Here is a 288358-nt window from a genome sequence, read left to right as displayed (position 1 = left end):
TAAAAACAACCAGGGTTTACCAAAGTGCCGTACAATAAAATAACTTAACCTAAAGAGAAATGAGCCAGAGTAACATGTTAAGAGCCAACAATAAATAATAACAAAAGAGATTATGAGTAAAGAGTATGGATGAATTTAAAAATTATAAAATACTGTAGGCTTAAAGACGACTGTGCGATTTTAGAAATGTTTCCAACTATGAATAAATGGAAATGGATTTATGTGCTCACTCTACAGACAGATCCTCAAACCACAACTACACTGTTGGTACCAGTCAATGTTCACCCATTGTTCATCTTTCCTACTTTCAACGTGCCTCCTTACAAGAGATGAGTCAACCAATCAGCTTGTTGAAAGGTCTGCACGATGCCTCGTTGAGATTTAGGATGTGTGCACGTTCTCTGCAAGCCTTTTTCCCACCTGAAATTACCCATAACACACTTCTGCATGGAGTTTCACACTTTTATGTGTAGTGTTTTTGTCAGCGCAGACAAAGTTCCCGGTGTGTATCTTGGCTTTATAACATTTCAAGCCAGGCTCAATATATTCTTTTGCTCCATTCTCATGTTTTCTTACTGCACTTAATTCAATAAGAACATTCTGGCAGTATGTACTCTACTGTATGTCCCAGGGTTATTATTTTGTATTTTGATGTGGAAAATAACATGAAGTAACCTTTTTAGAACCGTGTAACCTTGACAAAGACACGCTTCACCTGAGAGCTTTGTAGTAGTTCACTGCACTTGAGCTCAGAGGTTTTATCAGCTGCCTTTGGTAATGAAAGCTCTTGGCTTTCTGTCTCGCTATATAGACTAAATATTGCTGTGCAAAGAAAATGCACTTTGTTGTCACAATAGATTTGTCTTCCCTTATCTTAACCAAGCATTGGTGCCTTTATCAGTCAACATAACAAAACCCAAATCAATCAGCGTTTGACATACCACTGCTTTCTTGGGTCTCACGTTTACTATACAACTGGCATGCTTTCTGCATTAATCATGAATATTTTATGCAGTCGTTATTTCATGTAATCTAATTAGGATTCAAGCCCCGAAGTGGCAGAACCATGTTGCTTTTCTATTATTATTAATACCCTTTTTATAAAAATATTTCTGCCAAACTGTCTGAAATGAGCTACAAACATGAAAGTTGGCCCGATGACTCTTGGCCCATGTGATTGTGGGGCTGGTATCATGGGCCAACATTTTTACTGTAAGTTGCATTGACTTGAAAACTGACACCACCTTCTTTCCTCTCTTTAATTTTTAAAGAAAAACATTTTTGACATCTCCTAAACCACAGGTTTGATTTCTCCCCAATTGTGTGAAGATAATCACTGGACCGATCTTATCAAAATTCACTTGAAGCTTATTGACTGAGTTTTTTGATGAATGGACTTCACAATGGGTGAGGCTTAGCGGGGAATTGGCCATAATTCATTAACAAATTGCTAAAGTTTTGTTGGATATCTTCACGTCATGTTTGGGTCTAAGAATTCAGATTAAACTAAAATCTGAATTGTCAGATTAATTGTTAACTCCTAGGTGCTAGGTGAGCAATCCTCGATAAACTCATTGTAGAAATGCAAAACTATCTTCTGAACATACACACAGTTTTGTTCAAATCCAACGAAAAGGGGACAAATGACACAATTATTGAAATGCTGCAGGCTCCGTAATGATGAAACAAAGTGTGTGATCGCTCTCACTCCTTTAAACAGAATGAAACTAACTGAAGTGACTGTGCTGGGTTTGGTGAATCCTGCCACCTGCTCATAGCTTTAATGTTGGCCAGTTGAGCTGCTTCCTTCTGTCGAGCGAAAAAGGGCTTGAACCCACGCTTGCTGCTCGCGGCTATAATTACTATTTAAATAAGTGAAGAATTAATTAGGAACATTTACATGTGGAATGTATATTTTACATCCGTACACTCCATGTGGCCCTGGTTTAAATAGCTTGTATCTGTCTGTGTGGTGAAGGCATTAAATATAGCCGTGTAGGAAGCTTACTGTGTCCTGTAATGTATTGTTGCACAACCTAGTTTTTCTGATGAGGCCTGAGGGGCTTACACTCCTGAGACTAAAATTGATTTCATCTTGGGGAATGTACCATGGATGAAAGTTGTATCAAGCCGAGGGATTCCTGTTCCAGGCGCTCAGATCAGTGGATTTCACAACATAGGTTTTGTAACACAATCATTTCCACTTTAAAAGTGATCTTTAAAAGCAGCTGCTAATAGCTCATCAGTGTTCAACCGCTCTTCTCCCTAAAGCAGCCAACACATCACAGCTTCTGCTATAATCTTACATTCTTCATTTATACTGGTGAGGGTCTGTGTATGTTAATGGAGACCGTCAGTTTTCTTTCCCTCTGTCTTTGTCTCTAAACGAAGCCTGTCACAGTCATCAATCTGGGTCAGCACTGAGCGGGGGGGTGCAGACAGGTTAAACTGCACAACGCGGTCAATGAGTCATTTAAAGGGGTTAAAAAGTCTGAAAGAAATTGACTGATATTCACAACCATGTTTGATAGTGGATCCTTTTGCACAATATGAATAATAAAATACCAGAGGTGACGAGACTTAACTTATATTTTATTTATTTATGTACTTTAAAAAACAATTGTATATACAGATAGTTATTTATTGGCTGACAAACTCACTCAGTTTACACAGATTCCTGTTTCAGCTGAACCAGTGTCGATTAATTAATTAATCAATCTAAAGTATATTAATTGAAATATTTGCTGCTTTTCTTTTGCTAATGTGATCAATTTTAATATCTTTGGGTTGGACAGTCAAAACAGGTCATTTATATCACCCTGACAGTATTTTCCACTGTTTTATAACATTGTACAAAATATACAATTTAAAAGTCAATTGCAAATATTATATTATATTATATCAGTTGCAGCTGTAATACAAAATACCCTAAGAGTAAGGCAGCCTAAAACAACAGTCCTGCAATAAATCCTAACTTGAACGTTATAATGTTGTGTTTGAGGTGTTTCTGTTATTTGGACTCATTTATATAAATTGAATCTAATACCACAGCACCATGAACTACATTCTGTACAGTTGAGTCAGCCGCTCTGACCTGTGAACACTGTTATATTAGTGTAAACATTGACACACTGCCACTCATATGGCCATTAACATTTATTTCAAAACACATCTACACCAATGTAATCACCTTGCTGCACTTGTGAGAAAGATCAACAGTAGTTATTCCCCTCAGAGGAGGCTGTCAGCTCTCCGTCAGCTGTCAGCGTTTTCACTCTGTCTGTTTTTCAAAGGAGCATTTGATTCTGGTAGTTTTCCTCTTCCTCTGAAAAGCAGCAGACAGATGTAATAGCCATTAGCCTCGGGGAGAGACAGCGCAGATGTGTCAACAAGGCTTGACTTTTACAGTCCAAGTGAAGTCAGAGCAAACAGTGGCTCTGTAGAGGCCTGTGTGCTTGAGCAGTGATCCAGGGGCACGGCTGCGCGGCGTTGCCCCGGGACTCCAAACAGACCGTGACTCTAGTTCTCATTACAAGAGTGGGTCAGACCACCCCAATACGGAAAATAAAAAATGCAGGGGACAACCTGAGTGCTGTCACCTCTCTGACAACAGCCCTGCAACCTTGTCCTTCATAAATATGTAATGCAACCTTAAATACACTCTTACTGTACTGTTTTTACAAATGCTCTTACTATTTTTGTGGTTTTGCTAAGGCTGCAACTTATTGACTAATCATTGACAAATCTTCCAGCTATTTTCCTAATTAACAGATTAATCCTTTTGTACATATAGTTCCACAAAAGAAATAACATTACTCCTAATTTCCTAAAGCTCAGTATAAGATCTCAGAGAGCTTGTTTTTTCTGTCCAAGCATATAGATGCAGAATTTACATTTTCTGCTTTGGTGCTAGAAAAGTTTTAATCGATGATCACAATAGTTAGATTTTCTTTGTCAATTACTTGTTTAAGCTCTGTGTTGGTCTATAGCTGATATTTGACCAGCCTCAGCAACTGTCTCATTATCTACACCCACTTATTTCTGCCTTCCTTACTTTCTCATGACCTCCAAAAAAAACCCTCAAAAATTTCAATTCTTAATCTTAATTTGATCTCAATTTGCTGTAGCATTTGCCAGATGAAAGAGTAGAAATTCTAATTAAGCTGTAATGGCAGCAGCAAGCTGATATTTCTTCCTCCCTGCACATTTCTACCTCGTCAGCCCTCTCGCTCCCCGTATGTTTAGCTTGATCTCTTCAAATTTATTTCCTACTTTGTAACCAGAGGCAAGAGCCCTTGACTTGCTGCCCCCACAGCCGCAGCCAAGGCAGCCATTTAAGTTGTGATTAAAAATTAATGGTTGAGTGAGAGGCAGCAGAGAGGGACCAGGGGAGGGCAGAGAGAGACGGAGACAATGCCCGAGCAAGAGGATGGGCTTTGGAGAGAGGAGCGAGCCCAGGCAGCAGCTGCTCCCCGATAGAGGGTTGGAAGGTCTTCTCACAACTCTGCTGTGTTTAACTGCTCTGCTCACACCCCACCATGAATATTGTATTACCGCACTATAGGGCTCCTTGTGTTTCCCCCCACTGTGTGTCGAGCAGAGCTGCAGCCACACTGCCAAAGCATGCAAGTTAAGGCTGCCCCCACTGGGGAGAGGGGCGTCCACATCGAGGCAGACCTCATGATCGCCAGACTCATTCAGAGAGGACGCTCAGAGGAAACTCTTTACATTCATTGAGCAAAAAGGGATATGGATAGTGATGAGTAATACATAGTGTATTATAATACACTTTAACTTTCTGTTAACTAAAGTGCTTGCCAAACCAACTCAGTGCATCGTGCTGGCTCTCTGGCCATTTCTTTTAAAAGCTAAACAGAAATACCATGGAAACACACAGGGTCTTGACCTTGACTCTACCAGATGATGAGTAGTGGCACTTAGAACACGGTCTGCCCTTTTCTTCCTCCTGGCCTCATTCTCTATAGCGTTTCATTTCTAAACGCAGAGACCATTAACCACTGATTTGTGCACATATTTCCGTTCCACATTATTACCCTATAGTACAGCTCATTCAGGAGTGAAGGTAAAAGTGTATTGTTTGGAATGGCTGCCTATTCTGAAATGAAATAACATAGGAAATATGTTTCTTGTCTTTTTCTCTCTCAGGATGTGAATTAGCAGTTTTCAACATTAGCTTTGTTACAAAGAAATGAATGTCTTTAAATTAAGTCAAGTTTATTTTAATTGCACATTTTGCACACAAAGAATTTCAAAGTGCTTTACCTAATTCAAAAGATTACTAAAATACATAAAATTATGGCAAATAGAAAAGGCAAAATCATTTAAAAATTAATAACATTAAAAGGAAGCATTACAAATAGGAGTTAAATTTGACTTTAACGCTAAATAATGAAGATATTGTCTCATTTATTGAGTCTGGAATTGTAAGCTAGGCTAGCTCCATCCAGTCGTCATGCTAAGCTAAGATAATTAACTGAAGCGCTATAGTTGATATAGTACAAACATGAGGTCCCCCTCCTCCCCCCCCCCTCAAAAAAGATGAAGCCTATTCACCAAAATACGGAACTACTCTTTTAACAACGTCTCAGAAGTAAGCCTGAAAGTGAACACAGTCTGGATTTCCTTTAGTGTTTGTTTGTGTCACCGTAACACTGTGTGCACACAGCTGCTGCAGTGTCACAGGGTTGGTTTATTTTCACTTTGAAATAAAGGTCGTCTTACGGCTCATCTGTGCCCGACTCACCGCATACAGTCGTCTGTGTAACCAGGTTTACAGAGATTGACCCTGGTGGAGATTTTATTGCAGACTGCCGTGTCTTTGACATAAACCCATTCCTGCCGCCTCTCCGAAGACGTTTTAAAGTTGATAATGCCACGGTGTTTAAATACAGAAGTCTTAAAAGAAGCTGGAGGCGAGTCTGTGGAGAGCAGTATTCAGGAGTTAAATGTCCTTAGCTGTTAAACAAAGTTCTGCTTTAAGCAATGAAGCTGAACAAGTCTGTGTACAGCATTAAGATTGACTGAAGCAAAGGAATAACATGACTGCACCGGCGAAATTAGATGAGGACCATTAAATGAGGCAGCATTGCTACAACTTAAAACACCGTATTATTGGTTTAAAAGGTTGATAAGGTTGGTATGAGTACTGGTTATGATACTAAATCTAATGGTTTTTACTTCCTGAATGATGCATCACATACTGCAGGAAAGTTTCTGGAAAATATACATGTTTTATTAAACTAGATCCACAATAACGATTTAACCCAAATGATTAATTATGACATTATTGCATGTAGGTGGTTAAAACTAACAACAATCCTTTTACATATGATGTGGAGACCAAAATTAAATGTGATTTAATTTAAGTCTTCTGTCACAAGAAAGCTGAGATGTAAACTTTGATGAAATGTAGCAGTCGTTACTGTAGCAGTGACGAAACAAGGACAATGGTTTGACAAGAAAATGTGTTTTACCTCAAACATGTTTTTAAAACATTAATGTGAAACTGTGTCTCAGTCGGGGGCTTCTGCACTCTAACTAAACACTAGAGCTTTCCCTGTCAGACGGAGGGAACTGTGCACAAATTAGGATTAATACGAGGAGTGGGGTAGAAATAGGTGTCATCTAAGAATGTGGAGTTTAAGGTATAATCAGATTTGTAATATTGCTGTTGCCACCTCCTCCTCGTCACCCACCTACTTACTGCTACACTCTGTTCTTTCCGTTCGTTCCACGCTTCTTACATTATTTGTTAATTCTGTCCTATTTCCTCTGCCGCTGCTGCCATCGCTGCTCTTGCTCTAGGTGTTATTTGCAATGCTAATGAGGCGAGGCAGCAAGTAATGGTTTGTAGGGAAAAGAGGCTGCCTGCAAAGATGGTGATATGGTAATATAGCTCACTGTGGCACATAGACAATTCTCATGCAGAGTGACTGCACACATGGTGTCTTGTGTAGAATCTCACGAGCGCCGTCAAATAAGCAAAACAGATCATCAGAGCCTCGTGGAATGTGTTTAAAGTTGTGGCAATTTTAAAATGAAGTGTGAAATCACTGTTTCTGGCAATATGTCTTTTTCTGCTTGAAATGCAACAGAACATTTACAAAGTGAATTAACAAAGAATGCACATTTTACTTAAAAATGCACCTTTCATCGTTAATTTGAAATCATAAATATTGGTGATGACTTGTTAATTCAAATCAGAATTGGATGACAATTTACTCAAGAAAACAGAATCCTGTTAATTTCAAATATGAAAAAACCTAAACCGTCTTCTGTTGTCAAAATCTGTTTGGTAGAAAGGTGCCAGTGATGTAGTGTGAGGTTTGATTCAGTATTTCAGGAGTATTGCAGGAGCTTTGTATTTCAATCCGTTACCTGGCCATCACCTATTCTTTCCCTATCGCTGAAGTGGACCAGATGTTTCTTAGACAACGACCAAAGAGCCATTCCTCAATTTCAACTGGTGTAATCATCGGGCAGCTTTCAGCAGGCAGATTCCCACTTATCTCCCTACTGCCCATGTGATTGAAATTACAGTCAAGGCAAGTAAATGGATTATTGAGCGATTGTGAGTGGCTCACTCTGCAGTGCTGGCTGTGTGTGCTCTCTGGCTCGGCAGAAAATCTAACAATAGCAATATACTGAATGTTTCAGCTCTCAGATGTGTACAAGGGGTATTTATGTTATTGATTTTTTTTCAGTGGGCAGCACATCAAACCACTCTGTTTACAGTAGGTTTTTATGCCAGCCTTGCATTCATGTGGGCTTAACTATACAGTGAGAATCATTGCTTTTACCTTGAATCGTGATTTTCCAATAACATGTTGCAGAATAAGTAGACGTTTTCAATCCCTCTTGTATTGTCGCCTCTATCGTGTCACAAATGGCTGTTACAGTTAAACCACTGTGGGCGAACCCTCTTGTGGTGTTTATATAATTAATGTATATTATCATCATTTGAATATTTAGTGAAATGTCTAATTTGATGAGTTAGTTGAGAAACATTCCTTCCCTCTGTTGTGGCTCCCTTTTGTCAGGCAGCAAAGTCTCCAATAGTCTCCAAGCTGACCTGACCAGCTCGTCTCACATTTCCTTTATTGTCTCCTAGTTTATTTTTTCTTTGTTTGTATAATCCACATCCAATACGTTGTTTGAGTTGGGAGAACTAGAAGATGTGGAGTAGTAAGGGGAAGACGGGGGGAGAGGATACAAGTCTATGTTTATTTTAGCAGCAGTCGTTGTGTTGTGTGAGGACTGTGTGTGTTTAACTGGCATGTGATTACACTACTCTCCTTTAAGCCTTTTTTGGGCTTGCTCAGCTTGATCTCCATCACTTTTCCTCCATTGTGCTCTGTGGAAACTCCAGGATGTTTTCATCTCCTGTGGTTTATAGAGAAACCTTAATTTCTTTTCCATGAAGTGATACAGGGTCCTTATCAACTGTAAAGGCTGACGATATTTTCACCTTTTCAGCTGATAAGCGGAACCTGTTTGCTCGACAAGTCAAACTTGTCGAGCAAACAGTTGCTTATTTACACATCCAGCTGTTGTACAGCTGTTTCTACAGACCATGGTCCCATGTGCAAGCTCTTTTAGATCTGTCTCTTCCAACTCCTTAAACACATCTGGAAAGTTTAATAATGGAAAAAAGTAAAATCTTCATATTTATTATATTTTATTGTGGTTGTCAGATATAATTCTATACTTTTCAAGGCTGGTTCAAAATGTGTAGTTGTCTAAATTATTTTGCATTCAACATTTTATTTAGAGCCGGTTTGTTGTTGTTGTTGTTGTTGTTGTGTGTTGGCTCAGCCTGTTGTGTTCTCCAGTAGACTGACAACTCAGTTATTTCCAAAACGCTGCCAAAAACACATTAGACAGTTGGTGTAAAGGTCAAAAGCATTTTGGCTCAGCATGATTCGAACCATAACCAGTCTGAAACAGCTGATCAGACTCCGAGAATCTGTCCGACCCTCTGGTCAGGTTCATTGAGCAGGCTTACTGAGTTAACCAGCTGTCAAACACATTCTCTCCTTTTCATTATTACAAAACACAGAGCAACTACAGAGAAAAACACAAGCCCAGAAGTGATAAGGGTAATAAGGTCCGTCATTTTTACTGCATTCATCGAGCTCTTAGTCACTGGCAGCTTAATATTAGCCTTCGTTTTCCAGCACAGATTTCATTGTGAAATTGGTGTGTTTGGGTAGTGCGCCACTTGAAAAGGCTTTTCACATGAGATTGCTTGCTCCCCATGGGGTTGGTACTGGAGCCTCCGCAGGCTGAGAGTGAAATGAGAAAATGAACAGATAGTCTTTTCCAGGCTTTAGAACGACTTGTGCGAAAAAAGATGAAAGACTTTGCACGTGCACTGGTTTAATCAAAAGTAGAGATACAACTAATGCAGTTTTACTACACAGTATGTACTTGACATTGTATTAACGTTTATTCACTGAATAATCTTTACCAGAGTAGCAACTAAGTATTTTTCTTTATTAATAAATCTGCCAGTTATCGAAACGACCATGTCTCTTCGAAATTATGTTTATATACAAATAATTAGCACTAATACGTCCACAGACAACATGTTTACTTTCTGCAGTGTAACAGCCACTCAAAGGTTTATAGACACTCAGCACATGATTATTGGTTTGGTGTAAAACGGTAACAGTTCACATTGACTTCAGACACCATGTGTTTGATTACATTTAACAAAAACCACAATCTTCCACAACAGTACAGTCCTGTACAGCTGCCATAATAAACAATGTAATCCAACAAGAGATTATGATTATAATAACAATAAACTATTTGTATAGCACCTTTCATACAAGAAATGCAGCTCAAAGTGCTTTACATACAATATAGTTACAAATTCAAACAAATCAACGTTGCTCCCACAATTTAATTGGGAAACAATTAATGTTGATTAAAAACATTAGAAAACAGTGGAAATGCCCATTCACTATATCTAAGAGCCAAATATGTAATAGTCAAATGTCTTGTTTTTTTCCAACAGCCTAAAATCAACCCACAAAAATAACTGCTGATTAATTTTCTTTTGGTTAACTAATCAATGAATCAGTCGTTTGCTGCAGCTCTTTTGTGACACACTTACAATCTAAAATGGGTGGATGGTGGCTTGGAATCTGTGATGCAGTAAAAGTAGCAAACCAATAAACTCTGTATGGCCTTAGTGGAGGAAAATAAGCCTGTCAGGACGGAGAAGATGAAGTAGGTGACATTTGAATTGACTCTCCGAAGGAGCCGAGGCAGTGTGGTCTCTTATAAGCTCATGTATATTGTCTGGATTGAAGCATCAGTGACTTCTTCCTTGTGCCTCAGCTCGCTCTGCAGCTACAGTTTTCACCGGGTGAGCTCTTAAGTCTTTATCTCACTCTTTCTCTCTCTCTGCCTCACATAACCCTCTTCACACTTCGCATGAGAGCACCTGAGCTTTCAGGAAAGGACACACACACACACACACAAACACACGCACACACCCACACACCCACACAAAAGGCACACACATCAACTCCAGCTGAGCCCCCTGCTTACAGCGGTATTAGGACTGCATCTTTCTCCCTCTGCTGTGGAAATAGCCTGATTACTGATGGCTGGGAACGGATATTGCCCCACACTATGAGTTCTCCAACAGAAAAAAAACATCAGCTCACGTAAATGTGTAAACTAGACCTTTGTGTTCCATCTTTACTTTCTGCCACTGACTACAAATAATTAACAGAACAGATTGTATTTGTGGCCAACATCCATACTACTAGACTTTCTAAAATGATCTCTGTCCACACACACATTTTACATGACAATTCATGCACACTGGTCATGCGTGTGCTGGTGTTAACAGGAAGCAAATGATCTGCTCTGTATTTGTGGCTTGTAGTTACAGAAAATAGTACGAACAAGACATGACAATGGTGATAAGTAACAGGGGATTTCTTTTTTTAGACTGACAACAAAGTAAAAGACAATGTGAGTGTTAACCGCATTTGGCTTCACCACATGTCAAGTCGTTACTGATAAGAACCAGTCAGGAAGTGAATACAGGCGACTTTGTCATGGGTTCTAAACATCATGGGTTTTCATGAGTTTCACAAGTAAAACAGGACCGGCAGTATTTTTAGGCGCTCGAAAAGTGAACAGCAGGTGTAAAGGTAGCAACAGTGATGCGTTTGAAAACTGTGGATGGAGCCTAAAACCTGTTTAAAAACTCCAATTATAATCATTCATCTTAATTTAAGTCTTGGATTTATGTTTTTAAACCAAAAGTAAGTCATCTGCCATCAGTATTTCTTTTGACTTGCAGCCAAAACTGAGTTTTGAAAGCCAGCCAATCGAGATGAAGGCGCAGACCTCGGTTTAGAGAATAAAAGAATTGCCTCAGCAAACATGAAAAAGATTGCCTCTCGAGCCATTTCCCTCTCTTGTACCCTGACTGCACTCACATCAAACAGCCCTGCTGCTGCTCAAAAGGTCAAAATCAGCGAGAAACACTTTGCTTTTGTGAAATGTTGCACCCTCATTTGATAGACTATTTCAAAACGTAAGAACAAAATGTAGAACAACACCATGCACAACAAATTTTGAAAATGTTAGTTTTAAAGTACTGAGCTACAGTGTAGTACATCTGTAAAATAAAATACTAACACACAAGTACAAACATAGAAGTAAAACAGTACAGGGGAATGCATAATGCATGTTAGCATAGAGGGAAACACAAGAACCAAACTGGAAACTGCCTCATTTAAAATACCTCCGGTTGAAACCTGCTGGTCCTGCTAAACTCTCACACATTCTCTCATCTGTACTCCACCTCTTCCTGCACCCCCGCTCCCTCAAACAGGCCTTCCTCTTCTTGCTAATTATCGAGTGCTCTGCCTTATTCCTCTCACAGCTAGTCAGGCTCAGCAGGAGCACAGTTGACCCACTTTACATGCAGACCTGTAGGCTAAAACCCCACTTATGGCCCCTTTGTCTCTTTTCAGTAAGCCCCACCTATGTATGTATAAATAAACATACAGTACATATCTATATACATCTGTCTAAAGAAAATATGCCCAATGCGTCAGTTTCCTGTCATTCCACGTGTCTTAAATGTATTATTCACCTGAATGGAAAATTGCTGTTGGATTTAAAAATGTAGAAAAAACAAAAGCGCTTTTTGTAAATACCACACAGCCCTTTCTGAATTTGGCCTTGTATTCCCTCCTCTTTTCACAAACTACATCAATATTTACACATTAAAGCAAACAGAGGCAACAGTGCATCTTATTAGTGCTGCGAAGTAAATATCAGTGCCCGTGTCACGCTCGGCTTAGACACAGACAAGATGGGAATATCCGGTACCAATTATAAAACCAGCTTGTGTATCCGACTCGTCGCCGCTGACGCTGCCTGAAGCCCCCGGTGTCTGGGCCTCCTCCGTTCTGAAGGTTACACCATGTCCAGCATAACTACATACTGTAACTCATCAGACTGAAGTCATCATTAACACGGCTCCCTTTTAAAAGCATGGAGCCATTCTGAAAATTTCCATCATTAGCCGACGTGCCTTCTCGGTGCCTCCCTACCCCCTCTCTTTAAAAAAAAAAAAAAAAAAATCAATAGCATCTGCTGCCTTTCAGCTCAGCCTGCTTCAGTGCTGAAGGAGACAAACAGTGGGTGAGCTAAATTGATTAAGTATCAAGCTATTTTTAGAGATGATGATTTCCAACTTTGTCCACATTGATGAAGCAGTAAAAACAAAAGCAAAGCTCTAAATGCACAAACTAAGTTGTGATGATTCCTACAAAGAAACTCATCGTGTGCAATAACTCTCCGATTAAATAAACATGAATGTGTAACCCATGCCTCCCACAGCTTTTAAAATAATGATGAATGGACTCCAGCGCACTCGGTGTCTGTGCGGCGTGAGCGCTCGTCACATGACCACAGTGGTTGTGGGTAATTAGCCTTGTGACACAGAACGTTGCTAAGCTAACAAAGGATGCGTATAGGAGAACTAATTACATTTTGTGGCATATTTGCCATAATTATCAACCCCACCCACCTTCACAGCCACGCTCTGTTGAAATGTTCCCCTCTTCAAGTATTATCACAACGCACGTGACGGCAAACTGTTAATCAGGAAAGGGCTTTACTTCCTTCACCCTGCGTCCCCTTCCCCCAGCTGCCTCTGTTTATTTGCTCTGCGTCTGTTTGATGTGTTCCTTCGCCGGGATAACAGAGGAACCCACTGGTGGAGGAAATGTTTGTATGTGTACATCTATGTTCCTATAACACTATAGATTTCCCTGCATTGTTGGGAGATATTGCGGGCTTAATATTAATGGATTGTATATATGCATGTGCTCCTTTTGTCAAGCTGCACATAGTATTTGTGAACACCCATGTGCAGGTCCATTTATTTTTGGATGAATTCATCTGTGTGCCGAGTGTCTGCCTGTGTGCATGAGAATAACATGGCTCAATTTCCATTTTTATGAACAATCCAGTTACCTGTGTCAGGGAGACTGATGGAGAGAGGTCTGCTGGATCAATGTCACCGTGCCTCTGGCGTGCCAAGGAGCTTGTGCACCGTGTTACTGCTTCCTTTGCTGCAGCTCAGCCCCTCGCCGACATACTCACACACATGCATGCACAGGAACGAACTACATACACTTACACTTTGTCAAACGTACACTATTTCCCACCAATTCACATTCATCCCTCACGTCTCTCACCCGTCAGTAGACAGCATACGTTCTGACATTTGACAGGCCCATCAGCAGTTTTCCTCCTCGCACTCTGCAGACAGCCAGCCTGTGGAGACCCAAACATAACCTTGAGCTAACTTAACCTTGAGCTAAATGAGCTACTTAACCAGACCCACGGGACTCCTCTGATATTTGCTGGTCATAATGTTAACCATGGGTGCTCAAGCCTCTTAGCAATAACCTGAGAATAAGAAAAAGGAGACATGACAGAAAAAGGTTTCTTTTAAAAACCCCAGCTGTTATTATTTTTTGTCAGAACTGCTACTCATCCACACAAAAACACACACACACCATTTGACGTCGGCATTTATCCAAAGTAGTAAGAATTATATGCAGTGGGAGTGAAAGCAGAAGCCCTGGCAGTGCTCTTCTCTCCCTATTGAGCTGCACCACACGGAGCACACAGATAGATAAATCCTCGAGCAGCGTCAGATTAATCAGGAATGATGGTGGCTGTTAGACAATGTCAGGCAAATAAAATGTGTTCCCCCGATTCTTGTTGATGGCAGCACATGAACACATCTTGCCAAATTAAATCCCCCTATGGGCTTTTATGATAAAGAGCATGAACATAGGCTGGCAAAGTATAACAGTCTGGGATTTGACTATCAAAACTGAGAATTCATCCCATCGTGTCTCATCTCAGACTTGCAAGGGAGAGGTTTTGATCTGCTCACCCACCGAGTATCTTAAATATTTGAACGATGGGAAGCAAAGAACCTCATGGTAGCTCAGTGAAGATGAAATATAATAAAGCAGCCTGCAGAAAGAAACTCTTATTACTGTATAACAGTTTGCTAAGGGCATTAACATATCTGTATTTCGCATATGTGCTGTTTCTCTCTCAGTGCTGCACAATCGATAATGAGAATCTTATTAACGCCGATATATCAATTGAGCCAACTCGGCTTATGTGGCCTATCACAGCTATAACATTAGACGAACATGATGTCTGATATTTGCAGATATAAAAACTTTTTTGCAGAAACACAATGCCGAAAAAGATACTGGGCTGATTTAAAAATGCTGAATATACATAATTTTGTAAAAATACATATTTTATAGATGGTGAAAATACATGAATTAGTTAATAAGCTACTAGCTAATTGTCATTTTCAGAAGAGAAGCCATAAACACATGAGTATAGTAAAAATGCTCATAGTAACGTGTTTGAACTGTAGGTAGAGGTTCAACTAATACACCTTCATCATTAGTTACTAGTCTACTGGTTGTTTTGGCAATATTTTGGTTCATAAAATTAAAACTGTTTAAATATATGTATCACAGTCTCAATTTTTTTTAGATCCCAAGTTGTTAATGTTCAGATTTCTTAGTTTCCATTTTTATCCCTAAAAAACATAGTAATAATGGTGAGAATACATAAATGAGTTAATCAGCCTACCTATCTAAAAATATATCAGCATATATTTCAATATCTTATTTTTGTAATCCCTAAAATTGCCCAAATAATCCAGTGTCAGTCAGACTCTGCTCCTTTGTTTTGTTCTTTATGGTTTGTTGCCTTTTGGCTTTTTCGGCAGTCGGTCAGATAAATCATAATCAGTCATAGAGGAAATCATATAGCTCCATAAATGAAGCCATACTTTGATGGATTCACAGAGCTCCACTGTTATTGTACTCTCGCTGCCAGGTTTCCACTGATGACTTGATTATAAAATATTGTTTCCACAGAGTGCAGAGCCCAAATTCCGGCTGTTTTAAGGGAATATTTTGACATTTTTGGAAATGCACTCGAGAGATCAGTACCTCTCTCATGTCAAGAAATGGCCAGAAAATCACAAAATACCAAGTAACTGCCCGTATAAACTTTTCTATGTCTATTTCATTTTATGTTCAGAATAAAATAATAGGAACTTGTTAATAGGTGAGCTTTAGAAATGGAAAGAGCCAGGATAGCGCTTTCCCTCCAGTTCCAGCGTTTAATAAACTAAGCTAACCTGGCTTTAACAATATATTTATACGGCGTGGACATGAGAGTGAATCATTGTTCTAGTTTTGCTCTCAACGAGCCAATAAATCTGCATTGTTTTTATTTTGAACAGTCATTTAGCAGAAAATGTCTTTGCTGAGCCCAGAAAGTGGAGCTTGATTTAACATTTGCATTACATCATGTTTTTGGTTTATTTGTTTTCTCAGATTTTCAGATTAGATTTCAGGTCCAACGTTGAAGTTACAATAGATTATTGGTTCTATTCTATTTTATTTGTGGTCCAAATGTGCATGTGGCTGTTGTGTTATACAGTATTTATGAATCAAGCTGCTTCATGCAGATACAAATGTGGTCAAAGTGTGCAAATTTGTATATATATCTAGTCCATCCATATAATCCATATATATATATAATATGAATAGTTATGACTGGCAGCAGAGAACGGACTGCCTCACTGGTTCCTTCCCCCAGAGATGAGCCGTGCACTTGAGCTGACTGTTAAACAAGCACTACTGTACATCACTGTGCACGAACAAAGCAATACACAAAGCTTCCCATCTCCTGACCTTAAGTTTAGTGTGTGTGCATGTGTGTGTGTGTGTGTGTGACCCGTGTGTGACTTTGCGAGTGTGTTCCCTCCACCTTGTATCAGTGTGTGTGTGTGTGAGGAGAGAGTGCCTGCAGGGGTGTCAGCGGAGGTTTAAGATATTCAGCTTGCTGTCAGCACCAACACATTTCTCCCTCTGCACCGCTGCACAGATATGGAAATCCAGCCTCCTCAGAATGCAGAGCACCAGATCAGCTTCAATTTATTCCATTCTGCTCTCTCTCTCTCTGCTACCTCCCTCCCTCCATCCCCCTCTCTCTGTTCTCCCCCACCTCTCCTGCTCTCTCCACTGTCTCCATTCTGTCTTTGGTTTTGTGTTTGGTCTGAGCTGCTCTGTTCATGGCATATGCCCCCAATGAGGAATTGCAGGGAGGTGAGAGGATTTTTACCGAGCGGCTTCAAGTCTTAGTGGAGAGAAGACGCTTCATTCTTTGAATCTGGTGCAAGGTAGAGGAGGTGAAGGATTGCCTGAGTGAGAACATTTGAGCACATATAGTCCTGTGTGTGTGTGTGTGTGTGTGGGGGGAGGACTTGTTTGTATTGTGCACATGCAACAATGTACCTGTCCCCTCACTCTTGTTAATTACCAGCAATAGAACCGCAGCGGCCCACATTGCTATTGGTGAAACACAATTAGTCAGTTGCCAAGCCGCTCTCAAAAAGGCTATCTCGCCAACACACAGTGTCATCAGTAATCTAGTCTCAGCATAATCTAAATGCCAATGTCTATCCTCTGTGATCCATCCCCAGCCCACACTACATTTACATTCTAATTAGATGTGGCCAAGGCCGCTTTATAAGGACCCTTTTTAATAACATGGCTGCATTCACCTTCTCACAGTCCCATCGCGGCTGTTAAAAAAAAAAATAAAAAGAAAGGAAGAAGTAGGCTACACTTTATATTTTGTCCCTTTGACATTGTGGCTACTGAGGATTTAAGTAGCTTTTAAAGCCCTCAGCACCCGAGTGTGTGTAGCCTGACAAGAGGTTTTCTTGTCTCTAGAGGATGAATTATAAATGGAATTGCAAGAAATGAGATGTGGCGTCAAAGCAGGAATGAAACGCTAACTCTATACACATCACACCCAATTCATCCACAGTCAGGCATCAAGGACGTTTAATTGTCGTCTCTGTAGGATTATGTTTAACATCTTTTTGAATGAAGACTTAATTTATGATATTTGTACTAATATTTGTAGTATTTAGTATGTTATTTGTTAGAACTCTGGTTTTAGGAGTAATAATATAAAAAATAACATGTTTTAACTCTAAGTAGAGCTTCATCTCATACATATTTAAGATTATTTAACAATCTGCTGGTTGTTTTCTAACTTCAATAATTAATCTTTTGGTCCATACAATTAAAAAAGAATAAATACATTTATATCACAATATTCTAGAGCCCAAGTTTTCTATGTTATTAAACAAACATTGTTATCTATATTCTTTTTATGAATCTAAAATATGAAAACTCATTTTCTGATCTGCTGAGATTCGACAGCTGTTTAAACAACATTCACTTCCAGTTCTTTTAGCTTTAACAGTAGCAACTGCACCTGTTTGAGGGTTTTGGTGATATCACGTTGTTTAAAAAAAAAAAGAAAATGTGACAGAAGCTAATGTGAAGAGAATAAAACATCTTCTGGATCACTGCCCTCATTTTCACTCTTGTGACTGATCCCTCGAGGCTGGTGAGGAGTCTGGTTTCATTTGAAACTGTCAATTGGTTGATTTCAGGAGCTGAAAGACGAAGATTGGCAGCTTTTTTCACAAAGTATGTAGCTACAAACTAATTTTCCCGGAGCGGCTGTATGTTACAATTCAAAGGTCCGAGTCGTTTGCCGTTGACATTTTCCGGAACTTTTCCTGCCGCCTGTTGAGGAATTTTTGACCATCCTCACCCATCACATCTGCACAATACTATTATGAGAATAGAGCCAGTCTCATTCCACACATACTCCCTTCTCTCTCCAAGCAGTACCCAAGGCCAGGTTATAGATAAAGAGCCAACTAGCAGTGCATTGTAGTGTCTACGCTCATGGACTTTCATATCTAACTCAGATGCCCCAGACAGAGAGGCGCCAGCTCCAACTCTTTTGCATATTTCACAAGTGGCAAGACGTAAGTTCACAATGTGATTTAGGAATGCAAACTTTAGGCTTAACTATGCAATAGGGTGCGAACAGCTACATGTAACATAGAGAGTGACAGCAATTATAGCCATTCATGGATGATGTGCTGTTGGAATGGGTGACGCAAGTAGAGGGAGATATACTGGGATGCTGTGGGAGACATCTTTAGACTTGGGGGTGACAATTGCTCATGTTACTCTTAGCGTTTGTATGTTGTTCCAGCTTCTGGTCTCCTTGATGCATCAAGTCTACATTAAACTCAGCTGTATATGACATCAGCTGCTGCCTCAGTTCTCCTTTCAGCAGCTTTCATCACACCGCCCACCAGTAAAATGTCTGAAACATGTCAGAGTGAGCTCATGTGAACAGGAAAATGTCCGGAAAATTCACTGCGAGCCAGTTGGCGTGTTGATGACATTTCTAACACCTGACAGATGCAAAACTGAAAAGAATTATACAAATATCTCAGGAGGAGAAAGAGGAGCCAAACATGTAGAAGATACAAAGATGTCAACTTGGACAGACGATGAGATTCAAAGTGTTTTGGCAACAAGAAGTGACGCCAGTGTCGATGTGCTGGAAACAACAACATGTACATTTCAGCAGCAGATACTCCTAGATACTCTACTCGGGCTTCAGCTCTCGCCTCAATGTTCCAGACATTTTCCTGAATCTGTCTGACCCGGACAATCTTCTGCTACGTTCTTCATATTCTTCATATTTTTCCAGAGTTCATGTCTGAAAACGTCTAAAGACACTCAAATCAAAAATATAAACACAAACACAAACACTTGACCCTGTACCTTTACCTGAACTCAACTGAAAAAGGAAAATCACCTTTATAAACATAAATCCTCACATTTCCTATTATGTTCAAGTAAATAAAATCTGTCCCTTTATGACTTCTGAATCATTCTGTGTCCGCTAATGAACTCTGACGCTTAGTGGCGAAAGCATGATGGAGTTTAACAGCATCGTTATCTTCATTGACTCGATTATTTATTTTTTTAGACCTAAGTTAATTATTACACATGATCTTGTACAAAGATAACCTCTCATAACCAATGCTGTATTATTATAAACTCTACTCTTTCAGTTTAACCATTCAAACTGTAACTATACTTACAGTCTAGTATTTGCAACAACAGACTTCTGAAGAAATGCACTTTTCCACACAGAATATACTGTAACTATTATAATGTTTAATGTGTTTCAGAAGGCTTTCAAATCTGAAAAGCTGTTTGCTGTTTTTATTCACACTGATTGACAAGGAGGAGTTTAGATAACATCTGGGCTGGTTTAGATAAAATCTTAAGTGTGTCTTTGTCTATTAAAACATAAAACCACAACAGTGGATTGTGAAAATAGTCAGATCTGGAAAGTGAATTAGAAATTACATTTGTCTAAGCAACATCACAGTGTCTTTCTGTTCTCAATGATCTTAGTCAGGACAAAGGAAAACATTAATGCTTAGACACAGATCTGCGGGGGAATGCTAAGTACATCCATAATACACATATGCCTATGATCTCATAATATATTTATACTTTAAACAAGAGTTGACAGAGTGCACGGAATTCATTTTATTTTCATCTGTCGTGCTCATGTTCATCTGTCTCCAGATGACTTCTCTGTTTCCCATCGGCTTGAGAATGAAAATTAGAGCCTGGCCTCGACAACGCATCCACTTAAAAGGAACAAATAGTAAAAACACGTGTTTTATTTCACACCACATGCAGCTTCAATAACATTTACACCGAAAAAGAAACATGAAGCGATGACACATTTTAACCATATTGTTTTGAAAATGATCAAAACAATTCTAATTCAATTCTAGGCCGTGTTTGCGTAATATCTATTGACGAAAATGAAGGTGTAACTGAAGAAACGTATCTAAAGGTGTGGGTTTAGCAGTTGTTATGTCCTCACTGTAAGGCAGCGTTCAACAGCAGCACAAGAGAAGTGACTGATAAGCTGTGCTGCTGTGACCCTGTTCTCAAGAATCACTTTGTGGCCTCAGGGAAAACCTGCTCCGTCTGTTACGGCACATTCATGCAGGCAACTCCCAGTACCTGATAAACTCTCTGGCTCAGTCATAACAGGTTTCCAAGTTACTGTGGGAAGAAAAGCCAGCCCCAGTGTTTTCTTTTCAACTAGTGAGGTTTGACTAACAGCACTGTTCAAAAAGGAAAAGACAGACATCAGTGGATCAACAGCAGAGACGCTCGTTCCACTCAACGCTCATATGTGGGACAATTTCAAGACAAAATTGACAAATCTTAAAAAGTCTATCTGTGACTTATTGCCCAAAAGTAGCTTGAAATTGAAATGAATAAAACAAATAATAATAAGATGTGTTAAGTGTTAAAATTTGGTTCCCCAACACACCCTTGTAATCACCATCAAACAGAGTTATTCTGAAATGCTCAACAGAACGTGAAGCCAGACTGAACTTCAACTTATAGTTTCTGTTTCGCCAAAGGAATCTCTGTATTAGTTAAGATATAAAGTCCTGAGTCTGAAGCTTTTCAAGAACAGCACTGTGTCCACAAGTAAATCCTTAAATGAAGAAGAGCACATTGAAAGCAAGTCGAAAGGAACTGATTAAGTGTGCTAACTGGTAGACATTAACATTTTAGTGACACATTAACGTGTATTTTATTGTTACTTTACTAACATTTGTTGCCCAAAGCTACTGGTCCTGCCAAACAAAGTAAAGTTATTGCAACATGCATACACACGGTGTCTTAAAACTAAAACGATTTCCATCCAGACGAGCATTTTAGCTTTGTATCAGAAGTAATGTACGTCCATACTGACACACCTGAATATGCAAATCACGTGACCATTGACCTACACTGGGCATGTACATACAAGTCTTAACAGGAAGTAGATTGTCTACTTGGCCTTTGGTTGCTTAGTTGCAGAAAATACTACAAACAAGAGACTGTGCCTGATGAGAACCAATCAGGAAGCAGTTGTGGTTTGCTGCATCATCGTTTCAAGCGTCTCTATCTTTTTCTGTTCTGACTGAAATGCACTAAAACGGGCCCAGCGACATTTACAACCTTCTCCATTTATCGGCAACAGTGATGTGTTATACACCGTAGTAGAGAGGATGCAGTGAACTGAATTGAACCAGGTTGCATTTTATTGCTTGTGAGTTCCGCTCCTCGTTTCCAAGAGTGTGAATGCACCATTTCATTTTTCAGAAGTACGCGAGTCTTGCCAACAGCCCACATTCAGCCTGTGAGCGACTTTATTATTACTAAAGCAAGAAGCTTCCTTTTGTCTATCTGCAGCGTTAAACATTTGGAGAATGTATTTTCACTGCTTTGGTTTAGTCTCTCAGGAGACGCTTAAGGCAGCGATGCCAGTGAAATATTATTAAGAGACCATGAATTTATAACAAAAATTAATATTAATTTCTCAAACTCAAACTGGGCTCCAAGCGGTTTTTGAAACATTTATTATGTGTTTCCATTGAACCGAAGAGATTTCACTAGACTGCGATTTCACTTTCTGCCAGGACATCTGATTGGCTGTTGACATCCAGTGACTCCAAAAGGTTCTGCCACGTCCAACATTCTTTGGCTGACGGACTTTAAACTGTTCGCACGTCATCTAAGCCTTCACGGTTGTTCGGCTCTGCAGTAAAGCGATTTTGGGGAAGTTGTTTATCATGTGTACTCGCAATGTGAATGTGGAGTTGGGTTTGGAAAGACATCTGCTGGAGCCAAGTAGCCACAGATGGGAGCCTTGACATCAGGTCTGAGGGGAGAGTATTTTAGAGTCCATTACACTCAGTATTGAATTTGTGTTAAAGTAACAGTTTACAATGTTTAAGTCAGGAAGTTTTAGCTGTGATTGCAATGTCAACAGTGTAGTCTAAGAAAATATATTGGTCCTCAAAAGTTTTTAACACTGATCCACTGAACTGAAACTGAACCACAATTTGATGTAGGCTGATGCCTTTTCACACGGCATTGCCTCCAGCATGAAATCAATATGTATACTGTGTAACACCGTCGACTAACTCTCAGCTGAAGCTCACACACATTGCCGGCAGTACTTCTCCTGGAAATGATCACAATCTGTGTATTGTTTATCTCTGCGCCGTAGAAACTAAACCTGTGGGTGTCGAGACATTCTTAACAATCTGTCCAGGTTCTACTTCTCTCTGTTTCAATTAGCATTTAACTTTGGCTGTAATTTGCTGAGCATAGAACTGTAGTGTATTTAGAGATAATCCCTGTTTGTGAATCAAGCAGGGATTATGAGTCAGCGTCGGTACAGTGTTGTCTGATCTGACGCTCCGGGACATCAGCAGGTGAACATCATCCTGGCCCGAACCACCTCCCGTCACATTCATCATGTGTGAAAGGCAAACTGCGGAAAATGCCAGAACCCAATTTTCCAGAGCTCATGTCTGAAAACGTCTCCTGCACCTGTGAGGGGACCAATACAATTCTTCTTATGAAAAGTACCAATGAGCAGCTGCAGTTTGTACCTGGAAGCCCCTCGAACCCTGAAGCTGTTAAGGATCAACCTACTCAGATTTCGTGTCTTTGCCTGAGTGTTGGAATTGCTAACCCCTTCAAATGTAAGCTGTCGATCACAAAGCGCCGTTCGGACAGTCTGAAAGTGGTGGAAAAAGTACTTTTCAGTTTGTCAGCTGGAGGTGGTCTTCATCGCTCAGGTCTGTAACTTTGGGAGACTGACAGTTTGAATTTCTACAGCGGTGAGCCGGCTGTGTGTTGGAGTGAAAATGGGCAAAGAACCAAATGCTGCTCTGTTTCTATTTTTCGTCCAAATTCCTCACATTGCTTTTTTGGGTTACTGTTGATTGGTGGAGTGCAGCAGTGGCCTCTGTGCAGTTGGCTTATAACGAGAAATAAGACTTAATAATGGCGACAAATGTATTTTTCATAATAGAAAACTTAGATGGAGTCCAGAGGCTCCTGAAATGGGGTTAGGGTTAGGGCTAACCCTCGTCAGAAGTCTGGCCGAAACTTTCACGATCACAATGCCTCACATTTGAAAAATACACACCTATAGGCTGGCTAGTCTGACACTCCCCCTGACAAAGCTGGGTAAAGCAAGAGCGGAGGCTAAAACTGGAAACTGTTTACCAATCAAAAATCTGTGTGGGTCAACTGGCCATTTGGAGCAGACTGGGCTTTATAAGGAAAGGGGCCTTAAAGAGACAGGCCAAAAAGGGTTAGGTTTAGGGGTTAGTGTTTTAGTCAGAGGCTGAAAAGAGGAGCTGCAGCAATGGACAGTCTGAGGAAAGTCATGCGTTTTAAACATGTAAACATTGTTAAGTAATAACCCAAATACAAAATGATGAACCTGAATATGAATCATAATCTGTCTCCATTAAATATATTAGCAAATGTTTGACAATATTTGGGTAAATTACAGTGTTTGCTAATGTTACCACCACGTTTTTACTGCTATACGTCTGTTTGTCTACCAACCAGCACCTTCGCTGTGTCAGACACTGGTTCTCCAGCAAGTTGTGACTAACTGTCATGTGTGTGACTAAACAGGCTGAGCAGCATGCTGTTGGTTGGAGAAATCATTTAGCCATTACAGCCCCTCAGTGTCTGTGAATACAGCTTCAGGCATGAAGGTTTGGACAGACCGAGAGATGGAGAGAGACTGCTTTCTCTGCAGTGGGGAGCAGGGATGATGCTTCCTTCTAACCCCTTGCAAACAGCATGCCAACACAAGTCTCCAACAGCACCCTCTCTATCCACTTGTAAATTCACCAGCTCGGCAGCACAGGAAGGGAATGTAAATTAGGTGTGACTAACGGCAACATGGGAATCCAGGCAGTATTTCCCCTCCTCTCTTGCTGTTCTCCCTGGCTACCAAGGAATTACACCCCCTCCCCCTTCCCAACCCCTGTATGCATAGAGAGAGAGAGAGCTCTTAAATGTACCATATATAGACTGATGACACACAAGCTTTACCTTTCAGAGTTTGCACTGCATCTCTTTTTATTTTCAGTCTTTTTTATGACTGTAGTCATCTTTGGCTGCATCCACACTACGAACCTTTATTTATATAACATATCACTGTTTTTTCCTGCCGTCCACATTTCTCCTACATTTTCAAATGCCCAAAATTTAGATGTTTACGAAAAGCTGCTGCTTCTGTTTTATGGCAGAATGGCACAAACGGAGACATTTTGGAAACGATGTTGCAGTCACTCGTATTCACGCCCCAATTGGTTCAGTCACAACTCGACTACCAGCGTCGAAGGCAAAACCTGACAAACACTTTCTTTCATCAACGATTCCATTTCCTCATTGTTCCAAGAAAAAGAAATCCCCTGTTTCCCGTTCAATGAATTTTCTGTAACTAACCAACCAACTGCAGAGTCAACAATCGGCACCGGCACGCACATGACCATTGTGTGAACTGTCACGTGATATTCATTTAATCCGAGTTGAAATGCTCATCTGAACGAGGATTGTTTAAGTTTAATAACGAAATGCTTAACACGCTCTATTTCTTCTTTTCCTCTTTTAGAGCTTTTAGGTGCATTACGGCCAACCGATCCTAGGTCCTGAAAAAACATGGAAATAGGTTTTTCAAGACAAAATGAGTCACATAAACCAAATAAACTAGTGGTGTGACTCAATGAATGGGAATGTTGTTAGGTTGTTCAGTGATCCTGTTGTCTCCACAACTATTTCATTGATTATTCATGACCGTGTCTGTCCTAGCCGTGTTAAAATGTAACCTATAAAGATGGATGGATAGATGGATAGATGGATAGATGGATATGGACATTATTGGGACGTCAGAGCATATTTCTTGTCACCACCATTAAATCTTACCGTTGAGTTTAATATTGTTAAAGCTTTTCCACTCCGGGCGCTATATTGTGATAGACTCTGAATTGGTTATTGTGGGAGCCCAATGGGGATGAATGTCACACATACTGTTACATTCAGTCAGAGCTGGTGATGCTCCACTTTTACCTTCACTTTTCTGTGTCATCACGGCTGGAAGTAATTTCCTCATGTCAAGGCGCGCTATCAGAAGGTGCATCAACATGTGGTCAGAGTGTACATACGTAGCGGTTCTAGGTTTATTATCCAGGTGCACTGGGACTGGTGTGTAATGAAAAGATGGCATACAAAATTCTGCCTTTTTTTTTTTTATTCTTCGGTGCGTAGGCAGTTACTCTCACAGCAAGAGGAGCGGCGACCAGCTTATTATTCTTGTGATTATTATTGCAAGGAAGCTGATGGACCAGCATGTTATTGATGTCAGCAGACCTCTATTTCAGTCTAATAAATACTCTTTGCACTACTGCCCCTGGATTTCCAAGGGATTATGCGAGTTCTCTCTCCATCATCGATGAGCTGTATTCTCCGCTCGAGTGTAATGGGAATAGTATGCATGCAGTCATATTTGTGATTATGTAAAGAGAGTATGTGTGTGTGTGTGTGTGTGTGTGTGTGTGTGTGTGTGTGTGTGTGTGTGTGTGTGTGTGTGTGTGTGTGTGTGTGTGTGTGTGTGTGTGTGTGTGTGTGTGTGTGTGTGTGTGTGTGTTACGGTCCTGGTGATGGAGAGCTAGCCCTCTGCAGACAGCCTGTGCTTATTTTATGGCCTCCTCCCCAGCTGCAACGTGTGGGCAATAAACCTTTCTCCAGCAATCTCCAAACAGTCCAGCAATCAATGGGAAATTATCTCAGCCAATCGATGGGCCAGCCTTTCTATTTCTCCCTCTCTCTACCTCTCCCGCTGTCCTCCTATCTGTATCCCTTTCTCCCTCCCCCTCCCCCTCCTCATCCCTTGTCTCGTTTTTGCTGTCTCTCTGTTTTTTCCACCCACTCCTTCACTCGCCCTCCCTCTCTCCGGCTTGCATTCCCTCCAGCTCTCTGGGCTCCGCAGCACCTACTCTGAAATGCGACAGCTCAGCAGCTCCAGAGCCATTAACAAAAGTCGCCTTCACACATGGAATATGTAACAGCGTTGGATTGACTTTCCTAGAGAATATAATGAGTCTGACTCGCTCATACAGCCAGAGAATACTCTCCCTCCCCCCTTGACAGTTGTGACAACAAGGGTACTTACTGTACTCTGTGTTTGTTGTTGCTGTTGTCCTTGGTTGTCCGTGGCCAGTTGCACGAAACCTTGTTATTTTTCCATGTTTCACTTAAGGATGTATTTTAATGAGTTCACAGAATTGCCTAAAGTGTTCTTCTCGAACCGTTTCCCTGGAATAGAAATAAAATAAGTGGTTTCCATCATTCGGTCCTTTAAGCAGTATAAATACTCGGAAATCACTATGGTGACAGAGCTGACGTGACAGCTAATTATTCAAGTTAAGTCTTTGTTGCAGTGTGTTCACACATAAGCTTAGATAAATATATAAAGAACAGTTAAATTGAATCAAAGAAATTTGTCTTAATTTTAAAAAGTAAACATGAATATATCTGATCACCAGATGGCTTTAAATATTGTGTTTTGTTAATATGGTTTAGGGAAAAGAAACAAACAGGAAAAACTACTATTAATAAAGCAGGTTTCTCTCAGTAGTTTTAATATTTTCTGCACCTCAAGTTTTATGTGAGGAAATGATCATTTTCAACCACTATGATCAAGATGATTCTATTAAAAGTAGATCATAAAACCACTTGCAGGTGAAAGAGGTGGTTGGTGGTTATGAACCCACAGAGAATCATCACCCAGCTCTGCGGCTCCTCTCGGCTTCACAGGGCTTTCCAACGTTTTTTCATCTTTTTGTTTAGGTTTTCCTGCCCCAGCTGTTTCCATTCACTCTCACCACACTAATGGTGTCATTTCGGTCGCAGCATTGCGGCTGTTTTCAGTAAAAAGGCTCTAAAAACCAACCATAAGCTATACCTGCCCTGCGTTTAATGGCAGACAGGCAGTTAGTGAATAGCTGGTGAAACACATCGGAGCACAGAGCCGCTGAAGAGAGAAGAAACGGAGTGATTATTGAAGTTGCATTTGCCAGGTGGTGATGACTTTAATAAATGCTAATGTTGCTCCATGTCTGTTGGAAGTGCAAATAGACAACTGTTTGCTAACATCTTCAATGTTGAGTTTACATCTGGTCTCGCTGCTCCAGGTGCCCTAATTAATTGATTAACTAATTAATGATTTATTCTTAAGTACAGCACTGAAGGTAATGTATGTGCCTTAAGTGTTATAAAGGGAAATCTGCATTTTCACCAGTAATTGAATATTTTTCTTGACATCATAACAAGTTTATCATCATCTAGATATCTACTGATGACGAGAGCCAGAGTGATGTGGATTTTATTTGGTCCGATACCGATGCTATGGAGTAAAGAATCACCAATACTGATATATCTGTATGTCGTTATCAAATCCCCATGACAAAGAAATGTAATTGAGGCTTGATAGTTTACATTTCAACCATGAAGCTTATTAGAAATAACTATGAATAAAAAGATAAAAAGAAAACACATAGCTAACATCTTTGTAAACATTGTATTGATTCTTGCCTAATCAGGCATTTTCAATTGAAAACAACCATATTTCCCGGAGGGCAATTCTAAATACAATGCATCACAGATGCAACAAATTCAATATTTCAGCCTTTGTCTTGAATAGCTAAATCCTTTTTTAATGTAGTGATGTAGTTTAAAATATATTTCGTTCTATTCTCCACTGTCGGATGAGCTGATGGGAGAAAACAGATCTTTCACTTAAGTTTGCTGCGACGAGTTTGTTCATTGTGTATTATTAAAAAAACAAATGATCCTACTTTGACAACTGCCAAATGCTAAAAGCAGTTATTGGGCTCTTAGCGTCTAATGTTTATTTTCTAATAGAGTACACACTAGAGTGGAACTACTCTTAGACCACTTATGCTGAAAAGCTTTCTTTAAACCATGATGCATTTCTGTTATGGTGGATTTATCGTAAAATCTTGGGTAAACTTTTTGGCAGCAGTCAACCACAAACAATTCCAGAGGTGTTTCCGCACCTAAGCAGCAGCACTTGCTCCTGGCAGAGCAGACAGACACTGACAGCCATTCAGACAGAGCTTGGAAATGGTGAGCAAACAACACTTCTCCTAAACAACTTGTTTATGCTGCTACTACCCACAGAGTTCAGCTATAACGCGACAACATGAAAAGAAAGCAAAAGTGACAACCGCCACCCCTGCCTGTCACACTTGTATCATATTTTCCTCTGCCTCCGCCGCAGGGAAAACATCCAGCTAATGCCACGGATTGACAAGCGGGAGGTGTTGGGCAGAGAGACCGGAGGTTATTTTTTTTACCTTGCAGTGAAGGATGGTGGTCAGCACGGGTTATCAAAACCCAGCAGGTTGTTCTGCACGGAAAAACAAATTGAGATGTGATTGATACAGGGGAAGTTGTATTGTCACAGCTCCGGTAGATTAGGAGGTCGGCCTCAGTTCAGTGGCTGCAGGAGTCTATTTACTCACCATATCTACAAGCATTGATATAAATAGCAACTTGATAAAACCCTCCAGAGAGTCTCTGCTGTTTTCATCTTTGTAAACATCATCTGAGGTTCACATGAAATAGTCAGCAACAAATTCCAACCATGGAATTCCTCACAACAATGGAGGTTACTGTTTTAGGACTTGAAAATGGTGGTTTCCTAATCAACAAGTTTGTGCAGGTGCTGGTTCGCTGGCTCAGCTACAAAATCCAAAAGGATTAATGACAGAGTTGTAGGCTGTTACATTCTTGGCAGAGTAAGAAACGTGCTCCGACTTTAACATTCCTCGGATAAATCCATGGAGAACACTCACAACTGATTGAATAGTGTGATGTTTATTAGTTACCGCCCGGCACTTTCACTTCTCTGTTTCCACCTGGTTCAACTCGTGTCTGTCTGCTGGAGGGAGTTTTTATACCAGTACAAAGGTTTGGGCTCATTTCCAACCATTATACAATCCACTCTAGCATCTCCCACCATTTCATGGCGACATTCCTTACACTGCTGCCACTAGGGGTGCTATTTACGACGATGCCTTTCAATTCAATAATCAACACAGTTGTTGGATAAAGATTGATGATTATTACTAATTTATAAATGTAATTCTCATATCATGATAATAGTAAACATATGACAACATCATGTAAATGATCAAGCGTCTCTAAAGCCCAGTTCAAGCTTCTGCGTGCGTCTCTTACACTGAGCCCTGCTCCGTACCATGAGTGGCACCTCCCCAAAAATGAAACTACGTGTCGAGGCGACACAGAGCTGTGATTGGTCAGCTTGGTAGCATCGCATTTCCGGCAGACTCGCCGCCATTTTTTAATTCAGTTGAAGGAACAACGTTTTTCTCTTCTTAGTTGCAGTACTTTAAGAAAAAGTGAATTGCTCTTCAACATCTATCAGCTCCAACTCCAACACGATCTGCTTAGTAACACCATGTAATTGACTCACACACACACACACACCTACACACAGCTATGATGGCTCGTTCACGTACGTAGGCTACGTGCGCTCCTACTGCGTGACCAGCTTGTGCGAAGCAGCATAGCAACAAAAATAGAAAATCAAATCAGCTAGCGCGAACATTTTCGAACAGTGTTATGTCCCATAAAATCTGATGCTGTCTGTTTGTATTCATCTTGTAACTCACTCGTGGCCTCAGTCGGGTTTTGTCTCCGGAAGCTAGGTCGACAGCTACACGTCACAAGATCTCATTTTCAAGATTTTCTTTGCTGTTTTTATTTTGCTGCCAACAAGTTCAAATTAAACTAAGAAGAAACAGCTGATTTCATACAAATTCAATTTTGTTATGTCAGAACTTATTCAATAAATTTGTTTCCATCTCCCTACAAACAAACCACTTCATACAAGCATAACAACTCCAATGCAATATAGTTGAGTTTGGGGGAATTTAGCTGTTTCCATCAACCTTTTCTACTGAAATATTTCAATAACCACATGAAAATATTGTAACTGAAACTTGGCTCTCAACTCGAGCCTTATCGTCTTTTCAGCCCCTTTCAAACAGCCTGTTCAAGGTGAGAATGTCGTGTCTTTACTGCACCTCACTCACTGTTCTTCATAAAAGAGAGTGCGCTGTTGCCGTGGAGGTTATTCACACATCAATGTCTGTGTAAAAGGGAGAGCCGACACATCGCGCCTCTAATTCCGGAACACCACTACGCCATCTAAAATCACACACTGGCTTTACGCTGGCTTGTTTAGTCCAGTGTAAACAAGCAAACCTGGCATAATGAGGGGTCATTGTAATGGCACTATATCTGGATCTGGTTTAAAGGGGCTTCGCTCGCTCTCTCGCTCTGTGTGTGCCTGTCTCCTTCCATCCCTCCCCAGTCTACCCAAGGCCGCCTCTAATCAGCAGGCCTTGAGCTCTCATAAAGGTCACTCTGTCCCTTTGATGGTGTTTTGATTCATCCCTTCCTCTTCTCTCCCCTCCCACCCTTCCCTTTCACCCCCTTTCTCTCACAGGGAAGCTGGAGAGCCAATACCACCAGGGTGCCAAGAAGGGGCTGGTCCCGTCAGCTGCAGAGTGACGTCAGAGGAGAAGCTGAGGACAAATCGCCTGATCTCACGGGAACGAGGCAAATTATGTTCCCCAAGAATCAGCCAGTTTCCACAGGGGTAGTCACAACATTTTTCAGGAGTTGTCAATGCTGGAATATTACCAGCATGGACTCATTCACTCTGTCATTTATTTACTGACATTTGCATCTCACTAAAGAAATGTTCGCTGCACATAAATATATAATCCTTGTGACAATTTGATGCATTTGTCTCTATTTTGTACACAAATATAAGCTTTATAATTTGCTGTATTCCAATTAAAATTCAATTTGTTGAAGAAAAACCGTAATCTAGTGGTTTCTCAAAGCAAGTTCTGGTTTCTCAAAGACATGAGCTATGAGACAACAGAAAAATATTATAATATCTACTCAACAAGCTAATAACTACAGAGGTGCTTTGTCCTGACATTTTCCTGAAGTTTTCCGGAGGATCTGAATATGAAAACACAAATGTCAGCTGCTCCGGACATTTTCCATAAGTGTTCCCTCCAGTAAGTGGATGTTTTGACGTTTCTAACACTGGAAGAAAATCCTGTCCCTCTCTCCTCTTCAGTGGTCTGTCATTACCCTTCTCACACATGAGGCCACATTTAGATCAACAATAGCACTCAGTTAAACCATCCACCTTCTAATTCATTTCAATGAGACTTTTTGCATTGGCAAAGCAGTGGGGGGGTGAGGAGGAGAGAGATCCAGAGAAGAAAAAAGTTGATCCTGGATCAACAGTGGAATCCAGCATCACCCAGCAACACACTGTTTAGACTAATCAAATACACGCATGTTCATATTCACTAGCTTTTATTGTTTGAATGTGATTCTGTTGTTTACCTCACAGGCGCAGGAGGAGATCATTATTACTTGCCATGATTTTTTTCGAGTTTTATTGATTTCTTGCGTTAGAGGTGTAGAAACGAGCATCGGATAAGTCGACAGGCTCGTGGGCTTCTTGGGTGGCGCTTTGTTCGCTCTCTGCTGTATCTGCAGCGACGTCAAGGAAAACCCCTCGGGTTCTTTGGAGGCAGAGATATTTTCAGTCTAAACAGCACCGGGTTATCCAGCCTGAGTGTGAGCTCCCCACTCAGTACCACAACAGTTTTAAACACATCTGACGCCTCACAACTTTAATATTGAAGGTCCATATTTCAGATTCCATTATTTTCACCCTTGTTTATAAATCTTGGTGTGTAAATGAACGGTACATAGATCCAGTAGATCAGCTCCGCCAGCTGCCAGAGCATTTATTTTATTAACCTTTATTCATACTCACTTAGGGAGGCCCTCATTTACAATGAAGTCGAGTGACTTCTAAAGGCCAATTCATGCTTCGGCAGCAACTATGAATGCTCTGCCCCGTGCGCAGGCTACGTGCGTATCAAGGTCACAGCTTCGACACAGAAGCATGAATCAGCCTTTACCAACATGGCGGCAGTAGCTACAATGTAATCTTATGGGGCAACTGCGACAGTCCACAAAATGTTCTCTCAAAAGTTTTAATCTCCAACAAAAGGCACAATAGCTTCACTTCTGGGGAGCTGTCATGTCGTTTACTTGTGATGTGACCACACTTTTCAGGACAAACAAATAAGACGTGGAGATGTTTTCTAGCCCAAGGTGTGAACTGGTGCACTGATGTTAACAGCAAGTGTGAACAGGAACTAGAGACTCCACCTCTGATGATAGAAGCTGCTTTAGTGAGTAATGAGTGCAAATGCATTTCATTTTCGCAAATTAATCCATTACATGTTGTGTATTCCATGTCCTAGCTCTCTATAATGTGTAATACAAAGACCTTGTTTCTCTGTGGATCTTATCTGGGGCAACTTGCGCCCTCTGAGTTGTTAATCCCACTCCTGTTAATCACACAAATGCATCAGCGTGATTGTACGTCCTAAGTGTTGCAATAACTTAAGTCACAGCATTAAGATAAGAGATCCTGCAGGATTACAGCAGATTTCTTTTTTTTTTTTTGCTCTGCTGACTTTGTCCATCCTCTGGTATTATAGACTCTTTAGAGCTGGAACCGTACAGTCAGATAGTTACTGAGCTACAACCACAAAGCCTGGTGTTTTGGTGTAATTACCGTAGTTAAACTGTGACTCACACGACATGGCTCCAACCCGTGTTATAACAAAGGTCAGATTCATGACGGATTATGTCATCTTAACTTCCTTTAACAGTAAAGATAAGATCCCACTCAACCCAGGAGCCGAACATGCACCGACGACTCCCTCTGAAATCATTTCTCGAGGCTTCTTCAAGGTCCCACTCCAAAGATATTTGACACTTTTATTAATAAGTGCGTCCTCTGGTTCCTGTGCTGTTGTGACAGGCTCTGACTGACATCGCGCCGCGTGTGCTTTCATTTTGTCTTTCAACGTTTTTTTTTTTACCTTTTCTTGCATCGCAGATCGTGTGTTTACTTCCTTCCAAATGTGTTGAGTGGCTCTTTGGCTAAGCTGTTTCTTGCCCCAAGGGCGTATTTCACCAGTTTGAAAAGCAGAGCATGAATCACCAGCGCACACACACACACACCCATCCAGAGTTGTTGTGTTTTTGCCTGTGCCTCGCATTGTAATTCGCCGTTGATTATCTTAGATTTACTCTTGTTTGAGTTGCAGATTAGCTACAACTCTCCTCTCCGCTCCATTCAGTGTGAGAACGCATAATTGCTCCGGCCCTCCCAGTAATCTCCCACCCAGAGAATGTAAGAGGTCTCTTTTGTAAAGTTTCTCCATAGAAGGTGTGTTTTGTTTTTTTTTAGAGCGAGGCTGCTTAAGAATTTACTAAACTCGGCCCCCAGTGAATCAACGATGACAGCTACTTGCCCTGTGGGTGGCCTTTTCTTCTTTCCTACAGATCTGGGCCATTTCTCCAGATGAGAACCGACATCCAAGTTCAAATAAACAAGGGCTCTGTTCTGTTACGCTCAACAATTAAGCACATGCAGTTTTTACAAAGCCTCCGTAGATAAACGCCATGAGATCATGTGCTGTTGGTTTTTCATGCACAAAAGATGATGTGATGCACTTGTGTGGAGATACTGCTCTAGGTGATGCGTTTAAATAATAAAACCGCCATGCTGTCTGAGTTAGAGCGAGCTGCAACAGATTTAAACGCCAGCAGCGAATTGTCCTGTTTTTTAAAGGAGTGGGGGTGGGGGGGTTGAGATATGTAGAAAAAGACTGATACAACTGTTTAATGTGAAGCTACAGCCGGGAGCTAGTTAGCTTAGCTTAGTGATGGAAACATGGCAACCGTGCGAACGGGCCAATTTGGCCGTTGAGTTTTCAGTGAGTTCCTGACGTTGAACGTGACGCACCTCGGCAAAAACAGAAAGGTAAACTCCTCTACTGGCAAAAGTGAAAATGAGTCAATTGCCTTTTTTCAGCACGTTTACCGCTGTTTGAAAAACCCGCGTTAACCTGCTAATTTTGGTCTGTAGAGGTAAAAGTCAACCCACCAGCTCGAGGTCTTCATGAGACCAGTCTGGTTTCCTTTTCGACCAATGGTGAATCTGGTGCTTGTTCTGGTTGGTTCGACTTGTAAAGAACCAGTTTGGTTCATCGTACGTCCCTGATTTCCCAACAACACTTGTGCTTGATCTTCTTTGCAGACGACACAAGCTCTGTTTGTTTCTTTAACAGTGATCACGATGTTTTTGTTAGTCTTGTTGATCATGATAATCCCGCCCTTAGTCCTTGGGCTTTTTCTAGACCAGGGCCAAGTATGGTCTCCTTTTACTTCTGAGTCCAAACTCATTTTCAAATTTACATCTGTTGCTGCAGAATGTTTTTTTTATTGGTGCAGCGGGTGGAAATTATTCATCTAAATTTGTCTTTGAACAAATTATACTGGTTTCCCTTTATTCCTAGGACATTGTAATTATTACATCGCTGCTCTATTCTACTGTGGCTGCTTGTTGATTGATCTAATTAGTAGATAGAGCCTCATGCTGCTGCCGGTGTTTGTGTTCTGTGTCTGTTAAGGTCAACCACAGTTAGCGTCAGAGCTAATTATCCACAGGTCTGGATTTGCTCGGGTCCCCCTCTGATCAGGTTTCTTTAAAAATGAATGAGGGAGGTTGTGTTTTCACTCGTCTGTTTGTTGGTTCGTCAGCAGGATTACACAGAAACTACAGAACAGATCGAGGTCGAAGAAAGAACACATAACATTTAAGTGCAGAGCCGAACAAAGGGGTGAAAAATGTAGTTTTCCCCCCTTTTGTTTTTTGGATGAATCACAAGAAACAATAAATAACATTTTAATTAGTGAGTTTTAAAGACGCTGGTAGTTGTTTTTTGTTAAAATCCGGTTTCCTCGTCTCCAGTTTTTGTGATAAAGTCTTAAAATCCATCTTTTCTTATAACTAAAATAAGTATTTTTTTCCCCAAAATGTCAAACTTCTGCTTTACATCACACCAACCTACAATCAGTGGTGTTTTTTTATGCTCGAGTGCTGAGCCTGCGGCGTCTTCTGCTCCGTCGCGAGCCAAACACCCTGCTGTTAATGATGCTGGTGGATCGGGGAGAGGAACTAATCAGAGTAGATGAAGCAATATAACAAGCCGGGTCGGATCCAATTCTGAGCACCACCTGTTTCAGGAGGGGAAAACTCAAACTGCCGCCACCGTCCAACTTCCATCCAGTCAGCGACGCTTTCAAATGAAACTGGACGTTTGAAAAAAGGTAATGTATTTATCCTTGGTTTGGGCAGAAAGAGACGCCCGGCTGAATTTCCTGATTAAAATGAAATGTAATTGACTCCGGTCCAACAGTATGGCCTCCTCGCCATTAAGCCAAGTTTCCAGTTGTAGAAGCAGCAGGACCTTTGTGTGCTTGCTGAGAGACTGATTGGACTGAGGGCAGAGGGTCCCTCCTCCCCCACCATCCCCCCATCCCCACAGGCCTGGAAGATGAATTAGGCTCTGCAGCACTTTAGAGGGGGTGGTGGCAGGCGGGCGGGGGGGGGGACAATACAACCTGGGAACGGCTTGTGGCTCATCCATCTCATAATCTGTCACAGGGCGCCGCCTGTCAAACCACAGTGGACGTACAAAGGAAATATTTGGACAAGCACATTGGCTCTTTGAGGACAATTTGACGGCAGAATGTGACGACCTGAAATCCCCTTTACCTAATCAACATTTCAGGACTTCACACTTCACACGCCTCATCGCTTCCACCGAGCCGGCGGGAAACTGATCTCTGCACTTTCCTCATCAGGTCAATGAGTAATAGATTACTCTGATGCAGGAACCAGGCTTTCCAGATTCCTCCCCTGCTTTGCCTTTGTACCGTGTGTGTCATTGTTTGTTGGCTGTGGTTGGCTCAGAGGTCCGGGGTGGGCCCCATCCGAGGGGTCCCTCAAGGCAAGTGAGTAAACGAGGGAGATCTGAGGCGCGGATGTGTGCATGTGTTCTCTGTTCACGAGGAGCTACAAGCTGTTTGGCCTCGCGGCGTGGGAAACAGTTAAGGTTCACTTTATGGTACAGCCCACAGTTTACAGTGTAATTTCATTGAATGAATCAGGTACTAATAAAATAATACTTTTTCCAGCTGTAAATGTAGAAGAAAACAAGGGAGTAACTAGTGGGCGTCTAAGTCTTCTTGTAAATGTTGGGCACAAAACAGGATAAAGAACCATGAAACAAAACTTCACTGAGAAAACTGTAGTTTGGTGCACAAGCCCAAAATAATTTACCCAAAGTGAAAAGTTTCTTTAAACCTTTTTGATTGTAGTCATATGAACCTCGTCTCCTTTTTAACGTAACGCTTTGAATTTTACAACCAAAATACACCTAAAGTAAATAACACTATCAAAGTCAAAGAGTCGACGGGGGGGGGGCGGTGTTTTATATATTTAACCTATAGCTGCATAACAACTTATATATAACGACTACACCTCGATTAGCTGTGGACTCAAATCTGACAGTTTAAATTGCCTTTGCACTGAGTCGCCTATAGTTACGATGCAGTTTACAGTTAATTGACGAGTCAATCATTATTATAGAGTTAAGCCCCTTTTCTCTAAGTTTCTTTCCCCACAGTTACTCCGACATTAGTGAGGCCCCCCGCCGTTGTCATTTTGGAAACGTCTAATGTTTTCACTGACTTGAAGAGATTTCACCAAAGCCCCTTTTACTTTTCACTGTAACCCCACGATTAAAGTAGCGGATCGCAACTGTCAGATACGTGAAACCATAATAACTTTGTAGGTTCTCAGGTATCAGTGTTGTAAACACCAATTTTCCCAAACTACACTTTTGTTGCAGAGTAATGTGTCCTGTTGTCATGATATTTCCAGGGACGACTGTGACCAAAGGGTAAATATTCGCAGAATAGAACCAAGCAGACCAGACAAAAGGAGTGTGGCCTGAAAGGGAAACGACTGAGTCCTCCAAAGGAGAGCAGCTGCAATAATTCAATTAAAAATGGATTTCCCATCACAAATGGCCTTCGCTCGCTGCCTCTTCTAAAGATCCACTGATAAGTGATCAATTTAGTCCTTGACCTTCGACCTCTGCTGAATGAGATGGTACCTGCAACAACACAAATGTGGTGGTAGATTTTTAGAATTATGAGCACATTTATTTTCCAAAGAAACACTTCGTGAGATATTCGACAATCAGCTTTAAAGAGACTCCTGAGAGTAGAGAGCGGACGGAAAATATACGTGATCTGATCTTCATCAAGTCATTTCAAACAGTCTGTGCTGAGGCTAACTGCACCAACAATTATAATTCTCCATGTCTTTATTGAACAGACTGATGAAACCTCCTCAGTGCTGCTGGGAAAAGTGAGCGAAGCGTAGGATTTAATAATTGGTCGATCCTCGTTTGGCAGCGGTGACCTGAAAGCAGCTCTGCCAGAATCTGCAGATCAGACCTGCACAGTGTTCAGGAGGAAGATTGGACCATTGTTCCCACAGATCTGCTTCAGCTCAGACAGAATCTGAGGACGTCTGGTGCGATGCTGTTTGGGTTCGCGCTCTGTCTGAGTCGCTCCAACAGGCGATCTGTCCAGACCCAGAGGCAGCAGAGCAGCAGAGCGGCCTCCACTGGGCTCCGCTGATGGGATGATGTTCTAGTGTTGGTATGCAGACCAGTGCACTTTTTACCTCATACATAGTTCTGTGCTCTTCCAAAACCATTCAAAAATATTTTTCCAATAGCATGGTGGGGTGACACGGCAAACTGGACCACACCAGATTCGTCTTAAATCTGCATCTCTACATGTATGACAGCCATTAAAGTCAAGTTGTCAGTATGTATTGGTGAGACCGTGATACTGTAGCAGATTCAGGCTCCAAATGCACAACATGGCAGCGTTAAAGGGATAGTTCACCGAAAAATTTAAATTCACTCACCACTGTGCCGATGGAGGTGGTGGGTGAAGAGTGTGAATCCACAAAACACTTCTGGAGTCTCAGGGGTGAACAGCGTTTCAGCAGGATCCAATATAATTGACGAAATTAGTGAACTCTCTGCAGACGTAATAAAACAGGAGAAAAAACACAACATGCCTCCATACCGCTCGTGTGGTGTCATCCAAGTGTCCACAAGCCCCGACGTTCATATTCGACTTCAAACGACGTCATTTACATCGTGTTTTAAGCCTCATCTCCTCTGTTATCCTCCTCGGAGCCGCGTTCACATACTCACGGGCTCAACAGGAACACACACACACCTCTCACCACTTCCAGTAGACGACATTTAGGCTAAAAACACAGTGTAGAGACCTTGTTTCCAGTCAAATATGAATGTCGGGGCTTGTGGACACTTGGATGACACCACACGAGCAGTATGGAGGCATGTTGTGTTTTCTCTGTTAGAACTGAAGATAGTTCACTAATTTCTTAAATTGTATAATGCTGTTCACCCCTGAGACTCCATAAACTCTATATGGTTTAAATGGTGCCCTCAGTGTGGACAAGTACAACACAACGACTTGTATCAGTTAGACTCCATCAGTTAGACTCCAAATTAAACGTGATTTAAATTCATATCCCACCATCTTTTAAGACAAACTGATGAATAAATGGAGATTCTTCCAAAAGGCTTCACTTCCCTCTTCCTGCCACATTAAGTCTGTGCTCTGGAAGCACCAGCACCAGGACGTCTTCACAGCTCCTCAGAGCTTGTCATCACACATGAAGCCACACTGAGGAGAGTTCAAATGATCGCTGTCTTCAAGGCCCTTTCTGTCAGGAGGGCTAAATCTCTCAACACAGGGATTTTCAGGCTTTACTCTCTTGAATATGTAAAATGGTCCCTTCCAGGCTCCTGTTTGCTCAGGAGCCGGCACTGTGAACTGATACATAACGTGATTACTCTGGATTAACTGTTCGCATACTGCCATATGAGAGACAACAAATGCGACCTTGTTTTCTTGCCCCAGGCTCATAAAATGTGTACCTATTCATGGGATTGTTGGAAATGTAATGATGTGACAAATGCTTGGATATTTGGATTTGAGGAGATGGCAAAAAGAAAAACATTTAGGGAAAAGAAACTCCCAACCACCAGATAATAAATCTTTATTTCTAGATTTGTTCTCGGATGTATTTTGCCAATGTCTCATGACTGTTGCATGATTTCCGTCGGATTAATTGGGTCAAGGACAAATTTTTAGCCAAATAAGATGCTGCATTTGAATTTAGAACATGAAAGATCATTGTTTTCACACTTTTTGCCTGAAGAGGGACATGGAACGAGTTACAGAGAAACATTAATATCTCTTTAACAATCTGTGAATCCCTCGTTTCAGCCTTTTTGTGCAAACTCCAAGTCACACATTTAATCTGTGAGTTTTTCCAGGATCTCTGTCTCTGATATAATCCCCCATATCAAAATGTGTCCAGTATTACTTTATTGATGCCACTGCAGATTAACTCTGGGCTCGTGGCTGATCTCATGCTGAAGAAAACGGATTTCTCCTGAGCTTAATGCATGTTGTTGTCTCGTGACTCCAGTCCATTAAGCACTAATGGTACATGACCTTCGCTGGTGTTTGCTTGGCTATAACGAGACAATCGAAGCACAGAAGACAAACGTGCATCTCTTCCCCCGTTCATCTGCATCTGCTGTAACAACACTTCAGTCATTCACTGCTTCCCCATATAACAGATGCACAGTGGTTTCCTCAGAGTTTATCCATCCTCTGTTCCAGCTGCAAAACAAACGGAGATCTCACCTTTGTTGTTTTAACACCAACCCTCTGGAATTATCTTCCCCAATCTACTAGATGTTCTGAGTTTTGAATGTTTTAAAAATCCATCTTTATGACCAAGTAAATTTCATAGACCTCCATCCCTGTTAACTTCACTTCCCATGAAGTATTTGTGCCCTAACCCCCTAACCCATTTTTGCACTAAACCAGTTTGCAATACATATCCACTGTGTGCCTTATGACTGCATACTATGTCATACTGTGTACTATGTTTTCAGTACTTAATATCTTGTGTACTTATATGTTCTGTTTTTGCATACTTTTATGTTCTGTGTACTTCTATGTTTACACCGTGGATCAGAGAGAAATGGCCGTCCGTGTTCTGTACATATGGCAGAATTGACAATAAAGTTGACTTTGACTGTCTAATGTTTTGGTTCAGTTTTGTTCATAACTGTGTTTAATATAATTTTTTTACTGTATTTGTTTATTCTTTTATATACATTTTTAACATCAGTATCAATAACTGTATAAAACGATTGACGACGTGTAGCCTCCCAAAAGTAAAGCCAAAATATCTTGATCGCCCTCGGTGGCTGGCTGCATAGACCTGACTCCCTCCATGTTGGTGGATGGGACATTTAGGCAGTTCATTTTATTTGTTATTTGATTACATAAAAATGGGGTGAAAGATCATGATTGACAGCTGAGACTGACTTGTGTTGTGATTGGTGGAGTGCAGAGTATTAGCGGGAATCTCAATTCCAAGGCACCACTCCCCCGACCACTGTTTTCCAGACTTTCGCTCCAAATAAGGTCGCCATCGTCCATTTATACAGTTAATGATTCTTATTCTAGCAAAGCCTCATAGAGCTGCTAACGTTTGCCAAAGATCATCTTACACTGACATTTATTAAGCAGATCAGGGGATTTCCAGAAGTCGTTGAGGTTCATCCACTGGGGACCATAAACGTCAGCATTGAATTTAATGTCTATCAACACAATACTTGTTGAGATAATACACTCAAAACCAAAAATGTGGAGCCGTAAGAGGACAAGTCAGTGGATCATTAAACCCTTGGACAGTAGGATGCATCCACTTGGGACCATGATCATCTGTGCAAAATGTCATGGAAACCCATCCAGTAGTGAGACATGTCATCATGGACCAATGTGACAAACCGACACTAAAGACCAGCTGCTAACTTGACTAACATGAAAAATACTTTTTTGTTTGTCCGTCCTTTTGTAATTACTTTATGTAGTATCACCTTACTCTCCTGCCTTTGATGAATGTGCTACGTTGCTGTCAGCCGACAGATCCTTAATCTAAACATGCTGAAGAACAAGCCTCTTTTCGATGGGCTTCAAGGCTTTACAGTTTCTTTTATAGAGTAATGGAAAGACGATCACACGACTCGAGCCAGCCCCTCTGTGATTCCACATGGCTGCCTGATTAGCCCTTTTTTCCCCTGATGGAAAACACATGGCTTCGACGCAGCTTGTTCATTTCAGGTTTTGGTCGGGGTAACGCTCAGCAGCGAGAGTGCTTGGTTTGGAGCCTCGGCCTTGAAGAGCAGTCATCATCAGAGGGCCGTCCCCTCTGGTCCCCACCAGCCACTGACTGTTATTTAGCTTTCCAATGGAAGCTGGCTGTTCCCTTGGGAATGCATGAGTGTGCCTGCCAGCAGGAATGCATCAGAGGCAATAGAGAAAGATGGAGGATGGATGGAGGATGGTGAGTAGCTGCTGCTGCTGCTGCTGCTTTTGCCTCTGTGTGAAAATGAGTCCATTAATTCAGCCCCCCCCTCTCTCCATACCACCCCCCAGCCCTCCCTGTGCCTGTTGTCTCTGTTTGTTAGCGAGATGATTCCTTCTGTCATGTCAAAGGCAACATTATCATATTCCTGTTGCCTGGGAAACCAGCGCTGAGCCAGACAACGACTTAAAGCCTCCGTGGTGTTTGAAGCTGGGAAACATGAAAGGTTATCCACGGTTCTGTGAGAGTCGGTATAGTGACATATCTGAAAAGGTCTTATTGTTGGATGTTTTTGTTCTTTCTTTCCTTGCTTTTACTCGCTCGCTGTTACCTGAGAAATTCCCCCTTGGTTGTTTGTTAATGGATTCAGTTCAGTGAAATAAGAACACGGCTTATAGGCAGACACAACAGTAACATGTTCAATTCACCCTGAAGCGTGAAGATCAAGTTTTGACCGCAGCATTGTTTTCTTCCGTCTAATCAGACTATCTACTGATTTAAAAGTGTTGACATCCAACGAGACGCACATTTGATACGGCTGGAGAAACATGAACCTGCAATTATGAACAGATCATATCGGTAACTACCTTAAAAAGTGTGTTAGCCATTACAGCATGTAACGGATTATCCTGCATGAAGTGTTTATTATTCATCACTTTAATGATACCTCATATGGATTTCTACACCAACAGCAGAGAAACCTACAGCTTTATTAATGTTTAATAAATCATCTGCTGAGGCTTTTTTGATCAGTTAGAAACTATTAGTATGATCAACGTCTGGGTTGCCAGGTTGTGACACATCCCCGTGGCTGCTGTTTATCCTCCTGCAGCATGACGCTTCATCAGTTGATGAGCTCTTTGGTTCATCCTGAAGACCACTCAGCAACTTCCCTCCTGGAGAAGGTCCACGGAAAAATCTACTTATGATAACATGTTACCTGTGAAAACATTTATCAATAACTTATTCATGTTAATATCTGTATTTTGATTAGGCTCATTAGATTTTATTAATTAAAAAATCACCAAATTGTATAAATACATTATTACATTACACGTAAAATGAGAATAGTAATCCTCATGGTCCATAAAACAAGTGTCCCTATTGTGACAGGAAGTCTATATACATGTATGAGTGCATGTATATACAGTATTCTGTGGTTTCATTGTGCTTTATTTCCATTGATTTACCAACTGTTAACTTTAAATCAAGTATTATTTTTTTGACGTGTTAGATTTTAAATGATAGTTGTTTTGCTTGTTGCCTTCGATGTTTGACTTTGTAGAGGCGTTGAAAGGTGCTATATATAATAAAGGCATAATTATAATTATGGCTTGGTGGCTCCAGTCGCCAGTAAACTGAACAAAGTAGGAGAAGAAAGGTAACGTGTGTTATGCATTTAACATTTTTGTGTTAACAATTTACTGTTTACTGTTACAAGTAGCTTGTTTTGTATTGCACTTTGTAAATCAGCCTTTCCCTCTATGTGCTTTTAATAAACCTTAAAATCATTACATTACAAAAGTGAGGAGTGGAAGGTTTGGGGTTGGAGAGGTATTCGACTCATGAGTATTTGTGAAACCCTGGCTCTGACCGCCCCCCCCCTCTTCATCAGTTTGACGAAGGAACTACTCGTCAATGGAACTTCACAAAGCATTGAACCACAGCCGGGTTTATCACTTTTTTGGGTCCCCCTGGTTTCCTTTGTCATTTTCGCAATTGTAGGACTTTTTTCAGAGCATGTGTTGTGAAATGAATGAAGTTGTTTGCCTTTGTTGTGACTTTTTGCACCACGTTTCTGTATTTGCTTGTGTTGTGACTTTTTCAGCGCGTTTCTATATTAGTCTTTGTTGTGACTTTTTGCAGTGCGTTTGTATATTTGCTTGTGTTGTGACTTTTTGCAGCGCGTTTCTATATTAGTCTTTGTTGTGACTTTTTGCAGCGCGTTTCTATATTTGCTTGTGTTGTGACTTTTTGCAGCGCGTTTCTATATTTGCTTGTGTTGTGCTTTTTGCAACGTGTTTTTATATTTGCCTTTGTCGTGACTTTTTGCAACGCGTTTCTATATTTGCTTGTGTTGTGACTTTTTTGCACCGCGTTTCTATATTTGCTTGTGTTGTGACTTTTTGCAGCGAGTTTCTATATTAGTCTTTGTTGTACTTTTTGCAGCGCGTTTCTATATTTGCTTGTGTTGTGACTTTTTGCTGCGTTTCTATATTTGTTGTGTTGTGCTTTTGCAACGTGTTTTTATTTTGCCTTTGTCGTGACTTTTGCAGCGCTTTCTATATTGCTTGTGTTGTGATTTTTCAGATATTTGCTTGTGTTGTGACTTTTTGCAGCGAGTTTCTATATTAGTCTTTGTTGTGACTTTTTGCAGCGCGTTTCTATATTTGCTTGTGTTGTAACTTTTGCAGCGAGTTTCTATATTGCTTGTGTTTTTTGTTTATATTTGCCTTTTGCCCGTTTCTATTTTGCTTGTGTTGTGATTTTTGCGTTTCATATTTGCTTGTGTTGTAACTTTTGCGAGTTTCTATATTAGTCTTTGTTGTGACTTTTGCAGCGTTTCTATTTGCTTGTGTTGTAACTTTTGCAGCGAGTTTCTATATTTGCTTGTGTTGTGACTTTTTGCAGCGCGTTTCTATATTTGCTTGTATTGTGACTTTTTGCAGCGCGTTTCTATATTTGCTTGTGTTGTGACTTTTTTTGCACGTTTCTATATTTGCTTGCTTTGCAGCGCATGTGTCGTCAAATTGATGAAGTTGTCATCTTTTTTGCACGTGTGTCTTTTCCATCTGCAGTGTGCAGTGCATTGAGCTCTCTCGGCCCCCATATAAATCTTGCGGGATTTCCCCCTTCTTGCAGAAGCAAACAAATCCAATCACGATCCAGTGGTGGCTCCAGTTCCACATCTTCTCCTTTTTCCAAACTCTGGCTCTGTGGACGGGGACAGTTCAGTCCGCTCGGATCCGCTGCTCCGGGGCTTCGCTCGCTCTCCCGCTGCTCGGCTACATTGTATCAGTTCCCACACGAAGCAGCAGCAGCATCGCTGGACGCGGAGGAACCGAGGAACTAACCCGGAGGAGACGCTGCTCTCTGCGGGATTTAATCGCCACAGGGTCGCCGCAGGAGGACCGGAGTCAGGTCGGGCGCCGATAACGATGTTCCCCGGACTCGGTCGTCCCCTTCGGAGCGGACGCTGCCTCTTGGTGTGATGGCAGAAGTCCAGTGAGTCGCTGGCCTCTCCTCCTCCTCCTCTCGTGCTGGATGTCTCGGGGAGTGCGCCGCTTTCCGCCGCTCCACATTTCTCCAGAGGGTTTATTGTGAATCCGGGCGCTTGTTTCCACGGAGCCGCTCGCCGCCATGGCCGGAGCGGGGGTTGGGATAGGAGTCGTTAGCTAAGTCGGTAAGTTGCTCCGTTTCCTCCCCCTCTCTCTCTCTCGTTATTGTTGATCATGCAGCGACTCGCCAGCCATTTAACGTCAGCCTTGCGTGCGAGGCAGGCAGGCGGGCTAGCTTCCCCCCGTGTAGCCGCCGCACAGCACGCAGCTAGCCCGAGCCCGGCTGCTGCGCTCCGGGCTCATTGTTTCACTCCGCCTGCTAGCTTACACGTCCGATTAGCCCCGCACACGAAGCTAACTTAGCCTAGCTCCCTGAAGTAAAGTGGTGTGCCTTGTACAGACGCTAAGTTAGCTTACTAGCTCCGAGTAACGGCGTTAGAGCGCGGGTGCTAACGAGCAGCCCCCCCACCCCCCCACACCACACACACAGCCTGTCCCTGCGTTTGTTTCATTTCCCTGTAAAGTTAATTGTTAGAAAGCAGGATTGTCACAGAAAACATTTGTGCAGAGTTAAAAGCAGCAGATTCCTCCAGTGTGGTGGACACAGTGTTTCCCAAGCTGGGGACCAAGGGGACACCACCCCCCCCCCACTGGGTCTGAGGATTTCAAGAAAACCCCCAAAAATGTCATGTTTTTCCACCCAGCAATTGAGGTTTCAACACAATGTGTTTCACTTCCACTACTCTGGTGTGTGTGTGTGTGTCTGTGCACCAGAGTCTGTTGCAACTTCAGGAAACCAGATCCCATGAAATGGTGGATTCTGGTCTAATAAACCTTTTGTAGTTTGGGATTTGTGACATGGGGGGTGAGGAGGGGGTGGGGGGTGGGGATAAATTGGGACCCTTCTGTCCAGATTAGTCATTTTCTTTTCATTGGCTCATGTTGTTGGAGTTGTTCAGTCTTCAGTGAAGTGACTCATTCAATTACAGTTTTCTTTTTTTTTTTTTTACTAGACCACTGTAGGTTAACCCTGGGCTCTGTTCTGTGGCCTGTGCTGCTTCATAAAGTGAGACTGAACCACATTAAACACTGGCCATGTTGTCTGCAGCCCAACATTACACTGTAGGCTAACTTATTATCATGCAAATTATAAAATAGGTCTACTTTGCAGAAATTATCTCTTTTGTTCACCTACGACATTTTAAATTCGTGGGTAAATACCCATCGTCTACAGATAGTTTTTTAAAATGGAGCCGTATTCATCTAAAGTTGATTTTGCCGTATTTGCAAAGCAAATTTTACAGCTTTGTCAGGATAAAGAGAAAGATTTGGTTGCCACTGTAGAATCACGCTTGCAGGGTAAAGTTGCCACTGCCAACAGTTCAGCGAATACGATTGGTTGTTCCCAACAAATTGTGTTGCATATTTCCGTTTTTCCATGTGCGACTTGCTTAGTGCTGACAATGTAACTGCTAAATCCGCCATCTGGTGCGTCCAAATGAATGGGCTGGTTTCAGCGAGTCGTTATCATTATCTCACAGAGAAAAACAGCAGATTCAGTTTTAGGATGAAGTGGAGCCAGACCCAAGGAATAAGCTCGGCCAATGCACTTGTCAATATTAGCTTAATGCAGATATATCTGTTCAGAAGACAGATGGAGATAGTGGGACCGTGTTTGGTCACAATGCTTTGAACAACACAAGTCCAGGAGATCTATATCCATGACCTGTTTTAGTGTTGTAACTAAGAATCTTCCATTAAACCATTCATTCCATTGATTTGTCATTTGGTAAACTATATTTTAGAAAATAGTGACTAAGGCCCATTTCCCAGATCCAAGGGGACATTTTCCGAGGTTGTGTCTAAACAGTTAAAAACATTGATTTATTGATTATAAACGGCTATAGAGCATTACTCACCAAAGATTTGGCTAATTGTGTCCATGAATAGAGATTAGAGTTGCCATAAGACTTGTTTTCATTGTAAGCCATTCAATGGAAATCTTTGGTTTGGTTGTGAGCCACCTATTGTCTGTACTATGTGTGCAGATACACACACACCAGTAACCAAGACAGAGAGGACACTTTGGATATCTGGCAGGGAGACACCTCACTTGTTCCTTAAAGAGCCTGAAGCGTTTCCCGGTTAATGCTGCAGTTAATTTTCAAAACCAGTTTGGTCACTTTGCGTTTTGGCAGCTAGATTTTCTCGACGTGGAAAAAACTCTGAGCTCGTGAAACTGATAAAAAGAAAACCATAAAGATAAATGCAGGCGTGCGTAGCATGACTTGAATTCCCTCCCACACAGAATTGTAGCAACACTTCACTGTTCTGTTAATCCACTTTGCTCCAGTATGCCATGCAGTAAACACGTCTCATCTGTGCTATGTATTTACGTTGTATTTGGTAACATGCAGCATGTTGGAAGTTCTTTCCACCCAGTTAGCAGCAGATGTGTAGTGGTTTTTGTTCTGCAACATCTCAGCAGACACTAGCAGTTGGGTTCTTGGAGGTAAAGGCTTCCTATGCAGCCGCTGTAGCCGGACTGGGTCGAGATTTCCACTGACATACAGCGAGCAATGTAAACTGTAGATAGCAATGGGGCGAAAAACAAACCGGCATAGGGACATAATTAATAGTTGGGATTTTCAGGGTCTCTTACAAATTAAGTGTTGAGCTTAACTATTTCAGTATTTGAACCATTTAACTAAATGAGCCATGTTTGGGTCTGGTGCACAACGAGAGGATCAATGGTACTCGAGCTACTCTAATGTGTAAGCTGTTCCTATAAATGATTCAAGGTTTTCACTCAGACTGTGAGGGTCTTAGTCAGTATTGATTCATTACCGACTGACTTCTGTATTGATTTTATACAATGTGAGAGGGTGTATCTTCAGTCATATTACTTCTTATTCTCTATGCTTTTCCTACTGAGATCAATACCAAACATAATAGTATAGCAGTGTCACGCCCAGACAATTTCGCATAGCCTCCAAAAGTGACTCCATGTATCTGGCAACAAAAATGTTAGACATCTGGGGTTAAGGTTAATTATTGTAATACTCAAACACTTGTTCCTTCTCATCTTTACAAGGAAAATTCATCTTTTTTACAATAAGGTAAGGAGCTGCTTCAAACGCAGTTCTGCTCCATCTGATTACAAGTTTTTACTGGTCATTTCTAATGGTAATTGTTGACCGGAGCTTCGCTGTAGCACGCCAGGCGCATTTTATACAATTTGACAGAGCCATCAATTGCAAAGTGGAAGTGAAATTTAAGACCCTAAGCTCCACACAATAACATGAGATTTTATAGTTTAGTCAGAGTTGTGTAAATTTGGCCAGTGCTTGGATGCGGGCCCAGGCGGAACATGAGCGCAACGCCACTTGAGGAAACCCCTATTTTCGTATTCACCAGATGTGATTTCTGAGATAATGGAGCTGCTTGGAAGTGATGTTTTCAGATGGTAGAGTATAGAAACAACTCATAATAAAATGGACTAATGTATGTGATGTTGCCATAGCTTTTACTCAGTGTTGTTGTAGATACATGACTGGAAGGAAATGTGATTCATGACCCTGCAAAAACCAGTTTTGTATTATGTTTTGGGTTCATTTTGCCCATCCGTTCACCTTTTTAAAACCTGTTCCACACCAGGATGGACATCCAAGAAACAGTGTAAGGGGAGAGTTTAACCTTAAAACAAACCGTGTTTGTTCAGAGGTCCAGGGCAACAGATTAGTCCGGGACAAGGGGATTATTTTGGCTTTGTAGGGCTCCCGTCATCTCATGGCTGCACACCAGCTGATGGCAAACTCAGAAAAGGATTTGGACTATATCCTTTTTAAAGTACCTTTTTTAGCTCACTTGAATTAAGCCATTTATTAATGTCTTTTCACATATGCAATGCATTCTTGGTTTTTCTACTTTGGCAAATATATCTAAAAAAATAAGTAAAACAGACCTGCTAAATGAGAAGCACATGAAATTCTTGATTTCTTTTGTGCAGTGGTGAGTGCACACTGACAGATTTAGATGAGATTGAGGATCTTTGTAGTTGAAGCCATCACACAGGGTTTTCCCAGGCTTGAGATTTATTCCGAGTGGTCCACCTGAATGATGGGGGATGGGCTTGTTAAAGACAGCGCTGGAGGGGGAGGCTCCAGCAAGACACGACAGTCTCCAGGAAAAACAGCATTACATTCATGATCCGATCGGACTTCCAGATAGTGCTCAGTAATTGTCAGTTCAAGCCAATGCAGTTGCACAAAGCAGGCTCTACTAGCTTGTTTTGTATTCAGCTACATTTAACAGGAATATGTTTTTTGAATCTGTGAATAAAAACATCTAGAAAGATATTTTTCTCAGGATTTCATTCATCTTTTGTCCCTTGTTATAATCTTGCTGCTTTAGAAATAGACTAATACTGAGTAGATCTGCAGGGATTAGTCAAACCATCGTCATTAACTATTTATTGTTGAAATAATTATATTTCCAATTTTTTTAATTCTCAAATGTGAAAATAACTTTAGGTTTTATACGGTTGGTTACTCAATGATATCAGCTTGGGATTTTTATTGCTGATGTTGAAGGCCGACCAATTAATTAAGGTAATTATTAATATAGTGACAGGCCTAAGACAGAATGGAGTTCTTTATTTCCCTGTGTCCTACAGCTGCATATTGCAGAAAACAGGCTTACATTGAAATAGGTCTGTTTTAAAACTTTACTGTAATAGGTGTTCTGTACAGTACTTTGTATATTGCTGGTGGAGAGAGAATCATCACATTGAGCAGATGTTGGTAGAACTTTTTCACAGTAAACAAAATGCAGCTGCACTCTTCACTAACATTAGTGTTTCAGAGGCACAGTGAACCTGAGGGAAATATTTAAATGCTGCTTTATAAGCAGCAGTGGGAAAAGTTTCTAATGTTGCAACAAACCTGCCTTTTGACTCCCAGACCTTCACTGTCTGTAAATATCATGAATTAAAACAGCTTGTTGCTGTTTTATTTGCTTGTTCAGCGAGTTGTTGTTCCGACAGCTTGTGGTTTACTTGAAATGCCATCGAGTAAACAAAGGCTTTGAAATGGATTTGCGCTTCTATAGTCAATATTGATCCATCCACCCAATATGTGGACCAGCTTGGGTCATTTCTCGTGGGGGCAAATACATCTGAGTTGTTAGTTGGCCTCCAGAATTATTGTTGTATGTGCAAATTGTAAATATTAGCTCTTTGTTTCCCCTGTGGCTGCTATTTAGTTGGTGGGACATAAATCATTTGAGCTGTAAAGTTGTATCATGGGTCAAAGAATATGCAATTCTGCTTGAGTTTTTATGGCATTGATTGGCAATTCGCTGCAGTGAAATCCAGTTATAGCAGAAAAGAGCACACTTTGAATGCTTGTTGCACAGTTGTTGCTTTGCCAGAGACTGGTGATCCATCTTTTCCTGGGATCCAAGCCCAGGTTACACACATCTCTCCCCCACACAAGCTATAAAGATATTGTCAGCTTTTGTGGTGCGGCGCAGTCTTGAGTGCTGCAGAAATGCTGTCTCATTTGCCTCTGGTTTGAAGTATCGTCTTCTGCGTTGTCGGGGAAGAAAAGCCGCTGAAATTACGAGTCAATTCAGGCTCAAATTGCTGAAATTTTTTTGTTGTTGCAGTAATGAAGCCCTGTCAAACACCATTAGTATGTTTAACACACTATTGCTTTCAGCACTGTCTTTATTCACCCACTCATAAGCAACACGACATTGTTTGTAACTCTCGCTTCACTTGCTCCTGACACTAGTGATCTTTTCACTGCAAAGTACACACAACAATTTCCCGTCGACAAATGCTTGATTAATACGTCAGCGTGAAAATGGTGTTGAATTGCTGCCGCTCTGCTGCAGACACGGCCCATCAATTTGTTGGCAGAAAGCGAGTCTCGTGTCCTCCCCGGCGCTGTAAGCTTGATCTCTATCTGTAGGAATGTCACAGGCTTTCATAAATATACATTCACAGAGTTTGGGTTGAGAAAGGTCTGTGAAGATGCGATGTGTGAGATTTCCTCCGAGCGCATCAATACTGCATCATGGTGGCAGTGAGTGGGTGGTTCTGAGGCGCCGTCCCCGTCGCCCTAATCACACTGCAGAATCCACTGTTGTCGGAAGAATCAAAGAGGAACATTGTCTCCAGCCGATGACACATGCCTCACTTGTGATATCGACGGGCGAAATGAGATTAAATCCACAGACGACCAAATTGAAAGCAGTGCAAAGTGAAAAGAACCCATCATCAAGTGGAACTGCAATTTAAACAAATGCTTTTTTGTGTTTTGAACAAAGTAGTAATTCTTTTTACAGTTCCGCTACTTCTTCTCACTACCGCATTATAAAATCCACAGTATTGTTCCCCTTTATTTAGTAATATATTGACATTAAAGCTGGTTCAGTTTGTAGACAAATTTAAGTTTAGTCATTTCAGGCTCAGAGTGACAATGACCAGTTCTTTTCACTGTGCTGGGTTAAAGAATTAACTGGGATTAACAGCTTTGTTCATTCTTCTGAACAACAGTGCAAATATCACGGGGCTAGTTTAGCAGGCAATACGTGTTTTCAGCTCTTGTATTGTAAAAACATTGCCAAAGAAGCGAGTACTCTCTCACTTTCTCCCCTTTTACTTATTACAAAATGGATTCAACCATTAAATCCGTTAATCTTGAACAAAAGTCAGTTTCAGCAATTAGTTGGTTGCATTAGGGCTCTTTAGGTTTGACAGTACTGGTCGTCCAGTTTCCCTTGGCAACCGCTTTTGGACCACTGTCAACCATTTTGTACAATCTGGTTGCTCGTTTTGGTTCCTAACACACCAACAATTCCACTGTCTGGGGTATAAAGTCTTGAACTAAGGCAAATAAAAGTGTATTTGTTTGTTGGTAATGGCAAAATATGTTTATGTAAAAAGATGAATTGCTACTTATTGTTTCTAGCTTCTCTATGATAGGATTTGCTTAATTTTTTTTATCATAAGACATAGACTTAGTAGTTTTGGGCTCTTTACTGTAGGTTAAACAATTGACAACATGGCGTTCTGACATTGTGCTAATAAATTGATTAATCAAAAAAAGGATAGGTAGCTGTACAGTGAAAACAATTGTTGGTTTCAGCCCAGCACTCTTTAAAATATCTTTCAGTACCTCGTATAAATGAGGTTTGCTTTTCTAGAAAACTAAAAGCATCCAGAAAGCCCTGGAGAATGCACAGAATGGAAGATGCAGTTTGAAATATTAATGCAACACAACAGACCGTCCTGGAAAACGACAAACTAACAAACTCTAAAAATAACAATAAACCTTTTCTGACTTAACTCATTTGTGGTTTTTCCATATCAATATAGACACAAGTGACAAGCTACTGATCTGATCAGGCTGCAGGAAGTCGTTCTCTGTCCCTGTTCATTTTCCCATCAATCGAACAAGACGATGGAACCAGATTCACTTATTCAGACAGAAAATTGACGTCATGCTCTGATGGACATGTGCTACACAATTTTCCACAACGGAACTCCCCGGGGGAAAAACACACAACATCCCAAACCTTGACAATGCAGTTAATCAAAAACGAGCAAATTAAGCAACACTTGCAGTAATCATACACTTTTCACTCACCCATTACAGAGGGGGAAAAACCCAGTGATGACGCTGGACGGATCACACGGTGTAGCTGCAGGCGGTTCATATTGATTTCTTCTTCAGTGCCATGGCTGTGATGTTTACTGCACATTATAAAAACCTCTGCTCTGTGGACATTTGTCTAAACAGTCAGGGAAGCAATCTTGTGGTTTTAACATAAGTGGATTGGACCGTCCTGACTGTTTTGCAAAAAAAAAATGGGTGGGTAACGTTTCACTCAACAGCTTAAGACAGATTTATGCCTTTGTGTTGATGTTGTGGTATCTATCTGCTGGGCAATGGTGGCTGTATCCACAACATGGAGTCTTTCCAGCTTGGTCTGCTTTGCTTTTTCCACTGCTGGTCGAAAAACGCAACACAAAGCACGTTGAAGAAAATGCTTGATAATGCTTCTTTTCAGTAACGTTAGACGAATGTGTACTTTGAGATATTTTTTTCCTCTGGAAGCCCTTCTCTTCCCACAGTCAGCTTTGTTTATAACCGAGAGAGTAAATGGAGGATAACCAATTACTCTGGGTGGATAATAAATGCATGACACATCCTGATAATGTACAACACATCCATCTCGTGAGGGAGCGGTGCCGCAACAATCCACGGGTTAAATGCTCCTCTGAACTATAAATCAGTTCCCACGCAGGACGCACCTACACGAGGAGCAGAGAGACAACTCGGCTTCTGCTTAGTTTATTAGTAGCAAAGTAATATTGAGATCCTGAAAGCTGTGAATATGTTGGCCACGATTTAAATGTATAACAACACTTGAGCCATTGTCTACATGTGGGGTGTCTCCGGTTTTACTTGCACCACACGGAAATGTGGTGGAGAAAAAACACCCAGACACTGAAAGGAGAACAGAACGTCTGACAGTCAAGTCTGTTTGCTTTGCATTTTAATTTGACAGGCGTTATAAAAGAAGATTGGCAGTGTTTGAGAAAGGGAAAGCAGACAAGCATGTAGAATAGAAAGAGGTGGATTGACAACCGAAGATAAAGTGTTATCGGTTTCAGGATGGCCGAGCATTTGATCTCTGACCTGCGGCTGACTTGGAATTTTTGGAGGTGGATGCACTTGTATTTCTGTCTTTTCCTGTAATGGATGACCGAGTGTTTTTATAGTGACAGCACATTTGTAAACAGGGCTGCTACACCTGTGAATTAAGCAAATGTATTTGAGTCAATCGGGGGTTCATGGGTACTTTTGCAAACTGGTGTAACTCCCCCAAGATCCCTGAGGCAACATGGAGACAGCAATGATCGTGGTAGTTCCAGGAGTCTAAGACCATGTGAAATGGACAAGCGCTCAGTTTTTTTTCTGCGTCTCAAAATGATGGACGAGGGTTAATGTGAGTTGAAATGTAGGAGTCAACACCGGTGAAAAGATTAAGCAAACATCCAGCGCCAACCAGTCGTTATTAGGGCTGCCCCCCAAAGTACAAGATCTGAATCATCGGTTGGAGACGTCTCAGTCTGCTGGGATTTTTCAAGTCTAGTGTTTGTTTGTTTGTTTGTTTGTTGTTCTGGGGACATTTCAGTCCCCTGAAGTAGCTGCAGATTGAGCACTTCTGGAAGTCTAGGTCTGAGAGAAGACGATTTTGGGTAATCTCTCTGAAGATATGATAAGATATGTATGCAGATGAAAAAAGCCAATAGCCGATGCATTTCAGGGTCAATCTGTTCTGCCTCTGTTGGTCTCTACAAGGACTGTTCACCAGCGGACAACCAAAGCCTGCTCAAACGTGATTTGGTCAAACACAAAAGGAAATGGGAGGCTTGTCCCTCGCCTACAGATCCTGCATTTTTGCAGAACCAGTTTGTAGAGAATCATTGAATATTGTTATTGAAATCTGGTTTGTCTGACAAGATTCTTAGTTGTGTACAGCCCGAGTAATCAAACTGTACTTGAGTAGGAAAAATGTGAGAGAATGGTAATAAAAGTCCAGTTTTATTGCTCCACTGGATGTGGCTGAAGAGAGATACATTACTGTTGCTGAAATGCAGCACCATGCAGCACCCTGCTCTCCCTCTCCCATGGATGCTTTTTTTAACATTTCAACTTCCAGCCCGGGATTGAGTGCGTACGTAAGTGTCAGCGCTCACTGTCAGATGTATCTGCCAACGTCTGTAGCAAGACTCCATTGCAAGATGGATCCATATCAGGTGGAAGTAAGAAGCTGTGCCTACTATAACGCGATGGGCAGACAAATCTGATACAGGAGAATTAATTGTTCAGTAATTGATACTGTGTCAAAAACTCCCAGTATTAAATCAATCGTGAAATTGCGTCTGAATTGGTGCCTACTCCTGATACTCGTCAATTCTTGAATGTGACACTTGTGCCTCCCAGGAACAGATCACTGCTGCATTGATTCTGGAAAGCCACCATGTGAGAGTGACGCTGGTATTTGAGACTCGCTTTGTTGATTCGGTTTCTCCCGGGCAGCTGCTGGAAAAGAGAAGCTGGCAGTTATTTGAGGTTAATGGTTGTCCATGCCCTCTCTCTAGTTAGACACTTGCATGGCAACACCTCAACTGTCCGTGGTGCAAACAGTAGTGCAGTATATGAATCATTCAGCAGTGGCCTGTTTGTTTCCTCATAGTTTGACGCCTGACTCCACAGGAGCGGCCACACTACTGTTCTGTGCTTCTGTTGCTTTGTTTCTGCAAGTCAGCTGTTCACAATCTTTTAGGTTATTAAAGCTGTTTTCTTATAGATTAAAGTGTCCAGAGAAGATGTATGCAGATACCATTCGCTTGACTGAATTTATTCCGTGCAGGATATTTCAGTTTTCACTGAGACTTTGTTAGAATCCTGTCTGGCAGGCTGCCCGTTAAGGAATGCACCTAATAAAGAAACAGCCACAAAGACAAATACACAAGGACACAGATAGAGACACACACACCCAGCAGTGTTAGACAAGGGACTGTCTGCTCTGTAGCCCCGGGCCTTGTCCTTTCACAACTCTTTCTTCTCCCTCTGCGTTTAAGTCAATAATTTACCAACACATTTATTCAAGTCTTGTTCTGTTTTCACCCTGGATCAAGAAGAAAAAACCTTTTATGTTGCATTGAGTGATGAGGGGGGAAAATTCCATATAGACACTAAAGATTCAACACATTTTTATTGCAGTGTTTGTCACTGCAATGTTCGTTTGCAACCCGAATTTATCTGCTGCTTTTTAAAATGTAGTTACAGCCACAATGAAATAAGGACCAGATTGAGTTAAGTGTTATTTTCTTTGGAGATTTGCATTCTTGCGGCCCACTTTATCTCTTGTGCGCCATCTTTCTCCCCTTTAACCTAATTTCTACCCCTACTTTCAATCAAAGTGGCAAATATCTGATTTATGTGTTAGGCCAGAAGCAGAGAGATGAACGTTTTTTTCTGAAACATATGTGCTCACGTGTACGTACGTACTTCTGGTAGTAAAGTGTATATTATGTATACTCGGCATCCAAGTACTGCACAGGTTAAAGTCCATCTTGAAACTATTAGTACCTTAATAAAACCTTTGCGATGTTAAACTTTAAAGCAAGTGTTACTTTAAGCCGTTTCCATCGAGTAGATAACATTTTAATTTTTCGGTGAACTACCCCTTTTAGTTTGGTGGTATCTTCACATTAGTAATTAGTTATCTTGATTTGGAGCTCGAATGTAAATTCTCTACATGGTCGGCCAACTCAAAGTTCAGGTTGTTTATTCTGAACAGTTTGGAGGAAAAACCTCAGGAAAAGAGAAAATGTCCATTTAACAGAACCCATTTTATCTTATCTTGAAGTGCAGCACTGATACAAGTGAAAATGAGCGCGAGCAAGGACCCAGTGTCTGTGCACATCAGGAAACGCAATTAAGTCACATGGACTCCCTATTGATAAATATACAAGTAGTGCAGTTTGTGATTTTTATCGTTTGGGCGAAACAGCTTTGTTGACACGTCACTGCAATTTTTCTTCCTTTTTGTGTTTTCAACATAAGTGATTCACTCTGAGTTTCTGGAGTGAGCTATTCTCAATCGACAATACAGAATTTTGAAAGCTTTTGGGGATTGTTGAGGCCTAAAACGATTTCCTTGCAGCTTTTCTAAAGAAATTGCGATGCATCTTTAAGTTTTTAGGATTTTTTCTTTCCCCCAATGACATTGCAGGAGCAACACTTTTTTTCTGAACATTCAAACCACAGATATGTTGTGCAAAGAAAATGAACAGGACACAAATATCAATTGAACTGATGAGGTTAAGGGGTATTGACAGACTGAAGCAGAGCATGGAGACTTCTCTAACCACAGTATGTCTTTAATTGATTTGATTATGTTATATCATTGACAATAATCACACATTTTAGTCAGGCATGTAGTCGGTGAGCTTCCAAATTGACCACAAGTACAATCAAGTGTATCACAGTAGATGCTGCTGCCGCTGTTACTATATCGAATCTCAATTACAGAACGACGAGACCAGAGATAATTATAGGTGCTTTTGGAGAATCTAAGTGACTGGCTTTTGTAATTCAGAAATCATGGCAGAGTGAAATGGCCGAGCATGTTAATGGAGCTGCTCCTGTTTCCTTGCTAGTCTCTTTGAGCACAGGAAAAATCAATGTGGCACCTTGTCAGTGTTTTAAGATCCAGGCTTCCTTACACTCGGGCCCATGTGCAAGTGTTCTGTCCGACCTCTGCATCGGCTGCTGCCACAGACAAGCCGCAATGTGATTTATTTATTTGTACTCATGGGTGGCTCGAATTCCCACTTCAGACTGGCCACCACCTTTCAGCTCGACTCAATTATGATGTTCTTGTCGTCGTTTAGCCGCCAGGGAGTGAATGTATCTGTCTTTGTTTTGTTTGTTTCAAATAAAGTCTGGATCTAGTTTAATTTAAATTATTATTACTGACAGAAAGGGCTAGAAACCCATAACCACTGATGTGTAGCTGAGGAATGTAATTGGGACTTAGCTGTAGCTTGTTTTACATTTAGGGAACTGTTGGGCCTTGGCAGAGGTTTAAACTCCACTGAGTGCAATTCTAGTTTATCCATATTTCCTTTTCTCCTAATTTTAAGGATCAGCTGATATTTCTAATCATACTTCCCAGAGAACACGTTGTTTGTGACAGACACATGCTTCTGTGAATTAGTCTGAGATCACTGTGTCACGCATTTCCTCTTTCAAATTACAGTAAATGTCATTGAGGCAGCTTTGATTTGTGCGAGAACAAAAAAACATTTGTTTGCTTCTAATAACTCAAAGTGTGATATTTAGCTCAATTTGATTATAGTTCACACAGACTTGACTTTATCTTGCAGCTGCTTAAAGCTTAAGAGCAAGTCCTTTATTCTTTCATATAATCGTTTGATATCGTTATCAAAGGGAACGCACGCAGTCCTTTTCTGCGTGAGTCCAGATTGTGATTGGTTTTAAAGTTTTCTGCTTATGTTATGTTTAACCGGTGGCTTCTCTGGGTGATCATCTCTAAAAGCTGTTGCAACGTAATTACAGTGCCCTCGACGAGCACTCCATTAAGTAGCTCTTATTCTAAGTGTATACATTCGGTTGTTATCCCCTGTTTACGCACAATTAGATGCTTTTACTCACTCAAAGATCATCGAGCCCCATCTGCTTGATTTAAAAATATATATTTCTCTAATAACATATGTTTAAAATGTGTCTCTTCAAACTCTGCACTTGATTAAATTCTTGCAGGTTTAGTTTTGGTCGTCTTTACGCAAGGTTTTTTTTGGTGTTCACTTTCTCGGGTCGAATCTGTATGAAAGGTTCCATTAGATGTGGATTGAGGAGAGAACTACTAGAATATCAACAGCGAGTGAATGTTTTGGGATCATAACGTGTAACCGATTGATTTACTTGTGTCCTTGCAAACTGCTGTTTTGGCTCCGTTTGGGTCCGGCCCATCTTTGTAGAATGGTTTAATGATGACCAGACAGGGAGTCGTTTAGTTTGTGGTATTACATTAGTAGCGTCAGGTATTGTCAGATTTACTGTTGTTGATTCAACTGCTGATGCCACACATCCAGGGAGAATAAGCAAAGCAAAGCAAGGTACTGACACTAGTGCAGGATTTCTATCACGTACATGTTGTACGTCATTTTACTGAAAGCTGTTATAGAGAATAACACGGTTTGAGGCATTTTTGTGCGCGAGCTTTGTTATTTTTACTGCATCACACCAGACCCTGGACATCGAGGCCTAATCAGCCAGAGATCTCACACTTCTTTGGTTACTGTCAGTTTGAGTCACGTAGCTTCTTGTCCATGAGATGCAGGAAGGTGCTGCAGCCTGTAGGAAACCGAATGTGACCTCTTTTAGTTTCTAAAGTAGGTTAAACGAAATATGTTTTATTGAGCTCTATTCTAGCTCCGATAAGGTCACCCATTGCTGGCGGATGTGAGATCCTGTCGTCGACATATTTACTGATAAACATGCTGACTGGGCCACAGACTCCTCATTCCCATCACCTGTGCTGGCTGGGTACATTTCTATCTGAGTCAAGGAAAGAAAAGAACAAAAAAAATGATCCTGCTTTCACCAGCAGGTCTTTTCTTAATTGGTTAAGAGATGACCTGTTTTTATTGATACTGATGCCATTATCGATTTGCAATTGTTTTGATTCTTAATCAATTCCCTTAACGATTCCCAATCAGTTCTCTGCCTGGGGAAGAGGTAGATCTACACAGATTTTCTGGGCCAATGTCTCGTCTCCGAGTATGAACAGTGTGAAGAAACAGTCCTAGAAAGGCTGTTTAACCAATGTTTTATTTTACATTTTCTTAGTCAAAGAAAAAAAATCTGCTTTCGTGGCAGTAGTGTTATTATAGCATAGGATATTTATCCTTGGTACTGCCCAGTTTGGAAGTAGTGTAGCTTGTGCATACAGTGCTGAATACACAACATTCCTGGAATTTCGGATCACGTTGCTGGTTTTACCACCTTTACTTGAAATAACCATTTACTGACATTAGAACGAGCATCTTCTTCGTGAAATGAAGCCACTGTTTGGTTTGGTTTCTTCCTCTCCAACATAATGATTCCTCATTGCAAGTTTCCTGCAATGTAGCTGTAAATGTTTGATGTCATTGTTGTTGCAATGAGTCAGGAAAACTTGCCCGTATTGAACACTACTCCTGAAATAGTGAACATGGTGTCTTCCACAAAGAGTTTACAAATACCTCTGGGTTGTTTGGATGAGAGTAGGATTGCTAGTCATGACTTCAAAGAATAATCCTCTGTTTTTTGTCATAAATTTTCTATATTGGCAGTAAAAGTAAAGTCTTTAAAGTGCTTCAGACCAAAGTCAACGCACCCAATCACTCTCCATTCAAAAGAATATTAATCAAACCATCTCGGTGCTCTGGCCATTTGTTTTATTGCTGTAGTTCTGTGTTGGGTGTCGGCTCCAAGTGCTCCTGGATATCCCTCACCTTTCAACCAGTCAGTGCTTGTTTGATAGACGCAGCCACAGCTATGCAGGGCATGTAGCTGAAATTTTGCATGCGTTACACTCTCCTCTGTGAGCGATCGTAAACCAGCCTCTTCCCTGCATCTCCGCGAGACGAGTAAAAGTAAGTTTGGTGAAGCATTTTTCAGTCCTTAATGAGATCTGGAGCACTGGGAGCAGAGATGAGGCAATAATCATTATGACTATATATATACCTCAATAAAAAACATCATAGCTTGGTGAAACTTTTTATGATTGTAATTATAGCAGGAACAACTATGAGCAAAGGCCTGGGCTGAGTTCCATGCCAGGAAATATGCATTTATTAAGACTAAAGCAATGCCCCTGATTTTAAAGTAACTACATTTTAATACCGCTTTAAAATTCTCTTTCTCTCAAAATTCAGAGATGGTTCTGACAGAGATAACCATACTGTGAAATTTTCATGTTGACACATGTCTTCTTAGAGAGCGTTTCTCCTTCATGCCTGAGCTGAGGAGCTGATTTTAAACTGTGCAACTCGCAGTGTAATTACCTGTTCTGCAGTCTGACTTCGGATTTCTCCCTGTGTGTGTTGTTGCTGTCTGTCGCACGTAAACAACAAGTCAAAGTGGCTTGATGAGCCCTGCTTGTGGTTTGTGCCTGAATACAGACAGTTTTAGAGTTTCAGAGCCCTTGTTTATAGATGACATAACTTCAGTTTCATGCACAGATGGTGTTCCTATCCGTCACATGCAGAAAACAACATTATGCCAGGTCCAATTTCAGTTGTGTTCCATGGCAAATTGACCAGAAATCACTTTTTCACCCCCCTTGTCTTTTTCCTCTGTACATTCAATGCAGCCTCACCCTTATGTGGCCTCTGTGATAGATAGCTGAATGAAACTGGATCTGTGAAAAAAGGACGAGCACTCTGGGAGATGCACAGCCTGCATGCCTTTCGCTCAACGGGGCACTCATTGGGACATTTCCTCAGTGTGGGCTTTTTCAAAAGGGGCTTGCGCTGCAGTTCCGGCTAAGGGCAGTACAGTAGGTCAACAGCCGATAGAGTTACAACCTCTCCTTTGTGGAGGTGTTGAACAAATTAGACCTCACAACTGTTTACCCAGTCAAACAGGGACAGCTGCATCTCCCCACCCTCCAGAACCTGCCACTGACTGTTGTTCCTTTGGGGAGCCATCTGTGAGGAATAAGTCGGCACGGTGATCAAATGATTGTTCCGCAGTTTTACCTCTGTCACTGCTGTGGGGGGGGGGTGTATGAATGGCCCCTTAACTGAATCAACATGAGCTCTGTGCATTGTGACCCAGCTGCCATGTTGGACTGTTGCTCTAATGAGAGCTGGGTAATGTTAGATGGCACAAAATGACTCATTTTCTGTCAGTCAGTGGGAACAACCAGTTTTAAGACTAGAGCATTAACCTTTTGTTGCATTTGTTGTGTTTTAAATATGTCGATATCCCTGTCATAGTTATTCAAGATGCTAAAGGACTTGAATGGATACGCCCATCTAAATGAGCTGTTTAAACAAAGCTAACAAACCGTCGATATGAAGTGAACTTTGAAATACTTTCATAGTTTGTGTTTTACAGTCTGTTTGTCTGTGTTTTTGTACATTGAACAGATGAAGAAGTTCAACTCCCTTTCGCAAGTGGAGCACAATAGCTCAGCAAAAATGGAAAATTTCTGAAGGTTTTTAAATTTCACTCACTCGTCTTCACTGTAGCAGAAGTAAAACACATTTTTTTAAGTTCAATTTTACAGCAGTTCAGATTATGATTCAGCTGCCACTCCCTATTATTTTCATTATCTATTAACCGGCTGTTTTCAATTCATGGTTCTGTCTGATAAAAAAGCTAAATATGCCTGTTAAAATTCCCCATAATCCAACATGATCTCTCTTTGTGAGCTTGTTTTAATGGACCAACAATCCAAAACCCAAAACATTCATTTCACGATTAAATGTGACATAGAAAAGTGTCCAGACTTAATATTTGAGATGCTAGTACCAGCGGATCTTAGGCATTTTACTCAAATGCTGATGATAATTATTATCAACATAGTTGCAGATTCATTTCTTTAAACATTGCAGCTCTGGATTCTATTAGAGGATCACTGTTGAATTAAACCATTGTTACATGAGGTCTTAGTAAAGCACTGTTTACTTTGACACTATAAGTGAAAATACCATGACCTGAATATGGATAAAACGCAGCCAAAGAAAAGAAAAGAAACTCTAGCAAGAAAATGTTTTACATATCATGTAAAAATGTATGAATCATTATTTAATCTGTAAAAAATAAACACGTCTACTAACCAGAATTAAGAACCCACATTCGCAATTTTACCGAAGCGTCTTTTCAGGGCTGCTCCATGTTTACTGTATTTTGTCAGTCGCGTCTCTGCAGCACAAAGAGAATCCTCTGTGTTTGAGGCAGGATTGATCTCATCAGCCTCACCACCACCCTAGAGTCTTTTGTGCTCAGACGTCCTTATCCTTCATGTGCTTCATAGCAAGGGGAGAGGAGAGCCACGGATGTGCGTTTTAATTATTTACCTACATGCAGTGAGCTCTCACAAGACTGAAAGTGCTACGATTTCCAGAAAATAGTCTTGACTGTTTTTTTGTTTGTTCTGGTACTGGTTCATCCTCACATTCACAAAAAAGCCCTTTCCGGTTTCTAAATGGTCGTTAATCTGAGAAAACGATTGACCTGAATTGTGAAATTCAAGTTAGTAGCTTTAATTTATTGAGGTTCAGATAAGATGTTTTTTATATCCATGTTTATCTGCTGTGTGAAGATATGAAACATGACGACCTTTGGCCTATATTGTGTAAAAGAAATACAACAAAGCTTATCTCCTGGCACATAAACTGGTTCATTCAATGGTTTTAAGATCCTCTGTTAATGCAAGACTGCTGATGTGCTCTTGAGGTGAAAAGGCACGGCTCCATAAACCATGTGGGGGGGTGTAAGACCAGCAACTCCCTTTTTCCTTATTTATCAGCAGTGACACTATCAGTGGTGCCTTGTGAAAAGCCAGCCAGTCATTCAGAGCAGTGGGGCCACCTTGGCTGTCAAAGCAGGATTTAGGCTACATTTCCCATGGTTGCCATGACGACTGTGGGAAGTGATTATGAAGAGAGGGTTTCGGAGCGGGGCTGTCACACCAATGGGTATTACCATAGTGGTTTGCACAGTGATCATCAGAGAGTTACTGGCTCATGATCAAACGATTTTCTTGTCTTCCACCAAATGAAATGCTCAGTTCTGTTGTGGCAAAGCTGTGGGTTTTTATTTCTGTGTCAGAATTATTAGACTTATCTAACAATGTTTCTCTTCTGTCTCTCTAGGGAATATGTGTTTCAATGGGACAGCAACGAGCAGAACGTGAGGATTCTCTAACCCTTGCCCCCGAGTCCCAACCGTCTGAGAGGGTGTCGGACCTCACTGAGGAAATCCTGGGCCGTTGGCACTAAAATGTCCCTAAGTGGTGGCACTGCAGGCGGGAAAGGTGTGGACTCTAATGCGGTGGACACTTACGACAGCGGGGATGAGTGGGATATAGGTGTTGGAAATCTGATTATTGACCTTGACGCTGACTTAGAGAAAGACAAACTTGAGATGTCTGGTACCAAGGACGGAATGACGGCACCGCCCAGTGCCGTGGCAGCGTTGCCTGACAACATCAGGTTTGTTAGCCCAGTGTCTGGCTCTCAAGGCAAGGAAAGCAAATCCAAATATAAGCGCAGTAAGAACTCTAAAGACAATAGTAACAAAGCTTCTGCCGGAGACGGGGGTAAAAAAGAAACTGCAGGACGGACTCAGGGGGAGCCGGCAGGTACAGCAGCGAACGCAGGAGCTGCTGGCGGTAATTCCACCTCTGGGAGGAACATGGAAAAAGGGGGCAAAGCCTCCCGAGGTGTTCTAGGTGGTAAAAAAGAGAAAGAAGGGGCTGGTGGGAAAAGTAAGAAGGACAAAACAGATGGAGCACCAGTCGTAGCAATAGCTGCTGCAGAGAAGGATGTTGTGTCTCAAGCCCAAGTTGCTTTGGGGAATAGTCGTAATACGTCCTTTGAGAACACACAATCAACAGACTTGGCTGAAGCCAATCAAATGGGGAATATTGCACTTGAACAAGTTGGGATAGTACCAGCATTGACCGCGAAAACTGAACCGGAGGAGGTGGAAAATGGTAATGGTGAATGCAAGACGTTAAAGAAGGTGAAAAATGAAAAGGTAAGCTCTATTTTCTTTTTACTCTATTTTTGTGCTGTATGGGATCGTTGAATTTGTCATTTCACAGATTAGTCTTGTATAATTTCTGTCTTTTCTAGTATTATGAGGCTTTATTGTGCCGCTGTGAATTGGGCGACTTATGTTGCAACACGACCTCCATGTTTATTGTCAATGATCTTTTTTTTAAGCTGATAAAAGTAATTTGCAGCGTTAAATACATTGCATCAAAAAGGTAAATTGTTTTGCCAATTGGTCTCTTAGAAATACAGACATTATGGTTCTGCTTGTTAAATTGATCTCTAAATGAAGCTATGCCGCCTGCAGGAGTATTCTGGAGGTTTTTCTCATCATTGCTGTTTAATTTCAGTTGTGCCCTGAGCTCATATGTTCCAGACAGAAAAACTCACCTCAGTTATCAGTCTTCCCAGAGGCCAGCAGCTCTGGATTTGCATTTGTGTGTGACAGGTTTATTTGAAACAATACTGTCATAACATATTGTCGTGTGAATTAACGCAGTGAGACACCACAGAAGTGAACGTCGCAGGGTTCTTGACAGTGCGTTGTGATAGGCTCGCCCAGCAGGCGTAGAGATGTTCTTCTTTCCCCCGAAGCTGCCTGACATGTGATGCATAAAAATATCTACTGTTGTTTTCTCTTTTATTACCACTCAGTGTAAAAGGGCACCCTTGACGAACATGTTGCAGAGTCCGTCTCCAGGAAATAACCCACTCCTACTTATCTCTTTTGTTGTAAAATTGTTCCAGAAGTGCTTTGATATTTATAAAAATCTTAAGCTCATCTATGGTGAAAATTAGTACCAGCCAACATCTGTTGTAATTAGCCATGGGTGTTAACATGCTGTGCATGATCCAGCCAAGCAGAGTCAGACTAGAAGATAATAGATAATGTCAGTCTTATACATCACATTATGCCTGTGAAGTTAAGTAAATGTCACATGGCGTTCCACTTTTCTTTTTTTTTTCTTCTCACAATTTCAACACTGACATTGTTGTACAAGAACAATATAAAGATCCGTGTAGCTGTTCACCCACACTTATCTTGTTCACTCAGAGTTGATCTATCGCTGTGTCTATTGTATGCCTCATAGCAGCCTTTTCATGCTCTCCCAGTATAAAAGACAGCCGAGCAGGGAGGTGCTGAGGACTGTTTTTGTCTGTCATCGTGTTCCATTCTTAATCCCACAAGCCCCAGTAATGCCTGGTGGAGCAGTATGTGGGGGAGGGAGCTGGTGCAAAGCACGCCTTCGTCGGTTTTCCTGCTGCTCTGAAAGTGGCATGGGGGATGGGCTGTGAAGACGCCTGTTCGGCTCCTTAAATCCAGGACACCCAGCAATGAACACTAGCCGTAGAGTCTCCTTGGAGCGACTGCTGTGAAAGGAAATTTCAGGAAAGTCTTTGTAATCGTAATGTATTTAGAATGAAAAGGCTTTTGAGGGGGAAGCCACATGAATTGGTTGACAGCCGTGAATAAAGTGGAGAGAGGTCACAGCTGCTTTCAAGCAACTAACCTGTGAAATTTATCTCTGATGGAGGTAAAAAGGATGTGATTATTTTGTATCACACAACAATCTTGACTGGAAGAGCAGTTTAACGGTTGATGGATCTGTTTAAACTGCATAAAAACGATATATGTATATGTGTGAGTGTGTATATATATTTGCTATTTACAACAGCCTTATTGTATTCTATTAATTGTTCCTTTTCATCCTAAAAGTATTTTGTGGAACAGAACAAGAGATTTGAAGGTGTCAGTTGGAGACGTTCAGCCAAGATTTTTTTTTTATATCACAGATTAAATAATTAATAATCAGCACATTAATTTTCAATGGACACAATAGTTGGTTGTTGTCCTTATTGAGTTAAAAATGTACTATCTGCAGTTCCAACTTTGACCACTATGCTACGATTCGTAACACAATGCTATTGCTAACACTTACAGCTTGCATTATAATGTGTTGCACGCAAAATTGTGTTTCACGTGCTGAAACCGTGTTGCCTCTGTAACAGAAATTCCCACATTACCACCAAACCCCATTGGACATTTTACATGACTGTTTAATCACAGATGTGGCAAACGAATCCCATTTCCTCAATAGTCATTAGCCACAGTAGCTTGGTTTCCGTGTAAGGCTGCAAGTAATGATCATTTTCAATATTGACGAATGAGCTAGTTCTTAAGCCAGTTAATTGTAATATATGACCAGAAAATTTGAATTAGGAAATGTTTGCCATATTTACTGATTAATTTACTGTGGATTGACTATGTCGCAGTTCTACGAGTCATTTACTACATTAAGTTGTAAAAACTTTCAACTGTAAACAGAATCAAATGAAAAATGTAGATTCTGTACATGGCTCTTTAATTTCTCACTGTTTTTCCAGAAAGAGAGAAAATTATGTCGAGTAATATGGAACTTGATTCCAAATATTTTTATAATCAGTATCTTTTAACTTGTCAAATGAAAGAATACAACGAAACAGTGTTATTTTAGAATAACGGCCTCGTTGTAACTTGTCTGTCAATTTAAAAGCACAAGCTGTCCCTTGTCTGAGTGTAATCCAGGCATTAATCAGTATGTGTCTCAGTTGCAATCTTGTTCTCCATGGTGGAGGTGTAATAGCATGGCTACATTGTCGGTGTCCTAAGTTAAAGCTCCCCAAAGCATTGGCTCTCGGATGCTGAATAAATCATCTCTACTTCCTTGGTACAAGTGCTAACCACCTCTGAGTGTGTCTCACTCTCCCACCTCTCATTATACAAATCTAGGGGAGTAAGGCATTCATCAGCTGCCTCAGTGTGCCACTGGCCTTGATAAATGGAGCAGCTCTCATGGAAAATTACATTGGCAATGTTACTTTGAAAAGGGGGGGAGAGAGGGAGAGAAAGAAAAGGCTGCACTTGAATGAAAGAGCCCAGCCACCGCTCTGCATCGCTGCTGATGTCCGGCTCGGGGAGTGCAGGGATCTCATGAGAGCGAGCTTGAGTTCTTTCTCCTCGCCTTTGCCTGTGCCTGACTGACTGTTGCTATTGTGTTACAGCTCATTCCTTTTAAGTAGTGCCAGCTTTTAAAGGCTCTGGGATAGAAGGGAGACTGACTTATTTTAAGAAGAGGAGCAAATTGCATCAAGAAGCTCAGTACAAACGGAGGCTGTTAGCTAACCTGTCCATGCTAATTCTGTAGAGATAAGCCGAGGTGTTGATTTATTAACAGAATGTGCAGCAGAGTAAATTTCTTCTAGTGGATAAAAATGTACTGAGATGCCTTTATGATTGATCAATTATGTTCTTTGCATCTTAAAAACATGCATCTTGAGCATTTAGCTCTCACCTATGTTTATACTGTTTTTACTGAGATTTTATTTTACCAGCCAGTCTTTTTAATAACTGTTCAACGGCTTCAGAAACAGTTTCAGAAAACCGTTAAAAGACTCGTGTGGATGCGATTGCAGTATGTTTTAGTTTGAAAATGAAGGTTTTGACAGGAGACAGGATTTTGCGCTTCTCTCTCTCAAGTTCTGTTTTATTTATTTATTTCAAAATATTCTTAATTCTCATATGTTTAACAGACTATGGCGAGCCATGCTTGCCTTCCAGGAGCTATAAACATGTTTGATTACCGATGTGGTCAAATGATGCAATTTACCGAGTACTTCCTTTTGATCATAATCTGACCCGTATAAACATAAAGGGAGGTATTTTATCTGGGTTTCATTTTCCATCTCACCAACATGGTTGAACTCCACATGAGGACAGAGAATACAAATATTTTTCAACACTGTTAATCATTAAAAAGGCAACTGAATGCAAAGTCTGATCAAATAACCGTATTCACGTTCAATGATCACTGAACTCGCTTTGTTATCCACAATCCCAGATTCATAGCTGTTGTGATCTATGCATTGTTACCTCTGCTCATTTGAAGCTCTCGCCCTCAGGGAGTCCCTCACTACTACGGGAGGAAAACATTTGACACTAATTGTTTTCCATGTCTGCCATCAGCCACTGCCTCCACACTGATGTGAAATGTGTTGAGCTTGTAGGCAAAATAAAGCACGAGAATAGAAGGAGAATATAAAAGTCAAATTAAGGTAGTTGTTAATGGACACACTGGCAATCCAGTCTCTGTTAAAAAGGATATAAAAATGTAGTAATATTAACATTAGATGGATTTTTTAAAATGTCTTCATGAAATGTGAACGTCCCAGGGTTACTGCATTTTTCAGTAGACTGACACGCATGCCGTGCATACCACACATTTTCAAGGTTTACAGTGCCCTATCCCTCACTGACGTGCCAGTGCAAATCAACACAGTAATAAGCACGCAGTAGCTGCTGTGTACGTAGAGCACAGTCCGGTATTTTCTGCATCTGCACTTAAAAAACGATTTTCAGATCAATGTTGGTAGCAATTAACCTTAACCCTTAAGATTCCCGTCAGAATTGTCATAGCAGAAGCCACCATAACACCAGAGTCGTCAGCCAATAGAGCAGACCACAGCTTCAGAAATTGAATTGGAAGAAGAAGAAGGCCTCGGCCCACTAAGTTTATAGTCTTGTTAGAGGAAAATCATTGTCGAGAGGCACCTCAGGTTGTTGTCTTTTGGGGGGGGGGGGGAGTATTTCATGCTCCTCAGTCATAAACTCTGCTTGTAGGCACATCGACCAAAGTGGTTGTTTAGGTTGTTTTATGTCCCATTTCTCTGAATCATGAAGGCCTCACGATACCCAGTATATTTACCAAAAACATCTCCCTAAATAGCAGATCATTGATTTATCATCTACTTAAGGTTCGTTGTATTGACCAGATCAAATAGCAGATCATTCGCTTGTCTGAAGACGGTAATGAAAACCAGAAATGTGTTTTCTGTAATAGTTTGTATCCTCTTCACAGATTAATGGGCATCTAAGTGCAAGAATGTAAAATGGCCATGGTCATGAGAACAAGATGATGTCTTCACAGGTTTTACGTTTCCAACACCCAAAGATTCAATTTACACTGACATTACAAAGGGAATCCTCACATTTGAGAGGCTAAAACAACAGAACATTGGCATTTTCCCTATTATTAATTTCAAAAGATCAGTGAGGTTGATTAACAAATTGTTAAAATTAGTAATACAGACACCAGAACGCCTTTTTGAATCATTCTCATTACAATGAATCCAACAGAAGTGAGTTTCAGGACATAACAGGTCATGTCTTCTGTGTGTAAAACCCACAGCACAATGCAACTTGATTATAGTTTATTTTAATATCAGTATCATTTTATCACTTGATTTCACCTTCTGTTTTAAAACAAAAACATCATAATCAAACAGACAACCTGAAAATAAAATATCTATGTGAAGGTTTTCTACAGGGCCACCATTTTTAAAAAAAAACAAAAAAACAATCACAGATCTGTCAGACAAAGCCTCCGTCATGCTTTGTCTTTTCCTCCCCCGTCTCGCTCCTAAGCTTTCCACAAGGTGTGTTGTGCAGTGTCTGGATCAGCTTACTATGAGGGAGGCATTCGTGGGGGGAAGGGAGCAGAGGCTTGTACAACTAATTCAGCTCATGAAAGACTTATGCAGCGAGAGCAGCTGTCTTCCATTGTCAGCCTGCAAATTTCCAGCGTGCCTCATTTCGCCTCTCAATGCGTGAGTAGCGAGCGAGCGAGGCGAAGGCAGAACGCAGGGGAAACGAACCAAAATTGGAAGGAAAAAGACACGAGCAGGAAAAAGAGAGAAACAAATATCAGGACCTTTTCGTTTCATGAGCTCAATGTGGGCCTCGTTCTGTTTTCTCTGTTTTAAAACTGTGGTGGGTGTGCGGTTGGACCAGGGTCTAATAATAAACCGTGAGCCTATTCAGACCCAGTGCGCAGTATGCAGACAGATAAAAAAAAAAGGGCTCTGCTGTGGTGAGAGGGGAGAACGAGGGCATGTGAGGGGTAAGAGGGTAGAGGGTGGGGGGTGGGCAAAAGAACTGCCTGAGATTGGGCGAGGAGGGAGGCGAGGGTTGAACGGTGTTATGAATGGATAGAGTCTTTAACCCCCAACACACTGAATAGTTTGTCACAGGCTGCTGCGGCTGTATGTGGAATGAGGGGAACTGGCTGAGAGCTCTTGGATTCCTGAATCCTTGAGGCATGTGGTCTGATTAGCAGAACAAAACCCACACAGTGGGGAGGAGCAGACGTGCCCCCCCCCCCCACCCTCCTCAGATGGAATTTTCTACCAGTGAGGGAAAGAGGTGGCTCAAAGTTTGTACTGCCTTGCTATGGTTGTAAAAAGAGTTTGCAAGACTGTGTTTGGGGATTTCTCACTTGTTCCTCAAGGCTTTGTCTCTGCACAGTCTCTATTGTTTTGGCCATGTGAATAGAGTTTCCTCCCCGCAGGTCTTTGCTTGCGGCGGTTCGAACCCTTCATTTTGGACATTCGCCGGTGAACTCATATTGAAACAGGTTTTGACCATGAAACGCTCGAGGAGAGACATTTGAAGTCCAAGAGCTTAGCCGCTTGAGAAATGTTTTTCAGTTTAACAAAGAGGAAGTTAACAGCAAGGCAGTGTTTGAGCAAGTGTGATTATGGAGAGGATTACGTTTCAAGCCCTCCCCCCTAATACTCTTCTAAGGGGATTGTTGCAGCCAGTTTGTTAAATGCAACGAATTCAGGGAATCACTAATGTTTCGGCTGCGAAGTTCTTCACCTCATTGCACCGTTGCCTTTTTTATTCTCTCCTTGGTCGCCCTGCATCAATGAGTTACTGTTTCAAATCTTCAAATGAGGTTCCTCAAAATATACCAGATAATCCATTAGGTTCCATTTATTATTTTACCCGAGAAATTATTTAAAATGTAAAATAAACCACCCAATCTCGCAATGTTAAAGAAACGGATACAAAAATTAATGGATTCTTTCTTGGCCCATGTCCCACACTTCCATGTGACAACATTACTTTTTACTTTTATCACGATGACGTAGAAACAAACGGACAGGGGTGAAAATATAACCTCCTTGGCGTAGATGGCTTTCGCTTCTTTCCTGACGATCTCTCGCGTTATGGTCCCTCTTGTGCTTTATTTCTGAGCTATAGCTTTAAACAAATTGTGGCTGTAACCAACAATAATTTTTTAAATCATTGATTATATGCTAATTATTTAATCACTTTATTGGTTGGCTATTAAAATATCCGTTTACGCCCTTTACATTGTTGTTTTGATTGACCAACAGTCCAAAGTCCAAACCTGCTCAATTTACATTTGAGAACGCACTTCATTTATATGAATGATTACTCAAGTGATTGTTGCTCACCTAAATGAAGATACCAGCCCCGAAGTTGTTAAAGGGAGATCCCAAAAAACGTTCGTCTGAGTTGGAGCAAGATCCAATCTGAACCAAAGAAGTTCATCTTTTCTGCCCCAAACTACATCTTCCATTGAGCTAATATGCATGAAATTAGAGATTGTCTTCAGTTTGAATGCGAAATGTGATGCGTCTCGCAAAACATTGGTTTAAGCTAGCAGCCTGTATATCTTGTCTAGATGGGAGTATACAAACAGAGTGTGCTCAGACTTGCTCTGTAGACTTGTCAGATTCTTATCTCAGCTCAGTGCATCAGCTCCCACTGTTGTTATTATATATAATTGGCCTAAATATTCCTTGGTTGTACAGTATTTGGGGGAAAACGAGTGTATATACACGTTTATGGTGCTTGTTTGACGGTTTCAGATTCTGGAGTATCTTTTTTTTAGATGCTAGATGGGAGTACTTCTAGTTTAGGTGAAGTGTCCTCATTGGAGATGATGATGTTGTTTTTATGTGTTGCATTCATTAGTTCATGATTAAAACAGTAGTCACACAAAGTCTGATCTTCTTATGGATTTGATGAATTGAAACTAAATGCTACAGGAGTGTTTGTCCTCTCGCTATACGAGATATTTATGTTTTTACAATCAGTCTTTTTAGTGTCAGCTGCCGTTACCCACCACTGGGCTTGTCATTTTACACGCAGTTAAACCCTCTCAGAGGTAGACAACTGAGCAAACACACATAATGGCTAATCCATTTTCTTATCTGTCAGATGGTGTTGTTTGGGGGGCTGTTTTTTCTCTTGCTTTCTGGCTGAGGAGGCTCTCTGGGCTTATCCCTCTCATTTCATTTCGCTGGATGTCAAAAAGACTGTCTGCCAAAAATAGAGCAGCAGTCCACATTTCAGCACGAGAAATTGGAGAAGCAAGTTAGATCATGTGTGAGCCTTCCCCTGCACTCTGTCTTGCCTAAGAGCCAAACTGAGAGGTCAGCCTGGAGAGCAAAGCTTTTACACAAGCTCCTCTCTCTAATCCACTGTCTATCGTGCCCATTTGGAGCATAATTGAATATCATCTATTTAAGCATAAATAACTACCTCTTGTATATTAAATAGAATTTAACAACACAAAGGGTCTGCCGCTTTCTTTTATGACAAGTATGCATTTGAGATTTGCTCCGCCGCGCGCCTGCATGCGAGTGTGCATGCATGCTTCCAAGCTTGGAAGTACAGATCTGAGATGAAAGGATTTTCTCTCCTATTCTAATCCACACAGACAGCTAGGCCCTTGTGATTATTCCTGCCCCCTTCTCTCCACTCATCTCTTTGAATGCAGGGCCTTTCTAATTCACCCTAAAAAGGGTTTCAAAAGGGGATTATACCACTGATAGAAATTAAAGGGAGAACACGTCTGTCCTTTGGGACCAATGTCAAACATTCGTGATTCGATGGATGCCTGGGCTGTGCACAATATTCCACTGGATTTTGAACAGTTGGTTTGCAAGTCTCATTTTTTCAGTAGCATAACTACTGATGTTTTATCAAGAATGTTTGCGAGTGGTGCTGGGTAATAAAACAATATGAATGTCCCATAAAATGTTTCATCGAATATATCGAAGGCTCAATATATATGACATTGCTCGTGGATTGTGTAAGCACAGTAAGGAGGTAAAACACCGTACTGATTATTTTACAGATTTGTAAAATGGTTTTCCTGTCAATCAAGTGTTTGTCATTCTCTGCCCACGAAGAAGAGTTGAAAACCACAACCTTCACAGTCTAACCTTAAAAGAAATAACAATGTGACATTTATCTTGATAATTGTCAATATCGACTGATGTGAACATTTTATATCTTGATATAATCTTTGGAGATGTCGTCCGGCCCTATTTGAAAGGTCACAGATGCAAATGCTCCAGTAGTTGTTACTGAATATTTCCCCCAAAGATTGACATGCAGACAGCAGCACCAGACAAACGATTGGTTGCTCAGCAGGCTCCTCTGTACATGGAGGAATGAAAAGTCTCTTCCTATAAAGCAGGTGGTGGCTGTTCTGTTTTTCAAATGATGCAAATGGTAATTTTCTTTTTTAGAACAAAGAACATTCATCATTGTCATAATATTAAAAGTGACTTTTTAATTGATGTCCTCTAAGAATATTATTAAAGTTGACTGTTATGGAGAGACATTATGTTCCAGTCGGTTTTAAAATAATTATAGATTACCATAAATTAAGATGTCGATAGAGTATTAAAAATGAAACATTACCCATAATTCATTATTGTTAGGGGGGAAATATAAGTGGTTCATTGAGGGGCTTATTCTTTTTGTTCGGCAGTATTTCCCTTGGATTTACTAATTCAGCAAAGCATCCGTTGGTTCTCATGAGATAATTACACTGAAGCTCTTCATGTTAAACATGTTGGGGAAAAGAGTGGTAGAGCATCATGTGGCTCACTGACCTGGGCCTCAGTCCAACAACTTAACGCTTCATTACCACTCAATCCCTTAAATCCTCACCCCAATCTACTGCTCCTTCAGAGAAATATATTAATAAATGAACTATGCATTAAGTGTAGAAACAGTGGTGGATGGTACGGTTCCCCGGCTTTTAGCTAAAGTTTCTCTTTGCTCGCTGCCAAATCCTTTCATACTCGATGACATGGAACTATTTGACTTTGGCATCAAGGATGGGTCACTGTTTACACGACATTTTAAATTTATGCAGCTGTCAGTGGCTCTTTGATCAGGGCCTGACTTGGGCCCATGAAGGGCAAGAGTATTAAAATAACAATATATAAAGAGTTATGCCTGCATTATTGTCAGCAGAACGAGCGTATAAACCAGCTATATGCCGCAGATGACTCAGCCGAACGTTGACTTCAAAGTGCATGTTGAGTTTGGGCATTATTGAATAACAAACAAGAGTTATAATAAACGGAGGCGAGCTTGACAGCATTCCCCTTTCCAGTGTAGAGTACATGTGAAAATTTACCATTAATTTATTAATGGTCTAAAATCTAAAGAAATACTGAAGCCGACCACTTGTACCTGTTAGCTTTTATGCAACTACTTTTTTTCACTTCTTTGTCCAGCAAATCAAATTTCCTTAATAGTGCAGAGTTATGATCTGTGTGTCCTATAACTGATTTGAATTTGCATGATTTACTACATTAAAAGCCTTAAATGCCATAGGTTATAAATGTAGGTCGTCCTCTGCTTATACCACTCCTCACAAATTGGTTGTGTGCCAATGACTTTTTAGTCTCCAGTGTATGAAGGTTTGATTTTCTCATGCTGTTTCCGCTCCTTAAACAAGAGTACCACATGCATCAAAGTCACCCCTGCCACAGCAGAGTTCCTTTATGAATGCTGATCTGCTCATGGGAGGCTGCATCAGTGTCCTTGAATACAGAAGCTTTACATTATCTGATTCTACAGCAGAGTAAAGGTCCTCTGTCAAAAATAGTGTGTTTCATCCTATTTCGCTGTTTTGGTCCCCTTTGTGTTCCAGACCCATTCGCTCAGCAGCCTTGTCAGTTGTTTTTTTATTTATTCACTGCACTTACAAGAAAAGGCTGTGATCTAGGTCGTACTGCTGGAAATGATTAAGTAAATATAACTGTGCAAAAAACCATGTTTGAGAATCCAGGTGGATATTTCACTTTATCAGACTCTGTATTGCTCAACACCCCAGAAACGCCTGGGGTCAACGTTCACATTTATAATGAAATGGCATTTTATTTTCCACAATACATGCAAAATTAATGTGTCTGGAGTGGGAAGAAACAGATGTAAACAGAAAACATGCAAACTCCACAAAGTAGGGAAAATATCTTGTGTGCGTTTAACTCTTATTCAGTTTGAGGTTGACATTGGCAAATGAAACAAAAAGAAAAGAGGTTGGGTCGTTTGGTTAATGAAGGTGAATGTGGCTCATCATTCATTTCCCCCAAATATTGTAAAATATCATAAAAAGTGTAGCAATTCTTTATAATGTTGGTAGTTTGCTCTTTGTTTTAATCAAGGTGGCTCAGTTTCCCGATGAGCCACAGGGGGATACTTCTGTTTGTGTCATCTCATGACCTTTAAATTCTTGGATGTGTTCGACTGAATTGTTGTTTGGGTTTCCAGTGATGTGTTTAGAATTACTGTGCGTCATCACCTTTTATAAGTTGACACGGGGAACATATAAGCAAACAGCTGCTTATTTACACATCCAATAAGTAAAGAGCAACGACTTTTAGCTCTGTTTTTGGTCTCCACCCACTCCTAAAGGAAGTATCTGTTTTTATCTGCCAAATCATCCACTATGTCGATGACAGTCTGATGTTTGGTGTTAAATAGGTAGTAAACAGGGGGCTAGTAAATCTTTTTGGATGAAAACAGCCATGACAGCCTGAGAGTGTGAACCAAAACATGAAGATGTGGGACGGACGTTTAAACAACGAGCTGAGCCTCACTGTTAAGCACATGAGGCCGTGTGGAGCTGCAGATTCAGGTGATAATTCTCTGTAGGTTTATCACTTCAACTCAACCCTTTGACATTGTCATGTGATACTCTGGTCTGATTTGAAATATTGATAAAAGCAGCTTTAAGCGTTACCTTCATGTGCAAATCTAGATCCCCTTGTTGTAACTGTGAAATCATTAAGGAATGTAAATAAGAAAAGAGGCTTACATTCAGCTGGGTTTTATCTTAAAGTGCTTCGCTGGTGCACAGATGGGATGAGGCGTTGAATGCTTGGCATGTTAAGAGTGCATATTATTCTTCCTTTGCTTGACATACAGGGAAAACTTCCAAAATTTGTGGTCTGTGCAGTTGCTGTTTTGCCGAGATGACTTTTCAGCCACCAGCCAAAGATTCAACCAAGTTGATGCTGCGATACTTAAATGCCCCTAAGTTAATTTCCTCCCCAACACTAGAATATCCCAGCACCCCTAAAGGCATCCTGGGTGTTAGTGCAGTGGCAAGAAGGGAGGATGTGTCGGTGGATCAATGAAGGTGAAGTTAATATGGAAATGAGCTCCTCTTTGTATTGGAGGCTGGGGAGTTGTTTAGTCCTTGGCAATGAGCTGAGCTCGCACATTCAATTATATTTTGTAAGTGGGGCCCTTGTCCATCTGGAAAACTAAATTATATTTAATCATATCCATTAGGTTTATGTATCCCTTGAAGAGTGAGACATTTTGCTGTTGGATTCATTCACTCAAGTCATATGTCACAATTATTATGGTATTTTTTGCTATAAATAATATACCTCAGGTTATTACTTTAGAGCTCCTGGCAATTTGGTTATTGCTGAATAATGGGACTGACTGATAAAATCTAGTCTTGAATTTTGTGCCGTATGACCTTGAGACTATACTTCTATGATGTGAGCTCATACAGAAGAATGTCAAATCTTTTAAAAGCAGTGTATCCACCTTTTGTTGTGGTTCATACTTGTTTCTTTTTTGTACATTGTATTTGATGTGTAGCTGTTAGTTGTGAGGTTTGATTGCTCTTCACAGAAATCAAAAGTAAGCAAGTAAGAACCCCCAGTGAATTGTAAGAAAGAAGGTTTTGTAGAATTTTTAATATATACTGGGAGGTTAATTATTTATTCCAGTCTCATCTCAAATGTAGTACTTGGTATGAATTATTAAACACCACAGAGGCAAATTGTTAGGAATAAATGCACTTGAAAAACCCTAAAATAAAAGGCAAATATAGCATGAAAAATGTATTCGTGCCTGCTGTTCTGTGGCCAACTAAAATTTAAAAAAGCAAGGCATAGACACAGCTTTCAGATTTTCATAAAATGTTAACTCTTCATTTGAAATACACAAGTCACATGATTTAACTTAAACTAACAATACACAACACTGACCTCGCTGGCTCTTAAGATTGTCAGTTTGAAACGAAGTCCTCAGGATAAATAAAGATGGAGGTATCATCTGTGTTTATGGATAGCAGCTGCAGACAGGGAGGAGGGGGGGGGGACTACAATGACTACAGTGACTGTTTATTTTTATCAGGGCATTAGCAGATTAGGCACTCAAACTAACAAGGTCATCAAACTCTGATGGCGGAGAGCAGCAGACCTCTGCTAAGCAGCTGGCATAGAGCGGTGGAGATTTGGTGCGTTATCGTGGGTTTCACTTTGCTCCTGCTCCTTTGACATCCCCACAGCCCGACCTGTTAGTGATTCGAATTATGTCAATACATAAATATTGGATATAAAATGTGTAGAGAGTCCTTACCAGCAGCTACAGTGTGATGGTAGAACTATACTGTTCTGACTAAATTTTATTAAGAATTTCGTTTCTTGATTCGACCACCATTTTGTTTGGAACTTACCACACAAGGGGCATATGCACATATTTTAAATAATTCATTAGAAATGTAATAACTTATTTCATGATTCAACTGGGAACAAGCTGTAAACACATACACAAAAAAGTCAGGATTTACCCTTCTGCCATGAAGAGGCTGTATTAACTCCAGAGTGCACTCTTCATATCAAACAACAGCAGGTGCCATTCAAATTGTTGTTGTTGACATAACCCGAGGAACACAAGTGACTTCAGGGCAGCAGGAGGACTTTCCTGCTCGGTTGTAGTTTCTTGGTCCTCTCTGCCCCTGGCAGTGACCGAAATGTCTTGAAGTTGCAGTTGGATGAGACCAAGAAGACGGGGGGATAGGGGGAAAAAAAAAAAGCCAAGAGAATGTAATTCCCACTTTTCATTTCAAAGATCGTAATTGATCATTCTGATACATTTTTGTTTAGGATTGAAATCGAATCACCTCCTGTGGTGACTTGTCCTTTGATTGACCAAGTGTCCGAGGAACATTTTGGGGCTCAGCCTACTTCTTTTGTTGTACCAAAGAGAATCCACTGAGTCGTTTTTAAACCTTTTCAAACAGCTCTCAGGTTGATTTGATAGATGCTAAAGTAAATGTATTTTCAGATTAGCTTGTTTTGGCATGTTTTCCACTTCTCACGTAACTCCCTGCATTATACCTAAATCACCTACAGACTATAATTATCAAACAAGTCACAGACATGCTGTGCTGTTCAAAAAAATAAACTCTAGTGAAACTTACCCTGCTATTCTCTTTTAGACACCTGTCTTTTCAACTATTTTTTTCCCTCTCACCAGAAATGGTGTTGAAATGTCATGCGGTGCGAGCCACAGCGATCATTGCCCCAAGGTGTATTAAGGTGTAAAAGTCTATTGGGGGCTTGAGGCAGCCGTGCAGGAACTACGGGCACTCAGTAATAGTGCACATCATCGTCCATTAAGACAGACATGGTTCAATGGGAGCTCTGTGAGACGGCCAACAGTAGAGGTTAATCAGAGTAGCAAGCACGAGTGAAAGTAGCAGCGTGAGGGAGAGTACAGCTCAAGTACCATCTGCAGAACAGAGCACACGCCTTCTCATCTACAGACATATTTCAACAACCACGCACTCACTCACTCACCCGCTGCACCTTAATCATCTGCTGAATTTACTGAATTGACAAGCCTAGAATGGAATTTGGAAACAGGTCATAGGATTACTAAAGCTGCTGACTGTTATGTAGGTATAGTTAACATTTTATTGAGGTTTCATAATTCAGAATGAGCCATATTGTTCAAAGTATATATGTAGCAGATATATTTGCGGTCATTGTTATTCCCACAATCTTACACCCACATGACAAGTCTATATGTGTTGTTATGAAAGGTATAATTATATTCATTGTTTTCTGTTTGTGTCATTCCAAGTAACACAAAACAATAGAAAGTAATTTGGCATCGTTAAGATTTCCCCAAAAAAAAAAAGAAAGTAAAAATGTGTGTGGCTAAGAATTGTCTTTCTAATGTTTGGATAAGGCACCACCCTCAGAAGAGTGTCAACATAACAGCCTAACAGAGAAGATCTAAAAATAGTTTGAGGTTAGGAGCTCTGGGGAAATCTCACAGCCTGAATAACAACTTGTTTTCCTTGTGTAATATGTGGGACTAATAAAATGTTGGTTATTTCACTGATAGGGCTTTCCGGATAGTATGTCTACGAGTGTTTATCTTTGCTGAAGCGCCGTGGACCCAAAGGTAGACACCTGAAACCTGAGTTTTGGTCAAAGCTGTCAACATTATGGTGAATTTAAACATCGATGGACACCAACACGAGGAGCGCGATTTCCTTTCCCACTCTGATCTCAAAGCCTCGGTCAGAAACCTCCGACTTGTAAGAAGTCAAAGAGGGAATCATTGGTATTTGGGTGGGAATCTAGGTGGCTGAGCTGTTGATGACAGCCTCTCTGTGTGTTGTCAGGTTTCCCTTTGCTGTGAGATAAGATTTATGAGTATGGAGAGGGCTGGAAAGAGAGAGATCCTCGTAGGCTCAGCTTAGCTTATCTGGATTTCTGCTCCCAGCACAGCCTCTCTGCCTGTCGGACGCAGAGTGGGTGACCTTGACAAGAATGTGGCTTATTGTTGTAATAGATACTGTTGTTGTCAACTGACCCATGGTCAGAGTGGGAGGATGAGAAATGGGAGACAGGGGAAAAGGGAAGAGAATCACCAATTGAAGCTAGCAGCATCTAGATAGGATTAAGTTCAAATCTGTCCTAGCTAATGAGAAGGTAAGCTTCTGACATATTCACTATCTTACAATAAGTAGTTGCACCAGTATTCAATGTTGAACTGCAGTTAACTTCAATAACGTCTGTTCCTGAGATTCAGTCTCTGAACAAGAAAACATAGTGAATCAGTGCTAAATTTTCGAGCCTCTCAAATGAGAGTATATCCTGGTTTTCTTTCTAGCATCATTGTAAGCCAAATATTTTTGAGAAGTTTGGTCAAAAATGGAAGACCTCACATTGGCCTGTAGGACATCACAACAGTCATATGACATTATTATTTGACATTTTGTCATTCTTGGCATAACAATTTATAAAAAAATAGCCCTATTGTCAGCAACACTTGCCAGAATCCAATGCTGCAGGGCTTAGGGTTAGCATAGGTTTGTTCTTGTTAATAAAGTGCAAATACCGTTTGTGCAGGTAGCTTGACATGTAGGCATTCAGCGTGACTTGTCAGCAGTAAACATGAAGAGTTGTTGTTCCTGCTTCCACATAAAGACCTTTTAGACCTCATGATACCCAACCCCCCCCCACACCCTGTCGTCGGACAAACAATACCAGGCTCAGACTCGAGGCAACCGGCTGGTCCACCGAGAGGAAAGGAAGGAATTAGGTTGACAAGGTCAGGCCTGACCCAAGACAAGAGAAAGTGTTCCAAACCAGCTGCTGTGTTAACCCAGTCTGCCAACCTGGAACCCAGTTTACCTGCCAAAATCCAAACTGAGCTAAGCAGGTACAAGGGAAGATTTCTCGAAATATAGCTTATATTTCCAATCCACATCTGCTCTTTAGCCGAATGACACAAGCTGAGATTGTCTCGAGGAAGTAGTTAAGAGGGGGAAGACCTGGCCAAGATATACTGAGGTGTTTACTTGCTGCCACCTGTTTCATTGGACATGAAAAGGGTTTAGTAAGTTGGATGGTGTTGTTAGCTAATGACCTAGAATAATTAACATTAAAGAGCAACTTGACACTAATTCCATCATTGCTAGAAATGTTTCTACAGATATTTGTGGTACCCAGAGGATGGACCCCAATGTCTTATCAATGGTGATAAGCTCAGCTGCCTTGTCTCTTAACACCATCACGTCATTTTGAATAAAAACACTTAAGATATTGAAAAAAGTATTATATTTATATTTTGAAATGAACAGTATTTAAAATACAAGGTTAGCTCGGTTGTCTTCCTAGAGTTTTGTTTGAATATTTAAAGAGGGGAAGAGAAAGAGAGAATTGTAAAATCATTTTTTGTACTCATATTTTTATAATTCATCCAAAAAGCATTATGACAGATTTAGGATTATTTATTACATAGGTTTTATTTTCATATTTCTTTGTACATTTTCATGCATTTTACTCACCAAGTTAATTCCTAAAATATAGGTGCGCAGCCACATTTCGAGCAGCACAAGACATACATGCATTAAGACCCTCAGAGAATATGTAAACTCCTGGTTTTACATAAATATTGGTCACATTTTACTATTGCAGTTTGATAGTAGTAGTAAAAAGAGAGGCATTTTTCCTCTGCGGGATTTTGCTTCAGTAAGAAAATTAGGCCACTGCTTCATAAGTGAACAAATTGGTAAGCTCCACTTATCTTGGCTCGGTCCTGTAGCCTGCAGTCCCATGTGCCTTCTGTCTTTTTATATCACTTTTACTTCCCATCATGTGGCTGGTAGCTGTAGGAGTCGTCTCTTGACTACTGTTTGTTTTCCTTTCATCAGGGAGTGCAGATGTCTCCACAGGTAAAGCCTCTCGTGCTCTTAGAAGATGTTTCCCTTTTGAAAAAAGCTTTGTGTACCTTTTTTTGTTGCTTCGGTGCAGTCAAGGGCATTTGTAGAGGAGTAGCTCTGATTTGCAGCACACAGCTCTAATGTGTCACACTAAAAAAGATATTACATTTGATTACCACGGAAATTTACAGCAAATGTGAACGCGCCACTTGTCTTTGTAACACTTGGGGCTGTGATTCACAGCTGATGCGATAGGTTGTGAAGTGAAAGTTCGCTCTGCGCTGTGTATGAAGCTCTTACAGAAGGTGTTTATATTTATGTCTCGTCTTGCACTGTTGTATTTCTAAACTTGAAGGTTGTGTTGTATCATAAAAAAATACTCATCAGCATTTCCTGGAGACTGGTTTAGTTTAGTAGGCTTTTAAACAGGGTTTCTGTAGTTTTTTTTTTTGTGGGTCTATAATTCAATCGTCTGAATTTAGGTCTTGAATTTATGCTACTTCCACGATGCCTTTTGTTTGTGGTGAAAAGAGAGTCACGTGATCTCTGCAGCTGAATTGATATGTTCCTTCCTGCCTCTGTCTGCTGCGCCCGGCTGCACCACCCCTCGCCTGAGTAATGCCGAGGACCCAATTCCCTGGACTTAACCCGCAGGTCATGTCTGAAAACAGCTTATGTGTTGTTTTCTTTCTTACCAATGCAGAGATATTAGCACGCTGTAAAAAAAAAAGACGAAACCAACGGCCAAACTGATTACTGAAACACCCTGGTCCAAAATTATCGCAATACACTGGAGGGAAAGATTTTGGATTCCTACTGCCTCTGCCTGTAGTTTGTGAGATAACGTAGTGTATGGATGGTTATTCTCTACTTGGCTATTTCACATTATCATCAATTATGAGAAAGGAAACTCTGGGCCTCTGATATTCCTTTTATATCCGTCTTAAATTTATTTTATTATGGTCTTAAATTTAACTTGCCGAAACCTACAGAAACCCCGTTAAGATAAAATATAAGTGTGCTTTACATTATGACTAACTTGATTTTTATCCCCCACAGTTTGTCATTTATATGCATTGTGTAGACCCGTAATATTAAGGAGTCGTACGGCAAACTACTTCTTTGTCAGACAGTAACTGCTCGGAGTGAGATCCCGGCTTCCTCGCTAACAGATTGTAGGTCATGGGTGAGCGAATTCATCACAGCTTTAGTTTCCTCTCTGTATTATTTATGTGTGGTTATGCTTTTCCTGAAAGCACAATTAGCAGCTCAAACTGAGAAGAGTTGCCTAGAAATGGAGTGCCTCTCCCAGCTGGCGGTCAACAGTAGATGTCAGGTGTTCCTGTTTGCGTTTGCTCTCTCGGTTTCTGCGATTATTCTGGGCTTCATAGAGAATGAAAGTGGTTTCAGTCAAGGAATGAGGCGATTTGTGCAGTGTTTGAAAACAAGCGAGTGGGCTTTCAGGACTTGAAAGGGATTAAAGTCATTTTCTATCCCTTTTTTTTTAATGTCTCTTGGTGGATTTGAATTTTTTTTGGTAATCAAATTAGAATAGACTAGTGCATTTGTTTTCAGTTTTGACATAATGCTAATAACCTTGTTACTTCTATGCCCTCAATAACAGGACTCACTTTAAAAGCCACCCAGTGATGTGATTGTATAATGATTACTAGATTCTCAATTGTCTGGAGTGGTTATAATTTAAATGTTGTGCTTCTTAAATTCATTATGTGGCTTAAACAACATAGCAGAGATTACCAGTCTTTCTTCACTGGTTGTCAGTGGTCCTTGAAAGAAGCACCGACCACAGCCAGCTAGAAGTGTAATCTCCGCTGGCCCCCGACCTCAGTAACTCACCAAAGATATTAACAGGCTTTGCCCCTGGAGTCAAAAAGAATTACATATTGAAGCGGGAACACTGAACTTAGCCAACTAATAGCACTTCTGGAAGGATTCCCTTTTACTTAATAATGGACCTCTGTGTCAGGAAGAATTACATTTTCTCTTTTTTAAGGCCGGTGTTTTCTTTCTTCTGATGTTGAGAATTGGGTTGGGTTTCCCAGGCTTTATCTCTTTCGTCCAATCATTAAATAATCGTCCAGTTCCAGTTTATTCAATCATTTTTCCTTCCAACTCTTCATACATGATTACATTTAGATTCAGGTTGCTATGTTGATTGCCAAACAATTCTCAATGCATCGTTGTGGCTTCAACTTGTGATGACCAGACCTTTTCCCTTTTAAACACATTTACAACAGGGTAACAACTAATCAGTTCATATGTCCGGTTTTAACAATAAATAGATATTTTTACCAGTTTCCTAGACCCCTAGATAAAGTCTTTCAAGGTCCTTTTTTAATTCAATTCATAAATTGATAATGTACAAGTATTTTACCAGGCATGCTTGATTGCCTTCAAAGCAGCTTACGTGCATTAGCTTAACATTACATATGGATGTTGTAGTGTATTATTTAGACTTCATGTTAGAGGTTGAGATGATAGAACCACATCTGGGGGCAGTCCTCAGTATGCGTTTCCTGACCTGATTTCAGGACCCTGCATTACTCCCAGCTAGTGTCAACTGAAGGTCTCAGCTTCGGTATAAAAGTAAATGCTGAATCCTCTCAGGCGTGAATATCTGTTCCGGAACATCACTGTTACAGATTTCAAATCCAGTCTTTTAAGATAGAGCAGGATAAACAAACACGAGCAGAGTGTGTGCACAAAATCAAGGAAGCATGTGGCGAAACTGCTTATGGTGTTTATTTTATTACAGGCACTAATACAGAAAAAGCACCAGAAAGAAAACATGTGATTCCATGGTCTAGCGGTGATGCATATTGAACTGCGGTTGCAGACGACATTCTCCGTGACCTGGAACAGCAGTCTCGTATCAACGGCTAAGCCATGACCGCAACATGCATCCATAATCCTGTGTTGAACATGAGTTTGTGTATGGAAGTGATAGAAGTCTGCAGAAGGTCCATTGTTAGGAATGAGTATTGACTTTCTACCTTTTATACCATTTTGCAGACAGTATTATCCATATTACACATAACAAGGTCACGGGATAATTGTGTTTTTCACCACTCAGTATTCCTACTGCATGACGGTGAACATATTCCACCAGACAAACAATCTGATCAGTTACAATTCATGACACAGTTCGGACAAATTATTTCATGAATTATTCCTCGATACAAAATGATTTAGTTTTGCACTAATTACAAAAAATAGACTTTTCTTATTTTTTTTATTTTGTTTTGTTCAGTTAATAGTGTGGAGTTTATTCATTATTTCCAGATTAATTTCCATTGGAAGAAATTGCTCAATTTAAGCCGCAGTTAATATTCATTACTCATCAATTTATTATCAGAAACTGAATTTCTCATTCATGCTTCAGTGTTTGTAGAAACATGTCACATTTTACATGTTAAGCCCATTTGCTGTCCTCTAAATTAATAACTAATGGATGTGCTTGCTTGGCATTTACAGACAAACTGCACCAATTGTTCGCTCTCTAGTTTATCTTGAATTTGTACCAAATTAAATGGTTATTTCCAGGAAAACTCTGAGGAGGTTATTTGAGAGATTAAGATTAAACGTTACCAACAAATCATCCGGATCATTGATGGTAACTTTGACTGTCATTTCTGCAATTTTAGCAATTTAATATCAAGTACATTTGTAATGGAGAAATAGCTATTTGTACATTTCAGTGGGTGTCAGAGTCAGTCAGTGTCAGGCTCACCGAAAAAATGAAAATTCACTCTTTATCCACGCACCACTATGCTGATGGTGGGTGGGTGAAGTGTTTAAGTCCACAAAACACTTTTGGAGTCTCAGGGGTAAACAGCTTTGCAGCCAAATCCAATAGAATTTAATCAACTGGTGATCAATGTTTCAAACGTAATAAAACAGACAATGAACATAACATGCCTCCATACTGCTCGTGTGGTGTCATCGAGGTTTCCGGAAGCCCCGACCTTTATATTCGACTCGTAACGGCGTCATTTACACAAAGTCTGGGGTAAAATGAAAGACTCAGCTCAATTTGGTTGACTGCATTCAAGTCCAACGTCGCACACATGCTAAACCACCAGGACAGGTGTCTCAGTATGACACTGCCGCGTAATCCTTTCCTAATCCTCGCCCAAGATCAGTGCTCAGTTCCCTAATCCCAACTCTAATAAACAAGTTAAAGCTGAAGTTAATGTGTCCAGTAAAAAGTGCAGCTTGTGTCCGTCTGCCAAGAGGGAGTTATTGTGTGATCGCTGGAAATCCAGACAGAGTTCCTCTTCCGTCAGCTCAGTGAAATAAGCTCAACACCAGTTAAAGATTCATAGGATTTTTTTTGCCAGCCAGTTAAACATTATTCTTGCCAGTGTGGCTTTCTGGAGGAGCTGGCACGGGGTTTGAGTTAAGAAAAGGTTTGCGTGACACTCGAGCATTGTGGTTTTGGAGGAGATTTCAAAATCCGTCTGCAAAGTCTCGCAAGCAGGGAAGAAATCTTGGAATTTGGCATCGACCGAGTGCTGGGTAGAGCCTTGTGTAATCGGACAAGTTGTGTAGCTCACTCACATGTGGTTTTTCCAAAACCCTGGACAAGACATCAGGCATTTCACTATGGAGGTTTGCATTCCGCAGCCCTGGAGTGCAGGCCCTTTTGTTCACTCATCCATTCACAGAACTTGGAAATGGAAATGAGTCGCATTGTTCTTGCACATTGTAAACTCGTCCCATTTCTGTTTTGATTCAAATCTAATTCGTTTATACCAGTACAGAGAAAATGGTTACTTTATTGTGGCTTGTCACTTTTGATTGTGACAGTTGCAACAAACTAATACCCTCGACTTTAAAGCTTCCCTGGTAACAACAAGATTTAAGTGGAAAATTAAAGTTAAAGCTCATCCAGGTACAGGAAACAGTGGAGTGAATTCTTCACTATCACCAGTATTCAGTTGGTGAGTCATGATTAACATAAATTCAGTGTTATTGAAAAGTGTTATTTTTCTCAGGTCATTTTAAATGATAGTTAGCTCATCACTAGGTTATAATAAGGTAGTTTGACTCTCAATTAACTAGCACTTAATCTGCAATAATATGTTGACTGATCTATTAGAATATCTTTGGCTTTTGGGCTGTGGGTTTGACAAAATGAGGCGTCAGGTGAACTTGATATTGGGAAAATACGTTGGACATTTTCAAAAATATAATTGTTGATAAAAATGCTCTAGATTTATCCATTATGAAAATAATCATGAGCTGCAGACCTAGTTTAGGCTCCAGCCAGTTTCTATTGTGAAGGGTTTGATTGTTTGAATGAAAAAAAAAAGAAAAGGGAAAGCTAAAGGAGAGCGTTTTGAGTGGGTGGCGAGAAATGAGTTGTTTTCATGCGAGTTTTGTTGTTTGTGGTTGGTCAATAAAGGAAACTAAGCTGAAGGTCGCTGGATTTACAGTTTTTAGCAGAAGATGTGTGTTGTTAAATGTCCAACAGCAGCTCAAAAAACACAACAACCCTTAATGTTGCTGCCCATGAGCACTTAAAACACCTTGGTCTCTGGGTTTATTGATAAGTGGTATCCAGCCGCAGGCAGCCGAAAGTAGGAATTAAGTGAGTTTAATAATAAAAGCCTCCTAGCTTGTACCTAACAATGTAATAGAATAAATAGGTCATTGCCAGGCCATTACTGTGCCATTTAAGTTTGGTTCAGAAAAATACCCAAAATGTCAGTTTCCAAAATGTCAACACAATGACTCCGAGGAGTTCAGTCAATTTGGAGGAGGCCCTGCATGAACCTGTTTGCACCTTTTCAACGCGCGGCTGTCAGTCTGAGGCCGGGCTGGTTGTGTGGTCTTGTCTGCGACCCTCTGTGTCTCCATAAGGCCCAGGAACAGTGTGTGGTGACAGCTCGGCTGATTACCTGTCCTGTCTCATTCACTCAGCCGGCCTGCAGCTTGGCCGCATCATGCATCAGAAAGTGACAGACAGTGATTATGATGTCGTTAGGCCTGACTCTCCGTTGCTCTCTGCACACATTAATTTGCTCGTCCTCCGAGCACCGGGAGAAATGGGCTCATTTCAGTAAACCGTAAAAAGTCTTGAGCTAATATTGAATTTCATCAGGGACTAATGTTTGGTTTTCTCATGATTTATTTTTTATCAATCCTTATCAGTCAAATCTAATTATGAGGAGGAAACAAAGAATCATAAGTAAAGATTTTTATATTTTGCATGTACTAAGCTTATATGCTAAAAAGTCAGATTTCAAGCATGAAATCTGAAAACAGTGGATGGATTCTTCTCAAAAAAACATAATTTAAATTTAGCCGTAATGGATCATCGTGATTTGTGCATGTCAACACTTGTCAAACCCCCATCCCCCCCTCGATACACATCAACTCTACTGCCTACGATGGCTAAAGGCAAACATACTCAGAAACTAGCATTTATAGTTGTCAGTGGTTTGGCCAAACGCAGCAGGGCTTTGAGCTACATTCTAATGCTGCCATGGCAACAAGTTATTGCTAAGATGTGGATGTTAAGCAGATGTAATGTTCGCCATCTTAGTTTAGTAGGAAAGTATGGAAAATTGGAAAAATATTGCTAGTGGGACTGATTAGTAGTGCATGATTTGAAATATACATTACTGGACAAATTGAAAGTTGGGTTCATCATCTGGGAACCGTGAGTGTAAATTTTGATGTTGATATATTAATATTTTTAAATGTGAACTGCCGTTGATAAGGAGAAAAGTTCAGAGGACCAGTAAATTCCTTAGGATTTATCCCCTGGGGACCATAAACATAAACGGCACCAATAGATTTTAGTCTGAACCCAAGCGATGGACCAACCGACCGAGCAAGAGGCCAACGTATCCGTCCCTATACAAGGATCCAAATGAAGCCGTTACTGTGACATCTGCAGCGTTAAGCTCTTTTAATTCTCCACATCACACTTTGCAGCAGTAAGTAGATTAGAACAATTATTTAAAGGGTGTACACGCTTACAATCCAATGTGTCAATTGTTATTTTGTCTTCTAAGTCTAATTGGATCCAGTATTGGCAGCATATTCTCCAGCACCGAGTGGTTTATGCCCAATTAATAACTGTGTGGTGTTGGCTGCAGCGTGGCATTCCTCCCGCAGTTCAGTGCTAATGACTCGGAGTGCTTTATGTGGAATGCCTTGAATACAGAGCGTCCTGGTGTCACTGTGGCCCTTAAATCCCCATCAGTCTTCCTGCTTCTCTTTCCCACCTACACACTCTTCTACCACCCGTCCTCTCTCGCACTTCTCCTCAGTTGCACTCATCATCCCCCTGCCTTCTTCCTGTCCTTTTCATTTTTCGTTTTCTAACGTAGTCCCGCCGTCTCTTCACTGCTGCCACAGTGTGTCAGAGCAGGTGGAATCAATTACTGACCCTCAGCAGCGCGCTCCCTGCCACAGCTAGCTCTTTAATTGAGGGAATTAATGAGTGATCAGTCTGTGAGATAATTTGGTGTCATGGATCTCGCTCGGCTGTGTGCGAGAGAAGAAGGCTGGGGGAGGGATTGTTTGAGCAACCCTGCATAACTAATTCTGTCCTTCCTCGGAGGTGGTCAAAGCGGTTCACGTGTCCCCAAACTACCTCCTCTGCCTGCTAATCGCCTTTCAGGTTGAGGACAGACAAAGTGGCGTATTACAACACTAACTGCAGCATCACGCTTTTCTGGTGGTTTAAAAACAGCTTCTACAGACCGCAGAAATACCAGAATGTCTTTCATGCGTTCAGCACCATTTTCACTTCCTCTCACTGTGGCATCCGTTGGCTGTATCTCAGCATCTGCTCTGTACATGTTTATACAGTGGTTCTGAAGTGTCTCATGTGTTTCTTCTCTCTCTCTCTCTCTCTCTCTCTCTCTCTCTCTCAACCCCCACTTCTTGCTTCACAGATGGAATCTCCTGTCTCCACGCCAGCCCCTCCCCCCCTCCACCTCCTGGCCGCAGTAGGCAACAGTGAGATTGCCTCGCCGTGTGAGCAGATAATGGTGCGAACACGCTCAGTGGCAGTGAACACATCCGATGTGGCCCTGGCTACCGAACCTGAGTGCCTGGGGCCCTGCGAGCCCGGTACCAGTGTCAATCTTGAAGGCATTGTGTGGCAGGAAACTGAGGACGGTAAGTGAAGTGGTTTTAAAAAGCTTTGCAGTGAAAATCTTCCCTGTGAAACAAGCCAGTTTTGTATTTTGATGGAAAAGAAAATTAGATATTTTGTTTTTTTTGCTGTTACCTACCCAGTGTGGTTGCATTAAGATATCAACGACGTATTGGTTTTTCAAGGCTTTAATGAAGTCTCTGTAATTAAAAAAAAAATCATCTTGCTGTCATTACTATACATATTTAGCCCATTAAAAGTAATTGGATATGCAGTGATTGCCTCAGGAGCTGGTGATGGTCCTAATGTGGGCTTTAACAGCACACATGCTGCATTATATTGCCAACAAGAACAGTTGTTGAAAGGAAAGTCTTAGGTGGCCTTGATTTGCTTTTTTGCCGGGGAGTCTGCAGACGGGAGTTTGTTGCACACAGATATCTGCTCTCAACAACAAGCCTCATAACACAAAGCCTTTTCTTTTTTGTAAGCCTGCCAGTTGGGAAAAGAGTTGGCTCCTCTCCTGCAGTGCAGTCCGAGTGAAATGTTCGGACCCTCTCGGGTTTCTTTTTTTACTCCCTTTGATCGAGAGCGCATTCAGCTTGCTTAATTTTAAGATGTATCACCGGCACCGTCGGGTTCTGCTGGGTCTGGAAAAACTGCCCTCGTTCTCTGTCGTGCATGTGAAATAATGCAAACACCTAATCTTCAAAGCAGCTCACGCTCAGTCGCTCCGCGGGCATGCTGAGTACAAATCGCCCACACATCCACAGTGCTGCTTGTTGGTTCACTTGGAGGAACTAAACAGAAAAGGTCCCTGCCTCATCAACATTCCCAAAGCACAGTCCCTGCCATTGAGTGCGCCCCCCCCGCTCTTTCTCTCTTTTTTTTTTTTTTGATTTTTGCTCAGTCCCGGGCTGTGTCTGATTCACCCCTGTCCTCCTCTCTATTGCGGCTCTTTTCTGTTACCAAGCATCCAGCCAGCCACCCCCTTGACTCTGTTTCCAAGCAAACTGGGAGAGAGTGAGTGCAAGGCAAAGGGTTGGGGCAGGGGGGAGGGGGGGATCGACAGGGCTGCTTCTGTTAGTGACATAAACATGGCTCAGCGCCAGCACCAGTACTGTGTTTGTGCTCCCTCATTCTCTGCCTCCCACAGAGTGATTGACCCTCCCCCTCGCCCTGCCCCCTTCCCTTTCACAGTCCAAGTCTGTCCTTTGCCTGCACTCACTCCCTCAAAGCTGCTATTTTGGCTGAAAGAGGTAGTGGTTTGGCCTGATGGGGCTGTGTTTTCTCCTGATTCTACTCTATCTGGCTCAGTGGGGAGGAGGCTGGTGGGAGCTTTTGAGTGGTTTTAAGAGCGGCGTGGTGGAGAGGGAAGGTAGCAGTGTGTTTTGCGGTTGGGGTGTGGGGGGGGTGCGCTCTCTGCAGGTGTAACTCACAGGTTGTTATGGCCATCAGGGCTGTAAAGACCAGCAGGGTCTCCTGAATCCAACTTCCTTTGCTCTCTTTGAAGCCTGGTTTCCATCCGAGACGAAACATGTATCAGCCACTCACAAAAACAGGCGATAAAAGGTGAAGAGATCTATCTGATAACAGCAGCTATGAAGTGGCCCTCAGGTGACTGTAGTGTTTTTCTGAGAGATGTGGTCTGTAATGAATTTATTATGCTTTTGGAAGAGCTTGTTAATTGTTGACAGAATCAGTTTTGTGTTTAAAGACTGAAGTTACACCCAGAATACTACATTTTAGTTTTAAAACATATCACTGTTAAAAACCTGCCATCCACACTGCTCTGCAGTTTTTGAGCGCCTAGCACAGAATCGTTTTTGAAACACTGCTGGCCCTGTTTTAGTTTGACAGTTCTAGGAAAAACTGAAGACGATGGAAAAACATCGCCAACACTCAGAAATGCCTCTGATACTGGCATCAAATAGTCGTACATAAGTTTCAAACAAAAACTCTTTTCCTTCTTCACCGCTGTAGAACTGCAGTTGCCCTGTACTGCCACTGGCAAGTGCTGTCTTTAGAGCAGCGAAGAAGAAGTGATGTCTGTTAGTGAAGCATTAGTCAGAGTTGTCAGCAATTTGACAATATTTCATGCTGGAAAGTCCCACAACATTGACAAAGACTGTCAAACTAGATTATACATTCTAGTATTTGTTCTTCAAAGGGTTTAGCCTGAGCCAGCTCATACAAAAATTACAGCAATCATCACTTCCATACAAGGTTAATTACATACAGTTGTTAATATATTTTATGATTTGTGATCGGCCGATACACAACCCAGGTGTTGGAATAGGTTTGTTTTAAATCTGAAACGTAGATGCAGCCTGAGACTGCTGTGGCGGAAATGTGTGTTTCTTTGCTTATGCAATTGTCACACATCTGTTTAGCTGGAGATATTTATAAGTAAATCTGGACTGAGAGGTTCTAAAGGGACATTTCTCAATAACCTCTGTTGTATTAGATTTTGCACACAACATTAAACAACACAAAGATGTGCATTCCTTCTACATCATTTTAATGGTACAAGCCCCTAACAACCCACTGGCTGGTGTTCAAAATGAAAGAGACCCAGATGCTGCTCACATCAAACTGCACTGCCATTCTGTTGTTTTTCCCTAAGAGACCTGCGAGAGCAGACTTCTCTCATTGTGGGGCAACGGAACAAATGAGAACCAAATGAGGAAATCAAGCAAACCCAGGCAGAGTACCAGGGAAGAGCAACAAACAGAGGCCCCAAAGTCATAGCAGAGGCATCCTGATTAGCAGTGAAGTAGAGCAGTCCCCCACTTCTCTGCATGACAAGTCTCATATAGAGCTGTTTAGGCATGCACTGCATGTGTGCACGTTTCATTTAGCATGCCAACCAACAGCTGCTTCATCACCTCCGCCTCTCTGGCCTTGTGGGAGTAAATGAACAACAGGCTCCCAGTAATTGTCTGTGCCTCACCCAACTCACCGAGTGCCATGAAAGAAACAGATGAGGAGGAAGCAGGCGACACCTAACAAAACACGATCACAGGAGCTGCACCTTTGTTCCGAGCTGAATCCTGACTGACGGGGCCACATAAATTTTTCACCCTGTGTAATCTGAGCACACACGTAGCAGCCCCTTTACTCCAATCTTCCAAGATTTAATTGGCAGCCTGGATTTACATGTGGATTGTTGAATGAACCAAATAGCCCAGACTGTTTGACATTTGATGCAGAAAAACTGGAAAATAGAAGCTGAGGCAAAGTGAGTCCGTGTCAGTCAGTCAGTCTGGGAGTGAGTAGAGTGTAGACAGAAGCGGGGGGGGCGAAGAGCCATGGTATTTTAAGGCCCGGCACTGACACAAATCCCCTCAGCATAGACACGGCAGTGGCAGCTCCCAGGGTCGTGTTGGCAGAGCGATGGGCCAACCCCTCCCAGGCTTAGCATGCTGATACCTCCAAATGTCATCTCTAAAATGCTGGTGAAGTTTGTTGCTCTTGAAACACAGCCCGGAACGCCTTGGCTCCTGTTCCAGGGTAGAGGGAGCACAGAGGGGGCCCCTTTGGCCAAGCACTACTCCACGCTCCATGCCAGTGCGCTCACCCCCCCAGCCTCTCACACACCGACCCTCCTGCACACAGCAGGCTATTCCCAGAGCGGGTCCCACAGCTTCTTAAGCTCCATAATAGATAAATAATGCAGGCTGTTTGTGATAAATGTTTGTCTCATGGATTATTGATGCAACACATATTACATCATTGTAGCATCGCAAGAGTGGGCTTTAGCACAGGAGTAAAAAGCTGACTAGAACAGAGGTCAGTGTGAAACGGATATTCCTGTATAAACATTTGAGAGATGTTATTTTTTTCTTTATTTCTCCAAGCCTGTCAGGGAATTGAGGAGGGGGGATATTGGATGAAAAGAGCCCTTGGCTCTGTAGCTCACTTGCCAGTCATGCTTGCTTGCTCTTTTGGAGACCACCTGTCAGTGGCCTCATGGAAATGTTTTTACAAAGGCGAGTGGTGGCTGCTCTCTGTGAACTCTCTGTAGAAACTGCCCTTGAAATAAGAGCGAGTATTGTCAGGGGGCCTGTAGTGGGAAAAAAAAGAGAAAGAAGTTGAAGTGAAAAATCAATCACAAAGGACTAACTTCTGTTAACTGTAGAGGACACTAAAAGAAGAACAAAAAGAGACAACCTCCCACTCTGTTGATTTTTCATTTACCAGTTCCTTAGCCATGTTAACTTTCCACTCGACCAAGCTTGTAAGAGTGGAAGTGAAGATGTATTCACAAACGTGCCTAAATATGTGGTGGACATTAAGATAGAGATGACTCACCACCACTTGTGGGAGGAGACTTGTCATGTTACTCACAAATATAGTCCCCGGGTGGCGTTACCAAGATGGCACCTAAGTGAATCAAATCTCTTAACGGACACTTGGTTCCCTTTCTTATTGGCGGAAAACTGCATTTTTCCGTAGCACTTTAATGCTCTTGAAACATAAATCATATGCCTGGAGGACCTGTAAGCTTTGCTAGTGGTTGTCACAAGGTATCATGTTTGCTATATAAACGTCAACAAGCGCTTGAGTAATGCGCCTTTGGCAGACTTGTCTCATAACCATAGCACCATCTCCTTTAAGGGAAAAACACCAGAGGGCCTGTTTTAACAGAGATCGCGGATTTACCTAAGTGACATTTGAGGAAACTGCTCCTTGCCTCACTACACTTTATTTACAACATTAAAGGGATGTAAAGAAGGTAGAGACGTCAAATATTTATTTTTAGGCTGCTGCATGCGTGGCTGCTGCTTTGTGATCTTCTCCCACTGTAAGAGTAAACATGTAGTGATTCTGTGGAGGGAGACACTGCTGCATGCGGCTGATAATGCCGCGTGGATGTGGAAAGCATACTAATGCTCCCTTCCTTTGCCTCTTGGTGGTATGAGAGAATTGACCTTCTCACAGGCTGTTATTCTTGTCAGCGAGAGTGACTTCGCACTTTTTACCTCTAGTGAACTGGGATGCAGCCTGAACTTTTCAGATAGGGCTCCCTTGAATGCGCTAAAATTTGAAATGAAATCATCAATCATAGCCCTGTCTCGTTTTCTGGTACATTCACTGTACTGTATTGCCACGATAGGGCATGTTTATGATGTTTATTTCTTTGCTTAATCTTTGTGCAACTATTTAAAATTCAAAAAGTGCTTAATTTGAAAAGTGTGTTGCTGGGCTGCAACACATTGATATTTCGTTAAACTCTATTTGCAGAGCTGTGCAGGGAGCTAAACAACAAATTCATGATGGAGACTAGAAAGCTAAATAAGGTGAAACATACTTATCATTCCACCAGAATCTGTGTGTTTCCAGCAGAGACACATAGAAGTAGGAGTTTCTCAGGTTGGCTAGCTCTAACTAGCAGCACTACGGCTGCAGCCATACTAATACATTTTTATTTTAAAACAGCAAACTAAAACAATCTCTGAGCTTTTTAGGTTTGTATCAGTTATATTACATACGCATACTAACAAACTTGAAAATGAATATCACATGACCATACACATGCACTGGGCGTGTGTGTGTGTTTGTGTGCCAGTTTGAACAGGAAGTAGATTTTCCACAGTTGCAGTGGGTTGCCTTATCACAGAACACGAAAAAAAAACTAGGAAGGGCTTCTTTTTTTTTTTAACCGACAACGAGGTGGAACTGTTGCGAAAATAGCTCTGCCCCTCCTACGACAATGAAGTTTGTAGTAGAGTTTTCAACTAAAATGCCATCGACCACGTTTTCAACTCGGACCTCTCTTGTATTTTTTTTTTTGCAGAATTTGAGAATGTAACCATCCTTAAAATCCAATTAGTTGTTAATAAATCTAATGTTGGAAAAACTCAGCTCTTCAATTTAAGATTTACTATTACATGCAAATGAACAAAGGGCTTAAAATACCACAAATACTAGATTCCACTCCACAACCACTCCAGTGCTATTAGCGGCGCATACAGTTTGCACTAAATTCCTGTCGGCTCAGGACTTAAGATAAGGTCAGTCAGCACACTGACATAACGGGACAAGCTCGGCTTCGTTTTATGCACCAAGAGTGCGGAAACCCTCTTAAAATGGACTGTTGGAAACATGCTCAGACACTTGAATGCTCAAACGCTTCGTTTATCAAAGTTACAGTTATTGCTTGTGGCAGCACCCGGCTATCTTTTATCTTCTCCCCATAATGAATACTGACACTATTTTTCTCATTGTTCTCACTTTCTTGTCCACATGCAACCTTGATGAGTGGGTGCTGTTAGTGCAGAGAAAATGGGATGAGGACAGAACTGCTTTCCATCAGGATACGAGAGGGGGGGGTGTAAAATCTGTCAATAATTACATTAGTATCTGACTGTGTACAAAAGATGATAATGGCAAGCGCTGGTAATCGTTCATGTAATTATTTTTTCCTGGCCCTCGCCTTGTTTAACTTCCCACTCGTTAAATGTTAAAAGACAAATAGAAACCCTTTAATTTGATATTTGTGGGGAACAGCGTATTCTGTCACGCTCAATCATTACACAGAAGTGATCTCCCGTTTGCAAAGACAACAAAGGCATTTTGACAAGGTCAGTCAGTGAAAATGCCATTAACCCCGCTGAATGCATGTTGAGCTGGAGCAGAGCAGAGGTCAGCCAGTGAACCCACAGCCCCGCACCAGCAGCAGCAGAGAGCTTGATATTTTGGCCCCTCTGCAACCTAATGAAATGGGTTCACGTGGGAGGAGGGGGGAGTTTCAGAGCTGAAGGGAGCAGTCATCCATGCAGCCGACAACCTACTCCTGACTTAATTTTACCCCCTTGCATTACCCTCTTGTTCGAGTAATCCTACACAAGTGCGCGGAGGAGTTGTGCGCCGAAGGAAAGTTGCCGTTTGTTGTTCGACAGCACTGAAAGGAAACGAGTGGTGAAATTACAGGCCAATTCCTCTCATTAATGTGAGCTTCACTCAGCTGTCCTGTGTGACCCTAATAAGGCTGTCACAAAGGGGAGATTGGGTGGGGGGGGTGCACGGCGCAGGGAACTGGGTTTGCTCCAAATCACTCCGACCTCTTTCCTTCACCTCACAGCAACCCTCCTCTGGCGAACAAATCCCAAATGAGCCGCACTTCCAAAGAGCAAGTTTTTATTTTCTGACCGTTGAACCGGAGTCTGTTTCTTCTCCTGAAACCGATCCAGTGAGTAAAGAGAGAAATCGTGTCTCTCAAACAAAACAAAAACAAAACATGTAGCTCCCTGTGCATAAACAAATGAGCATGAATGGAAAGTCGTCTCAGTTTCTTGTGTAATTTCCTCTCCGCCACAGGGAAATTTGTTTGGGTTATTTTGTCAAGGGCTTTCCATGTTTAGACTGACTTGACTTTGACATCTTTGTTCCGACAGCTTGAAAATCTTTCCTCGGATGAAAGTGTAATTCATCTGGCTCTCAGCAGTGAAACTTAATCTTTGTCTTTTTATGTATCCTTGAGCATATTTTCATGACATTACCAAGAAGTCCTGGGAGTTCAGATTCCCACTGTAAAGACCCCGAAGTAGTCCAGTGAAAACACTGTGTTGTGATTTATGTCAAATGCAACATGAATTTCAATCTGGCTCTTCTGACAGCGACCGCATAGCCACAGATCAGATATGAATCAGATCTAGGACCACATATGTCACAGTGGCCTAGATTTAATATGGAAAAAATAACATTTGGTCTGTTGAGACGTATGTGGAAAAATACAGATCAGAGCGACCCGGAGGCCGAAAGATTTTATTTGGGCCACTTCAGCAATTAATGTCACTACCACAAGCATCACGTTAGCTGCTAAATTGCTTATTTTGTTTTACCAGTCAAATGGTTGTGTAATAAAGACATTTTAATGTTAAATAAGACTGTATCAACACATTAAAGGCTGCTTAACGAGGAGAAACTGTAGATTTCTGAAAATTAGTCAACTTGTTCATTCAAAACTAAATAATCGATGGGATATTTAGGAATGAATCAATTAGAAGTGACAGTAACACAATAATCATAAAGAATGATTTTTCAAACATCTGTTATTGTTGCTACTAATTAGGAGTAATCCAAGCTGTATTTACCTCAGACTCTTCAGAGTTAAACTCTATTGGCTGGAAATTTACTCTCATGCAACTTCTTTAAGCCTCGTCTACACCACTGTGGATACATTTTTTACAGAATACTAAACATCTCCATCCAGACAGGAACACAAAAAACGACTACAGACCTTGAATCTTGCCAGGCCAGTAGGTGTCAAATACGAGAGAAGAACACTTTGTCCACATAACATTGGGCGAGGCAGACGCCTGTGAATGCTGATAATGTGGTTCAGTAATGCTTTAATTAGACCGAGCAGTGCTAACCAAACATAATGAAACCGGTATGCAGCACACTGAGAAGCCTTAGACGTTTGTGGTAAATTAATTGAGCATGAAGTGGAGAAATATTTTCGAGTCTGTTACTATTTTTTTTTTTTAAGCAGCGTTCCCTTTTGAGTTCAGATGCTTCCAAATCTCTTTGAATGTCCTTGAGATGTCCCACATAACCAGAAAGGAAGTACTTTATTAAACTGCCTTTGAAAATGTTGCACAGGCAGAGATCTGAGGTGACCCAGAAGCCAGGGGCCACTGTGACGGGATTACAGAGTTCCTCGGCTTCAACATGGGAGGGTTGCCAGGAGGAAGCCGAGGAACACGACAGTTAGTGTCTATAAAAAGGCATGTCGGGGATCCTGAGCCTGAAGCAAAGACATAAATGTTGGGAAACTTGAGCTATTGGCCTATAATGTTAACCATTACAGGGTCTTCTGAGGCATATTTTTTAGTGATGGTGGTGGTATATGTCCATCAGCAGTATTTATTAATACATTTCAATTTGGAGATGGGAGTCTTAAACAGACTAGTTTTAAACTTCCAGTCCTCGTGGGCATAACTCGACTTTGAGAAAAGACAGACCCGATTACAAGTAGAACCTGAGCTCAGCCAGATCCAACCTGATGGACACAGGACTTGTTTGACCTGATCCAAAATGTGGTCGAACCGAACAGACCCTGCAGGAGAGAGAACTGAAACACCAGGAGCAGTACAATGTCCTGCCAATTCTAAAGAGCTGCAATACAATAATTATAATGTCCTAAGAAATTATGTTAAGCCAAGAAAAATATAAATTTTGTTTATGTGCTTGTTAGGATAATTTATATAGTTTTCACCACCTACAACTACAATAACACTCCCTGCAGTCAACAAGGCTAGAGATGGAAAAAAAGTAAATTTTCTAAGCAATTTAATATCTTTGAAATAAATTTGGATGTCACGTAGCATAAATCTTGTATGCTCCAGACTTTGCTGAAATAAGCTCCACTTGGACACTGAACATATTGACACAGTGAGGTTTGATCCACAGCAGTAAAACAAGACCCAACCCGATTAGACTGAGTGGAATTGGGACCTGTTCCGTTCCGCTCCTGGGTCGGGTCTCGTTTCTACAGAACCGTGTGGACCCATTAATCATCTAGACCGGCCACTGTTTCCAAATGAACGGAAAAGATATTTTACAATTCTCATAATAACAAAAAAGAAGAAAGGGAGAGGCACATGAGTTTGAGTGATCCCTTTTGATGGGATCTCACTTTCCTGCTCCGTATGCCAATAAACAAGTCGTACATCATGGCTCTATACGATAACACCAAAATGTATTGTTTTTAGCCGGTCCGTTATTGACATGTGTTTGTCCATGTGTTGGTTTGTTTGTGTTAATTAGAGAGCGAGCGGGGGAGAGAGCAGGACAATGAGTGTCTGAGCGAGTCAATGCACCATGCACCGCTCTGCAATTAAACTTTATTCTTCACCCATTTGAAATTGTAAAAAAAAAACAATATGGAAAATCAATATGCAATCGTCAAAGTTGATACTGTAGCTGGGGCCACAGATAAATCAATGGATGGGAAGCACTGTGAAGTATTTTCGGTTCATTGTGAAACTGTAGCAGGCCAGAGGACATCAGTTGATAGTCCAGGGCTTCTATATGTCCCAGGACACATTTGCACACTGCAAAAAGAATGTGGCCATATGCATCTCTGAATGCTGCTGAGTGATCGGATCTCAGATGAGTCTTCAATGTTCACACCTAAATTTAAAGGTGTCCACTTGTGATCGGATATCTGAACGGGGCCGTAAAAGACTTGATGCTAATTTAAAATCATTTAAGACTTTCAACAACTCCTGGTTTATTTCGAAACCCCCTCACGGGAGAGAAAGCACATCGTGAAAGGCGAGTCATTCATTCAGTCAGTCATTCACTTGCCCTGCCTTGATTTACATCCTGCCACCACCAGCTGCCAGAGCCATTTTGTGGTGGAGTGTTAGGAGGGCTTAGGGGGACGGGCTGTTGAAGGCATTTTAGAAAAAGGTCTGGGTTTCTTTAATGTGACGGATAAACTGAACTTGAGGACCTCTCCACTAAACCCGTGCACGCAAACAACATGAGCAGTTGGATCTAGCCTTGACCAAGCACTCACGTTGTTAGACCATAGAGTGAAGGAAGAGACTTCTGGCCAAGTGTCAGCAGGTTCCTGTAAACATATATAAATACCTTTTATACACTCGCTGCTATATGCCAGAGGCAGCAAGAGAAAAATGAGGCCTCAACGGTGACTTGTGTGTAGGAGGGAAAGAGATTGTAAGCCGGGGATGGTTATACTACTGAAAAGAGGAAATGAGGGTGAAGGAGAGAGGGGAAAAAGGGGTGAGCAAGAAAGGTTTTCTAAGCTAATAAAATGCTTGGAGGGATGGAAGCTGCCAGCCAGCATTCCTGTGCCATTAGATAAGTTAGCTCACTGCAGCCTCCAGTTTCTCTGCAGTGCTGAAGTGGCAAGCTGAGGTCACCACTGGGGAGTGAGGGGGGGATGGTGGGGGCAATAAATCCACAATGTTTTTCAGCACGGTCGTTGCTCTTAATCCTCTGAAGCTGTTTGGTTGATGATTTACTTTTAAATTTTATTGGCAAAATCTGCACTCGGCCGTGTTGCAGTTCAATGTACATAGTGCAGGGATTTCGTTGAGTGATTTTGTGCAAATCTGCGTATTTGTGGCATCCCAGTGACTCACAGTCTGTTGCCAAGTGGAGAGTATTCGGTTCCTTAAAGAGAAAGACATTTCCAGAGGAACTAAATTTAGATTTCAAATGGAAGGTCGGGTATCTCACTCAGCACAGGTCGGATTGTGTAGCTCACACCCAGTGCTACCAAATTCACACTCGCCAAATGGCAACACAGAAGCGTCTAAGTGTGACGGATTGCAGCAATTCCAAGGAAGTCAAGGATCTTTTCTTGCACACTCAGTTATAAGCTGTCAAACTGAACCATTGACATTGAAATGGTGTAACCCGGGAGCTGCTCGCTTGTTTTTTAGGAAGCTGTAGTGGTTGATCCATATTATCCCCAAGGTAGAACATTTCTGGGCTGCAAAGTGAGACGGAGGACTATTAAAAAAATATTTGCCTCCAAATAATTCTCCTTGAGGGAAATCTCCTTTTTGTCTGTGAGATGGCTTATTTAAATGGAGAGAGTGTTCGGTGACTGAGTATTCCCTCGTAACCTCAGTGTGATCATTCTCAGTGAGACCTTCTGCCAGCATTTTATATACGTTTTATAATACTGACTGCATCTGAGGGTGTTCCAAGTCGTTTAGAAGATATGTCAGCCTTGCCCCTGCGGCTTTACTGTGTGATGGCGATTAAAATAGGATCTGGGGATTGTATAACTGCCTTGCATGTGACACCCTTTAGCAAAGATCAACATGCTGATGCAGCAGACACAATGCGATGGGTGCTCACACAGTGCAGGCAGTGGCACATGAATCTCACTGTATAACATTTTCTCTTGGGTTTTAATAATGAGCTGTATTTCTTCTGTGTAATTTGGATTATTGACGGTGTTAACACAAAATAAATGACCTGTTTTGATTCTTTGTCTCACAGGCATGCTGGTGGTCAATGTTACTTGGAGAAACAAGACGTATGTGGGAACCCTGTTGGACTGCACTCGCCATGACTGGGCTCCCCCCAGGTAAGGAGCCTTTGTTTTTCCTCTGGAGAATGCAGCGGGGGGGCGGTGGTATTGAGATATGCATCATGTAATCTTCACTTGTTATGTTAATGATTCATCACTTGTTAGGTGTTGTTAAAACTACTCTGCTACATCCACGGGGGTTGTATAATTTCGGCACTGTACAAAGAATTCACTGTCACACATGGTAGTTGTAAATGTCAAGGTAGAGAAGCCGTGATTACTATGACTCACTGATGCATTCTCTGTATCCAGGCTGCACTCGGTCTCTTAACCTTTTCATATTCTGTGGGATATGAATCTGCTGCAATAGAATTCAACTCAAGGATATAATGCACCTATTTACCAGTGTGCAGTTGGACCTTCCAAGTCCATGTTGGTCTTTATCTCAAGCCTAGAGAAACAGGATTCACTGGAAAAAGGCTGATATCCCAGGAGGAGTTAGTTGAAATAGAAAGCTACTCTAACAAGCCAGATTGCAGAATCCAATTATTGGCCTGATAGCTTTTCCTCAACACTGTGTAACGTTCTCTATCACAAAAGCGGCAATTTCTTAGATCAGAGTTATGTGGGTGGCAGCTTAAGAGTTTTTTTTCTCCTGGATATTTGCCTGTATTATGCAAAATACACAGGTTGTGTACGATATACTCCCAAGCAGCTGCTTTGATTTCTGTATCTAAGTGTAAATATAAATGTATATTTGAAATGCATCCTTAAGTGCAATGCAGGAAGAAAAAAAAAAAAGTCGAGATTAAAGCACCGCTAATGGAAAACAAGGAGAGGCTGTATCACACTAATGTATCACAGTAAATCACAATGATGCTCAGTAAGTGAGGTTTGCTGGGCTGTATTTGCACCAACACAGTCTTACAGTTTGCAGCATGACTACATTAGGGACTCACCATGAATAATTCAGAAAGCTTTCAATGGAGTGAATATAAACTTGGGCTTGTAATGAGTCTAAATTCCTCCACCACTGTCAGACTACGGCTGTATTCACATCCCCTGCTGGGGCTGAAATTGTTTGGAGAGACTCGTGGAGGAAGCTGTGTCATTCCAGCCTGATGTTTCTCTTAGTCACAGATTGCTAACCACCGCTGCGTAGAAAGATAATTACATCACTGTTATGGAAGAATAAGGCCAATCTGCAATTTTAAGTATTTGAATGACTGTGTCTCTTCAAATGTTTGCATTTCCATTTGGCTTTGTAACAAGTGCTTACTCACTTACAGTAACAAATAACAGATTGTTATTTAATGAGGATAGGGATAGAACAATGTTGTTCATATTCTTGATACCATTGCTTTTGGTATTTATTTTTGGTTTGGAACTCAAAAGTCCTTAGTATTGTCATCATTGGTGTCAGGTGTATGTGATATAAGATCGCTTGCATTACAGTTGTTTTATCTTTGTTATATTAAGATCAATTATAGAAAATTCTTATTCTGCATTAAATACTGTTGGGTATTTTCAAGATGATTCAACATTTAAAAAAGTGTATTGTATTATATGTCAAAATTAATGGGTCATATAATTTCCATTGTATGAATTCAGAATCTACACTCAAGCTGAGCTGTGTTGATATAACCATTGATACAGTGACGTTAATTCTTACCTGCGATTTTTCAACACTACTCCAGGTTTTGTGAATCCCCGACAAGTGATCTGGAGATGAGGAATGGCCGCGGTCGAGGCAAGCGCATGAGACCGAATAGCAACACCCCTATCAACGAGAACAGCAATTCATCAGACAACAAGGGCACCACCAACAACAAGACGCGTGCTGCCGCGAACAGCAAGGGCCGAAGGGGCAGCCAGACACCGTCGGAGCGCCGCACGCCACCTAACAGTAACACAGAGGACATCAAGGCGAGTCCCTCCTCAGCTGGAAAACGCAAGACCAAACCGGCCTCGGACATGGAGCCGAATTCCAGCTCAGAGGACACCAAAGGTAACAAACGGATGCGGACAAACTCCAACAGCGGAGGGGTGGGACCAACAGGTCTGCCCATCACTTCCATTAAGACTGAGCCACTTCCACCTCCCCTCGATCGCAGCTGCCCTTCTCCAGTTCTTATTGATTGTCCACATCCTAACTGCAACAAGAAGTACAAGCACATCAATGGTCTCAAGTACCACCAAGCCCGTGCCCATAACGATGATGACATAAAGTTGGAGATAGATGCAGACAGTGAATATGGAGAGGATTCAACTCTCCACCCTGAACCAGGGAACTGTAATGGAGCATCTATCTCTCAGAAAGGATCCTTGTCTCCAGCACGTTCAGTTACTCCAAAGGGCAGGAACTTTGAAGCTCAGAGTCCTTCCCCATCTCCTGGCAAGTTTGGTTCAAAGCAGAGTAAAAAGAAAATTGCAGAGACAGATCCAGACACAGGAGGTACACCGATGGACGGGTGCGAGGATGGGCCATGCCTCACTGATGAGGCAAGTAATGATGGTATAGATGATAAGAGAGGACCCGAGAAGTCCAAAAAGGGTAGCGCCAGCCTCAAAGCTGATAAAATGGCCCAGAAAAATATGAAATCACCACGGCCCATTGGCCCTGCGACTGCAGCATCCCAGCAGATGTACGCTTTTCCGCCTGGAAACCCAAATTCTTCCCCAGGGCTTACCCCAATGATACAAGGTGTTCCCAAGAGTCCCCAAATGAAAGGGACTCAGCCTAAACCCCCTGCCATTGTAGATCCTGCCTCCAGTAGCTCCAAAGACAAGAAGAAGAAAGACAAGAAGAAAAAGGATGCTGGGAAGGAAGCTGACAGCCCCAAGCCTCCGGGAAAGGGTGGAAAACTAGAAGAAGGTAAGCTTCCATATGCTGAGCCTTGTGATCAAGGAATTAAGGGGGAAGGACTCCTCAATGGTTCCTCAGATCCTCATCAGAGTCGCTTGGCCAGTATGAAGGCTGAGGCTGACAAGATTTACAGCTTTTCAGACAATGCCCCTAGCCCATCTATTGGTGTAGCCAGTCGGATAGATGGTAGTGGGATGCCGCAGCCTCTCACGCCACTTCATGGGGCAAACCAAAATGGTGCTGACAATTCTTCAGTCAAAACTAATAGCCCGGCATATTCTGACATTTCAGATGCTGGGGAAGACGGCGAAGGGAAACTAGAAGGCGGTGTCAGAGTGAGGACGGAGGAACAAGCCATCAGGGATAGTGTGAAAAAAGCACTTTTCTCCAATCCACCACCCAACAAGGAATCCCCATACTATGCCGGCTATGATGCATATTACTCACCCAATTATGTCAACCCCAGTGTCAGTGGGTCCAATCCAGGCACACCAGTGGCTGAAGGTCAGGTTAAGATCAAAAGAGAAGAAGACCTGGACCACATTGAGGAAAAAGTCAAGGTTGAGGTTCATGAAGATCGCAAACCTGACAGCGTTGTTCCTGGCCAGCAGCAACAGCAGCAACAGCAGCAACAACAACAACAACAACAGCAGCAGCAGCAACAACAACAACAACAACAACAGCAGCAGCAGCAACAACAGCAGCAGCAGCAACAACAACAGCAGCAGCAACAGCAACAACAACAACAACACCAACAGCAGCAGCAACAGCAACCGTCAGTCATTCAACAGCGATCCAACATGTACATGCAACCTCTTTACTACAACCAGTATGCTTATGTCCCCCCATACGCATACCATCCCGATCAGGCCTACCATAACCACTTGATGAACACCAACCCAGCCTACCGGCAACAGTACGAGGAGCGGCAGAGACAGATGGCTGAACAGCATCGTGCTGCTGACAAGAAGTCAGATGTAGCCATAAAAGAGCGGGAAGCCTCCATGAAGGAGGAGTGGAAACAAAAGAGCCCCATGCCCCCAAGCCTCTCCAAAGCCCCAAGTCAGTCAGACCTTGGAAAGACGCCGCAACCCCCGGGAAAATTAAGGGATTCGCCCTCTGAGCTCTCCTCCAAATCCATTGGAAGCATAAAGGGGGAGGACGGAAAGTCCCAGCAAGCTGAGGGGCTGAAGATGAAGCTGACTGAAGGGGGTCACCATGGAAAGGAAGACTCCAAGCAAACACTTGAGTCCAGAGGTCAGGCAGGGATGGAGCAGGGCGTATGGTACAGACAGGTAAATACCAATGTAGTATAACAGTAGTAGAAAACATGCATGTGAATCTGTTGTGAGAATGTTTTAGAGCTTGATGTGATTTGTGCTTATGAGGACCTTCTCTTCCCCCTCCTCAGCAATTCCCAGAGGGCCAAAAGCCACAAGCAGAAGACGAACACCAGCAACCTCGATGGAAAGACGAAAGGGACCGAGAACGGGAACGGGATCGTAAATTAAAGGATGACAGGCCTCGGCCAAAGGACAGTCAAAGTGTGCCCAAGGAGGACAGCAAAGAAAGTAGCGATCCCAGAATCTCTTCTGAGGACCACCGGGCTTTGAGCAAAGACTCTCGTTCTAATCCCCACATGCAGTTTTCATCACCACTAGCGCAACACCAAGGATACATGCCCTACATGCATGGTTATCCCTATGGACAAGGCTATGACCCCAACCACCCAGGATACAGGGGCATGCCCTCAGTTATGATGCAGAATTACCCAGGTATGACATTAGATTGACTCCAAATATAGTAAATGTTAGAGGTTTTGAATGCATCTTTGGGTCTGCAATGGCTCAGGAGGTAAAGCGGTGTTTTTACCTAATTGTCGGTGGTTTGATCCCTGGCTTCTCCAGTGAAGTATCTGTCGGTAAGATACTGAACCCCATATTACCCTGTTGATGCTGTGTATAGAACAAGCAGTGCATGTATGTGTAGGGAATATGTGAGTGTGACTGTTAGTGTGGAGCTGTTTGAGTGATCCAAAAACTGCAGTCTACCATTTACACATTTTTCAAATGTGTTGGAACTGGTGACATTCACAAGCTAAGTGCATCCAAGGTGTGATATTCTTTTCACTAATGAGTTAAATCCTTGGTGCACGACATCAGTGGTTACAACATGTGTCTTGTTTTTTAATAACACAATGGCTTTAAATTGTCTTTCAAAATGTACGTTAAACTGCGTTATTGATATCGTAGACGCAACATCTACATGGGCACAAAGCTTAAGGTGCTTTTATCCATAGATTAAATTAAAGGGCTGTATTTTGCAGTTGGGCCCAGTCAGGTCAACTGTCTTACAATATTTACAGTGTATGTTGTCGTGTACCAGATCAAAAGAAGTTGGTGAAATCTATATAGATTAGAGAATTAATTAATGATGATCATCAATCTTTCGCCTCCCTCTTAGGTTCGTATCTACCTGGAGGTTATCCCTTTTCTCCATATGGAGGTAAAATGAGCGGAGGCGAGGAGGGCGGCGACAAATCTCGCGCTAGCCCTACCGTCACCAAAACGGCAACAGACTCCAAAGCCCTGGATATCCTGCATCAGCACGCCAGCCAATACAAGAGCAAATCCCCCACAGTAGGCGACAAGCCGCCCCACGACAGGGAGCGGGAGCAGGACAGAGGAGCGGCCGGAGACCGAGATCGGGAAAGGGAGCGGGAGAGGGAGCGGGAAAGAGACGTGGACCGGCCGCGCTCCTCGCCCTCCCAGCGCATCATGCCCTCTCACCACCACCTGGGATACCCTCTGCTCTCAGGGCAATATGACCTGTCCTATGCCGCAGGTCAGTCAGTCCCGCCTCCCCCTGTGTGACTTCACTGGATTCACTGCACCAACCGCTCCTTCAAAATAGATCCCAGACAGTTACTTAAATAAAACGAGGCCCTCAGTCCAGAATACTTAAAGCACTGTAATTAGATGCGGGCTGTTAAGTTATGGCAGATGACCATTGAGCGATCTAAGCTCAGAACTAAATGAGGCGTTATCGCTGTTAGCAACCCGTTTTACAACCCGCCATAGGTCTCTGCTTATCAGCCAACAAGCAGCAGCAGCCCCCCCCCGACTCACCACCCAGGTGAGAGCAGTGAAATCTGCTCAGCAGCAGAGACAGGCAAAAGACTGACAGTGAAACAAAACACAAGCCCACTGAGACACGTAGGTAAACACAGGGCACTGTTTGCAAATCTAACAAGTGCAGGTGGCAGAACCTCTTCTTCAAACAAACAATGCACAGAGCTCGAGTTAAAATATTATGAGCACTGGCTCAGGTGTAGAACATAATGTAAAAATATAACGTTTCTTTATCCCGTGTTCATTTGATTTGATGTGGAAAAGAACATCCAGCCTCTCGTCTTTCTCTTCTCAACATTTATGTTACCGACTCGCAGGCAGCAACTTGTAAAGAAAACAGATCCCGGCCAAACTAAACCCTTGTTATTCTGCTGCAGTCTAGCACAATATGCAGGGCAGCGTTTAGCCCCTCAGCTCATCCATTCTAAGTGGTCCTCTGAGGACAAGAGGATCACTGTGCTGATAATGGAGACATGGAGCGAGAGCACACAAACACAGATGCTGCAGCCTGCACTGACATCTAGTGGAAGCCCCTATGTACTACAGCTGTTAAATAAACACTCAGTGCACTCGGTTGCCAGCTTTATCTAGAATGTCTCTAAAACTTTCAGGGTTTCAACAGAAAAAGTTAAAATGTTTATATAAACACTAAAAAAAGTCTCAAATCTATTTATCCATTATCCTTAAAAAGTCCTATACATTTTTAAATAGTATGCATATTATATTACCACTTAGATATGGTCAGGTAGATTTTAATTACGTCTACGTGTAGTTTGTAATCGGTCCGTGATGTAGTTCTTTCTCGGCGATACAGATATTCGCACGATGTAATAAAACTACAAACAAGACCAACGTGGAACTGGAAACTATTCGCCTCCAACATCCCAGTCACAATGTATCTTAGTCCACATGGTTTCGCTGTGGAAGAGACAATGGAAACCTACTGTGTCTGTCTGTAGTTATAAGATAATGCAGCATATTATCTGCTCGGCTACTTCACCTTTTAGTCCCTTCGGTCTGGGACTATATTCCTTCACATAGAATATTTGAAGTTGGACTTTTTAAAGAACCTACTGAATGAGATCTATGACCTGTCAATAAACCAATGTTCCCTCTTGTGTCTTTCGCAGGGAAACCCGACCGTCACACCTCAACCCTGCAAAGATTCATGTGACTGGCTCACATGAGAAGAAGATCTCCTGGGTGTTACCTTTTAGACATCAGTTGAATGGTGTTTCTATCTATATTTTTATTTCTTCTGCTGAAAAAGGACAGGCAGATGATTTTTTTTTTTTTCTCTCTCTCTCTCTCTCTTCCCCCCTCGTAAATGACCCTTGAATTCTCTCTAAACCTTGGACTGTAACAGGACTGATATTAACCCAGGTTCAAAGCCATGGCTCTGCCCCATCACGCAGAGGAAACACCAACCCGCTGATTATCTAGTCTTTGCACTGTCAACACATACAATGCAAGAAGAGACTATTGGACTGCCAGAACAGCTTTTTATTGTTGTTGTTTTGTTTTTTCTTTCCTTTTTGACTGCATTGTTCTTTTGTCGCACGCAGAAAGAAAGTGGCAGTGATTCTGGGGAGTTGGGTGGCTGATGGGAAAGAGGAGTCAAACTAAATTAAAGACTGAATCATACTAAAAATGATTTCAACTCATTGTCTCTCTCATGAACGCCGTGAAACAACAGTATATATCCGTAACTTGACAAATGTTTGGCTATATTTTGTGGGGAGGTGGAATATGGCAACCGCTGCTTCCTTCAGAGACTTTAGAGCCTGAGACTGAAGTTTTTTCATTTTCCACCGTCATTGTTGATTCCCCATCCTTCTTTGAACCCTACGTTCTTGTTTCAGGGATGATGTCGTCATGTTTTGCGAAGGGACCGCACACACCTCAATGGAGAATAAACACTACTCATGTTTTACTTTTTCTCTCAGTACTATTTCAGTTTCCATATCATTGTGTTCATCTGTTGAATGTGTCTGATGCTGGGGTTCGTCCTGATTTTTCCTCCCGATCGTTCGGTCACGTGCGTCGTTCAAACTCACTCGAACGGTGAAGCCACATTAGCAAGCGACGAGTTCACAGGGCATTGTCTTCACTACTTCGGGCCACAAGCTTCATTCAGCTCATCGGGTTTGATTCTTTTTTTCTGTAAACAATGTGAAATTCCACACAACGCATGTATTCCTCTGCTGTAAAATAGACTTTTCTCCTGCTCCTATGTGCTTATGTGTTTCTACGTATCCCAGCATGCAACTGTTTAAAAAACTCACTGTGAAAGAAAAACGTTTTCACAGCGTTTAGCATTTTGTGCTCAGATCACAGATGTCCTCAGTAGCTTTTGTTATGTCCCTGCAGATTATTATTCTTTTTTTTTAATCTAGTCAAACTAGTAACTTTTTTCAGAACATCACAAACTCAGTGCATTTTTTTTTTCCCATTTATGTGAAAGTGCAGGGAGCGAATTCCACCGTTTTCCAGACCCTGACACTGTCCACATCTCCGATTCAATAATACTTCCAACTGACAACTCGGTCAGATTTAGAGAAAACAAAAAGGTGATTCAGCCGCTGTCGGAGGACGAACCTTTCTCTTGGTGCTTCGCTTGCTTTTGTGACTTCACCACGACACGCATTCAACCCAGACAGTCGTTAGCGTGGTATTTCTCGCCAGCAGCTAGTGTTTGGTTCAGCCCTGAGAAACTGGGTCAGTGAGTCTGATCAGCCAGACACCGGTTGTCTTTGTTTGGTCGCTGCCTGCGCTGAACGCTCGATTACTGGCACGTTAAACAAAAAGTGCATGAAATTACCCCTGAAACCCTCTTTCTGCTGCTACGACCACAGAGCCAACACGAACCGATCCGACACAGACAATGAACTTCATTAAAAAGGAAGAGCCGGGGAAAAGCTGGGAGCGAACTCGATCTCACACACACACACTCATGACTGAAGTCAGAAGGCTCAAAGTTTCATCTGAACAGAAGCTGGTTGCTCGAGGCCTTTTTGCGTTGGATCTCAAACTGGTGGTGCCACTCTGTAAAATTAAACCCGGTCTGGTTTAGTTGACATCTACACAAAGAGCGACTGTCAGCACGGCCCTGTCCCACCAGAGGTCCTGTCGGCTTTAGATTACACGTCTCTCGTACCTCAGGGGTTGTAAGTGAAATTCTATCCAATGTGCTTTTTGCATTGATTTTTGAGAGAGCTCCTGTTTGCGGGTGTGAGATCGGCACATTTTTCTGCGTTGAGCCGGTTCAGGACAGAGAATGATTGAAGGTTTAATGCCAAAACTGAGCGGTTGTGGGTTGTGAACGTTCCTCTAAAAGCATTACAATGAGAGTTTGACCGCACTGTCATTAAATTTAACTTTATTGATTGTATTGGTTTTACAATCACGTTAAATCTCCCCTCCCACCATGTTGTAGTTCATTTTTATCCATTTACCACAGTGATGGAGTCTTCACGCCACCAGTTGATCTCATGTCAAACCACCTCGGGACCTTTCTCACCGTCACGAAACGGCAGCGCTTCGTTTTTGAGGTTCTTGGACATTCCAAGTAAATCAGACGCCGGTTTCTCGTCCCTGCGGATTCTTCACAGAGGGTTTTTACCTTTTTTTTTGCGCATTTTTAAGAAGAATGGCTGACGCGAAACAAGCTGAATGTGGTGGTGTTTGACTTGTACTTAATCTGTGAGGGTAATCTAGGCAGCTGTGATGTTGTCTTTAAAGTCGATGGGTTTTAGTACCAGCTGACTGCATACATATAGATTTATCAGACAATGGTTGTGACAAGTGCATTTGTTCTCTCGCTGAGAGTAGTCATGTTATCTCGGTAGTAAGCGAAGCCCAGTGAAAAATCATATATTACTAAAAAAAGTGTATGAAAAGCCAGAAAAGTAATGTTTGCTATCAACATATTGGAAAGTGCTTGGCTCTTGTATTTTGCAGGACTGTATTTGTTTCATGGTGAAGAGTATATTTATTGGCCAGCAGTTGTCTCAATTGGTGCCTAGTTGAACATTCTTCTGTGAAAACACAGAGACACTTGCTTGTTTGTCCTTTTCTGACCCACCTGCTGTCACACAAACCTCCCCCGCCCTCTTCCTCACCCTCCTCCTCCCTACAGTACCTCGACTGGTACTCGCAAGGATGTTTACAATGTCTTCATTTTCTTTCTGTGTGAGAAATTCAGAACTCTCCCCCTCTTTCTCCTCCTTTCTCCCTCCCGTCAGGAGTTTGTGTAAAGTGTACATTACCATGGTTCTTTTTTATACAATACTCTGTAACTTGCCTTTGTAAATTTGGGCTGGAAAAAATAAATCTTTTTATGAGACTGATCTGTCCTGGGAACTGCTCAGTGGCTCCTGCTCCGTCGGTGCTGTGCAACTGAGATAACGACACTGTTGAATTATTGAAAGGGGAAAAAGGAGAGCGTCTGTTTAGGAATGTATGTAGAAAACACAATCCCACAAGGGGCAGCGATGATACATGTTGATGCAAAATAAGGACACAAACCAAAATACTCTTGCTGTGCAAAAATTAAAAAGCCTTTAGTTGTGTGGCTAATGCATGGCTAGGATAAAAATGCACTTATTTGTTATATAGGCCATTGGTGATCACAGGAAGTGACATCGTCGGCTCATTATAGCAACAGACAGCAGGTGACTCGTATTAGAGGAAATACCCACAATTAGAAAACAAATGGAAATTTACACTGTAGAAAAAAACTATGAATGATCCAGCACGAAATATGTACAAATACATATACAACACATTTAGAGAGACAAGATCACACATAAAGACCATTATATACCAGGTCTATACGACTCGTCTGAGATCTATAGAGACGACTTCAACAGCCATAACTTTCAAAGAGTTGGGCCTCGTGTGACATTTGTCATGTATTAGCCACACTAAGACTTTTTAATTTGTCCAGGTTAAAGAGTCACTTAGTTTATTCACTTTTGTTGCATCAACTGTTTTTAAAAACCCTACAACCAAAATACAATGTTTTAAATCCACACATCTACATCTTTTGATAGAAGAATATAAAACTGATATTTAAGGTTTTGCTTGCGGCCCAGGAGATGCTGCTGCTTGATCCAAAGTCCAATTTATTTTAATTTAAATCTATTGTGTCCATTAAACTCAAACATGTTTCCAATCATTAACATTCAAACTATTTTATCCAGGAACACGATTAACAAACTGCAGCAACTCGCTGCCTCAGCGCTTTAAAACTCTTCATCTGTTGTTCCACATCGGGCAAAGTTTGGTTCCTATTTATAGAACTGAGCTCTGATTGGCTCCTACAATAAACATCCATCAGCTGTGAGAGTTGAGACATAAAGTCCAACATGAAACTTTCATTTTAAACTTTACTTTTAGTAGCAATAAGTTTGCCTTTTGCAAAGTTGATTTCTGTGTGAGTTGAGGACTTTAAACAAATTCCTAGATTTAATGCAACCTTTTTAATCAAAATTTCTTCAATATACACTTAACTCACTAGAAAACAAGAAGCATGAGATCTGAATAAATTTATATTATTGTCTAAAGTGTTAATACTGGGAGGATCTAGAAACTGCACTGTGGGTTTTGGCCACAGGAGAGCAGTGTCCCTGAAGAGAGGATCAGTCAGAAACAACTGCATGAAGTGTTTCCATGAGTTTAACACAATACAAATTTCATTAAACACAATATATTGGAATTATTTCATTTTATAATCACTTAAAGCTTCCTCCCTCTACAAATGTGTTTCTGCTTATCGATCCTTCAATGAATAGACCAATCAGGGAGAAGCTGTTAACAGGTAGTTTATAAGTAGTTTATTGATTGATCATTTTTATGCTTTTATTTCTGGAAAAACCTTTTCAGACAAATTATTACATAAAACTGAGCTTTTAATGTTTAATCTCATGTTTTAAAATATGTCAAACTCAATAATCCTGCAGGACTTTATAGGAATTAAATGAAATGTCGTTTCTCTGAGTTAGGGACAAATAAAGCAATTTAAAGATTCGCTAGGACATTGGTATATTATGGAATCAATTTTTCACAATAAAACAGTAAACGATTGCAAAATGAAATGATCATTGTAGTTGCAGCTTGAGGTTTATGCCGGAGCAGCCGTCAGCAGTTCATCACTGCACGTCGCTGCTCCTCCAACTTTATCTGTGGGTATTTTTAACTGCCCCACTGAGAATATGTTGTGTGCATTAGCATAATGCAACATCAGTGACAGGCAGTGATTACGCTGGGGATGATTTTGTTGAGTGTAAATGTGAAATCTGATTATCCTCTCTGCTCCAGGCTCTGCAGAGGGAGGAGGGCCGGGGAGAGTGAGAGAGAGAGAGTGAGAGAGAGAGAGTGAGAGAGAGAGGATGAGTTTGGCTGGAGGATGGATTCAGGAGGAAGGAGGGGTTAAGATAGCAAAGTGCTGAGCCAGTGGCTTTTCCACAGAGCAGCTGGCTGGCATCAGCACCGGACGGGCCGCTCAGAGGAAGGATACCTTGAAGACGCCTCTCATCCGCTCGCCGTGGGACGCTGAGGTCGACTTCCAGGAGGTGTTCATGGGATGCACTATCTACGCAGCCAGCCCTAAGGCCCTGCCCGCCGACGAGGCCCCAGGCCAGGACAGATACTACCAGCTCCCCCACTGCCGCCCTCCTCATGGTAACTGCAGTCAGAGGATAGCAGCCAGCAGAGCCAGGTCAGTCAGCAGCAGCAGAAGGTGCAGAGTGTGTGGTGTGTCGATCACGGGTTACACTGAGCAGGTGGAGGCAGATGATCCAGAGTGAGACGTTTAAACTGGGCCCAGTGCAACGTGGACTGGGCCAAACTTTAACACCAGTGGTGATTTTAACAGTTATTGTTTATAAATCTAGAAAAACAAGACTTCAAATTGAAAAAAGCTTCTAAAACAGCAAAATGCAATGAAATATTTTCCACCAAATTTCTAAAGATATTATTATATATGTACAGTTGCAGTTTGAGATCCAGTTTGAGTGATTTAACGGTTTTTGCCTCTGGATAAAAAAAACACAGAGGTTTCTGGCCAAATTTCGACATAAGGGAAATGAATAAACACATTTAGAAATGAGTGACAATGAGTGAGTCAGTGTCGGGTTTAAATTAACATTGTGAGGGCGCGTCGTGCTGAGTGAGCAGGTCAGGGAGCAGCATGTGTCATCTGATGGTTTCTCCAGACTCAGTATATTTAGCAGCTTCTCACACCTGCACTCTGGACCAAAGGGGACAGATGCAGCTTCTCGGCAGGAGGTGAGCTCGTGACCCACCAGAACAACAGTGTTGTGTTTGTTACACCAGTTTAGATTCATCAGCAGCTGTTGCAATAATTTTTCCAGCCCCGTGTGCAACTGAAACTGAGAGAAACTGTCTTTAGCGCCAGAGTCTGAACTGACTGTAACGTGACTGGGTGGAAAGTGGCTCAAGGTTTTTAGCTGAGATTTCTTTATATATGATTTTCTTCCATCTTTATTTGTGTCGTCTATGATGCGGGAGATTCTGTTTCTACTTTCTGGACGGTGTTCAGTTCTTTTATTCATCGTTTGTTCAAAACAATATTTCTTTCTTCATCATGTGACCAGATCCCGATGTTATGACACTTGTTTGTTTACTATCACCACCTCCTTAAATGAATGAGGTTTATAATGTTGTGAAACAAAAGGGTGCCGGGTGTCAAAGTCAGTTCTTTAAGTTTTACTTTGGAATGACTGAATCATTTTCTGTCAATATAACAACACTTTTGATATTTATTAACTTTTTTGATAAGTTGACTGTGTCAATCATCTAATTGTCTGTCACCAACATTCCTCATCGTCTGAACTATTCACCCACAGTTGGTTTAGAGGTCGGACGCCTTCAAAGAGCCACAAGATAAAACTGATCAACAGATGATTGTTGGGAGAGGAAAGAAAAAACTAATCAGAATAAACAAATCTCATTTCAGTTTTTTGTTGTAGACATTTCTCTAATATTTGCAGCCATTTGATATTAAATATTTAATCATTAGAACTTTTAAGCTAAAGAAAGATTTCTGAGAAATGAGTTCTCTCTTGGCCCACGTTCCAACCTTCCACCAAGGTTTGTGTAAAATCTGTTCTGTTTGTACAATCCTGCTGGCAAATAACCAACCAACCAACCAACCAATAACCAACCAATAACCAACCAAACAACCAACAAAACAAACCAACCAACTAATAAACAACCAACCAACTAATAACCAACCAACCAACCAATAACCAACCAAACAACCAACAAAACAAACCAACCAACTAATAACCAACCAACTAATAACCAACCAACCAACAAAACAAACAACCAAAAAAAACAACCAAATAACCAAATAACCAACCAAACGACCAACCAACCAAATAACCAAGCAACCAAATAACCAAGCAACCAAACAACCAAGCAACCAACAAAACAAACAACCAACCAACCAACAAAACAAACAACCAACCAACCAACCAAACCAACCAACTAATAACCAAACAAACCAACCAACCAACCAACCAACAACAAAACAAACAACAAAAAACAAACAACCAAAAAAACCAACCAACCAACCAACCAACCAAAAAAACAACCAACCAACCAACCAACCAACCAACCAAACAACCAACCAACCGACTTTGGAAATCCCCTCAGAATTTACAGCCAAATACCTGCAAATATTTTGGAAATTATGAGGAAAGTTTCCAGTAAATTTGTCGCACAAAGATCAAACCTCACCTCAACGTTTATTTTGAAAGACTATTAATCGAGCTGATATTTGCTGACGAGTTGCAGAAACCTGTATTATTATAAACAAAGGGACGGGGCTGAAAGCAGAATAATAAATAAATAAACACGAAAAAATGTGTTACCTGTTTAAAAAACATTTATTCAACCTCGTCTTTTCTTTTATAATATTCTTAATGATGCTTCAACCCTTTTAACATTTTATTGTTTTAGTATCTTTTACTGTGTTTATATGTCCTGTAAAACTCTATATGATAAGTATTGTTATTATTATAAAGTAGTAGTAGCTGATTGGTTTTCTCAATCAAACTCAAACAGCTTTTGTTTCTCCTTCCTGTTGAACACGTGACTGAGTGATCAACGTGAGCGGGTTATTCTGAGTGTGAGAAGAAAATAGTTTAATCCTCAGTCAGTGAGTAAACAGGAGGTGAAGCTCAACCCCTGCACACGCACACACACATACACACACACACACACACACACACACACACACACAAACACACACACACATACTGGCAGGAGGAGGAGGAGGAGGTCACCGCTGCGTCTCTCAGGATTTCATGGTTCGTTCAGAGCCGGAGCTTCATTCATTTCCTCCGTGGGTTCGATTCCCGGTGACCGAGTCCGATGTTTGCTCACGAGTCGCAGACCTGAGAAGTTTCGGGGGCGACGAACCTGCGGAAAACGTCTCGTCAGCCGCGGAGCTTCAGGTAGGAGACAGGAGTCAAGCGGCGGAGAGAGGAGGCGCGGAGCTTCCGTTACACCTTTAGAAATTAAGAGCACCAGTGATGAAGATGAGGAGAACAGGCGTGACTGTGTGTTTTTAATCAGTGGGGGGGGGGTGGTGCTGTTTAAACATGAATTAATTGGATAACTAAACAATTAGTTTAGTTCAGTCGTGTTGAGTAATTTGAAGCTTCTCCGATTATGAATATTTACTCATGTTACCATGTATTTTTTTGTATAGCCCATATTCACAAATCACAATTTGTCCCTTAGATCTTAACAAAGTGCGAGATCCTCTTTTCTTAACCCTCAACAAGAGTAAAACTACAAAATAAACTATTAACGGGGGAAATAATGTGCAGTAGATGCTGCGAGTAACTGAGAACATCAACAAAACATCAGTATTTAAAACATTGATTAGAAGAAACTGTAACATAATGGAAAGTGTATGGTTAAAGTGTTTATACATAAGAAAGTGTCTGATAGAGATGAAGGAAGCAGCAGTGACAAATGATTTGAGGAGGTGTTGTCAGTAATGGTGGAAGATGAGAGTAGTTATCAAGCAGTCGTGTTGTAATCGTAGTACACGATCAGGATCCATCACCACAGCAATTATCTTTTGTTTTTACACTGTTAATTAGACTAAACAACACATTACTTCAGATATGAAGACGTCACATTGGGTTCAAAAGATCTTGCAGACGACACAGATGTTAAATTGTTAAATTCCTCAGTAAAATCATCATCAGAGACGTAATTAACGATGGTTGTTGATCATATCTCTACCAGGAGAATCAGGAACAGCTGTAGAGTAAATGCACATTAAAATCTAGTTAATTTAACTGAATATCTAAATTCTAATGATTTTATGTTATCAGCAACATTTCATACCTCACGTTTCTCAGAGTCACTTTAATAGAAGTGTCAGATGCTCTAATATCTTAATTTTATTCCAGTGTTATAGAGGAACATGTTAAAACTAAACTTTGGTGCATATTCAAACGGTCAAGTGATTACACCACAACAGACTTGTGCAATTCATGAGAAGTGTGATTCAGCATCTTCATCATTTTTTTGTATCCTCCCTTGTTTTACGGAAAACGATTATAAATTCTTCAAGTGAATCATTTTTACACTTTTATCTTGAAGAAACGCTTCAATTCCCATTTGAACCTGACTTCTCTTCTTTTGATATTAAAAGATAAAGTGTAGATAAAAAGTGTAAGTGCTACAGACTCATTTCAGGAACAGTCATACATAATAATTACATAATGACTTGTATGATGCCCAGTATTGGTTTTTGACAGTTATATATAGTTTGCTCTGTAACATTTCTTACACAAAGTAATAAAGATCCTCCTGCTTTTCACTAGATTTAGACCAAAAGACAACTATTCATTTTCCTGTCCCCCTGAAATCCTGTTTGTATTTCACACTGAACAGTCACGTATGTGTCTCCATGTACTTCTCAGTTATTTGAACATCCAGAGACGTGTGTTGGTTTAAAAACACACGTCTTCCCATCAAAGGCCGATCTGAGCCACTCGCACAATGGGGACGTTATTTCAGGAGGTCTCAAGCTGAGTCGCTGCTTCTGTTCATGGGCCGTGACTGTGTTAGTGAACGAGTTAATGTGCAGAACATCCAGGGATGACTGAGGAAAAACATGAAATCACTCTGGTGCCAAGTCTGCAAATAGTTTGTTAAAGATCCAATAGCAGTTTTACTAAGTTTGAAGTTACACACATAAAATAAACCTCCTGTGTAAGACTTTAAAAAACGTTATCATCCTCTCACAATAAGAAAAACCCACCCTCAGCTTCACATTGTGTTGAACCTTGGCTTTAACACACACACACACACACAAACTGTGAAAACAAAGCAACACACATCACTCACAAAGTCGTGTCTCTCCTTAAGTTGTGTAAATCTCACACGTTAATTTTATCTGGATGTGATACTTTCACATTCACGTGAGGACCTGAGAACCACCAGGGACAAAGAAGTACAGACAGTATTTCAGGCAATAGCGTCAGTAGCTTGTACTGCATGTGTACACAAAGTAATATGTACTTATAAGCGATATCGAACAGTGTTGCTTGACAAATGGACTCGATGTTAGATTGTGACAACACCTCAGCGTTAAGGGCTTCAGGAATGGGCGAGCAGATGCAGACAGAGAGCGAGAGAGAGAGAGCAGTGATTCCTCAGCAACAATCCCAGGACCTTAATGAGATTAGTTTATTGGATTGGAGGACATCTTGTGACAGCACAAAATGTTTGTCTGTGGAGACGCAGGAGGACGTGAGGAAGAGGGAGAGGAGGAGAGGAGAGGAGAAGGAGAAGAGATGAGGAGGGAGGAGGAGGAGAGGAGGAGGAGGAGATGAGAAGAGGAGGAGGAGAGGAGGAGCGGTCTCAGCATTTCAAAAATCACTGGTGTGAACAAGTTGGACCTGAGCCGAGCAGATCCAGCAGAAGAGTCATCGATGTTTAACTGTGGCTGCAAACCAAACCAATCAGTGATCTCATGTTCATTCAGTCTGACGCCCCCCCACTCAGACTGCAGTGGGACCAATCACTAGTATTTATCTTGATTGGTGCGGTTTTGATACAACAGCTGAGAAAGAGGCGCTGAGTGGTTGTGTTAACAACAGAGGTGGCTGCTGCTGCCGCCGTGGAGAAGTTTGTTTCATCCACTATTCAGAGAGAATTAAACAAACTGTTACTACAAGTGGAATTAAATTGACTGTTGTTAACACTCCAGACCTCTCAGTTCATTCTGTCAGGTAAAGGGTCATCGTGTTTTATTTTTTCTTTACCCAAACTAAAAACTCGGCAGCTGACCGACGGTGACCGGTCACAATCTTGTGCAAATTGTATGCCGCTGCAATCTGATTGTCATGCTTGAGTAAATGGAAGTGAACCAATATGTGTCTGGAGGCTGGATCTCTGTCACAGTGATTTCCTCTGCTTTTACAAACAGGCAGAAACAAGCTAACACTTTTGGTTAATGGAGAAAAACCTGCAAAATGATTTATTTCCTCACACAGTAAAACGATCCAGCAAATAATTTATCCTCTTTAGGTTTTCATTCAAACCATTTTCTCAATTCTTGTAAAATATTAACTTATTCACTAGTATTACTTATTTAATATTTAGGTCTATGGTTTAAAAGTCATGGATACACAGTTGTTATATGTCGTGTTACATTGTGAGGTAATTTCACTAATTTCAGAATACCACTTTCACAATTCTAGTAAAATATGAACTTATTCACAAGTTTAAATTCACCTCCTCATAGATTTAATCAGGATTTAAAAAATGTATAATTATGTAAAGTTCTTTTCAGCTGCCTCGATATATATTTGTGTTGATTTAAGAGATTTCTTCTATATTACAATACTTCAATCCAACCCTTTCCCCTCAAGTCCAGCACAACTACAAGATCCACTTTGAACCGTGTTTTCAACAGAACTGCAGCAGCACCACGAGCCTTTACTTTGCCCTGAGGCCCACATCTGGAACCAGACCCCCATGAATCCCTTAACCTCAGGCTTAAGGTGAAAAGACTCCACAAACACTTCCCTTATCTGTGACAACAGGCCCTTCATCTCCCTGATGACAGATAACCAGTCAGATGCGACCTCTCGCACCAGGAAGTCCCTGTTGTTTGAGCAGGTCAGCGGCTGACGTAAAGCTTCTGGCCAATTAGAGATAATACGCTGGAAAGTGCATGTGGGAGCCTGTTTCCATCAGCACCTGTAATTATACCAGAACAGGTGGTAACGACTTCCCCTCTCCCAGAGGAGAACACGGCACAGGGCAGGTGTGTGTTCGTGTGTGCGTGTGTTTTTGAAAGAGAAAGAAACATTTGTTGTGCAGGCGAGAGGAAGAAGTTACATAATAGAAGGTTTAAAACTTTTCCAGAACTCGAGCTGCAAGAGGCCGACAACAACAGAGTGAACATTTAAAGGATCAAACCAGCTTTGTTCTTCTTAATTCTCATGTTGATCAGTATTTTCCAATCAGGTGAAAGTGAACCTCGGGGGGTGAGAAGACGTCAGGGGGTGTTAGGAAGGTTGTGGAAAAGGAAAAGTTGATTAGAATTGATGAATAATTGAATAATTAATAATGATAAACCTTATTTATGAAGATGAGAAAAGAGTAAAACAAGAAAACATTATAGAGATGATTAAAATAGTCGGTAAGAACAGAACTAGGAGACCTGACCTCAATAAATGAGTTAAGTGTTGATCCTTCAGCTACAAGCAGAGGTGAAATGGTTGAAATAGTTACCTCATTATTTAAGGTATCAGATAAACAATTGAAATTATAATTATAGAATAATTATGGTTTAATAGTTGACGTGGTTGACTGTTTAGATTTTGGGTCAACAGAGAAACAGATGACAATGTTTGCTACAAAATAAACTGTTGAAATAGTTAATTAAACACAATATTTATCTAAAATTAACAGATAAAAGTAACAGATTTGAAATTTGGTAATAAATAAATAAATAAACCACAAATAGCTCAAAGTAATGGATGAGCGGTTGGAATCTAATATCAATGAATGTAACACTGATAATTAAAATCCTTCTTTTATCAGTTGTGTTAAATAACATCCAGTCACATTGTAGTGTTGGTGCTCGTGTTCATGTGGGGACCTCAGGGTCAGGGTCACACCTGTTTGTTTTCCTCCCACCAGAAGCCATTTACTGCACTTTACCAACGTGTGCAAATCACAGCATTTAGCCGTTCGAACGACCTGAGCCACATTTCATCCATCAAGCTGTGATTCTGTTTCTTTACATGAATCATTCCTTCACTGGACCTTTTTTTTAATTTTAATTATGCGTCTCATAACCAACCACCTTCGTTTCTCCTTCTTTCTTTGGCTCTCGTTTGTTTTTCGTGAGGCATTTGCTTCCAAATAGTTTCGGTGTGAAGAGTAAAACATTTTTTTTTTTAAAGAAAGGTTTGCGTCAGCTCCCAGCAGCGCGTCAGGTCAGCCATCTGCACAACCTCTGAGGCGCTGTTATATATTTCTCCTACATCTGGGTGAGCGTTGACCCCATTTACACGAACACGGCCTTATTTTGCTGAGCAGAGATTTTTAATGTAGTGCAAAGCAGCAGAAATCAGACTTTGAATGTTGCATCAGCGCCGTGTTGATTTTGAAGACAAGAGTCCACCCGGTTTGCCCCGTTAACTTTTACAGGACGAACTCTATTCTGGGGCCAAATCTGGAAACAAACGCAAACATCTTTTTTTTGTTGTTGTACGAGTGCACATGAAAGTCCGGTGGAGCGATGCCTGCTGTTAACATCGAGCTGTGTGCTTGTGTGTTCAGGGCCAGGAGCATGACTGAGCAGCAGGAGCAGAGCGAAGAAACAGGCCTGCTCTCAACTCAGGACCTGGACCCCTCCAAGGACGACGACACACACGGACACTTCAGGCAAATCTCTCACACACACACACACTCGCACACACACACACACACACACACACACACTCTCACAGGCTATGCTGCTACACTTGCTTGCTCTTGTTTCCCCTCGTTCACCATCTGTATCCTGTGCGTGGTCATGAGTTACAGCCCGAGGAGATTTATTTTCACAGCACTTATTTTGTTTTACTTTTATTTCAGCTGCATTTGATGTCAAACAATGGTCAAATGTGCACAAACACGTGCACACAAACAGACTCACAAAGGATGTTCTCCCCCCCCCCCAAAGTCCTGGGTAGAACATGCAAATGGCTGAAGTTATACCACTAACAACGTGTTCTAATCTATTTAATGTCTCTCTACGTCGGCAGAAGAATGCATGTGTATATACTTGTGTGTTATATAAGAAGGATTGGAGACAGGAGCAGTGTAATCCGGGGAATCAGTCTTGCGAGGGATTTGGCACAGAGGCACAGTGTGTGCTGGACGACCCAGTGAATGGGAGGGACTTGAACTCTTTTTTGCACATGTCAGTCACTCAACAAGTCGTGTGTGTGTGTGTGTTGTTTGTCCTCTGGTGCTGCCAGCAACATGTCCGCTTGTAAATATTTGTCTACATAAGCTGCTGGTGTTGATTTACGGCTACTGGGCCATAAGGAGCTTTATAAATACACACAACCGCCACGTATCATTGACCTAAAAGGTGGTTTCTGCTCACGGTTGCTCAGGAGACACAAAGCAACGTAAACTTTAATTCTGAATCTTATCTCTGGGCAACTGCTGAGTTTTAAGTGTGATATTTGCTTTTCTTTTAGCTCTGCTTTGGGCTCCTCCTCCTCCTGAGATTTACTTCATTGAACTCTTGTCTGGTTTCTTATCAGAGAGGTTTTATTAGAAACATCTGCCTGTTGACGTTAATGAAAGGGACTGATACTCAAACATGGAATAAATGTTCCGTGAAACCAAAGCTATAAGTGGCTGCACGTGTAGAACTCAAGAGATAGGTGACAACTTCCTGTAGTTAACAAAACTATTATATAGCACAGTATTTGTGTAGACAGTTGTGTGCTGCCTTGTATTTATAAAGCATTAACTATCCAGTGTAAACTTGAATATTTGTTTATATTATATTTTGTTAATTTGGGCATTTAGGGATTTCATGTAAAATACTTAAGGTTTCCTCAGTCAATGTTCTGTCTCTTGTTCCATCTCCATGTTCTTGCAGCTCATGTAAAAGCTTTCAAATATATAAAATGTGTTTCTCCGGACGTGCAGTTTAATCTCGTGCTGTAACCACAGTTGGATTATGGAACATGTGCTGCTATCATCAGTCCATCGTTTCCTCGCTGACGATGTTTGGGTTGTAACTGAACCTCCTGATAAACAGTTTCCAGACATTTGTTTCAGACACTGTCTGGTGCCTGGGAAATTAAAGCTCAGAGTGTTTGTAGTTTCTGAGTCGAGGCGACAGCTGCTCATTCACTATCTGTCAGTCGGCTGCACAAACAAATAAAAAATGACCTTATTTTCACCTTTCTATGAACTGAGTCTTGTTTCAAATCAGAACGCAACTGAAAATAAGTCCTCCTCTCTCACTTAACTCCCAATTTCCCCTCCTCCAGTCAAGTCACTGTCAGGGAGTCCGCTGCTCCACCGGCCACCGATGGGAGGTGTTCCCTTTCTAATTTAGGATTCAATTTAGGATCCTTTGAGCCAGTAATTAGTTTCACTGTTCCTCCGCACAGCCAAGGGCACGGAGATACGTGGACAAGGTGCATGCGTCGGGCCGACACAGAAACACACGTCACAGGCGACATTGTGGCTTTGCTCCTAATCTGCCTGTAATCTATCGGGTTTAGTTTCATTTCTAAACCACAACTTCTGGAATAACAGACGGGATGAAACTGAATTGTTTGGATTTGTTAGGTCAATATGGATTGTTATGCGTCGTGTGCAGGACTCAGACCGGTTCACTGGAGCCTCGTCCCCTGGGCTGCATCCTTCGGAGGCTGCGTTTCAAGCCTGATTGCGTCACAGCGGAGCGGCCATGTTGTCACGTTTCAAAGGCTGCTGCAAACACGGCTTCCGTTTCCGAGCAACAAAGCATTGGAGGGCGGGTCCCTCTCGGGCCAGCCTATGGTAGGAAAGGAACGAATCAGCCGTACGGGCGGCCGAGCTACAGATGCAATGGTAAGGACGGAACGAGCTGGTGAGACAAACAGGGAATCCTCTGTAGACCAGAGTGTCTCAGTTTGATCGACTCATTAAACTGTGTCGTCCTCCGAAGGATCCGACCCCTGAATTAGGACAAAGCCTGTTTGTACACATTGTGATTCCCTCCAACACTGACTTTAGTGGTTGTAAATGTTGATGAATTAATTCCAAATAAACTGTCTAAAATAAACTTTAAGTGACACTTCAGTGACGCTAGACTTCACCTTCAGCTGTCCATCATTTCCCCACACGCCATCCTAACACAACCTCTTTTAATCCCCTTTGTAAAACAAGCTTTACCCCGCTGCACCTCATCCGCAGCTCCTTTAAAGCCACAGTGGGAATTGCCTAGAGCATTTTTCTTAGATGCAACAGCGGTATTGATTAAGACCTGGATGGTGCTTTAAAGAGAGGCACAGACGGAGAGCGAGCGCGAGGACTAGAAAAGCCAGTTGGTCCCCACAGAGCCGCCTGTGTTTTTAATAATCATTCTCCTCTCTCCACCTGGGAATGCCGAGCTTCTGTGGTTCCTATTTATAGGCGGCGAGCAGCAGGCGGGAGGAGCAGCACACATGCACTATTGTTCATCACACGGTCACATGGGACGTCTTTTCTACCAGCGAGGAACAGGGAGAGGGATGAATTTGCACACGGAGAACAAGCTGCACAGAATAATCACATGTTAATCAGGGGCGAGCTATTGACCCTGTGACATGATCTCTGCTGTAAATTGGGTTGGTTATGGATTACCTGTTAGATTCATTAAAGTTTCACCTTTAAAGTAGGTATTCTTGGACATTTTAAAGGTATTCATGGATATTTTGTAAGTAAACATGATATTTTAGTGGAAAAACAAAGGTTATTACATGTGAAAAAACATGAAGACGGGTTTCACTTTTAACTTTTTACAGCAGTTTGGTCATTTCTGAAGGTTTTGATAGCTGCAGGATGAATTTTCTTAGTGTTGTTCTGAAGACAGTACAGATGTAAAGTGAGGGATGTGTCACTTAAAGTGTGTTTAAGGTGTCCAGCAGGCGAGCTCACTGCACTGCAAACAACACACACACACACACACACACACACACACACACACACACACACACCTATTACAGGGGCTTGTTTATTGTTCCCATAAGGAAGACCAGTCCCCATAATGTGACTGTGTAAACACATTTATGTCCCACATGTGTTTTACCAAGACCATGCACACACACACACACACACACACACACACACACACACACACACACACACACACACACACACACACACACACACACACCTCTCCCCTTCTAAACCCTGCTTGGGTCCTTTTCCAGCCCAGTGAAACCTCCATTAGGCCTTTTTACTCCACCGTGTACATTTCCTACAGTTGAGACTGTAACTTGTGAAGCTTCTAATGTTCACTGCTCTGATGCAAATGACCGATCACCTTGACAACAGTAGTTTGACCAAACAATCGTCCACTGAGCTTTTAACAACGTCACAAGTATTTCATCAGCAGGTTGGATTTGCATGTGGAGCTGGATCTGTTGTCGAGCTTGTTCAGTGGTTGTTGTGCTTTATAGTCCTAAACTCTCCAATACATCTATCTCTCTCGCTCTCTCTCTCTCTCTCTGTGTGTGTGTGTGTGTGTGTGTGTGTGTGTGTGTGTGTGTGTGTGTGTGTGTGTGTGTGTGTGTGTGTGTGTGTGTGTGTGTGTGTGTGTGTGTGTGTGTGTGTGTGTGTGTGTGTGTGTGTGTGAAATCATGAAAGCATGCGTCTACCTTTTTATTTTGCAATGAATTGTAGCAGGAGAAGAGATTCTGAGCAGCTTATTGTCGTCTCTGCCGCTCCGCTCATCACTCTGCTCTATTTTAATCTATCTTGTGTTAGCACAGTTCTGTCCTTTATATCTCACTCTTAGGGGGAAACCATATTTCACTAAGTCTCGCTCGGAGGCGGCTGCCCTGTCACCTTTAATACTTCACACTCTGACATATGGCTCAGCTCTAATTTAATTTCATTGTCGGCCATCTTTCAGTTCAGTCTTTGAAGTATCATCAAATAAGCTAATGTAAAAAAGGAAACCTGACAAAATCAGATCAGGGGACCTCTGCAAAAGAAGGTTATGTTTTCTGAAGTATGTATTACTGAACTCATTTCTATAAAATGTTGTGGGGGTGTGGTTTAGGACCAGAAGAACCACCCATTACATTTTGGAGCAGATTTGGGTAAATAGGCAGATCTAATACTAATAATATGATTTCTGATGTTGATTCATATTTTTTTTCTCGTGATAACTGCAAACTAAACAATAACAATAATAATTTAAATGAACACTGACCTATTTGCTGTCCACGCGTATAAATCATCGTCTCTCCAGCACAATTAAAGGTGTCGTCAGGTTCCCGCTGTGAGAAGCAGCAGAGTCAGGCTGTTGGAGGACAGAGGTCGTTTCTTCCTCCCCAGAGGACGATCTCTCATCGGAGCGGCGACGCCGACAGTCCTGCTTCTGTAAAGTCAACACTGAGGAGTGTTTTAACCGGATGCACCTCAGTAAAGGACGCTGTCCAAGGAGAATACAAATGTGCTACTGTTACACCGTGATGTTCCTCCAGGTTCCTGCTGAATCGGCCTTGATGAGAAATAGATTTTCATGAAATATTATTCTTTCAACACTCGTTAAGATAAAATGTATGAAGTGGTTTCCTTTTCTTACTTTTCACCTACGCTGCATTTGCGTTAGTTAAATTTGTACTGGGCCTGAGGTCGCAGCTAGCTCGTAAGGCTAGTAAGGATGATTTATAAGCTTGCTCCCGTGTATAACGGCAACATTAGCACATTTACTCCTGGGTAATTTTGGAAGATAAGATGTAGAAGAAGAAGAGTTAGACCTGAGTTAAAGTGCAGTCCATAATATTGAAGCATTTTACATTTCAGACAGAGGTAAACAAAAGCCGGATCATTCACGGCTACGCATGCGATGCTAGCCATTTTATTTGCTGCTAGCCGCCATGCCGGCTGCTGAGAAAAAGTCACCAGCCAATAGTTAAGATAAATCCCCCCGCTCCCACTACCCAGACAGCGACAACTGGATCAGACCACAACGAAGTTCAAACACCCAAAGCAAGACACGTGTTTGTGACTGTGTGTTTAGGGACAGTGACATTACAACACCTATAGACTGTGTAGGCTGAGAACACAGAGGGTTGGTGGGGGGGGGGGGGGTGCGGCTGATGAAGGATTTGTTTTGTGGTCTGAGATGCTGCTGGTGCAATATACAGAGAAACAACCTTTAAATGTATATTCAAAATAGTACAAAGGTTAAGGTTCGTACAGTAAATTGATTTGAAATCGCATGTTTTATGCATCAAAAAATGTACCAGTTGCTTTAATTGTCAGATAAAAGTCGGGGAATAAAAAGATCGATATATCTCTAAAATATAGTTTAGTAGAAGTATAAATGACCATAGAAATAAAGTAAGTAAACATAATTCTTTACTGTCCACCTAGTATTTTATCGTAAAATGTATCTGACCTTTATATATTTATAAATACAGTATATTTTCACTTTTATCATCACAAAATAAAAGAATCTAAGAGGATGACAGGGGCAGATTTATTCCTGTTGGACTCCATCACTCTCTGACTCTGTATTCATGTCTTTTTCCATTTCTCAAAATGAGAAACGTCTTCCACAGACAGAGATAAAACGTAGCAGAGCCGCGGCGCCTCTGTTCTCTCGGTATCTGCCCGAGCAGGAGAGTGTTTTCACGTCAGCGTAGTCGTCTGCTCACTGTCAATCACCTGACACTCACACAGAGATACAGGGAGAGAGAGAAGACTCCACCCGTCAGAAACATCCTCCCTCTCAGACTTTGTTGTTTTAACTGTGACATCAGTTCATTTCAATGACATTTGCCTTAAAGGGCTGATTAAACTGTATTCAACTGTCTGCCTTACACATAAATATGAGTATTGTGCTGGGACATCTGCTGCACTGCTTTGAATATTCATCCTGAGGCGAGTGTGATGCCACAGAGTGTGTGTGTGTGTGTGTGATTGTGTGATTGTGTGGATGTATCCTGACTATAAAAACAACAACATGGATAATCTGCTGGCACGGTCACTATTTGTATTCAAACAACTCAATATTTATCTTCCTCCGTGTTGTTCGGTGACAGCCTTCGTCTCCCTGCAGTTATGCACACAATGGTGATTAACTTGTCATGTGGAAGCCTTGACCCAGCTGGGATTTTCATGCAACGTGCACATGCACAGACACAAGCATACTGTACACATGCACACAAGCTAAACACCATTTGTTACGCTGCCAGTGTTTTGCCAGATGGTTCTTTTCATCTGTGAATATATTAAATTATTTTAAGGTTTTTCTTTATTCCCAGTAGCACATTGAATTGACTTGTAGATGCATCATATATAAACAACCATCATTATTTGAGAGGTAAATAAATGTCTTGAATAAGGATTATTTCTCTTTCATTTCAGGTTTCAGCTGATCGAGGACTTGTCCTATGAAGATGTGAAGAAATGCTACAGGGGCTCGGTGAGTCTGGTCTCTGTTTGATGTTAGTGCCAATGGTGGAGGAAGAACTCAAACATTTCACTCAATTAAAAGTACAAACAGACAAAAATGTGTGTTATCTAAATTGTTAAAAGTAAAACGATCTTGCAGAGTGGAGTCTGTTCCCGAATGCAAACGTCTACGACACCTTCATGACTCAGTGTTCTTCCGAATCCATTTTGGATGTTTCTTCACCAGTGAGTGACGCTGCTGCAGGCGACGCTTTGTGAACCAGTTCCCCCCCAGTTATAGACACAACGTGTTCAACATGCAACCTAATGGTTCATGAAAATCCAGTGTAGTAGAAAGTACAGATATTTGCTGACACATGTAGTGGAGTAAAAGTGAAAAGTAGGTTACCCGTAAAGTACATGAAAAATGTACTTCACTGCATCCCACCACATGGTTGGTTTGTCTGAGTGAGTCCGACCAGTTCTATTGATCTTAACCTATGTATACTGGAGTATGATTAGTTTTTTATTAGTTAATTTATATTTTAAGAATATGCATGATAGAGGCAAAAAAGACTACCATGCATCCGTAATACATCTGTGACAATAAATAAATGAATATTTCCTCCCATTAAAATGAGATTTATCAAATTTATTTATCTTTAACATTTTAGACTCGATATTCAAACAAATTATATTATTGACAAAAGCTCAGCAGTGATTTTATACCCAATCACCACTGTCTTAGTATTGTCTCACATAATAGATCCTACCTGATTGTCTTCTATGGACTATTACCTCACCTTTCATACTGAAGTAATAATATGTTATAATGCAACAAAGCATCTGCTGCAGTCCTGCCCAGTGTCCTCAAAATACATTAGCAGCTTCATGACAGGGCAGAAATAATACGACCGCACCTCACAACAAATCACCCGATGCCATTTCACTAATGAATTCTCCAGCAAATGTTTATTCAGTGACAGACTGCATTATCCCCGGGCTTTCCTCCATTCGTGATGGAGCCCTGTGCGGTACTGTAACCTACTGTAAGCTCCGTATCACGCAGGACGGGAGCTGCTCCAGCACTGGCTATTAATAGCAAGATAAAAACATGGGCGGCCGACATCAAACAGCAAAGTGAGCCGACATGAGGGGAAGGAAAGATGGATGAGATAGAGGACAGGAGGGAGAAATGGGGGGGAAATGGTTTGGTGGCAGAGATTTCAGGAGTTTGAGGAAGGCAGGGGGATGAATGAGACCTCTTGTGTGTTCGGGGGGGAAGAAACATAAGACTTGGTTTGAGAGGCACTTTGTGTCACCGACTGACACCACAGGCAGACGGAGGGAGAGGAAAGATGAAGACAGAAAATGGGATTTCCACAGAGAACAGTGAGGAAGACCACGTGTGTGTGTGCCAAAGAGAGTTGGGTACAGCTCAGAATGATGAAGGGCAGAGTGTGTGTGTGTGTGTCTGTGTGTGTGTAGAGGAGGGAGAAGGAGAGGGAGGGTGTCAGCTGCAAAGTGTACAGTCACTGGAGGTGTATTTGAGAGAGAGAAAGAGAGCCTTGTAGTTCCTGTAGCTCAGTGGCTGCAGACTGAGGCACTGCTGCTGTGACTCTATAGTGTGTGTGTGTGGGTGTGTTTAGGTGTGTGTAGGTGTATGTGTGTGTGTGTTCGTGCATGTAGAGCAGAGGTAGATGCAGCGAGGCAGCGATCCATCCCTGCCCTGTACTGACCGGCGACAGGGGAACAGTGTGTGTCTTGCAGCAGCCTGCTCCAGGCCCTGGATGTGCGCGAGTGTGTGTGTGTGTACGGTGCCAACGTGCTGAGCCTGGTGCAGAGCTCGCGTCCTCTGAGGGAGAGGGTGGTGTCTGCAGCCAGCGGAGTGGCCGGCGGCGGCGGAGTGGCCGGTGGTGCCGGCGGCGCTGGTGCCGTGCAGGCAGGCCGGTCCACCAAGGAGCTGCTCATGACTCTGCCCTGTCCCTCTGCACAGACTGTCAGCAAGTACAACTCGCAGTACCACAAACTGTTCCAGTGTGTACCCAAGGATGAGATTCTCATGAAAGGTACTGGAAACTTTCAGAGTGTGTTGTTGTTGTGCTGCTGCTGCTGCATCTGTTTCCTTATCCAACCTGTTCATATTCATGCTTCAGCTTTATTCATTATAGTCGTTTATTTCTACTGCTTCTGTTTTTCTAATCCTCTCAGACTCATCAGATTAATGAGTTTTGCTGATGTTGATAATTGATTGATCATCAAATAATTAATCAAGCAAAATCTATGTTTCAGTTTCACAGTTTTGGTGATTTACTTCTGTTTTAATATAATTAAAAGATTAACGTAGAGTATCTTTGGATTTTGAATGTGTCCTTTGATTCTGCAGAAATATGAGCAATTTAACAGCATTTTTCTTACAGTGTAAACTCGGACTAATTAACTTATTGGTCAGAAAAATAATCAACAATGAGTCATAAGCTGTGGAATGTAAATATGATCCGATGCTAATGTGATGGCAGTTACATAAAACCAAAACATGATCATATATGTTAATCATATAATAGATTTTTATCTGTTATTTCATAGTTTTTCTTTTTTTTTTTACCATGAAGATTAAGACTGTGTCGTGTTACAGTGCAGATCAGAGTATTATTTTATTTGTACCTAACCTTTATTTAACCAGGAAATGAAAAAGTGATTCTAGGTTCAGATATATTGTTTAACTTAACTTGTATGTTGTTGTTTAGTGTTGTTGAAAGAATAAGTGAAGTGTACTTTCTCTGGTGTGTCCTCAGTGTACTCCTGCGCTCTCCTCAGAGACATTCTTCTACAAGGTCGACTCTACATTTCCAGAAACTGGCTGTGTTTCTATGCCAACCTCTTCGGCAAAGACATCAAGGTGCGGACGCCTGACGGCCGGCTCAATAGACTCAGAATGACTGACGTGAACCCGGGGACTCCCCGTCACAGTCTGACAAACCAACTGGACAACTTGACAAATTACTTGACTGGTCTTCCGAGCAGGATTAGGGACCAACACAGTCTTAATTCTCCCACATAGAAAATCTCTCTCTTTCTATGCATGTATGTTCAGACTCCCTGAACCTTTAACCTCCACCAGTTATGTGATTTTCTCTTTGATATGTTGTTCATTTCCCTGAAACCCAACCTCTCCTGACATCGTAGTGACAGTAAGCTTCTTACTCTGACTGCATTCCTCACATTCTGACTGAAATCTGACACGTTTCATGTCCTCTACCCATTTTCTTTAAGGGTCTTTCCCTCAGTGTTCGTCAGTGTCTGTCTTCCGTTAACTCACGTGTTGTTTTCCCCTCCTCATCACCTTGTTTTTACCTCCTCGGAGCTTTGTCTGTTTATAAATGTTGTTTTTGTGCCTTTTTCTCCATCTTCTCCGTAGGTGGCGATCCCTGTCGCCTCCGTGAGGCTGGTGAAGAAGCACAAAACAGCCGGCCTGGTGCCCAACGGCCTGGCTATCACCTCAGACACCGGCCAGAAGGTAAACACCTCCACTGCAGTCGCAGTGAATTAAAATGCTTATGCTGATTAGCAGAGCACGGGCGTACTTTCCAGTCGAGGTGTGATGGAAAAAACAACACGGCCGCGCTATAGATAGAAGCAGAGTGGAGTCCCGGCCTGGCAGCACCACACAGTGGAGGCTTTTTCCACCACCGCAGCCAAATGTCCACATGGAGCCTCTTCACTTTGTATCAGACTCGACCTGTCGTCATCAGGTGGTTTTCATCAGGTGTTAAGTTCCCTTCAGCTTCCGCTCCGACCTCAGCAGCAGAATAATCATCGACAAGGATCTTAACTCAACTTAAAAACACACAGGCATGTGAGCATTTTAGAAATGTATTATTCAAATATGTAATTTCACGTATTCCGTGTTTTCATATGGTTGAATCTGGTCTAATACTATGTTGTATTTAATGTGGTACGTAAAATATTAGATATATATTCAGGTGAAAAAATGTTGCTTTTAAAAGGACTGAATAAAATGACAAATTGCTCTTTCTTGAATTTCTGAAATTTACTATTTACATCTGGCAGCATTTTGCAGGTTTATAACAAGTCTTACAAAACTTTGTCACGTTGTTTTAGCAGATTTTTAGCTGATCTTTTTGTTCTTTTTGTTAATTCTGTTTGCGAATTTATGAGAATAGATCAAAATGACGATGAAGATGGCAGCGCCTGTATCTGGGGTATTTTGGCTTCAGTTTTGTGTGACGTGTCGTCCATCTTTATTTACAATCTGTGGTGGTTGCACAGATATTTCCGCTTCATGCAAACTGTTGCCGCAGCACACACTCAAAGAGCCGACTACAAAGTTGGGAATCACAAAGTTGAGAAGTAGCACAAGTTTCTCAGAGCACCTCAGACATTCACATACTATAATATATATATATATATACACATTTACCTTTTGTACTGTACGTGTGTGTTTCACATTGTCAGAGCAGCAAAGAATCACCTTCTGCTGTCAAAGGTGAAACATGACTCAATACAATGCTTCACGCCATACAAGGACAAATATCTCTGTCCTTACACAGTATGTCTGCAGGATTATGTAACACACACGTTACATAACCAAACTCACAGTGCAACCACATATGTTTGAAAAGTGACCGGGCCTGGTTCCTTTTGTATAGGAGCTAAAAGGTTTGCGGCTAATTTCCTCATGTGACTTTATCAGGGGAGATGCTACAGGACTGTTTATGAACTGATACAGAGCAGGAACAGTGACTCAGTGTTTTCAAAGGGCTCACAGATAAAATTCAAAAGTACTTTTCAGATAACAGCGATATTTATCCAGGTCAGAGGGATGTTTTGTTTTAAGCCCTCACTGACCTGTCGCTCGTAATTTTTCCTGAAAGAATAAAGTGGAACAGAAATGTGATTAGAGAAATATCCTCTTTGTGCCTCAGATTAAAGCTTTTCAATCCCTGAAGTGTTATTCTCCTGGAAACCTTTTAACCTTTCCACCAGTATTGTTGATGCTCTAAAACTGTGGAGATAGATATGAACAAACGTCTCTTTATTTACTTATACTGATTCTAACACTAAGCACAGATTAATATTTCCATTTCCCCAGTTTTCCTGTTTTTGTGAACATGATATCTCAAGAACACTTTGAGGGAATGTCTTTAGATCTGGAACAAACCTTCACTTGGACTCAAAGATGAACTGATTAGATTTCAGTGGTCGAATGTCAAAGGTCAAGGTCACAGTGAACTCATGCTCTTGTGAACGTGATATATCTGGAACGCTCACAGGGAATTTCATTACATCTGGCACAAACATTCACTTGGATTCAAGGATGACCTGATTAGAATTTAGAGGTCAAAGGTCAATGTCACAGTGACTTATCAAAACACACGTTTTGCCTTGTGAATGTGTTCACTTTGTCTCACAAAGGTCAAAGGTCAAGGTCATGTGGCCTCACAAAAATAATGGATTTTTGTTTCTTGAACGTGATATTTTAAGTCTGTTTTTAAGGTAATTTCTTAAAATCTGTCACTTTGACTCAAAGAGGAACTGATTAGATTTCAGTGGTCACAACTCCAGGGCGGTAGTTCCAGTTTATTTGTCTTTCTGTATAGTGTTCTGTATACTGTGAAAGTTACAACCTGAATAACAACATCACTGTTTCTCTTTTTTTATTTCCTCAGTATGTATTCGTATCGTTGCTGTCAAGAGACAGCGTGTACGACGTCCTTCGCAGGATCTGCACACACCTACAGGTCAGTGGGCCTCACACACACATTAATCTGTACGATCCATTCAGATTAAATAATGTGTGGTCAGTTAATCAGCTTCTTTTCTTTCCTTAACTTTTTCTGTCTTTTAAATATAATTTCTAACATTGTACATCTTGTGTTTAATCCATGCTAAAGTACTTCAGCTTGACTCAATGTGACTTTCCCTCTGCAGGTCAATGGGAAGAGTCTGAGCTTGAAGCAGTTCATGGAGGAGCCGATCTTGTCATTGGTCAGTAAAACTTGTTTTTAACAGAGAGACGCTCTTTCATAAACCATCAAATAGTTTTAAAGATCAAAGTGGGGGAAACGTCAATCATCAGCCATCCATTTAGGTTGAAATGATTTCCTTGTGGTTTGTCCTGTTGGCTCTGAAGGCCTCTGATAGCTCTCACGTGCAGCCACCTCTGACCTGCAGGCCGGTTTCCCTTCTTCCACAGACAGGAATCAATAGATGATTCAGTTGCAGCTGCAGCCTCACAGTGAATTATTATCAAAGAGCTGTGTGAAGTCACCTCGTGCAGCTACCGTCGGCCACACTGCGACACAACGGCTTCTGTATTAAGGAATAATTCACTTCTGTTAACATGCTCGTCTTTGATCAGGCTTTCATCTAAACTGATATTAGAGACAGAAAGGCTGTTTGTTCAGGATGCCAGTGTTTTTGTTTTTAATGAGATTTACCAAAGCTGGACTTGGAAAATTTTGAATCTAAAAGATGAATTATATTAATTAGCTTAATATCTCTTTAGTATATAGATTTCATACAGGTTCCCTTCATATTTAACACATATTTACACCATTCAAAGCTTGAAAATTAAAAAGTTGTAACAGCTTAATTAATAGTTATCATAATTTACTAATTAGACTAATTACAGTAACAACATTTAAGAAAATCTAACTGAAAGTCTTCTCATAGTTATAACCGACATTTATAACTGCACGTTACCAAAAATACACGATACAGTCATATCCCAAGATGCATCGTTTCAATTACCTGCAACTTTTATTAATCAGTGAATTAATTATAGTAAATATTTTAAACCCATCAGAGCTAATATCCCCTTTACAGAGGTTGACTCATGAAGAACTGATTTAAGTGTTTGAAAGATTTATCACCAGATTGAATCAATGTGCTGCAGATCTGTGGAAACATTTCAAATGAGAAGTGACATGTTGTGTTTAGCTCAGTAGTTCCACAGTGTCAGGGAGAGAGTCACATGATGATTATAGAAAAAAATCATCTTTCATACAATAGCTCTATTTATTTCTGAGCTTTGATCTTTTTTTCCTTTTTGTTAAATACGGGAGACTTTAATGTCTGTGGTTTATAATCGTTGATTTCACAATCGTTTGTTGTACTTAAATATGTATATGTATGTACTTATACTTACAATGTTAAGTATAAGATTTTCCAGGCCCACCTACAGCCACGCCCCCGGGTTTGAATCCCCATCTTTCCAACCCACTCTCCGCTTTCCCTCTGTGCCACAGGGCGAGTTCCCGACCACAGACGAATTCCCCGTGGTGGACCAGTTCCCCTCAGTGTTAAAGTGGAGGAGGAAACCCTCCGTGGTGTCTGTGTCCTCCTCCCTTCCTGACCTCCTGGGAAACTCCACCAGCAGCCTGAGCGCCGCGGACACCCCCTTCAAATCCGAGCAGCTGCTGGAAGGTGATAAAACTCTCTGATGTAGATGCAGCGTCACTGTATGGATACAAAGTCCAGGATTTATCCAAGGCCACATTCTTCAGGTTTCTGCTCTGACCTGCCTGGACGGAGGCGGCACATAGTGAATTGTGTCTGTTTTGACTCCAAAGGGATTTTGAATGTGCTTCTTCCTCTTGAAATCTGTAGCAGCACCTTAATAGATTTTATGACTAAAATCCAACATCCTTCCAACATAGAAAACCTCAATGTGCAACATTTAGTGTTAAACCAGTTGTTATTTGTGGATACTTTCAGTTTTTAAATGGGTGTTTGAAAGAAAACAGAGAAATAGACAAGAGATATATTAAGTAAAATAGATATAAAACTAGAGAGTGTATACCTCCACCAAGGCTAACGCTCTATCCGTCTCTTTAATCGAATCTGCTCCAAAAGTTAAGGTGTTCTTCCTCAGCTCGTACCGCACCCTTCCACCAAGTTTCAAGAAAACTGGTTTGGTAGTTTTTGCATAATCCTGCTAACAGTCAGAGAGAAACACAAAAACCCAACCTCCTTAGTCAATGCAAGGATTTAAAAGATTTAGGAGCTCTGCCCAACAACAAGGTGGCATCCATGAACAGTTTCATAGGTCATTATACTGTCCCTCCTACGTACGATTGTTTTGAAAAACCAATGATTTATTTGTCATAAAACAAAGGTAAAGAAAAAAACGTTCCTGGATCCGCAACTTAATCTCAAACTTTCACGAGTTCTCTCCAGGCCCCATTCCTCCAAGTTCTGTGGAAGTAGGTTCAGTAGTTTTTTGTAATCCTGCTAACAAATAAAACAAAAAACAAATAAATTGACATCGGTGAAAACACAACCTCCTTGCTAATAATAATAAGAAGAAGAAGAAACAGTTTGTATTAGATTAAAATCAGATGACAAAAGTAGCTGTGAATGTCTTTGTCTATTTCTACTCCGACACGTGGATTTATTCAGTTTTATGGAGTCTTTACATGTTTGTGTGTTTCTATGTTTCATTTCATTTGAGTTGAGTTCCTCTGTGTGTGTGTGAGAGGAGGAGGAGAGACAGTAAAAGACTGGGGACGGCACCAGCTCTTACGCAACGGGCACATTAAGCTTCAAATGGAGATTAAATCACGAGGGGGCCTGTATTAAAAAGCTTTGGGCGGATGCAGATTAAGTGGAGATTATCACAAACAATGTCTGCTGTCAGAGTTGTGTGAGGACACTTCAACAGCTGGAGAGCGTTTCCATATACCAGCCTGTGTTTGATCGCTTTTGTATCATCGCCGCTCAATCAAACTTTATTTATGCAGCACCTTTCATGCAGGCCACATGTGATTGACAGCATGATAATAAGACATAAGAGCAAATAAAAGAAACAATTAAAAACAACTTGAGAGGTAAAAATGACTTCTTTGTCAAAGCACGACTGGAGAGGAAGGTTTGAAGTCTCACGTCCTCTGGCTCGGAGAATAGAAGCTTAAAGCTGACTCATGAAAACTTTGAGTCTGGCCCTTTGGAGCGACTTGAGGACCTGAGGGAGCCAACTGGTTCATACGTTGTCAGCATGTGAGTCATATGGTGCAAAACCATGAAGTGTTTTAAAAACAAGTAAAAGAATCGAAAATCTATATACGGAAACTGACCGGAAGCCAATGTGGGGATTTTAGGACAAGTGTGTGAGTGGAAACCAGGAAGTCATTACTTGAATTAACGTTTTACACCAGAAACATTGAGCATTTTCATAAAGTGTCCATGTTAGTGAGCAAAAGTAGGATTGTATTAGTCTCATATCAGAGCTGAGGACACTTTGTTTTTTTGGGCAGATGCTGATAATCATATTAAGGAGTAAAAATGTCCAATATTGATTTATCGGCTGATATTTATATTTTAAAAATGATTGGCAGTGATTTCTGAGATGTCGTTATCAAAAAAATATATTTGAGACTTGATATTTTACAGTCAAACCTGAGGCTGTGAGATTGTAAATCAAGATGATGACATCACTACTGAAACCTCCTGATCGCCCCCTGGTGGCTGGTATGGGTCATAAATCCTGCCTCCTCCATGTTAACGGTTGTATTCGGGATGTTTTAGTTTAATTTCTGAACAGTAGGAGGAAGGGGAGACATGTCGTCCATCTTTATTTACAGTCGTTGGTTTAACCATAGAAATAAAAATAAAAACCAAATATATAGAACAGATTCACGGATTCCGATACGTCTGTGAAAAGCAAATATCGGCAGATTACCAATATATGGTTCAGGCTCCTGGTTTAACATCATTCAGGCGATACACTGTTTACAGCTGTAATGAACAGTGAATGAACAACAGTGGGAACAACACAGGATTCTTCACATTCTGCACTTTCATCATATTTCTGCCTCATGTGAACGACAAAGATTCACATTTATAAAATCGTCACGAGCGTTTGCGGGGCAGCAGCTGTCGCCTCTGACCGTTCACACTGTTAATTAATGTATTTTAGCTGCAGCCTCCAGCGATTCACACATGTAAACAAAAGACCGGCTCCCTTTGGAAAGCACCGCTGATAAGAAGGATTCATTTTTAAACTCCAAAGTGCACATTGTCACAACATCAACTGGGAGCGAGCGCTGCGTTCCTGTTTGAGTCCAAATGTGTTCAGATGTACAGATAACAGGTGGGCGAGCACTATTAAATGTGAAACATGTACTGTAGTCGAGCCAAGAGCCGCTAATGATTGTGTACGTGTGTGTGTGTGTGTGTGTGTGTGTGTGTGTGTGTCTGTGTGTGTGTGTGTGATGCGATGCAGAGCGAGCGCTGCAGACAGACAGGGGTCTTCTATCAGAGCCGATGGCCGAGCTGGGCCAGATGGAGTACCAGCTGCTCAAGTTCTTCACCCTGCTGTGAGTGTACAGAGAGACAGCACCGACAGCACCTCCACCTCCTCCAACAGCTGACTCACTGCTGCACACACACACACACACACACTGCGCATATTAATATGGAGATATAAACAGTGGGCGATTAGAGCTATTTAAACACTCTCTCGGTTTTTATTTTTACACAGAGATGTTGCTTTTTCATTAATTGAATCATTAAGCTTCATGACGGTGCATAATATATTTTAATTCTAGAGAACACCAGGCTCTCTTGACTGCATCTGCACCGGAGCATCTGCAGGGTGAATGTCCTTCACCCTGAGGGCCTGAGGGACCACGGGACCCCCGACCCCCACATCACCTCTATAATCCATATTAATTACAATAATCTCTTTTTTTTTTATCTATGCTGAAAAAAGAATATGTTATGGAATAAAAAAGCCAAACATGGATGCATATGTGTTAACTTTTAATTGAATTAAAAGATAAACAGCCGTCATGTTAAATTATTGTGAGGTATTAGAGTGCAGGCTTATTTGAGATGCATGAATGTAATAATAATTTCTCCGATATCACAATTAACACTTTGGTATTTTAAGACATATTTAAACTGGGTTTTTCAAGGACAGTATAAATCCATGATATGTATATGGGAAGGCAAACATTGCCTCCCAGTGGTCATCCAAAGACACTGCAGCTCCTCCAGGACAGAGCATTGAAATGTCACATGAACCTGTGTCTCCTCCTCTTCCTCCAGTATCATTCTCCTCATCCTGTCCTCCTGCTACTTGGCCTTTCGTGTCTGCAGTCTGGAGCAGCAGCTGTCCTTCCTCAGTAACCCCAACCTGCCCCTGAGAGAGAGGTCGGTTCACCACCACTTCTTAAAACATCACAAACATCTTATTTAGATTTTGATTTAAAGATAGAAATCACAAAATTAAAGCAACACTGTGTAACCTTTTCCTGAGCAACAGCGCCCCCTTCAGCCACTTGTTTAGTCAGTTCCACACTTCTCACAGGAGATCGTACAAGAACAGACATTCAGGGTGAGGAGTGTGGATAAAACCATCAAAAACGCATTGTTAAAGAAACTGGAAAACAAATTCTTGGATCTGCCCCATGATCCCATCTGCACCAATTATTTGATTATTTCCTGATCCCGACAACGTCCTTCAGTCCTTCAACAAGTTTCATGTTAATACATCAAGTAGTTTTTTGCGTAATCCTGCTAAGACAAACAAATATATTATATTTATTATGACATTGTACTAGTAAACAGTATATTATATTTTATAACACTATTATTTGACAGGTGTAATAGGCTCTTGTTACGTCAGTATTGGTGCATTGAAAAACAGATTTTTATCTTTATATGAGGTTTCTGGCTAAAACTAAATTGTAGCTCTCTAGTTAGATTTAATAATAAAACAAATGAGGTTGGGTTATGCACAGTGATGAAATATGTGTAATTGTGAGTAAGGCTAAAAACACGAGTATTAATGTTTTTTTATTGCTAGCCTCCACTAACCCGTTCTCTTTCTTCCAGGTAACCACTGCTCTCTGCTGCGACTCCTCCGATCGGCTGCTCTTTGCTCTTCTCATGCTCGTAGTCGTCGACGTCCTCCTGCACAGGACCAGCTTCTGAAGCCCCGAGTAGATCGACCCCAGCACCAGCTGCAAAACATGACGGTGCAACATCTGTCCGGCTGCAGGCACCTTACGGACCGTCCCCTGGCGGAACGAGTAGATTCAGTGATCACTTCCAGACTATGCAAAACAGACTGTGTGTATTTATTTTTCAATATAAAGTAGGTTTTACTTCAGATGAGGATTGTCTCCCGTGGCCTGTCCCCCCCACAGACGTTTCATTTTATCAACGCTGAGATGGTGTGAGCAGTGTAGAGGTGTAGAAGCAGTGATGGAGGATAGAAGTGAGAGGGGGGGGGAAAGGTACGAGATAATTCTACACGTTAATTACTTGAAAAAAACTGATAGCGTTGACGTATCAGCTGAGCTAGTGGTGTTAATAATCTGACTGTGGACTGAACCAACTGTTTTTCAGTAGAAAGGTTAAAACTAGCTGCAACGATGCACTTTTAAGAAAATACGTCCACATTATTTCAAATGTATGTAAACTCATCAAAGTTTAGATTTGTTGTTTTGCTTGTTAACAGGTACTCGGATGTCTTTTTTTAAAAAGTATTTATGGAAGGAAATCATGTTGTGGCGAGTGACTGAAGTGACCTGTTAGTTTAACTGTAACATACTGGAGCAATGACGCCACCTGTGGGTGTTAACTGTAAAGTGAATGAGATGTTTCTAGTTGTGTTAGTCTGCTGTACATGGAAGGAGCGCACAGGCTGTTTGTTCTTTTATACGTTTCAAATGAAGTCACCAAAAGACTCAAAAATGATGCATTGAGGATCAGAGTGTTCATGAGGAAGTGAAGATATTTCACTGACTGAAAAACGGCTGAAATGTAGATGTAGACTAGTTTGTGAAATCTCTATCAATTAAATTGGCAACAGAAATGTGGCAGAGGAAAAGATGTGACTTGTAATTTATTTATCGGGAACTTTCCGACGCTCCATCCCGTCACATTGGCTCTTCACACGGGATCAACACGAGAAGGCCCGACTCCAAACAGCTCGGTGAGTCTGTGACCTGCAGGACTAAAGGCTAGATAGTAAAACTGGAACACAAACGTTGGCCGACGCACACAACGGCTCAATAACCAACATGTGGAGTGTTGGCTGTGCACCAGTCCTGCTGCTTCTCTTCCAGATGTCTCAGTTTCAATTTAAAAACCTATCACGGCTTTTGTGGGTTAGAAATAAATATGTTTTTTAAAAATGTCAACTGCTCAGAAGCTCCAGATTCTACCTGGATTCAATCGATGATGAAAACATGAATATGATTATATTTCTGACTTTATCTGATGGGAAACAGAGTCAGTTCAGTCATGCATTTGAATATAGCAACACTCCTTAATACAGTTTCCTCATTATTTACTATTTAACATGGGTTCTTTCTTGACCCATATTACATCCTTCCATCAAGTTTCGTAAAAATCTGCTCAATATTTTTTTGCGTTATGTTGCTAACAAACAAACAAATAAACAAACAAAAACAAACAGGTAATCACAGAAGTTTGCAGTATAGATATATACATATTAACTGAAGTGTTGAATTTGCTGCGTAGCACTGATCCTCACTACAAGAAACTACACTGACATCTTGTGAACAAACAGCACCGAGCTCCACATTTCCACATTTCTATAACAATAACTGAAATAACCGAGATCCCGTCAATAAATAACCAGCCTGAGTTAAACTGTCATTATTATGTGCAGCAGTGAAATTCTCCCATGAAACGTAATACATAACCGTGAATATCCTTCATATTTCCTGCTCACAATATTTGGGCTAAAACCATAAAAAGCCCGTTTGCCTCTTCAAAGGCCGCAGCACCTGGAAACCATGACAACTGACAGGTGGCGTACTTCCTGCAGCGAGAAGGGGGCGGGGCCAGAGAGGACAACACCTGGTTCAGAGGGTCAAGCGATCGTGTCCCAAGAAAGAGGTCGAGAGGTATCGAACATGTGATCGATCCTACAAGAACCTGCGGACGAACCCAGAACTCAATCAATCGATAGAAATGTTCAAATGTGTTTTAGGGAAATATTGTAGTTTTTAATCCACTGCATTTATTTAACAGATATACGCAGATTAATATTTCACATGCAAAAGATCTGCTCAGCTTATAAAATATGATGCACTGTTACAGATGAAACTGGACAGGTATATATATATATATAATATTGCTGAAAATAGGTCTAGACTCAATTTACCACAATGCATCAGTGATAACTATCCAGTATTTTAATGCAAAGTTACAGAACTGACAGGATTCATTGTGCTGCATGATGTACAATAATACTACGAGTACATTCTTCTGACAATACTTCAATACTTTTAGATTTAAAGGCAGGACTTTAACTAGTGATGGTGTATTTCTTTACTTGAGTAAATGATTGGGATATTTCCTCCTCCACTGATGATTCCCAAATTTTGCCTAGTAAGTAGTAAAAGTGCTGTAGAAACCAGTTTATTATAATTATTGGCTCATTGCACCCTCGAGCAACACAAAGGGCAACTACTGTAACTCTGTGTGTGTGTGTGTGTGTGTGTGTGTGTGTGTGTGTGAGAGTCGGTTTTAGCCGAGGAGTAATGCGGGGGGGGGGCAGGTCGAAGCAGATGGCCAGACAGGCTGCAGCCTCCTCCATACCTCCAGGGAGTCGTATTGTCTGTCCTGGAATGCTCTGCGGGCGACCTCTGACCCCCCCGGTGTGAGGCAGAACGCTGACTGTAACCTCACAGTAATGGTCGGTGTTGCTCACAGTAAAATAACACCACACACTCCGGAGGTCCTGCAAGAACATATGACCTCAGCGGTGCATTTTAATGTGTCCACGTCTGTCTCCGAGCACCGAGTGTGCTGCAGTTAATCCGTTTATGAAGTGAGAGGTTCTGTGTTTCACGAATGTGTCTTCCTGTATCCAAGGGGAGGCTGGAACCAAATATCCAGAGAGAATATACAGGCTAATTATGAAAATCATACATCTTCTGGAAATATTCTACTCTGGGGTAATTCAATTTGCTTTTACATTTGTCTTTAAAACATCGTGTTCAGTTCATGTTTGAGAAGAAAAAGATGAATTGGGGAAAAAGGCTCGTTAGAAGTGTCGGCGTTAAGCTTTAAATTCACTTAGAAATGTATAAGAATGTATTTTTTATTTATTAGAGGAGACACAATCCCATTTTCCTCCAGATTTCCACTTATCATTATCTTCTCAGTTGCTGATCAGTCAGGAACCTGTTAAATGAAAAGTCAGATTCCCTGTGTTCATGTGATTTATAAACCTGGATCCCAGCAGTGCAACATTATTCTGTTTATAGCAGCATGGGAGCTTCACACCCTGAGGAAAATGGCCTCTGTGTGTTTGGTTTATGAGCTGGTGCATCTACAGGTCTGTTGGAGATTAAATAAATCAAGGCTCACGCTGAAAACCCCCCAAAAAACTGAGGTATATTTTCTTATTTCCGTGGAAAACCAGCCAACAAAAGACGTCGTTCCCACTGAGCTTGATTGTAAAAAACTTAGTCTCCTGAAGCTCTGATTAAACTTGTCTCCTGCCAGACGACCTCAAAGCGACGCAGCCACATGTGAGCCCGTGTTTTCATTAGCGGACGTTGGCTGCGACCACACAGACACGCCCCAGAGTTCACAAACAAGTTGGATCGCTCGACTATATTTATACATCTGTATGCCCACCGTCGGCCGAGAGCAACAAGCTCACACCCATTCTCCAGAGAGCTGTACAGAGTCGTGGTGGGAGGCAAGAGAAACTATGCAGAACACGCAAAAACAATATATCACAACATTTCAGCGGAAAATAACTCGTATGACACAGACAGTTAGCGACAGGGTATAAGGGGGTTTTCTGTATTTTTATTGGACATCTCTCTTGTTGGGAATTTTTCATGAAAGTCAAATGATGCCGTCATTCTTTCAACTTCGAGAAGCAGCCGTCTGAATCTTCATGGTTTGGATGATGTGAACATCACCATGGAATTTGATTTACTGCACCTTTTTCATTCTCTTCTTCACTCTCATCCTTTCCTCTCTTCCTCCTCGGATCAGCATCTGCACTTCATCAGCTCTTTCCTTTTCCTTCCAGCAATAACTAATTCAACCCGTGCAAGTCTGCTGCTGAAAGATCTACGGTCCCTCATAACTCAGTGTGTGTGTGTGTGTGTGGACACTTTCCACAGAATCAGTGGCTTTGGTTAAGAGAGTGCACCGAGTGACACAAGCCATTTGTTTAAAGAAGATACACATGGAGAACATAAGAAATATATATATATAGTATAAGATTATTATAAAGATGTTCTTGCTCTTTCTTTCAGATCATTTGATGAGAACCTCGATATCCTTCTCGTGTCTGTGCAGTAAATGTAATTTTACCTGCAGCAGCTGGCTCAGTTATCTGAAACCAGGAAAAAACAGCCGTACCTGCTCTGCCTGGAGATAACACAACCTCCTGCACCTCGATTATATCTTAATATTATATGTTTTTGTGTAGTCTGCACAAAACGTCTTGAAACAGAGCTTAGTTTACTGTTTCCTGCTGATGTTAATTATTATTAAACTTACAAACTACATCAGAGGAGATAATTCTTCAGTTGGTCAACAATAGAGGTTTATACAAGTCAAACCTTACTTAAACCTTATAAATAGAAACCTGTATTGTACATTTGCTTGGAAATTTGTCTTTAAAGACAAAGCAGATCACATGGTTTGATCAAATGGATGAAAATAACAAGACGGTTCATATGGGAAATTCTTCTGATTAATACAATAAATAAAGCTGCTCCCAGACGTGCAGTGAACTCTGCTCCTCACATTTTACTGGAACTTCTCTTGCCAAGTAAAATGTCCAAGTGAGAAAACAGCGGTTGGATTTGAATTTCACAGTAAGTGGGCGTGTTGATGACATTTCAAATATGCGACGGAAGCAAAACTGGAAGAATACAAATACCTCAGGAGCCCCACATGTGGAAGACGCCACTGAAGAGGCTTTTGACGATGAGGGTCAACGTTGGTGTCGATGTGCTCGACTCAAACGCCGCCTCTCACCTGATTGTTCCAGATGTTTTCCTGTTGTTATGAACGTGTCTGACTAACAAAATCTGCTGCTGAATTCTGCACATGTGAAAAAGCAAACTCCAGGAAAAATGTCAGGGCCAATTTTCATGACATTTTCCGGAGTTCATGTCTGGACGAGGCTTATGTGAGTCTGTAGTAAACAGATGAGAGCACACATATGTACGGTGGCCCTGAAGTGACAATCACAAAACACTATAACAACCACAATGTTGTCTTGTTGTTTTTTGTAGTTGCTGTTTGTCCCTCAGGGCCACCGTACATACTTACAAAATGATTTACAGTAAGATGTGTGTTGTGTACAGCTGCACCAACTGTCTCCGGGGGTTTCTCATTATCTTCCTTGCTGTATTATTATCATCATTGTCATTTAGCATTTGCAGATTTCCCCAAATACGTTTTTTAAAAGGCCTGGTCCTGCTGTTTCACATCAGATTGTAGGACGAGTCAAATGCTTCACATATTGAAGGTGGAGTTTCTGACTCTCTGACGTCTTTGTTGGATTCAAAACTGTTTTTCGCAGGAACAGAACGTTAACGTTAGAGTTTTCTTTTAATATCCGACCCACATAGCAACTCTAGGTCACCTCCTGATCCGAGCAGGTGAGATTAACAAGCCGGGCTGGAACTTCTGCATTTCACTGGTACAGTTTTTGAACTGGGCCTCATCTCTGAGGAATCACGCTGCACAGGCAGTGGGGCATCTGATTCTCGCCCTCTCCTTTCACTTCTGATGTGACGTTGGGATTTGAACCTGACCTACATACGCCTCCTGAGCAGCAGAGGCGTGTTAGATGTGCAATGCACACCTGGAAACGGAGCCGTACAGGATGTTCTCTGTGTCCCTCTCACGGAGATGCTGCTCGTTTCTCGTGCACGCTTTGTGTAAATGAGGCTAAAATGGCTCCATGTTGTGGAAGTTGGTTGCAGATGTGTTGTGACAGGACATGATGTAATGAGCAAACACACTCTCAACACTTCAGGGGCCAGAGGCAGTTCTGAGCGCACTCTGTGGAATTGCACGGTCTGTGTGTGTGTGTGTGTGTTGTGTCTGTGTCTGTGTGTGTGTGTGTGTGTGTGTGTGTGTGTGTGTGTGTGTGTGTGTGTACTCCAGGCCTGAGGTTCAATCTGACGAGTTAATATGAAACACGTGGAGATCCTCAGAGAAACCTTGGCTGCTGCTCCTGAAATCAATGACACACAACAGTGATGAAGAGCAGTGATGAAGAGCAGTGATGAAGAGCAGTGGTGAGCGGGTGAACTAACGAAGGCCTGTGTTTGTTTGTGAATTTAAATGAAAGTATAAATATATGTCTGCACATCTGGGGTCGGGACAACAGAGAGACTTCCTGGATATATTCTCCTTCTTCATCAGCGACGGCGGTTCGCTTCTTCCAGGGTCACATCGCTATGGTAACTGCGCACCTCACCCGCCTCCGAGCAGCTTAACATAAACGTATTTCTGCTTTAATGCAGAAGCAGATTTTAAAGTTGTTGAAGCGATATTGTTTGAAGGCAAAAGTCAAACCTCACAGGTAAACTGCAGATTTAAGTCCTTTGTGGCCTTGAAATATTAAAGTGTGACAGCAAGTGAATTTCAAAACTTCCAATGGTCTTTCATTTGGTTTGAGAGCTGCTGACTGTGCATCTACAATATAGCATTTACTCATTTATGCAACTTTAACTTGTCATGTGCCTGTAACTTTTAATCCAGCTCAGCAAACCTGCTAACTGAAGATATCTGACTCATCCACAATACAATCAGTTTATTATATCTTTTGTCAAACATGCAACGTTGAATTCAATGTCCATCACTGTTTTCTAACTTGTTTTTGTCTTTTTTAACTTAAGTGGTTTAAGTGATTATGTGAATTACAAAAATATGTTGTGTAACGCAGTGGTTCTCAACCTTTTTGGCTCGTGACCCACATGTATTATCAGGCTGGTGCACGCAGATTTTATTGTGAAAATATTGTAGCCCCAGAAAAGATCTTGTGACCCCTGAGGGGGCCGGGACCCCCAGGGTGGGAGTCACTGGCTAAATATACCTTTCCTCTCAAATGTGTTGTCTTTACCAATTGTTCCACATATTCGTGTTTTCCTCCACTCTGCATTTAACTATGATTTGAAACCATCAATATGTTATTAGTAGCTTGTTCATGCAATAAATTAAACTATAAATCCTTTAAAAGTTTTTGTTTGTCCACGCAATACGAAATCATTTATATTATATTTTCTCTCAATCTGGTTTATGGAAGCTCATTTCCATCCAACACTGTTTCACAACCGCTTCCACTCAAAGCTTCTAAAGCCTTCGAAAGTCTTCAGCCTTCATCTCACTGCATATCTGTGCATGTACGTGCACAGTGAGAGGAGACTCAGCTGAGTCCAGCAGGAGAAGAATGACCCGTTTTCAGATTATGACGCAGATTATAACTAACCCCACTGTTTGTTTGCAGCAAAATAAAACCACAGACACTGAGAAGCTTTGTTTTCTGCCACAGAGAAATGTGCATCATTTGCCAAGAGAGCAAAGAGCAGGGAGAGGATTTAGTCAGATTTAGTTTTATCCATCTCAGTTCAGGTTTTTCAGAACATTACAATATAACCCTGTATAAATACTTTTAATTTAACCAACACATTTTCTTGTGACAGCAGAACTTTGGACAAGATGTCATCTTAAAATAACTCTAACATAGATAATAGTGGTTGTAGTATTAGTAGCAGGAGTGTTCCAAGGGACTTTTAGGGCCCCACGGATAAGGGACTTGGGGGGCCCTATCAAAGTCCGACACCCACCATACACGCCCCTCCACCACCACCACCACCACCACAAGAGTGTTTCTGACCATGGTATAGTTGCCGTCAGCAATTGCTGGCTTTGCAACACCCTGAATAACAGTAATAATAGTAGTAATAGTAGTAATAGTGGTTATTGATGCTGTAGAACTCATAAATCATTTACTGTCAACAATCAAAACAAGACATGTGAGTCATGAGCAAACACATGAGAGCCTGACGTGAAGGCAGCCTTTCCAATTTAAGTTTGTGAGACCTGGGTGCATAGTAAGAAAATGCAGTTTAATCAAGATGTGTCCCGACTGATGATCCATCCAGAGGATCTGGTGGAGATGTATAAATGAAACCGTGGTGCAGTTTAGAGTCCCGGACAGGAAGTCACGCTCACTTTCCCTGTAAACCCCCCAATGAAGTAAACTTGGCAAATTGGCCATTTAGAAGCAGATTTGTCTAAATTAATGTTCCCGTGCCTGAGTGCTTTGTCTCAGTAATGCGGTGTGCAGCCAGGGCGCTGACTGCCACGGCTTTGTGGCATTTTACGAGGACAACAGTAAACCCTGACGGCTCGTCTGACTGGTTACTCAGGCTGAAGTATGCCTGTGGGGTGCAGATGAGCGCAGGATGCCAGAGGAAGGAGAGCGGAGGTGGAAACTGTCCAAGCAGAGTGAAATTTAAGAGCAGTGCTGGGCCCCGAGCCAGATCAGGAGGTTGTCTCCTTCTCTTTCCTTTCACCCACTAAATGATGAGGGTTGCTGATTATACTCAGTATGCGGTTGGGTAATGTGGCAATTTTAACATAGTCAGGCTTTTCAAACAATGTTTTTTTAAATGACACATCAGATTTGAAAGCAACAGGTTGATAAGAGAAGGAAATGATTTGTCTAAATTGTGATTAATCTTGACTTTTCACCTTATTCTTTGTGAGAAACAGAACAACAGTCTGTTACTCATACACATTCTCATTATTTCCAGCTGATAAAGTGACTCATAAACATGTCAGAGGTCACAGCCAGATTCTGAACAATAAAGATGTAAATAAAGACCAGTTTCCTTTGTGCGTTTGTATTTGAAAACACAATGACGGACGTGTGGTTTCCTTCATTTTAATTGTGGACTCTTATGAAAATAGCATCAGTGGATATTTTTGATGCGTTTCTAAAAATAAATTAAATATTTTTAACACTTGTTGAGCGAAAGTCTCTGTTTCAAATGTCTAAAAACAAATCTAAACTACTGCGGTTCACACTTTGCCTCCGTTGTGTTGCAGCTTTACTTTGCTGCAATCCATCATGTCCTCTCATTCTTGGGAGTATTATGTTCCTTTCATTCAAACCACAACAATAAGATGTTTGAGTGATAAGCTGTTGCAAAGCCGGGCTGAGGACTGAACTGTATTAGTTTGGTAACACATTTTCATAATACCCATTAATCAAAAGGTAGCACTTAACCAACACAACTGCTTATACACATTTGTTAATTTCTTCTAAGGTGTTATGTGTATTTGAATTCTGATGTAAATTATTGTAAGCATGTTGAAAACGTATTTATTAATGCATCTCGAGCTCAATAAGGCAGCGACTGAGACCTTTAAAAAAAGAAAAAAACATGAAACAAATTCATACTTTTGTGGTTCTACAGATGATAAGTTTGATAGTTTCTTTATGTCAGAACATAACGTACATTCCAGCTCTCACAGGACTCAGTGCACATCTCATCCTCATGCGGCATTTTTCTTTTGAACAGTTTCAGAACTGAATGTTTCTAGTTACAGACGTTTACGGCCTGTTAAAAAAATAAAAGAAAAAAGAAACAGAAATGAATGTGACAAAAAAAAAAGGAGCCAAAGTTAAGATGCACATTCTTCTCGTCAATTCTAGTTCACTTAAAATGACCCTGAGCAGTAATCGGTGTAAACAGTTCTACATTCGCTCCACACTGATGAAAGAAAGTAAGTCAGCGCCGCCTCCTCGTCCACATGAAATATTCTCCATCCTCGATAAATATGTAAGGTGGGAATTCCTTTTATAGGCATGCTGGTGTTCTTTACATACTATCTGCTGCTGTGCATATACACGGGATTAACATGGTACCAATTGTTCAGTGAATCATTAAAGATTTGTAGTATTGCATTCTTTTTTAAAGTCTGTCATAGTGTAATAGCCATCATACAGTGTAATAGAAATATACTTCATATATAGTTAAATACTGTATTCAAGGAGTGCATTCAGAGGCTCCAGCAGTAGATATGTGGTGACTGACAGCTGTTCTGCATATTCTGATGGGGAGACGTGCTAAGGAAGAGACAGCGAGCAGCAGAGGTCGTTCTGAGCCAGACCCTGGATCAGTCTGCACCAGTCGGCCCTCTTCTGGGTGATGTAGGCTGGGGTGATGATTTGCACAGGAAGGCGTGGCGAGCCCTCCACCCTCGCCTTCTCACACAAGGCCTCTGCGATACAGATAACGTACATGCCACAGTCATAGCTGTTCTTCTGTGAAGGGCAGGGCTCCTCCGCAAACAGCGCTTTCCTCCCTGCACCTAAAAAGGGCTCCAGCTTGCTGGCGATGCGCCGTGCGTGCACCGAATTGCCGCCGTTTTGAGAGTCATAGTGGGCAAAGTGGTTGGAGTTGTGATGGTAGACCAGAAGGCTCCAGTGAGATCCTCCCGCGGTCTGGTTGGAGTTGTCGTTCACGGCTAGGAAGACCCAGCGCCGAGAAGCGAGATCCAGCGGCTCCAGAAACATGGCCAACTCATCGGGGCAAGAGGCACACTTGATGAACTGGGTGACCTCGGGGCTGATGAAGATGATGGTCTCCCCCAGGGCTCTGCAGCGTTCGGCGGCTAAGTACTCGAAGGCAAAACCGATGACTTGGTCATTGAGCCAGTAAGGTCCCTCCAGTAGAGACAGATCGGAGCGCCGCAACAGGCTGTCCCGGTAGCTCAGCACCACGGGGTCCATCCTCCAACAGTCAGAGTGTCAGTCTGAAGAACACAGAGGAAGAGTTCAGTGCTGCCGGGTCAGGCATCACAAAATCTATCAGAGATTTAAACAATCATTTAAAAAGAAACCGAATATTTGTTACTTCCATGTTTTTAACTGTATTATTTACTGTCTCGTGAGATTGTAAATCAAAATCAAGTTTACGAACTAGTTCTCTGAACAAATGCAAAATCGATTTCTACCATTAGAAGCCACAAACAGATTTGATGCACTTTTTTTCTATCCATGCTTCATTATGTCTATTCTCCAATACTGTTCAGAGGGAAACTGCTTTAATATTACAACCAATGAAGGTTTTACATAGACTGAACTTCTGAAACACAACACACTGCTGTAGATCTACTAAACATTAAAAGTACGACGGTCAATAGAATCCAATAGAATATAAAATTGGTGCTAAAATGATTCGATGTTAAATCAGATAATAGATTTTTAATTTATGAAGTGACAACACGTATAAAAGAAAAACACTTCCTGGTTACAGCTTTTCCAAATGTGCAGATTCGTCGCTTTTGATTTAAATGATTTTGATAATTTGGACAACTGCTCATTCACAACAGGCTTTGTGAAGGTGTCACTATGGACTCTGTGTACATCTTTATACAAATTCAGCAGAGATTACAACATTAACCAACATAATAATCAGCAGATTAATCATAATGAAAATAATCACTGTTAAAAACCCTGTTTAGTGTTGAAATAACATTGCACATGTAGGAGGTTGTGTGTTTTTCTTTAAGCTAACACAGAAATATCAGGTGGTTTCCTCAGTTTAAAACGTTACTATTAAGTATTTCACGCTGCAGTGTTCGTTACTACGAAGTATTTAAAGTATTTAGAAGCTGTAGTATTACTTTATAACATCTACAGGAGAGTTTAATGGAGCAGAGCGGAGGAAACCCGGAGGTGAGTCACATCCCTGCAATGCGTTTGCAGCGGTTAGCATTAGCAGGCTAACAGCCTCTTCCGCCCTCAGCTTCACAGGAAGAGAAGGAACTTCGCTGTTTTTCACCTCCAGAGTAAAAACCTCGATCTGCTCCATTAACACACGCGCGTGGAATCCGCTGTTCGTACCTGGAACCGACGCATTCAGGGGGAAAGTGTCGTGAAGACTCAGGTCCTGCGCCTCATTGCAGCGGCTGCCGTAAACTGCCGCGGCGAGGGAACGTAAACATTTCACGACAGTGTGGAGGAGGCATGCTCGGCTGCGATTGGCTGCTTTCATCCGGGTACCTGCGTGGTGCTTTCATGAAAGTCTGGTTCATTACAATTTTCTTTATTGTACAATTTTTTTAATGTGTAGAAAATGAGGAGTAAGAGACAAAGCAGACATGAAACTAAAATACTGTGGGACACAATAAAGAAAGAAGTTAAAAATAAAATAAATGAATCTTTATAAAGTTAAAATTCAAAGGGCTGGAGCTTGTTTTATAAACCATATTCTTTCATAATGTGCAAATAGTCCTTAAGGGCTGAGAGAAGTTCATAATGAAACACATTAAGTTTTGCTTCCATGTGTCTGCAGTGATAACACAGGAGTAATTAAAAGTTGTTTTGACAGAGGAAGTCTCCAGATCCTGTAGTAAAGTAAAAGTACTGTACATACTGCAAGGTTACTCCATTACAGGTGCAAGTCAGGTGTTTATAGTGTTAGTGAAGTAAAAGTATAATCGGATGTTTATGTTTTAGCAACATTCTCTTGTTGTCGTGACTCATTTTTTAACTGAGACTGCAACTGATGCTCAATTTCATTATCGATTTATCTGTTGATTATTTGCTGTTTCCTATAAACACAAAAAAATCATAAAAAAAGCAGCAAACCATTACAATCAAGAAGCCAGAACAATTTAACATTTTACATTTTGATCAATACATTAAATTGTATTTTCTTAACGTGTTGGATACTGGAGGCCACCGAACAAACTTTATCTTCTTTTAAATGGCTAAAAATATAGTTTTTATAGATGTGATTTTCCTGGGTTTGTGGTTTGAATTTAGTTTGATATTTTAAGTCACCGTATAACACACATTTTCATACAATGGCTTTCGTTCACCCTTATTTTATTATAATTTTATATTTTTGTCCTTTTATGCAGCTTCTTTTGATTAATGATTACTTGACATTTAAACTGTTTTTAATTTGAATGGGAAGAGCCACATAAATGAAGCAAATAAGTGATGACAGTATTTCATGAAGTCATAACAGGCTATGCGCTTATATTCAGTGTTGTTGAATGAACTGATTGAATTGAATTCTGATTCAGTTCATATGATAAACAGTGATGTGTATAATTATAATTAAACGTGCGTGTCGTCACTGTGTGTGTGTGTGTGTGTGTGTGTGTGTGTGTGTGTGTGTGTGTGCGTGTCGTCACTGTGTGTGTGTGTGTGTGTGCGTGTCGTCACTGTGTGTGTGTGTGTGTGTGTGTGTGTGTGTGTGTGTGTGTGTGTGTGTGTCGCTTCCTCTCCCTCAGCTCCTCCCTCTCTCGATCCTCTCCCCTCCCAGGAGCCAGCGTGAACGCGCACGGCGGCGCGCCTGAGCCTGGCCGCACTGATTAACGAAGCAAAGAGTTTTCAGGGACCGAGCTCACACTCACACACACGCGCAGACACACGCACACGGATGTATTTCCACAGAAATGCGCGAGTTGCCGAGCTGAACCTCGACTGGTCGTTGTGAGGAGCGAGAGAAGAGAACGGGAGGAAACACAGTGAGTGGGAATTAAACCGAGAAGCTCCAGGCTCTGCAGCGCATCCACAGACCGAGAGAGCAGAAACTTGAGCCCCACTTGGAGCTGACTTCAGCGGACACAGCCTGGAGGTAAGAGATGTAGAGTGTCTGCAGCCCGGTGCGGTGCTGTCCCGCAGAGAGAGAGAGAGGGAGAGGGAGTGTGCGGGATGTGGCTCTGGGTTCAGCTGCTGGGTCCACGAATCACTTCAGTCTCTGCAACAAACCTGTTCCTTTAATCTCCTGCTCATTTGCAACACTGTGAACTGTCGCCACGCTTTTAAGGTGTGTACGGGGCTCAGCTGCTGCTTCTGCTGAATGACTTCCAGAGGAGTGTGTGTGTGTGTGTGTGTGTGTGTGTGTGTGTGTGTGTGTGTGTGTGTGTGTGTGTGTGTGTGTGTGTGTGTGTGTGTGTGTGTGTGTGTGTGTGTGTCTGTGTGTGTGTGTGTGTCTGTGTGTCTGTAAAGTTTACTGCTCAGAGACATGTCATCTGAAGCTGTCCTGATGAAATGAAGAACCCCAGCTCTGTTGAAAAAAAAGACCTGTTTGATTCTGTTCTTTACTTGATTCGATTTATGTATTGATATTATAATATTTTCAGAAATTCTTATGCTGTAAGTTCCTCTTTTAACATAAAAAAAACACTGGGAACAACAAGTCAATCACATCTTCTCCAAATCCTAAGTGAGGTCCTTAATTGGCTTGATTTATTCAACCAACAACACAAAACCAGAAAAACATTTTATTTACATGCACACAATTTAAAAACAAGCAGCGAATCCCAAACTTCCAAGAAGCTGAAACTTGCCCGTTTGATTATCAAATAAGTGAGACAGGTCACCTCTCACCAACTCACTTGCATGATTCTCTTTGCAGCTGAAATCCTAATTGTATGATGTCGATTTGTCAGATTTCACCAAGAGATTTGTTTTCACCTTAAATGCTGCAGTTATGCATGAAAGGAAACAAAACAAGATTAGCAGACAAAACAGCATCGGTGCACGTGTAGGATGATGCAGTATAAATAAAGAGTTATTTCTCTTACAGGAGGGAGGGATGTGCTGGTCTGAGTGTGTGGCTCCAGTAAAGTGGGATAAATGTTTCCATGTATTATTTAGCAGAGGTCAGACTCCAGTGGCTGTGATGCAGTGGGAGCAGTGCAGACTGCAGAGCAGCTGTAATTGAACAGGGAGGTCTAATGGGGTGAAGAAGCTGCTGAATCATGGGGCGTATGTACGACTCAGTCAGCGAACTGAGAGACGACGTTGTACAACACTTAGACGTCCTGCTTCTTCTGTGTCGTATGTAGGTTTATGGATTTTTTATTTTATCTGATGTGGTGTGTGTTGCTCAAGAGAGGCCTTATCGTCCCTGTAGCTTGTCGTACTTGCTGATTATCTTTATTTTTTGAAGGAGCAGTTTTCAGTAAAGAGATGGTAAATAGACTGAAGTTATAAAGTGTGTTTCCAGTCTTATCGAGTCACAGTCACCCTTTCATACAGCGCTTTGTCTATCACACACCGCAAGGGGTGCAGTATCTTGCCAAAGTTAGGCATGCATACTGGAGGAGCGAGGGATCAAACCACCAACCTTCTGTTTCGTGGATGACCCACTTTACCCCCTGAGCCACAGTCGCCCTGTATAAGTGCTGGTTTGTAATGCTAACACAACGCTTCAGCATAAAAACATTTAGTGTGGCCAGAATCCAGCTATTTTCTAGTGCCGGGTCAGAGGTTACATCTTGTGTCCTACATATCCTGTGATGGATTTTTAAAAACACTTCTATTGATGATGGAGTCGGTCCCCACTTTGCAGCTGTAACAGCTTCCACTCGTCTGGGAAGGCTTTCTACAAGGTGTGTGTGTGTGTGTGTGTGTGTGTGTGTGTGTGTGTGTGTGTGTGTGGTCAGACCATGATGTTGGACGAGAGGGCTCCACTGGCTCGCACTCTCCGTTCTAGTTCCTCACAAAGCTGTTGGATGGGGTTGAGGTCAGGGCTCTTCGTCAAGTTGTTCCACACCAAACTCACCCAACCGTGCCTTTAGGGACCTGTGCGTGGGCAGAGTCATACAGGAACAGAGGAGGGTCCGTCCCCAAACTGTAGACTTCCTCCAAAATGTCTCGGTAAGCTGAAGATTTCCCTTCACTGGAACTAATGGGATGTCCAATGGGACTGAAAGAAACACCTGAATTCGATGATGAAGAGGTGTGTCCATATAGTGTAAGTGTATCCAAATTCAAAACCCCCGATCATCTCACTGTATTGATCTGACAGTGAAATATGAATTTTATTAGATGTGGAACAGGATTTCTGTTTTTGTTGGAGCTAAACGTCTTCATATCACGCTGCTGTGGCAACTTTTGAGATAAGATGAGATTGACTTTAACTTATCTAAGGACCACGTACAGTATCTGCTGTAAAAAAACAAAAACAGGGACATGCTTATGCATACACACACACATACTGTTATTAACAAACACATTGTACAACACATACTAAAAATATATCATATGGCCTCAGAGATTTATCTTGACTGACTTGTTTTTGTCTTTTAGATTTAGTAGAAACCATTATTTCATTGATTCACATCCGATTCATAGTAGCTGAGTTCCCCCTGAGAGCTGGTCCTGTGCTCAGATCGGTACAGGTGATGAGAGTAAAGTGGGCCTGTCCTGCAGGAATGTGAGGTCTGAGAAGACACAGCTGCTGTAGCATGAGAGGCGGCCGAGGCCGAGACTCCGGCAACTGGTCCCCGTCGACATCTGACACCCCACAGGCCCCCGTGTCTGCTATTTCTAAGAAGAAGACGAGAAAAAAATAACCCTGGCCTCAGTTTGTATCAGCGTCTGTTTTGGGAGGATCTCACCGACACCACCTGAAAGCTTCAGTTTGAGTCGTTGCAGGAGCTACTTCGTACAGATGTGGTTATATAAAGGTTTCCAGGATTTGGATAAGACGAAACATTTTACCTGACACATTTTGATGAAGGTGCACATGTCATGAAATCACAAAAAAAATGTCTGCAGTTCATTCTCACAGCTACATACATGTGCTATTCAGGCACTAAACATGAACTCTGGAAGAATGTCTGGAAAATTGGGCCCGGACATTTTCCAGAGTTCGTCTTCCACATGTGAAGAACGCAGCAGGAGACTTTTGGGGTCAGACGCGTTCACAACAACAGGAAAATGTCTGTAGCATTCAGGCGAGGGGCGGAGCATGTTTTTGTTTACATGCAGGCGTCTTCTACATTTAAGTCACGCCTCTTTGATCCTGAGATATTTGTGTTCTTCCAGTTTCGTGTCCATCATGTGTTGGACACCTCATCAACTCATCCACTCTCCCTTTTACAAGACATTTTCCTGCTGTTCTCTCACATGGACTCTGACATTTTCCGTACATTTTACTAGAGGACTGCCGGAAAAGTTCAGGAAAATACTCAGAGCACCTGACTTTTCATTCATACCTCCAGCCCCTTTGGAAAATTTCAGGGAAATTACTGCGTGTCTGAAAACTACTTAAGAGAAACAACTCATGACTTTAAGTTTTGGTTGTCGTACATTGTGTCCTGTCGCTCAGTGTCCTTAAGTTCAGGTTGATTCATTTCTGATTCACACTGAAACTGCATGAAATGTGCTGTTAATCAGTCACCGGTAAAGATGGTGGCTGTAATGCAAACATGAGATTTAGTAAGATTCCTCAGTGTTTTACAACCACTCTCTGTTTCATAACTTTAGTTTCAACATTGTAGGTTGATAAGAATCGGTTCACTTACGTGCCCCTTGTACATGTCGGGGAAATTTGACAAAAGCCTCTGGTATAAAATATTTATAAGCAGTAAAACAACTTGATATATTTAATCCAATGTTCTTTTAACAGTGTGATATTTATTTGGTGAAAGAAAGTATGTGAGGGGGAAAAAAGCAGGTTTGCATTCGCTGCTTTAAGTTAACCACACTGACCTACATACATTATATGACCACTTCATCGGGTTTCTGTAGAATTCCAGCTCTGGGAATAAGGTCACAACATTTATCCCAGATTTCATCTCATTGTTCTTTAAAAACTGAGTTTTGGAAAAGTGCAGCGACTCTTCAAAGAGCCTATTTTGTTCTGCAGATGATTAAGTTAACAATCCTCCGTGTTGTGACTAGTTCTTTGCACGTCCACGACAGCGCCCGAGAGCATTGATCCTACAGTCTCTACCATAATCTGAAAATGGGAATGACCCCATCATCAGCCCCTGGAGGAAACACACATGATCGGCACGTCCTGAAATGTGATGTGGCCGCAGGATTGTATGGCGTAAATGATTGGCATGCACATGAAGTCAATAAAGAGGAACCTGCTTGTGTTGCACTGAACAAAGCTCCCCATTCTTTAGTAAGCCATTATATGAGGGGGCTTTGGCCTCAAAGGCTCAGCTTCCCTGCATTTTGCATTTCCCCTCATTAACTCACTGGTGCTAACAGTAGCTGGAGTGAGATGGAAAGAAGAAAGTGCATTGTGTTGTTCTTTGCAATTTTGTTAACGTGAAATGAGCTTAACTTGTCCTTTTTTTTTTAATGAATCCCTCAAAATGGGAAACAGAGTCGACAAACAATACGGATCTGTTTGGAAGCTCAGTTTGTATTAAATTACATTCCATCCTCCAAGGTTTTATCCAAATATCAGAGAAAAGAGTATCAAGGCCTTGAGTTTCTGTTTTATAAATAGTCTCTGATTAATCTTGGCCTTCCATTATTCAAAGGACTGTGTGAATTGAATGATGATGTTAGATGCTCACTTGCATCCTAATGTCTTTTAGTGCTTTGAAGTGAATGGTTAGTGGCTTTGATGATCACGTAGGAACTGCTAATCAGTGTAAGAGGAATCTTAATATGGCAAAGTGTAAACACACTCATAAAACGATACTTAGGTGAAGTTACAGATGTCCGATAAGTAAAACCTACGCATGGTGTCGCAGGTTCAGGGACAGAACTCTGCAGTTTACAGTGGCCATGTTACTGCTGGGTCCTGGCAGCACAGAGCTGGAAACTAAAGTTGTTATATGCTGAATTTCCGTGTGTCGCACAGCTGTGACAATAGCTACCGGCCCCCTGCAGCCTCATGGTACAGACAGGACAGGGCCGATGGTTAATCCTCAGGCATGTGCTGTTGTGTAATGGTACACAATACTGTCCGTTTGCAGAGCAGAGCAGCCATGAAACTACTTTAACCATCAGTCAGAAGTGCAATGGTCTTGTTGAAGCGTTCGTGTATGTCGTAGCACCAGGAAATATTAAAATACTTATTTGGATGTTTTGTCTCCAATTGTGTATGTTTTGTCTTTGTTTCTTAACAGTCAGCCTTTAATATTGAAACCTCAAGGAAATTATTAATTGTACTGTTTGTTTATTTGTTTGTTGGTTGGTGGGGGATCACACAAAAACTACTGACAGGATTTTACGAAACTCGGCAGAAGGATGGGTCAAGAAAGAACCCATTCAATTTTGGCCTTAATGCGAACAAAGTGGTGCAAGAATTCATGGATCTTGATGAAAGACATATTTAGGGGACTGATATCTATGATTGTGTGTAATTTGGTGCAGTTTGATTGAATTTACTGGGACTTTTTGGGGCCTTGGGGCGGGTTTGTGTTCTGCTGAGTGACGTTCTACTTTATTTCTGGAGTACAAGTCAAGAGAACAGGAAGAGAGAAAGTTAAGAGCAGTGTCTCTACACTGCTGTTATCTGTGAGATTCTGTCAGTTTACAGTAGTCTGTGCACTGTCAGGACGAGGCAGGAGGGGAGGAAGAGCGGAGATGGTTGCGGGTAACTGACAACAAACAGTGCGGCCCCGAGACAGGCTCGCTAATAGTTGGCAAACTTCTCCTGTGTAATTTATTGTAGTTATCAGTAAACCAGATGACATAGGCTACTTAAAGAGGAAGTCTAATTATTTACCGTGGACTTCTGACCAGAAGAGTCTGAGTTCCCCGTTCTTTTACTTTGCCAACTTTCATCCTTATTACTCCCACTGATGTGTTCCAGATCGGACAGTAACTGCAGTGACTTTCTCTTTCTTTGTGAACTCTGCACAATGTGGAGATTCCCTTTCACACATGGAGCACACAACAGGAGACCGTCCATGTCAGACGTGTTCTCACCTACTGGTTTAGATGAGAGGTGGTGCCTGGGAGGCTGGACAATGGTCCTGCTCTTTTCACACACTGGCTCAATGGGACACTACACAGACTTTGTGCTACAAGGGACTGGCCGGGTAAAGCCGTAATGTCTGGTCCAGTTGATTCGGACATTTGGTTTCTGACAAACAGCTCCTCCGGGTCATGTCCAGATAAGTTCAGGGTTGCAGTAGTAAAAGCACTATGATGGAACGATTATGGTCAGAAACCCTGGAGAGGATTAGATGGTCCCTACTGTCTCCACAAAGTCAAAGTCCTCCACCCAGCCGGAGAGAGCCTACTTAGAAGTGAAGCGGTCTCATCTTAGCGAATGTTCCTGCTCTGCGTGCCGTGCTGACTAACGTGCACTACAGAGCAGATGAGCTACGGAAATAGAATCAAATGGATTTGAAAATGGAGAGTCTGAGCCGGTATGAGCTGACTCAGGGCTCAGATGGAGGGTGGGACTGGTCTGACCTTTCTAGCTGTGAGACTGAGGTATTGTTCCGAGAGTGGACTCAGTAGTTTACTTCTCGATGCCAATTCTCTGTCGATACTTGTTCTCGTTTGGTGAAATAAGTGCATGTCATTTTGTGTCAGGACAATGAACCTTTGCATGACCGACTGCCCAGTGAACACGCAGTACGCTCTCATGCACACACAAATGACAGGTACATAAAGGGCAGGAGTTATACTGAGGTCTGCCAGCCTGCTGAGGATGGTAAAAACTTCTTGAATGTTGCGGATGTAAATTACTGAAAGTTAGTGTTATTGTCTAATCTCCTGAATCCTTGTATTCCTGGATCCACATTTTTGTGTGCATCTCTGTTTTTATATATATTGAATGAACAAAAGTATATCATACAAGAGGCTTAATGCTTGTTCTTTCATGTCTACAAACTCTTATCTGTCTTGGTCATGGTTTTTGTTGTTCTCCACACGTACGCTAGAAACTCCAAAATAAAACAAGACCATGCCTGCTGTGTGGGGTAGTCATAAGGCATTCTGGGAAATAAAACTCAACTTATAGTTTAGTTTGTGAAAGCTCTTAGAGTCTCACTAACGTCTAACCCTCATCTCCTTGAAGCCTGCAACCAAACCTGCGTTATCATGACACTGCAGCTCTCGCTGTCTGTCTCTCTGTCGACTGCGGCTTCGACTGCACCACCAGGCTCAGATTTCAAAAAGGCTGCGGTCTGCTGCAGGCAGCGAGACAGCAGTTGTCCCCCGTCCTCACAAGAGACAGCGAGAGCCTCTGTAACACTGCCCTGTAATTACAGGTCATGTTTTTTCCTAATACGCGAAACAGATGTGCTTAAAATTATGCTTAACTTTCAGAACCCGGGTTGGACGCAGTGACCTGTCATTACTATCAGCTGGTGAAGGCGAACACTGCTGCTGTCCTGTTTGGGATTTGGATTTGAAATAGATTCTCAAATCCAAATCAATAACTTTATTTCTCTTTTCTCTCCGTGTCAAAATAATCAAGACAAGTTAAAATAATATTTTCACAAAAACCTTATGTTAGTAAAGTTCAGTCAAACTTTTTAAATAGTATCTTATAAACCACAAACCATGAATATATTGATATGACTGAATCGGTTACATAAATATATTTAATTTATGGTTTCTTGTTGGGATGGTATATTTCAAATTTGTTTCCATGAACCGTTCAACTTTGCAGACTTTCTTTCGGTACCTTAAAATTCAGTTTGTCGTGATTTACATTTACAAGTAAACAGGATTTGACAGCAGACTGAACTGTCGGATGTGAGTCTGTTCTCATGTGGTGGGTTTGTTTCATTTGCTGCGCGTCGAGTATGAAAACATATAAAATACACAGACTAGCAAACGTGTCCATAATTTTACTTTTGCATCGGCAACATCTGATATATTACATTGTCACATTTGCCTTTGATCTCATGGTGCCCACTCATGCTCCATAATTCATGGTGATGTGAGTGTAGGTGTTGAATGCCCTCAAGGAAGAAATCCTCCCTGTGTCATTGTGCGGCGCATCACAAAGGAAATCCTGACAGCTAATTTAATCATATTCACTGCAGCTAATTGTCCATGAAGATGAAATATTTCATATGCGTCGCGTTAAGGTTAAAACGGAACTCGGTGTCTTTTCAGGTGTTTCTGCGGCTTGTTCAAAACGAGTTCTTGCCTTGAAATGTCTTGAATATGATTTTGACATATCTTTGGATCTTTGGTTGGATCATCAAATGCTACTTTCTCGCTTTTAAAAGTGTTTTCAGTAAAATTGTATCAAGCACATTGAAACAAAACTACCAAATCCCATTTTCCTTCATCTCCTTTGTTTGATCATTTTCATAATGGTCTTGAATGTAACTTTTGCGAAACCTGCAGAAACCTTTGTCGTTGTCTGTTAGCTTGACTTGCTCACAGGTATCCACAGTAGGAAACAGTGTTCATCTCGTTGTGCACATTACAGGACATGTGCGCTCATCACTGTGAGGTTGGAGGCATCTTGGCACTAAGCTGTGTGAGTAGTTACAGTCATTACTGCTCATCTCCGCTCAGCTATGAAAGACGAGATGAGTCCTTTTGGCATTCGCAGCCTTGCGTACTCTGGGTGTGTGTCTGTGTGCGCGGATGATTCCTGTTAACCATTCCTCTGTGTTTATGTATATAATGTGCGTTTAAGTCTTTTACGTTTTAAATGCAGCCCATCTGGAAAGTTGTCTTTCACTTGCTGAACATTTCTGGAGGAAACGTGCCGGTGTCCTGGCTGCTCCTCAGCGCTGGCTTCCCCCGGGCCAGGGGCGGGTGAATGGGTCCGTTTGGCCCAACAGACCCTCTTTCTGAGGGGGAAATGGAGTGTGCATAATCCAGGTCAATGATACCTCCTAGTCCCTCACCGTCTTCCTCCTCTTCTCCTCCCTCCTCTTCTTTCGTCTCCTCAACCTCCGCTGCTTCGGTTGCTTTGATAACGCCTCGCTGCCGACAGTACATTTTGAGGGCACGGCCCATTTACTGAGGTTTCTAACTTGTGAGGGACGTAAAAAAACAAAATTAATACAAATATCTCAGGCTGAAAAAGAGAAGCCGTACACATAGAAGACGCAGACAAAGATTTCAACAAGGAAAGACAATAAGATTCGAGAGCTTTTGGTGATGAGGGCTGACTCCAGTGTTGATGTGTCATGTCCTGCCTCCTGCTGCTCTACCCAGACGTTACCCCTGAATGCTCCGGACATTTTCCTGTTGTTGTTGTAAACGCTTCTGACCCGAACAATCTCCTGCTGCGTTCTTCATATGTGAAAAGAAAACTCCGGAAAATGTCCAGACCCAATTTTCCTGATACTTTCCAGATGTCATGTCTAAAAGTGGCTACAGAAAGATACAGGATGTTTGACACTGATACTGATATGGACATTTGACTGATCCTTATATTTAAATTTTTTAAATTTTTTTAATTGCTCCTTAGAAATGCACTGGGCAGGACAGTTAAAAAACATCTATCGTCTCGACTCTGTAGTGGACAAACTAGACTTCTTGGCATTTCTCTTCACTAATATATCTGCAACTATTTAAAACATGTTAATATATCAGTTAAATATCTATTTACAAAGGCAGAAGGTATGGCTCTTTTTTTTTTTTTATCTATCATGCCATATTTTCAGTTCTGTTCCACGCTGCACTTGTGGTTATTGAAGTTGGAAAATATCTCCCACAGTTAAAAAAAGGTTAAAAGGCCTCTCTACTGTTTTAATGTTTCTGAAAACATGCTGTAAAACACCCCCCATATTGATTCAATTAACCTTTTTCATTATATTGTGGAAGGAAGGAATTGAACATATAGATTTTCTGCATATGATGACTTTTATGTCTTTTTTTTTTAAAGCAGTAGCTATTGATGTTCCTTCCATTCGTTCGCCTCTTTTACTGCGGGGTGGTGCACTTTTCCTACTCCGTCGGCCAAATGTAGCCTGTGCAGCGTCATATTGATATTTCCAGAGCGAGAATGGAGTCTGAAAGGGGGGGGAAACATTTTTTCCACTCTCTAAAACAATAAAATGTAAATGTGAGGTCAGTCTAAGAGCAAGGGCCTTGTTTTAGACTCAGTCGTCATACAGTACAAACTATTTTCTCCTCTTACAGTAGCTTAATGAGACTATAATTCAGATAATTACAACGTGTGGAGTTAAGGGGAACGCGGCGGGGCCTGAAGAGAGAACTGCGCTCACAATGCCCCGGGAAGTGCACCGGAGTTCGTGGAGTATGAAGGAAAATGCTTTGATCGCTGTTATTATCACATGTAATCATCACATCAGTCGTTTCCTTGAAGCCACGCTGGCTTCTGATAACAGCGGGTCAATGAAGCATTAGCTCACACTTCTCTAGTTTTATGTCTTTGACTGAACTGCACTTTGGTTCAATACATATGTTCATGCACATGCTTTTACTTTGTCAAGAAACGAGAGCAATCATGTGGATGGATGAATAAAAAGCTGCTTTTCAGACCTGCACTGAAGTCCTAACATTTTCCTGAAACTTTCCAGAGGGGCTTTTTGTGAGAACGCAAATGTCTGAGTCGGTTGCTCTGAAATCCTTTTGGAACTTGTCCTGCCAGCTAAATGTTAAATGTCTGGAAAATGTCCTCGTGGGAATAGAGTAGGAAGTTTTACAGAAAATTCCCAGCGAGCAGACGTTTCAATGACGTTTCTAACATGTGACAGACACAAACGCAAATATCTCAGGATGATAAAGAGGATGATAAAGTGCTGTGTTCTTTATACCTGAAAGGCAAACTCCAGACATTTTCCAGAGTTCCTGTCTGAAACCAGCTCGTGCACCAAGCGTAGGAGGCAAAGAGAAGTTGGTGTATTTGTGCATAAAAGCAGTTTTGGTGGAGATATCAAAAACGGAAAGAGAGCAGCAGTTGAGCGGCAGATTTGGAGACAGGCACCGGGTTTGTGGATTTCTTTGGGGGCAGCTCTGGAACTAGACATGCAGGTTCTAACAAAAAGCATCAGTGGTACGTGCTCTTCATGCTGTGGAGTCGGCACCATATGCCACTCGAGTTCCCACTGTGTGACCGTCTGTGACTGTCTAAAGTGTCACATGACTGGTTGTGTTGCATTGCAGAGAGCCTTCTTCTTCTTTTAGTGCTGGTTCCCCTGCACTGAAGAGTGTGAGGTACCTGGTCTCTGTCTCTCTGTCACCACAGCCTCATGTTGTTATTTTGGGGGTTTGGGATATTTTTTAATGTTCAAAAATCATGCTACTGATATTATTTAGATAAAGAACTTAAAAATTATAAAAGTAATCGGAGCAGTTTTTGCAGAAGGTGAAATAGATGACGGTGTAGTTAGGGTGTTGTTATGTCGAAGCACTTCCCGTCTCACCCATAGAGCTGCTGTCGTTGGGAGTGGACACAGGAAGTGGAATTCTGCGCGGCAACAACAGAGGAGTGGTGCCGTTCACTCCTCTGTTTCATTCAAGGCTGCATTTTTTAAATATCAGCTCCTGTCAGCAGCTTGTGGCAGAGTGTGAAGGCTCGGCGTCTGTTTGATGACGGCCACCATTAACTTAAATGGATTAACCACCAAGGAACCGTGAGAGAATTGTCTTGCAGGACGAACGTGACACGGCAATCGCTCGTCACCACTCACATGAAGTGTGTGTGTGTGTGTGTGTGTGTGTGTGTGTGTGTGTGTGTGTGTGTTGTGTGTGTGTGTGTGTGTGTGTGTGTGTGTGTGTGTGTGTGTGTGTGTGTGTGTGTGTGTGTGTGTGGTGTGTGTGTGGGAGCGACCATGTTCCCATTCCTTCTGGCCTCTCTATCTCTTTTTATGAGGGTCTATTAACACAAATCCAACCGTCATTTACAAGCCTCGGACTTTGGAATTGTTCATTTTTTTCTCTGTTCAAACATGAAGTTAATTAACAACGTTTGATGCCTGTGTTGTAGAACTCAGGGACCCAATAAGTGAGAGGCACAGAAACTACAGAGTGTAGATATCCCAGCACAAAGTAACATGCACCGCTCTGTCTTTTACAATGTCCTCTGTATAAATGTCCTTCCTCTGCCGGCTCCCTCCACTCTCTCTCCCGTCCACTTCTGGCAACAACAATAATAGTTCCTTACACGGCGAAGTTGGGCTCTTAATTTAGCAAACACACATGGCATTTCCTCCAGTGTCATATTCCCCGTGTTGCTTGTGTCACCTGTTGCTGTTCGGCCGGTGGAATGTGGAGGGAGTTGGTGTAGGCGCAGCGCTTCATTCAGAGCGAGCAGCCGCGGTTATCCTCCGCTGTGTGCACAGACGGGCCTAAGGGGCCTTCAGTCATTTGTAATTACCGTGTGGACAGTGATTACAGTGTGGACGCGTTCCAGCCGGGCTCTGGCCTCACGGACTCAGATGTCTCGATAACACGCCCGTGCTAAGAAGTTGTAGTTTGTTAATGGATTGATCCCTCCGCTCTTTCTTTTCTCCTGTTTCATCTAAGTGATTTCTCAGTTTGTTGTGGTTAAGGGGTTTTCATCGCGATTCCCTGAATTTCCTGAAGGTTTCCACTGACTTCTATGTCTAAAATGCCACGTGGACCTGAAATGAAAGCAAAGAAATAAGAATTTAAAGGACAAGACAAGTTTTTTTGTGTGAAAGTTTTAGTTCCTAAGCTTCAAACCCTGCATGCTTTATTTCTTTAGCCCATTTTCAAATGTTTACTGCATTTCAGTGCAAATATAATGTGAGATAGGAAAAACAAGCACCCTGATGCTCACTTGGATGAACCCAGAGAGTCAGCAGATTGTGCTTTTGTACATAAATGGGTGGAAAAGGTAGAAAAACAGCATCCGATTGATCTAAATCTTGGCGCAGCTCCAGATTGGGGGAGCAGATTCTGTGTGTTGCTGAAATCGTGGACTAAACCAGCCATAAGACAAACTGTTGAACTTCATCGACAATAAGTCCAAGGCGTGATGTCCTATTTCTTTAATTTCTCGCCCCTTCCTTTCTTCCGCTCTCACTCTCCATTTTCCCACAGCTCAGATTTCAGGAAACCAACATCCTCTTCGCTCTCTCTCTCTCGGTCCGTTTCCGTCTCTGAATCTCCTTCATTTTCTCCATCTCGCCGTCTGCTCCGTCTTTTCTCCCTCCTGCTCTAACTCTGAGTATTTCGGTCACAGCTCACGTTCCACACCCCGGTCACCACCTCCTAGTCATTAGCAGCTACAGAGACTTGAGAGCACAACATGTGCTGTGCTGTGTTTTACTGCCGGGCCTTGAAACCATGTTACTGTCAGTGCATGAGAAAGAAGGAGCTTTCCTCCTCGGCCTTAATTGACAAGTTAATTCAGGAGGGAAACTATTTATCTCCACTCCCTGAAGTTCTGCGGGACTCTGATGACATAAGAGTGGTAAATCTGGCTGAACTAGATATTAAGGACCTACTGGTGTATTTATTGGAGATAATAAGCACCACATAACATTGCAACATTTGCAAGTAGGTGAATTTGTGTGGGTAATGGGGGTTATTTCGGGGGTCATGGGCTGAAAAAGTCATAAAGTCAAGTCGCTGAGGATACAAGTTAAGTATTGTAAGGTAAGAATCAGATTTATAGCCGATTTCAAGATTTACCCTGATGTGAATCCTTGTGATTGGCAACTCCAGCTTGGTTGTTAAATATCAGGAAAAACCTGAAGGAGACTGCGACTCTACTTCAGATGTCGAGCTTCTTTCAGACACTGCAATCACAAAGACGCTGCTCAGAGAAACTATTTCCTGTGTTGGCAGATCTGCAGTTTCTGTCATTCCCCCCAGAAAAGAGTCCAGGTTCCGCTGCACTGAGCACAGCCCACACATCAGAGCTTTGAGGGAGAATTAGCGCGTATTAACTGCAATTTAAACTCAACCCCAAAACCAAACTGTTCAAGACGCTGACTAAAATGTTGGCATCCCGCGCTCCTTGTTTTCCATTTACCCAAATTAGCGTCAAACACGGTCATTCAGCAGCGAGTTAAACACAGGGAGAGGAAACAACAGGCGGCTGAGCTGTATCCTCATGTTACAGTCAATTTACCACATGGTCGAGGAAAAGAAGGTAACCTCCGTCAACCATTCACTTTAACACGACCTCGCTGGCCGGGCTCAGTAATGGGTTTTCACAACAGTAGCCAGGCTTAGTCAACTGTACCTGGGTTGTGTTGACTCTGGGGGCTGCAACCAACAAGTGATTCTTTTGGTGATTATATTAACGTCATATTAACGCTTAATTGTTTTTTTAAATGTCATAAAATCGCGAAAAATGCCCGTCACACTTTCCAGAGTCCAAAGTGACATCAAACGGCACAAATGTAAAGATCCGCAGAATACAATAATGTAAATCAGAGACAGATGAGAGGACGGAACACAGCGGAAAATGGCACAGCGACAGTAATGTGCTGGGTTTGGTGACGTAGACACTTCTCGAAGGGGCTGTTTGGTTAAACCACTGCTGCCAACACGCGGTCCAGCTGGATCATGCTCCCCTAGCTTCTTTCCGTTTTTCCTCGTACTGCGATTTTTAAAATCCGACCGAGCTTGTTTTCAGAATTGTACATCATTTCCTTTTATTAACAATTTACAACGTTTAATGACTCACAATGCCGTTACACGCTGGTCTGACCAGATCTAGAAACGGCAAACTTTTTAAGCTGCAGATGTTTGGCCCCTTTTCCTTGATTTATTACTTAAAGGATTATTAGTTTTCTGTCAATCATCCAGTGAAATATTTATTAAACAACTTGAGTTTACTCTGCAGGTTTTTCCCGTTTCCACTGTTATGTTACTTCAGTCAATGCTAGAAATTAAGTTTTTATAATACTTGTTTGCTGGACTACGTTCAACCGGTGAATAAACCAGATCACAATCTTTAACAGTTAACTTCTGTGAGTACCTTATCTTTGCTATAAACATCTTCATTGATGCTGCAACCAGTACAGATAGCTGCATAATGTACGGTGGCCCTGAGAGCTCAGTGCACTGCAACTTCAGAAAACACATGCAAACGGACAATGAGTTAATTAAGAAAATGCTCATTATTCAATGTGTGACTTTATTAAAGTTACTTAAGAAAATGAGCTAAAATGTAAGAAACCCGCTCAGTTCATCATTCGTTGTGAAACACTTTTATCAGCTGTGCTACTTGCAGCGTGTTTGTCTCTTTGGTTGAGTTGTGAGTACTTGCAGCACATCTGTTGTCAATTTTATGCTGTTTTCTGAATTTGCTTGTGTGTTTTGCTTGTGTTTGCTTAAGTCGCTGTGTGTTGCTCTCTCATGGCCTCTGTAATAATGTCATATTGTGGCAGAAAACAAACATTTTGTCTGCGAACATTTAACTGTATGAACTGTTGTGGTTTAGTTGTGTGTGTGTGTGTGTGTGCTGTCGTTTTGAAGACGCAGCGTTAGTCGTTTTTTGCTCGAGCGAGAGAATTTGTATCTCTCTGCTTGACAAGGTCAAGGCCTCCCTCTCCCTCTCCCTCTCCCTCTCTCTCTCTGAGCTGCAGAGTTGCCTGCAGGCCGACGGTGAACTAGTTGTGTGGGAAGCTGCAGAGGCAGAGTTGTGTTACACATTGATACGTTTGGCTCAGAGGAACGATGACCTGTAATTATGTCTATGTGTGAGTTTGTTGAACATGCCGGTGCTCGTATGGCACGGCCACGTCCACATCAATCAGGTGACCCGTCCACTCCTCTCATGCTGCAGCTGGAGATAGTGAATCTACTTCTGCGGTCTGAGGTATCGTCCACTCTATGGTGGATAAGTCTCTCAGGAAGATGCCTTGAACTTGTAAAAACAACCTGCATCTATACGAGATTTTCAGGTAGTTTTGGAAAAGTTAAAACTGCCACAATTATGAGCCAAATCGCCGCAAGTTACATTTCCTTGTATTGAATACTTTGCATTTCATCCTGCATCTAGGAGCGGGGGGAAGACAGATCCCTAAAGAAGATAGATTACTAAAGCTTCATACAAAGCCTGCTCTTCATGATCATGATCACTTGTCATGTCTGATCAAGGCAGAACTCACAGTTTAGCTGCACTTATTTTCATTTAACTTTTCTCTGTTGATCGTGTATACAAACTGAAATGTTTCGGTTAAGTTTTTATTCCTTGAAATGCTGCAGGTATTGTTATGTTACCTTCACTTTCTTAATTTCTATTGTGCGACGCGTAATCACACATTCCTCTCGAAGGTCAGCATTTTTTGTTTTCAGTGGCTCGTGCCCATCCCTTTTCTTCGGCTGGTTTTATGACTGCTTCTACTGTAGGTGTTTTATGTCTGAAGTGTAATTTCCTCTGGGGGGCTGGGCCGGTTTCTGAAGGCAGAGGCCTTATTAACAGTGGGGAAATGGGTTTCTGTGTGGTGGTATGCACTCTGCTCCGCACAGTCTCTCTCTCTCTGTGTCTTATCTGTTTCTTATCTGTGCTGTAACACGCTGCCATCATTAGCTTCTTCTCTCACACACGTGGCGACAATGAACTGAGCTCATTTTATTGTACACACACCCTGTTGTTAGAGAGCTATTGCAGTTTATTTCTTAACAAATAATTGACTCACAGATGATGAACGGACGTAGTCATCAACAGAAACCACTGCAGATTTCAAACCGTACACCCAGAAACTTTCATGACATGTGAAATATACAGGATTTGATTTTAAGAATTTCAAAAATCAAATCAATTCAAGTGTATTATCTCATCAAAGGGCAATAGAGCTGCAGCCAGGCGTTAAAAAAACACATAAAACCATCATGAATACAAAGTTAAAAAAAGAAATACTTGACAGATGACGGGGACAAAAACAAAGCACAGTATCACAACATGAAAAAGAGCCAAGTCCAGTGCACAAGAAAAAGTGTGCTAGTGGTGTCTTTTTGTGCAAATTCAGCATATTAGTCATTGTCACAGGATAATTTAGATTTGTCATTCAGGAACATCTTGTTCTTGAAAACAGAAGCTCAGAGGGTCGGTCAGTAAAGTCGAATATGTCTTTGACAAACAGTAAATACAAGATGACACACCCGTCTTTATATAACTCTGCTAAGATCTGAACATGAGGGACAGACTGTGTCACTCCTCACTAATTATAAACACACCCAACAACACAAATCTGATGACCAGCACATAAAGCAGCCATTGTTTTTTTAATATAAGGTTTGATAGATTTGAAAAATGTTCTTGTTTGACACTTTCATGCCCATCAGGTGTGAAAGGTGCCTCGGACAGAAGAGATCTGAGCCCAGATCAGACTTAACCAGGGTTTGGTTTGTTTGCAGTGTGAAGACATGAGCTTCTGACCACTTGCAGGAATGTGAGACAGCAATATAAATAGAAGAAGAAAAAGAGGTGGAAGAGAGGTAGAATTGAGCCTTGGTGCAGGAGGGAGGAGGAAACGCCTCCGACAATGATGATGTTTGAACCATGAGGACATTCATTTGGTGAATTCAAACCAGCGTAGATCACTGGGCCTGGAGGTGGTAATGCTGGTAGTATTACCATAATGATGCTCCAAGAAATTCTCCAGAAAGTCTACAACCTGCCGAACTGACACGCCCGTCTGTAAACTAATCAAAGCCAAGTATAGGCAGACACAGCCCATGTAGGTGATGACTTCAGGCCTCATCAATTTAGTCTGCTCCCTAAATTTCAATCTGAAACCAAAACTATACGGAAATAATTTCACAGACTGAGCCAAAATACAAAATACAAATTGCTTTCTCATCGTTTATAGCTAACAGCCTCAGTCAAGATGTGAACAGTAGCTTTTATCAACACCTGATCGCAAACTCATTTCTATAATTGATAGAAAGCAAACGCACGGCAGTGGGAAAGTATCAGTGTGGTCCTAGGACATGTAGCCAATAAACACAGCGGCTAAACTTGGCACCACGGGTCCTGCAGGGGAACAAATGAACCCACAAAAATGTGCAGACTACATGTGAGAGTTCACAGACCAGTGCCAACGCACACGCCTTAGTACAACGCATACACATTCCCAGCGGCTAAAGGTACAATAAAGAGCCACCAAAACATTATGAGGCCGGGAACACATGAGCTAAGCCCTGATGACAGTGACTCACACACACACACACACACACACACACACACACACACACACACACACACACACACACACACACACACACACACACACACACACACACACACACACACACACACACACACACACACACACACACACACACACACACACACACACACACACACACACACACACACACACACAGAAAGATGACTTCACATCGTAGAAAGCTTACCAAACTTGATCCTTCACTTCTCTGCAACAATGGCAGCCATTGAAGAGTGTGACTCACATGGTTGGACCTCTGCTTGGTTTCCTGTCGGGGGGGAACCTGGACACAAGCGTCTCCCTGACAATGTTCACGTAACACAAAGAATGCAAATAGTTTGGAAATAGTTTCTTCTGAATCTTTGGTTTTCAGATCAGTTTCGACATTACTCCGAAATTTTAGACAGTTCCTGCCCCAAGTTTAATATTTTTATAAAGTACCCAGAATTTTCGTGAATTTTAGTTTTACTATTTGTTGATGTTTTGTCGTTGACTGATCGACTACTTCTTGGGAACAGTCCGATTCCAGGTCACATTACCTGACTGTTATTCTTCCTCGCTGCCCATTCAGGTGATGCAACCAGATCTGTTCCTGGTTCAGTCGTTTCAGGAGAACAGAGACGAGGCCGCCGCAGGTTTTTTCTCCAGCTGCTCTATCACTTCATCCAGGGCTCAAACCTCTGGCTCATATACCATCAGACCTCGTGTCGTTTTCTTAAAGTTACAATGCAGAGCGCTCAGGTGAACCTCAACTATGGTTAGGGTTAGAATAAGTCTCCAGGGAAATCAATGGAAGTGAATATAAAGTTTGAAGTCAAAAACTGTGACAAAAATACTTTTTGTCACAGTTTCACTGTGACAGAGAAACTGTCACAGTTTCACATTTGGAAGTTTTTTCATGTTGTGCTGATGTTGAATGATTCACTAAACCTCGCTCAGCCGTCGATTGGACAAAAACTCAGAAAGTTAGTGAGATAACTGCTCCACGTGTAGCACCTTGATCCAGAGCCCTGATATGGGCTCACATGTGGTTATAAATAGTAACACTGACAACGTGGCAAAGTTTACTGAAGACATTAACAACAATAAACTTTTAGTGCAGTTTCTAGAAGGAAGATGATATTGTTTTTATCGTCACTCTGTCCTCATGCTTCCTTGTCCATCAATCATTAAACTAACCCACGTACATAAGACAACCAGGAAGAGGGATCATTAAAAAGTGTTGCGTGCCTTTTTCAACCATATATTTGGATGTGACGTAATAAAAAAGAGCAATTGTTATCTCTGCTTGTAAGATTCATGTCTATGAAGATATAGTCTATTTCTTTCTGATAACGTTTAAGAGGATATAAGAGTAATAAAAAGCTCCAGGTTCTAAAGGAGTCAGCTTCCCCTCTCTTAAAACTTTTGTATGAAGAATTGCTGACTAATAACTGGCTGAATGAGCTGGAGCAGCCATTTTATTTAATTTAAAATTTATATATAAGTTTTCAAATAATTTACTGGTGTGAACTCATCCTTGTTTTATGAAGTCAACTGTCAGTTGTTAAAAGCTCTCAATGCAATATTTTTTGCATTTCATTTATTATGGATCACTAATGCATCTGTCCCAGTTCATCTACCTTTACCTCCATCATCCCCTCCCCCAGTCTGAGCAGGATTCCCCTCACGTCACCTTGGTCCACTCCCGGCTGTGGTTAAAGCACTCGTCTGTAACTCTAACAGAAGTAAGATGGTAACAGAGATAGTTGCTACTGGGAGATGTGCTGGGATTGCTGAGAATTGTCATGGTTTTCCTGGAGTAGATGAGCGTGGGTCGATGTCCTCATGTGATTGTAAACAGAGCGCTCGCCTGCATGTCGCTGCGTTGTCCAGCACTGCCTCGACCATAAATCCCCCCCCCTCCCTATCCTTTAAGCAGCGAGCTGACCATCTGTTCCAGGCGTCAGGCCCTAACTCAGTGCTCAACACACACAGACACACACGGTATAATCACAGCGGCCTGGAATACATTCATGACCGTCAGTTGATACCTGCAGTTTTTGGTCTCTTAGCCTTTTTCCTCATTTATGCTGGTTCACACGTAAACATATCCGAAATTATTACTATGATATTGATTTGAGCTGCAACATATAGTCGATGTAATTAATCAGTTAATTGATAGAAATCTAAACCATTTTCATAATTGTTGTCGTTAATTTTTTTGGTGAAAATGTCAAACATTTCCCAATTCCAGCTTCTCAAACATTTAATCATTTTCATTGTCATACGTGATAGTAAACAAAGTTATAGATTCCTGTTCGGACAAAACAATACATACATACAACAGGTATTTTTCACATTGACTAAACTAGAATGGCACTCAGCAAGGTGCATTTCTCCACCAAGGCCCAACAGTATCCTTATAAAACCACAATTTTATTTAAATTTTCCCACACTCATAAATATCAGTCCCCTTAACATATTGACTATTTTTTCCATCAAGATCCTTGAAATATTCTCTGAGCAATCAATGAAAATGTTGAAAAAGGCCTTGCCTTGTTAATGAAAGTCGAAAAAAAAAGTGTTCTTCCTTGGGTCATGTTCCAACCCTCCATAAAATTTCATGGATATTGATTAGGTGTTTTTTTGCATATTACTGCTAACTAACAAACGCAGATGAAAACATTACCTTCTTGGTGGAGATAATGATCAATTTGAGGAAATAATCATCAATATTTAGAATCAGAAAGTGACTAATAACGACATTTGGCCGTCGTAGCAGTTGCATTGTATAACTACTAACAATATTAGTATCTAGCTTCCCATAGAGCAGCCACAACAGCCGTAACACCTTGATGAATTGTTGCTACGTTAGTGCCATGGAGCTGCAGTCCTTTCTGTACCTGTGTGAGAAAGTCACAGCTGATGGCAACAAGTTGAAGCCCATTCCCGTGTGCTTTGAAAATCAGTATCTGAAGTCGATGAAACGCGCTGAAGCAAAGTGTGAACAACATGAAGACAGAGTACAGCACGTTGCATAATGATTCCTGGAATGCACCGAACATTTCAGACTAATGATACACAAGGCTGCAATGCTTTCTGGGTTATGCAGAAGGACAAATGCATCAGCTATTGCAATGCATGCTTAATCTATGCTGTGACTCCTCTGTTGATAGAAACCCCCAAAAACTATCTTATTCCTTCCTCATTAGCAGAGAAATCATCTGACACAGGTCATCGTCCTCTGAATGCAGCACGGGGGCTTGGTTCACTCATGGCCAGAGTCTGCAGTGTCTTCTACACGTCTAACAACTTGCTCCTCCAATGCTGCAGCTTTTTCAGAGACATCACACGGATACATATTTTTAGTTTAAAAGTTTTTTGATTTGCACTTTTGGAGAAGCAATGCACAGATTACATGCAGCTCAAATTACACCCTAACCCCCCCAACCCCCGCTGTCCCCTGTTAATACGTTTTATTATTCTTGTTAAGTCCTATGAGACAAATTGTGACTTAAATAAATATGGGCAATACAAATACAATTTGATTGATTTGATAATTCTACCACTGGGACACTTCCTTTTGTTGTACATTGCGTAATGTCAGTAAAGACATTTAAGCGACTTAAAGGCTTTAGAACAACAAGTAAAGAACAACTTTTGTCCTGTTGCCTAATCTTGTGTTATGCTTGTAAGTTATGCACAGGGGAGGATCTAGGGTTTTTCTAAATCAGGGGCCATAAAGGGACCACAGTTAACACAAAGGGGCCAAATATACATCCAAGATCCATGCACATCCATAAAAATCGTAACAAATTGTCATATTTATTGTTGGTGTTGTTAGTACGTGACTAGTTTTGACCCTTCAGGCCAATATGGTTTCAGCTAGGGCCAAAGAAAAGCAGATTTTTGTTGCTGCATTGAGATAAACTGTGATGTGTCGGGTCTAAATGTTAGAGAAGAGTCCAGATGCTGTCGACAGTGAAGGAATCAGAGATCAGCAGCAGCAGCGGAGAGTTCTCGTCAGTAGCTCAGTCAATAAAGTGTCTCTCAGTATCCGTGGCCTCCACTCACCCCATGATGTCACAACGCTGTGTATTAAAGTGAGTGAATGGCTTGATTGTGTGTTCACTGAAGAGGGTGGCAGCTGCAGGTCGTGGCATTGTGAGAGAGTGTGTGTGTGTTTGTGTGTGTGTGCTTAGGAGTTGTGTATGTGTGTTAATGGTAATCCTGTAGATCCTCATGACTTATCCTTTATCCTCTGAGTATGCATGTCGGGTTCAAGCCCAAAAATATTTGGGCCCTTTACTCGATTACATAATAGCATATGAGCCCTTTTTGACGTAATCGGACATATTTTCGTAATCTGCCAGATTGCAGCTGTGTTGTAATCTATTGCTCGACCTCAGATCATTTGAGTAGATGGCGGAAGATTCAGTTATTCATTACAGTTTAAGATCAGAGTTGTTAGAACTGAAAAGATCAGGCGACTCATTGATCAAACAGAAAATTAATCAAATGTACTGACTTTTTGTTGTACACAGTCTGGAGCGAGTCATGTTCTAAATTCTGAAACATTGCAACCTGCAGATTATAGATCCTTACTTTTGTCGTCTTTCTCTTCTTGCAGTGGTGATGTCTTGATCGTGTGGCCCCTTCCAGCCCAGTGAAGGACGTGCCAGTGCAGGGCTGCTGCTCATGGGAACTCCTGCTCCGCCATGAGTGCTCGTGATGGCGTTGGTGGCGTGGGCACCCTGGGCACCCTGGGCCGGAGGCAGCGCTTCGAGAACTCGGATTTCACTGTGCGCATCTACCCCGGTGCCCTGGCCGAGGGCACCATCTACTGCCCGATCAGTGCCCGCAAGACCACCACAGCGGCTGATGCCATCGAACATGTCATCGGACGCCTCCACCTCGACCGTACCAAGTGTTATGTTCTAGCCGAGGTGAAGGAGTTTGGTGGGGAAGAATGGATTCTGAACCCCAGCGACTGTCCTGTGCAGCGGATGATGCTCTGGCCCCGTACGGCATTAGAGCACCGCTCACTCTCCGGCGGCGAGGATTACCGCTTCCTGCTCAGACAGAAAAACCTGGATGGTTCAATCCACTATGGCGGCAGCCTCCAGATGTGGCTGCAGGTCACAGAGGAGCGCAGGCGCATGGTGGAGCGTGGACTGCTGCCACAGCCTGAATCCCAAGGTAACCACGCAGATCTGTGCCGCCTGCCGGAGCTCAACGAGCACTCGCTGCTGGACAACCTGCGCTCGCGTTACCGCCAGGAGAGAATCTACACCTACGTTGGAAGCATCCTCATCGTCATCAACCCCTTCAAGTTCCTGCCCATCTACAACCCCAAGTACGTGAAGATGTACGATAACCATACTCTGGGACATTTGGAGCCACATATTTACGCTGTGGCGGACGTGGCGTACCACACCATGCTGCAGAGACAGAGGAATCAGTGCATTGTTATATCTGGGGAGAGCGGCTCTGGAAAGACTCAGAGCACAAACTTCCTTATTCATCACCTGACTGCTCTCAGCCAGAAGGGTTTTGCCAGTGGAGTGGAGCAGATAATCTTAGGGGCAGGACCAGTACTCGAGGTAAGGATACAAATAATCTGGGTTTAAATAAAAATGTATTGTTTGTGTATGTGTTCTGCTGATAATGGAACTTTGCAGTAAAGTTTGGTGGGCTTGGCCTCAAGTCACACATAAGTTCAGAAAAAGAGACTTGACTTCCAGGAGACTTGGTTGACTTGAGACTTGAAAACAAAAAAACCCCTGAAACAATAAAGAAAAAAGACAGATTGCATAATATTGCACGTTGCATATTAGTTGATCTCGACTTGATCTGGAGCATGTGGTTGTAACTGATTTCAACGGAAAACAGGTTTTGCGAGAGCAGAGGCACAGTTTTAAGTTTGGAGTTGGCTGATGTGTGTGCAGATGGTCTCATGCTTGAATCGAGTGTTGTTCGGTTTGACCTTGGAAAGATAACATCAGTAGACATTCAACTTACAACAAAATGTGTGGGCTGATTTGTTCATTTCGTTTGTTTTTTGTCTTTGCATTCATAGTTTCTACAGTTTGCGTGTATAAATGTGTTTATTCCTGCTTCTGTGTGGCTTCTATGATTAGTTACACAACTCTGCTTAGCCACGACTGTCTCTATGCTCGGCCCTGAGTTGTGTCTGCCCCCATTCAGAGGTTTACTGCACCCTCAGTCCAGCTGTGGGGGGATTACGCAGTGCACAGAGGAGCTCTCTATTTGCGATTATCAGTGGCTGCAGTTGCAGATTCTTGTTTTTTGTGATTGCGACCATTTTTTTTCTTCCAGCACAGTGGAAAGATTGTCTGAAGGCAGACATTGTGGAGGCCCAGCTGAAGGTTGTGACGGAAACTGGTTGTTTTCATATCACTCAAGACATTCCGCTCATATTCTTTTCTTCTTCAGGGACCTGTCACGTGAACGCAGGCCAGTCGAGAGTCTTTGACAAGTTTACAACCGCACGTTGTTTTTTAAACTGGATTCTGACATAACACCATTCAACTGTGTGGATAATGCTGCAAGTCAGGAAGGCAAATACAGGTTGTATATTGTCGAGAGTGCTATAGAAGGGGGAGTATCGCTCACTGTCACGTCACCTGACAGATGTTTACACGTGAGTCACTTGCAAAGAATTGGGCAGTGCTCGCTGAAATGCACACATGCCTTTTTGGCATCTCTTCATCTACACAGGCCCGCGTCAGACCTGGTGTTAAGTGCGTTTGTTAAAATGTGTCCTGAATTATTCAAGAAGACCAAATGATATTGTGTGTGTGTGTGTGTGTGTGTGTGTGTGTGTGTGTGTGTGTGTGTGTGTGTGTGTGTGTGTGTGTGTGTGTGTGTGTGTGTGTGTGTGTGTGTGTGTGTGTGTGTGTGTGTGTGTGTGTGTGTGTGTGTGTGTGTGTGTGTGTGTGTGTGTGAGAGCAGATTTAAGAGGGCCGAATGAATCAATGAGCCGCACACAGATCTACTATGGATTCAGATTTGACCCAAATCATTATGTGGGGGTCAGGGTTGATATTGTGGGGTGGCCAGTAACAAATTAATGTACAGACCAGTGGCGGATCTATAATATTTATAAATCAGGGGCCACAGTTAACATAGAGGGGCCACTTATATGTCCAAGATCCATGCACAATTCCATGCATTGCACAATTCTTCCTTGTTGAAGTATTGTGAACTTCAAAAAGCTGAAAAAGTTAAAATCTTTGTCCAACATCCATGCACATTTTCTGATTCAGTAAGGTGCACGTTTAAGTCATTCCTCGTTTACCGTTAAGCTCTTGAACATCATTAAATATATTTTTTAAATTGTTCAAGCACATTGTGTGTATTTCAAAAAAAGCTTACTGACAGGACAGGGGCATGTCAGGGGCCAATCAGATTTCAGCTGGGGTCATTGCCCCCTGGATCCGCCCCCTTGTAAAGATGCTGAGAAAAGCTAAAATTCTAGGTTTCTGTCGTGGATCAGAAGACTTCAGCTGAGTCGCCGGTCTGTCATATGTGGCCCAGGACACATTTCCGTTCATATAGCATAAACAATGTGGCCTCATGCATCCCAGACCAACTGTGGTCTGAGTGATCGGATCTCAAGACATTTGGGTGCGTTCAGACCTTTAGTTAGAGCTGTTTTCTGCCATGACTGAATAAATATGTTATAATTGATGGCATTTAGAGCCAAAAATGTAAATCTTTCTGGGTTCTTAGAATCAATGTCAAGTTGAAAACCTTTGCCGAGGAGCCAAGTTCAAAGGTAACCAGCACGACAACAATCTCCGCAGCAAGTAGCTTTACACTGCGTTTTATTGCCCTCGGTTCAGCAAACACACAACTCAGGAATGCCATTCATCGATGTGTCTCCAGGGTTGATGTGTAAGCATATCGGGTTAATCCTCAACACACCAACACGAGTGAGTAGTTCTGAGTGCAGAGGAGCAGCCTTTAATTGTTTGCACAGTGAGATTGCGTATCTGCCCGCCGGTGATTGATGCCAAGACTAAAGCTGCGGTGCTACTGCACAGCGAGATAGAGAGGAGGGGACGGACGGCAGCCAACATTACCTCATGCAATACTTCGTATCTTTAAAGCTCTTTATTCAGGAAAGTAGACGAGCAGGAAAAGGGAGAATGATGTTTGTCATCACTCATATTCTCTTAGGATGTTTTTTTATCATGTGTAGCTGATTTGAGCATTGACAAGAAGTTCAAGTGTTGACCTCTACTGGAATGAATGTTCCTCCAACTTGATGTTAGAGCTTTGAGTTTGAACTTGACCTCTGACACGAGCCATTGGTTTTAGGAGCTGTGCCTCAGTAGGCTGAAAGGGGAGCTTCACCGATTTCACACACCAGTCTTCTTCCCTTGGGGATTCCTGCTACAAATGTTTAAACCCTTTAGAGGCTCCAGTGAAAGCTGCACACGGTCTGGTAAATGTCCTCAAGTTATGTCACTTGAGTCATTGTTGAATGTGTCTGAATAGGTCTAGAAGTCTAGAAAACAAGAAACGATATAAGAAGACCTCTGAAGCCTTCTCATCTGTCCTTGAGGCTAATACCTCAAGGACACATTACGAGCATGATGCACCCAAATCTGATGAATTAAGTTGCATTATGGGTAACGATGCAACACGATTTTGACGTAAAAGTCCAATGTAAATGGACATATAGTTTGCTTGTACCTTCTCTGATACAACCCATTGGAGCTTCTCCTAATATTGCACTCCAATGGTGGTAAGCATACCCGACCTTGGTAGTCGTGGTTGCAAGAATAAGCGTCGAAGCAGAGGAAGATTGTTAACAAGATTTGAGAGCTTTGGGTAATTAGAGCAGACGCAGTTGTCAATGTGCTGTAAACAAGAACATGTGACTTCCACAGTGGCATTGATACGTTATGTCTGGCCTCGTGCATGATCTACCCAGGAGCCACCTCTCGCCTGAATGCTCCGCACAGTTTCCTGTTGTTGTGAACGCGTCTGACCCCGACATCTCCTACTGCGTTCTTCTAATGCGAAAAGCAAAGTCCGGACATTTTCTGGAGTTCACGTCTGAAAAAAGCTACATTGGGTTTATTGCCTTGCTTAATGGAAGTAACTTGCATTAGCATGGCATATTCCTTGTTCTGCCACACTTGTCGTTATAAGCGTTTAGGCCTGGGTGGCATTGAACCATCACCCTCAAGTTAACACGCTCTTCGGAAAGCAGACAGACAGGTTTTTTTTCTACTGACTGTCAGTCGAGACTCGAGAGGGGAACTCAGCCGGAGGCCTCAAGTGTATAGAAAGACAGTTTTTTTTTTTTCAACTCTTGATAGAGGATATCACTTACAGGAGGTCTTGGTTTTTGGAAACCAGCCATCAGCTGCAGTGAGGTGTTAAGATCCTGACAAGCCCCGTCGCTAAAGTACTTTAATTAATAAAACTCCACTTGAAGGAGATGGAAACATGAACCATGAGGACATGCCACAGTGCTGTTAATACACAGCGCTTTATAAATGCTGTTCATTTACCTTTAAAGAGTTTGAAGGGGAATGGAAGGATTTTATTTGCTGAACCGTCAACACCTCTGGAGTTGAACTGACCCTGCAGAGGGAAGATGGACACAAGAATACGTGAAATACGACAAATGCTTCTATTGTTGGACCCTTTAACTTCGCTCAGATACAAAGATACGACCGTATTTTCAAAACAGCCTGCAGCATAAACCTGTAAACAGACAAGGAAGACCGACACTGGCTGCAAAGCAATGAGCGACAGGCAGCTATGATGTCTGCTGTGTGTTCGTCCCGCAGTGCTCATCAGTAATGATATGTTAGTGCAAGAATCAGTGTCTCTACAACATAACACATTTCCTGTTGTTTTTAGCTTCTTATGACATATTCAAAAACAAAGACAATTCTTTACAATTATAGATCAGAGCCCAACCGATAAGGATTTTTGGCGGCCGATACTGATATTAGGGATTGAACTTTCAGATCCTGATGTGTATATATATATATATATTTAAAAAAACGTAGCAATTTCTAGTATTTGTTATCAAACCCCTATGACAAAGAAATGTAACAGGCTTGATATTTTAACAGTTTAACTATACACTAATATTGATAACTTTAATTAGATTCAGGTTATTTTTATAAAAAACAAGTCAATACTGCTGTTTTAGAAAGGAACCAGTATTGTTCTCCCTGCTGGTAGGAGGCCCTGAGGTGGACCCAGAACACACTGAAGAGATTATGTCTCATCTGACCTGGGAACGCCTTGCGATCCCCCAGGAGGCGCTGGAGAATGTTGCTGGTGAGAGGGACGTCTGGGCTACTTTGCTCGACCCGCTGCCTACGCGACCCAACCCCGGATCAGCGTCAGAAAGCAAATGTGTAGGTGGACCAGTCTTGGTTCAGCATTACTGTTGCCACTGATGAAAACAAAGACTTCTCACAGGAAGCACGGTCATTTGTTTTTACATGTGAGCGAAGTGACAGCTTAATATGAGCTCAGCTGTCTTCTGCCCTCCCCTGGGTCAAGAGTATGAGGTTATCTCACGCTGCTCACTGACAGCGCATCATCAGGATCTGCTTTCCGGGACCAGGGAGGTGTCTCAGGGCATTAGTGCAGGAGCAGAGCTAATGGTGTGTGTGTGTGTGAGTGAGCATTTCAAGGCCCCTGGGCTAAAGGTGCTGCTGCAACCACTTTAATGTGCACACACACACACACACACACACACACACACACACACACACACACACACACACACACACACACACACACACACACACATTAATATACTTTTTATTGCCAGAAGCGTGTAAGGACAAAGACCTGGATGCTTGCGATCATTGCACTTAACCAGTGATTTATGATAAACGTCTGCTTTTAGAAAGGTTAATAACATCCATTGTCATTGTGACACTGAAAACTGCATTAATCACTATTTGTGATATGACAGTTGAAAACAACCATTTCATAAACCACTTGAACGGCGCCCGGAGAGCACACACCTCTGCCACGGGGCTGATGACGGCCACTTTAACAACACATTACATGTAGTGAAAATGTGAAAGAAAATTCCTGGATCCACCCGTTTAATGTTTTTAGGTTTTCTTCCTTGCGTCATGCCACTCATGCACATTAAACGTTATGAAATGTAAATGTTAGGTTTCGAGTAATACTGACAGCAATAAAAACATAATCTACTTCGGTGGAGGTAACTTTGTCCTTGAATGCCAAAATCACTTTAATTTAAATAGACTTATCATTTGATTGTCCTTTCACAATATGTTTTAACCAACTCCTGATATTCACATAAAGACAGTGAATGTAAACAAAAAGTAATTATCATTTTTCTTATGCTGAAATGTCTGCTTCTTTTGCAGTTAAAAGGGAATTTAGCTAGTGAGTCAAAGTAAACATCCATTTCCATCGTCTGTACCACTTATCCTTGGATGGTTGGGGTGGCTGGAGCCAATCCCAGCTGACAATGGGTGAGAGGTGGGATACACCCAGGACATGTCTCCAGTGGACCAACATATAGAGACACACTTTAGAATGTATTGTCTCTAATAACCTAAGCTGTATGTCTTCAGATGAGGAGGAAGTCAGAATATGCGTTAAAACTCACAGAAAAGCTCTCGACAGCCTCTTGCAGCCTTCTTGCGACAGCTAACCACTGCTAACCACACCGCCCATCAAAATAAACAATGATTTCAACAAACCTTTTTCGCACGTGTTCGCTAAAACAGTTGCGGTTCTGTCCTTTAGTACGTTTTTAACGTGTAGTGTATCTGTCTCGCCCACTAGTCGGGTAACTTCCCTACACATATCCTTCATTTGTGCATGTAAGTGACCTGCAGGCCTATTTGGCCCGGTGAGCTCCAGAGCTCCTGTTGTGCTCCTTCGTGTTCCCGGCCAACAGAAACAGTCCCAGCGTGAGTCAGCCCAGGTCAGCAGTTTCACCTCTCGGCTTCTCCTTCCCCTCTACCTCGATACACTCGCTCGCTCGCACACAGAAATGCACACACACTCGCACATTTAATACCATCTCCCTAGAGTCCCCACTAATTCTGAGTAGGATTAGTGTGTATTACGTGATCTCCCCCGACTGGGCGGGGTCAAGCGAGATTTACTGTGCCCGGAAAGTGTTGTTTTCCTCAGGCTGGGGCAGCGAAAAAAACAGGACGGGATGAGAGAGAGAAGGCGGGGGGGAAATGATTGAGCGCCATTCATGAGCAGCGGCCCCCTTGGTTGAGTATATAGTTACAGGGCTGTTTGTTTTATTGAGGTGAAACCCGGGTAAAGAGAGTAATGCGGACCATGCTCGGCCTATAGGCTGCATTCCCTGGTTGAGTAACATGCAAGGTGCCAGGTTCTCTGCGCTCGGCTGGATTGTAGTTGAAGTAAAGACGTGAAACTTGTGGAGTAACTTCCACAAGCCATTTACTACAGAATTGTTTGTGCAGAGTAGTGGAAGAATAGTGACGTTGGCGTTCGAGCATCCCTGGTATGAGGATTATGTAATGTTGTGCCATATGTTTAGAGTTGTTTGCCTAAGCTGGGCATACACTGCGATTTATAGAAGTGTTGTTAAATTCCGACTCCCACTGTGCGAGTTAATCATCTGCACTGGAAAGGTCACGATTATGTGCCCACACCGTACGTCAAGCCACGACCCGGACGCTCACCCCATACGTACCCGTCAGACCGGTCTGGTTGTTTTCAAAGAATACCTGGAAGTCAGTTTGTTTGCTTTTGCAGTTCTAACACGGGACAAATGTGTTGTCTTGAACATGTGTGTTAGTCTGAGTGTTGAAACGTGGAGAAGAAGAAGAAGAAGAGGTATTTGTCTTTGGTATGTCGGCCCGGATAAGAGGAGGAGGAAATGTCAAACATCTCAACCTGCCTGGCATCAGTTCTTTCTGTTCATATGATGCGTTGTGTCACCAGGCCCTGGTTTCACACCCAGAGGCACAATTGGAGAAATAGTTGCAGAATTTGGAGTCTGATAACGTCGGAAATCATATGACTGTACGAAAAATGAAATTCAGTCTGAAATCAGGTGGAAATCGGCCTCAAATCGGACCGTGTATGCCCAGTTTTAGGATTGTTTAAGAAGATCGAGCAAAGGGACATGAACTCTTAAATTGAGCCGTTATTTGTTTTATTGATTGTACGCCTCTAGTCTCCAGTTCCTCTCAGTCTCTGTCCTGCTGTTGATGTCGGAACGCCTATTAACAAGACGACGTTTAATCCAGGCTAATGGGAACACACACTTTAGTGAGTTTTTGCAGTAAAGTAAAATAGCAGCATTTATACTCTGTTACTCTGGAAAAAGCCTTAGTTGAGTTAGTTTAATTTTCGTCTGATATAAAATATAACCCCAGTGTTACAACTAATGGAATTTCGCCGCAGCTGAAGAATGAAGAATCTCAACGGCTCCAGCTGCTGCTTTTCACTGTTTGTTTATCTGGCCACCCTGGTGCCAAGCTCCTATTTTCCTCTGAAACTGTATACATGAGGCCTGGTACCACTGGCTGGGAAACAGGAGTACATTCTGTTCCTGCTTTGTCCACCCAGCTGTGCAAAATAAAAAAAACTATCAAGGAAGAGGATGCTGCTGATAAAGTGTCACTTGTTACTCCGGCTGCAACAGCTTGAGGTCAGAGGTCACGGACAGATTTGGTGGAGTCTCATCAGTCGCAACAGGGACAGAGTGTTTGATATTATGTTGTGTATAAGGTCAAAACTAAATTATCTATAGATATTTGTCATTATTTAAGATTGGTCTCATACAGTATAGCTCAAACAGATAACTCTGCCTCATTTACTGTATTTTATCTACTGATTTGATTAATATTTAATGTCCCTATCAAATAAATGAACAAATACAGAAATAACAAACTGAGATTATTGTAATTTTTCAAAACAAATGTCACTCTGTCAGATTGTGTTGAGGTTAAGAAAAGGTAAACTAAATCTGTCACTGTCAGTTTGTCCAAATACCGAAAATGAATCGGCAACTATTTAGATTATCAGTTAATCTGATTCAACAGATCTCACATCACAGACAGTTTATTAAAGCTTTATTTATTTTCAGTCATATATTTGTAAAAACTCTAAACAGCCTCTCACATGAGATGTCCTTGTACACCGAATATTTTTTTGTTTCACAAAACAAGAAGGTATTTTCTTGTTTAATGTTCTATATGCAAAACGAAAATCTGCAGTTGGATCAGTATAGAAAATAATCAATAGTTGCAGCCATACACGTGTGCAGATCTATTCTATCAATAGATTTTTTTTATGGCTCATCCTTTCTGACCGGATCTGTAGCTTCGTCGGCTCCGTCTCGTCTCAATTCACTTTCACCTCTCCAGTCGTCAGCAGCAGATGTCTCCTCACAGGCTCTTTATTTGTGCCGGGATCTGCTGAAGTTTGCAGGTGCCTCGTCGGCATCGAACGCACTCACTCATGCACGCTCACACAGACACACACACACACACACACACACACACAGACACACACACACACACACACACACACACACACACACACACACACACACACACACACACACACACTGTGTCCGACTTGAGCAGCTGCCCTACTGCCCCGCTAACACCTGCACCAGTGTCTCTTTCAGACGTGAGATGGACAGAAGAGGCTTTATTCTGTCTGACGTGCGCTGAAGCCAACACACACATCTGTGTTATTAATACCTTCTTTTGAAAAGTCTTTTTAGAGGATGCAGCTCTCATTTAGAGCTGAGAGAACTAGATCATTCTGGCTTCTTAAATGTGAAATATATGCTGGTGTTTTGTCGCCTGGGATCGTGAACTGAATCCTTTTGAGTGTTGGGTGAAAGAGGACATTAAAGTAGGCTACGTCCATTGTGGCTTTGGGAAATTGTATTTAATCTAATGATATGAATAGCAGGCACATGTATTGACAGTGAACAGATATTATCGTTGGTTAAATGATAACTTGTCAAATCCATTTGTGCACATTGCTTGTGTTGACACGTTGTTGTGTAGACGACAGATTACAGGAGGATGCTTTGGGTTTAAAGTATCAATGTCTGCTGTCAGGAAACACACAAGTTAAAGGAGGAAATGTTATTCTGCTGTTGTAAATGTCAACCTGCACCACTGGCTGTTTGTATGCTGGAGGACATTTAAATACCTTTAGTGCTACTCATATTAACATAGTTACAGTGAGTAGTTAAGTTGTTTTTGGAAAATTGACTATGCATAAAACAGGTGTCAGCTCAGCACAGAGATACGAAAACAACTTCGGCAACAGAGCAGGTTTTATATCACAGGGATTAATTTTACATATGTTTTCCTCATCATATGAAACTTTTTCAACAGAAAATGAGGAAAAACATATTAGTTCCCCTTGAAGAAATTCCTGGAAGTGGTAAAAACAGTAAAATTCTGTTTAGTGTTCTCTGTTACATGACATCAGCTCCGCCTGCAGCTGTCTCGTCCCTCATTAGAAAACTGCGTCCGATTGTGCGGAGGAGCGGATGTTCCGGACTTGTTTTAAAATCGCTCGGTGGAAGCTCAGTCATGTTCACCTCCCTCCCCTCCGCTCTCCTGCTGCAGGAATGGAAACAACCGAAAAAGAGAGGATTGAAAACAGCCCAGAAAGTCTTTATACGACACTTTGAAAATCTTTTTCACTCGGCAGTTTCAATTCCTATGAATAATCTGAAGAAAAGATACGTTTGTGACATTTCTCCTAAAAACTGAGGGTGATAACAAAGACATCAGTTAAAATGTGAACCCCCCTCACCCCCCAAACAGAACAGTTCATTCCGCCCCTGCTCCTTACTTGACTTAAATCCTTGCAGGTGACCTCTCTGCTGAAAGGCTCTCATGTGGCGTGTGTGAGGGGTTTGTGGTCAACTTGTGAGTTCCCCATTCGTCCAGATGTGGTGTAATAAAACCGAGTGTGTGAGAAGTGCACACATCTGGAAGGGAGCAGAAAACACGAGGGATGCCGCTCACAGAGAAAAGATCGTCCCGGGGCCGGACACAAGCGGCGTAGTTTTTACATTTTCCGGTAGTTTGTCTTTGGATCTGTTTGGTGCCAAAGTTGAGGAGAGTTGGATTTAATGTCGGTCATCTCTTCTGGCTCGTGGCAGCTTTACCAAAGATAAGACTTGACTTTTGCTCATCTGATATGTTATCACTCCAGGAAATGTAAAAGCGCTATCAGGTGCCATTATCATCTTCCTCTCTCTCTCTCTCTTCCTCTGTTGGCCCCTAACTGCAGTCACAGTGCGTCTATCTGCACCGGCCCCTTCCGAGTAAGAAGATAAGTGCCGCTGCTGCGCTAAGAATAAATGGCTGTGCTCTGGGAGAGAGTGCCTGTGGTAATATGAATGAGCCATTAACTGTCCAGAACAATGGCTCTGAGGAGGAGCTGTGGTTAGTTTAGTGAGTGTTCACATATATTTCCCTTCTATCATCAAGCTTTGAACAGCCACCGTCTCGCAGACATCGCTTGTTCTGCTCGGTAAACGCTGACCTCAGCCTTAAATCATTGTAACCGACAGAAGGCTGCGTTATGAAGGATCATGTTCGGAGGAATCCTTCTTAATGTTGTACACTCTGTTCATTTCCCCCTTGTTTCCACAATAAAGAAAACGTTTCCCAGCCTCTTTGGGGACATTGACTCTGCTTGATAACTCATTACAAGTTGCTGGAGGACACCAGAGTGTGGATACCCGACCTGAGCCCCAACCAACGAGCTTGGCTGGGATTGGACCAAGATTTTGAAAGTATATTTGGCTTCAGGTCAGGTTCGCTCACACTGCCTGGGAGTTTTACTCTGCATGTGCTTGTAATCGGAGAAAACGTCGGGTTTCGCTAATTTTCTCTCTGGCTCTGTCGGGTTTGGAGAGAAAGTAGCGAGAAGAAGTTCGGGAAGAAGTCGTCCGTCTTTATTTACAGTCTTTGGATGTGAACAAATCAGGTTTCTAAATATTGATAAAAAATCTCTTTATTGCTGTTTTACTTGGGTGGAAATGTATTGAACACTAATGCACACTTAAATAAAAATAATAAACACGACTGCTAAACACCCCGTGGCCCCTCCATGAATATGACTGTGCTGAGTGCAGTGAGGTCAAACTATGGAGCAGCCCAGCTTTCTGGATTAAATAATTAACCACTTAATTCCACCCACTGTAAACCATAATATTTTAGTCTTAAGAGATAAAGATCGACGTATTTGTGTGACACTTTAATGCAGAATAACACATCTGTGTGTGCATCATCAGACGGGGAACCTGCAGGGTTGGGATATTATGGGATTGGCACGGGATTGGAGCGAGTCCTGATGTTTGTGTCTCTCAGATCTAACTAATTGGATTGACCTCCTTTCTGGCCTGACCACATGGCCTAGCCTCAGTGCAGTGACGGTGCTAAGTCACTCCCCTCGCCTCGGAGCGTCGTCTCGCCTCTGCTCTGCATATAGCTCGGCGTTAGCCTAGCGCCGGCCTGCTAATGCCTGACATGTGGCCTACATATGGACGTGTTGCTGATAAGACCACCTGTTCCGACTTTGCTCCAACACGGCTGGACGAGGCTTTACTAACATGACCTGGGTGGTGGCTAATGACATGAGAGGTCACAATACACATGCTGTGGTGTACTGCACACACACACACACACACACACACACACACACACACACACACACACACACACACACACACACACACACACACACACACACACACACACACACACACACACACACACAGAGAGATTGATCTGTCAGCTGACGTTAGAGGTTAACAGGAGTTTATATTTGGCACTGGGTCCATGTGCAGTATTTGCCATAACAAGAGAGAGCTTTGTACATTGTTTTCTACACTGTGACTGTCAGAGCTAACAGCTTTTCCACTGTTAAGTCAATTTGATGAGCGGAAAGGGTCAGTACTTGTGTGTTGCAAGAGGAAAAGTGTGTGTATCTAAATATGTGTGTTAAGGACAGAAGGATAAAATGACTCAAAATAGAAGAAAGAAAATTATATTGCAAAGAAAATACAAAAAAAACCTTTGTGGTTGCATGACAGCATTAAGTTTAAGCTCTCTAATTAGTATTTTGCAATATTAAATGTAAAACAAATGTGACTCGTAAACTTATATTTATGATACCACTGAGACGTAACAGCTAAATTGGCAGCTCCACTTGGCTTCACAGGGCTTAATGATGAGCGTCACCTCGAAACATCAACTTAACTGTCTCCTTGATGTCATGATGTTGTTCTGCGACACAGCCGGCAGCTGTTTTCAGACAAAAAGCTCAAGAGTGAAGAGTTCTGACACCATAAGGGAGCTCGAAGTAGAGCCGCCAGTCTTTCACGTAGACAGGGGATAGTTGAGGTGGTTCGGGGGTCTAGTTAGGACGCCTCTTGGACTGGTTTACCGGCCCCATGCACTAACTGGGAGGAGAGTCCAAGAGTAGACCCAGAACTCGTTGGAGGGACTACATATCCCGTCCGACCTGGGAACGCCTCAGGATCCCCCAGGAAGAGCTGTGGCTGAGTAGAGGGAAGTCTTGAACATCCTGCAAGGGCCAGATTTTGCATGACCCGACCCGGTGCAGGACTCTTTTCTACTTGGCCTGTTGCCTCTGACAAGCGTAAAGACAATGGACTCTTTGGCCTCACAGTCTTATTTTCTTTCCTCTCTGGTTTTCCTAGATGAACAGATAAATAAATCGATGATCTCCATTTACCAAGCAGCTCAAACAGTCCTGACAGTGTCGGGTACACAACCAGGATTTGTTGATAGAAAATGTAGATGTAGTGATATTTAACATTAGGACAGACTGATACCGACACTTGCTCTCCCAAGCTCAGGCCCATATTTACAAACTGAACCAAAGAAGTTAAATGGAGGCTGTCGCCCTCACAGAAATTAATTTTACAATTAGTTAATTTTTTTCAAAATATGCAGCCGGGCAAGTTTATTTGTGTAGCACATTTCAACAAGGCAAAGTGCTTCAAATAAAATACAAAAAGCATCGTGACGAATTGTAAAAGCAACATAAGACAATACATAAAAGTTTTCTTTTAATTTCCCACAACCCTCCAGCAGAATGCGTCCCACTATCCTAACATGTAATTGATCCTGCTTGTTTTCACTCAGGCTGTAATCATCCGCTCTCGTCCCGCGTGCAGTCGCTGTTTGAACCTGAGAAACTTGGGAAAGCCGAGGCTCCGACTGATGCGTAGTAACAATTAGCTGCAGCTTTGCAGCGTCACTGTGAGGAGGCTGTTGAGCTTATAAATATTTGAAGAGGCTGAGGTTTATATTCCCTCGGCTGAGTGAACCTCTCTGTTCTGCAGCGTCATGTGCGGAGCTGTTTCTCATGAGTTCATGTGAAGGAACTGTGACGTCCGGCTTTATTTTATTTTCCATACATCACTTTTACAGTGTTGTTTTCTGCAGCTTGTCGGTGTTTTCATGGTTTGATATTGAGTTTCATCATCGTAAAGGCACTCGGATTATGTTTCAGCCCATGACTGAGGAATGAGAAGAGATAAACGAGGCCCATTTAAATCTCAACTATTTCTATGGGCCCAAAGAGATTAGTTTGGTTTATGTTCCTCAACTAACTTTTCAAAAACCTAAAGAAAAGTTTAAAGCTGTAACAACCGGACGGACTTAATTATTCTCTCTTCCACAAACAACTATCTTAATTGACTTTAAAAGGATTTAAAACAACACTGCAGATGTGTCACTCACAGTTCAGTCAGAACACTCTTCTAGTTTTTCTACTTTGCCGTGTGGGAACACCGTGAATTGGGACGTGACTCCATGTTTTCCAGGAGCGCCGTCCCCCCCGCCCCTGACTCACTCCCCACTCACTATTACATTCCATGTTACTGTATGGCAGCCAGATTTGGGGAGTTTCTCTCCGCGCCTCCTGCATTTCCTCCCTTTCTGCTGGTGTCTGGTCTGTTTTTTTTTGCCTCCTCTCGCTTCACACTGAGTGTCTCCGGGTTTGCTGATTGGAGCGTTGAGAGGAGCTGTTACTCATTTTCTCTGTGGCTGTATGGAATTACAGCTCGGGCAGCAATCTTGCACATAGGAAATGATGAAGTATGTCATTATACTGAGTGTTTTTGTGCAGGGTTTTCTTAGTCTCTCCGCACACAGACACTGACGCTCAGAGAATGATAAGACTTGACACACAGATCTTGACGTGCACACGGTCAGGGTGCAGAGGAGCAGCAGAGAGGTTTCTCTACTATCCCAGAAATCTGTCACCACTTCATAAAAACCTCCCTGTGAACCCTCACGGAACACCTCCGCACTCGCCAAGAGTCAACGCCACAAACACAACACAGAACTATGTGTGTGCACAGTGGAACGTGTCGGGGGTTATCTGAAGGTGCCTGCTACTGCTCTGTCACATACAGCCATCACGAGTTATCTCGATCAGCGCGGCCGCTCCTGCAGTTGCATCTTAATGTGAGATGGTGTTTAGGCTCAGCAGTGGATAATAAACTTCATTATGATTGGTCACTCACTTTGACACATGGAGCCGTATAATGTAAACTTCTTTCTATCGGAAAAGAGAACGGAATTAATATAATGTAGAAACTGGCATGTTTGTTAAAGTAAGAATCCGATTGTTTTCTTTTACGTTTGGCTGCAAATATCCAGTGATGCAAAATCACTAAGTACATTTACTCAAGTACTTTACTGAAGTATAATTTCAACGTGCTAGTACTGTAGAAAGTATTTATTTTGACACCTGGAGTTACTTTCACGATTTAAGATTTTACATTGAAAAATCTAATATCCCATTAAATGCAATGCAGCAATTATCGCTTAATTGCTAATTTGCAAACTTTTTGTTTTGTCACAAGTTGTGGTTACCTTTTGTGTTTCTGACGTTTATGAGTTGTTGGAAATTTTTCCCAAAGACACATTTGTCTCTAAACTTCTCAAATTTGTGTTATAGAACTTCCATACCGGATTAATCATCTAGGGTAAAGCGTCTTGCACACACCAATGAAGCAATAATAACATTCTAATAGCTTCGAATATGATAATACGTCCATCTCATTGGACATTTTCCAGCACAACCACTACTTTTACTTTCCATATGTTGGATACATTCATGATACTAGTGCTTTGGCTCATATACGATTTTAAGCGACATTTGACTGAATTGTTTTCTCATTTTCTCACTAAACTAACTGGTCCGAGTAATTCCCCCACTACTGCAACTCATATAAAACTTCCCCGTCTGTCAAAGTTCCAGAGGGGGGATAATACATTTGTAGCTGCCGCAGGTTTTCCAAGCAACGTGCTGGCACTGAGAAATTGCGTATTGACACAGGCTTCTGGAGTGAGTGGGATTCGTGTTTGCTCTAAAAGATAGGCCTGTTTTCCTAATGGCTGAGCACATTTACTTAGCGCTTGTCAAACACATCCTATACATGGAGGCAAATTGACTCAGGTCAGTCAACCTCTCTGTCATTATCTGAGTGGAGCGCTGAGTGAAGCCACCAAATCTGCCCTAATACTGGCACTATCATTTTTCTCTGGTTTTCAGAAGGTGCATAGTTGTACTTTGATTCAGTTTGAGTTTACGTTCATGTTTCTTTTCCTTGGACACAAAAAATGTCCAACTGTGAAAGTATTTGTCAGTTGTCAAGTTTCAGTAGTTTGTACGTGAATGTGTGTACTTTTAGCCACTAAGTAAAGTGAGGACGCCTTTGAAGTGCAGTAAACATAAAAAACACGGATCAATATTTGATCCTTTTCCAGGAGCTGTAGGCCTGTGTATGTTGTTTCTGCTGCAGAAGGTGGTTAGCACTGGTTAGCATGCTAACATCAAAGGGAAATTGAAGCACAGCAAGAGTTAACATTGGTGTTGTTTTCCGCTACTGGAGATAATTTTTAATGAAGAAAGGAATGAAGCTTGACTCTGACATTGAGGTTTCCACTAGATTGGTTGGTAAACAGCTATTAATGCTAATATTGGATTTGTAGCGATGTTGAAAACCTGCATATAAACCATTTAAAACAGTACCTCTTCAATTGTGTATAGTTCAAGGTACTTGGCCTTTCACCTGTAGGTTGTAAGTGTCTAAGTGTCTGTGGATTGAGTTTGTCTCATATGTGATGTTAGACTGACTCCATGATTTTGAGATCAAGGCTCTGTGTCTCCTTGTTCCTCTTGTCGCTGAAGAAGCTTCTTCATGACTGTGGTTGTATGTTTGGGGTCATTGTCGTGCTGCACAATGAATTTGGGACCAATCAGATGCCTCCGTCATGGTTTTAGGAAAAAATCTCATGTAAAGGTGGTGCAGTGGTTCGCACTGTCCAATCACAGTAAGGACGATCTGAGTGTTAACCTGACAGGTGGCTCTTTGAATGTAAGCATGAATTGTTGTTTGTCTGTGTGTGCTGGCCCCTGTACACTGGTGACCTATCCAGGGTGTACCCCACCTCTGTCAGCTGGGATTGGCTCCAGCTCCCCCGTAAACCTCAAAGGATAAGCGACATAGATAATGGATGGATTGATTTAAAGGCCTAAAACCTTGCGTAGCTTTGTTTACACATGCAGTGTAAATGGAGAAGTAGGTGGTGTAAATGAGGTGTAGTAGCCAGGTTTACAGACTTTAAACACAGCCTATGTTTACCTCATGTTTTCCCAGCAGTTTAGGTTTAATGTGTGGTAGCACGAAAAACCAGCCACTGCCCAGAGAGTGGGTTTGGACTGTAGACGAAACGCATGATGGAGCTGGAACCAGAGTCTCAAACTGTAAAAACTCCTCTTATAGAGAGTCCACTGTACCACCGTGTACATTAGGATCCAAATCTTGTTTCCCATGTTTGCTCTTCATGTAGAACTCAAACACGGTGACCAGTAAAAATCCCTAGTGTGTGACAGACTCGCTCCCCCACCCAGCTTCTGACGTCCGCAGCCGCACTTGAACCTGACATTATCCCCACCCAGCCATTAAAGCAAACATTTTGAGTGAAGAGGACAGGGATGTGGAAGCACGGCATGTAAGAGGGATTTTGCTGTAGAAGCGATTACATCATCCGACTGTGAGAGCTTGTAAATGTTGTTGCCGGCCGGTAAAGCCCCGTTAATACCAGACAGTCACGGTGTTGTTCCGAACTGACAAGGAAAATCTGCTGTCCTCCCACAATCATCCGTTATTAGACTTTCTTTTTTTTTGTTGGTGTCTCCTGCAGAGCGGAAACATATTAGGTGATGAAATGAAACACTTTCAATAATCATTTAATTTGTTTAATTTGTTTTAAATTTGATTTAATGCATCAATCAATTAAAAGAATCAATTCAACTTTTTAGGTTCATGTGTAAATGCAGGTGTTTTTTTGTATTAAAGTATTGGTTTTAAAAAAAGGCTTTTGTTGAGGCCACACCCATATCTGCAGTGCTGCATTGTGCTGGCAGAGATTCAAGCTTTGGGCTGTGTGTGTGTGTGTGTGTGTGTGTGTGTGTGTGTGTGTGTGTGTGTGTGTGTGTGTGTGTGTGTGTGTGTGTGTGTGTGTGTGTGTGTGTGTGTGTGTGTGTGTGTGTGTGTGTGTGTGTGTGTGCGTGTGGCTGTGTGTGAGTGTGCGCAACTGTGTGTGTGTGTGTGCTGTGGATCGATACGGGTGAGTGCCTGGTGGCCGAGTCGGTCTAGTCACTCACTGTTTGCCAGCCAAGGTTAATTTCTGCCTCACAGTTTGTTTGGGTTTTGTTGATGCAGCTACAGAAGATCTGTGACTCCAAATACACAGAATATGTATCATACATTTTATGTTTATACATTGAATGCATGTATATTTCTGAAAAGGGTTTGTGTGTTTTGTTGATGTATCATGCACCAAGGATTTTAGTTAGGCTACTAATTAACTGACTGTCTTGGACCATAAGAGTTAAAAACTCAACCCATATTCAGTTTACTCTCGTAAAGATGAATGAAACAAGAACAAATTCACATTTTAGAAACTGGAACCAGTGAATTTTGGGCTATTAATTGTTGAATCAAATGTCGATTTCTAGCCCTAAATTCGAGTGCGTTGTCTTTTCCAAACTTGCATCTCATGTCCTTTTTCCAGCTCATTGTAGTGGGTGCAGTGGTCAGTCGGATATTTGACCCAACAATCAGGTCTTGTTCCTCTCTGTGTCGGTTGAGTGACTCACAGCTCTGAGTCTGTGGGCTGAGTGGAAGGAATGACAGTGATTCATGACGGTCGGACATCAGCTCCTCTCCCACTGCTTCTGTGAAACTAAACGTCAGGAGACATTTTGTGCAGATGTGTTGAAAACTGAACTCTAATAATCCCAATAAGACTGGACAGGTAGTACAGGAGGGTTAAGTCTCTCACAGGAACTGTTTGTTTAATTCACTGAAATAATTGTATAAACTTCATCTATTTCAGTGTCAGGTGAACATAAACTGACTTTATCTGTCAACAGTCTGTAGATGGGACTTGTTTATTTGTTCTTCCTCCTTTATCACATAAGTTCGACTGGAACTAAGAGCTAAAAAACAAGGGTGTAGTTACCTCAGCAAAGGAGTTTGTTTTCACCCCTGTCCGTTGGTTTGTTTCTTCATTTTTCAATATTCTTTTATAATTCATGGATTTTGATTTTAATCTTGAATATGAGCTCTACTGAATTCTCTATTTGTGATGAAAACACAAGTTAATTTTCCAATATGTACCTGATCTAAGTTTGAGATAGAATGGTGATCTGATGGATGGAAGTTAAACATTTTAAATACACATGTGATCTGTGGCTCAAAAGGCAGAAATATAAGCTTTATGTATTTACATGAAGTTAATATCTACAGAGCTTCAAGGAGTGGCTTCTACTGTTAATCATGTTTCACTTTATTTCCTAAGATAAAAATAAATGCTGGGGATTTCTGACTCTTAAAATTATATGATGTGAACACATTGTAAACATGTCTGACTTCCTCTTTCCATTTTTATATCAGCACATGACATAAATAAACAGTGCCATTTTGCACTCTGAAGCATTTTGAGGCCTCCGTCGCTCGCACCTTATATTTTAGATTCCCTGCAGTGGGAAATAACCTGAAGTGTTGGCACGAGTGAAACGAGACATTCTTGTCATCTACATTTCTCTGGAATTCCTTCACACATCTTTCTCTCTGTCTCCAACTGTTTTTGTCTCCTTGTTTTTTTTTTTAAATCCCTCTCTGTGCTTCTCCTTTACGTCGTCTCGTTACCTCAAGGAAACACTGCACTATTGTTTCCCTCAGGACGTCCCGGTAAAGATGGTGCTGAAACGAAGAAACTCTTTGCTTTGGCGAAATTTAACTTAACTCTGGATCTTGAGTCTTTGAGCCACATTAACCCTGATTTCTCACACGTCAGAAACCGAGCTCCCCTCTTATGTAACGCTGGGTCAAAAGTTCAGATGAGGTGGGGGGGGGACTTTATTTTGTCTTTCTTTGAAATTGTCACATGGCAGAAGGAGCAGGAATAATGAGGTGAATGACTGAAGAACAGAGCAGACACTGTGCACCAATGTGAGTAATGACATTGTGTCAAAGGCATCTTGACAATGTTTGAAATAAATCCTGTAAGGCAGCTGGGCCACACGGAGCAGGACGGGGCCTCGGCTGCAAATAGTCACCTCACGCCACAAAGGTCCGTGCGTTCAGTCATCTCTTTACGCTGAGGAAGAATGAGGTGTGATTTCTCTCATCAACAAGATGGAAGATATTTCCATTAAATAAAGTCCAGTTCTAGCAACTGTCCCCCTCACCTGGACCTAAACTTAGTGTGACTGTGACTGGATTTACTGTACACACCTTCAGCCCAAGGGTTAGGGATGCATGGATACACACCTTAAAAACAGTCAATAAAATATTCAATTAATTGATTGACATTTTATCTAAAATTACCGAAGGAAGATGATGTTTCTACCACGCGACCTCAGGATGAAAAAGAGGTTTCATACACGTAGAGGAGGCAACAGAAGACGAAAACAAGATCCGTCAGCTTCTGGCGATAAGGGCCGAGGTCGGTGTGAATGAGCTACAAACAAAAACGTGATCTTTGCACTGGGATTCGTATCCTGCCTCCTGCATTGACCTACTTCCACCTCCCGCCTAAATGTTCCTGCTGTTGTGAACATGTGTGACTCGAATAATCTCCTGCTGACAAACTTCCTCACATTTTCTGGAGATTATGTCTGAAAATGGCTTCAAAATCACAAATTTTGTTTTGACTGCAGAGCAATGAACAACCTGTACACATTGATATGATGTGAGTAATGACAAAAGAAAAGAACGGCTGATAATTCGACGAGTCTTGTGAATAAACATAGTTATTTAGACACGTTTCCTCTGCAGAGAAACTTTGTGTCTTTATTACCTGACAAACTTACACATAACACGCACACGCCTGGATATGAAAGGGAATGGGAGGCGGTGCGCTGATTAATTTATTGGGAATTTATTGTCACACCTAAAACGCGTTGATGATTAATTAGTTTAGTATGTACAACCCAAACGAACCTGACACAGCAACTGTTTGCTTCCCAGGTTAATCAAACGTATATTTGGAAACGCCCTAAAAAAAAAAGCACTTGCTCCCTGCTCTTTGCACCATGTGCTTAAAATAGAAGCCGTAGACCGGAGGGCAGTTATGACGGAGCTGGATATGTCTCTATTACACTCTCTCGTGTTGACTCTCTGATAAATCTGTTTGCTTTTTGACACAGAAACGTTCTGATAACACTGAGAGACGGAGTCTGCGCAGACTAATCAAATGGAAAATGGAAAGACATGAATCAGTGTGTTCCTGTTTCTGTTGAAAGATCCCAGTGATTCATTTACTCAGCAAAATCTATTGATAAACACAAATATGATATTTCCTGTTTGTGTTCATCAAGTTTTTTATTAACACAAACATGAAATGAGGCTTTTGTGTTTGTTCCTTGTCTTTTAGGACGTGAACAATTTTCTCAAACTCAGTGTTACTGCTGTTAACTTTCATTGTTCCCTCTGCCAGGGAGGTTGTGTTTTTGCCCCTGAGTTGGTTTGTTGGTTGTGTTTGTTTGTTTGTCAGTCAGCAGGGTTACGTAATAACCACAGAACAGATTATCCATGAAACTTTGGGCCAAGAAAGAACCCATTAAATTTGGATCCGGACGAAGGGGCCAGTTTCCCAGGGGAATAATTAATGGCTGCTGATAAAAAAAAGATCAGGCATATTTAGGAGACTGATATCTCTGAGTGTGTCCGATTGGGTGCAGCTTGATTCGGGCGAATCCTATGATCTCCTTTGCGAACAGGATCAGATTCTCTTTTTTATACCTTTCCGAACTTCATTAAATTTGGAAATAGATGCATTCAGACGTGCGTATCTTTCCATTTATGGTTAGTTGTCATTGTTCCATCTCCACAGTTTCCTGGCTCGACTTTAAAACGCAGTGAGATGATGGACGACTACTTACACAGCCCCGGGGGATGAGAAAAACAGTTTTCTCTCAGGATTAATACACAGGTGTACAATTTATGAAACAGCATGAGAAATAAATTAGTTAATTTCATGGTTTTTAAGAGTTTGTGATTTGCTTCTGTCTGAGGGGCCTGTAATTCTGGAATGTGTTTTTTTCCCAGTCGTCTTCTCTAAATCAGGGACTTTCACGTTATATGAGAGATGGGGCTCTGACAGGAATTCCTGAGATCCATGATTATTTTTTTGTTATGCCTGGCTTTCATCTCCGTCCCTGTGACTAATGCCCGCCTCCTTCCCACTGACGCAGGACGACTCTGTGATTGAAACAAATACTTTAATCCACCGTTGCACTGATCAACGGCCGTCGCTTTCTCTAATTGCATTTTTCTTGTTTTGTTTTTTTTCCCGTCTCCTCATCGTTCCCTCCCTCTTTCTCTCCGTGAGCCTCTCAGTCACATGCACACACACATGCTTGTCCGCTGTAGTCCGGTGTTATGAGACGTTAATCACCCACTGTCACTGTAGTGGATCCAGTGAGATTTTATTACCGAACACAGTTGATTAATTGAAATTTGTGCTCACAATCATTTCCTGCTTTACATTTTGCACGTTTCATTTTAGATATGTTAGTGTTTTCCACCTGTTGCTGACTTTTTCTTCAGTTAGTGTAATAAATAAATTCCTTTCCAGCTCAGATTTAAAATCCTGACTGGACGAGCTTGAGCTCACTTCTCCCACTGAACAATGAAAGTGGGGATGTGATATTAGAGGAAAAGGAGGAAAGAGAAAAGTGGGTGTTAAAGCTGTTGAGTTGTTAAGATGTGTCTAAAGGTTTTTTAAAAATTGGATGAGACTGAAAATGACTTTAACAAAAGTAAACTCTTTATACTCTGGAAATGTGTCATACTTTATACTATCACATATTTTTATCTCTGTAAAACAAACGTCTTATCCTATACTGTGTATGGAAATATGAATTAACTGTGAAGTCATCTTCTTACTACAATTATTCATAAAATAATTAGTCTGATAAAACAGGCCACGATATGCCTGTTTTATCCATGAAGGAAGAAAAATAACATCCAGTCTCCTGCAATGCAAACTGTAATTGCCTCTATTCCAGTGGTTCTAACCTGTTTATTTTATTTTCTCCTCTGGGCTGAGAAATCTCAGCCTTGATATAAATAACTTCGAACATTATTATTATGGACACATGTATTATGCTGTTTAAATGGATGTGACAGCAGTTTAAAAAAAAACAAAAAACTCTATAGCTGAAATTGCCTCGGACACGTCAGTTGTCAAAAACCCCAACGAAACAAGCCAAGAAGTTTCTGGCTGCCTGTCCGAGCTCGTCTGCTCCTGCCAGAGCTGCACAACTTGTCAAGTTGATGTGACGTCTGTATTGATAATTTCACTGGACCATCAGATCTGCTCCCAGGGGCCTGAGAGGCAGGGCGATGGTTAACTCACTGAGGAAGATGGAAGGCAGCGTTTCGGACATCTAACCCAAAACTTCTGGCATGCAGTCAAACTTTTGGTTGCTTTTTAAATGGGTGAACCACATTTTCCTACGGTGGCTGACACTGTTTTGCATTGATTTACATTTCAACACTTTTCTAATCCACAGTTTGTTACTCTTGTGGTGATTTGGATGCATTCAAATCCTTATTTATTAGAAGATTGCTTGTTTTGTCCCCTCAACAGTCCAGGAGCTCAGATTATTCACTTTACTCTCAACTTAGTCAAAGACAAGCAATATGAAACCTAGAATAAGTAAATGTTAAGAAGTTTTACGCGAAAATTACTCATCAAAACATATGTTCAGTTTTATATATGTTATGTATGTTTATGATTATTTCCCTGGCGATTCACTCCTTGATTAACCGACTATAAGTTTCAGCTTTATCCAACATTGATCTTTTCCTAAACAAAAGCTGCACTCAATTATTGTGTGAATCCAATATGATTAAACCAAGAATAGCAACAAAAGCTAATGACAGGCAGCAGAAGTTCAGCCAAGCAAAAATCCCATAGTTCACTCCTGAAATCCAAAAAAACCTCAACTGCTCTTATTGCGATTAATCAGGACAAAGATCCTGGACACGATCCAGTCGGAGAAAGAAAATCTCCTGGAACTGAGCAAGTAAACCTCATTATATCAAGTTTAATAATAGCAAGTTAAAAAAATGGTTTGTGTCTGTGGAATGGAAAAATGTAGATCTCGTATTTGATGGATTTCCATTTGCACATTCGCTAACGTCCCCAGACGACAAAACCAACTGACTCTGGTGATTTCTTTCCTCTGGTGGCACCATGAGGTCGACATTTGTGGTTCTGAGTAAAACGCCCTCAAACCATCGGTTGGTTTCCCATGAATTACTGTCCAGACATTCTTGAAGGATTAATTCCAACAAGTTTAGTGATCGACGGACTTTTCCCTCCGGTGCCGTCATCGGGTCCAGAAGTTTTTGGTTCGTCACAAACCGTGAAAAACAAAGCTCAGGTGTTTTCACTGCTTCTCCCTCTTTTATCCCGGTGGTTTAAAACACATTTTAAAGCTCTTGTTTTGACAGAAGCAGCCGCTGGCAGCACCCACATCCCACCGTGCTCTCACTAAGCCGGGACCCCTCTATGATTAAACAGCCGCGCTGACCACAGTCCTCCCTGACCTTAGGTGTGAGATTACAAGGGGCACGGTTTACGAGCTGGCGTCATCTGCCCACACACACTGTGACATAACCGTGATGCATGTCGGGCTCGGGCCGCTCACTTCATTGTTGACATCCTGTGGTGGATGAGCTGGTAAAAGGCTCGGGGAAAAGGATGTGAATCCACGGAGGTTAAATGAACAATGCCTCTTTTGAAGCCGTTGAATCACATGGAACAATTTGTCAGAGTAATTTTCTCCATATAGCGACTGTCGGGAGAAGGAATGCTAAAAATTTGGTTGACACTTTCCTAAATCAATTTCTGGTCAGTGAGTCAGAAGAATGCCGTTTTTTTTATCTCGTGGCCATTTCACTTCGGAAACTTTGAAGTGGACACAAAGCGCCTCTCTGTGCACTTTGGGACCACGCTGTCACATGATCTCTAAACACAACCCGGCATGGAAATTCATTTGTAACCCTAAGCATTTGATGACTTACTAAAAGATTATCCCTTTGTGAGTTAACTCAAGTAGTCTTTTGTCTCCGCTCTCTATCTAAGGGCCTAGTGTGACCCCGCCATTCACTCCTCCTCTTCCTCTCCTCTTCTTCTTCTTCTTCTTCCTCTCCCTTGCCTCTCCTCTCCACCCCCTCCTTCATCTCTTTTCCTTTCCTCCTCTTTCTCTTCTCCTCCCCGCCTTTCCTCTCCTTGCCTGTCCTCTACTCTCCTTCTTCCTCTCCTCTTCCTCTTCCTCTCCTCTACTTCTTCCTCTCCTCTCCTCACCTCCCCTCTCTGTGTCCTTTTCCTCTCCTCTTCCTCTCCTCTGAGCTAATGAAGTCATCCTCACATGATTAAATGTGTGTCCGCTCTGCAACGCATGAGTCAGAGCGTACAGCAGCAAACAGAGGCCTAATCAACTCACTACAGAGAGACGCATTAATAGAATCTGAACTGAGCAATTCTGTGAGGTGTCGCTGGAAGTCTTATTGATTTCCTAGAAGAGAACAAATAAGAACCTATACGTGATAATAGGATTATCTCTAGATGGTTGTGTACATCACATATTGTCCGTAGAAAAAACTTTATGTTTTGCAAAACCTGAAGTACTCCTTTGATTTACTGGATGTGTAAGTTATTGATATGATACAAATGAAAACTGATAACAATTTCTACGTCATGTCCTGCCTTCTGCTGCCCGACCCAAGTGCCACTTCCTGCCTGACTGTTCCCACTTGTTCCTGTTGTTGAGAACGCGTCTGACCCGGACAATCTCCTGCTGCGTTCTTCATATGTGAAAGGCAAACTCTGGAAAATGTCCATACCCACTTTTCCAGACATTTTCTGGAGTCAATGACCCAAAGCATCTCTAACTGATTAGTTACTCAGAGTTCTGCATCTGTTGCCACAGCCCAGTGAATTGCTGTACTCTCAATACTTAGGATCGGATCAGGATACTTTAAAAACAAGCAGCTGTATGTGCACCTGAATCTGTGTCATCACCATAAACTGTGAATCTAGTTGAAGCTTTTTCTTCCCCAAGTGATACAAATACAGATTTAACAAAGACTGCAGTACTGCAAAAAACAGTGTATTTACTTCTCTATAATAATAATAATAAATGATCCACTGGGAGCATGACGGGTGGCAGTGAAGCTTAAATCTGATATCAAACTAAAAGGACCTCTGCCTTGGAGAGTAATTGCTTATTAGAAAGTGCTGAGTCATGATAAGGATCTACCTCTGCCCGAATAGAAGCTATCACTTTCCCTCAATAAGAACGTTGACTGACAAACCCTTGTAACTGGAAAGGTTTTCTCACCGTGACCACAGAACTCAACACATCTGAGCAGTTTCTCCAGATGTGGACGTGAGGAGAGACTGATTAGCTCCCTGATGAAAACCCCCGACCTGAGCGTCGGAGCCTCGGCTCAGTCTTCGCTCCTCAGAATGACTTTGACCGAGCCTGTCGTCAGACACATTACACTCAGAACACGCTGGCACCGTCTCAACTCCATCGCTGCTCCGCCTTTGGCTCAGTCTGCAGTTTGCGGCCAAGAATAACACCGTTGACCTACTAGAGTGACTGAAGTGGTGCGAATCACGTCTGTACAAACAGCTGCGGTGTCTGTTTGAGTCTTTGTGTCCATCCAGAGGGCTCAAAGTCCACCCTCAAGTACTTTTCCACTGATGTGTGTTTGAAATCATACTCTTCATGATATCGTAAAAAAAGAATGACGTGATTTAGTGTTTTAGTTTTCCCCCCTTACCTCGGCCTGCCCTGTCTGCGAGAGCTCGGCTTGCGTTCGATGTTCCAGAATAACTTTTGACAACTCCCACAGGAGAAGAGGCAAGAGCGGATTAGCATTTTTGTGGATGAGTGCAGTAGAATCATTTTTTTGTCCTGTGGCTGATCTGCACTCAGGTCTATTTGTGGTTATTTCGGGTGAAGAAGAATGTCCATCTGTGAATGATCTGTTACTGATGGTTTGATGTTTTTTGTTTGCTGAAAACGTTTCTTTTGTTCTTCAGCTCCACTCACGATGATGTGAGGCCAGCGTGAGTGATGTTTCAGGCAGTTTTTTTTACTTTTGCTCAAAAATGGAAATGCAGCAGTTGGTCCTGACACTCTCTCGTAACTTATTGAAATGTATTTTTAATGCTTTTATAGGTTTTGATAAACCTTTTCTTGCATGTTGGTCTGAAACCTCATCCCCCCTCGAGGTCCGTTTATGACGAAACGGCCCTTCTGTTATGAGATGTGTTTTACTGCCGTTGATATGGAGCTGGCCAAGTTTTCAAAGAATAAAAACTGTCGGCTGTAAAAATGTCTTCTTTAACCATGCATCGTTTTTTTTACACAGACCAGGTGGACAAATACACACTGCCTGAACATAAATCAGCTCTCAGCATTTTTAGTTGTTCCACATCCTGCTTCCTGCTGGCCCATCACATCATGTTGGACGCCAAGCCATTTAACAAAGAAACACAGAGAGCTCTGATCTCTGACTTGTCTGACCTGGGCTCCTCACCCTGTCTGCGAGCAGGTTGTTGTTATTAGTGCTTGAGTGCTTGCTTTTTACTGGCTGTTCCATTTCGGGCAGTTCTTACCACTTAGGGACGCTGAGTGATGTTACTCTGTCCTCGTCTGACCTGTGGTTCCTGAACCAGGAAGGTTCAGTGGCAGACGAAGTGACGAACAGGACACCAGCTCCTCTGGGAATATCAACGGCATCAGGCATCACATTTTCAAAGGACATTTTTCTGGGTTAGGGTTAGATGATACCACTGCCGTTCCTCAGTTTGACCTTGCGTTGTCTTCCTTTGTCCAGACGGTAGAGTTGTACAGGTTTTTCCACTGCGTCTGCCTATTTTAATGATTTGTTCAGCCGAGTGAGTCACAAATGAAGGGTGAGTTCATTGCTGTGATCCAGTTGTTTGAGGCAGCGTCTGCCAGCAGTGCAGAGGCCAAAGTCTAGCAGACTCTCCTGAGTCCTGATTCCCAAAACAATTTTAATGGTGTGATGATCACTGAATCACAGAGTTTAAGTTCACTTAAATTTGGTTTTCTAAACAGTATTTATCTGGATTTCCCCTCAGGGCTACATTATAAACACATTTGTATTTGAAAGGAGACATATGTTGCTTTTCCTAGTTTTTCTTTCCTCTATGGTTTTTGTGTCCGTGGTAAAGGGAGCTCCACTCCCCCTGAAAACACTGAAACTCCGGAATCCCCTGAAATCCTTGTTAGTGGCCCAGCCACTACTTCTGCATCATTGTGATACGTTTGCATAACACATAATAACACCTAGCGGCTCGTCTGGTTTACTCCCTAACAAAGCCAGGAAAAGAGAAGTCAGAGGACAACATTTCCTACATGTGCTGGAGGCGGTTGACAAATCACAGCAGTGGGTCAACTGGCAAGTCAGGGCTTTATTAGGAAGAGGGCCTTGAAGAGACTGTAGCTAAAACCATGTGTTTCAGGCTGCATCCATACCGCCAGGTTTTTGTTTGTAAATGCATTCAATCTGCTGCGGATACGCCTGGTGTCCTCACTACTCCAGAGTGAGGAAACCGTTTTAGTTTGAAAACTGCAGTGCTGCGTTTCTGTCTGGACGAGCAGAAACGGAGATGTTTGGAAAGGATAACGTAGACGCTCACAACCGCTTGTGTTTTGTGTCTTTTCGTACAAGACTACGTCTGTTTCGTCAGGCTCCTAGCACATGACCCCTTTCCAGAAGAAAACAACGGACATTAGCCTCGGCTACCAGGGCAGAAAGCAACATGGATAATCAATGACAGGCGTGGCTGACCCTGTCTTCTTTGCCAACAGCTGTTGTGCAGTTAAATTCACTATTTAACAATGTGCTTAAATGTGTTGGAGATTAGCTATTATTCGTTTCAATACTCATTTCTGTTCGAGCTCTTTTTTGCAAATGAAAAACCAAATGCTTCCACGTGCATCTCCATGTGTCATGTGCATATTTCTGACTGAAATGCATTACAGACCTTGTGTCGCTGATCCATTTGAAAAGAAATGATAACTGGACAAAGCTCACTACTTTGCCTTGTAAAGCTTTGATTTGTGTTGTTCGGGGCTGGAAAATCTTCTCCTAATTTTTTTCTTCTGTGTTGCATTATGCTGCGAGCCAATCACGGCCCACCCTGAACCGAAAGAACATGTTTCGGTTCAGGGTGGAAACATGTGATGTTTGATGAGATTGAGCGATAACTGACCCCCTTGACTCCAGCTCACAGCGTTGCCGTTTAGCTTGATGTTAGCATTGCTTGCATGTTGGTTAGTGGCGTTGGTGAAAGGGTGGGGTCAAAGAGGGGGTGCTTTCCCATTCCACAGACGCAAGGCTCGGGGCGCTCTAAGTGATTCGCTGAGGAATTTGTTTACTTGTGGCGTAGCTACAAATAACTGCAGGGTTTATATAGGCCGAAAAAACGACTTCCCCTCCAGGCAGCCATACAACATAAACAGCTGCCAGGGGAAATACTGGACCGTCTTATTAAAGCACAACCACTACACATGTTCCACAAGGCCACATGGATCCCATTACTCACTGAGGAGCTTTTTTCCATCAGGCCTGCTGGGCCTCGCTCCTTCATCCGCACTCTGGCAATTTGTCTGACTCTGACTTAAATAGATCCTAAAACCATGTTATTAATCTGTCTCGGACTGATGCCGTTTGAAACTATGTGAGAGGAAAAGATTGCTCCGCGCCGACCAGGCTTGACAGCCTTTCAAGTTTGGCACGAGGCCCGAGTCTCTGCGAGCTTGACCCACAAACAAATTATCCACACCCAACGACGACTCTGAACTTGACCCTCTAACATGCGTTACTGATATGTGTGTAAGATGTGTAAAATGTCGCCTCTTCACATTAATTTTCAACTGTGTGTGTTTGTTTCTCACCACGTCTTCCTCTCTCGTCCTTCAGGCATTTGGGAACGCAAAGACAGCCCACAACAACAACTCGAGTCGCTTCGGCAAGTTCATCCAGGTGAACTACCAGGAGAGGGGCACTGTGAGAGGGTAAGGAGACAAAGGCCTTTCAATTTCCATACATATAAATATCATATACATCATTTGACACCTTGTTTGTACTGTTTTCAGAGCGTATGTGGAGAAATACCTCCTGGAGAAGTCGAGGCTGGTCTATCAGGAGCACAATGAGCGGTGAGCAGAAGTTTATCATAATAATATAAAAGTAAAACAGAAGTAGGTGGTTTTATTGAGCAGGAGGTGACACTTCCAGCTTCTACGTCTGAGCAGTGACGGACTGTAACGTGATCTTATGAAGTGCAGCTCAAAACAAAAGTGAAGGAAAATAAATGAGCTGGCCTCCAACTTTACGGCTTTTTCTGTGCATCAATCAAACATGATTCATGTCCTCCTTGCATGAAATGAATTTCATATTGCTTATTTAAACAGATTTGTATAAATTAAACTTGTAATATATTATATCAACAGAGGCTTTAATGATGGATGATGCTTTGAGGTCCCTAATAAGGAAAATATGTCAACAAACCAGGTTCTTGGCTGTTCTAGCACGATGTTGAAACAGTCCTTCATGACATTCAACCTGCACTTAGCTTAAAACTTTATCCTCTCACTTAGAAAAACATGAGCATAAAATAAATCTGTGGTTTGAATTTTGGCAAAACATTTGTGCGTCTGAGTAAATTTAAGCGAGAAAGCCTGTTGTATGTTTGCCAGCGTGTGAGTCATGAAGTGAATTGACCTCTAAGTGGGACTGATGTGTTGGACTGGCTGGATGGAGTGGTGAAGGTTAACCTCACCATGGGGGGCCCACAGAGGGCCCTCTGCGTTCTCGTATTGAGATGAATTGCTGACTCCAAGCTTGTGTGTGTGTGTGTGTGTGTGTGTGTGCTCCAAGAGAACCGTCGGTCGCACAGCTGCTGCACAAGTTGACCTCTAACCTTTACGCTGTCAGAGGAAAAAGGGCGAGCACACATGCACACACACTTGTGCACACACACAAACAAACTGAGCTGCCATTACTCCCTTTTTCAATTTTTCTGTTGCATTGTGGCTCCAGAGAATTCAATACTGGTCCATCTGTCCGACACACTGGTCTCCTCAGTTTTTAAACGAGATAAGATGAGTTCAGCCAACACAAACAATAGATAAATCATTCTTAATGATAATATATAACATACTGTGAATAATAAATTAATGAAGAATGGAAACTATGAGAGTCTTCCAGGTGGATGCTGAGGCATTTCAGGGACAGAAGGGATATGTAGTCCCTCCAGCGAGTTCTGGGTCTCCTCGCGGTTTGGCGTGCCTGGTTAACCTCCAACGGAAGGAACCTCAGCTGCCCCCTTTTCAGTGTGAATGAGCAGCGGTTCTACTCCGAGCTCCCCCGAGAGGCTGAGCCAACAAATCTCTTGCTTTTGGTCACTACCCAGATTGAGGGTTGGAACGTAGATTGACCAGTAAATCGAATCCATCACCATAACGATCTGGTACAACACCATCATTACAGCTGATGCCGCACCGACCTGCCTGAACATTCATCTTCCCCTCACTCGTGAACAAGACCCTGAGATACTTAAAGTCCTTTTCTTGGGGCAGCAACTCACCCCCAACCCTTACCCAACATATACATACATCCAATACCTTTCGCTATTGAACCAAATAAGCAAACGGAAATATGTTTGTCCGACATTCACATTGTGTTCTCTTACAGAAACCCACAAAAAGACAGATATTCATGACCATAATTGCATTTTTTTTCTTTTTCAGGAACTACCATGTGTTTTACTACCTGCTGGCAGGAACGAGTGAAGAAGAGAGGGAAGCCTTTCACCTCAAGAAGCCTGAAGAATATCATTACCTCAGTCAGGTGGGAACTTCAGCTTCAGGCACAATAACGTGTTTTATTAGAAATGATGAGATAACTTAATGTGTCTTACACGTGTGTTTTCCATAAGTCTTCATTTATTTGTAGCGTTGCGAATGTTTGTGTGTCTGCGTTGGTGTCATCTGCTCGTCCTTATACAACGAGGAAGCCCCGGTTCCCTCTGTGTGTCGGTGTCTGCAAACAGGAAAGACAGAAACGATGACACAAAGGAAACACATTCCACTGGTGGTGGTTTTTCAACACAACTGTCCCTCTCACTGTCACTTTCTTTTTATAGTCACGACCAAGATTGTTTTATACTGTGCATCTGTTTGTGTTTTGTGGGTCTAGCTGCATGTGTGTGATCTTCTCATACACTTTGGTTTCATCTTGGTGTCACATGCACATCCTCGGCCCCACGCCACCGCTGACAAACACACCCACACACAGACACACAAACAAGAAGACAGGCGACATGGTGTTTGTCCCTCGTCTCTGTTGTGTTGTGTGGTTTCACTATAAACACACAAACACACACGTATATACTATAAATATTTTGTTGAAAACTTGTTGCACCTCTGCCTCTGAGCTTCGACTCTCCCACCACGACCTGCTCCCTTCCTCCAAAGTCCATACGCCTGCATAAAGGAAGGAATTCCTCCCATTCCTCAAGGCCGCTGACGTGCACGTACAAATACACATGCATCCATAAATACATACTTTCCGCCTGCTCTGTGGAGTTTTCCTGAAAGATGACTCTCTTGCATCATGCACAGCTCTTTGGAATGGATTTCACAACCTCTCCTCTCCCAGACTGGTTTACATGTCGCTGTTATGGATGTTTTTTTCTTCACACCCTTCCTGATTCAATCATTACAGCTCGTTCTGCCTTTTGCTTCGAGAACCACACGTGTGACCTTGACTCTTCTTACTGACCATTTCCTGCTTTTGTGACTGTGAGATCGAATTAATGTAACTACTGGATGAAAATCATTTTGCAGACACACGTTGTTTTTGTACTCACAGAAAAGAGAAAATTGTTGGGACGACTTAAAATAATTACATCTATTGGTAAAACACAAATTAATTAAGTTATTTTTTGTCAAACCAAAGTTAGCAATTGTGTGATTGTAACTTGTTTAACAAACTCAAGTGATTTGTGTGTTAACAATTGAAGTTTTTTTTTTTAAGTTGGTCCAACAATTTTCTTTTTTTCAGTGCAATCCAGGAATTAAATGTCCTTAAATTTAATTTTAGTTTTGTTATAGCTTATTAACAGAAGCCATAAACAAGAAAAAACTTATCTGCAAGTTGATTTTCATACTTTATCTACATGAGCTCAAATGTGTAGTTTCTGGAAGGCTTGAAATGAACCATAACAACTCATGCTTTTGGAAACCAAATCCATAATGTGCATGTGTGTTGCAGTTTATTCAACTTTCTGCTCCTGCTCCAACAGCTTCCTGTGCTCAATAACATGTCTGTGAATTCCTTGCGTGTGCATCATCAGTGTCATACGTGCTCCTAAATGTTTGACACGTGTCTGACTGTACGTGTCTTTGTGTCTTAGCTCCGTCTTAATAACACGTCCTTCCATCATCGCTACTTGCTCATAAATCTCGTGCTACATGTTTAAATGTACAGTATGTGTTGTCGCTGGAATGCTGCTGTCTAACCATTAACCTCGCCTCCCCCCCCCCCTCTCCCTGTAAACTCTGCCTCAGCATTCCCAGATGACAAAGAACAGCCAGCAGCCTCACTGGGACAGTTACTTTGAGAGTGAACCGGTCAGTATCTGTGCTTCTGTGTGTCCGTGTGTCTGTCCGTTGATGGAGAAACAGCAACAAGTAGAGTTTCACTCACCTGAACACCGGCGGCTCGAGCCCCACTCTCCCCTGCACAGCTGCTCCACCCCCTCCCCCGTCCCCGTCCCTCCTTTGCTTATGTTGTCGCTCTTTCAATGTTTCCTGGTTCAGTTTGGGTGTTGTTTATTTTATCTCTGTTTGTTTTTGTTAGTTTTTTGGGGCTTTTCCCTGTTGCGCTGTTTTTTTGTTTTTTTTATGTTTAGTGTTCCTGTAACAACCTGTTTGACTTTTTTCATCATTGACGCAGTGTCTTCTACGACTAAAAGGCCAAATTGGCTGTCCTGCCACAGAAGATGTTCAAAATTCTCACGCAATCTGTTTGGGCATAAGAAATCAAAGTCAGAATTTATTCAGTCACCCGTTAAATTTAGGTGTAACTACATGGAGCATGATGTGAGGTACTTGGGTTCTGTCTGAATAGAAAATATAATTTGTAACAATTCTTTATTAGAAACCACTAGAAATTAAACAAACCCAGAGAAATCCACAATTTTATTCAAGGCAACGTCACATTTTATATTGCATCATTTTTTCTTTACCTGTGACTTTGTCTGTCTCTGCTAAAACTTTTGGGGCAAACAACGTATGTGTTACCGCGTAACGACAATAGAACTTCAATACGTTTCCTCATCCGTGAACAGGATTTGCACCTGAGTCACGTCAGGTAGACAACAACTCCCATGATCCCGCGCTGCTTCACAACAACACTAAACAAGGTTGTATAGTTTCCAAAGTTGCCGTATTCGTACGTATAAGTGCGAAGTCTGACGTTTCCCAGAAGTTGTAACAATCTGAGGGATTTTAAAGTTCATGAACCAGTGATGAACCTTTCACCCACAGAAGTTGGCATGTTTTTGTCACACTCCATTACAACGGACCTTTTAAACATCCGACAGCTTGAATGAGGAAAAGCACTGGTGTGAATAATAAAGTGAATGATGGCTGAATTCCATTAAGCCGCTTTGGTTTCATGGTGCTGCCATCGGAGATGCTGGCTCGCCGTCACGCTTGGACAAGAACAGAGTTATTAATGATATCATCAGAGACACTCAAGATCAAGATACTTGATAACATGATAACATGTCAGAGGGTGACAGCATATTCACATGGAGGTGCCAATGTCCTCATGCACAGGGCGGGAAGTTTAAATCCAGTTTTGATGGTGTTACATGATGGAAGAGGTGTTTTAATTCTCTTGCGTCTCTTGGACACATTTTTTAAAACCTGAAAATCGACCTGTGGAGAGAAGTTGTTCAAGAGTCACAGATGATGAAGATGCTCTAACAGACACTTCATCATCCACAGTGACTGAGCTACAGTAGATGTACTTGATCATATCTCTGGGTTGATGCAAGTTATTTGTCCAATAATTCACCTTTACCCCTTAATCACAATATGTGATTCGAATCAGAGTTGTCGCTCTGTGGTAGAAAAACTGAGATTATAATGTCAATGATCTAAAGACGTTTGGTTTGGTGGCGTTTTTTTGTTTTCTCTACTACATGCATGCAACAGATCACTTTAATTCACAATTTACAGTTAATAATGATTTGTTTTTCACCCTATTTAGTTAACGAAATACTAATAATACAGTGAGATATAATGTATAATGTACATAATGTACTTGGGAATTCATTGGGATTAATCCTGTGGTCGATATTATGAACACATTCAAATCGAAATAATTTAGTCAACTTTCTGAATTTCCTCTTTTTCAACACAAGGAAAACCACTAAATCTTTTCATGTCAGCACAGGAAATCTTCCAAATGAAGCATATTAAGGCCTGTAATGATTTTTTAATGTTCCTAAAACAAACGTGTGACATCTGGAATCATCAACCGACATTTTCTACGACAGTAAAATATTGTTTTCGTTCAGACCGAGCAACGTGAATATTTTCCCCTTCTATAGAAATGTGACACCAGAGCCACTAATAGTTCACAGTGAGTTCCTGTCGGGAGGGAGGGAGGCAGGAGGCACGTTGGTGTGAGTGTGCGTCTCGTGTTTGTCTTCCTGAGGAGTCGGTATGTGATAATTATGGCAGCCATAGTGGAATGAGCCCATAAGCAAACAGACGAGCTCACATTACGCTGGCTGGACGTAGTTTATGTAGTTACATCAACGCACGTGTTCCAAAGCTCCTCCTGTCGTCATTAACAACTGATACAGATCCACGCATTTCGTCCTCATGTGCATTTGGTTGCTAAATGTTATACAAGATAGTATAACACTATAGTATATATAGTAACACTACTGTAAGCTTTAATGACTCCAGAGGTAAATATTTTATTTTTTACTCTGCTACATATATCATAACAGCTTTAGTTGTTATCGTCTTGGCAGTTTAATGTATGAATACCTTACATATGATATATTATCATTATAGTTATATATAAATGAAACAACAGTAGATAAAGTTGTTAAAGTTACTTCCACATCATCCAGTTACAACATTACTGTTGTTTATAAGTCAATATGCAAAATACATAGTTTTAAGTCCATATTTTTACCTAGGAAGATGTCTAAATAGGACAGATATTTAGAAAGTTTTTCTTTAGGCTCTACAGCAGCTTTTAAACTAGATTTAGGGACGAACAGTCGACAGGATATTGAGTGTGTGTGTGATTATTTGTGAGGCTGAATGTCTGCACAAGTAAAACTGAGTAAAGTTTAGCTCCTGTCCGCAGACTTCACTGTTGTTGTGTCTCTGCGTCCACCTCATAAACACACACAAACCCCTGAATCGCTTCTCAGCTCTTTCTCCGGCTCGCCAGATTTCTGTGGATCGCTTTAACAGGCTAGATTTTCCCCTACACGAGCACGAGCTGCTGTTCTCTAGACTAGATCCTCATCAGACCGCAGTGTTGTTGTTTTGTTTCCCCCCCGTGCCTCTGTTTCTCACTGTGAGTCATTCAATTCCTCTGCTTCAGGCCGTTCCGCTGTTTTTTGTTTCTGCAGAATAAACTGAGGAACTATTTTAAGTATCTTTGCTAGACACTCTGTAAACATCTGGGCACCGTGCATGTCAACAACACTCACTGAATCCTTCTAAACTTCAGAGCGGCTTGTCATTGGCTCTTCTGGCTTCACGGCCGCCGTGTAATAATGGCGACTGTGAGCCTGACGCCCGGTTTCTGCTTTTTTTTCTTTCCAGGACTGCTTCACTGTTGAAGGCGAGGACCTGAAGCATGACTTTGAGAGGCTTCAGCTGGCCATGGAGATGGTGGGCTTCCTTCCTGCCACGCGTAAACAGTGAGTGACGCAACCTGCGATGAGTGTGTCGTAAGATAGGGTTAAACATTAACAGACTACATCACACACTAGAGGAAAGAAAAACCAACATGTCTCCTTTAAATCTCTTTTTAAAACATTCTATTAAATAACAAATAAAACACTATTAGTTGTTTCCTTGTTTTAAATCCTTTTGTGAAGCACTTTGTGACTTTGCTACACAAATTAATATCCTAAGATTATTATTATTATCATCATTATTTCGATCAAACCTGTGCTAATAACATTAGAGTAGCTGGTAGTTACAGATAGTTCCACAGTCTCTCAATCTTTTTCTCGTGTGCTGTGCAGGATCTTCTCTCTGCTGTCGGCCATCCTCCACCTGGGCAACATCTGCTACAAGAGGAAAACCTACAGGGACGACTCCATCGACATCTGTAACCCAGAGGTGCTGCCTGTCGTCTCAGAGCTGCTGGAGGTATAACAAGTCAAAGCTGCTCTGACTGTATTCCTTGTGTTTCTTTATTGACAAAAAAAACTGATTTTTTTTCCCAGTATCATGCTCCAACAAGACTTTTCTTGCCAGCACTGATTTGTACAAGAGGAATCTTAAGCTGCTTTCAGATGTACTGAGCTCTGGAGATTATCAGGAGTTTCTCTGCAGGAGCTGTATGTGTGAACTCCGGACTTTCTGCAGACTTTCTCCCCTTGGCCCCGTCGTATGAAATCCGCAGAAAGTCCGAACACAGCAGGACGCGTCATGAGTGGAGAATCTCCTGCTGCACTGTTCATGTGTGAAAGGCAAACTCCACAGAAAGTCCAGACCCCGATTCTCAGGACAAACGACTTTAGTCACCACCAGTCATTTGAATGGGTTCTTCACCGGACCACTTTTGTATCAATCACACTCGGAACGCTGTCATTTCAAAGTGACTTAGGAAAGTTTGGTCAACAGTAAATTGCCGTTGGAGCCGGTCGGAGTTAATAAATACACTCGGGGCCCCAATGTTTACATTACATTACTGCAGAGATTCCACTGGAGTCACAGTCGGGTATTATCCTTGTGATGTTGTTTAAGTATTAGATAATCATCGTTTGTCAATCATTAGCTCATTGTAGTGAACATATAATAACATATTATAAGATGAATAGATGTGGGTTTGTGCTGAATCTACATTCTGACTTAACTTCTGAACTGAAAGGATCAGAAAGTACAGACTGATGAGCTGAGGATGTTTCTCTTCAGAATAAAACATATCGAATGTTTAAATCCTTCCTTCAACCCTTTACGCAGATCCCAGTTACTCAGACGTCATCAGAATAGATATGTTTCTTTGAAGCTATTCACCGTCGGTCCCGCTGTCATCAACAGGTCAAAGAAGAGATGCTGTTTGAGGCCCTGACGACACGGAAGACGGTCACGGTGGGAGAGAAGCTGATTGTTCCCTACAAACTGTCTGAGGTGAGACTGCAGTTCAAACCTCACCAACAGCAAACAGACACAGCTGTAAAGACACAGAAAACGCACACAATACAAATACAGCCTGTGGTTAGACTCCTGAGAGACGAGGTGCTCAAACAGTTTCTGCCAAATCTGAAGACAAAGTTTCTGTCTATTTTAAATGGTTGGACGTCACTTCTCTTTGTTGATGCTACACAAACTCAGGATAGGGACAATGGCATCTCTGTCGTTGCCACAGCGTTTCCCTGAACGTCTGGTGTGTCATGCAGGACTCACTTGTACATGTTTTACCGTCTATGACTTCACACACACCAGTAACAGAGGTAGCAGCGAGCTATGAGAAAAAAACTAGGTCTCTATCCTCAGTATGGACATCATGGCTGCAGAGAAACCACACACACACACACACTCACACACACACAGACACAATATCCTCCACTTACAAACACACAAAGTCCTTCAGGGGGTTTAGAGAGAGAGCGAAGGCATTTCCAGCCCCTCTTCAGTTTTCCCCGGGAGCCCTGCTCTGAAAACAAACACACGTCATGGTCTGGAGATGAGAGTCGTCTCAAAGAGAAGAGGGAACAACACGGATACACGGTGTAACAGGGTTAGCCTAACCCCATATTTAAATTATATTTATGTCTTACACACGTACACTGAAGTTGTGGTTTCATCTGCATTTATTTGTTTGTCTGTTTGTTTGATAGTTGGCAGGACTACGTAAAATACTACTGGACGGATTCCCACGAATATGTGATTGAGGGATATATGGGTCAGGAAAGAACTAATTAAGTGTTGGTGTGGATCCAGACCACTTTCTTTAGTGTTGTGAGGTGTTTCACAACATTTCTGTTGATTTTTTTCAGACAATAATTCATTGATCTTGATGAAAAATAAAATCAGGAATCATTACCAGGGTCTTAGAAAATGATTTAAAAGTATAAAATGTATTAATCTGAATTTTAGTCCTTAAAAAGTCTTAAATGTGTTAAAATACTACATACTAGTTTTTAAATGTGTGTTTTTAACATCTCCTTATTGTACTGATAACTGATATTCTGCAAACACCCTGGTCAGAATTTATGGAAAAGCTATCGATACCTGTCTGCTGGATTTGTAATAATTCATGGACTCTGATATTCCCTCATATCTGTCGTACTTGAAATAGATCTTAAAAAATCTTAAATTTAACTTGAGAGACCCGGTTTCTGGGACTGATATTTATGAGTGTGTGTAATTTGGTGCAGATCCAAATAAAAATCTGTATCTAGTGAATTTAAATGTGGTTTCACGAGGGGAATGTGTTTATTCTAGTTTCCCCAGTATGAATTCCTTACAACGTTCCCGCAGCAGAACTCTCCCAGTAGACGGTGGCTCGTTACACGTTCCCATAAAAAACGACAACAACCTCATAATGGCCTTTTAGATACTTTGGAGTTATTTCATATGAACAAACAGTGATTGCTTCGGTAGCTCCCTGGGTGGTCTCTGTGTAAATATCACTGTCACAGTCTCACTAACTGAAATCATACACTCGAGAAACCTCACGGAAAAAAAAGGTTTCTGTAATGAGTCTGCTCCGTTCGCTCAGAGTTATGAGGCTGTTTCCCTCTCCACGTTTCAAGTCCGACTTCCTCTGAATAATGAAAAGCTTATGAGTCATTATACCGCAGAATGTTCACAATAAAAAAAATCTGTCCGGACTCATTGGAGACATATTTGGTCTGAGGCGGCTGAAAATAACCTTGTTAATTGTTTTGGGGGGAAAAAAGAGGAATTTTAACTTGACTCTGTGGTTTGTTTTGTTTCTGAAGACCGAGGCTCAACTTTGCCGCTGAGAGGTCAAATCTTTCCAGCGGATACAGGAATTAAAAACGTTTTTTAATCAATAATTTATCAAAGGAAGCTGTTGCCTAATAATCTGTGTTTATTGAAGAAACCGCATCACTGATTAAACAAATCAGTAGATTTTAAACACTGGGCAACGTAAGGTTTACGATAATATGAGACTTATAAAGACAACGTCTACTGTTTGTCTTCACTTACACTCGAGAACACGCACTATACGTTTTAAAAGCCAATTAAAGTTATATTATCTATCAGGCCGGGAATGAAAGGCAAACTTTCAGCAGCCTCACCAGTCAGAACTTGGCAGCTCCGACCGTCTGTGCGACACTAGATTGGATTGGCTGATCTCATGAGTCAACCTGACGAGTGTTGGTCTGGATAATGACATTAATAATGACCCAGGGACGTCACGCTCTGACGCTGCCAGCGTGTCAGTCTGTGATGTGACCGTCTGTGCCAGGGTTCCAGTGGAGAACGTCAGTGATGTGTTTGGGTGGGAGGGATGTCTGCTTTTGTCATTTTTATACTTTCCATCAATAATTCTAAGTGCAGTGGCCGATGACAGGATGGGGATTTATACTCGGGTCTCCCTCTAAAGGGTCAGTTGTAAAGCAGAAATACAGCCGCCTGCGCATTTCAACGTTTGTCAAACCAGCTGTTTGTTGTCTGGAGGACGTCTCCGTATATAAATTCTTTTTTTCCGTATTTAAATCTCCAGTCATTGTTATTTTTAGTGGACCTGTAGAAAAGTGCAGTGTTACAGCACCAGGCCAAACTGGGATATGTTATACAGATGTGTGGGACATAGAATGGCTCCCAGTAAGGCTCATACCATTTCTTATTTCAGAGCCCCACCAATACTGGTGGTGAAAACAGAATCTCATTGACATTTTGAGGACCCATTCACTCACTGTGTATTTTGATAAATCCTCTTCCTGCTGTTGGACAGTGTTTCCTTTATTAAACTAAACATGGAAACAGTCTCATTTGCACATTTCGCTTCTTACTCTATCAAATGTTGTTAAACCATCGATGAGTGTATCTCTAAATACTGTTTGTGTGTGTCTGTCCCTACAGGCTGGCACGGTGAGAGACTCCATGGCAAAGTCCCTGTACAGTGCTCTGTTTGACTGGATCGTCTTCAGGATCAACCACGCTCTGCTCAACATCCGGGACCTGGAGGACACCACCAAGGTGCGACCACATAAAATGTCTTACCTTGAAAATGTCCAACATGGATAATATCTTTTACTTTAATCAGTGTTTTGTATAACGTAGGACGTGTCCTCAGTTTGAGATCTGATCACTCACACTACGTGGGGATGGGGTGTGAGACGCATGTGGCCACATTCTTTTCACTGTGTGAATACAAATATGTCCTGGTTCACAGACCTTCCACTCAGCTGACGTCCCCCAACCTGCTACAGTTTCACAATGAACCAAAAGTAATTCTACGTTTCTCCGTGACCGTTGATTCATCTGTAGCCAAAAAATCTACACTGACCATCACATGATACATTTGTAAAATCAGTCTTCAGAGCTGCAGTGATTCATTCAGTCCCTCCTGACTCTCTCTCTCTTTGCAAACACAACTGACGTATGTGATTATTTGCAAATGGAGCAGGGTTGTGAGACCTGATCACAATAATCACATGAGACAGATTCCTGCATTTTAATATCTGGTGTGAACAGAGAACTTAACGATGTCCCCTTGTCTCCTCGTGTTTCGTCATCTCCCGCAGATCTTGTCCATCGGGGTTCTTGACATTTTCGGTTTTGAAGACTTCGAGAACAACAGCTTCGAACAGTTCTGCATCAACTTCGCCAACGAGCGTCTCCAGCACTACTTCAACCAGCACATCTTCAAGCTCGAACAGGTAGAAACGCCTCGTCGATGTTCCTCTGAACGGCCTCTTTATTCAAAGCCTTTGACCTGGAGCTGAACTCTCTGAGCTACTGTTCTACAGCTACTAGTATTTGAACACACTGTGGATCTACCATTCACAAGGAAATCCCTCGTCCTTATCACGCCACGCAGAGCACAAACAGCACAATGACACCGAAACAATGCAGAAATTCCTCAGCACATTATGCAACAGGGTTTGCCGAGAAGCTGACGCGGCCGTATGACTCAAACCGCCTGTGACCACCCTGACTCTGGTTGTGTGTTCGCTTAAGTGAGCTGATTAGCTTCAAAGGGCTTTTTACAGTCCTGATGCCTGTAAGTTAAACACGGTGTTTACCTTGAGATCGGCTGAATCAGCGACCTGCACCGACATGTTTGAAGGGCTCAAGCTGCTCGAAAGCCTCCGTGCACTTCATGAATTACACCGAGACGTGAAGGTCTGTCTCCTCAGTCACTCCTGCTTTGATCAAAGCCGTCTTACTTTTGTGTCATAATTACGTCAGGACTTTCAGCATAAATGTCACGGGTAGAGAGTTCAAAGTCCAGAAGCTTAAAGTAAATTAAATTCTACGTTATCGTGCTGCAGATGTAGGAGTTGTTTGTTTAGTGAATTAGGAAATGCTTAAATGAAATGTTAAGTACATGTGGGGTGTGGTAGAAACTAAGATAGTCAGTACAGGTTATATATTCGTATTAAAACTAAAATATATATATATATATATTAGCTTAACAGAAAAATTACAAAGAGGGAAGAATATATGTCATATTTACAGTGTGAACTAGAACTCTGTCGAATAAAACCACATTTAAATTCATTAGATCCAGATTTTTATTTGGATATTCACCAACTTTAACAAACTAAAGTATAATTATGGAATTGTGAATTGTTTTAAGATAATACGTAATAAAAATAGAAATGTACACATTTGAAATATGTTAATATTTATATAATAATAATAATATGTATGCAACTGTAATTTAAAAAGAAGGGTTCACTTTGTGCAGCAGCTTTGGATAAAGTTGCCAATCTAATAAACTATTAGATCACTATTATATAGCAGCAATATTTTGTATAGACTTGTTGGAAAAGTACTTGTGATAAATATAGATAAATTAAGCTTTAATATAATGATAAAAAACATCTATTGTTTACAAAACCTAAGATGTTGAAACATTTTTGCGACAAAGCTAATCATAACACCCACAAACATGTTGATGTGATTCTTTGTCATTATGAATATAAAGTTTGATTTGTGCATTGTCATACATATATATTTGTTTAATTGAAACCATATTGGAAGTTTGAGAAGATCATGATTCATAACTTCGATGAGGGTTGTCTCTCTATTCGAGCTTTGTCCTGTTGTTTGTGGCGAGTAGAGGCCAAAACATTATCTTCAGTATCTTGATGTAGTTCACGTTGGATGTTAAGGTGGGTTCAGGATCACCATCGTGTAATATCCTTCTTCTTTCCTTTTTTCCCACTGACTCTGAGATTCCCAGTATTTGTTGATACTTATTAGAATACCACAGCACTTCCTGTGCTACTGCTTGTTGCTCTAACCCCGGTCACATTAGATCCAGCCTCCAACCAAACACTTAGCTCGGTGCTCTCGCTCCCTCTTTGAATGCAGCCTCTGTGTTGTAAGTATTTATGTTTAATACTGAAAGTAATATAGTTGTGAGGAGACACAAATCTTTTTTGTATTTCGGGACATTAGATAAGATAGTTCCTGGAGGACGTATTCACTCCATAGTGTCCTTCTTGTTTATTTTGACAGTACCTCATGTCCGGCACTAGCTGGTGTACAGGTTCATGGTTGTGACTGCGTGACCTTTGCTGTGAGTTTTGTTAGTTGTGCAAAGATGCAGCCGCATGTAGACGCTGGTTCACAATACATTGATCTGTGCGACACCCACGTGAGCCGAGCTGTGGAGTTATCAGTGATTATTCTATTGATTTCTGATGTTTCCATGGATCAAACAGCATCAGCCCTTCTTTAAACTGCGTTTTTCTTTCATCAGACATCACAGAAAAAGTCAGAGGAAAGCGGAGAGCTCAGGAATTCATCCCGGGCCTCGGTTCAGTTTAGCTTTAGTCGTGTGTGGAAAAGTCGATGTACAGCACTCAGGCATCCTAAAAGCTTTCTGACCGAGAGCTGACGTGCTTCATATTTCTGCTGAGGCCAGCTTCACACCCTCGTCTACAGTTACATACAGTTTGTTTCCACTCACCAGCGAGTCACTTTGTTGTGATGGCAGAAAGACGCAGGGAAGCAGCAGCCGTGGGAATTGGTTATTACTGATGATGATAATGATTATTAATAAAACACCAATTTAAGTGTCTTCAGAGGAGCTGACGCTGCAGAGTTTGGAGATATGTGATGGTTTGTTTTCTTTTTCTTTTCACTCGAGTCAGAGTCAGAGTGAGTCACTGCAGTTAGAGGAAGATGATTTAAAGGCAGGAGGTGGATTCCGTGTCCTGTGTAATCTAATGAAATCCAGTACAACACCCCCACAAACCACAGCACAGTGATTACTGCACTGACTCACCTGACTCACAAATTCAATATTGTAGCTTCACAAACGTTTATTCCAGGGTTGTTGTTCTGGATTATATTGCACAGGTGTTCCATTCTGTGTGTGTGTGTGTGTGTGTGTGTGTGTGTGTGTGTGTGTGTGTGTGTGTGTGTGTGTGTGTGTGTGTGTGTGTGTGTGTGTGTGTGTGTGTGTGTGTGTGTGTGTGTGTGTGTGTGTGTGTGTGTGTGTGTGTGTTGAACACATGTGACGGCCTGTCTTCAGTCAGCGTCTCTGCTGAACACAGCGATCGTGCTCTTAGATGTCGAAAGGATTGAAAAGACAGATGTGTTGTAACTTTTATTAGTTTATTATTACACTGATTGAAATTTGCACGGTACGGGGGTGAAAACATAACCTCCATGGTGAGGTTAAAAAAAAGAATGACTTCTCTCACACTGTTGGAACCTAAAATGAAATTTTAATGACATTTTTCTGTAAAAACAGCCGGAAGCAGGAAATTTGCTCAATTAAATTGCAGCGGGCTCATATCAGAATCCTTCAGTTTTTTTCCAAACACTGAAGAAGAATCTTTCCCTTTTATTCTTCATCTGTGAAGCAGCAGTAATTAACTTGATTCTCTTCAGCCCTCTGACTTCAGGGGAACAAGAGATGAGACCAAAGGAGAGAGAGAGATTCCTGTGATTCTTTATTAAACCTCCTCTGGATTAAGGTCTTTATTGGTTAAATTTCTTTCCCAGGAACAACAGGAAAATAACATATAGAGGTAGAGAACGGTGGTAAATGATCGGAATGCTTCTCTCATTATTAAACCAGCCTGCAAACAACACAGCTACTTTTACTGGGACGTTTTAAAACCACACAGGTCTGCATTCCTGCCTTTGACGTTTCTTTGATTATTGATATATTTAAAGGTGATTTGATGGAGTTTTACGAAACTTTAAATCAAGTTTCTCTGTTTCCCAAGTGTTTAAAAGTACAACGTGGATGCGGTTGTGATGAATGTGATGTTTGATATTGTCTGTATACAGTAAGAGTTGCTGACACGTTCACTGACCCATGAGAAATGCAGCGAAGAGGTTATTACATCAGATTACAGAGCTATAGATCAACACTGTCCATGTTCTGTTGTCCCGCAGGAGGAGTACAGGGCCGAGGGCATCAGCTGGCGAAACATCGACTACATTGACAACACGGGCTGCATCAGCCTGATCAGCAAGAAGCCCACAGCTCTGTTCCACCTCCTGGACGAAGAGTGCAAGTGAGTCTGATGCAGTCTGGTCCACGTCTTCATTTCCTCAATAATTCATCTCATATTCCTTTGGGATAAACATCGACTTCTTCTGGCAGCTTGAAGCTAAAGCACAACTGGCAGGTGTTAAGTCCGTAACTACAGTACGGCTGGTTTGATTCCACCTGCGCACCCACCTTTACTCTTCAGAAATACTGTCTCACTTTATACCCCATGTACATCCGCTTATATAATCTCTAAAATGTGATGACCTTACCATCCATAAATTTCCTGAAATGTAAACCCCCTAAATTGCAGAGGCCTTTTCACGATCACGACTGTGCTGCGACTATTTTTACCAAAACCATATTTCCTTCTTTATTTCCCCCTCTTCTCCATTTGGACACCGAATCAAATTCCTCCCACTCGGAAAAGCTGGAGAGCTCTGAATCTTTGGCCGCGTTGTTTTCATAGCTCAGATTTCACCCTGCTCCAAAGCCCCTGGTGTCCCGCTCTTCCTGTAAGCTGTTGATTTTCTGCAGAATTGCTATTAAAGGACAGGGGGAGAAATCTGATCCCAGATCGGCTTAGAATGATCATTCTGGACCTGTGGTGTCAGAGGATGAAAATGTCAGAACGACTCACGGAGCAGATCCTTTTTTGACTTGCCACGTTTCCACGTCGGCGCTGTTGTAGTTACGGTTGTTGAGACTGGATCAGAGACGAGTGGAAAAAAGAAATGTCTTCACTTCATTATGTTTCATTCGGGTTTAACGGCTCAGGAATGTGTCGAACGTTTTCAGTGTGATTTACGCTGCAGTCTTCATGACGTAGTCGACAACCTTAAACAAGTGCATCAACACAGGGATCTGCTGGCCGAGCTCCTCACCCTCGTGTGTTTTCATTTTAAAAACAGATGTAAAAAAAAAAAAGTGCTTTGTTCTTCAAATCAAACTTTTCTGTTGACTTTTATTTCAGTTTCCCTCAAGCCACCAACCAGACTCTGTTGGATAAGTTCAAGAGGCAGCACGAGGGCAACAGCTACATCGAGTTCCCTGCCGTCATGGAGTCCGCCTTCATCATACGACACTACGCCGGCAAGGTCAAGTACGGTGTCAAGGTCAGTGTGATCCTCACGTCCACGGGTGGTCATTGATTAGAAAGAAAGAGAGGAGAAGGTGCAGCCATAGACTGTTTTTGAAAATGGACAAAGAGGGCGGGTCTGGAAAGTGAAGCCAGTGCGTAAGTGCCAGAAACCTGTATTCTCTCAAACGACCAGCAGAGGGCGACTCCACTAGTTGTGAAAATAAGTCGGTTTCGATGAAAATGACGCTACTTCCTCCTTGATTTATAAAGTCAGAAACATTTTCCTAACGAGTTTATGATATCGATCTCTAGTTTCAAGTCTTCTTCAATTTAGAGTAAAATACATGATAAATGTATTGAGGAATGGATTCGGATTGACAGGTAGCACCGTCCAATGAGTGCAGGTGGCAGGTGTAGGAGGGTGTTCAGCTCTCAGTCAGGCTCCACCCACTTCTCCTCCAAATATAGTTACTTCTGGTTTCAAATAACCAAGATGGCTGCAAAACGGCAGCTCACAAACCAATGGCTGACGTCACAGTGGTTTGAAACTTGGGTCCGACCGATCTCAACTTGTTTTCTGGACTCATGTTGAAGGGAGTTTGTTTTATTACAGGCAAATAATAGCATTGAATCCCATTTTATATGTGATGCAGGATTTCAGGGAGAAGAACACAGACCACATGCGCCCGGACATCGTCGCTTTGCTGAAGAGCAGCAAGAACGCCTTCATCTGCGGGCTGATCGGCATCGAACCGTCGGCCACGTTCCGCTGGGCGGTACTGCGAGCGTACTTCCGAGCCCTGGTGGCTTTTAGAGAAGCTGGAAAGAGACACACGCAGAAGAAGCCTGGTGAGTTCCCGCACTGACGGAAACTTACTCACATGTTACAGCTGCAGAAACACAGAGCTCATCTCACCGGAACTTAGAAAGTCGATGAAAACTTATCTGTCAACTACAAATGTCTATTTTTAGACTTTTCATCATATCAAGACAACTACTGGTGTTTAATTTGAAATTCAGAAAATGGCCCAAAAGAGGCAAAGTTGAATTTGAATTTTTAAATAACCAAACAGCTTGTATTAGAGTTATTTAAATGTACAAAAGGCAATAATAAGATATGTGAACATTTCTGTTGTAGTGTTTTTGATGTGTGGAGTTCATCGGCAGACAAACAGTGTCTAACTCTTCAGAATATAATATGATTATAATTATTTATCTCTGACATTACATCATTTCCTTGATATCCTTCCATGCACAGTGAGATATGCTCACATGCTACCATCGTGTTGTCCGTTCTATTTTGCTTTATCTGCCATATTTAATGTTCCATCAGTCACTAGTAGTTTGTGTTTAGTGCTCGTAGAACCGCTGTGTTTTTACAGTAGCTGTTTACTCTCTCGGCTTTTGGCTTTTATACGAATGCCTTCTTTTCCCCTAGACGTTCCTCTGGCCGTCCTTGATACGCAGTAGATTTCGCAGATGTTCCCTCAGAGCTCTGCATCCTCTTTATCTTTCCCTACAGTTTTACATGCAGATGTTGTTGTGTGAAAATAGACTTTGTTGAAATCTTGCTTTTTCCTTTATCTTTTAGAAATCCTTTAGATATCAGTGTCTCCCAAAGCGAACCTGTTACATGTCTTCAAAGTTTTTTAATAAGCCTTGTCTTTCACTTCTTTTTTTGTAAATAATTGGATAAGTTGTGAAATAAATCCCCTTTAATAACAGCCTCACTTGAGAATAAGAAATTTACAAAGAATCTTTTGAAGACATTGTTGGGAAAAACCTTTGGGGGACAAACGCCTACACACAGAGTCACAATGACAAACATCCTGCTGCCGCCTCCAGCTGCAGTTTTGAATGTCGATCATTTTCTCTCCAGACGTCTTGCACAGGTTATCTCTCCGGTAGACGACTGCATCTCTTGATCTCTTCTTCTTCGCTGTCTAATCTCTTGTTTCTTTCTCTCTTTCTCTCTCTCTCTCTCTCCTCTCTTCCCCCCCTTCTGTGTATTTTGTTTTTCTCTCCTCTCTGTTTTTTTTTTTCCTTTTGTTTTTGCTTCTCCAAGGGCATGATGACGCTGCTCCCTGCGCAGTTTTGAAAAGTGTGGATAGTTTTAGCTTTCTGCAGCACCCTGTGCATCAGAGAAGCTTAGAGATCCTGCAGAGATGCAAAGAGGAGAAGCACAGTAAGGCTGCCAATACGAGAATGACTCCCTCCGACTTAAAACCACCACTCGGGGGAAACTGTTGGGACGAGGCTGACCAGCATCAGCAACTTTACTGAAGCCAGAATTGACCAGAATCATTTAAATATCAAAACGTAAAGAGACAAATTTATACTTCATAAGACTCGATGCTTGTTGGTCTCCGCTCCCTCCGGCCTCCTCCTCCTCCCCCCCCTCTTGTTCACCTGCATGCATTTGTTCTTAGTCTTGTCTTGCACGTTGTCAACTAGCATGCTTCATCCATTCTGTCACTAACACTGTGCTAGTAAAAGGCTATGCATGAGTTTTGCATGCTTGCATTGCTTTACCAGCTAACTTTGGTCTGGGGGAAACAACACAGTAACGCCTCTCGGTGCCCGACACACGCTTCTGTGTCCACCCCTGTCTTTTTGGGCGGTGGTGGGTATAATTGCTTGTCCACCTCGGCATACTTCTAAAAATCGTCCACCTTCTCCTGTCACTAACACCACACAGGCTGGTGGTGGTGAGAGAAGACTGAGGGAAGGGTATGATGAGATGTGTATTATCACTAACGTGTTCACAGGCAGCTCTTTATGTGGTGCAGGACAAACATTTCATCACACTCTCATGTGTTTGTGTCTTTTTGTTGTGTGCCACCCTGCAGCTCCAGGTGAGAGTGACAATGTTGAACAAAGTGATGAAACTCCCTTTAAAGTCCAACTCCAGTAGCTTGTTACTCCCCGTGAACTCTCCTTTGTTCCTTAAAATTACATTTCCAAAAGATTTCATGTCCTTCAAATCACCTGGATGTAACTTTTCAATTTCCTTCCTCATTTTGTGACGAGATCTATGAATAGCTAGGAATCTATAATCAATGAATGATTGATCGTTCCTCATTAAATCATAATATGCTTTATCTCAGGCACTTTTACTTAGAAGGCCAAACCTTAAAAATTATAGAGAACCAGTCAGTGGTGAAGGAAGTAGTCAAACATTTTTCTCGAGTAAAAGTACAAATAAATGGACATAAATGTACTCAAGTAAAAGTACCACAGTAACGAGTATTGTTCTTATTGTGATTACCCTCAATTACGCTCTGATTGGATAATTGGACCAATTCCCCTCTCGTTATTGATTACTTTAAAAAATATAGTTTTTAAATTATGTGAACATGTAACAATACTTTATAAAAGTGTAGTAGAGTAGAAAGTATGGATATTTGCTAATATATGTATTGTAGTAAAAGTGATGCACTTAAGTATATTTGTCATGTATATGTACTTAACTTAAATAGTAACGACGTAATTGTACTTATTACTAAAGCCTACTTATACATGACAGGGCTTTTTTGGGGTTTTAGCATTTGTATAATCAATATTTTAAGCAAAACTACAGTTCACACTAAACCAAATAACTAAGTATCATCTTCCATATTTTGACACTAACAAGAACACCTCACTATTAACCTCAGAGATCTTTGTTTCATCTGCAGTAGCTTATATCTCCAATAAAAAGGCACATAACACTCACTGCAGTAACACTGGAGTGTCACAGGTGTGTGTTTCGCTTGATAAGGGTTTGAGGGATTTGATTCTTTATGTGTCTCTGTCTGTTTTTGTGCGTGCGTGTGTGTGTGTGTGTGTGTGTGTGTGGGTGTGATTATGTGTCCTTTCACATGATGCTAAAATGTCTGTTTTATGATCAGGTGTGACCAGGAAGACTCCACGTTCTCCACTGTCAGACCTCCAGGGAAGCAACGCCATCAATGACAAGTCACCACGGTGAGTCTGTGGCGAGCAGCGCCCTTCACAAAGTGTCCGATCGCTTCACAGAGCGAGCTGGGAGAGTCTCTGCTGTGTGAAGAAATAAATTCCTGCTCTCTTCATTACTGTTTATGTGGAGTTCAATGCCAGGTTATCGGATTCATCAAATAGCTCAGATATGCAGGGCCGGACCCACATGAGCTCACATGTGTCGGCACTCCCGACAGAGTAATGCAGTCAAACACCACAACATCAAACACAAGCTGCCTGCTATTCAAACAATGATTGTTATGCGATTCAGTGAGGTACGATTTGCAGGTGTTTTATAATTATTAGATTGAATTATCAATCCTTAAATTCTGCACCAAATCCGTCACATTTGTTTGGACATTGGTCTAAAACTATGGAAGAAACATATAAACTGTTGATTTCCGACTAAATCCACATTATCCCAGCTACATATTGAAGGTAGTTACAGGTTCGTAGGTCTATTTGTTGATGAGCAGTGGCTGAGAAAAGAAACCACATTCAAATCTGCAGGATCCACACCCATAGATATCAGTCCCGTAAATACGCCTGATCTCCATCATGTGGATCTGCCCTTTGTCGGGATCCACGCTGAAATTGAATGAGTCCTTTCTTGGCCTGTGTCCCATCCTTCCACCATCCTCATGAGAACAAACAGACAAACAGACAGGGATGAAAACATGACCTCCTTGGCAGAGATAATACGAAAGGTCAACCTTACTTGCATATTCATCTCCAATAGCGTTTGTTCATGTGTTCTTTTCATGTTGTTGTTAGTTCAATTGAATTCATGCAGCAACAACAAAAATAAAATATTGATTCAAACAGTACTGGGTAGAATAAACATCTTGTAAACCTTTTGTTTGTTATTTTAGGCATTTTGTGTTTTTATTTATTAGTCAAGAGCAAAAGAGGAAATGAGAGAGAGAGAGAGAGAGAGAGAGAGAGAGAGAGAGAGAGAGAGAGAGAGAGAGAGAGAGAGAGAGAGAGAGAGAGAGAGAGAGAGAGAGAGAGAGAATGACCTGCAACAAAGCTCTCCTGACAGATTCTAACCGGGGATGTTATTGTTTATTCCCTGAACCCGTAGTTTTTAATCTTACATGCATACAACAATCAGATCTGGAAATGGTCTTCATCAACAACCCTCTTAATACCTTCCTGTCACACACTGATGTGTTGAACCTCTGGGCCCTGAGACCAACGTTGCATGCCTTTTTAAAAAGGAAAACGGTGATGACTGTTCTCTGACCCCGGGTGTTGCTCCCGCACCACCCCACTGAGACCCCGCTCCACCACCTCCTCTAATTAGCCGCGGACCAGGAGATTAGCAGCCCACGACCACGACTGGTAGCACAGGACAACTCGTACAAGCCGGCTTTTGTTACACAAGAGCCCGGTCTGGGGCTGTTAAAATCCCCTCTTAATGTGATTTGCAACCTCTGCCCTCCCGCTCTGTCTCTCTCTCTCTCTCTCTCTCTCACTCGCACACACTCATGCACGCATCCTCCACACACTATGGGAGCACTAAAGCCCGAGCAGCTGCTTCCTCTGTGATGCAAAGGCAGAGCTATGCATCGGAGAGGAGTGCCCGGGGAGCGATAAATATGCGGTCCCTGCAGGGTGCGTGTCAGCTGGACGGAGCGGCGGACAGTGCAGTGCTTTATGGGAAACACTCACTACACAAGGCATATTGTGCGATCACCGCTAATTGAGATCGATGATCGACTGGGGAGAAATTCTGCCTTTATATGGTCCCACAGATGCAAACAGAAGATTCCTGCTTATTCTATCTTTACAAATTGTGACACATAAATTATTTTCTGTTTATTCGTGCACAAAAAGCCCTGAACTACTCCAAAGTCTTGTACAACAATAGAGTATAAACGCAAGAAATATTGGAGCTACGTGGATCTTCTGCTATAATTTGTTGTGTTGTAATTTAAACCAGACAGGTTTTATTTAATCATATGTGCACTGCTCCTCTGGGGCTGAGGAAACGTCCCCCAGCTCGTGACAGTGGAGCAGTGACTGGTGGAGAAGCTTCGTCCAAAGAGAGAGAGGAAACGTATTAAACCACCTGCGTCCACACTGATTTCAAATCCAACACACGCTCTTATGAGATTTAACCAAAAAATGAAATCATGACAAGATAAACATCTATTATTTCAATATTATTACTTCAAAATTGGAATTAGCTTCACTGGTCAAGTACGTTTTGGCAAACAAGGAATTTAATTAAAATAAATAAGCCAAGAACAACAAAGTACAAACCAGGCTGATTTCATAGGTTTTTGTACATGTATACAGTTATAGAGCGAATGTACTTTTTGGCACTTTTAAATGCCGAAAGTACACAAAGAGCACAGAGATGCATGTGGTTGATTTTAAATGCCAACACTGAAGTTGGCAAACATCTATTTATTTATCCATCAAGCTGATCTGTAAAACCACAGTTATGTATTTCAGCAGTGGAAAAAAAATTTCAAGCCAAACAGCTCAATCAAAACTACTGTATCTGAAATCAACCTTCTCCCCTGTGGCCTTGTATTTTTATTCATTTCCATTAAAAACACTCGCTCGTCTCCCAGCTTGTTTTCCTCTGGAATGATTGAAACCGGTGCTAATAACACAGGATGAGGCACATGACACATCTGAGCTCTGCTGTCCGTGTGTCATGTGCTGAGGTTTGTAATTCATCTTGTAAATCTATATATGATAATAAAAATACTTGTAAAGCTCTGAATAATAACTTATTGCCGCAGCTGTTCTCTGATTCTCTACAATAATGTTGGAAAGTGTTTTTTTACTTTACGTTTTACTCGTTGCTCCTCTGGGCTGAGAGGGTTCAGGTTGGTTAATGGTTTTCACCGTGACCTGACCGCTGGTGTTTTTCTTTTAGTTCTGGGCAGGTGGTTTGGTTTCACCTTGAGGCCGGAGGTTTAAACCCTCTGAGGCTTCAGTGAACTGTGTCTGATTCTCTCCTATGGAAGAAAACACAGGGACTACTGCCCCTGCTGGTGACATAGAAACATGCCCTCTACAAAGATGAAATGCACAGTGCTGTTTGATGGAATTAAAAGATATTTATGGACCGTGGAAGTGTTTTAAAGTGTTTAATGTCTGAGACACACGCTGATTAAACCAGACTTTAAGTTCACTGACTCGTGAACCCAGCAGATCTTGGTAATTTGTCTTATTTCTGTGAAAAAGGTTAATGAACTATAAGTAAAGGTAAAGGCACAACCTCTCTTAAGCTGTGGCTCAGTCATGATTCATACCTCAGTGGAGGAATGAATCAAAATATTAGGGAAAGACCAAACTGTCGCATGTGATTCAACTATTTATTATTTACTTATTTTAATTTACAAAGAAAAAGAGGATAAATGGCTTTTGAAATTGAATCATAAAGAAGAGATTATTCCTTTATTGCTTTTTACTTTCCTCTACTTCCTCCTAGTAGACTCACATAATGTATAAAGTTTTGATTTATTTTGAAATCACTTTTAATGGTCTGTGTGTGTGTTTTGTCTTGAAGGGGTTCCCCGGGCCTCGGCTGGAATGGACGCGTGGGTCGAAACAGCCGCTTATCGTCCAGCAGCTCCATCACAGACGAGGACGGCATCTTCGTCAACTCGGCCAGCAGCAAACTTCTGGAGAGAGCACACGACATCCTCATGTCAGTAACAGTTCTGCCCTCCTAGTAGTATTTTTTTAAATTTAGACACTATTTGATTTGTTTTTTCTGGTGCTTCCTTTCCGATTATTTCCGCATCATTGTATTCCACAGTTTTTTGGTTATTTGCTCAGTGTGGCCTTCGTGGCCTTGAGACATTTTTAAAACTGAAAGACCTGAGTTCAATCTTGGTGTCAGTGAACATCTGTCCAGCTGCTCCAGAGATCACTGCATACCGAGGTGCTGTCGCTGACTCTGACCTCTGACCTCCCCACTAAGCGGAGAGAGAATTTGCCCACAGGGATGAATAAAGTTCAGCTTTATTGACAGATTCTGCTGCTTGTTGCTCAAAACAGACGAGACTCCATGAATGATTTGTGTCTTCTTTTTTTTTTTTCAAACAGGAGAAACAAAAACTACAAATCAAAGCCGGTTCTCCCGAAGGTACAGCACAGGATTTCTTCAACTTATATTTGATTGACTTATAAACTAACTTCATTTATAAACTGATTAACTTATGAACTTCACATCTGCAGCACTTACTGAATGTCAAGTCTCTGAAGTACCTCAGCAAGCTGACGCTTCACGACCGCATCACCAAGTCTCTGCTTCACCTCCACAAGAAGAAGAAGCCACCAAGTATCAGCGCACAGTTCCAGGTCAGAACACACACACACGCACACGCACACGCACACGGCAAGCTGCAACAATACCAGTCATCCTGAGCTGGAGCGATGAATCCCCGTCCAGCTGTGAATGTGATAAAATCAAGGTGTGTCCTTCACTGTCCACTGTCTAATCTGAGCCATGTATTTCTCCTAAATGTGTGTGAAGTCTATTACGTAGTTCCCACCCACACACACACACACACACACCCAAAGGTCTTAACTTTATGACATCATGTCTGGAAATTTGAGGAAATAAAATTAATAAGCGTCTCCCTCTGAGGATTTTGGTGAGAAACTGGTGCTTTGCCTCATCTCAGTTACAGACGCACCCTCCTGAATGTCCTCACTCATGTTGAGATGAGATCATACAAATTACAGCAAACTGAACCGATTTGTATATATTCACTTTTTTATAAGTGCAATATCTTTTCTGTGTAGTAACTAAGAGATAACCACTGTTCTATATTCTATAAAATGTTCTCAAGTTAAAGTAAAATACCAAATTAACTTTTCTACTCATTAATGCTTTTAAATAAACTTAAAGTATAAAATATAAAAGTGTATATACCCTAATGGATCAGACAGCTACATCATTAACTATATATTCTATATACTATATTCAGTTTAATACAAGAATATGATTTCCTATTAATAAATAAAGCTGCAGATGATGCTTCATGGAACAGTTTTATTGTCATATATTATTTGAAAGGGTTTTGTTCTTATTGTGATCACACTTCCCTTTCTGATTCATTTAAATAAATGTAAAAACAACTAAAAAACAAAAGCAGCATAAAATGTAGTACTGAAGAAAGTAAACTAAAAATGTAAAAAATAACCTAAATATAAATCCACTTTAGTTTAGGACAAATACATGAAAAATGTACTGTAACAAATAAAAGGTACTTGGTTACATCCGCTCAATTCTTGAGGTCAGATAAAAGCTCACAGGCAGCTGTCATATACGACAGAAGAATTTTCAGCGACCACTGCTCTTTCTATTTCCTTTCCTTCCTTTTCCTTTTCCTTTTCCTTTTCCTTACCTTACCTTAACTTACCTTAACTAACCTTTTCCTTTCCCCTACCTTCCCTTTCCTTTTTTCTTCTACTTTCGTTCCTTGCGGTTCCTTCCCTTCCTTCCCTTCCTTCCCTTCCTTTTCCTCCCCCCCCTCCATTTCTTTTCTTTCCCTCCTGGTCTGGTTTGTGGTGAAAGTGTGCGTTGTGCTGTGGCTGGTGGAGACGAGCGCTGAGGCCCCTCTGGCGGAGCGGCCCCTGGCCCCAGTGTGTGGATGACTTCACTTCCCACATCCTGTGCTGCGCTGATTGCTTTAATCTTCCATCGAGGGGGGGAAGACTGAATTCCTCCTGCCACTGAATTATCACACACACATGCTGACCCACATGTGCACATGTTTACACACACAGACACAATAACTGGGCATGGAAAAAGCTACACACATTCTTTTTTCCTACAGACCCACATGCTTACGCAGACATATTGTCGGTGTTTATGGTCCCAGACTGTGACTTTGATCTCGAGAGTTTTACTGATGGACCGAAACTCTGATAAAACCTGTAACACAACGTTGGAGTCAGGTTGCGTTCACTTGTCATTTTTCTAACTTTGAGTTACATTTGTGGTCTTGTTGTTGTTGTCGTCCCGTTCCGCAGGCCTCTCTCAATAAGCTGATGGAGACTCTGGGTCAGTCTGAGCCTTATTTTGTCAAGTGCATCCGTTCCAATGCTGAGAAGGTACCGTGCTCCCGCTCCACACTGCACTCACTCTGTTTAGCTTCAGTTTTCAAAGCATTTTTCATTTCGTTTGAAGTTTGAGCTCTTTTTTTTATTTAAAGCTGTTCATCATTCCCCCCCCCCACCCCCATCGTCTCTCTGATGCCTGTCGCTCTGCCTCTTTCCCTCCGTCCTGGATTTTCTTTTTCTTTTCCCCCTCTGGCTTTGCTTTGTCTTTCTCAGCTGCCCTTGAGGTTCAACGATAACCTAGTGCTGAGGCAGCTGCGGTACACGGGCATGCTGGAGACTGTGCGCATCCGGCAGTCGGGCTACAACATCAAGTACAGCTTCAAGGTAACGTACACGTTTCTACACCCTGTAGATGCTCCCTGAACGTCCATTCATCCATTACCTGTCACACGGCTTCTCCTTCTCTCACGGTGCATCCTGGACAGAATCACAGTGTCACAGGAGATTCAGAGACAAACAACCATTCACACTCACACCTACGGTCAATTTAGGGTTTTGAAGTAACTGCAGGTTGTCTCTGGACTGTGGGACAAGCAGGAGAACCCAAAGAAATATTTTACTTTTTACTCCACTACATTTATGTAAAGACTCCAGTTACTACATGGATTTATTTCTTCATTCATTTGATAGAGACAGTGCTCAATAGCTGGATAATTCATCTAAGTGTACAACAAACACTACATCCAATAAAAACAAGAATAATTAGAAATATATTGTAAAAATCAAACGTTTGAGATAAAGACAGATCCTTTTTTTATATATATTTTAATCTGGGTCAAGATTTAAAAACATTTTCATTGGACCGTTCATTCCTGGTAAACACCCACATTTTAAACTTCCACTCGTTTACTACTTTTGGTCAAAGTGTTTCCTCTAAGTCCAGACATGACAAAACGCCTCCAGAGCCCCTGAAGACTTTATAAATCACTGTTCATGTTTTGAGCAGCGAACTGAGTTTATTTGTTTCCTGATATTTAAAACAGACTCACTTCACTCACTGGTTTTGTGAGGAGATGATATTTTCCCAGCAGGCAAACACTCAAAAATCCAAAACTGTGAAAGAAGTTAAACATTTTTCCCTCAGTGAAGTCGTGTCCAGGCCGAAGCGCCGACGCACCGATCGCTCTCACTGCTCACGTCCCAGAACGTAAAACTCTCAGGTTTCCATGTGAAACACGTCACTGATGCTGTTTCACTCTGGATTCAGGGAGAATTACAGCCATCTCAACCACACTGGCTCTCATAAGACCTGATTTCAACCCTGTGAGAACTAGTGTTGGACTAATAAACCAGATCATGTTTAATGTGGATTGGAAGGGGGGAGTTTTACCGGAGGACTGGCACTCCCTTCCCTTTCTTAAATTACTTTCCACTCTGCGGTGTCGACTGTTCGTCTTGTGATGGCGAGGTTTCAGGAAAAAAAGATGAAGTCACTGTGGTTTCACCGTGTAAACATGGTGGTGTCTACAGTAGCTGTGAGGACACTTCAGGTTCTGAGATCTTCACTACAAACACTTCTGCTGCCTCAGATGTACAATCAGTGATAATAATGGAACTTAATTAATGATGTGATGAGTGATTTCTGAGATATTTTATCAGCGATGACTCGAACAAGCAAATCCACAGAACTCAATGTTTTCTACTTGAAGTAGAAAATGCAGCAACGAAGTAACGAAGTAACGAAGTACATTTATGTTTAATGTGTTAACAATGTTAAAACACAATATTTGTCAGTCATAGTTACTTTGACATAAGGTACATCTTGCTGATAAGTTTTTGTACTCTTAAGTGTAATAGATTTTTACTCCTATGTAATTGTAAAAGTACTTGTAAAAAGTTTAACCACCAATGGGAAATAGATACCATTTAAACTCTTCTGCCTTCTTAAGAAAAACAGGTCACCCCCCTATAATTCCTTTAATTGTACAGTATTATAATTAACTTGTATTTAATTTGCATTTAATTGACCTTGACATAATAAATGACAAACAAACAAACAGGAGCGAAACACCCTCATGGTGGAAGTAAAAATAACTGTAAATAAACTATAAATATATATATTTTCTGGGCGTTTTGATGAGCTCACTCAAATAATTTCAGCATCAGACGTCGTCATTCAGCAGAAATTCCTGCAGACGTATTTACGGCTGTGGTCAGAACTAATGAGAAATATTTTGGGCGCAGTATCACTTGGGAGGACTCGGCTGTTCCTCCTCAGAACAGAGCCTCTCCATTGTCCCCGGCTCTCTGAAAACACTCTCCATGCTCGTAATTGTATAAACACAGCATCTGTTTCCCTGTCCACCCCCCACGGCCCAGGGTGCAGAGCGGATTGAAATCAGACAATGGGCCTCAGTTTGAAGAGTGGGAGTTCAGCATATTTATGCCATGATGTTTGATCCCCTGGAAATATGGACAGCGTGGACTTTTACCTGGAACCACATGTGCCCCGACAACATTTTTCTTTCATCATGTGTCTGCTCGATAGATGATACAGGAAACTCAGAACGTCTCAAGAGTTTTAAATTCAGGGCCAGAGTTTGTAGGAACGATAAATCCTGTAGAACCATAATCACTGATCGCTTCACCTCACAGATTCATTGACATAAAACAGTTAGTTGACACATCTTCACTAAATCCAGAACAGATCCTACAGACTAATATATTTGTCTTTAACACCTTTCCTTGTTCTCTTGATAGGACTTTGTTCATCACTTCTGCGTGCTGCTCCCAGAGAGCACCAGTGCCACCAGAGAGGGAATCCAGCAGAGTCTGGACCAGCTGGACCTGCAGCCAGAGGGATACCAAGTGGGAAAGACAATGGTATTCACCCTGCAGCCGCTCCTGTCCTCTTAAATCAAATGATTAACAATTACAGCCAAGTGTATCATGACTGATGTGGTTTGTAACTTTATAAAAATAACTATAAATATAAAGAAAGCTGGGAAGCTGAGGAGAACGTCAGAGTTCAATAAGTTAATTAAAGTCACGATGCGTCTTCCAGGGTTTAAAATGAAAAAGTAGAGCAAAACAGTGATTTAGTGATTTTCTTCTACGACGTCATCGTTTAGTGAAATTGGTGAAAAGAAAATGTTTTTGCTCATTAAACTGTTATTACATGTTTCATTTGATTCTGTGTACTGCTGCATGTGGAGGCCAGCAGGAGTCTTGTTAATAATGTGTGTGTGGGGGGGGGGGGTTGAAGTTGCTCAGACTTGGTTGGTTTATTAAACTGTTAAATTACAAACCCTATAAATAGAGTGAGGATGGGAAAGTGTAGCAGAGAACCTCATATCACCTGAACGCATCCTCTCAACAAGAGGATGTAATAAAGTGTCTGCCCCACATTCAGCGAGGGGACGTCTGTGGTATGAATGAGGCTCAATGTTGGGTCAAGGCCTTGGTGATGCTGTCTATATAATTAGAGGATCATACCTGACATTCCTGTGACCGTCACATTTCTGTGGTTTGTGTGTGAGTAACAGTGAGTGGGATTTTTTTTTTAATTGAAAGAATGTGTGTATATCTGCATGTGAGCAGCCGGACGGCCTTGATTAAAAGTGTGTGCTGACTCCGTCGTGCTCCCTCCCCTCAGGTGTTTCTGCGGGAGGCCGAGCGTCAGCGGCTGCAGGCCATTCTCCACAGGGAAGTTCTCCGACTCATCGTCATGCTGCAGCGGCGATTCAGAGCCCGGCTGGAGCGGAGGCAGTTTGTCAGGATGAGGGAAGCAGCGATCTGCATCCAGGTACAGTGCTTTTCATCAATAATGCTGTTATTTCCATTTCCTTCATGTCTGACAATTCTTTTCATGTCATTTAAATCAATTTTTTAATGTTTCTATGTTGAAATATGCTTTTCAATTTAAAATTTTAGTTTTACAAATTTCTGCTGACTTAGTACGGTGCATTGCTAAATGTAAGTTGAAAAGATCAAAAGCTGTCATCGATATCAATTGTTTTACTTTTAGTTTAATTTCCTAAAGTGGAAATTATTATGAAGTCTCTCATAGAGAAAGACTCTAGGCACCACTAACATTTGAAAACAAAAGGTTAAATCACTCAATTAATTTCCTCTATTTCAGACCCCTAAAAGAAAATTGAGATTGCCCTAAAAGTGACTCAAAGATGAACTAAAGCTCATAGTATCATTAAAATAACACATGATTATCATCGTCTCCTCACAGAAATGGTGGCGTTTGTACCAGCTCATACAAGAGGAGGAGGAAGAGTATGACCCTGATGTGCAGGAGGGGGCAGCTCTGTGTCTGCAGAGGCACTGGAGAGGTTTCAGGGAGCGTCAGAGGTTCAGGCGGTGGAGGGACGCTGCTCTGGTGCTGCAGCGGGCCTGGAGGTTGTGGCGCCGCCGGCGCTGCACATCGGCTCTGGTCATTCAGACGGCCTGGCGCTGTCATCGAGCCAGAGAAGCCTACATGCGTCTGTACGAAGCTGTGGTGCAACTACAGGCGCTCTGCAGAGGCCACCTCGCCAGGCAGAGGTAAATCCCACTGTGAAACACATTCTGAGCAGGAGCACCAGTTATTTCTTCTGCTGCGAGAAAACAAAAGCAAACATTTTTATAGAGGCTCCATGTTCTGAAAATGGCTCATAAGGGTGACTGCATTATTTTTTATCAAGCTGGTGGAAAAGTTTAATCTTTGCACACGGATTCTGGAGCGTATTTGCTCATTGTGCAGTGTGGTAACACAACAGGCTTGGTAAGAGGATGTCATTACGCAAGCAATCCAACCCCAAAGCAGCTCTTTAATCAGCTGAGCTGCTTGGAACAAGAGTTTTTATATCACACTCACTAACTTTGGTTCCTGTCGAAAATGCATCTTGATATTTGGGCTACGAAGCAGTTTGAGATGAGCTAAATCGTGTTTTTCTTTTTTAAACAGCTTCAACAAGCTGAGAGAGGAGCGACTGAGGGAGAAGAAGGAGCAGCAGCAGGAGAAGCTGCTTCAGCTGCAGAACGGCCGGGTGAGTCTCTCACCTGAGGAAGAGGAGGAGCCGTCTGAGCGAATCATGGGGATGGACCTCAGCACGTGGCAGGATCGTTCCTACGAGAGACGAGAACAGAGCCTCAGCAGCCACGAGGCCTCGGTCAGGGAGGATGAAGGAGGAAGACAACACGCTGAGTCAAAAGATCACTCGTCTACGATGATAACTGAGGCTCCAGTTTCAATCCCCACGTCCACCGTGGTGGTTCGAGAGAGGACGAGAACTTTAGACGAGCCCAGCCAGAAAACCACTCGGGCCAAGAGAGAGAGCCGGCGGATGAGGGAGCTGGAGCAGGCCAAGTTCAGCCTGGAGCTCCTCAAGGTCCGAGCGATCGGCGGCGAAGCCTCGTCCCCGTCGGAGGAACGCCGTTGGTCTCTCGAGCTGGTGCCCCCAGCAACCCCGCCCCTTTGTTCGCCCCAGGGCACCCCCGACAGCCAGAGCTCCAAGGGCAGCTTTGAGCTTCTCAGTATGGACGAGGAGCCGCCCAAAGCTGTGGAGGAGGTGACGGACAGTGACGAGCCCTGCTCCCCTCCTCCGTCAGTACCTGAGCCTGACGTGGAGGTCGTTCCAACAAGCCAGCAGCCTGAGGAACCACAGGGAGCAGAGGTTCCTGATGTTACTCAACCAGTCAGCCAGGGACAGAGCAAAATGGATCCAGCAGCCGCCTCTGCACCCACACATCCGCCCAAAATCGAGAACTACCTCCCCACCTTTTACGTCCCTGCTAGTGAGGGCAGCACAGTCATCTCCCGTCGTCCTGCTGAAGAGCCTCGACTGAACACGGAGGCAGCAGCGTCCACAGCCAGCCCTACTGTTACAAAGCCCCTCAGAGAGCGGCAGGGGTCAACGCGTCGCCCGGTGGTTGTGGTCATCAGTATGCAGAAAGAAATGCCACTAAGCGAAGAGCTGAGTGACATTCTCCGTCCCCCTGTGGAGGTTCGAGATTCTGCCGCCCAGACAGGGGAGTTGACGCCGTCACCACAAAAACCAGAACCAGCAACTGTGCCTCAAGGTCCCGTCCCCGCTTCTACCTCTGTCCCCCAGGCCGACCCGGCTGTCATCGAGAAACTGGTGCGACTGAACGAGGAGAAAGAGGAGAGGCAGCGTAACCGGCGGCAACAGAACGAGAAGGAGATGATGGAGCAGATACGACAACAGAAAGAGGTGCTGGAGCGCCAGCGGCTTCACTTCGCTCAGTACGAGAGAGACATGTTTGAGAAACAACGAGAAGAGGCGCTGCACAGGATACAGCTGAGTCGACCCGGCGTGCAAGACGTCGGTGGAACCCAAACCTCCAGCAAGCCCCTTAGACCCAGTTCACTCGCTCCTCATGCCCGAACTCAGTCAGACTCCGCTGCCCCATCAGTTCGCTCCCACCCGGCTGTAGACATCAGAAGCAGCGCCCCTTACCCCCAGCTGCCTCCTCCACCTGCATCTGCTCACAGGGGGAAACACACGGAGAGGGCGGCTGAGGGCTGGGCACCAAAACTCAAGCTGGAGTCCAGAGAGGCAGGAGGAGGAGGCAGAGCGAGGACGACTGCCAGGAAATCCCCGAGTCATCAAGCCACAGTGAACGTGAAGGACAAGACGGGCAACATCTTCTTCTCTCCTAAAGACAATGTTACATTTACAAAGTGAGTGATGACTCACTACTATGGTGTTTTTGTTGTCATTTTAAATCCTTGTATGAATAATATCAACGCATCACGATAATCGATAAAAATAGAGAAGAGAAAAAAAACAAGCTAGCCTAAAATAATCCAATCATAATCAAACAAATAAAAAAATATTACAAATATGGTGAAAAATCAAGTTTCTAAAATCAAAACAAAAATAAAGTATTAATACGAAAATATTCGAAATTCAACTTTGTTAAGTACTAAGTGAACATTTAAAGATTTCCTACTTTGGCGCCCCCCAGTGGTGGTAACATGAAGGCACCACTGCACATTATGGACCTGATTTCATAGGGAGTGGTTCATTTTTCTGAAAACAAAAACATTTTAAAGATGCTATAACCATAAAAACATTCTTCATATAGTAGCTTTAACTGTGTTTTTATAATAATAAGAATGATAATAACAATACACTTTGTATTACACCTTTCAAACCCAGTTACAAGATGCGCCACAAGTTAAAAATGAAAGATTTAACATTACATTATTTTATATAATGATAATATCTTTAATTATTTTGCACTTCTCAAAGTAATAAAGTGCTTTAAAAATAAAAGACACACAAGTAAGAATACACAAGTATAAAAATGGTCATTGAAAATAGAACTGTTAGAAAAGAAAATTGAATTAGCGTTGGTCTGTGTTGCCACTTGATATCTATATTACTTTCCATCAATGGTTCTTTTGTTTTTATATTTGTTCATCAGGTTTGACAAAGATGCTGTTACCGTAGAAACACCTGTGACCATAACCAGAGAAGGACCCGCCCCCGTCTCCAAGACGCCTAAAGTAACAAAGGCCCGGGATGTAAGTCATAACTTCTTCTTTTCTCCTCTCAGGAAATAAAGCATGTGTTTGCATCTGTGCAGTGAAGTGCTGTTTGTGTTGTGAAGGAATTAATGAACGTTGTCAGAAAAGCTCTCACACAGCTGCTCTGCGTGGAGAACAAAGCTGAGGCTGAAGCTCCTCTGTGGCTTCAGGCACCTTTTAAACCTGCTGTCATCACCTCTGGTAAACCCCAGGTCGGCAGAGTGGGCCAAAAAAAGAAAGCCCGAATGGCGCGGACCCGCTCCGACTTCCTCACCCGCGCCCCCATCGTCTCGCTGGGGGGGGATTCTGACGAGGACGGCTACGACGGCGTCAGCCCCCTCACTCCCCGTCATTTCACCCTGCCCCTCTCCAAACAGGGCTCCGCGGAGGGAGGCGTACGAGAGTCCTGTTTCAGTGACTCGGACATGGTAACAGGCTCCGTCCAGGCCCCTGTGTGGCCCCTCTTCATTCTGACAGCTTCTCTTTGACTTTTCCTTTAAAGCTGCTTCCGCCGAGACAACTTAGATCTGCTTCACAACTCTGACTGAGCTTCAACTCTTTTTTTTCCTGTAATGTTAAAGAAACTGTCGAGAGGGTGGAAGACATTTCAAAGATATTTCAAGACGGGTGATTTAAAGACTTTAAAACACCTGATGAAACTCTGATGTTTCTTTAAAATAAACACAAACCCACGAAAGGAGGATGAATGTAAAGTGATTTTTATGCATGATTCAAATATTCATGTCAGTATTTTAAGACTCAACAAACATGAATCCAAAACTATTGTTTTTTTACAAATCCTTATGAGCGGTGAAAGTTAATTTGACTTCATGCATCTTCATCGATGTGGAAGAGTTTTTGAAATGTGTTTCCTCTTGAAATGTCTCTGACGCAGCTTCTTCTCTAACACGGCTTCTCTTTCTCTCGCAGCTGTAGCAGCGTTTTTCTTCCTTCATTTATTCTCTGTGGGTAATTAACATTTTTTGCATGTTATTTGGTTGTAGTCTCTCTCTTATCACATGGCACCTACCAGTGGCCTGACCTGGAGAATCACTGAAACCTGTCGTCATTCACTCTTGACTTTCTTCTTCACTTAAACCTCTTATATTGATTCTCTTCCTGAAAATAGTCTTTTCAATTTGTTTTCATCTTTCTGATTTCTGATTTATGGAAATTTTATTCTAAGAATTTATATTTCAGAATTATTTCCTGTTGTGTGATTTCTTTGTGACTTTATGATTATTATAAGCAGCATTTACACTCTCACTGATCCAGTGATGCGGTGCTGCCATCTACTGGTTCAAACTGATCTTCAGCTCATAATAAGCAGTAGAGAGATGCTTTTCTTTGGTTTGGTTTTTACTCGTTGTTCACCCTGATGTTGTTTCAGCCTGCGACCTCCGAGGAGCAGAAGAAGATCCAGAAAGCCATGTCGGCAGGAGATTTGGTCAAAGTGGACTCGATGCGCAAGAACTCACAAGATGGAAGGTTTGTTCCTCAGATGAGCGTCTCTAGCATCCGTCACGGGCACTTATAAATTAAAGCTGTTCATATTTTCATCTCAGTTTTATCAGTAGTCGAGGAATGTTAATAAATGTTGGTCTTGTTTTTGATCAGGGTTCGTGGTAAGATGCGCTTCTGGGGTAAGAACAAGTACGGGGACAAGAAGTCGTCCAGAGAAAAGCTGATCTGTGGCGCGGATTCCCCTGATGGAGACTATGGAGACACTGGGCCGCTGCTGGGAGAGGGTGTGTTATCCAAAAGCAAATACTTCCATTTATATATGTTGTATTCATTTTTTTGTTTGACTGTTTTGTAACAGTACTGCATGTAGGATTTCTAATTGAGGCTCATTTCCAACAACACAATAAAAATCAAAGTGACAATTCTACGATGAGATTCAGGGATTATTCCCACAGAACCATCCCTGACTGTCGTTCTCTTCCACACATCAGGTCAGGAGAACATGTCGCCCCCCTGCAGTCCTGACCTCACGCTGGATCGAAGCTGCAGGGACCTGAAGGAGAACAAGGAACCGTCTCCCAAGGTGAAGCGAAGGCGCAGCGTCAAGATCAGCAGCGTGGCCCTGGAAACTGCTCAGTGTCAGAACGACGCGCTGCAGATCCTCACGTGCACCAACGACTACAGGAGCATGAATGACTTCCTCATGAAGAAGGTACGACTCCTCTCAAACATTTCCAGATATATTCCAAGTTCACAGAGTTCGACATGTAAATGGTTTTGGTTTTACACGTCTCTGAAAAACATCTTATAACATCCTTGCAGACGTTTTGGATCATTGGTTCGTCCCCATGTTGGGTTTTTATTCATCTTTCCCGAGCTACAGTTGGTCCATATTAATGCTAACATGACTGTGGTGTCACATTTTTAGATCAACGACCTGGACACGGAGGACAGTAAGAAGGACACCATGGTGGACGTCGTGTTTAAAAAGGCTTTGAAGGAATTCCGTCTGAACATCTTCAACTCGTACTCCACCGCGCTCGCTGTAAGTGCTGACACCACCGTTTGAACTCTTTGAAATCTCTTTTTTATTTCTATATATATTTTAGTTTAGTTTTTGACATAAGAGAACACTAGAACAGATTGACTCAGACATGGAGATTAAAGATGAAATAAACACAACTTACATTTAAAGGCTGATTATTGTGCAGAGTATTTAAAAGTGCTGTGGGTTAGATGTCAAACACTAAAAGGTATTTCCAATGTTAACTGAAAGAGTCACTGACCGAAATCATATGGACCATCCATCTCTGAAAGGAAGGGAGACAGAGGATGATTTCCACTCCCTCGTAATTATTCTTTTAGCAGTGATCATCCTCAGCATCAAAGATTGTTGCAGGGCTGAAGGAAAAAATACAAATTACAGGACTTTTTACGTGATGGCAGATAATGTAGCAGTTTCAAATGACACTGGAACATTATTATTATGTTGATGGCTAAATCTGCTCCTCTTGTTGCCTTCCTCTGAAGATGGATGACGGTAAGAGCATCCGCTACAAAGACCTCTACGCTCTGTTTGAACACATCCTGGAGAAAACCATGCGTCAGGAGCAGAGGGACTGGAGAGAGTCGCCGGTCAAAGTGTGGGTCAACACCTTTAAAATTTTCCTGGATGAGTTCATGACCGAGTACAAACCTCTGGACAGCACAACCAGCAAGGTACAGACGCACAGCGGCCTCCTCACGGCACCGCACGTTAAACACAGTCATGCATTTTGGTTGAAATGTGTCTGAACTGATAGAAAAAGGTTTTATAATAATATTCTAACATGTCCTTTTTTCTGCAGCCTGTAGTTAAACCTGAACGCAAGAAACGAAGGAAAAAGGACGCTGACATCGTGAGTCTCTGTTCATTCTCCATTTACTCTTTGAAATAACAACATATATACACACTTGTGACCCAGAATAGATTAAAAACATATATTAATCGTGAAAGAAAATGTGCAAGTGAACTCCAAATGAACCGGCCCTGTGCCGCCCCCTGCAGGTGGAGGAGCATAACGGCCACATCTTCAAGTCCACGCAGTACAGCATCCCCACGTACTGTGAATACTGCTCATCGCTCATCTGGATGATGGACCGGGCCTGTGTGTGCAAATGTGAGTGTGCACAGCAAACATCACACCCGAGATTCACTGAACCGATATCATCTGTTCACATTGCACATATATTATTTATATTTTTCACATTTCCTTGTGTTTGGATTGTATGTTTACTTATTTATTACATTTACTGGTGTTTATATTTTTACTATCCACTGTCCCTCTTGGTTTCCTCACAATCTTATCATTCAGTTGACGAAAGGTTTTTATTGCTGATCGGACACAACAGGACATCTGACCTTATCAACTCTGCTCTGGTAACTTAGTTTATGTTCTGGCAGAGTTTAGACCAAATGATCAATTAGTTACTTAATAAAATATTTAAATAAATTTAAATAAAAAGGCACTGTTGAAATTGCAATATGTGTTAAAAGTATACATATAAATTCTTTTGGCATTTTAGCCTTTATTTTGAAAGACCTAGTGAAGGAGAGACAGGAAATGGGGTGAGAGAGTAGGTACTCTGACTTTTTGTTTCGGTTCATGTCCCATCCACTAACATGGAGGAGGTGAGACTTATGAGTTATACTCGAGCCAGCCTCCAGGGGGCGATCAAGACACTTTGGCATCACTTTTGGGATCAGTCGTCCAACTTTATATCCAGACTATAGATTCATACTGGTCACTAACTCGCTAACCCACTCGCTCACTCACTCACTCACTCGCTCACTCATTCCCTCACTCGCTCACTCCCTCACTCACTTGCTCCCTCACTCACAAACTCCCTCCCTCACTCACTCACTCACTGCTCACTCACTTCCTCCCTCCTCACTCACTCCTCCTCACTCACTCCTCACTCACTCCTCCTCACTCACTCCCTCACTCTGTCACTCGCTCACTCTGTCACTCGCTCGCTCGCTCACTCACTGACTCTCTCACTCTGTCACTTGCTCACTCTGTCTGTCACTGACTCACTCTCTCACTCCCTCTCTCACTGACTGTCCTTATGAAAACAAGTGGCAGAATTTGAGCTGTGATTAAATCAAGTCAAAATCTTTGTCTTGTCGAATCGTTGTGACCTCAAAAGCACATTCACAGACATTCACGTGAAGTTGTACACAGACCCACACACACACACACATACACACACACACACACACACACTGGCTGTCTGTGGCTGAGCTGGCCTCAGACGCTGAGCCCCGCCCTCTCTCCCCCCCCAGCTCTAATCAGATTGTTTTCAACTGGACTCATGGGGTCTGCGGCTCGGCGTCTCCGGGGATTTTTCTCCACACACTCTGTCCTTGGTTCACAGGATGTTTTCTCCGTGCCGGCCAAAGCTGCGTGTGATAACATTGATAACATTTTTGTCTTTTGTCCCAACTTCTGCTGAATAATGAGGAGGCACTGCCTTTCTGTTGACAATGGAAATGACCAGTTTGATTTCTCTGGCTGTGTTCATCCAGTGTGCCGGTACGCCTGCCACAGAAAGTGCTGCCAGAAGACGACCACCAAATGCAGCAAGAAGGTGAGTCGGCCATGTTGTGTGCCCGCACGCTAACGTCCCATGACATTAATTGTATCTCTGTGGATTTATGTACAGTAGCTGCTGTTATTTCTGTCGCCTAATACACAGGAAGTGATGGGTCCTAATTGACCACACTTTAATTTTGGGTGGTTTTGTTTTTTGTAAATGTTTGTATGCATCTGTCTTTATAATTAATGTAATTGATGTATTTGTGTCTTTCTCATTGTGTTTGTGTGTTTGTACAGTTTGATCCAGAGCTTTCCTCCAGACAGTTCGGAGTGGAAGTTTCTCGTCTGACTAATGACGAGAGGACGGTGCCGCTGGTGGTAGAGAAGCTCATCAACTACATTGAGATGCACGGCCTCTACACCGAAGGAATCTTCAGAAAATCTGGCTCCACCAACAAAATTAAGGAACTCAAGCAGGGACTGGACACAGGTAATTACAGCTGTAGAAAGGGGAATGGGTTTAATGGTTTTAAAGCTGAGGAACATCAGTGGTAAATTGATTAACCCTTAGCTAGGGCTGGGTTATTAACTGAAAATGTATCGAAGCCGACATTTATAGCCTAAATGGTAAAGTGTTAATTTGATTAATACTTTCCCTAATGCATTTACAAACTGTCTGGTTTCTGCTTCGTTCGTTTTTGAGCGTCTTTTGCACCTTGTACCGTACAGATCACAATCCTGTGTGGCAGGAATAAAATAATCGTTCATTAATCAAGTTTGAAATAACCGGGATATTAATTTGAAGTCATATCGCCCTACCTGTAGCAGTCCTGGGCAATTTGGGAAGTTTTTTAATGCTATTGATTTAGCGTTTATACACCACATAAAAATGTTTACCATGCAATTGTTTGGTATCTTGTTTTTCAGCACAAAGTTGTCTATATGACCAAATAATTCATTTTTCACTTTGACAAAGAATATCAACGTGTTGGACCCAAAAACCCGATTTGGAAAATGATGTGTTTTTTTTAATAGTAAAACCACAAACATGCTTGAAAGTTGAAAATGTCAATTCAGATTGTAAATGTGTATTATTAACTAAACTCTATTCAAAACAAAAAGTAGGCTTCTCTTTCTTTAATGTATTTATTCTATCAACACTTTGGTCTGAAGTTGGAAACGGCGCTCCATGTGGTTTTTTCCTTTTACGCTGTGGCAGCCTGAGCCAGTCATGTGACTGTGACTCCTGAGAGTTGAGTGTGATGTGTCTCCGTTCTCCCTGTGGCCGTACAGATGTGGACAATATGAATCTGGACGACTACAACATCCACGTTATCGCGAGTGTTTTCAAACAGTGGCTGAGAGACCTGCCTAATCCTCTCATGACATTTGAGCTGTATGAGGAGTTTTTACGTGGCGTGGGTGAGCTAAGGCATCACACTGTAAATTCAGTCCACAGCAACAATCCACCATCGCACACAGCAGCAGACATACGCGTTTGCTGTAACGGACAAATTGTGATTTATCTTGTGGGAATGCCTCTGCAGGTTTGCAGGATAAAAAGGAAATGATCAGAGGGGTGTATTCCGTTATTGACCAGCTAAGCAGAACTCACCTAAACACTCTGGAACGCCTCATTTTTCATCTTGTCAGGTAATGGAAAAACAATTTTAGGATTAATACACAACTGCTTTATTTCCTTCCTGAGAGTCTCCTCTTATACTGAATCCCTGATTTTAGGATCGCCCTGCAAGAGGACACAAACCGCATGTCAGCGAACGCCTTGGCCATAGTGTTCGCTCCCTGCATCCTGCGCTGTCCTGACACCATCGACCCCCTGCAGAGCGTCCAGGACATCAGCAAGACGACTGCGTAAGAACATGCTTCATGTCTATCAAATGCATTTCTGTGTGTTTGACTAAAGACCTGGTATATTAACATCCGACCAATCACAAGTGGTCAGCCCCGAGAGAGCAGAGGCTCGATAATTCAATGAGCCGGTGTAGCTGTCTGCTATAAAGACAGATTTGACCAATTCACAAAAAACTTCGCTGATTAAGTAATGGTCAGTGTTGATGTTGTGGCCACAAACTAATTCGTTTTATTTATTATGAAAGTGTAGCAGGTCAGAAGACATTGTGCATTTACACAGCGAGAAGAATGTGGCCACATGGGTCTGAGACTTCATCCCAATTTGGTCTGAGTGATCGTATCTCAAATTGAAAACACATTTTGGTGCGTTCAGACCCTGACCACTCGAAATGCTGGGGCCACGACAGAGATAAAATGTTTAAGTGGATCTGAAATTAAACTAATCTGTTTCATGCGGGAACAATAAACATCTTCTTCAGGGTTATAAATATACAGTTCAGCGGCAGGATTTGTTCAACGGAAAACAAAAAGTCAAATTTGGACATACGCTCGAGAAGAATTTGAGATGAGAAGAAAAATGTAGCAAAGAGAAGAGACAGAAAAAAGTGATTCAAATTTAACTGAAGAACATAAATTACATCGACATGTTTTTTTTACTACAAGTATTTATATAAAATATTGATCGTATTATTTTATTTTCTCCGACATGGTTTTGTCTCGTGCGTCTCCTGCAGGTGTGTAGAACTTATCATATGTGAGCAGATGAGCAAGTACAGAGTTCGACTAAAGGACATCAGCACTCTGGAGTTTGCTGAAAACAAAGCCAAGTGCAGACTGACCCTCATCCGACGCTCCATGGTAAGATCAGATAATATGAATAATGTGCTGTTATCACAATCATGGAGCTGCAGTGACTCATTATTAAAATCTACCTGACTCAGCCAACTCCCCACACCTTCCTCCTTCCCTCCTTTGTAAGCACTTCTCCTCCTCCTCTCCAGACTCTCCTCCCTAACCTCTCCTTTCTTTCACCCAGAGACCCGTACTAATAGCTGTTAGATTTATGAGCATATCACGCACTATGGTATGTATACACACACACACACCATGGACTCATAAACCATCATCCATTGGTGCTGTTGTCGTGTTGGTGATCACTGTTCTGTTTTATCTCTTCACTCATGAACATCTTTTCTTTCGCATGAGACGTCTCTGATTCCCTTTTTGATTTGTTTCTTTATCTGCTTCCTGTCGATGAAAGTGAAATTATTGTGCAATCGTGCAGTTTGTTCTGATTACATCACATTGTGCCATGTAGGGGATGTGAACAGGTATAAACATATTTCTATGACTTAAAATCTATAAAGGTTTTCAGACTCATCAGATTTTTAAGCCAACACTGCCTGAAGACCTCACATCTGCAGAACAGGAAATTGGAAATCGAATGTTATTTCCTTCATTTATGTCTCTGGATAAATTATATAGATATAATCACGAAAGTCAGACCAGTTTATCAATTGGACAATTACATCAGCAGAAATGAGCCTTTCACAAACACTCTGGGATCGATATTTATGATATTTAGTTATTTAAGTCTTTAATAACAACATCTTGGGAATCATTGCCAATGTTATATATCAATCAATCAATCAAATCTTATTTGTTTAGCCCATATTCACAAATCACAATTTGTCTCATTGGGCTTAACAAGGTGCGACATCCTCTGTTCTTAACCCTCAAGAAGAGTCAGGAAAAACTACCAAAAAAATAAATATTAACAGCCGAAAAAACATAGAAACCTAAGAGAGAGTCACATGTGAGGGATCCCTAAGTAAATGACTTTGCCATTAGACTATAGTTTTAAAACTCTGCAATGACCTGTAGGATCCTGGAGTCACTGATCTCTGTTCTTCTTGTTTGTCACTTTTGCTCTAAGCAGCCAAATGCATCTAAGAAGGTAAAGTGTGATTGTCATTGTGCTGTTATAGACGTAGCTGATCATTTCATGTGCTTCAGTCACTGCATGTGTGAGTGAGTGGCCTCCTGTTGGCCATAGTTGTTGTGAAATGTGTTGTAAATGAGAACAAAGCTGTTTTCATCAAGTGCTAATATATTCACATTAATAAATCTGATTTGTTTCTCAGGGAAAAGGCCACTTACAGCGACTGAGCTACACCCCCTCGCCCCCGGTGAGTCCCCGGCTGCCGTCTGTGGCGAACCCTGTGGTGGAGGAGAGCGGCGGCGAAGAGGGAGCGGACTCGTTTCCCGAAATCTCCGAGCATCAGCAGGCGGCCATGCAGCAGGAGGAGAGGGTGTTGACGGAGCAAATAGAAAACCTGCAGAAAGAGAAGTAAACTGAGAATATTACCTGAACTATAAATGTTATGAGGTCGTACGAACTCTGTATCAGAATAATAACTGTTAGCACGTATTGTTCTAATCTGGATGGTGTTTGAATCTGCAGAGAGGAGTTGACTTTCGAGATGCTGACTCTGGAGCCCCGAGCGTCTGATGATGAGACCCTGGAGTCGGAAGCTTCTATCGGTACAGCTGACAGTTCAGAAAACCTCAACGTCGACTCAGAGGGAACCATCTCCGACTTCTCTGGTATGTCCCCAAACAGGAAATCGTAATTTACTCATTTTTGAATTAGCACTTTTTTTTTACCCAGAAGATAAACTTGACCAATCTTTGCCCTTCATTGCAGAGAGAGGTCCGGTGTTGACTTCTCCGTGGCCTCGGAGGTCTGACGGGAAGAGCCCCCGACGTCGGGTTCTGCACCGGCAGCCTGACTCCCTGGACTCCGTGGACTCCTGCTCCAGTGTTTCCTCCTACTCGTCCTCATCACACTTCCACCCATCGTCCTCCTCCTCCTCTGCCACCACCACCACAGCCCGGCGCTTTGGTTTCCACTCCAAGTCCCCCACAAGTCCTCCCCAGGCCCAAGCCCAGTCTCTGAACGCGTCCCAGGCCTCGCGGTCCGACAGCTTGGACTGCAGCCCGACAGGAGACCGCGAAGGCCCGTATGACGAAAGGCCCCAGTTCACCAGCAGAGGCACCTTCAATCCAGAGAAGGGCAAACAGAAACTTAGAGGGGCCAAGAATTCCACCTCACGGCACTCGAGAGACAGCGGCAGGGACCCTCCAGACATACCACAGCAGCTGGTATTGTATGGCAGTAATGAATTCATGGTATAAAGGACACTGGGACGCCAAAGCACTCCCTATCCAGCTCCCAGGCGTATATGTTCTGAATGGGAGGTGACGTATAGTGGCAACTAATCTCCACTTCTCAAAGCGCTCTTGCTTCGCCTTTCTTTATTGAAGTCTGCAAAGAAGTTGTCCCCAAGTGCCGTTTCTAGTTCTTCCACCTCCCGAAGGGGGAGAGGCGTTTTGGCAGAGGGACCGGAGTGGGGCTCCTCTTCTGTACACTACACTGCCAGCCATGCTCTCACAGTGCCTTGGCAGCTCTTTACTCGGCGCCAAGACGGAAGACGGAGAAAAGGGAATGTTGGAAAATGCGGAAGACCACTCAGCATCAGGGAATGTGACGGAGCGGGAAAGCCGGAGCCGTGTACGACAGCAGAAGAAGAAGAAGAAGAAGAAACCAGGCGTCACAGACGTTCCAGTGAACTTAAAGCTCCCCATTATTAGCTGCTTTACGAGTTTACAGTTCATAACAATGAGTTTAAGCAGTGGTTGCTCTGTTATTACAAGTTTATTTTCCCCCCTTATTTAATAAGTTTTAATGTCACAGAAAGTCTTTATAGCTTATAATATACAGGTATAAATACTGTACAAAGCCGGAACACCAGCCTCTGCTGGGTAGTTGAAATATTTATCTTTTTTTAAATTTTTTTTTTTGAGTACATTGGACGGAGAAGTACAGAATTGGGCAGTGGATGATTTGTGTATGTGTGTGCGTATGTGTGTGTGTGCGTGTGTGTGTGTGCATGTGCCGAGCGCTCATGCGTGACCATGTGTACTGAGAAAACCACTTCATGTGTTATAAGTTTGTGCTGCTGATTTCCCCTTTACGAGGGAGATACCGCCATCAAAGGGACCAAGTCAGCTGGTGTTGTTCCAGCCAAGGGGATCCCAGCTCTGTACAGAATGTTGGATGCGTATTAAAATCCATGCATTCACTGCTTAACAGCCATACAACAATTGTAATGTACAGTACAGTTCATATATGTACAGTATAGCGGACAAATGTTATTCTATTCTTGAAACCCATTGTTACCCTCCCCCACCTCCTGTCTCTGAAGTGTTTGCTCAATAGCAACCAAGCAAGAACATAAAACCACGACGTCTTCTGTCATTATTCATGAGTATCTCTGTGTTTGTGTTGTTTAAATGTATTTTTCCATTCTCATACATTTTTCAGCCCTGTGTTAAAGTCGTTAACATGTTCAACAATAACATACAACGTGATAAAATGGTAAAAGTTGATTTACACATCAGACATTACGTCACAGTAGAGGACAAGCTCACGTTATTAAAAACATCAATGATGACTGTCCTAAGAACAGAGTTAAAATATTATATGACAACAACAGGACATAAGCAGCATTTAAAACAAATACATGTGTCAGAAGTTGTAAACTAAACAACTTAGTAAAGAAACATAAAAACTGAACAGTTCAGGTCAATAATAACATATTACAGTTTTTCCTACATAACTCAAAGCAACATAAAGGACCTCAGTATAGAATTTAAAACAGCTGTGGTATAACTGCGTTTAAGACACAAACATGTACTTATAGTACACATTATACTGTGTTTTTTCTTGACTGTAGTATTTTCTTTCAGTGCTTATGCCACAACATTTCAAGAGGAAAACATAGTACTTACTACTTACCGACTCTTACTTTGGTAAAGTTTTATATACAAATAATTTGAAAATGCTTATAAAATGATGTAATAGATTAAACTCATTGCTGTTGTATTTCCAACAGTGCCAGCAGTAGATTAAATTAAATCTGAAACCATTAGTTGAAAGCGGAATATTAGAAAGATTTGTAATTAATGATGAATGATAAAATTGAAAATTTCTTTAAAAAACTAGATGTTTTCATGTAAAAATGTCGTTCCAGCTTCTAAAATTTTAGAAAATTCTCTTTTTACATTAATGAAGCAACACAAAGACATAACATCATTAACACATAAAAAACTGTCTGTATGACATACTACAGATATACAGATAAACCACAGTGGGACAGAAGAGCTTTTTCCTCTTGTTACAGATAATTTACTGGAAGGGGAGGGAGTTCAATGGCGAGGAGGAAGGAAGAAATAATCTTTTAATGGGGCGAGTCCAGACAGAAAGCGGGGGGGGGGTGGTTGAAATCATTTTCCAATAACGCTGTGGTTTGGACAATTTTTCAATGATAACAAAAGTGATGTTGAGCTGTCACTTTGTATTCTGGGTAATTTATGGGATTTAGGATTTACAATTAGTGGCTTAAAAAGAAAAGAGAGCAGCTCATTGCATAAATGAATAATAAGTTATAAAATAAATTAAATTAAAACAAAAAAATGATAAAAACTAAAATAATCAGTCAAAGCTTTTGATCAAAATGAGAGGCCACGTGAATATAATAGAAAAATGTTGTTTATAGGTCTAATTAATGCAAAGCTAACATTACATAACAAACAGCCAGACAACCAGGAAGTAATAATAAGCCAGTGTGCAATATAATCTAGGAAATGTAAAAACTATATACAAGTATAAACTACAGTGTATCATGAGAGTAATGAGTATTTTTGCCTTTGATACTTGGACGAACATTGATACTTACATTGTTACATTAAAGCATCACTTAAAAGCAGGAAGTTGTTAGTAATAGGAGTATTTTTACACTGAGGTATTAGTACTTTTACTTCAGTAAAGTGTATATAAACTTCCTCCAGCCTGTCACGAGCAGCGCGCGTTGGAGCCCAGCGGACGTGACGTGTTAAAGGTAGAACCGGGCTAATTGAGTAGAAACGACTCGGGACAACCCCCCGTGACGCGGAGCCACCTTGTCCCCGCGGCGCATGCGCAGAGGCTGGGTGGCGCAGCGGCATCAGGAGCGAGGAGGAGGAGACGCGCGGTCACTCAGGAGCTGTCTCACCGTCTGTCTGTCTCGCCGTCCTGTCTGTCCGTCTGTGTTTGTTTATTTCCCCTCACGCTGCTCCACAATGTCGGGATTCGACAGCAACCCCTTCGCGGACCCGGTGGACGTGAACCCCTTCCAGGTGAGACTCTTCCTCCCGCTCGTCTTCCTCCGGAGGTTCGCGTGTGTCGGTGAAGAAAGCAGCAGAGAACCTGTTTGTCGGGTCGCTGGGTTCGGCCTCGCTGTTTCCTGGCGTCAGTGTCGTTTCTATTGGGGAAACATGACACGTTGATTTTGTGTCTGTAGGTTTGAAGAATGTCTGTCAAAGTGCGTCAGTGTTGAAGCGGGGCTGGTAACTCACCTGTTCAGGTGAGGGGAGGCTCCATCAGGCTGTCGGTTGTCTTGTCTGTGACTCCTCAGCGCCTCCATTGGCTTTATCACAGAGGGTTTTGGTTCTTTTCCAGTGAGGAAGACAACCTGAAAACCTGATTGAAGTAACAAGATAAACTGGAAATAATCTTCATTGTCCCGGATTCACTTTAATTGTCTTGGACTTTACTTCTTGTACTTTTCCTGTCATGGAGACCACCTGGAACTTTATCATAAACAATGATTAAAATGATTCGATATATCCTGGAAATAATCTTGAATTTCCTGAATTGTTTGAATTATTTTTCATTTACTTTACTACTTATGATCTTCCAGTTAGGAAAACAACCTGAAAATAAATAGTTGGCACGATGTATCCTGGAAATAATCTTGAATTCTAATCTTAATATTTTATCGCATTTATATTAACTACTTGTATAATTCCAGTCATCTAAATAGCCTTAAAAAAATATTTCAATTACACAGTTTATCCTGGAAATTGACTTAATTTTCCTGAATTTGTTTTTATAAAAGTTGATTCTACTACATCTAATTTTCCAGTCATGGAAACAACCTGAAAAATTTATTAAAACAAGAAAATATCCTGGAAATAATCTTCAATGTCAACAAGTTGGAAGTTCACATGCACGTGTTTAGAGCGACTGTCACAATTCAAATTAGTATTAGTGATTTAAGTAACAAAAACCACAAAAAAGTTATTGTACGTCGACAAAAATGTCCTGGAACATAATTTCTTCTACAGAGCTCCAGGTGATGATGTGTGAGTCTGTTAATAGTTTATGTGGTTTGAGACAATGCAACACTCAGGTGCATCTTCCTGGACTCTTCTCTAGGCTGCTAACCACATTCAAATTCACTGGATCCAGATTTATATTTGCATTTTTCCCCCCCCCATCAAAATCCATTAATCATTCTCTGAGGAATCAACAAAAACTGTTGCACAACGTTGAATCTCGCAATGTTTAAGGAAGTGAATAGAAATTCCTGGATTTGAAATGTAATGGGTTCCATCCCGATCCGCATCCTTTCACCAGGTTTCGTGGTAGTTTCCAGTAGTTTTTTGGGAAATAGAGAAAACCTGAGCAGTCGTTGTGTCTCAGCACTTCATCAAAACAACAAGTTGTATTTCATCTCTCTTTCTTTTTCTTTTTTTCCAGGATGCCTCAGTCACACAAGCCACCAGCGGGGCCACTGAAACCACCGGGGAGTTCAACCCCTTCTCTGCCACTGAAATGGTCAGCTCCTCTGTTTTTAACCTAACTACTGATGCGATCATGACAGATTATATTGGTCTCTAAACACTGGCATTTAATTACCCAATAGGAGCAAGCCCCCCAAAACTGAACAAGATATAAAACGATGAAGAATAATGTGTGTGTAGTCATTTTGTGTCTCTCTGGGGTTGTTTCACATCTGTTTGTGGATGTTATGTGTCCTTTTTCCATCTGTTTGTAGTCATGTGAGAGACTTTCCAACAATAAATATCAGCAGTCACTTCAAACAAACATGTGGACAATGGATCCTCTTGTCCCCACAGTGGATGTACAGGGGTTCCATCAGTGAGTGATAATATAGAGTAAGAAGTATTGCTTCAATTGTTTCACAGGGAAATCACACTGGCACGACCATCCCCATCTCTTCTGGCGCCTCTCAACCTGCCATACTACAGACCTCAGTGGAGCAGAGCGCACAAGTGAGTCTCACTCTCTCACACACACAGACACACAAACACACACATTGACAAATAGAGGGAATTAAATTAGCTGGTGTGAAATCCCATTTCAGCCGTTTTATCCGTCTGGGAGCTGACTGTGGCGTTGAATGTTAAAAACGATACAGTACATCAGGAAAATTCAGGACTTTATTAATAATCTCAATCATAATACACTTCAAGATTAATATGTATCAATTCTTCATTGAAATGTCTAATAACAACTCGACCTATGTAACAAACTTTGTTGACTGTTGTACTTACATTATCCCAAATGTTTCCAACAACGCAGAGAGATCCTACATTTTATTCAAAGGAACGGGATGTTTCATTTTGGTCGCCTTGTAATTGCGTCATCTCCACTTTACCGGTTCCTTTGTCTGTCTCTGTTAAAATATAATAAAATATGTATGTTTGACGCAATTTACTGTACAAACATTAACTTGTCAGTGTTTTTGGATCTTGTCTGATATTGATCAGCATAAACCAAGGATAAACTTTGGTTAGTTGGATAGCTGAATTTGATGTAGCTGTTGTATAGTCCGTGAATTTCCCCCTGCAGTGCTACTAGAGGGAAAACTCGGTTTTAAGAGCGCATCTCTTCCATCTCTCACCAGGCAGCTGCGACTGCTGCCCAGGCGAGCCTGGTCAAACAGCAGGAGGAGCTGGAGAAGAAGGCGGCTGAGCTGGATCGGAAGGAGCAGGAGCTACAGAACAGGGCGGCAGGCAGAACCAACACTGGCAGTAAGTGGCTGCAGCTGCTTTAAGTAGTGGTGTGTGAAATATGTTGCATGTGTGAACTGTAAGAACCACTCATAATAACCACACTGTGAAATCTTTATCAGCTAAAGAGAACAACTGGCCGCCTCTGCCCAGTTTCTCCCCGGTGAAGCCCTGCTTCTATCAGGACTTTGATGAGGACATCCCTGAGGAGTACCACAGGATCTGCAAGAGGATGTACTACCTCTGGATGTGTACGTACCCCGACAAGCTGGGTTTCCTCAATACTTCTTCACATAACAAATTGGATTGGTTTTCTGTATATGAACATTTTGTGATCAGTCAAATGGTAAGATTTACAAAACAATACAATTCTTGTTAACATACATTTGTTTGTAGGCAAAATTATTTTTTTAACTGAAAATGAACTATCTTCAGATGCATTTGTCAACACTTTATGCTTGACGAGGATTACCACACTAGTTTTTAGTGTATATGACTGTGTGGTCTGCATATGATTTGGTTTTGTCTACTTGACCTTTTACTGCACATGGGTTTAGGTCTGACAAATAAAACTGAATGCCCTAACAGTTATATTTGCCTGTTTTGTAAAATACAATATTTAATATCACAATTACATGAAACACAGTCTTGTTTTTTACCTTTTTCATTACATGATGACATTTTAAATATTTGAGGATTTGAGGTTTCTCATAACATGCAACTTTTCGTTGGACCTGGATCCAGTATAGCCCGGTCTACTCTTCTTCCAGTGCCCAACACTTTCAAACATTCTGCACAACATTAATGTCTATCACACATTATTTGTCCACAGTCCACAGCGCCACTCTCTTCCTCAACGTGCTGGCCTGCCTGGCGTACTTCACTGTAGACTCTCAGAACGGTGTGGACTTCGGTCTGTCCATCCTCTGGTTCCTCCTCTTCACCCCGGTGTCCTTCGTCTGCTGGTACAGGCCGGTCTACAGAGCCTTCAGGTACAACACTACCCCAACGATAAAGTGTTTTTCAATTTACATCACGACAGGACTGGATGTAATGATTTCATTGTTGCAACAGAAATAGTCGAATTTTAGAAATAGGTGTACAAGCAGATGAAATACTGAGAAGGTCTTTTTTAACTGAACACCCTCATTGTCCAATTCTGACAGAGTTGGAGGAAGTATAAAACATAAAACAGTTTAACAACATTAGATAATACTAATATCAATAATATCACAATTCTCTTCCTCACAGTTCAGTGTTTTATTATGTTGTTTTCTCCAAAATGTGTATTTTTGGTCAAGGTGAAAATTGGTTGTGGAAAAACGACATTAAAACCTGCACTGGACTTAAAATACTTAAAAATAAGAGTAATATCTGCAAAATAAAGTTTCTTTAAGGGTTCTACAGATTATTGATCTGCTGACAAGAAATGCTCACTATTTTATTTACTCATATGTACTCCTCTTTAATTGTGGGGGGCTTCAAATTATAGATCTTGACTTATTTGTGTGACGTGTATGGCTTTTCCATTAAGAGCAATATCTAATGAACTGATAATCAAATAAACCTCTGAAATACTGAATAACATTAACATGTCCTTCGTTCTGTCTGTTTGTTATCGTCTCTAGGTCTGACAGCTCCTTCAGCTTCTTCTTCTTCTTTTTCGTCTTCTTCTTCCAAGTGGCGGTGTACATCATCCAAACCGTGGGGATCCCCCGGTGGGGAAACAGGTCAGTGGAGACGTCTTTAACTGAATATTCATCGTCTGCATGTGGGTCAAAGTCTGAAGGTGCGGTGTCAAATGCATGATGTAGTTCATAGATAACAGAAGAAGGAGTATGTGTATTCTACTTTGGGTGTATTCATTCTACATGTGGGTGTGCATGTGTCTTGATTCTCATCTACTGTATGTGTTTGTGTGTGTATTCTTGCCCTGTGTCTCCTCTCTTGCATCTCTTTGACAGATTCCTGCTGCCCTAACTTGTCTGGGTTGCTGCTTTGTAAGTGTGTGGACCTTTTCTCTGTGGGTTTCTGGGTCTATATTGTATAATATACCAGGCTTTTCTTTATTCCATCATGTACTTTTTCAAACTTCATGCTTTTCCGTCTGTCACTGGGGCAGGTTAAGATGCTGTGTAATTTCTATTTGATTCAGTAACGTTCATACTATTTCTTAAATGCCTAAAATACACTCTCTGTAGATAATTTGTGAACTGACGCGTGGTTATTTTTTTGTGTACTGTGTGTGTCTCTGTTGTTGGCAGTGGATGGATCACAGCAATCAGCATGATCAGGTCCAATTTGGCTGTGGCCGTGGTTATGATGGTGGTCGCTGGGTTTTTCACTGTAAACTCTGTCCTGGCTATCATCCTACTGAAAATGGTAAGTAAAGGTTTTACAAGTTATCTTTACAAAGGCCTAATATCAAGCTTGTACTCTGCAGATTATCAGATTATAATTTAAATATTACACATATATTATGCCCTTGGTTTCTGAGTTGGTTACAGGCGATATGGCCAAAAAGTATATCGAGATAAAAAATGTCATGTCAAGCGATATCAATAATTATCAGAATATAGGTCATATTTTATTTCTTAAGTTTAAACACAGATTTTTTTTTCACCTGAGATCTATATATTGTATTGTTATTGATGAAAATGTAATAGTAATTTGTCTTATTGTCCAGTGCTATGTTACATAACACTAATTTTAAGTAAATTGCTGTCTAAACAAAAAACTTAAATATTGGTTCAGCCTGCCTGAAATAGAAAGTCAGACCTGGTGCAACATGCATTTGTAAATAAGTATATTTACACTGTGGCTTCATAGTGTTTATTTTAGCTCAGTGAGGCTGCGAGCAGATCAAAGAGAGAAACATAACAAGACAAACTAAAAATGGTAGAGACAAAAAAAAAAAAAAGACTGAGCTGCTGCAACGAGAAGAGGGAATACGATGATTTGGAATCTGCTTAATGGATCTAAAGGTTCAGAAATACTGAAAGCAGGTCAGAACACTGAGCCTGAAAATGATTCATCTGGAAAGAATCAACCGAAGCTTGGCACTGTACAGTGGATGGAGACTCAGACAAAAGGGCACATAAAAGGGAGATGGAAACATTTCTCCATTCAGGACACTTTGTGGTCAGTGTATTGAGTCTTGAGTCCTTCAGTCTTGTATTGTATTGCTCTGCCCACCTGCTGACAACCATGACCACAGCTTGGATTCAGAGAGAAATATGCAGTACGTCAGCAGAGCCTACACATGTATTATTTTTGATAAAACTAATTTAATTGTGAAGGAAATATGTTCAATAGAAAATAGGAAAAACTTTTAAAACCGCCCCAAAGTAAAATATCTTGCAATGTTAATCCTTAGGGGAACAAAGTACTTGACTCTGCAGAAGTGACATGTTCCTTTTTAGATAGTGTGAGCTAACAAACATTTCATTAACATAAAGGAGTGCAGTGCCTGTTCTAAACCTGCTTGTTTGGCCTGTGGAGATGCTGGTTTCAGTTTTCGGAAAGGCTCAGTCTACAGAACCCTGAGGCTGCTGCACAAAGAGCTGTTCACCTGTTAATTCAAATTTCAGTGAAGCTAGAGTCAGAATGCCGAACCCCAAACTGGAGAGTAATGTGCTGTTGCCATTATTGTGCACTCGCTCATTTTCGTGAACACGGTGTTGTCGTGATTGACGTCACTTGCGTTTTCTGATTCTCAGCCGCTACTGCTACAGAGCACTGGCCGTCTGTTTATTATTATTATTATTATTATTATTATTATTATTATTATTATTATTATTAAATGATAGAAATGTGTTAATGTCTGATGTGAGTTCTAAACCTGTCATTGCCTTAATCCTTGTTTCCCATCACGCCCAGGTCCACTCTAAGTACAGACGGACAGGAGCCAGCTTCACCAAGGCTCAGCAGGAGTTCTCCCACGGAGTCCTGACCAACAGAAACGTCCAGACGGCTGCAGCCGGTGCTGCCACCTCTGCTGCACAGGGAGCCTTTGGCTCTGGGTAGTCTCTTATCTGACTAATGTACTGGACTAACCATGTCCCAACATTCCTCAGTGGGTTTAAGTGATAGGGGGATGATTATTTAATGGAAATGCTAATGAGGGTGTCCACTTTCTCCACTCACAAACTTTTAAAGACACTGTGGATAATAGAGAAGAGAAGTGAGAGGTTTTGCACATGCATGTAGTGTATAATTGAAGTCTCTACCACCCTCATCAGTACATTACATGTTCAAACTTCATGCTATCACAGTTCAGTTTATTCAGGGAGAAGAAAGCATTCCCAAATTTTATATGAAGTTGAAGAAAATTCCTAAAAAGGAGGCAGAGTGGGTTTGACATTTTTTTTGGCAGCACCTCATGTCAATGTAACTCCTGGAATCCATATGACAAATCAGACTAATCATACATTGTTTAGTGTTTAGTGTAAAGTACAATTATTTAAATCCGGTGACTGTTAAAGACACCGGTGAAAGTATGAGGATTTTTTTCCCAAACTGATCCTGTTGAAATAAGTTACTGAGGCATCAAAAATATACACAGCACATAAGGTTTGGAAATTTTAAAATGTATATTTGACATGAGAATGTTTTAGCATCCGTGATTGATGGTTACACATAATATATGTATACGTGTTGTTGTCATTACAACAGCATGCAGTGCCTTACAGGGTAACTAGTCTATCACCACCTTACTTTACTAAATTAAACTTGTAATATTCTCACTACTCCTACACTGGCTGCCTTCAATAATGAGCGTGTTACATGTTGCGTCCTGTTACATGTTCCACTACTGATGAACACAGAACTTTTTTAATGTGTATAATGTTGTATTGGATCAGCTTGTGATTAACGCAGGTGACGGGGATGAAGGTTTTTCTTACTTCTGTTTTGATCAGTTAATTGGTTTAGATGAAGTGAGACAAAAAGCTCCTCTGGGTGCAAATGAAGAAGCTGTTTAACTGGTATGACACGTTTTTAATTCACGCTGAGTTGTTAGAAACGACTTGATCTCTTTTTTTTTTTTTCATAGATTAATGCTGTGATTTATATGAGAGACATGGTACAAGTTTATTAATTTAAAGTTACTAACATAGTATAGAAAGTAGAGGTGTTAACAAAAAAAAAAAGCACATTAATGAGCAGAAAGAGTACAAATCCATTATCCATTGTTTTGGCAAACAAAGGTCATGTGTTACTGAATAGGCACAGATTTTATTTGTTACAGTAACAGTGAATCACTTAGTCTAGATGTGACCTCGGGGCCTTTACGCAGAAGTAACCTACCGATTTGTGTGTGGGGATTTAAGGCTGTTTGGTATCAGTGTCTTTGTCTGATTTTGTTTGTCTTTTATTGTACGGTGAGGTTTCCCCTTCATGATCGAGATTGTGTAATAATGTGTGTTGTACATATCGGTGACTTATTTAAAACAAATTTCCTGGAGGTGTAATTGTTGGAAATGGGTTCTCAGCCTTAACATTTAATAAACTGTTATTTTTTTCTCTCGCTTTTGAAAATCTGGATCTTGTTTAGCATAGTCGGTGAAGTTAAGATGTTTTTCATAGTGTAGATACAAAATGTCTTTGATACATGATGCAAAAGCAGGCTCATGATTCATCTGTTTAGAAGTTAAGCTACATAATTTAGTCTAGGATTTAGTGACATCTGGTGGTAAAGGTGCATGTTGCAGCTGAACACCCCTCATCTCACCCTCCCCTTCCAAACATGAAACAGAACCTGTGGTAGCCTTCAAAGTCATTACAACTCAAAGGTGTTTAGTTTGTCCAGTTTGGGCTACTGTAAAAAAAACATGGCGGCCTCCATAGAGAGGACCCACTCCTGATGTAAATAAAAAGTATATAAATATAAAGGGGCCATTTTAGGGTAAAGAAAACAACAATTCTTACAATTTATGTGATTAAACACTAGTGAAAACATCACTAGGACCATTTTATATTAAATTTCTGCTATTAGATCCCTTTCACCTAAATCGTACACATCTGGACCTTTAATAATAAGATAATCATTAGTCCAACAATGGGCAAATGTACAATAACACAGCAGCAAGAGTCAAAAATAGGCATCAGTAAGTAATAAGTCAAATGCAATATTTAGTACTTAAACTTTATTGTAAATCAGAAAAAACTTCAAGTTTAATGTGATTTTATCCAACAACAAAAAAACACTGATTCTGAACAGTAAACAATACCGTGACGTCACGGCCCGCCCTCCGCTTCACGTCCGCATTCCACAGGCGTCTCCATGGCAACAGCTTCTAGTGTCGCTCATCCCAAGATGGCGGACCAGGAGGCAGCCGCGGCGGTGAGTGTGAAGCAGAAGCTTCTCCTCCTCTTCCTCAGTAAACACACACCGGTGAACCTTCCTCCGTGGGAAGTGACGCTGTGACACTTCAGCGGATAAACGTGTTGTAGTTTTCAGGATAACCTTCGTACACAGTTTGTTATTTGAAACGTCAGCTAGCTGCCTGGCTAACAGGCACACAAAGTCAGAGCTAAGTTAATTAAGCTAATTGGTAACTTGGACTCTGTCACTAATCCCGTTCATCCGAGGACCTGCGAGCTAACAGCTACAGCTTCCGTGGAGAAGCGACAAGCAGCGGGAACACGGAGGTGACAGTAAAGTGTCGTGACGCTGATCATCAGTAACACACGTTTCATAGTGTTATTCACAGATCAGCTCCACAGCAGCTGATCTGCGTTTAAAAACAAGCCTCGGTGGGATGTGGCTATAACATGGAACACTACATGTGGTACAATACAGAGAATATAGACACACTGCAGAAGAAACAATCCACAAGTGAGTCAGACATGGATCAACACAAAACAATAGGAATGTGCATGTCTGCTATTATCTCCATTTCAGATGTATCATAGATCTGCTCATGTAATGTCAACGTATACATGTTCTTGTTCAAGCAGTAACTACTTGTGGATCACACTGATGTACATTTACTCAAGTAGTGTACACTAACATGTTGTGGGAACTTGTTCTGGAGTATTTCTATTGCATCCTACTTTGCATTTCTACTCCACCACTCAGATGCACATGTTGTGCTTTTCACTACAGTAACTAGATACTTTCACAGTAAGAGTTTACACCTTGTCCTGTACTGGAAACAGTATATCTCCAGATTTGGTCATTTTTGTATTTAAGAGTAAACCATGAATTAAGTAAACCATTAAAAACTTCACTTTAAATAAAACAGCCCTAGGGCTGTTTAAGTAGCCAATGAAAGATTTATGTTTTAGAGATTAACGTCCTCACAGGACAAAACATTTTGAAACATGATAAACTATTAATTTAAGCTAAACTCATTACATCCATTGTTGAACTCTCCTGTTAAACAGTAATGCTCAAGTGGACTCATTATTTGATAAAAACTTAATACTGTGAACTCGGATTAGACAAATCAAAGGTTTCTACTCTTTCTAAGTCATAAGAAATTATTCATAATTTTATTTATTCAAGTATCAACTGTGTCCTTGATGCCTGTGAGTGAGACAACAAGACACTTCTCCTGCTTTTCTTTATTTCAAAAACAAAATGGAGCAGAGTAACCATAGACTGTGTTTTTTGCAGAGATGTCCCACTGGACTACCCGGACAGGGACATTAAAAAGATTTAGCAATTTCCCCATGCAAATAAAATCAAAATCTATAATATAAAACTCTAGATATATAATACAAAGTAATCCAAGTAAACTGTGTACATTATGATCATTAGACATATATTGGCTGCATGGCAGTAAAACTTTGCATAGAAAGGAACATTTAATATGAAACATCTCGTCGTCACCATTATGCAACTGGTTCCCTGAGTAAGACATACAGGACAACAAACAATGGTAGAACATCAACAGGCTCATATAGAGTCTAACTGAAGAAGTATTTATATTCTGTACAATTGCATATGAACACACAGTTGTACTTTGACCTTCAGCTTCTTATCAGATAGAAAACATTAAATAAACTCTCTGAGTGGGTAAATACATTTGGGTGAGGCTGCTCATAAGAACAGCTGATACCGTACAGTGTATTTAACTATGTAGCCGAGTGTACGCGTTCACCTATTTATTCATTTGTGCTGTGTTTGATTTATTTCAGCTCCCAGTTTCTACTGAAGCCAAGAAACGACGGGCACCCAAAGGTACAGCAGAGATCACACACTTGCAAGTCATCTTAAAAACACGTTTCATTTTACAACACCCATTATTTAGTCGTTCACTTCTGATGATTTGTCTGTAACTGTTGAAAAGGAGACTAATAGAGTGAGTTTGGAACTAATTGTCCTGCAGAGGTCACCCTCACCCTTCTACTCTTTTCAAAAAGGATTAAGTAGTTTGTACAGAATGTTACTGAACCGTGTTTCACACATTTCTCTTTGAGGAAAGTGTTGGTTGATCATTGACGATGTTTTACCATCATAATTACGCCTTAATTAGCCAGTTGATGTTGTTGCTTATGGATTAAGTGTTTTGAATTGTTTTAAAATGTTTTGTAATTATCATCATCGCTGCTGAGCGCACACAAGTCCTACAGGAGCAATTATTAAGTACATGCTAGTGTATGTTATTGTATTTCCATGCAGTGATTACTCACATGGCCTGTAAGCCCTTAATGTGGTGAACTTGAAGAGACAAATCAAATCAAAACGCTAAGTACATCATTGTGAGGTAAGATGACTGAGTTATTTAGTAAAGAAAACAGAAAGTAAAATGTTATTATTTATTTGTTAATGTATGGGAAGTGTACAGTACTTTATAAGTGAAGCACTAAAGCACTAACGCTCCATAATTAAGTAGAAATATATAATTTCGATGCTGTTAATGACTTTTATATGATGATAACAGAAAAGAACCATTAAGAGAAAAGTATTTTGGATAACCATACAATAGAATACAATACAAAACGTAAGTTTAGAAAGAATTGAAAAGATGTTACACACCCGCATGCGCACAAATAAGATAACTTATACCTCAATTTTTAAGGTTTCTCTGAGTTGAGATACAGTGGCTGTCAGGTGAATGAACTTCATAGGATCTTTTGAGGGAAATTGTGACTTAATCATGCCTCATATATAAAAAATAATAAGTGATATAGCAAGTACTGTAAGTATAATATATGTATACGTGTGAAAGTATTGGTTTATTGCTTGTGTGACGTTTAGAATTCAAGCTATGAATTGAATCAGGAACCATCAAAAGTCAAACACATTAAAAATAATCCAAAAAGCCATAAACCAGAGTTTAACTGTCTCCATTAGCTATTTAGTTAGATTACCATTGTGAAATGCAATTAATGTTATATAATGAACACGCAAAACTAATTATGATATGTAAAACAAATTTTGTTTCGTAAAGTACAGTCACTACATTTTTAGCGGTTAACACCCAGAAAATACTAAAATCTGTTTCTTTTTAAACATTAAAAAAGAAAGAACTAGAGAAAGAGAAACGCCGGTGGCATAAAGTCGTTCCACCTGTTTCCACTCCATCACGTTTTAGTCAAGTTCCTTGGAAGAATAAGCGTTGGGCGGCAGAATATGATGCCCAATAACTGTGTGTTTGAAGTTTCATGTGGTAAAATTCCCAAAATTATTTTCATCGGATTTTTCATTACATTCTCCCCATGTGTCTTTTGATCTCAGCATGACTCGTCTCTGCTCTTATCCCCTTTTAACAGATGGCTGAAGCACATGGAAGCAAATCTGTCTTAGCATTAGCCAGATCAAATATAACAATGAGAGAATTCCTCCATGTTTGGGATGAAGTTTTAGAAAGGACTGTATTTAGGGGACGTCATGCTGTGCTCTTCTTCCTCGATCCTCCTCTACCCTCCTTTCATACAGTGGGTTGCATACATGTCACACACATGTTTGGCATCTCTCCGCTCCACACATGCCCCGTCTTTGTGTGTGTGGACACTGGAGCACCGCAGGGCCACAGCTGAAACCCGGAGACAAGAATATTATTGCTTTCTCAGCAGGAAGAAAGCGGATTAGGTCGCCACAAATAGTGGCGCTCCGTATCTTGACGAGGCAAACGTGTGAAGGCCATGCAGCCCCGCACTCGGCGATGGAGAGGATTTCTGTGAAGTAACTGGAAGAGGCTCCGGCTCTCACAGCGAATCAACAGAGCGCTTGAAGCACTGACAGATAAAAACAGAAGGGGAGCTTTAGTGTAATTCACTCCGTATTTTTATACAGGCGGTTCATTAATGATATCCCCCGGTGTCAGTGGCAGACTCAAAGCCTAGCACTTCGCTTTAAATCACGCAGAATCCTATTTTTAGTGTCGGAGGAAGGTAGTAGGTGCAGGATAACAGGATTACCGGAATCAAACTCACTCGAATTGTAATTATGTTTGCTTCCTTTTGAAATGAAATGAAACGTCGTACTCCGCTGGGAAGACGACTCGGAGCATTGTGGTTTGGTTCTTGAGGTTACCCCTCTCTAAAGCTGGCTCTGCATTGTGCTGCCGATTCCTGCAGCCTCCCTCGTTCACTGCGCGTCGTACACCCTCTGTTCTGTCACAAGCACCTGGCTCGCAGGAGACGTAGTTGCCCTGGCAACGGGAGAAATATCTCAACCTGCCGAGACATTAAAAGAGAAAGAAAAAAGGCCGTGTTTGTAAGAAGAAACTTGCTTACAAGGTGACATTTACAGCGCGGCTGGTGAATTGATTACAGTTAAGCCCGGGGTTTTGGTTGAAGTGTTAACATCTATGTTAACTGTCAGATCAAAGAGTTGCAAGTGACTGCGGAGGGAGGGCTCTTTGAGGATTATTTATTCAGCTGTCAAATTAAAAAAAGACTGTATAAATTTAAAAAATAGTGCAAATAGACAGACTCTGAATAGTCTGAGCCGTCTGCTCGTGAGCTAGAACTTGCTAACAAGCTACGATTTACAGTGTGTCTGGTGAATTGGCTTAAATTTAGCCTGTGGATTTAGGTTTAAATGTTACATCTGTGTTAACTGTCAGATCAGAGATGTACTAATGACTGGGAGGGGGGGGCACGTTCAGGATGAATCATTCACTTATCAACAAAATAAGATCTGAGCAGTAAAGGGTCTAAAAGTTTGTGAGATTCTTTTGAATTATAGTCTTCTGGTCTTATTATGTTCTTCCACCCAGCTCCAGACCTTCCCATTGTGGAGAGGAGGAACTGGCTCATCCACCAGCACTACATCCACAAAGACTTTGACACATGCAAGGTAACGCACCCTTATCTTTACATTCTCACTGTCTTTTTAGTCGCTGATCTGTGTCTGTGCTCAGTGTTTGCACCATAGACACTCACCTACTCAGAATAACACACCGAGCTCAGACTGTAATGTTATGACCTGACAGGACAGCATTAATATAAAGATGGACGATGTGACGGCCTCCCAAGTGTATAGGTTATGAATCCTGCCTCCTCCATGTTAGTGCATAGGACATTTAGCAAATGAAAATATCAAAGTGCACATTGATGGTCTCTGTTCTTATCACACTGATGTAAGATCAAGTGTTCAGGTAAGTTTGGTTATAATCAGTTATTTGATGCACTAAAAACAGGGTTGAAACGTCATGATTGACAGCTGAGACTGACTCATGATTGGTTGGCTGAATTTCTGCATAGTGGGAGGAAGTGGAGACACCTCCATCTTTATTTACAGTGTATGGTTTTAAACATATCACACAGGGATGACTGGTTTAGAAACTGATTCACACTGTGCACAACCTGAAATGTTTTTGTTCCTGTTCATACATATTAAAATAATATCTCCCTAGTAATAGAAATTGTCTGTTGTTGTGTGTCCATGTAGATGATCGTCAAAGAACAACTGCAGGAGACAAATGGAACGTGTGAATATGCCATATATGTTCAAGGTGAGCCTTCATTTTCACAGTAGCTCTTCTCTCTCATACATGACACACGTGGGAGTAGCAGCTACATGAATGCCAAACGCCACAAAGCCCATGCCTCAATGCAGAAACCCACCATATACATAATTTAGTTCGCCAAAATCTGGTCCCTGGACCCCATGCTGTGTCTTTGATTTTTAATATATGTTATTTTTTTTACTTCCTCATGTTGAAAATCTTCTCTTTTTGTGTTTTTATGTCTTGCTGCAGCACTAATCTTACGTCTTGAGGGCAAGATCCAACAGTCCCTGGAGCTGTTTCAGAGCTGTGCCATCCTTAATCCCAGCAGTGCTGACAATCTGAAGCAAGTGGCCAGATCCTTGTGAGTCTACTGCCCCCTCGAAGTCCCGGGGTGCATCAAGCCTCGTCCATTAGCTCTCCAGACGGACTTAAAAGGAGAAACATCCAGTGATAACAGACAAACTGCCGGCCAGTTACAGAAAGCACTTATTTTCTTACTGCCGGGAAAAAATAAATCCAATCCCGATGATAAGTTCCTACTGTTGCAGGATTTTAAGAATTGCTGTTTGGCATGAAGTGATTAAGATGAGTTAACTTCTCAAATGGATTATTGTTGTTTATTCTCTCCCTAGATTTCTCCTGGGAAAGCACAAAGCAGCCATTGAATTCTATCATGAAGCTGCAAGGCTCAACGAGAAAGACTGGGTAAAAAAAACACTTACACACTGAGTTTCTGCTTTATCTTTAAAGTTTTTAAGGGAACGTGTTAAGTGGACCTGATTCATTCACTCTGAATTCAAAGTCTGAAGTTAATTTATCAACACAACATTATTATTGCTCTTCCAAACTGATCCAGTACCATGAAACCTATACAAACATTAAACTGGTACATCGTACACCATTATTCACTCACACTTATATGTTTTAGTAATGTAAATTGTTCCTTCTAATATTACTTTCAGTAATTCTAAATAATTTGTATTCCACAACACTGGAAATTAAATTTAGCTCAGCCTTTATCCAGCCCTGTTCAGTTGAGCACTAACACCCGCCGTGTAATATTTGACATTTCCTCACCCCCAGGAGATCAGTCATAATCTGGGCGTGTGCTGTTTCTTCATCAAAGACTTCAAAAATGTGAGCACGGATTTTACCAACATTATACAGAACAAATTGTGCTCCTTCCCACTGTGATTTAATGGTTTTGATCCTGTGTCTGCGTCAGGCTGAGGAGCATCTGAACATGGCTCTTCAGATAAATAAACACGACAAGACTTTCATGATGCTTGGGCAGGTCCACCTGCTGGCTGGAGAAAGTGACAAGGCCATCGAAGTGTATAAGAGAGCAGTGGAGTAAGTGGAGCTTTGAATGTGGACAGTGGTAAAGTGGAAATTTAAGGAGGAACATGTGAAATCATTCTAGTTACTGTAGTTGTAGCTGTGTCTGTAAGTCAGGAATGTTTTATATTATATTATTTACATTCCTGACTTACATATACACCAGTCCATCATAATTATTACATTTCGGATTCCGAAGTAGCTTAACACAGCAAAGTTTTTCGTCAAATACCAATAACAGGACAATATTTTATTCCTTTTCTGATTAGTGTGATAACTTAAAGTCTTTTGTGCTCATTTCTAAAAGTGGTCCTCTTTCACTTTCACTATAAGTTCAGGGTTCTTCTCAGTTCATTATAAATTATGTTCTTTTCCACTACTATTCACATTTTGAATATTTAAACATTGGGGGGTGAAGTAAATAAGGAAATGACATCAGTGTCTTTAATGGTGCTCATTATGTGCTACCTCCTGTTGGGGATTGATGAATTAATCAAGTGCCCAATACTGGAGTTGCCTTTAATGAGACGAACCACTGTGAGTCTTTTATTTTAAAGCCTATCTACTTCTTCTCCTCCGAGCTGTATTGTACCCCACAGGTCTTAATTTATACTGCACAAATATGCTGAACCAGAGCCCGATAGAATCATCAGCAGTTTCGCTGAATATCAACTATGTTTGCTCAAGAATAAGTGCAGGAATTAAATGTAATTACAGGGATAGATAAAGTGTCATTTTTCATTCGAGTTGTCTCATCCTGAATCCAGGCACTTCCCAGAGAACACTGAACTCCTGACTACTCTCGGCCTGCTGTTTTTACAGGTAGGTGGATTTATTTTTCTTCTTCTGTGAAATAATGTGAACAGAATAAGGTGTGGAAACATCTTGAAGATGCTAAGTTTTCTGTGTTCTTCTTTCTCCAGCTTGGGAAATACCAAAGAGCTTTTGAGCACCTTGGAAATGCCCTCACATTTGACCCCAACAATTATAAGGTATGTGAATACTCAAACAAATAATCTGTTACGCTTCATGAGGCCAGTGCATAGAACTTCTTAAAAAGCAGTGCAGGCAAACTGTAAGGTCAGGTGGTACAGTCTGTCTTTCATCATGAGCTGTTCCTCTGAGTGCATCTTCTTTCAATCTCTCTAATCATTGTTTTCATTCCCAGGCCATCCTGGCTGCAGGCAGCATGATGCAGACCCACGGGGACTTTGATGTGGCCATGAACAAGTACCGGGTGGCAGCCTGTGCCATGCCCGAGAGCCCCCCTCTCTGGAACAACATCGGCATGTGCTTCTTTGGGAAAAAGAAATATGTTGCTGTGAGTAATAGTTATATGTGGGTTTGTTTAATGAGTCTCCATCGCCACCTGGTGACTGGCTGCAGTATAGGTCGTAAATCCTTCCTCCTCCGTGTTAAAGGTAGGGTTAGTCATTTGTCTCTGAAACACTTGTTTTTATCTTATGTGTTAAAATCCTCTTCACATTCCTATAGCCATTAATAAATAAAGTCCACTGGGAAGAAAAGGCCAGTGTCTGTGTCCCATGCAGGACTGTATTAAACACAACCGATCATTTCATACATTCTGAATGATAAGAAAACAGGGTGAAGTGACCTGAGACTGACTCGTGATTGGTTGAGCTCATGTATCAACAGGATCTTGCTACCGCTGCATCATCCCCAGATCGCTACTGCACAGACTCTGGCTCCAAATGCGCAAGATGGCAGCGTTTGTATCTGTGATATTTTGGCTTCATATCTGGAAAGTGGGAGGAAGAGGAGACGCGTTGTCCATCTTGATATTGGGTCCATTTTGAGACGCTACCGTTTGTCTCCTGTGTAAGAAACTGCTTTCAGTTTCAGTGACTGCACACACCCTAGCAGAGATCACACTAACTTATTCATTTGACACATGAGCTCATAAATAACACCTATGTATTGACACTTTATTCTTTCCACATGCCGCTGCTGTATTATAAATCCTTCGTCGTACAGAATCTGTTCTCTCAGAGATTATTGAGATACTTCTCTTCACTTCTCTCTCCCATCCTTCTTTTTCCCACAGGCCATCAGCTGCCTGAAGCGAGCCCACTACTTGTCTCCTTTTGACTGGAAGGTGTTGTACAACCTGGGTCTGGTGCACCTGACCATGCAGCAGTACGCCTCGGCCTTCCACTTCCTCAGCGCAGCCATCAACCTGAACCCACGGATGGGAGAACTCTTCATGTTGCTGGCAGGTACTGAGTCAGAGAGACAGAGAAATTATTCATGATTGAATCCATAATTGAATAACTGACTCTAAAGAGAAACTCTGTTAGAACAGTGGCAGCAGTTTATTTTTGTACTTGACTGGTATGTATTCATTTAAGGCTTGAGTTACAAAATGAAGCGGACACATGTTTACACTTTAATGAACATGTTTTGCTGTTAGATAGAGATCAATTACAGACATTGAAAATTAATGAATGTAGTTCATATTTAAGTATCAGTTCACACATGTCTCATTTACATGACTAACAGTGGCTCTGACTAACCTGGAGGATGTGGACAATGCCACCAGAGCGTATGAACAAGCTGTGACTCTGGATGAGTGAGTTCGTCTCACCTTCTCTTTTCTATAAATCTATAGATTTAGAAACTGTATCAGATCATTGACTCTTTTGTCTTCTTCCTTGTTGATCTATTTCCTTTAGATCCAGCCCCCTGGTGAACCTGAACTTTGCGATCTTTCTCTACAATCACGTTGACAAGAAAGGAGCCCTGGATCAGTACCAGGAGATGGAGAGGAAAGTCAACCTGCTTCGAGACACCAGTAGCAACTTTGAATTTGATCTGGAGGTACGGTGTTTCCTGTGGTTGTCAGTGGCTACGTTTACATGGACAACACTATTGTGACTATTCACAATATTCTGAAGTAGGACTCAGAGAGTGCAGACCTCCACCAACAGTCTTCTTATGAAACCACATTTAAATTCACTAGATCTGGATTTTTATATGGATCTGCAGCAAATTGCACACACTCGTAAATATCAGTCCCTTAAACTGATTGATTTTCATCATCCATGAGGAATCAGCCAAAATGTTGACGAATGTCTTATCTCACATTGTTAAATAAAGAGAAAGAAAATTCCTGGATCTGTCCCCTGAACCGGGTCAAAGCCAAAAAGTAATGATTCCGATTGTGATATTTACATTAGTTGCTAATAGAATATTCCATCCATCTTCCTGTTCACTTGTTACAAGCATAGTCTGGTTATGACTCATTTTCATTTTAATGTGATGAAGACGACCACATGTCTACATGATGTGACTAAGGTTAGAAAACTCCACATGTTGTAATTGTATTATTTACCACATTGAGTGTGACCAGTTTCAGGTCCAATGTTAATCAGAAATTGCCTTTTCACGTTGCATGTAAACACAGCCATTGTTGTTTTTCTTGTCGCTAACAGCTGATGGACATGGCTCAGAAGATGGGAGCTGCCCTGCAGGTGACAGAGAGTCTGGTGTGGACCAAACCAGGAAAAGACTCCAAATCAAAACCAAACTCGGCAGCAGCCACCAGAACCCCCGGCACTGCCCTCGGTACTAACCAGGCCCTGGGTCAGGCCATGTCATCTGCTGCGAGCTACAACAAGAACCTCCAGCTGCAAGCGGGTACTAACCACCACTATGCTTTGTACTTCTGGTGGGATGTTTTTTTTAAAATGTGTTATGTTCGTGTAAAACCTGACAAATCCAGGCCAAATAGCTCTCTGAAGTTTGCTCTGAGAACAGACTCCAAATTAGGTTAAAGATTCCTGCCGAGAAGTCCAGTAATTACGCTGGCATGCGGTGCGGATGACAAATTCACTGCCCCCCCCCCTCTCCATTAAACCAAAGCCCAATTTTTCATTTAAAATGGGAATTTAAAAATATCTCCTGCTTGTCCAGTCACAGCCTCTTGCCTGTACTGCTGCACCAGATTAAAAATATGGGCTCAGGCAAAATGGAATTTGTGAGGGGGGGGGGGAAAGCAGCTCACCTCTGGCCAGTTTATATTCCTGGCAACAGAAGAAAATCTATTCGGTGAAAAAAGAAAATGACACATAGGTAAGCTAATAAATTCAAGGCTATACTCTGAAAAGATTACAGCAGCTCCCAGCTCTCAGTGGCCAGTGGACAGGAGCACTTTTCTCCACAAGAGGCCGTGGGCTGTGTTTTCCACCGCTGTTGTTTCGCTGCTCACAAACAGAACAATGCAGGTTCGGTGACTGACGTTTTACATACAGCATTTAAACTTCCCTCACAATAAATCTGCATTCATACACCAACGTGTTGTGAGTATGCAAAGATAGTCTGTACATATGTTTTACTACAATGAAATGTACAGTATAATGACAATGCTGGAGATTGCCGAAGGTCAGGGTTCATCTATGACAGGCAGGTGTTTCTTGGTATTTATGAAGATTCCTGCTGTTCAGACACTGTGTATGAAAAACAACCTGTTTGGGGGATGGATGGGTTTAAAACCACTTGTTGAAGTTGAGAGTTATTTGTACAAATGAAAACAATGTAAATCTGTCAAAGGGTAAGTTCTGTTTGTTCTGGCAGATTCAGAAGATATAATGAAAAACAACACATGTTCAGTCAAAGGGCAGATTTTATCGTTAGAGAATTTATAAAGTGATCGTTCCTTACTGCTTCATTCACTTTTTTAAATGATGAAAATGAAGCTACAATAAACTAACGGTCTGTGGGATTTCCCGATAGGAAAATGTGGCTTGTGACATCTATGTATGTCATGTTGACATTAGGAAGAAAAATTATGTAACTCAAAGTTGTTCCTGGTAAAATAAAGGTTCATTGAAAATGTAGTGTAAGAATTAGGCAGCAACACGTCCCTACGCACACAAGAGGCTATGTGGTGTCATGGCGGTGCATCAGGGTTTTATTGACTTTATGTGGCTCTATTGGTGCATGTTTAAAGTTAAACAGAGCTTATCTGTGACCTGAAAGTTCGACTGCATGAAAACACGTGTTTGAGTTCGTCTGTTGTGTGTGTTTGGGTGTGAATGAAAATGCAGTGTGATCGTCCAACTTTTCCCATTAACCTCTGCTGATCAATGACCTCAACCCTCACGCTTGTTTTATTTCCCGGTGTCTCCAAAGGCCCCTCCATGCCCCTCGAACCAGAACCCGACGTGGACAGAGCCCCGAGCCCCCCCACTGATCCGCCGGGGTCTCCACTGCCTGCGGAGTCCGACAACCCCAGACCCAAAAGCTCCAAAAGGAAAACTAAGGTGGAGGAATGAAGTCACTCGGTGGATTCAATGTTATTTGACGTTCATATCAATCCACCAATATCGTGTTATAGAGCAAATTCTTAAACAGCAGCCAAGCTTTTTGTGGTTTTCCAGCTCATTGTGAAGACATGAAGAGCTACAGTCTTTTTACAGTCTTCTAATTTAGGAACATGACGCTGTCATTTACTTTACATTGACAAAGTCAACATGCACTTTTGTCGTCCCGTGTATTTCAGGAATATTGAATGTAACACTGATACATTGCTCATCACTTTTTATACCAAAAATCCTGAGATAACCAAGTCTTTCTTGTAAATCTGTAGATGTGGCAGCTTCGGTGCAGAACCAGTTCAAATAGATGTTGCGGTTAATGGATGTCTGTGTTTGACAAAACGCTAAAATGTACATATGTGAAGTTGTATTTGTTAATACCTGGACGAGTTTAGCAATAAGGGTAAATTAAGTTTTTTGTGAGGAGGGAATCAGTCATTTGAAGAAAATGCTGCGACAATCACTGCTGCACCCTGAAGGCAGAAAGAGACGTGTGTGTGTGTGAATAGATACAGGATCTTGCTTGTTTGTACGATAGGGTTCTTTATGAGAATGAGTGTAAATAGAGACACAGGCTTTTTCTATGTAGATAAATGTTATGTTTATAGAGTAATGTATTTAATATTAAAGAGGGAGAGTTTAAAGGAAATAACTGTCTCGCTTCTTTAGTTATTTATTTTATAAGGTAGTTTAGTTCAGCAGGAACAACCAACAGGGGACACTAGTGTTTGAGAGCTGGTCCAAAAACACAATTCATGCCCCGAACAAGAAGAATTTAGAAAAATAAAGTTAATAAGATTCTTAAATGAAGCTTTACAGTAGAATGTCTGATTCTAAAAATGTCAAATGTGGATGTATTGAATCCACAAGAGGGCTGAGATTGTAAAGAGGTGCTCTTCAGGACAAATATATTGTTTAGCCATGATGAATAATATCTATATTATAATATTTCTCACTAGTGATCATGAAATATAAACTGCATTAACTGAGTTACTGAAAAAAAAATACAGAAAGTCAAAGAAAACTATTTAAAGAGGTCAAACGTTTTTTTTTAATCTGTGCTTCAAAATATAAACGTTAATTATTGAGCAGTAATTTACTCGTTAAATCCACCAACAGAGCCTCCAAGTCCCAGAAGCACGTCCCAGCTCACTGTGTGAACAACCCCCACTGTGTCAACTGTTCTCACATCGTTAATTGTAAAATGAGTTAATTTGGGAGAAGTCTCACTGCAGCACTCGTTATCATTATTAGTGATAATTATCATTTTAGCTGGTTTCAGAGATTTTTGAGATTTCAACTTCAAAAAAAGGTACAAAAATAATCCAGTTTCAGTTCAGGAAACAGTTTTTTATAAAGTTTTGTTTCAGATTTAGACCTGAGATGATAGAAATGACGGATTTTTGACTGAGACAATATTCACTCAGTGGATGTAATAGCATTGGCATGTTGAAAAACTCATGTATGTTTGAATCATCACTTTATATTGTTTCTGAAGAGCATTTTTTAAAGATCCCTAAATATATATAAACACATCACTGACTGAATTTAGACGTGAGCCACCGGAGGATTTCAAATGAATGTTCTTCTTCACCAAGTCACTTTGCTCTGAAGTGAGTGAAAAGAAGAGGAAGAGTCCTTCTGTGAGTAAACACTTTATATTTGTGTTCAGTTGGAACCGAAGCGAGAAACAACAGATCCCAAACACTGTTGATCACGTGTATTTACAACGTTCAGGTCGTCAGAGTCTCAGATTTCACCCGATGAAGAGCTGAGGAGAGAAACGCCTCAAATAAAGTGAGTAAACGTGATTGACACTGTGCAGGATTCATTTCATTTTTCTTTGTTCCTTCACGGTCATGAGTTTTGATACAACTGTCCAGAAGAATCTGTGGTGCAAGAACTTGTGGATTCAAACTCACGAGTGTGTCTAGAAAAAAACTAAACTGAACGATACTAAAAACTGTTTATCTCTGAAATTAAAGGCCACATTTTCAGAATCAAAGAGTTTTAATGTATGGAGGCACATTGAGCCCAGAGGAATGTACAGTAAATGTGAAAAAGAGAAAATCTGCATGTTTAATGTAATTTTCTTGCTCACGGTTCACATCAATAATTTACAGAATTATTGTTTGTTTTTCATATTTGATGATTTTCATGTTTACACTCAGGGAGCTTCATCTGACACCGTACAGCTGTTAAATATACAGAATCATTTATTAAGCCACTGTCATAATGATGATAATAATCTAATCTCAGATCAAAACACATCAGATCACTTTACCCAACATCACATCTCATCCTATTCTGCCTCTGCTGTTTGATTCTTGAATGTGTCTGAGCCTCTGAACTGACTCTAGATGGTAGAATTGATAATAGACCTCGTTTGGTTTTACTTTAACTATTCTTGTATATGATGTATAGTAAGACCTCCTGGGTGCTTAGAAGGAAACCATGAAATAAAATGTTTTATTATTGAAATTAACTTGACCACTGTGGCAGTTTGGCTGATGTTTCCTTCTACAATCTTCTCGGAGACACTGATGAAAGTCTCCCGCGCTCCTCTGCCACACGTCATCATCGAGGGGTCGATCCTAACCACACCATCGTTTGACCTCTTGTATGCCTCCATGAATCAGAACGGCGTCTTCACGTGCCGCCATTATCGCCGAGAGACTGTCGTTTTTTTTTCATTAGGCCCTTGTTAAACTGTGCGTGGCCCCGATCGCCCGTGGTCATAACTTTTACAAGGCGGCTGATGGTCGGTAAGTTACTGCTCCTGCCGCAGTTATTTTTCAGTGCAGCTGTGGAAGATTGGTTTTTCCATTTCTCATCATTTCCACAATTCAAATCGCCCGTGGAAGTGTCTCAGTCCCCCGCGCAAGGTTCATTCACAGTTCTCTGGCTCCGGGGAATAGTGAGTTGTGCTATTTTTTTTTATAAATTTGGGTTTTGCATATTGTTGAGGATGAAACATATTACATAGCCAAATAGAAACAGTAGCTTTGAGTCTTTGATTTTCCACCGTTTCATTCCCATATAGAGGTTATTTTTCTAACTATATATTAATTTATGTCATGGTTCCTAAAAGGGAAATGACTTGTTCACCACGATGCTCGCAGCTGATTGGTTGTGTCTGTTTGTTTCACTGCAGCTCAGAGCTGATGGAGGCCTCACCCGGATTAAGAACAGGATTTCCTTCGCCCTTCTCCTCCTTTGACATTTGAGGATTCTGACCGTCTGGATTTTTTATGAGCTTCCCCCATTTCCCTTCTTTGCAGTCCTGTAACCTTCACTTTCAACTTATTAAACTCCTGTGATTCTGTCCACAGCTCCGCCTCTGCCCCCTTGTCTGGCTCTTTTAAACACTTCCCCAGACAATCCCAAGGTCTCCAGTATCAAGATCAGTCACGTCCTCCGCGCTTTAATCCTCCCTCCTTCCTTTTTCTCCTCAGTTACCTCGGCACACATCATTTGTTTTTCCTTTCCTCTGAACCCACCACCGTCTTTCTTGTCTCGCGCACAGTGTCCCAGTTTCTTACCGCAAACTAGTTTACTGTTTTTCAGTTATTTTGCAAGAAATCAACCGTCTCCCCTGTTTTATTCTATAGGAAACGGTGCGATGCATATACACCCCCCATGCAAATGCAACTAAACTTCAACTCAACTCAAAGAAATGTCTACTTTTTGTTTTCTGATGTTTCCCAGAAGTTGTTCCATCACCACACAATTCAGTTTATATAGTTTTTTCCAGCTGTCACCGGGGCCTTTATTTTCCTGTGTGCATTGCATGATGGGAGAATAGTGTCCATCAACAGGGCCAGAAGCACTTTACAGAGAGACTCTCCACTTCTTATTAATCCTGCTGTGACTTGGAGTGAATGAAACTAAGTGGTTAATATAATTCTACACACACGTGCTTCTAGACAAAAGGAAAATATAATATACATCAGAAGTTAAATGAAATATTCTCATGTGTGAGATGATTCTCACCTGCAGAAGGACACCTTGAAACTCAGATTCTGAGGGAAATGAATGATAATCTAAATAAGGACCAGTTTGTCAGCCAACTATAAATCAGGCTAATGAAGCAGCTGCTAACTGGCCATGGTAACTTTATTTTACATTCACACAAAAAAGCTATTTCACTTTAAAAAATATTCAAATCTAATCTAATTGATATTTTTTACCCCATATTTGATCACTTTTGTCGCCCACATTCGTTCTGGACCACCTCGTGAGCGCCCCCTACACAACCTGGAGGTTCTCCCAGTATTTTAATCTCTCCGACAAACCTTAAAATATGTTGTTTTTTTATCCCAGTATTAAACCTTATCTCACTTTTACTCTGTAAAACCCTCTATACTCAAAACCTGCTTAGAGTTAATGTGTGAAATGAAAACTGGGTCAAAGCAACACGCTGAGGAGAATCACCCTGGAAGCGTTGGTAATTCTCGAAAAACAAATCACAGGAAAGTTTATTAAGTTCCTGTCAAACTGAGGAACAGCAGGTTTGAGGCAACGCAATGTTCATATGTGACCCTCCACAGATCCAGATCATATAGATCAGATGAGTTCAGAGGAACGACCGGACGCACGGTGCCAGATGAACGAACTGATGCCGTTCCATGGACGATGCTTTCGGTGAGATCACGTGATTCCTGCTTCTTCTGCAATGTAATCATTTCCAGTAATTGGAAATCCACCTGTTAGACTGGATGTAAGATGAGTTCTCCAGTTCTCAGTCTTTACTTTTCATTTGCAGGATTCATGTTCTGAAAGTTGATTCTCAGAAATTACTTGGGGCCCTCATTTGTAAAAGGTGGATTTCTCTAATGAATCTTTAATTATATCTTGATATCATTTTTCACTTTTCTGCACAAGTTTGATTTACGAGACCCTGGGACCAGGAAGAAGCCGAGTCTGCCCATTTACAAAACCTGTTTTGCATCTGTCTAACACACGCCACCTGGGGAATTGTAATAAATCTCACAGAACAATTGACAAAATTTCTCAGCGGCTCCATCGGCGTCTCAATGTAATGTTGTACAAACCAAGGATTCGGTGAGAACATCCATTTTCTTCAAAGATTAAACTTGTTTTGAAGAAGTAATACAGGCAACATTAAAATTTTAGGCCACTTTGTGTCAAAATTCTTATGCAGCCTGCGTGCAGCTCACCGTGGGGGTTCACATGTGGTTCTCCAGCCTGGAGGAACCTCAGCACAGCAGGAACGTAATGTGCAGTGATAGATATAAACCTGGTTTAGAACTGATGCGTGTCAGGTTGATGTTTTACAGAGTGACTTTGACTTCATTTCCTGCTCACATGGGGAGATGTAATATCATTCTGACACCGCTCTGAGAAGAAGTTCAACTCGGACTGAGAGACATGATTTATTTAAAAGGAGGACGTCTGTTCATGGACGTGTTTTCTGACCTGATCAGAAAGTGAAAGTGTTTTTAGTTGTTACACCTGGAAATAACCTGATTCCTTTCTCATCCTCATTGAGCTGCTGGAACTACTGCGACAGGAAAGTCTCATAGTTTAACAGTCACCGTGAATAAAAATAGATTTAGGTCGAGTGGATTCGATTCTTGATTCGATTAAAATTACAGATTTCTCCAAACACATTTGGGAAAATGTTAGAACACAACTTCACAAAAGGCCTGAAATGTTTTTAGACATTTTAATTAAGAGAATTTTACATATTGTAGCTTTAAGGCTGAATTAAGCTTTTCATATTAATGATGAAATGACTGTGAGGTGAACAGAGTTTCCATGGTGATGTACCCACATACTAATATTACCCATTTTTCCATCAGCTTCCATCAGAGTCTTTCAGTGCACTTAAGCCCCTTGTTTTGGTTTTCTAGCCCATAACTGTATAGCAATGGTTGTTTCACTGCTATCATCAATCTGGTTTCCAGCCACAACAAGCAGCTGGTTTTAAACAAACAGATAATATGAGCAACTAGCTTTTAGCTACTAGAAAGCCACATAGAAGATTAGCTAAAACAGGAGTGAACATTATTTAACACAGCTCCTGGCAAATTCCAATGTTGCTCTTTGTCGGCTGGATTTCTGAGATTTAAAAGACCAGACGATGCCAAACACACACATCACCATTTCCAGCTTATTGTGTTATCTGTCACAAAGCGGCAAAAGCAATAAATGCAGAGTTAAATTTATTTTACTCGTAGAAACATAATACTTACAAACTACAGAACTTTACACTTCATTTCATAAAGCAGGAAATCTAAGAGAAATATCTCCACTTTTCCCTGAATTCAGTTTGTCTACCTCTCTGCCTGCTGAACACGTCAAGGCCCTGAAAGGAAACGTTTCCGAGGCTGTGCTCTGAATTCACGAGAGCTCGTTGTGACTCTCGGTGCAGTTTCACTGAGCCTGGGTGGAGACTGGGAAGCAGCAGGGGACAAACAGAATATCTGTGTCATTATACAGACGAGTGTGATGATCAAAACCTGAAAGCACAGAGACTAAACTTTCTTCCACTTAAATCTCGCTGTGGAAATGTTTGATCAGTGGTGGATTAAACCCATTGAATCAAACATGTTGGGGCGTAAGAAACATTTTTATTTAAATCGATGTGATTCCTCCCGATGAGACATGTTTACGGTGCCGGCTCAATTGCTTTGTCTGGACTGGATGTATGTTCGCATCATGTCTGTGATCAGGGAAAACAAACGCCCCTGGAAAAGAATTTCCCAGCGGAGTGTTTCCTCGTCTTCTTCTTCTCTCAGCGGAGCCGGTGGCTGTCTGGCAGGCTGTAAAGAACCGGGAGGATTCCGAGCCAACAAGTGAAATAAGGCCTCAATGCAGAGACTTTAGGAACATTATATTGTTTATAGTCGGGCGGTATAGTGGCAGAATGTCTCTATCTCTATGAAGTACTGTGTTGTACTTCAACTTCAGCAGAGCCTGGAGGTCTGACCTGATTTTACTGTTATAGCAGCTTCAAAGGAAAAGGATCAACCCAAATAGTAAATAGGTCTGATACATGCATGTGTTTTGCCTTTTCAGTTAAAAGCAGCGCAAAGCCTCCACGTAAACAGCATTTAACTGTAAGTGGGAATCTGGATGATGTCGCAGTTTGCAGTTTAAATAAAACCCCTCGCAGCCCGTTGTGTTCGTTAAACATCCACGTGCCTGTTCTTTCTCTTTTAATTGAGTAGTTTATGTTACAGCTTAAACATTTTGTATGTTTATTCACTTTCTTACTGAGAGTTAGATGAGAGGATTGACACCAGTCTAATGTCAAAGTGTGGGACACCTTTAGTTAATACCTTAGATTAGAACAACACAAAGACTATACCAAAAATGGACGTAAACTAGAGATCTATCTTGAATGACCAGCAGAGGGCGACTCCACAAGAGCTCAGTTTCTCTAAAAGTGAATGAGAAAGTGATTCTACTTCTCGTTTTCAGTAATTTTTTTAAGTATTTTATTGTCCCAATCTATTTTTTTTTTTTACTTCAATACAGCATGATGTTCATTTAGAAAATGATGGTCCCATTTAGAGTCAAATCGATGATAGAGGGGTTTGGGGGCGTGGGGAACCATGTGGACAGTTAGTATCGTCCAATGGGAGCAGGTGGAGGCGTGTTCATTGTCCTCCAGCTCTCTGTCAGGCTCCACCCCACCGTGCCTCCAAACATGGTTATGCCAAAACATGAGACTTCAAAATGGCAGCTCACAAACGAATGAGTGAAGCCACAGTTTTTAGTCCTTATGCTAAGCTAAGCTAACTGGCCTTGGCTTCATATATAGTGGACAGGTGTGAGCGGTATCCATCTTCTCGTCTTGGGAAGAAAGTTTCCTGACATGTGAAACTTTTCCTTCAAACAAAATAATGAAAAAAGTCGTTTAAAATTTGTGTTCTCTCTAATTCAACATTAAACATTTCTCCGAAATCATCAAAAAGGAAATGAAGTGTGGATTCAGAACTTTTCTTCTGTTGTAAAATGAATGTTGGTATGATTGGTCTTGACATTGTCTCGCCTCCGTCCCCGTCCCCGTCCCCCCCAGTGATTGTCCTTTTTATAATTGACTCTCGGCTTCACACAAACCCGTGTTTGGGATTGAGGACAGCAGCAGCAGATGGATTAGAACATACAGACTAACAGAGAGAGAGAGAGATGAGTCTTCGCCCTTGAGGTTCGGTTTCACGTAATTAATCTGCCTAGCTTCACTTGACTTGTGCCATATTTCACGATGACACTAATAATGCCTAATGATATGATGTTGTAGAATCCTAGTTGGTGTTTAAACATGTAATTTAGGTAGAGTAATGGTGCATATAATGTATTATACTTTTTAATCATTGGGTTTTTGAGAGGAACTGAAGGAGCGAGGCTTTGCATTTCAATAAATCCACTTGATTAGGCAGCGCGGTTGTTGCTGTTGTTGTTTTTCAGCAGATACTGTTTACTCTGAGCTCTGCCTCCCAAAATTCCCCCCTTCCGCTCCCTCTCCTGGAGACAACTCAAAGACTCCCCGCTGGCAGCTCAGCGGTGCTGCTTTATCTGGGTTCTCCGCTCGCCCCGTCTTTTCCACCAGCCTCCTCTCATTGTGTCACCGCGACGTGTCAGACGAGCTGCGAGTCCCAGTCACAGGCTGCGTCTCAGGGCTGAGCCAGCCATCGCTTCACCGGCTCCCTCCACAAAGGCCTCACTGTTTCATTTCCCATCACTTCATATGCATGTAAATTAATACAAGTAAAGAGGCATGGAAGTGGATGTTCTGCTGACACCACGGGGAATTTATGTGCAGAGCAACGGAGATAATGTTCAAAGTTATACTGTATCTTCAAAGGGATACTTTGAAAAATGTTGCGTGCTTACCTACAGGGGGAACATTTCCCCATAGCTGCGTCGAATATATGTTCAATGTGTGGACTAAGAGTAAAAAATGCATGAAACTCAAGCCAGTGAACTAAATCTACTTATGATTGTCACCTCGGGTTTGAATTATCAGATTAATTCATGTTTGTTTCTGACATGAACACAGAATCCAGCTGCTCTCGAGGGAAGTTTGGTCGTTTAAGAGGGAAAGTGGGAGTTTGTTTCAGCCTCTCCACTTCCTCCCACTATCCAGAGATAAAGCAGAAACAATCTCTGATAAGAAAACTGTCGTCTTTCGTGTTTGGATGGAGCTGAGGTGAAACACGCGATCAGCCAATCACGAGTCAATCGTGATGTTTCACCTCATCTTGATAGCGTCAAATAACTTATTAAAACCAAACTTATCAGAAACATAAACACAACAAACATCAGAGTGATAAGTACTGGCCATCTTTGATTTAACATGCACTTTGAATTCTTAGTTTGGTCTCTATCCCATCCATTAACATGGAGGAGGCCGGATTTATGACCTGTACCGCACCCAGCCACCAGGTGGCGATTGGGCATAACTAAGATTACAATTCAGGGGGGTAGTTTTGAAACCAAAGGAAAGGTGGAATTTCTTTGAACCCTCTTCAGCTTTACGACTGTGTGTTAAAACCAAGAAGTAAAGAAAATACTTAGTCACATAATTACGACAAAAGTACAAAGACAAAAGCTTCTGTCTGGCAACAACAAACTACTTGTTTTGTGTTTGACATCTTGGAGGGAACCTTCGTTGCATATCTCCAGACCTCCATCTGAATAATTACGCGTCTTAAAATGAAGTGG

At 41.7% G+C, this 288358-nt stretch overlaps 7 protein-coding genes across 18 annotated transcripts in view; 6 read left to right on the top strand and 1 right to left on the bottom strand.

Moving 5' to 3' along the window:
- Positions 1-31348, top strand: part of trip4 (thyroid hormone receptor interactor 4) — a 65298-nt gene extending 33950 nt beyond the window's left edge. For both annotated transcript variants that reach the window (XM_035159418.2, XM_035159425.2), the window contains exon 13: positions 30970-31348. In XM_035159418.2, coding sequence (XP_035015309.2) covers positions 30970-31034 — 65 coding nt within the window. In that variant the 3' untranslated portion in view covers positions 31035-31348. The remainder of the gene's footprint in view (positions 1-30969) is intronic.
- A 13603-nt stretch (positions 31349-44951) lies between these two features.
- On the top strand, positions 44952-112803 carry LOC118118626 (zinc finger protein 609). Of its 2 annotated transcripts, XM_035171897.2 has the most exons (9): positions 44952-45394; positions 63751-64636; positions 90233-90458; positions 102427-102514; positions 104155-105332; positions 105615-106618; positions 106735-107098; positions 107787-108167; positions 109585-112803. In XM_035171897.2, the coding sequence occupies exons 2-9, from the start codon at positions 63878-63880 to the stop codon at positions 109626-109628; spliced, it is 4044 nt and encodes a 1347-aa protein (XP_035027788.2). In that variant the 5' UTR covers positions 44952-45394; positions 63751-63877; the 3' UTR covers positions 109629-112803. The 2 variants fall into 2 exon arrangements, with proteins under 2 accessions (XP_035027788.2, XP_035027699.2); XM_035171808.2 differs by having other exon boundaries at positions 104155-106618.
- A 2012-nt stretch (positions 112804-114815) lies between these two features.
- gramd2aa (GRAM domain containing 2Aa) lies at positions 114816-142997 on the top strand. Of its 3 annotated transcripts, none has more exons than XM_035172031.2 (12): positions 114816-115175; positions 123308-123412; positions 130109-130166; positions 131892-132204; positions 132931-133034; positions 133554-133652; positions 135826-135897; positions 136088-136144; positions 137407-137584; positions 140382-140475; positions 141209-141313; positions 141998-142997. In XM_035172031.2, exons 1-12 carry the CDS (start codon positions 115036-115038, stop codon positions 141999-142001), a joined length of 1329 nt encoding a protein of 442 aa, XP_035027922.1. In that variant the 5' UTR covers positions 114816-115035; the 3' UTR covers positions 142002-142997. The 3 variants fall into 3 exon arrangements, with proteins under 3 accessions (XP_035027922.1, XP_035028103.1, XP_035028005.1); XM_035172212.2 differs by having other exon boundaries at positions 114829-115175; positions 132132-132204; XM_035172114.2 differs by lacking the exon at positions 114816-115175 and adding an exon at positions 117706-117939.
- An 8621-nt stretch (positions 142998-151618) lies between these two features.
- Positions 151619-154165, bottom strand: senp8 (SUMO peptidase family member, NEDD8 specific). Its single transcript, XM_035172343.2, has 2 exons — positions 154050-154165; positions 151619-152956 (listed from the first exon to the last, which is right to left on the bottom strand). The coding sequence occupies exon 2, from the start codon at positions 152931-152933 to the stop codon at positions 152268-152270; it is 666 nt and encodes a 221-aa protein (XP_035028234.1). The 5' UTR covers positions 152934-152956; positions 154050-154165; the 3' UTR covers positions 151619-152267.
- A 1331-nt stretch (positions 154166-155496) lies between these two features.
- Positions 155497-255491, top strand: myo9aa (myosin IXAa). 8 transcript variants are annotated; one of them, XM_035171688.2, is made up of 45 exons: positions 155497-155796; positions 178587-179559; positions 209580-209674; positions 209756-209818; positions 211412-211511; positions 213233-213295; positions 216530-216627; positions 216958-217084; positions 217979-218068; positions 220997-221113; positions 221662-221796; positions 225503-225624; positions 226573-226714; positions 227334-227529; positions 228746-228865; positions 229530-229535; positions 230571-230646; positions 234191-234331; positions 234733-234772; positions 234865-234987; positions 236668-236748; positions 236971-237081; positions 239458-239580; positions 240353-240502; positions 240941-241251; positions 241655-243391; positions 244141-244240; positions 244456-244671; positions 245634-245731; positions 245861-245991; positions 246199-246419; positions 246636-246752; positions 247238-247426; positions 247555-247605; positions 247755-247866; positions 249276-249337; positions 249583-249775; positions 250579-250707; positions 250833-250938; positions 251026-251157; positions 251892-252015; positions 253097-253114; positions 253302-253507; positions 253622-253764; positions 253865-255491. In XM_035171688.2, exons 2-45 carry the CDS (start codon positions 178675-178677, stop codon positions 254353-254355), a joined length of 8091 nt encoding a protein of 2696 aa, XP_035027579.2. In that variant the 5' UTR covers positions 155497-155796; positions 178587-178674; the 3' UTR covers positions 254356-255491. The 8 variants fall into 8 exon arrangements, with proteins under 8 accessions (XP_035027579.2, XP_047196369.1, XP_047196375.1 ...); XM_047340413.1 differs by having other exon boundaries at positions 253094-253114; XM_047340419.1 differs by lacking the exon at positions 213233-213295 and having other exon boundaries at positions 253094-253114.
- Positions 255492-257160: 1669 nt separating this feature from the next.
- scamp2l (secretory carrier membrane protein 2, like) lies at positions 257161-265606 on the top strand. The gene is made up of 9 exons (XM_035163135.2): positions 257161-257397; positions 258803-258880; positions 259252-259338; positions 259974-260100; positions 260202-260330; positions 260912-261071; positions 261708-261809; positions 262344-262461; positions 263959-265606. The coding sequence occupies exons 1-9, from the start codon at positions 257197-257199 to the stop codon at positions 264103-264105; spliced, it is 1149 nt and encodes a 382-aa protein (XP_035019026.1). The 5' UTR covers positions 257161-257196; the 3' UTR covers positions 264106-265606.
- Positions 265607-266356: 750 nt separating this feature from the next.
- bbs4 (Bardet-Biedl syndrome 4) lies at positions 266357-279314 on the top strand. The gene is made up of 16 exons (XM_035163945.2): positions 266357-266422; positions 268225-268267; positions 271254-271333; positions 271928-271991; positions 272238-272349; positions 272621-272693; positions 273072-273125; positions 273214-273341; positions 274094-274148; positions 274250-274318; positions 274495-274647; positions 275392-275563; positions 275847-275916; positions 276020-276164; positions 276779-276983; positions 278478-279314. Exons 1-16 carry the CDS (start codon positions 266363-266365, stop codon positions 278618-278620), a joined length of 1626 nt encoding a protein of 541 aa, XP_035019836.2. The 5' UTR covers positions 266357-266362; the 3' UTR covers positions 278621-279314.
- Positions 279315-288358: the final 9044 nt, after the last annotated feature.

The sequence above is a fragment of the Hippoglossus stenolepis genome, chromosome 1, assembly GCF_022539355.2.
Source record: "Hippoglossus stenolepis isolate QCI-W04-F060 chromosome 1, HSTE1.2, whole genome shotgun sequence".
NCBI lineage: Eukaryota > Metazoa > Chordata > Actinopteri > Pleuronectiformes > Pleuronectidae > Hippoglossus > Hippoglossus stenolepis.
The sequence above is the reverse complement of the archived record's forward strand: the minus strand, read 5'-3'. Positions and strand labels throughout refer to the sequence as shown.

What these genes read in the sequence shown, in the direction of transcription:
- myo9aa (XM_047340413.1), top strand. Translation starts at nt 178,675, where the DNA reads ATGAGTGCTCGTGATGGCGTTGGTGGCGTGGGCACCCTGGGCACCCTG. An exon ending in ACCTGGAGGACACCACCAAG is followed by an intron (nt 221,114 to 221,661) that starts GTGCGACCACAT and finishes CATCTCCCGCAG; the next exon opens with ATCTTGTCCATCGGGGTTCT. An exon ending in CGTACTCCACCGCGCTCGCT is followed by an intron (nt 246,753 to 247,237) that starts GTAAGTGCTGAC and finishes CTTCCTCTGAAG; the next exon opens with ATGGATGACGGTAAGAGCAT.
- senp8 (XM_035172343.2), bottom strand. Translation starts at nt 152,933, where the DNA reads ATGGACCCCGTGGTGCTGAGCTACCGGGACAGCCTGTTGCGGCGCTCC.
- bbs4 (XM_035163945.2), top strand. Translation starts at nt 266,363, where the DNA reads ATGGCAACAGCTTCTAGTGTCGCTCATCCCAAGATGGCGGACCAGGAG. An exon ending in ACCAGGAGGCAGCCGCGGCG is followed by an intron (nt 266,423 to 268,224) that starts GTGAGTGTGAAG and finishes GATTTATTTCAG; the next exon opens with CTCCCAGTTTCTACTGAAGC. An exon ending in ACTCTTCATGTTGCTGGCAG is followed by an intron (nt 275,564 to 275,846) that starts GTACTGAGTCAG and finishes CATGACTAACAG; the next exon opens with TGGCTCTGACTAACCTGGAG.
- scamp2l (XM_035163135.2), top strand. Translation starts at nt 257,197, where the DNA reads ATGCGCAGAGGCTGGGTGGCGCAGCGGCATCAGGAGCGAGGAGGAGGA. An exon ending in GATGTACTACCTCTGGATGT is followed by an intron (nt 260,331 to 260,911) that starts GTACGTACCCCG and finishes ATTTGTCCACAG; the next exon opens with TCCACAGCGCCACTCTCTTC. An exon ending in CTATCATCCTACTGAAAATG is followed by an intron (nt 262,462 to 263,958) that starts GTAAGTAAAGGT and finishes CATCACGCCCAG; the next exon opens with GTCCACTCTAAGTACAGACG.
- gramd2aa (XM_035172031.2), top strand. Translation starts at nt 115,036, where the DNA reads ATGGGATGCACTATCTACGCAGCCAGCCCTAAGGCCCTGCCCGCCGAC. An exon ending in AGAAATGCTACAGGGGCTCG is followed by an intron (nt 130,167 to 131,891) that starts GTGAGTCTGGTC and finishes ACAGGGGAACAG; the next exon opens with TGTGTGTCTTGCAGCAGCCT. An exon ending in ATCCGAGCAGCTGCTGGAAG is followed by an intron (nt 137,585 to 140,381) that starts GTGATAAAACTC and finishes GATGCGATGCAG; the next exon opens with AGCGAGCGCTGCAGACAGAC.
- LOC118118626 (XM_035171808.2), top strand. Translation starts at nt 63,878, where the DNA reads ATGTCCCTAAGTGGTGGCACTGCAGGCGGGAAAGGTGTGGACTCTAAT. An exon ending in GTGGCAGGAAACTGAGGACG is followed by an intron (nt 90,459 to 102,426) that starts GTAAGTGAAGTG and finishes TTTGTCTCACAG; the next exon opens with GCATGCTGGTGGTCAATGTT. An exon ending in CATGACTGGGCTCCCCCCAG is followed by an intron (nt 102,515 to 104,154) that starts GTAAGGAGCCTT and finishes ACACTACTCCAG; the next exon opens with GTTTTGTGAATCCCCGACAA.